The sequence below is a fragment of the Cyprinus carpio genome, chromosome B12 (genome assembly GCF_018340385.1).
Source record: "Cyprinus carpio isolate SPL01 chromosome B12, ASM1834038v1, whole genome shotgun sequence".
NCBI lineage: Eukaryota > Metazoa > Chordata > Actinopteri > Cypriniformes > Cyprinidae > Cyprinus > Cyprinus carpio.
The window spans coordinates 7,301,272-7,553,530 of record NC_056608.1 but is presented as its reverse complement, the minus strand read 5'-3'; the positions used below and the strand labels follow the sequence as shown (position 1 = coordinate 7,553,530).

At 36.4% G+C, this 252,259-nt stretch overlaps 15 protein-coding genes, 1 long non-coding RNA gene and 8 other non-coding genes across 31 annotated transcripts in view; 9 read left to right on the top strand and 15 right to left on the bottom strand.

Moving 5' to 3' along the window:
• Window positions 1–1,343: 1,343 nt before the first annotated feature.
• LOC109100043 lies at window positions 1,344–4,799 on the bottom strand. Its single transcript, XM_019113537.2, has 5 exons — window positions 4,703–4,799; window positions 4,204–4,361; window positions 3,330–3,440; window positions 2,955–3,101; window positions 1,344–2,517 (listed from the first exon to the last, which is right to left on the bottom strand). Exons 1-5 carry the CDS (start codon window positions 4,782–4,784, stop codon window positions 2,275–2,277), a joined length of 741 nt encoding a protein of 246 aa, XP_018969082.1. The 5' UTR covers window positions 4,785–4,799; the 3' UTR covers window positions 1,344–2,274.
• Window positions 4,800–11,859: 7,060 nt separating this feature from the next.
• LOC109100318 (leucine-rich repeat-containing protein 3B-like) lies at window positions 11,860–22,341 on the bottom strand. Its single transcript, XM_042735152.1, has 2 exons — window positions 22,185–22,341; window positions 11,860–14,824 (listed from the first exon to the last, which is right to left on the bottom strand). The coding sequence occupies exon 2, from the start codon at window positions 14,726–14,728 to the stop codon at window positions 13,928–13,930; it is 801 nt and encodes a 266-aa protein (XP_042591086.1). The 5' UTR covers window positions 14,729–14,824; window positions 22,185–22,341; the 3' UTR covers window positions 11,860–13,927.
• Window positions 22,342–30,885: 8,544 nt separating this feature from the next.
• On the bottom strand, window positions 30,886–30,967 carry trnal-uag. Its single transcript has one exon. It is a non-coding gene; the product is annotated as a tRNA-Leu (tRNA).
• Window positions 30,968–31,130: 163 nt separating this feature from the next.
• Window positions 31,131–31,212, bottom strand: trnal-aag. The gene has a single exon. It is a non-coding gene; the product is annotated as a tRNA-Leu (tRNA).
• A 1,116-nt stretch (window positions 31,213–32,328) lies between these two features.
• trnal-aag lies at window positions 32,329–32,410 on the bottom strand. The gene has a single exon. It is a non-coding gene; the product is annotated as a tRNA-Leu (tRNA).
• Window positions 32,411–32,810: 400 nt separating this feature from the next.
• trnal-uag lies at window positions 32,811–32,892 on the bottom strand. Its single transcript has one exon. It is a non-coding gene; the product is annotated as a tRNA-Leu (tRNA).
• Window positions 32,893–33,050: 158 nt separating this feature from the next.
• Window positions 33,051–33,132, bottom strand: trnal-aag. Its single transcript has one exon. It is a non-coding gene; the product is annotated as a tRNA-Leu (tRNA).
• Window positions 33,133–34,259: 1,127 nt separating this feature from the next.
• On the bottom strand, window positions 34,260–34,341 carry trnal-uag. Its single transcript has one exon. It is a non-coding gene; the product is annotated as a tRNA-Leu (tRNA).
• Window positions 34,342–34,736: 395 nt separating this feature from the next.
• Window positions 34,737–34,818, bottom strand: trnal-uag. Its single transcript has one exon. It is a non-coding gene; the product is annotated as a tRNA-Leu (tRNA).
• A 157-nt stretch (window positions 34,819–34,975) lies between these two features.
• Window positions 34,976–35,058, bottom strand: trnal-aag. The gene has a single exon. It is a non-coding gene; the product is annotated as a tRNA-Leu (tRNA).
• An 11,257-nt stretch (window positions 35,059–46,315) lies between these two features.
• LOC109058321 (histone-lysine N-methyltransferase PRDM9-like) lies at window positions 46,316–51,842 on the top strand. Its single transcript, XM_019075531.2, has 6 exons — window positions 46,316–46,612; window positions 47,059–47,175; window positions 47,302–47,573; window positions 47,672–47,739; window positions 47,820–48,010; window positions 49,173–51,842. Exons 1-6 carry the CDS (start codon window positions 46,597–46,599, stop codon window positions 51,068–51,070), a joined length of 2,562 nt encoding a protein of 853 aa, XP_018931076.1. The 5' UTR covers window positions 46,316–46,596; the 3' UTR covers window positions 51,071–51,842.
• A 1,629-nt stretch (window positions 51,843–53,471) lies between these two features.
• Window positions 53,472–81,182, bottom strand: LOC109058323 (neurabin-2-like). Its single transcript, XM_042735151.1, has 10 exons — window positions 79,416–81,182; window positions 66,113–66,245; window positions 63,370–63,490; window positions 63,172–63,276; window positions 61,331–61,466; window positions 60,106–60,252; window positions 58,570–58,623; window positions 56,036–56,265; window positions 55,236–55,332; window positions 53,472–55,121 (listed from the first exon to the last, which is right to left on the bottom strand). The coding sequence occupies exons 1-10, from the start codon at window positions 80,799–80,801 to the stop codon at window positions 55,068–55,070; spliced, it is 2,463 nt and encodes an 820-aa protein (XP_042591085.1). The 5' UTR covers window positions 80,802–81,182; the 3' UTR covers window positions 53,472–55,067.
• A 2,230-nt stretch (window positions 81,183–83,412) lies between these two features.
• LOC109099891 (HEAT repeat-containing protein 1) lies at window positions 83,413–109,264 on the top strand. Its single transcript, XM_042735150.1, has 45 exons — window positions 83,413–83,514; window positions 84,076–84,217; window positions 85,351–85,567; window positions 85,724–85,865; window positions 85,971–86,072; window positions 86,173–86,319; window positions 86,947–87,158; window positions 87,289–87,419; window positions 88,797–88,896; window positions 89,007–89,111; window positions 89,199–89,316; window positions 89,633–89,740; window positions 89,865–89,960; window positions 90,070–90,152; window positions 91,825–92,036; window positions 92,645–92,766; window positions 93,036–93,230; window positions 93,530–93,698; window positions 94,328–94,476; window positions 94,774–94,966; window positions 95,198–95,370; window positions 95,503–95,658; window positions 96,058–96,300; window positions 96,539–96,670; window positions 96,787–96,890; window positions 96,973–97,119; window positions 97,228–97,346; window positions 97,607–97,728; window positions 97,806–97,934; window positions 99,345–99,575; window positions 99,682–99,811; window positions 100,614–100,783; window positions 100,883–100,935; window positions 101,025–101,148; window positions 101,403–101,543; window positions 101,677–101,978; window positions 102,418–102,568; window positions 102,680–102,838; window positions 102,985–103,119; window positions 103,205–103,309; window positions 104,666–104,834; window positions 105,047–105,246; window positions 107,114–107,272; window positions 108,516–108,624; window positions 108,797–109,264. Exons 2-45 carry the CDS (start codon window positions 84,076–84,078, stop codon window positions 108,883–108,885), a joined length of 6,495 nt encoding a protein of 2,164 aa, XP_042591084.1. The 5' UTR covers window positions 83,413–83,514; the 3' UTR covers window positions 108,886–109,264.
• Window positions 109,265–114,990: 5,726 nt separating this feature from the next.
• On the top strand, window positions 114,991–122,083 carry LOC122139173 (arginase-1-like). Its single transcript, XM_042735149.1, has 8 exons — window positions 114,991–115,264; window positions 115,412–115,484; window positions 118,663–118,837; window positions 118,915–119,074; window positions 120,337–120,431; window positions 120,523–120,627; window positions 120,717–120,853; window positions 121,649–122,083. The coding sequence occupies exons 1-8, from the start codon at window positions 115,151–115,153 to the stop codon at window positions 121,810–121,812; spliced, it is 1,023 nt and encodes a 340-aa protein (XP_042591083.1). The 5' UTR covers window positions 114,991–115,150; the 3' UTR covers window positions 121,813–122,083.
• Window positions 122,084–123,379: 1,296 nt separating this feature from the next.
• Window positions 123,380–140,503, bottom strand: LOC109102095 (prolyl 4-hydroxylase subunit alpha-1-like). 4 transcript variants are annotated; one of them, XM_042735146.1, is made up of 17 exons: window positions 140,430–140,503; window positions 139,050–139,164; window positions 134,566–134,673; window positions 134,253–134,349; window positions 132,372–132,523; window positions 131,042–131,179; window positions 130,703–130,954; window positions 130,122–130,315; window positions 129,420–129,596; window positions 128,600–128,670; window positions 127,770–127,835; window positions 125,780–125,879; window positions 125,642–125,695; window positions 125,473–125,538; window positions 125,316–125,384; window positions 124,973–125,069; window positions 123,380–123,887 (listed from the first exon to the last, which is right to left on the bottom strand). In XM_042735146.1, the coding sequence occupies exons 3-17, from the start codon at window positions 134,648–134,650 to the stop codon at window positions 123,817–123,819; spliced, it is 1,689 nt and encodes a 562-aa protein (XP_042591080.1). In that variant the 5' UTR covers window positions 134,651–134,673; window positions 139,050–139,164; window positions 140,430–140,503; the 3' UTR covers window positions 123,380–123,816. The 4 variants fall into 4 exon arrangements, with proteins under 4 accessions (XP_042591080.1, XP_042591079.1, XP_042591078.1 ...); XM_042735145.1 differs by lacking the exon at window positions 127,770–127,835 and adding an exon at window positions 137,004–137,040 and having other exon boundaries at window positions 140,430–140,501; XM_042735144.1 differs by lacking the exon at window positions 128,600–128,670 and having other exon boundaries at window positions 127,770–127,840; window positions 140,430–140,501.
• Window positions 140,504–140,568: 65 nt separating this feature from the next.
• On the top strand, window positions 140,569–145,862 carry LOC109102097 (nudix (nucleoside diphosphate linked moiety X)-type motif 13). Of its 2 annotated transcripts, XM_042735147.1 has the most exons (9): window positions 140,569–140,719; window positions 140,851–140,932; window positions 141,418–141,557; window positions 141,648–141,755; window positions 142,150–142,256; window positions 142,706–142,831; window positions 144,386–144,497; window positions 144,587–144,741; window positions 145,282–145,862. In XM_042735147.1, exons 2-9 carry the CDS (start codon window positions 140,853–140,855, stop codon window positions 145,483–145,485), a joined length of 1,032 nt encoding a protein of 343 aa, XP_042591081.1. In that variant the 5' UTR covers window positions 140,569–140,719; window positions 140,851–140,852; the 3' UTR covers window positions 145,486–145,862. The 2 variants fall into 2 exon arrangements, with proteins under 2 accessions (XP_042591081.1, XP_042591082.1); XM_042735148.1 differs by lacking the exons at window positions 141,418–141,557; window positions 141,648–141,755 and having other exon boundaries at window positions 140,616–140,932.
• A 227-nt stretch (window positions 145,863–146,089) lies between these two features.
• Window positions 146,090–151,876, top strand: LOC109102093. The gene is made up of 3 exons (XM_042735142.1): window positions 146,090–146,290; window positions 146,375–146,537; window positions 151,423–151,876. The coding sequence occupies exons 1-3, from the start codon at window positions 146,146–146,148 to the stop codon at window positions 151,835–151,837; spliced, it is 723 nt and encodes a 240-aa protein (XP_042591076.1). The 5' UTR covers window positions 146,090–146,145; the 3' UTR covers window positions 151,838–151,876.
• An 87-nt stretch (window positions 151,877–151,963) lies between these two features.
• On the bottom strand, window positions 151,964–159,597 carry LOC109102092 (DnaJ (Hsp40) homolog, subfamily C, member 9). 3 transcript variants are annotated; one of them, XM_042735140.1, is made up of 6 exons: window positions 159,466–159,597; window positions 154,990–155,181; window positions 153,465–153,605; window positions 153,140–153,394; window positions 152,963–153,046; window positions 151,964–152,410 (listed from the first exon to the last, which is right to left on the bottom strand). In XM_042735140.1, exons 2-6 carry the CDS (start codon window positions 155,161–155,163, stop codon window positions 152,306–152,308), a joined length of 759 nt encoding a protein of 252 aa, XP_042591074.1. In that variant the 5' UTR covers window positions 155,164–155,181; window positions 159,466–159,597; the 3' UTR covers window positions 151,964–152,305. The 3 variants fall into 3 exon arrangements, with proteins under 3 accessions (XP_042591074.1, XP_042591075.1, XP_042591073.1); XM_042735141.1 differs by lacking the exon at window positions 159,466–159,597 and adding an exon at window positions 155,903–155,920 and having other exon boundaries at window positions 154,990–155,165; XM_042735139.1 differs by lacking the exon at window positions 159,466–159,597 and adding an exon at window positions 155,307–155,465 and having other exon boundaries at window positions 154,990–155,165.
• Window positions 155,625–160,645, top strand: LOC109102090 (zinc finger protein OZF-like). 2 transcript variants are annotated; one of them, XM_019115406.2, is made up of 5 exons: window positions 155,625–155,987; window positions 156,598–156,766; window positions 156,861–156,919; window positions 158,347–158,443; window positions 158,613–160,645. In XM_019115406.2, exons 1-5 carry the CDS (start codon window positions 155,796–155,798, stop codon window positions 159,629–159,631), a joined length of 1,536 nt encoding a protein of 511 aa, XP_018970951.1. In that variant the 5' UTR covers window positions 155,625–155,795; the 3' UTR covers window positions 159,632–160,645. The 2 variants fall into 2 exon arrangements, with proteins under 2 accessions (XP_018970951.1, XP_042591071.1); XM_042735137.1 differs by lacking the exon at window positions 155,625–155,987 and adding an exon at window positions 156,062–156,492.
• Window positions 160,646–161,329: 684 nt separating this feature from the next.
• Window positions 161,330–169,990, top strand: LOC109102091 (post-GPI attachment to proteins factor 3-like). The gene is made up of 8 exons (XM_042735138.1): window positions 161,330–162,164; window positions 163,312–163,409; window positions 163,525–163,677; window positions 165,384–165,446; window positions 165,584–165,645; window positions 165,743–165,879; window positions 166,652–166,856; window positions 168,644–169,990. Exons 1-8 carry the CDS (start codon window positions 161,984–161,986, stop codon window positions 168,705–168,707), a joined length of 963 nt encoding a protein of 320 aa, XP_042591072.1. The 5' UTR covers window positions 161,330–161,983; the 3' UTR covers window positions 168,708–169,990.
• A 7,753-nt stretch (window positions 169,991–177,743) lies between these two features.
• Window positions 177,744–215,891, top strand: LOC109102100 (receptor tyrosine-protein kinase erbB-2-like). The gene is made up of 27 exons (XM_042735136.1): window positions 177,744–178,031; window positions 188,743–188,894; window positions 189,311–189,500; window positions 191,284–191,412; window positions 191,504–191,575; window positions 192,009–192,124; window positions 192,209–192,350; window positions 192,459–192,587; window positions 192,793–192,919; window positions 193,638–193,711; window positions 193,882–193,972; window positions 194,511–194,713; window positions 195,989–196,121; window positions 197,843–197,933; window positions 198,962–199,116; window positions 199,224–199,268; window positions 199,756–199,894; window positions 200,702–200,824; window positions 207,138–207,236; window positions 207,406–207,591; window positions 207,924–208,079; window positions 208,193–208,268; window positions 208,361–208,507; window positions 208,856–208,953; window positions 209,888–210,076; window positions 211,195–211,552; window positions 215,450–215,891. The coding sequence occupies exons 1-27, from the start codon at window positions 177,953–177,955 to the stop codon at window positions 215,776–215,778; spliced, it is 3,828 nt and encodes a 1,275-aa protein (XP_042591070.1). The 5' UTR covers window positions 177,744–177,952; the 3' UTR covers window positions 215,779–215,891.
• A 5,468-nt stretch (window positions 215,892–221,359) lies between these two features.
• On the bottom strand, window positions 221,360–234,996 carry LOC109102669 (potassium voltage-gated channel subfamily H member 6-like; the record flags this gene model as incomplete). Its single annotated transcript, XM_042734716.1, has 10 exons — window positions 221,360–221,796; window positions 222,674–222,881; window positions 223,299–223,470; window positions 225,726–226,004; window positions 226,305–226,401; window positions 227,196–227,389; window positions 227,508–227,760; window positions 227,872–228,071; window positions 230,199–230,595; window positions 234,520–234,996. Coding segments are annotated over 10 exons (2,547 nt in total), but the record flags the coding sequence as incomplete, so codon positions are not given.
• Window positions 234,997–240,058: 5,062 nt separating this feature from the next.
• LOC109102101 (translational activator of cytochrome c oxidase 1-like) lies at window positions 240,059–246,786 on the bottom strand. The gene is made up of 6 exons (XM_042735134.1): window positions 246,568–246,786; window positions 246,253–246,488; window positions 245,978–246,084; window positions 243,211–243,341; window positions 242,957–243,119; window positions 240,059–240,469 (listed from the first exon to the last, which is right to left on the bottom strand). Exons 2-6 carry the CDS (start codon window positions 246,473–246,475, stop codon window positions 240,260–240,262), a joined length of 834 nt encoding a protein of 277 aa, XP_042591068.1. The 5' UTR covers window positions 246,476–246,488; window positions 246,568–246,786; the 3' UTR covers window positions 240,059–240,259.
• Window positions 246,787–250,444: 3,658 nt separating this feature from the next.
• The window catches only part of LOC122139170, an 8,021-nt gene continuing 6,206 nt past the window's right edge, over window positions 250,445–252,259 (top strand). Inside the window, exons 1-2 of the long non-coding RNA XR_006156040.1 lie at window positions 250,445–250,771; window positions 250,932–251,173. This is a non-coding gene — a long non-coding RNA (uncharacterized LOC122139170). The remainder of the gene's footprint in view (window positions 250,772–250,931; window positions 251,174–252,259) is intronic.

Sequence of the window (252,259 nt, the reverse complement as noted above, 5' to 3'; positions counted from 1 at the left end):
ACAGTGTCTGTCAGAGGGTATCCTATTTTTTCTCTTTCTGAGAATTGTAAAGTGCATTGTCATTCTATTAATTGGACAGAATTCTACAAAGTAAACTTGTTTTTGGGAGTGGCGGGATGCATTAGCTGGGGAGTTTCTATACTAATTATTTGATGCTTTCCAGATATATTATTATTATTATTTATTACAATGACAAAATGCAATGCCAGTTATTTCATTCATGTTGTCTTTATAACAGGGATGTAAAATATTTGATAACTGTTTGTATTGTTTTGAGGATTTGTAGTTTACTCAAGTATAATTTAAACTGATTGCTTGTCCTTTTATTTGATTACATTTCTGAAGAAAAACACATTTTTACACCTTAAAATTTTATTTCAACTTAAAAAGTACTTGTTACATTTATGAATTCTATTTTCTTCCATAATACGCAAATTAAATATGGTAAGCAGAAGCTCAAACATTGTTCAAAGTTGTGTTTTTTTCTCTTTAACTAAACCTTTGTATGTCAGTCTGATAATATTTTATGCAATTTATTTTTATGCATTTTCACTTTGTGCAATTCAGTATTATATATGTGACCCTGGATTTGTAGATTTGTTGCATGTGTTTGTGGATTGATGTGTTCATGTCTGGAAAATTTGATAATTTTATGTAGCCTATGTACTGTTCAGACTTTTGTATAATCCATTCTAGAGTAAAGTAAATCCAAGTGAAATCCCTGAAAATTGTCAAAATTATTAGACCACAAACGTGCTTTCTGTAAAAGTTAATAAATATATATATATATATATATATATATATATATATATATATATATATATATATATATATATATATATATATATATATACTATTTTAGTAGTCACTGAAAAAAGTCATTATTATTATTATTATTATTAACCAAAACTAAAACAATATTTTTTACCACAATTAACACTATTGTTCACTTTTTTAACAGACTGTGTTGTTTAGTATTATAAAAAATAAAATCAATGTTGAAGGGGAATTTAATCTTTTTTAGTAAAGATTATGAGGGTTCTGTTTCAGTTAATTATGATCATCTGTTTTAGATCTCCTGTGTTTTCTTGTTGGATTTATTATTAAAAACTGTGCAATGGAATTCTACTGTGTTGTGTGCTTGATAAGCAGCAACATGTAGCAAATTGAATCTGGACCGAAAAATAATGCATACCCAACATGTCGCAAGGTGCGCATTATTTTTCTATAGTTTATTGGGCCTTTGTCTGTTTCCTAATTAATTGTCAACTGGCTAAAGATGACACAATTAAATCTCATATACAGAAAGCAATACAGAGAGAAAATATGAGCAACAATAGATATTTAACACACATCAGAAATGTTTATTTGGATCAAACATAAGGCACATCTTCAAATATTCCAAAAATATCATAACAAATAATGGCAAAAATAAATACATGTATTTTTAGTTACATTAATAAATAAATAAATAATACTGATTCATACGTAAACTCATCTGAAATCTCACTTACTTTTTATGGGTATGATATCACATTACATATCTCATAATATCACATGAAATGACTAATAAAAACAGTGTGTAGTTCTCACAGAGATCAGGAGATCAATCCAATGACCATGTTCTCATTTGGCAAGTTATGAGACATGGTCATGCATTCAGATTGTATGACACAGTAAAGTATTTCACAGTGAATTAAGTAACACATTACTTTATGAGACTGTAAAGAATGCAATCATTTAGGGGAGTTCCTAAATGGCTTAAATAATAAATAAAATGCCAAGTGAAATATAAAATAAATAACCTAATTAATAAATAAATAAAAATACAAAATCTGAAGAAAAAATACAAAGAAACAAATACCATTGCCTCCATGTCCTGACTGATGGTGCAACAAGATTCCAGCAACAAATAATTTGACTGTGTACACATATCAGCTGTTAATTAGTTTTTTACTTGTCACTGTATCTGTTTTTGTGTAAAGCCCAAAGTTTACTTTGATTTTGACATGTATGCTAGGGTACAATGCTGTTTAATCTATGCATGCTCTATAGAGTACAACAGCCAGGTTTATTTTTTTTTTCCATTGGGAAGTCAAATTTTCCTAGCATCTGTGGAAGAATAGCACAGACACTAGACAAAGATGGAACTTTCAGTTTTGCTTGTCAACCTGCATGTGTTTCAGTAAATTTTGCAGGCTTTAAGTATATTTTGAAAGGCAATGCGTTTGTGTCAAAACTCAGGTATACTTTGGGCTTTACGCTCTAGGCTGCTCATAGACCTGCTTTATTTACGCAGAGCTGCACAGTGTTAGGGTTCTCTGCCAAGCTGGAGGTCATACTGTGAATACTGCGGAGGATGTCACAGCTGAAGTCCTGAAGCTGTTGCAGGGTGAGGTGGGCTGCCACCTGGGTCAGGTATTCATTTGTCAGATGCTTGGCCAGATCATGCTCAGGGGTCTGCGACTGCTCATCTGATGCCTGCTTTGATGGGTCAAATCCTGCCTGGTTCTGCAACTGTGAAAATATATGAATACATAAATACATGAATGGAATATTCAAACATGCAAAAAAACAAAAAAACAATAGAGTTCAGTCAAAAAAAGTTATACCTTCCCAACTCACTCTTATCGTAACACTTTTATAGGGTCTTTTTTTCTATCACAGTGACATTAAGGTTTACATTTTTGCCATCTTGTATGAATTATTACAACTTCTCATGAGATAAGGTTGACCTTCTCTATTTATATTACTATGGTTTAAACACGTTACTTGACTGCTATCCAAAGACAGGCACTGTAATATGATGCCAGACATAATTTAAAAATAGCAGTACATGAAAGTGAGTTTCTAAATCAAGGCATGACTAAACAGGCTAACATTCATGAAATTCAGGAATTGATACTACAAAACGGTCCCCAAAAAAAGAACAGTCACCAAGTCAAATACCATACCTCTTCAATTAGGAGCAGAAGTTCATGTATTTCAGCTTGAAGGTCTTTTACTTGGTCTGTCTGAGCCAGTGTGGTTGCATTGCTGATCTCTTTCAAGAGATTGAGATGCAGTTGTAGTCCCTTCGTTATGTTTGCAAGGCAGGTTTCCTGTGACAGTAACAGAGAGATCTCACAGTTTATTTGCTGAACTTAAAAATAGAACAAAGTATTTTTGTCTTTTAATTCCCCAAGTAATAATTCTTCTCCAATACTAGATTTTTGCATTAATCTTAGCCAAGTATGATAAAATAAAAGTAACAGTCATGCTTGACTAACCAAAGGCCAGTCCAAAATAAAAATAAAAATAAAAATAAATAAAACCTGAATAAAGCTTACCATGCTGAAGTTATTGGAAATGAGCTGAAGAACTGGGGCAGAGGGTATATACATGTCTTTCTTCAAGAACTCCAACTCCAGCCTAGCCTTGCTGTCGCCCAAAGTCAGACTCTAAAAAAAAAAAGCATTTGACTTGTTTAAACATGACAGCGACATGTTTCTTGTTCTTGTGTCAGTGCATACTCCTCATATACATGCCAGAGTAAAGTAAATTTGCATTTAGTGGCCCCCAAAAGTATTTGACATGTCAGTTGTGAAACAATGTACAGTTTATTTGAGTTAACCAATGGTTGCTCTGCTAGGACACCTGTATGAACTTGTATCAAAACTTCATATATTCAATGAAATAACTTCACACAAGTTCAAAATCATTTCAAAGTGAAGCTATTCTGAAAAAAAAAGGTTTTAGAATCATTTGTTTGGTGAGATACCACTTAATTTGATCATTTGTATCTAATGCAATAACATTCCCAAGTGTGACTAGAGTGTCCAAACAACATGTAAATGTATATATAGCGAGATCTATGAATGTGTAGTTAAAGAAAATTTTGTATTAAAATTTGCAGTTAAGTTCATTGATCCAGGGTGAAATGGTGATACATTCAAAGATCAACTCAACATCTCTTCAGTTGACAGCCCAGATCTTTGGCCTCTTGACTATCATAACCGCAAGCCAATGCACATATGTAAAAATACATGTATAAAAAAGATTAAACTGCAAGCATTTAACCAAATATTGAAGATAAGAGAGACCAAATGTACAATTTTAAGAATCAATCACTGAAAACCCCATACTGATTGACTGCTCTTCTGAATACAGGGGACAGTACGTCCCTAAGTATCTGTGGTGCTTACAGTCCTGAAATATGCTTACCTTGCTCTTTATCCAGGCTGCATGAGTTGTAGGAATGTCTTGTAGAATTTTGTTGATTAAACTGTGGGCCTGTTCAATAGTATCCTTGTTCATAATGTCCAGTTTGTCAGAGATTGGGGCAGATGCCACAATTCCCACAAGTGTGACTAACAGAGCCGCTGGAAGAGAGAGAGTAAGAGACAGAAGCGATCAGTATTGTGTAACACTATGACGCAGATCTCACACACATGGCTTAAGCACTCACATGCTTTAGCCATAGCTGGACAACCTGATTTCACATACATGCACCTGATTTCAGTTTGTGCTGTAAAAGTTACCAAAGCTTCTTCATACTTTTTTTTTTTTTTAAATAACCTTGAATACATGAATCATGTAAACCTAAACTATCTAAGTTAAAAATGGTGTAAATAGTAAAGCATAATTGAAAGTATTTTTGAAAAAAGCATAATAAACAAAATTCTCCAGAATCATACGATTAAAGACTAGAAATAAAACTTACCCTGGAAGTTCATTATAGCAACAGCGATCAAAAAGAAAATGCGCAAAGTCACCAGATTGCAGCAGTAACAAAGTCCCATCATGTTCACGATTTATATATCCTGCAGGGGAAATTCCTCTTTCTGACGTCATCTTGAGTAGATATTGAGATCTTGAGATATTGAGTAATTTAATGAAAGTTATTTTACAACATATTTTGTAGCTAAATGCTGATGAATTTAAGATATTATTTTTATTTTAGTAGACAATTCTAAATGTCATTAACTAAATCAATGCAAAATGTTTTGTTAAAGTCTCATAACAAGTGTTTAAATACTGTCAATTAATACTACAGAAATACTAACAATTCTAACAACAAATAACAAATTCAATATATAAAATTACAATTATATACATATACACACACACACACACACACACACACACACACACACACACACATACACACCTAAAAGGTCAAATTTTTCTAAAATTCACTCAATAATGAATAGACACAAAAACCAATGTCACACATCACTACTTTTCTGAGACACAATTCAATCAGTTAACCACAAAAATGACTACATCTCACAAATGTTGATATTCAGATGAAATTACACAATTATGAAGAGAGTAGCTCATAGCACACTATAAAAGATTTTTTAAATATTATAATATCATAAAAAATATATAATATTATATTATATTATTCTATTCTATTCTATTATGTTGTTATGTTATGTTATGTTATGTTATGTTATGTTATGTTATATGTTATAAAGAATTATATTATTATGATAATACCTTCTTTAACTTTAATACAGCATGGGCATATTCATATAACCTCATATTCAAAATTTTTGTCACCAAAAAAGCATATTGATGTCAGTATTGTTCTCTTTCATTCCTTTGTGTTTCACAGTAGTGTGTATTTTTTGGGACCACTACATTTCTAGCTTTCACTCCCAAGCAGAAACTAAACTATAAATAGAAACAATGATGAGACAGATACACTTAAATATATCTGTATTGCTTTGTGGTCTATATAAGTAAGTGATAAATTAATGCTCCCCGAAATTCCATGTTGCACTAACCTCTACCTCTGGTGCCAACAGAAGTTATGTAATAAGAGCTTGACGTAAAGTGGGTTTTTCACCAAAGATCTGATAACTGTGAGTGAATTGCTCTGTATGAGTAATTATTTCCTAGAGCGCAATGGATCATAATATTTAAGTGAAAATTCCATTACAATTATTAATTTAAATAACAATCTTCAGCCAAGACTCAGAAAGTTTACTTGGAGATTGTTGCTGAACAAATGTTGTTAATAAATTTTAATTTTACTGTAAGATGGACAGATGGACAGACATATGAATAGATAGATAGATAGATAGATAGATAGATAGATAGATAGATAGATAGATAGATAGATAGATAGATAGATAGAGATCTGATTAGTTGAGTCAAAAAAACACTCATTTTTTCCTACTCTGTCATCATCACACCAAAACCATTAGTAGAAACATGTGGTGTTGCGTATTGTTGTGTAAGGCTTTCCTTCAAAGGAAGGGGTAGAGACAGTGTCAAACAGATGAGGGGAAAGGGGAAGAAGTGTTTCTATGGAAACAAGCAGTATCAATTGAAAGACATAACCAAATAAAAGTGACCTCACCATCACATCATGTACATGCACAGTGTGAATCTCTGATTTCACCAAAAAAAGATTAATATTTTTCATTGTGAGAGTGGGAGAGAAACAGAAACAGACAGAGAAAGGGGAAGAATGGTGTTGCTAAATTCAGTGTGTTCCCACAAAACCCTCCATTATCATGAGCTCACTCATTCCTCTAGACAGATGGAACATATACTCATTCTTAATTGAAAGCGCTGCTAAAATTGCACATCATGATGGCACTGCAGACAGAAAATGAATCGTAGATCTTTTCAGATTTTTTTTAACAGTTGTTTTTAATTTGATTTATAACAAATTCAAGAATAATCTTGGCATATGTAGATCTTTCAAAGGACGACTGTTCAAAGAGGGAAAATTTAGAAGTGAATAAATCTAAATAGGATGTAGGCCTAATCATGGCATCACTGATGGGTCCCTTCCGTTCCATGAGCTTAAAGCATTTGACCATTCACCTCTATGACAACACTCCTAATGCTTTAATTTTTCAGTTGCAAACAGCAGCAATATGTCATTGTTAATAATATGTCAATTAATTAAGCAGTTTAAAATTTTATATGTTTTAAGAAAAAGAAAGTAGGAGCTGGCAAAGAAAAATGATAAAGCTTTTAATCTGTACATACTTAAAATTCATAACCAACCTTTCATTCTCTAAGGGTTTATTGTTTGATCAAAACTTGTCTGACGAAGATGCGTCCTTAGCATGAATAAAGGACCCCAGGAGTTCTTTGAAGTTTTTAATTGCCTGAGTCAAGCTGTGTGGATTTTTTTATGCAGTTATGGAACAGAGATCTGTCCCAATAATGAGACACCTGAGCTTGTTTTGTGGGGTCTGTGGCTCTGCTTGGCTTTGATTATGGTCAACACTCCTAAAGAATAAGCAACTGAAATTAAGTGAAGAACAACAAGAACTACACAAAATAATAAAGTGCCAAATTAATAAAATGACATAGATTTGGTGAAAATATAAAAGCAGAACTTATTAGCTTGCTAAAAATAAATATTTAATCTGTTTACAAAAAAAAACAAAAAACAAAAACAAAAAAACACTTGGAAAACACATTGAAAGAATATGAATGGGGTAAAACAATGTTAAATGTAAACAAATTACATTGTAATCAACTGCCATTAGGAAGTCTAGGCACTCTAAAGGGTAGCTCTCTTCAGGTATAAAACCCCTTGGTCAGTGTCCTGAACCCACAATATAAGCTCTTATCCATCATGTTCCTTTTCTTAATCACACAAGAATATAGAACCCATTGTTCAGCAGACATGTTTGGAAATGTGTGCTTCCACAATATTCAATACCACAACTAGGTAAGAGGGAATATTATTTAATAAGTGTTTTACCACCATTTGCCTTTAATGCAGGTTACAACCTTCTTAGGATAGATTTATATGACTTTTGAATAGTGTCCAGTGGAATGTTGTCTGTCAGAATATCTGGCATTTGAGACTTGTAATCACAGCTTGTTCATGGATTTTGATTTTGTCAAGTTCTCTATGGCCAGTTTTTGTTGTTTGGACACAGTCCTTAAAACATCAAAAACTGTGACATTACGGTTACAGCTGCTGACAAGTCTAACAAGTCACCCATTTCACCCACAGTTTATAATAAAAACTGCTGAAAACTTGCACTACACTGAAATAAAATCTAGAGAATATGCACAAAGTTTCTTTGTTTGTTCCTTTCTTTTTTAGTTCACTGTAGCCTACACAAATTATATTAACCTCTATAATAATGGGTGTTTACATTAACATTTAGTACTAACCTGTAGAGGGCAATGTTGTTTATAGAATCAGAGACAGAAGGAAGCAAAACAGATTGAGAAAGTGAGAGAGATATGAAAATAATATGAAGCAACCTAAAGTATCATGTAAATGTCATATATATGAAGGATATTAAGAATGGTTATATCATCTGATGATATGCATGATACAGCCACTGTATCATGCACCATGAAGCACAAGCAGAACAATTTCGATCATACATAAGATGTATTTACAATTTATTTACAGTGACATTTGTTCTGCATTAGTTTTTAATCCAGAGTCATTATTAGGCAGAAGTGCACACACACACACACACACACACACACACACACACACACACACACACACACTGCCTCCACACAAGTGCAAGGTGAGCTAGTCTGAAATGTAAATTAACCTGAGGCAACAGGTGTGTGTTTGGTAGAGGACTGTAACATTACCTGTTAAACCAACCCCCTCTACACACACACACACACATACACGCACACACACAAAATCTCACCTGCTGGACCTCTTAATTTACTCTTCTAATGAAATGTCAGGGACAAATGTTTCTTGGCTACAACTACATACTATACAATGTCTATGATAGCTTGTGTATAAATATATTACTGTTGTGTTTGCACATTCTGTCCATTTTTGTCGCATCATGTATTAGTGAAAGTGAGATGTGAGCAAGGGAAAGTCTTACCCTCTATATTTTAGTAGTACTGATACTTTATGATGGCTTCAGGAGGAGAATATTTCTCCCAAAAATGAATATTCTGCCTTCATTTGCTCATTATTAATTCAGACTTTTTTTTCTGTATGGCTTTTTTTGTTGTTGTTGTTAGGAGGACAATTTATGTATTAGGATGTATTTATGAATGTCTTTTCCAGACAATGGGGCCATTGAGCTTGGGGGAAAAAAGTCACCATAGTTATAATAATTTATGTAGCAAAGTCTTCTGAAACCACACAACAGCTTTGCACCGCAGCATTTTAATCTCATTCAGTTGCACGTACTCAAACTTGCTGCCTCAAGGCATGTGCCAGATTTGACCTCACTGACACTTTTTACACAGTTTTAACATAAACTAATAAGTGTAATATGATGCATATTTGTCAGAAATACATGAAACAGGTAACAAACGGGTAAGATTTCTGCACTCAATAAAATTATGTCATACTTTATTATTAACTGTTTGCATGTATTTGATTTTATTTAAATAATCACAAATTTGAAAACAACACCAATATTTACCATTTTAAAAAAATTCACTAATAATAACAAAATATAAAATAAATGATTAAAGGAGACTAGATATTTGCCAAAAAAAACTACAAAATCATTACAACATCAAACTCTTCACCAATATATTCACAATTTATCAAATAAAATCAAAAGCATGTTAAAAAAAATTAAAAAAAATTAATGAAATTGATAGCAAATTTGTTAGTGGTTTATGGGATGGGGAAAAAAAGGTAAATTGGAACCACTGCAAATTGTGAAAAAAAAATTAAAAAAAATTAAGCATGTGTGATGAAGCAGAACAAAACAAAACAAAAGACACAGTAAACATCTTGTCCTGAAAAGACATTAAATGCATTCTTCTGTTTTATGAATAATACATAATTTACTGCATTGGTTAAATCTGTATGTTTGTTTTAATAATTATTACAATCTAGCTTTTTTAAATACAATTCTCTGTTTGTCAGAATTTAAGAACGCTATAGATTTCATTTTCATTCCATTTTCATGTTTTAGAGTTTAATCCTTATTTAGTGCTTATAAAAGTGCTAAAGCTATAATTTTTCAATATAAAAACAAATAAAAATGTAATTGAAAATGAAGAATAATATAAAAATAAAAACTAATTAAAAAATGTCAATACTGCAGTAACATTCTCTAGTTGCAAGAAGCAGTTCATGTTGACCTTAAGATCCCCTCCTATTATCTTCTATGTTGAACCAATATCTAACTGCTCTAATTGAGACAGAAATGCTTAGGACTTTCATTATTCTACCAGTATATAATACTGGTGGGACTCACATTATTTCAGGCTCTGTAACTAGACTAGGCCATGTTTTTGTTCTCCCGTGTTCGACTTTTTAGTCCCCATAGGAATACCCTTTCAGAACATCCTTAGCTGATGGGAAGATTCCTCAAGGTTCTCTGGGCAACACTCCAGGTCAGGGAAATCTGCCTCACAGTAACCCAGTAAGGAAAAACACTTCAAGAAGGAGGGCCGTCACCTTTGAGGCATCTTGATTGATTGGCATGTCAGAATATTTCATGCATTATAAATGGCATTGATTACACATTTAGAATGGTGTTTGGGGAGTATTTCCAGGGGTTATTTCAAAAGTAAATCAAAGTTCTTCTGACAGGACCTGCAATCTCAAGCAGATGCCAAGTGTATCATACCCAATTCATACCCAATAGCAGTCAAGGGGTTCACAAGTTCTGAAGAGGAGCTGTAATCAGATTTCTACACATATATTAAAAGCATCTCTCAAATGCAGATTCACTTTAAAGGGTCATGCATCGGTGGGGCATAGCATGCTTTGATCATCCTCCAAGATTGCTTGTTTTTGTTTTTATGTATTTTATATTTCCATGTACATTATCAACTGGAAGATTATTTATATATTTGGCAGACGTTTCTATCCAAAGCAACTCACACTGCCATCAAAGTATAACAGTTTATATATATTCCCTGGGAATTTAAGCTATAACCTTATTGTTAATGATATGCCCTATCATAACAACATCCTCCGACTAAAACTCAGCTCAGCGTCACATTCAGAAACACATTCACTCACATACATAAAGGCCTGCAATAATTATAATATATATGCAACATTTGATTTTAATGTGTTAGTAAGTGTTGGAATTAACATTAACTAAGATTAATAAATGCTTAATAACATGTATTTTTCATTGTTAGTTCATGTTAAATAGTTAACTAATGTTAGGATGTTCAAAAATGGAACTCATTGTGTTTTTGGAATATTCCAGGTTCAGTAAAGGCACTAATAGCACCATGTTGATAGATAAAAAAGTTTAACTCATTTTCAATCAATCAATCAATCAATAAACAAAAAAACAAAAATAAAATAACTTCACATTTACCTCAGAAAAGATCCCATGCCACCCTTATAATGCATGAGAATGGGATTAATTTTCTAATCGTAAATGTAAAGCTTAAAGTTTCATAAATCACTTACATTAATTCTGTTAAAAATGGCATTGTTTTAGCAGTAAATTTTAATTTAAATATAAAATATTACTATAAAAGTTTGTGTTACTACTATTGAAGCAGTGAGTATTTTAACATAGTGTTTTAGCTTGTGCTGGACTTTAAACTTGTTCCTTGAAAATGTGCTAAATGCTTGTTATATTGCAAATATATTGCAATATTAAAAATGTTAGTTATGGTGCAGTATAGACATTCTGAGATATCCATCATAAATAATAGGTTGTTAGGTATATTTTAGTGGGTCATTTTGTACCAAGGTGACTTTCGCAGCTAATTGCACAGATACAGGCCATTATGTTTGTGTGTGAACACATGTTCGTGAAGATGGCCAGGGGTATTTTGACACCTAAAAAACAACTCAACAAACCAAACAACTATTATTAAAAAAAAAAAACAAAGAATATAAAAAATCTATATATATTTGTAAAAATGTTAAATAATATATGAGAGGTATGAACAAATTGTCATTTTCTAATTTATTGTGATTGTTGTTATTTAATTAATTTATTTATTTGGTAAACCAGGCAATGAACAGGCTAAAGTGCACAATCCATATGTAAAGCAAAAAACAAGTGAGTATTACAGATGAAAATAAGGTTTACCTATAAGTTTACTTTTCATTTTCGGCATGACATTTATATAATTCTTGAATAATGTTATAGCATCAGTGGGTTGAATACAGCCTGTGATCACAGAGACCTAAATAAACAATGCCATGTTGGCACACTAACGCAGATAACACTTTCAAACAAACCACATAATGCATAAATTTTCTGTTGCTAACACTGAAACAGAAGATCAAACATATGCATGATCAGTAAATAATTTCACTAACATTTTACAATAAGGTTGTACACATTAAGGTTAGCTTACACATAAGTTGAAAGCATGAAAAAAGCACTGAGCAAAACAGTGGTTTTAGAGCATTTTAATTTCCACAAAGACTAATAGATTTTAACTGTACATGTTTTACTTTTTAAATTAAACGTAACATTATATATTTATAAATTAACACTAGCATAAAACTAAATAAATGCTATAAAAAAAAAAGATTGTTCATGCTATATAATGCATTAAATAATGTTAATGCTTAGAACCTTATTGTAAAGTGTTTACTTTCTTTCCTTCTTAATATAAAAACTTTACAACCACTTCTGGACTAAAGTTATTACCTAGTGAGCTGCCTTGTTATCTACTGTCTACATAGCTAGATGCAAGCAAAATTATGCCTGCCTATCATTTGGAACAGCTTTCCTGTCAGTAGCGCCTCTGATATGTTAAAATGTCTTGCTAGGCAGCTCATTAGGTTTTGGAACAGAGTGCACTTTTTTAATGAACTCCATGACATCCTTCACTGCCTTCAGTAAAAAAATTACAAAATGCTATTTTCTTAATTTACAGATTTGACTTGTAAAGCTTTGTAGATATTAAATCACACAAGGCAGAACATTCAGGTGGATTTAAATTTAAGATTTATCTTGGCAGACATTCTGAATTATCCCTGCTGGCACTCAACATAAGAAACTGAACAATCACACAGTATTGGATATGACATACAGAGGATCCACTCTAACAGCGCAAACACACTTTGTGGTGGTCAACATCATCTCATTATCTTTAAACATAAAAATTTTGAAACATTTTAATTCATTTTTTTAAAGTGTCTCATGGGTTTCCCTAGAAACGACAACAGTGATTTATCTTACAGTGACTGATGACAAAAATAACAAGCTAACCTGTTTATTTCTTTTAAGTCACAGCATCAGTAACACTGCAGGATTCATGAAGAAAATAATTAACCGTTTTCTGTGCTCCCCTAAAAATCTAACCACTGAGTATCAAAGCAAACTACAGTGCTTTTTACTTTTGCACAGTTTGTATATGTTTACTGAGGCACCTGAAAAAACAGTGATGCATGCAAGAATGTGTTGCTCTGTAAAATTTTGATGTTGCCTGCAGGGACAACAACAGTACTTTTTGTAAATACCCAGTAGGATGAGTGATTTACGCTCCATGTGTTTCCTTTTAAATGGGGATCTGCCTGAAAATGAACCACTGGAAAAAAAAAAAAAAAAAACAGACAACGCCTCCTTTAAAAGCATGCAGAGCAGACAAACCTCTTAGTCAAGATGAGCCTCAAGCTCTGCCATTTCTGAATCAATTATTCATCTGAATTGGATTAGATGGTCCCTGTGATTTCCTTCCTTCTGTCTCCAGTCATCTCTGTCCATGCGTGTGTTTGTGGATGGTTTTAGCATGTTATGTTTCACATTTCCCTGTTGTGAACATTGCAATCCACTGACCACAAAGCATCCTACTTAAAAAGTTCTTTCTTGTTCTTTGGGAGGGTACTGATCAATCCTGAGTGGTACCTTGAAGTGAGTGGTCTGTGATTCAAGGGATACAAAGCCATTATTCTTTGTTTTTCAACAGGTTTAATCAATTTTGTACTTTAGAGACAGGTAGCCCATTGTCCAGTGTGCCATTGCCTTTTGGCAGCCTGAGAAGCTTCCTCCATATGTCATGAGCACATGGCCTGGCACTATACCACAGTGCTGATGGTGGAAGACTCCTCAGACTTGCCCTGCCTGCTGGGCAGAGACTTGAGATACTCCAGGTGGCGCCTGGCATCTTCCTGATTGTGTCTCACATAGTAGACCAGGTAGGAGATGACCATGGTGAACCACCCAAACATGGTCACCAACATGGCCACGTCCGTGGTCTTTTTGAGCACCACACACAGGTCCAGGTCTTTGGCCAGCAGGAAAGGCACGCCTTGGGCTCCAGAGTCTGAGGGTTCAGATGTCTGACAGATAATGCCAGTCAAAGACACAGGCTCTAAGTCTAGGCGTGGAAAGGCTGTCTGCAGCCTGCAGTCACAGTGCCAGGGGTTTCCAGTGAGGTTGGATTTTGCTCTAACACCTTCAAAGGCATCTGGGTCCAGTGTCGTGAGCTGGTTGGATGAGAGATCCAGAAATTGTAGAGAGACTGCCAAGCCTCTAAAGGCTCCAGGTTCAAGCAAAGCTAGTTCGTTATGGGAAAGATCCAGTTCAGCTAGCAGTGGAAGATCATGAAAGGCATCGGCAGGGATGCTGGTCAGGAGGTTGTAGTCCAGGTAGAGGCGTCGTGTATCATTGGGAATGTCCTGAGGGATCTCAGTAAGATGCAGGTTGCTGCAGCGCATAGTCTTACCACCAAATGAGCCCTCGCTGTCTGAACAGTAGCAACGTTTGGAGCAGGAAGTCGCAGCATGGTGGAAACACAGTGTCATCAGTACTAAGCTGTGTAACAGCAACCACATGACCACAGAGTGCCGAAGCAGCCAACCTGAGGGTAGCAGCATTGTGGGACAGCGGGCATAATCCCTTTAGAGTACAACCTGTGCTGAGAGCATCCAGGGAGTTGTACTCAACATCAAAATGCCCAACAGCTTGCAAGCCTAGAAGATTGAAGAATACAACCAGTTAATGGAAAATATATATTTCTTTAATGTTTCAGATTTCAGAATAGGTAAAGATCATAATGTGTTTCTTTTGAATGCTGCTGTGCTGCCTGTGTGTGATAATTTTGAAGTATGAGAATTAAGAATGAGAGCTAAAGAGCCCCTATTATGCTATTTTAAAGGCTCCTAATTATGTTTTAGAGGTCTCCTACAATAGGTTTATATGCATCTAAGGTCAAAAAAACACTTTCATTTATATATATATATATATATATATATATATATATATATATATATATATAATTATTATTATTATTATTATATATTATTATAGAAATCATATAAAACAATTTGTTTGTATCTTCAGTCACTCTAAACCCCACCTGTCTGCTAGCCTACACTGCTCTGATTGGTCAGATGACACAGTCTGTTGTAATTGATTTTAAACTTACAGCGTGTTTCGGAAACAAAATGCCCATTACAATTATCTGAATGTCAGCTCTGGAGGATTCATTCCTCTGTAATTCCTCTACATCAGCATTACCAAGTGTACGTATGTCCATGAACAAACTGAAGTGCTTATTTCTATGACAATCTGCATTAATTGACACAATTTTAGGTAATAGTACGAACCATGCTCTTCTGTGTAAGCTGTGCGCCACAAGGATATTTTTATTATATATTTATATTTTAATTTAAAAGAAAACAGCGCATCTTTGTGGCGCGGGAGACACAGAAGAGTGTAAGCTGCCTGAGTTCAGCTCATATTCTCCAAAATAGTGTTACGGTGATGTGGAGAGACACAGAGGAGACAAATTGTTGAATAAAGTCATTATTTTTGTTTTATTATCATACAAAAAGTATTCTCGTCCCTTCATAACATTAAGGTTGAACCATTGATGGCAGATGGACTATTCCGAAGGAGCTTTTCATACTTTTCTGGACCATGACAGTGTATTTTACTTAGCAGTCTATGGGACAGTCACAAGCCTCCCAGTTTTCATCCAAAATATCTTAAATTGTGTTCCGAAGACGAACAAAACTTTTACAGGTTTTGAACAACATGGGGGTAAGTGATTCATGACAAAATACTTTCACATTCAAAAACAAAAAAGAATATCCATTCACATTGATAACATATGAGTGGCACTTCCTCTAAAGTGGTGTTTGTTTGAAATATCTGCTATGATGGCCTAATTCACAACTCTGTCACAGGTATTAATGAAATCCAGGACTGACAAAAAATGACTTGTGAATAAGATGTTTCTTCACGATTTTTTTTTAAATAGGCAGAATGTACTGCTGAACTTCCCTATGCTCACATAAAACATAAGAAGTGACCTTTAAATACCTCTTATGAACTGTTGTCTTACATAAGAACTATGTTATTTATTATATTCAGATTACCTAGACAGAGAGGCCCAGGTAAAGAATGCAATTCCGTCCCTTCCCTCCTTCCAAGACAACTTACAAGTTATAAGATTCTAATGTACAAGACACAGTGCATTTTGTCACAAAAGCACTGAACTATGAGACTGGACTGCCATGGTTCTCCTAGGGGTCACTGGAGAAATATTCATGAAATTTCTTATTAACGGAACTGTTTCCTATGTTGTTGTGATTTGAGCTGAACAGAAACAGCGTATCAGAGTGACACAGCTGAGATATTCTCCAAAATGGCACCAGGGTGATGCGGAAGAGAAAAATTGTTGAATAAAGTCTTTTTTTTTCTTTTTTTTTTGCACACAAAAAGTATTCTCGTAGCTTCGTATAATTGCGGATGAACCACTGATGTCACATGGATTCATTCACAGATCTCCTTGCTACGTTTCTGGACTTGGGAACATTTCAGTTGCGTTGCTGTCTTTGCAGGGTCAGACAGCTCCAGATTCCATTGAAAAAAATCGTAATATGCCTCCATCCCTTCAATCACTCAAATTCTATCAAAAACCCCACCCTCCAAAGACATATCAGCAAACCCAAATGTGCTAGGTGACAGCTGGAAAGACGTGTAGCATTTGGACCAATCAGACACACAACTATTTGTTATATTTAACAAATAATATCTAACGCCCCTTCATCTTACCAAAGGGTCTATGGACCCTTCCCCTGAAATGCAACTAACATCTCAAAAAAGGCAGAACAGGCCTCTGGTTCCATAGCAACCAAAGGCAAACTATCTGATAACACTAGTTTTATGGCTCAACGGAATGGAGGCAAAGCAACTCTTAACTCAAGTCTCTCTAAAACAGACACATAATGCCCATAAAAAAGGGACTCTTCTCTAATAAGTTCATAAGAAAACTTCTCTTTGAATGAACACACATATCCTTCAGGTCACTGTGTATATTATTGCTTTTCTTGTATATTGTCTGTTGAATTTGACTTTTATGCATGCTTATGATAGAAACACTCGTTCATATAATCTTACATATGTGTAATCTTACCACGTTTAGTATCTGTTAATTTGTCTTCTGATGATCTAAACAAGAGTGTATATTATATGTTGATACCTATGCAACATATTAGTGTTCTAAGAATCTTTACTAGTGTGTATATCAACTTCTGATCCAGTTACATGTGCAAGTTGCCATGCTTCCAAAAAAAGGGTCGTAAAACTCCCCAGTATTTCCAACCTCCCGCTTGAGGTTTCTGCCTTTCTTATTGGACAAGCCCATTCTGAGAGGCGTGAATAGTCTCAGACTTTAAAAAGGCTCACACACAGTTCTGTCCAGTTCTTATACTTCTGCTAAGTCTTCTGTGGAGAGCCTGAGCTGGTGCAGGCATGCCCTGGTGGGCCCCAACACATAGCTCAGGCAGTCTGTGGGTCGGTTAGAATCTGAGAAGTGAGGATGTGAGCTAGAATGCTATTAAGAACACCCTAAGCATGTGCCAGGCCTTCAGCCTTGACTTTACATTCACCAAAGATCCTCTGACTCAAAATGGTTTTGTCTCATCACCTAACTTCAGCCAACCTACTGGAGCCCCAAAGTGCATAAGGACTCTCTTTCAAACAGGCGAGACGTGCAAGTATCAAACTTAGTCTTATTAATTGATACATTAAGTATCATTTACACCCTTTACAAAGGTGTGTTTGAACTAAGAAACTGGTGTTTTCATGTTTTTGTTCATGTTTTTATTCCTCTTCTCTTTACTGCTTAAGCTTTAACCCTTCTTCCTGTGCCGACTGTGTGCGTGTGTGTGTGTGTGTGTGTGTGTGTGCGTGTGTGTGTGCGTGTGTGTGTGTGTGTGTGTGTGTGTGTGTGTGTTAGACTAGTTTAAGTGTTTATGTAGTTAATGAAGTCTTACTTTTATCACACTTCAGTTTGTTCATTATTTGCACATAACTGGTGTCCCTAATCATGCAGATTTTAGCTACATGCTCTGAGTAGTATTGTACAGTAAGAAAGTTGTTTTCCTTAAACAGGAAAGTAACATTCTTAGAATCAACAGACAGCTGACACTGAGATGTCAAGTAAATACTTTCAGCGGATCTTCTAAATATTTATAATTAATTATAACTAGTTATGATTAATTATTCATATTCCCCATTTGAGCTGATTTGCTACAGATGCTTAAAAAATGGCATATTCTTTTGGGACAGATTCATTGTTTTTTCTTTGTTTGTTTGTTTGTTTGTTTCAGATTGACATTTGCACATATCAGACTTGCAAAGTGCAACATATGCTCTTTTATTCTGGTGTTTGATAAACTGTCCAAATAAATCTTCATTTGAATGCTTATATTTAACTTAATTAGCCTTACCACAAACAATTGTCATTCTAAATATTGCAGATGGAAAAGACAGCAGCCCAAATGATGTACAGTACAAGAGAGGGCAGGTAAGGAACACTGCCTGCTATTCGATCTGTGGTTGCCATTTTGGATATTTAATCCCACCAATGTTGTGGTCAGTAATCCATAATAATAGTTTCACTTAAGACACAGCTCATTCTGTCTGAAGAACAAGTATGAACTACAACTTGTTTTGTAATTTACCATTTTTGATTTATTTGGTCCAACCTTCTAAAAATAGCTTCCCACCTTGGCTCATTAATATATCAGCAGCATATAAGAAGTGGCTATCCTCTTACAAATCTTCAGGGTAACATGCTCTAGAAGGCCTCTGCCTTGGTTGGTTCCAATAATTTCCAGCCTTAACCATTGTAAGAAAAACTACAAAACTTATTTCAACTCTGCACAAGCCTGCCGTTTCAACCAGTATAAAAATCACTTGTTCTCTATTTATGTATTGCATCACCTCTTATTACCTATAATTTAGAATTTTCCAATAGCAAAAGTCACTGGGTTTGTAGTTGACAAATGGCAGCGGACCCGCCACTGTCCACTTACGCAGATTAAAAATGAAATCGATCTCTAAGTACCTCTTAGTATCACATAACGAGTGGGAGTCTCCTAAAGGAGGGACTGTTTGTTGAAGGGAGGGGGGAATAAGATGTTCTAGACTACAAAAAGAGCTGAAATGCCAGGCAAATAGATCCCTAACTGAAGGCTGAAGAAGGGAGAGAAAAAGAGAGAGAGGGAGAAAGGAAGACATTAGCTCAGCTTTCATGCTTCAGTGACCAAAGTCTTTTCCTGCCAAAAAACCAAACCAAGACAGTTATTTACCCGGGTTTAAAAGAAAAGTGATTTTAGCCTTGCTGTACCATAAGGTATTCTCTATTAAAGTGTGTAAGGGTGAACTAAGGATGAGCAAAGTCATGGAATATAGGTTAGATAAGAGTCACAGCCCCCCTGGAAAATCTGTACCGCTCATGAATACACAACAGGGTTCTGTCATGACATTTTCGCAAATGATAGTGTGGGCTGGACACATAAGGAGAGACCGACAGACAGTGAAAGATGAGGACAACAAAAACATAAAACACAGATCTGAAGAGAAATACAGCTGAGAGGGAAAGGAAAAATCAATGATAGCTCAATAACAGCTCAATGGACAGAGATGGACAAAATAAAGGTTGAAACAAGACATGAGAGGGAAGCATGTAGGGGGTGAGGAGAAACCACACAGGATGTTTACATGATTCAACAGAGAGAACAAGAGAGGAAACAAGAGAATCTGAGGAGCAAGTCTTACATTACAGAAGAGAAGAAAGAAGAGAAGGATGAAAAATGGGGTTAAAAGTTTCAGGACAGAACATTTTGGGGGAGAAAACCAATGTGACCCTGCCCCTGCAATGAAAGGCCAATGAACCTAATTAGACTGGAAAAGGAAAATAAAATGAGTTAGTGATGTAAATGCTGTTATTATTAACATAATGGATGAAAGTCACAAATTACAGACACATACATGATATGATTTATGACAATTTATACTTCAGCTTGATTGAAGAGTCATCAAGACTTGTGTTGTGGATTCTTGCTGGCAGCATGGGATGCTTGTGTCCTAGATTACCCACCACACTTCTTAATTAGTTAATGTACCACTATTCCTGTTGACCATCAAACCATTAAACCAGCACTAATCACCACAAATCAAAACTCAATTCAGAAAGGCCTGTGATTTGTAAACAGCCACTGACACATACATATTTTTGTCTTCAGCAACTCCTGACTTTTACTGCTATGACTTTTCAGTGAACTGCCATAAGTTTGTGTTGAGACTCTCAAACAAGAATACAAATTATGGTGAAGAGAATGAAAAATACATTAGAGTGGGAATGGGAAAGGAGGAAAGAAGCTTTGTCGGAGCTGAACTGGACTGTATTGAATAACATGTCATTTGATAGAACTTGACTGAGATGATAATTGGCCTGATATTGCCACTTTGTTATTTTATAAAACTGTTATTGCTCATGCTGAATGTAAGCATTATAGGCCGAGAAAGCCTGGTAGATGACTGACTCTGGAAAGCTCTAACATTAAGAGCTACAGTTAGATGAAAGTTAACGGATATGATTTATTGACATCTTTGGCTATACTGGCCTAAAGGGTTGTTCAAAAGAACCATGTTTCACTATTTAAATCCTGTTGACTCTCCGAGTAGCCTACTTTAAATTCACTCTTTAGTAGGAAACTGTAAAACCTTTTTATTTTTTAAATTGTAATATTTCACAAAAGTGGTAATATTGAAATGTCTAACTTTATTAAACAAAACTGAATAATATGTATTACGTTAAAATGTAAAGGAATTTCCAGGGTCACATCTAGTTGAAATAGCTGTTTAGGGTAACTGCACATTTTCAGTTTTACAGTGTTCAGTACACAGTAGTGTAAATGTAAAATATTTGTGGGTGTTGAGAGAACAGAGAATGGTGGTTAAAAAAACATCTAGGTGATAATAGCTGTTTGATGTATACAAAATATGTTTGAGGCAGCTTATCATTTGGTTTAGTCTGTGTCTTTTGAAACCATAAAACATGCTTTAATCTTGAGAAACATTTCTTAGTCTACAAACTGTTGTGCTTCCTCGTCTCTAGTCTTGTTTAATAATTCATTTCAAACAATGTCTGAGTGCTCCTGACTGCTGGCAGTGTGTGATAGTTTACACGGAGACCCCGCTGTCAACCTGTACTGTTCAATTATCTGAGTTTTCTTTTTTTTTTAAATCAATAATCTACATAAACCTATCAATGACCAGTAATCATAAATCACACATCACGCACATACTCTTTCATATTACCTTAAAGGTTTAAACGTGAACAGACAAATAAAGTGTATAAATAACCTTGGTGTCTCCACATATATCACTGAACTGTTTGACACATAGATATGTATAACTAAATACAGTAGTTATTGTCCACACTTATGAACAACTCCGCTGTAAGAAATTTTTGTTTGTTTTGTTTTTTGCTATATGTTGCAACATCTAAATTACCCCATAATACATTTTATTCATTCAAAAAGTTAAATTCATATAAACCAACCTGAACACATTAATTCATTTTTAAACATTGGTACAAATGACTCCTTGAGGTACATTTTCAAACTGAACATTTCCATATTTTGTAGTGTATTAGGCTAAATGATGAGAAAAAAAAACATATTAAATTCAACCTATGTATATAACATTTTATTATGTAAACAAATATTTAACATATTTGTATAGTGATAATATTTCATATTTACTGAGAAGTAAAACAGATTGTGTTTTGCAAGTTTTACAAGTCACAAGTGACAAGTGTTTAATCAGTTATGCATAGTTTTTCTATAGTTTTTCTAAATAAAAGCAAGAGTTTACACTGTAATTACAAACCTTCGTCAAACACCTATAGACATAAAAATCTTACTCTAAAAGCTTACTGTAGAGCTGTTAAGTGTGTATTTCCTTATTTAAACGCGTTGGATTGTACCGTGCGTTCAGTGCACTTCTCATTCAAATACAAGACTGACTCACATTTCTCCTCTCTTTTCTTCTGAGATCTCCTCTGCTCTTCTCGGCATTCGCATTCGCGGGTTTGCTGTAGAGAAGGAAGTTCAGAGACATTTGCACAAATATTCCTTCTGGTTTAGTGCTGGAGATCCGCACGCAGCGCGAGCCGTGGATGCGTTTGGACGCGGACAGAAAACGAGAGAGAGAGAGAGAGAGAGAGAGAGAGAGAGAGAGAGAGAGAGAGAGAGAGAGCGCACTGATCAGTTTCCACGCAACCAGCAGCACACAGCAGCATCAGAGGCTACAAATTTAGTCTGGTGATTCTAAATGACTTGGTATGCTAACTTCCATGAACTACAGATCATTCGTTCAGTGTTCATGACACTTGATTCAGATATTATCCATATGTGTTCATATTTTAATCTATAAATTAACTACTAAACGAAACTGCTAATGTAATTATGTCATAATTTGGACAAATCCTGAAAGGACTAAGATTATAAAATTAGAATCCATGAATCAAAATAAGATCCTGGATGCACTGAAACTCACGATAACAGAGCAGAATAAATTGTTGAAAAATAACAGAATAAATAGTTTCAAATGATAACAAACCATTAGCTTATAATTAATATAAAAAGTGAATAAGTTAATTGAATAATTAATATAATAATTAAAAATACAATATTCATGACAGTTAGCAAGTGTATTATAAAATCCTTTTTTATCTTATAAAATAACACGTTGCAGATTTTGAAGTGTAAGTAGCTAGAATAAAGATTAATAGAGTGCAAATGCATGTACTATTTATAACAGCTTGAGTTGATTTTTCTCATTGATATAATGTTAAGCCTGTGGTGTCTGTCCAGTCACATTTAAAGGTTAATCTGTGAAAAGATCACTGATGCCTCCCCCATGCTGAAACATGACTTGTTTCATATTATTTACTTCTGCAAATGTAGCTTGCACACACTGGCTCGACAGGCGTATTGCAGTATTGTTTAATATTAACAAATTAATTGAGCATTGCCTTTAAACCCAAAGGCTATTTTCTTCTAATGCAGTTTCTGTAATTTTGTTTAGACAACAGAAAAAAATACAGCCTTTGGACTGATGAAAGTAATCTTTCATTTATTTCACCCGTCTGTGTTATTTCTCTTTCTCTGTCTCACACACTCAAACTAAATCAGACAGCTACTTAAAATGATGACCTGCGTGTGGGTGGGCTGCTGTTAATTCGGATTGATCTGTGGCCTGCTGGAGCACTTATGGACTTAATGTAACAAGATGTTTGTTTGTGTGTGTGTGTGTGTGTGTGTGTGTGTGTGTGTGTGTGTGTGTGTGTGTGTGTGTGTGTGTGTGTGTGGCACTCTAAATGATTGTCTAAAATTATTGTCTGTTATACTTTCATATTATCCTGTGATATTGTAACAAAGAGGAACAAGATGTATGTTGAAGCTTCACCGTATTATATTAAAAATAAAAATAAGGGTGTTTTATTACAGAATTCATCTTCAGTGTTCTCAGCCACACAAGTATTTCACCCTTGAAATGTGAGTTTATCATATTGGAGCTGCTTGATTTATAGATGATTGTGTTGTGCTCACTGCATGACATTGCATGGTCTGTGTTAAGCCCAAAACTTCAGGACAGAATTTACACACCTGAAAACATATTCTGTGCCCAAAATATGACAGGTTTTCGATATACATTAGCATACTTTTCAAAAGAGTACTTTTTACATAAACAATATACTTTAAAAGAGTATACTTAAGTGAAACTTACTGTAATACTTTCAGACATACAGTATAACTGCATGTTAATTAAATGAAAATGTATTGTAGTTTAAATCATTTAAATGTAAAAATTATAAGTAGTTACTCAGTGCATATTTACATGTATTTACTATTATTGTCTTTAAAATGTGCACTGCAGAATGTACTGGTTTATGGTATGTAATTGTGCATTTGTAATGAAACTGCAATACATTTCAAATATACAGCTATAAAATTAATACAGAATAAACAGTACAGTTTAAACTGTAATCAAGTACTTTGTATGCATATTACCTGCAAGTACAGATGTTTAAAAGTAAACTACAAGTGCATATTAAATACATTTAAGCACACAATTTTTTTCACAAGGCTCAACCTCAGATAGTGTAACAAAATCATGTTGAACTCAGTATTAGGCAGACGATATTCCATTGCTATTGATAAGAAGAGAAGAATGCCATTATGCAAATGACTACGGGTAGACAAACCAACAGACAAACAGTTTTCTTCATTAGTGGTACAAGCATTACTGTTAGTCTACTATTAAACAACAACAACAACAACAAAACTCTAGCCCTCAGCTTTAAATTTGGCCATGTAACTTGTTTGTGCTATGAGAGTGAATAATGCGGCTTGTTGAGAAGAGGTGTGCTGTTATATGTTATATTTTAAAATACTTTGGTTATTACTAATAGGTAATTAAGGACTAATGACATACAATAATTTATATAAATATAATGTTATTGGACCTAAAATTCTTGCCTAGGAGAAAGTCAGTGGAAAAAATGAGCAAAAAAATACCCATAAATGTACAGTAATTGAAGGAGGGACCTCAGCCCGATCTTTTCATCCAACAAACCACATTTAGACTAAGCTGAAAGTAGATCAAAGCACTTCAGAATGATCTGGAAGTGGATTAAAGTAGAGCCTCTTTCTCATCATTCAAATTCAATCATCTCACAAAAAAAGGAAACACAATCTAGCCCTTGCCTCAGTCTGATTCAGTGATAGCAGTCTTGACATGGTGACCCAACTTCATTGTTCTGTGAGTGGAGACTGTGATGTTCAAGAAGTGTTTTCTATTCAATTGAAATGTTCCAGGTTCATTTATGCTGTCAGTTACCACAGATAATCATTTAAATCTTTCGTTCTTTCTTTCTTTTGTAAAAACAAACAAAAATTCTATTTACATTGTCAAAAAAAAATCCACAAATTTATTTTTACCTTTAGGGTTACAACAGCTTGTCACACTCTTATATATTTCTTTCTTACACTTACGATGAAAGTCTACTTGTCAAGATACTGCAGCAGTATAAATGTTAAAATATACACAATATCTTTCAATATGAGAATAAGTGTTAACATTAAAGGGGTCATCGGATGCCCATTTTACACAAGTTGATATGATTCTTTAGGGTCTTAATGAAAAGTCTGTAACATAGTTTGGTTAAAATTCCTCAATGGTATGGTGTAAAAAACACCTTTTTACCCTGTTAAAAACAGCTCTTTTCAGAGCAAGCAGTCTCGTAGCATTTTCCTTTAAATGTTAATGAGCTCTGCTAACCCCGCCCCTCTCTTCCGAGCTGCTCTCAGAGGCACTGTTTACTTTAGCCACATTCATTGTGAAACTTGCTAATTATCACGTTATTAGTAAAAAAAAAGCCTTATACTCACTTTTTCTGTTGGTGAAGCTGGACAACGAATGATTCCAAAGATAGACGCATTTAGGTAGATCGGGGGTACATTCCCTTCAGAAACAAATGTAATTCACTGCGTCTTCCGTGGCTCAGATGTCAGGAGTAAATGATGATTGCTATGTTAATTATTACATCCAACAACAAAACACCTCAATCGCTTATAGGAGACATTCTTGTCTACACCTGCTCCAGCGTCGAAATGGATGAAACAGACGAAATGGCGGACTGATAACAGTTCACTTAGGATGGGTCTAAGGTAAGACGCCAGTCCAGTCTGTGCTGAAACGCCACTGTCAATAAAACTATTGTGGAAGGGGCCTATCTGTGTGACCTCACAAAGGCAGGCATCTGAGATCAGATCGATCTGAGAAAGGGGTAAAGATTTTAGTAGATTAAAAAAAAATCTGTACACACACTGCCAAAACACATTTCAGCTCAAACAACTTGTAAAAGTGCATGTAGCATCTGATGACCCCTTTAAATCTTTGTATTTATTTATTTTTTTATTTTTCATATGGTGATCAGCTCATAAATCAAGAACAATTCAAAAGACTTTTAAAAGTTTTTTTTTTTTTTTTTTTCAAATAAACTGTTACAATTGCCCCTAAAATCATAGGTATGATAAAATTTGGTAGCTGCCAGCTAATGTTAGCATCTGTTAATTTTTAAACAAACATAAAGAATTCACAGGACAAAAACTGATTTTAATATAAAAAGAAACATCCTCTCACTTTTAGCAGTTTTAATTTGTAATGTGTAAATACTTGTTTTAACCTAATTTGAAACTTCCACATCATTGCATTCTGTTTTTATTCACAATTTGTACAGTGTCCCAACATTTTTGGAATCGGGTTTGTATATATATATATATATATATATATATATATACACACTCACGTAATATATATATATATATATATATATATAAACACTCACGTAAAGGATTATTAGGAACACCATTCTAATACTGTGTTTGACCCCCTTTCACCTTCAGAACTGCCTTAATTCTATGTGGCATTGATTCAACAAGGTGCTAAAAGCATTCTTTAGAAATGTTGGCCCATATTGATAGGATAGCATCTTGCAGTTGATGGAGATTTGTGGGATGCACATCCAGGGCACAAAGCTCCCGTTCCACCACATCCCAAAGATGCTCTATTGGGTTGGGATCTGGTGACTGTGGGGGCCATTTTTGTACAGTGAACTCATTGTCATGTTCAAGAAACCAATTTGAAATGATTCAAGCTTTGTGACATGGTGCATTATCCTGCTGGAAGTAGCCATCACAGGATGGGTACATGGTGGTCATAAAGGGATGGAGATGGTCAGAAACAATGCTCAGGTAGGCCGTGTCATTTAAACGATGCCCAATTGGCACTAAGGGGCCTGAAGTGTGCCAAGAAAACATCCCCCACACCATTACACCACCACCACCAGCCTGCACAATGGTAACAAGGCATGATGGATCCATGTTCTCATTCTGTTTACGCGCAAATTCTGACTCTACCATCTGAATGTCTCAACAGAAATCGAGACTCATCAGACCAGGCAACATTTTTCCAGTCTTCAACTGTCCAATTTTGGTGAGCTCGTGCAAACTGTAGCCTCTTTTTCCTAGTTGTAGTGGAGATGAGTGGTACCCGGTGCGGTCTTCTCCTGTTGTAGCCCATCTGCCTCAAGGTTGTGCGTGTTGTGGCTTCACAAATGCTTTGCTGCATACCTCGGTTGTAACGAGTGGTTATTTCAGTCACTCTTCTATCAGCTTGAATCAGTCGGCCCATTCTCCTCTGACCCCTAGCAGCAACAAGGCATTTTCGCCCACAGGACTGCCGCATACTGGATGTTTTTGCCTTTTCACACCATTCTTTGTAAACCCTAGAAATGGTTGTGCATGAAAATCCCAGTAACTGAGCAGATTGTGAAATACTTAGACCGGCCCGTCTGGCACCAACAACCATGCCACGCTCAAAATTGCTTAAATCACTTTTCTTTCCCATTCTGACATTCAGTTTGGAGTTCAGGAGATTGTCTTGACCAGGACCACACCCCTAAATGCATTGAAGCAACTGCCATGTGATTGGTTGATTAGATAATTGCATTAATGAGAAATTGAACAGGTGTTCCTAATAATCCTTTAGGTGAGTGTGTGTATATATATAACCGATTCCAAAAAAGTTGGAACACTGTACAAATTGCGAAAAAAAACAGAATGCAATGATGTGAAAGTTTAAAATTTCAATATTTTATTCAGAATACAACATAGGGAAAAATAAGTTGATTTTAAATTTAATGGATCAACACATCTTGTTGGGACAAGGCCATGTTTACCACTGTGTGGCATCCCCTCTTCTTTTTATAACAGTCTGCAAACATGTGGGGACTGAGGACACAAGTTGCTCAAGTTTAGGAATAGGAATGTTGTCCCATTCTTGTCTAATACAGGCTTTAGTTGCTCAACTGTCTTAGGTCTTCTTTGTCGCATCTTCCTCTTTATGATGTAGCCAAATGTTTTCTATGGGTGAAAGATCTGGACTGCAGTCCTGCCATTTCAGTACCCGGATCCTTCTTCTACACAGCCATGATGTTGTAATTGATGCAGTATGTGGTCTGGCATTGTCATGTTGGAAAATGCAAGGTCTTCCCTGAAAGAGACAACGTCTGGATGGGAGCATATGTTGTTCTAGAACTTGGATATACCTTTCAGCATTGATGGTGCCTTTCCAGATGTGCAAGATGCCCATGCCACACGCACACATGCAACCCCATACCATCAGAGATGCAGGCTTCTGAACTGAGCGCTGATAACAACTTGGGTTGTCCTTGTCCTCTTTAGTCCGGATGACATGGCGTCCCAGTTTTCCAAAAAGAACTTCAAATCTTGATTCGTCTGACCACAGAACAGTTTTCCACTTTGCCACAGTCCATTTTAAATGAGCCTTGGCCCAGAGAAAATGCCTGTGCTTCTGGACCATGTTTAGATATGGCTTCTTTTTTGACCTATAGAGTTTTAGCCGGCAACGGTGAATGGCACGGTAGATTGTGTTCACCAACAATGTTTTCTGGAAGTATTCCTGAGCTCATGTTGTGATTTCCATTACAATAGCATTCCTGTATGTGATGCAGTGCCGTCTAAGGGCCCAAAGATCATGGGCATCCAGTATGGTTTTCCAGCCTTGACCCTTACGCACAGAGATTGTTCCAGATTCTCTGAATCTTTGGATGATATTATGCACTGTAGATGATAACTTCAAACTCTTTGCAATTTTTCTCTGAGAAACTCCTTTCTGATATTGCTCCACTATTTTTCACCGCAGCATTGGGGGAATTGGTGATCCTCTGCACATCTTGACTTCTGAGAGACACTGCCAGTCTGACAGGCTCTTTTTATACCCAATCATGTTGCCAATTGACCTAATAAGTTGCAAATTGGTCCTCCAGCTGTTCCTTATATGTACATTTAACTTTTCCAGCCTCTTATTGCTACCTGTCCCAACTTTTGGAATGTGTAGCTTTCATGAAATCCAAAATGAGCCAATATTTGGCATGACATTTCAAAATGTCTCACTTTCAACATTTGATATGTTATCTATATTATATTGTGAATAAAATATAAGTTTATGAGATTTGTAAATTATTCCATTACTTTTTTTACTCACAATTTGTATAGCGTCCCAACTTTTTTGGAATCGGGTTTGTATGTGTGTATGTGTATGTATCAGGTCAATAATGTCAGACTGGAAGAAATCAGTTTTTGCTTTGCTGAATGATGGATCTGTTAAATTAAAGATTGACAATCAGATAATCACTTGTTCACAGTGATTCTTAAACCAATGTGTCATCTGTTTTCTTCACCCTGCTTTATTTCCAAAATATCATGTCATTTTGTATATGATAATAAGAAATAAAGCATGCACATTGCTGGTAGACAGAACATATTATAATGCATAGATAGTATTGCTTACATTTTTTAAAACAGTATATGATCCCACTTAAATGTTGTTCCTGGTTTTCAAAAAGACAATAAATCATTTTAAAATGCAGTAGTAATTTGTTCTGCCTTTTAAAAATTATTATTACCCAAAAGGGCTCTCTCTTAATATTTAGTTTATCACTGGAAATGATACACTTAAATTCAAGAATGTAAGGTCTTCATATGAAGTGTTCCACATACAATGAGTCATGATGGAAATGTTTGGGTGGAAAATTTATGTGTCACTTCTACAACCATACTTCCACTGTACAAACAGTACAGTGCTGTAATGTAGAAAGGAAGTAAATGCTATTTTGTCCTGTTGCCCTTTCAGCATAATGGTAAAACTTTCCCATGATGGTTTCAGAAAGGCAAACAAAGAAATTGGCAGGGTGGGGCAAAGGTTCCTAAAGGTTACTTAGATGCCCCATGCATGTTTTTAAAATACTTTGGTGATTACTAATAGGTGATTAAGGACTAATGACATACAACAATTTATATAAATATATTAACAAATATGTATTAAGGGGCAATACTGTAATGGAAATGAGATACATTTTCTCTCCACTCGTCATAGCATCACTGACATTCAGCCTTAAAATGCTGATCAAGCACCCACTTCAAGTGGGCATTTAAAAAAAAAAAGTTAGAATTTGAAGTCCATATTTTTTCAACATCCACACAAACATGAAACCACATATATAACAACAAGCTTGGGGCTCCCTCTCTTGGTCATACACAATACTAACAGTAACACACAGTGTTAAAAACTGTTTGTCGAGTGCAGCCAAGGAAAGCTTTTTGCTCGGCCATCGAGGTCCCAACAGTTTTCAAAAAGGCTGTCCTGGCAGCGGTAATATGTAATATAATGTAATGTAATATTTCTACTAGAGCCTCTTGTATACAACAAATATACCCCACCATAGAGTGGCATTGGCTGTTTCCATAGTTTTGGCTACTTACTGTCTAAACCTGTTTGCGTAAAACAAACCTGATCCCTAGCAGGTTAGGGCTTGTCACTTGTCACAACAAGTCTGAGATGAGTTTGGAAGAACAGATCAACACAGGATTGACTCAAACCATCAGCAAAGAAACCTAAAGTAGTCAGTAAACCACAGAGGAAGGACAGTCACCCGCCTTAGCAAAGAGGTGATCAGCTGTGGGAGAGGACTTGTATGACTCGCATGTCTCTAGAGGGCCTGGCCGCTGCCAGGGAAAGCGTGCTCTCACAATATTTTCAGACCTTTATCTAGTACACGCAGGGCCTTGTTTAAAATCACAGTTGGCAGCGGTGGGATTCGAACCCACGCCCCCGGAGAGACTGGAGCCTAAATCCAGCGCCTTAGACCACTCGGCCACGCTACCCCGGTAGGTGTCTCTCCCTTCCATCCCTTTTTGGCCCTTCCACCATCCAGAACTCAAGGCAATGGCAGCCGCGGAGCTTCTTCACTAAACCCGTCGAATGCGGCCAAGGAAAGCTCTATACTCTCGGCCATCGCAGCCACAAGAGTCTTCCAAAAGGAGCCCCTGGCAGCGGTGGGATTCGAACCCACGCCCCCGAAGAGACTGGAGCCTTAATCCAGCGCCTTAGACCGCTCGGCCACGCTACCCCATGAAGTGGCTTTCCCGGGTTACTTTCCACCAACTTTTTCCTTGTCGAGCGTCGCCACCAGCTAATGCCTTGAAATTCTCCACGGTAGAGGACTCTTTCTTGCAGGCGTACGCAGTCCTACTCCTGGAGGCCCCCTTCCTGCGGAGTGCAGGTCCTTCTCTGATCAAACACACCTGAATGCGCTAATCAAGGCCTTTATGGCTGTCCTGAAAACGGCAGATAGCTGTGTTTTAGCCGTTATACTCAAAATTATTTTTTCCTAATTTTTTTCACCCAAAACTTTTAATGAGTGACATTGGCTGTTTCCATGGTTTTGGCCAATTACTGCTTTTCGCTATTATTTTATTCAAGATCTTTTTCCTGTTTTGAAGTAACTTGATTGTGATTGAAAATTATTGGTGTCCCTGCTTCAACAGTGTGCCTCTGTTGGATAGCAGGTTAGGGCTTGCGGCTGCGTTGCTGTCATAACAAGTCTGAGATGAGTGTGGAAGAACAGATCAACAAAGGATTGGCCCAAATCTTCAGCAACGAAACCTAAAGTAGTCAGGAAATGACGCGACTTTCCGAGGTTACTTTCCACCAGCTTTTTCATTGTCGAGTGTCGCCACAAGCTAATGCCTCGAAATTCTCCACGGTAGAGGCCTCTGTCTTGCAGGCGTACGCAGTCCTACTCCTGGAGGCCCCCTTCCTGCGGAGTGCAGGTCCTTCTCTGATCAAACACACCTGAATGCGCTTATCAAGGCCTTTAGGGCTGTCCTGAAAATGGCAGATAGCTGTGTTTTAGCCGTTATACTCAAAAATATTTTTTCCAATTTTTTTTCACCCAAAACTTTCAATGAGTGGCATTGGCTGTTTTCATAGTTTTGGCTACTTACTGCTTTTCACTATTAAATCAATCAATACCTTTTTCAAGTAACTAAACAACTACACTAAAATATAAACATCCATGCTTCAACTAAAAAACCGTGTGCCTCTGTTAGAAAGGAGCAGAGGCTGGGACAGGCTTCCAGCACTGACTTGGCCTGAAAGCAAGGAAAGCAAAAGCGGATGAGTTTGGATGTTCACGCAGCGTCAATTTGCACAGCAGCTACAAGAGCCCTCGAAAAGGCTGCCCTGGCAGCGGTGGGATTCGAACCCACGCCCCCGAAGACACTGGAGCCTTAATCCAGCGCCTTAGACCGCTCGGCCACGCTACCCTGTGGGCCTGTTTTTTTATGGGTCGATTTGACCAGTGGAACGGCCGCCCCGATGCTGACTTTGCTGAAAAGCTGCAGTCTAAACCTGTTTGCGTAAAACAAACCTGATCCCTAGCAGGTTAGGGCTTGTCACTTGTAACAACAAGTCTGAGATGAGTTTGGAAGAACAGATCAGCACAGGATTGACTCAAACCATCAGCAAAAAGAAACCTAAAGTAGTCAGTAAACCACAGAGGAAGGACAGTCACCCGCCTTAGCAAAGAGGCGATCAGCTGTGGGAGAGGACTTGTATGACTCGCATGTCTCTAGAGGGCCTGGCCGCTGCCAGGGAAAGCGCGTGCTCTCACAATATTTTCAGACCTTTATCCAGTACACGCAGGGCCTTGTTTAAAATCACAGTTGGCAGCGGTGGGATTCGAACCCACGCCCCCGGAGAGACTGGAGCCTAAATCCAGCGCCTTAGACCACTCGGCCACGCTACCCCGGTAGGTGTCTCTTTCCATCCCTTTTTGGCCCTTCCACCATCCAGAACTCAAGGCAATGGCAGCCGCGGAGCTTCTTCACTAAACCCGTCGAATGCGGCCAAGGAAAGCTCTATACTCGGCCATCGCAGCCACAAGAGTCTTCCAAAAGGAGCCCCTGGCAGCGGTGGGATTCGAACCCACGCCCCCGAAGAGACTGGAGCCTTAATCCAGCGCCTTAGACCGCTCGGCCACGCTACCCCATGAAGTGGCTTTCCCGGGTTACTTTCCACCAACGTTTTCCTTGTCGAGCGTCGCCACCAGCTAATGCCTTGAAATTCTCCACGGTAGAGGACTCTTTCTTGCTGGGGTACGCAGTCCTACTCCTCCTGGAGGCCCCCTTCCTGCGGAGTGCAGGTCCTTCTCTGATCAAACACAGCTGAATGCGCTAATCAAGGCCTTTATGGCTGTCCTGAAAACGGCAGATAGCTGTGTTTTAGCCGTTATACTCAAAATTATTTTTTCCTAATTTTTTTTTCACCCAAAACTTTCAATGAGTGACGCTGGCTGTTTCCATGGTTTTGGCTACTTACTGCTTTTCGCTCTTATTTTATTCAAGATCTTTTTCCTCTTTTGAAGTAACTTGATTATGATTGAAAATTATTGGTGCCCCTGCTTCAACAGTGTGCCTCTGTTGGATAGCAGGTTAGGGCTTGCGGCTGCGTTGCTGTCATAACAAGTCTGAGATGAGTGTGGAAGAACAGATCAACAAAGGATTGGCCCAAATCTTCAGCAACGAAACCTAAAGTAGTCAGGAAATGACGCGACTTTCCGAGGTTACTTTCCACCAGCTTTTTCATTGTCGAGTGTCGCCACAAGCTAATGCCTCGAAATTCTCCACGGTAGAGGCCTCTGTCTTGCAGGCGTACGCAGTCCTACTCCTGGAGGCCCCCTTCCTGCGGAGTGCAGGTCCTTCTCTGATCAAACACACCTGAATGCGCTTATCAAGGCCTTTAGGGCTGTCCTGAAAATGGCAGATAGCTGTGTTTTTTAGCCGTTATACTCAAAAATATTTTTTCCAACTTTTTTTTCACCCAAAACTTTCAATGAGTGGCATTGGCTGTTTTCATAGTTTTGGCTACTTACTGCCTTTTCACTATTATTTTATTCAAGATCTTTTCCTGTTTTTTTGAAGTAACTTCACTATGATTGAAGATGATTGATGTCCCTGCTTCAACCGTGTGCCTCTGTTAGAAAGGAGCAGAGGCTGGGACAGGCTTCCAGCACTGACTTGGCCTGAAAGCAAGGAAAGCAAAAGCGGATGAGTTTGGATGTTCACGCAGCGTCAATTTGCACAGCAGCTACAAGAGCCCTCGAAAAGGCTGCCCTGGCAGCGGTGGGATTCGAACCCACGCCCCCGGAGAGACTGGAGCCTAAATCCAGCGCCTTAGACCGCTCGGCCACGCTACCCTGTGGGCCTGTTTTTTATGGGTCGATTTGACCAGTGGAACGGCCGCCCCGATGCTGACTTTGCTGAAAAGCTGCAGTCTAAACCTGTTTGCGTAAAACAAACCTGATCCCTAGCAGGTTAGGGCTTGTCACTTGTCACAACAAGTCTGAGATGAGTTTGGAAGAACAGATCAACACAGGATTGACTCAAACCATCAGCAAAGAAACCTAAAGTAGTCAGTAAACCACAGAGGAAGGACAGTCACCCGCCTTAGCAAAGAGGTGATCAGCTGTGGGAGAGGACTTGTATGACTCGCATGTCTCTAGAGGGCCTGGCCGCTGCCAGGGAAAGCGTGCTCTCACAATATTTTCAGACCTTTATCTAGTACACGCAGGGCCTTGTTTAAAATCACAGTTGGCAGCGGTGGGATTCGAACCCACGCCCCCGGAGAGACTGGAGCCTAAATCCAGCGCCTTAGACCACTCGGCCACACTACCCCGGTAAGCGTCTCTTTCCATCCCTTTTTGGACCTTCCACCATCCAGAACCCAAGGCAATGGCAGCCGCGGAGCTTCTTCACTAAACCCGTCGAATGCAGCCAAGGAAAGCTCTATACTCGGCCATCGCAGCCACAAGAGTCTTCCAAAGGAGCCCCTGGCAGCGGTGGGATTCGAACCCACACCCCCCAAAGAGACTGGAGCCTTAATCCAGCGCCTTAGACCGCTCGGCCACGCTACCCCATGAAGTGGCTTTCCCGGGTTACTTTCCACCAACTTTTTCCTTGTCGAGCGTCGCCACCAGCTAATGCCTTGAAATTCTCCACGGTAGAGGACTCTTTCTTGCTGGGGTACGCAGTCCTACTCCTGGAGGCCCCCTTCCTGCGGAGTGCAGGTCCTTCTCTGATCAAACACAGCTGAATGCGCTAATCAAGGCCTTTATGGCTGTCCTGAAAACGGCAAACAAAATATTTTTAGACATTAAAAGATTGAAAATTATTGGTGTCCCTGCTTCAACAAGGTGTCTTGTTTGACTCGCATGTACCTGGAGGGTCTGGCTGTTGCCAGGGAAAGCATGCTCTCACAATATTTTTAGACCTTTATCAAGTACACGCAGGGCCTCCCGAACTTGGTTAAAACCACTTTTGGCAGCGGTGGGATTGGAACCCACGCCCCCATAGAGACTGGAGCTTAAATCCAGCACCTTAGACCACTAAGCCACACTAACCCAGTGAGCCTTCCTTTCAATCCACTGCCTAGCATCCATCTGGCGAATCTCCGCTCTCTACCCAACAAAATGGACAAACTTCTTCTGCTCTACCGGACAAATAAGGATTTTTCAAACCCAGCAGCTCTGTATTTTATCTATTCCGGACAGCGCGTCAAATCTGTCGGGCTTTCAGTTGTTTAAAGCAGATTGCGACACAGAATCAACCGGGAAATTGTGCGGTGGCGGGACATGCTTTTAAATCATTGAGAGGTGGTGTACAGATGTAACGTTGTAAAAAAGATGTGCTGTTTAGATCTTGAAGTGCTCTTCATTAACTGCAAGCCTTTCTACTCGCCGTGGGAGTTTTACTAGTTCATTCTCGTGAGTGTTTTTATGAGCACATGAGCTCAGCTTTACAGAAACTCACTGATCAGATCACAGACACAGAGTAACAACACCCGGACTCTGTTTTAATCATTCTCGGGGACTTTAATAAGCCAATCTACACCAAAAAAAACCAAAATACAGACAGCACGTTACATGTCCCACCAGAGACAGTAATATATTGGATCACTGTTACACCACAATAAAGAATGCACATCACTCTGTCCCACGGGCAGCTTTAGTACTCTCAGATTACTGTTTGGTTCATCTTATACCAACCTACAAGCAGAAACTGAAATCAGCTAAACTTGTATTAAGGACTGTAAAAAGATGGACAAATGAAGCAGAGCGGGATTTACAAGCTTGTTTTGACCTGTTTTGAAGCTGCTGCCACTGATCTGGACGAGCTCACAGAGAGTGTAACATCATATATCAGTTTCTGTGAAGATATGTGCATTCCTACCAGGACTCATCTAACTTACAACAATGACAAACCGTGATTCACTGCAAAACTCAGACAGCTCCATCAGGCCAAATAAGATGCTTACAGGAAGGGGGACAATGTCTTGTATAAACAGGCCAAATACACACTAGAAAAGGAGATCAGAGTGACAAAGAGGAATTATTCTGAAAAACTAAGGACTCAGTTCACCTCCAGCGACTCAGCATCAGTGTGTAAATGACTGAAGGAGGTCAACAACTACAAGATACCATCCCCCAGCACTGTGGAGAATCATCAACTAGCAGATGATCTGAATGAGTTTTACTGCAGGTTTGAAAAAACACCACACACCCGCCCTGAACACCTCTCCACACAACCATTCACATCTCCTGCAACCCCCCTCTCCCCCACACCTGCAATTCAGATCAGCGAAGGCATTAATGGAAGTGCATTAGCATGGTTTAAATCATACTTATATGACCGCCATCAATTCGTAGCAGTAAATGAAGAGGTATCATTTCGATCACAAGTGCAGTATGGAGTATCTCAAGGCTCAGTACTAGGGCCGTTACTCTTCATGCTTTAAATGTTACCCTTGGGAGATATCATCAGGAAACATAGTGTTATTTTTCACTGTTATGCTGATGATACTCAGCTCTATATTTCTTTGCGGCCTGGCAAAACATACCAATTTGAAAAACTAGCGGAATGCATAGTTGATATAAAAAACTGGATGACGAGTAATTTCTTACAGCTAAATTCTGAAAAAACCGAGGTGTTAATTATAGGACCTAAAAACTGCATGTAATAACCTAGAACGCTGTCTAAGACTTGATGGCTGCTCTGTCAATTCTTCGTCATCAGTTAGGAACCTAGGTGTGCTATTTGATAGCAATCTTTCCTTAGAAAGCCACGTTTCTAGCATTTGTAAAACTGCATTTTTCCATCTCAAAAATATATCTAAATTATGGCCTATGCTCTCAATGTCAAATGCAGAAATGTTAATCCATGCGTTTATGACCTCAAGGTTAGATTATAGTAATGCTTTATTGGGTGGTTGTTCTGCATGCTTAATAAACAAACTCCAGCTAGTCCAAAATGCAGCAGCTAGAGTTCTTACCAGGAAGTATGACCATATTAGCCCGGTTCTGTCAACACTGCACTGGCTCCCTTTCAAACATCGTATAGATTTTAAAATCTTGCTTATTACTTATAAAGCTCTGAATGGTTTAGCACCTCAGTATTTGAATGAGCTCTTGTTACATTATAGTCATCCATGTCTGCTGCATTCTCAGAACTCTGGCAATTTGATATTACCTAGAATATTAAAATCAACTGCGGGTGGCAGATTCTTTTCCTATTTAGCGCCTAAACTCTGGAATAACCTACCTAACATTGTTCGGGAGGCAGACACACTCTTGCAGTTTAAATCTAGATTAAAGATCTCTTTAACCTGGCTCACACATAACACTCTAATACGCTTCTAATATCCAAATCCGTTAAAGGATTTTTAGGCTGCATTAATTAGGTAAACCGAACTGGGAACACTTCCCATAACACCCGATGTACTTGCTACATAGTTAGAAGAATGGCATCTACGCTAATATTAGTCTGTTTCTCTCTTATTCCGAGGTAACCGTAGCCACCAGATCCAGTCTGTACCCAGATCAGATGGTCATTGCAGTCACCCGGATCCAGTACGTATCCAGCCCAGATGGTGGATCAGAACCTAGAAAGGACCTCTACAGCCCTGAAAGACAGTGGAGACCAGGACAACTAGATAAGCCCCAGATCCCCTGTAAAGACCATGTATCAGACAACCACCGGGACAAGACTACAGGAAACAGATGTTTCTTCTGCACAATCTGAATTTGTTGCAGCCTGGCATTGAACTTCTGGTTTCATCTGCCCAGAGGAGAACTGGCCCCCTGACTGAGCATGGTTTCTCCCAAGGTTTTTTCTCCATTCTGTCACCGATGGAGTTTTGGTTCCTTGCCGCTGTCGCCTATGGCTTGCTTAGTTGGGGACACTTCATTTACAGCGATATCGTTGACTTGATTGCAAATGATAGCACATATACTATTTAAACTGAACTGAGCTGAATGATGACATCACTGAATTCAATAAAGAACTGCTTTAACTGTAATTTTGCCTTATTGACACACTGTTTTCCTAATTAATGTTGTTCAGTTTCTTTGACACAATCTGTTTTGTATAAAGCGCTATATAAATAAAGGTGACTTGACTTGACCATCATGGACAGCACTTTAACGACAGTGGAGTCATTCAGGTTCCTGGGCACCACTATCTCCCAGGATCTGAAGTGGGACATTTACATTGACTCCATTGTTAAAAAGGCCCAGCAGAGGTTGTACTTCCTTCGCCAGAGAAAGTTCAACCTGCCACAGGAGCTGCTGAAACAGTTCTACTCTGCCACCACTGAATCCGTCCTCTGCAGTTCAATAACTGTCTGGTTCAGCTCAGCTACCAAATTTGACCTCAGAAGACTACAGAGGGTAGTCTGAGCAAATCATTGGCACGACTCTCCCCACTCTCCAAGAACTGTACTCATCCAGAGTAAGCAGAAGGGCTAGTAAAATCACTCGAGACCCCTTACATCCAGCACATTTACTCTTTGAACTGTTGCCATCTGGTTGACACTACAGAGCTCTGAGCACCAGAACAGCCAGGCACAGGAACAGTTTCTTCCCTCAGGCAATCCATCTCATGAACATCTTTCCAAGATGGCGCCACCGTGTTCAGACGCCGTCCAGGTCGCTCCGCTTAGATTGTGTTTTTTTTACTTTTTTACTTACTTTTGCTTTCTCTTTTAACACACATAATGTCTGCACTGATCATTTACGACAAAGAAACAATTTTGGACATTGAACACCGCTTCACTGACCTGTTTCAGGACACATTATCCTCCAATCCATCATGGCCATCTGAGATTCTCCGGAACACCGAGATGAACAATGGCCACTTGAATAACCCACAGTGGCGACGGATCAAGAAACACCACGGGAAACGCGCTGGGATTCGCAACAGACTGAGGAAAAGAGCTTACAGTCCTCCTCTACCAAGCATTCTGCTCGCCAATGTCCAGTCTCTGGAGAAAAACATGGCTCACGACCTCGGTCCCGACACTGCTGTAACGCCATCTGATAACTTCTCTGTTTTACGGATGGACAGAACAGCCGATGCCGGTAAATCCAAAGGTGGAGGAGTGTGTTTCATGATTAACAAGAAATGGTGTGATCCCAAGAATATCTCCACTCTGTCGCACTCCTGCTCACCTCATCTGGAACATTTATCCATTATTTGCCGCCCATTCTATCTACCCTGGGAGTTTTCATCGATCATCGTTACTGCTGTTTACATCCCAACACAAGTAGACACCAGCTTGGCTTTGTCTAAGATTCACCATGTGCTCAGCAGCAACATCAACAACCATCCTGACGCTGCTCTTATCATCACTGGGGACTTTAACAAAGCCAACCTCAGGCAAGTTATGCCGAACTTTTATCAACATGTATCCTGTCCAACCAGAGGACTGAATACACTGAATCTTTGCTACTCTCAGTTTAAGAATGCCTACTACCGGCTTTTGGCAAATCGGACCATGCCACCATTTTCCTCACACCGGAATATAATCAAAGGCTTGTTCAAGAACCCCCAGTGCAGAGGGTAGTGAGACGCTGGTCCGCCCAATCTGAAACCAAGCTACAGGCGGCTCTTGATGACGTAGACAGGGACATGTTTCGGGCAAGTTCATCTGAAGTCAGCGTATATAGTCAGCGTTCACATATATAGCATTAAGTTTTGTAAACACACTAGCCGAGCAAGCAACTGAAACAAAAACTATAAGGTCCTTCTCTAATCAGAAACCGTGGGTGGACAGAGCAATCCGTGCAGCAGTAAACAAATGCACTGCTGCATACAATGCTGGTCTTTTGTCGGGGAACATGAACAAGTACAAAGCATCGTGCTATTCTCTTTGACATGCAGTAAGAGCCTCCAAATTCCGATACAGGGAATGAATGGAGTCACATTTCCGGCTAAATGACTCCCGACGCATGTGGCAGGGACTAAGGACCATCTGTGCCTTTGGAAATAAATCCTCTGCAGAGGTGAGAGCAGATCCGTTGCTGGCCAACGAGCTAAACTCTTACTACGGCTGCTCTAAGCAACAATCTAAACAATCTGTCGGTCTGCGTGTCAGGATGCAGCAGTCAGAGCAGCGATAATCATGTAATCACTGTGTCGGAGGACGAGGTTTGGAGGGCTCTAAAGCGAGTGAACGTCAGGAAAGCAGCAGGTCCTGATGGGATTTCTGGCTGTGTTCTGAGGTCCTGCGCTGATCAACTCGCTGGTTTGTTTACATCCATCTTTAATGAGTCTCTTGCTACCTCATGGGTTCCCACCTCCTTTAAAAATCTGTCATCATCCCTGTGCCTAAGAACAATAAACCCTCTTGTCTGAATGACTATTGTCCAGTTGCCCTCACATCAATAGTCATGAAGGGCTTTGAGGGACTGGTTAAAAACTACATTTGCTCCTCCATCCTGGATACTTAAGACCCTTTTCAGTTTCGCCCCAATAGATCCACTGAAGATGCCACCTCTCACATCCTGCACTCTTCTCTCATGCACATTGACAGCAATAACGGGAACTATGTAAGGTTGCTATTTATTGACTATAGCTCAGTTTTCAGTACTATAGTCCCCATCAAACTTGCTTCCAAACTCATAGACCTCGGTCTAAACTCTTCACTCTGCGACTGGATTCAAGACTTCCTCACCGGCAGACCTCAAGTGGTGAAAGTAGGCCAGTTCACCTCCAGCTCCATCACCCTGAACTCACCCGCCCCACAGGGCTGTGTCCTGAGTCCCCTGCTCTACTCTCTCTATACACATGACTGCGTGTCTTCCCACAGCTCCACATCTTTAATCAAATTTGCTGACGATACTGTGGTTCCTCATTTCCAAAAATAATGAGACCGCATACCTGGACGAGGTAGAGAAACTTACATCATGGTGCCAGGACAATTGTCTCTCTCTGAATGAGAGCAAAACTAAAGAGCTGATTGTTGACTTCAGGAAGAGACAGCAGCAGCCCTATACTCCTCTTATGATCAGCGGGACCCCTGTGAAGAGGGTGAGCAGCTTCAAGTACCTTGGTGTAAACCAGTCAAAGACTGTACCATCTGCGACAGCTGAGAAAATTCAGGGTCTCACCAGCAATCCTGAAAACTTTCTATTCAGGGGCCATAGAAAGTGTATTGACTGTGTGCAGTGGTGTATATCAGTGTGGTATGGGAACAGCTCCAGTCAAGACTGCAAAGCCCTGCAGACAGTTGTGCGCTTAACTGAGCACATCTCAGGGTCTGCTCTCCCCTCTCTGCAGGACATCTACCTCAAATGCTGCAAAAGCAGAGCTGTTAAAATCATCAAGGACTTCATCCACCCCAGTAACCATCCTTTCACTTTGCTGCCATCTGGTAAGCACTTCCGTAGCCTGATGGCAAAAACTGAGATACTTAGGAGGAGTTTCTTCCCCCAGGCCATCAGGCTCCTAAACTCAAAACCAGCCTCTTAACATCCACTTGTCTCCACTTAATATTCACTTAATCAGTAATATATTCATCATTCTCTACCTCACATTGACATACTCACAGTGTCACAACCTGTTTGATCAATCACCTCTTGCACATTCCTGTGTATCTTAATGTTTAAGACTACAGTATAATGCACATATGCACATTTGCCTCTTGTACAATCCTGTTTATCTTAATATTTAAGACTACAATACACTTTCATGCACATTATGTTCTATTCTATATTTAATTATACAGTATACATCTTTTTTATATTTTATTCTTATATTTTTATTGTTTACTTTTATTTTTCTTCATACCTATATTTATGTATATTTTCATCTGTGTTGTGTTCTTTAATAATTGCACTGTCCATGGTGCGGACCTGACTCACATTTCACTGCTGGTTATATATGCTCTATATAATCATGTGTGACGAATAAAATCTTGAATCTCTTGAATCTTGAATAATTGTGGAACACACACTATTTATACACTTATTTATCTAACACACATACTTAGTCTTCATTTCAATTTGCACATAATATACCTGTACATACAACTGTCTATTGTTATATATCTGTACAATTGTTAATTTGTATATTTTTTTATTCCTTATTTACTTGTTCCATTTTTTTTATCTGTGTTTTTTGTTTTGTCACTGTCATTCTGTTACACTGTGGAAGCCTCAGTCACAAAAACAAAGTCCTCGTATGTGTAAACATGCCTGGCAATAAAAGCTCATTCTGATTCTGTTACCGACTAATATACTGAAACCTTCTTTCTTTATTATTATATTTTTTATTTGTTGAAAATTTTGTGCTGCTTAAAGTAAAAGTGTTTTTAGGATTCTTTGATAAATAGAAAGTTCAAAAGAGCAGCATTTTTTTTAAAATACAAATCTTTTTATAATGTTATAAATAGCTTCACTGTTATTTCTGTTCAATTTAATTTATCCTTTCTGGATAAAAGTAGTAATTTGTTGACACCAAACATTTGAACAGTATTTTATCAAGCAACCTTGTTTTGCAACTTTTAAATACTAACTGTTGTGTTACAATATAGTGTAAGGGAAACAGGTCAATTTAGCTCAAAGGGAATCATTTAAGATTTTAAAGGGAATTTGAACAGAATCACTGTTTCACGGCTGATCACTGAAACGGCCAGCGATTCACTGAACGAGCCGTATAACATCAAATCTGCGCCGGATATTAATATCCAAAGTATAGTGAAAACACTATTAATTAGCACAGTAACAAGATCGGCAGTTTAAGACATTAACTTGTGAGCACAAAACACAAGATACTTCTCTTTTCAATATAAATAAGGCTTTATTAGATAAATCTAAGACATATATAAACTAATCTAACACATAAGCACACACACTCACACATACGCACAAGTTGCAGGAGGATAGAATGTTAGGAAAGAATGAGTTTAAGAGAATGAAAATGTGAAATCCCAAGTTTACAGCAATATGTGAAATTGCATAGACATGAACAAACATCAATCACTCAATGAACCCTTGCATTGAGTTCATCAATTAGGTTAAAATTATATTAGATAACACCAGTACAGATCAGAGTCTGGAGGTACGTTACTTGTGATGCCTTTGTAACGGGGTTCCCTTTGTTGTCGCTGAAAAGGGGGTTTCCCGAGGTTGCTGATTGGCTGGAAGTTCAGTAGTCGTTGAAGTGACGTCTTGGGAAGCCCGTGGTTGGGTGTTGGCTGACGATGCGGAGTTGTGGGCTGTTTGAAGTTGAACGGGCACTCGAGGTCAGACTCAGAGACACGGCGTTACAAAACTCAACTCAGAACACGAAACTCTCAAACGGAAAAGAAAAGAAACTAAAGTAAAAGAACAGAAGTAAAGTTTGACGAGACTAGGTGGTGTTTCTTCTCATCGTGGCTAAGTAGCAGCAGGCGTGCAGGCCGAAGCACGCTGGAACGGCACTCGAAGAACGCTAAAAGTGATGACAAAGCATGACTAAAAGCAAAAGCTAAAAGCCGGCATGACTGATAGCAAAAGCTAAACGAAAGCTAAAAGCTAAAAGCATGACTAAAAGCTTAAACTACAAGCAAAGCTAAAAGCAGAAATTTGATGGTGTCCTGAGTATTTAAACTGGCCTTTTGGCCACACCTCAAATGTTGTCTTGACCAATTAGATATTGTCTTTTCTCGTGGTGTTGCGATGTTTGTCCCACCCATTCATAAATCATATGTTATCTTATCAAGCTCGTGGTCCGAATTTTCCCGCTCTTGCAGGGTATAATTTGGACATGATTCCTATAACAAGAATATGATACATTTTACAAATAACTGATGGTCAGAAACGTTTCAAGCAAGAATATTCGAACACACACATACTAAACATGAATATGATCCCTTAAGCTATTCAAGAGTTATTTAAAAAGACATACACAATAAGTGATTAGAAACATTATAATCAAATGTGGGGGTTACATGTATGATATGGAGTTAAGCAATGGACTGATATCCATTTAGAAGTCTTTTTTTGGAGTTCATTTGGTGCATATATGCATTGGAAGGCATTCTCTGTGCCATTCTGGGGAGTAAGGATATGTCCTGTGGAGACCAGAGGGGTTAACAGGTCTCCTTAGGAATTTCAGTCTGGTTTTGCTAGGTGGGGGGAAGTCAATCCAACGATCTTGTTTAATCTCATGGCTTTACATGTGAGGGTCAGACTGTCCATCTCTTCGATTACTTGCCCCAAATTAGACAATCTCTTCTTCGAATTGAAATTGTCAATAATTGTTCTAATGGTGTTAATGTTGAAAGCTGTTCTGTGAAAGAGTTGGTTACCAGACTGTGGTGCTGGGAGTTGATTTACAACATCCTGCCTTTCTGTGGAATTCGGCTCATGTTTCAACCAGGCTCCCGATCGAATCTTTAATTTGTCTGGTTCACGCTACAATAGTCAGTAACTGACAGTAAACTGGAATTTATGCTCTGTTGCTTGTTGGAATACATTTCTGAGAGAAGGTCAGCAATTGGCAGGTAAAGAACGAGCAGATCATCAGCTTCAGTGTGGCTACGTCTACATGACACAAAACATGATTGCCCCCTCGTCATACCAAGTGATCCTGCTCCTGATTTCTGGTTTCAAAATCTGCCAGTTATTCTAGAGGTTCCTGTATTTAGTAGGAGTGCACAGGCCACAAACTAACGCTGCGTTAGTTGTAACACACATGGTTTAAATATTTCCACACATGCTAGCATAAAAAAATTGTGGTATTTACTAAGTTGCCATATTAACAACATACAGACAAATGAAATGACCAAAATTAAAAATTCTTTTGAAGATATCACTGAACATTTATTTTACCATAGAAAAAGTTAGTATCTAGGTGAAGTTAATTTTCCACCTCAGTTTTTAGTATTAATTTAAAATTAGACAAATCGGCTATTATTTGAATCTCCAATCTGTTATCAATTTAGATTTTAGATGCTTCGCTAAGTAGCAGAAGACACTAACCAGTTTTAAATTCCAGTTACGCAGATGGGGAACATTGTAACACTGCATTACAAAGTGTCCTGCTATTACTAAACTAAACTTTTCTATAACATTGGTAATGTAATTTACACTATTTTCATGAATTTTAATGAGAAACCAAGAAACAGGTGAATAATAAGATTCAATGAAACATTCAGAAATTATTTCAAGAAATGTAAAGCATTTTGGCTCATCTATTTGCCTTTTGTTCTGAAAGAGCTGTGTGGAGGTCTCTTGTGTTTTTCTGAATGTCTGAATGTGTTTCTTCATCTATATGCCCACATTGCTTTAAACTATGCCCAAGCATGCAAGGTGTTCATTGTCAAATTTCAAAATTATATAATCTTTTAATTATTAAAAAACATAATTTTATTTGAAAAAGTTAATTTTTTGGCAACATATTTTAGTTTGTCTTGTATATATATATATATATATATATTTATATATATAGTCATATCTATATATATATATATATATATATATTTGTTCAGATAACATTTTAAACTGTCATATCATGTTACAATATCCCCCACATATTACAAAATACACACACCCCCACCAATGTGGATTTACACAAACTGAGGAAGTAAAAAAGTATTAGGTTGTGCTCCGCTCTACCTATATAAATCATATTTTTACAAAATAACTTTATTTCATTCAGATTTATTCTATTTGGACACCTTCACTACACTGGGTGGATTAAAATTGCAGTAAACTGACGTTATATTTTTCCTTCACGCATCGAGCTTGCATCACTCCAATTGTTATCGTGTGTATATTTGGATTATATTAGCCGTTCGAATATCCATGAAGTAGGCGGATCAGCTATAGCGGTTTGAACTGCACTGAGACAGACAAAAAAAAGTTATCTACTTTCAGTGCACACGCGCCGTCGCAGAAGAAAAACCAGAGCCGTTTTCTTTACGGCTCTGACAAAAACAAGGTTAATGATGGCGTCACAGACAGACGCCGACGTATTACAACTTCCTGTTTCGGGAAGCGCTGAGTTAGGCTCTTGTTTGCTACCCAGCTAGTAAGCTTGAAGGTCCAACAGGATTGTGTATAACCTAAGCGTACGAATGTTTGTACAGTGCTAACAAGCAAAAAGTGCGATTTACTGCAATTGGTGAAATAATGTCGGACAGTCCGGGTAGGTATTGTTGTACACTAAAGCGAAGTAATTAGCCAACTATTTACAGACCTAACGTTACCATGCTAGCTTCAGAGTGCTCAAATCGACATATACACTTAAAATGCATGTCTCTTGTTGGTTTGTCTGAACGGTTTTATATGTCTGTTTCGAATTACGTGTATTTTTGCCATTTTTTTTATATTTTTGCCATTATTAAACTGCTCTTTTGATATTTAAAACACAGTTACCAGAATGTGTCACGACAGCAAATTTACATTTAATTCTTCATGATGTACGTTAATTTTTTATTTATTTATTTGCATTGTGTTATATTGCTTTTGTTTTCTGAGGCTTGACATCTTAATTTAGTTATTTTATTTTTCCTAAGTGATGTGTAGGTCGAACAAAATACAGAAAACCATAACTTTGATGACATTTTTGCTGTTTTCAACTGCTTGTGACAGATTTGCCACCAAGTGATGAGCAGAATTTAGAGCTACAAGGCTCTGTTACCAATTGTTCTTCTGTTGTTGTGATGATGGAGGAGCAGGAGAATAGTATGTTTAATGACCAACATTTCTGTAAGTATAAACTTAAATATGCAATTTTAATTTAAATATCTTTCCTTTCTCTATTTCATGTGTACCTTATACACTTTCTGTGTCTGTAATGCCCTTTCCTTGTCTTACTCTTTGCTTTTTTGGCAGATTGTGAGATGTGTCACCAGCACTTCATTGACCAGTGTGAGGTTCATGGTCCACCATTATTCACATGTGACTCGCCGACAGCTATGGGCATTCCTCAGAGAGCTCTGCTGACGCTGCCGCAAGGCTTGGTTATAGGTCGATCAAGCATCTCTAATGCAGGGCTTGGGGTTTTCAACCAAGGTCAGACTGTGCCATTGGGGATGCATTTTGGACCTTTTGATGGAGAGTTGACATCCGAGGAAAAGGCATTGGATAGTGCCTTCTCTTGGGTAGTGAGTGTCAATCTTACAGTTTTATTATTTGTTAAAGTTATAATTGTAATTTAAATAAGCATTTGGCTAGACAAATATTAATGGCATTTTCTCTCTAGATTTACAGAGGCAATAATCAGTATAGTTACATAGATGCAGAGAGAGACACTCACTCTAACTGGTTGAAGTAAGCACTTCTATTTGCTTTTGTTATGCTTTGTAATTTAGCCATTTATTTGATAGTTTTCTCAATGTGTCTTGCTTTAGGTTTGTGGTGTGCTCAAGGAGTGAGACGGAGCAGAATCTTGTTGCATTCCAGCAAAATGGACGCATTCTGTTCCGTTGTTGTCGCCCTATTAGCCCAGGACAGGAATTTAGAGTTTGGTATGCTGAAGAATATGCTCAAGGGCTTGGCATCATCTGGGATAAGATCTGGGATAAGAAAAGCATTTCTCTAGGTAACTACATCTTAGATTTTTTACCTGCTCTGTGGCATCTTTGTTCCATAGAAGTTTTTTGTTAAACATCACGCTGCATGTTCTGAGTGAATGTTTCTTTAATGTCACATATTGTAGTTAATTCAGATGGTATTTAATAATTCCTCATGTAATCCAATTGCTTCACCAATTGCATTTATTTCACCATACACCAACATTCTTCAAAATGTCATATTTTGTTTCACAAGAAGAAGGAAATGCATACAGGTTTGGAATGACATAAGGGTGACTACCATTACTTACCGCAATTACTCTTGCACTGCTGTTTAGCAGCAGTTTTGAATCTTTCATGGCATATCCATCATTAACTTGCTGAATTATTTACAGTGGTTGCGTAATATAATTATAAAAAAAATAAAAAGTCTCTATAGCCCCTTTCACGCTGCGATTCCGGAAAATACACGGGTAATGTGTCCTGGCATTTGTACCCGGGTCGCTAGATTTTGCCCCTTTCACACTGCCAGTGATTACCCTGGAATATGTGTGTGGGTTCACACACAACCCGTAAAGGTCCCGTGAAGACACGTGATATCAGGGTGTGACATGTAATGTGCGAGTCGAAAACACTAGGCACGTTAACGTTCACTTAAGCTGGCGAACGATCTCAGCTTCAGCGCGGAAATTGAGGAACTAACTGATCTGTGCTTCGTTACAGTTTGCACATATTTTTTTTGTCGCGAATGTTGATCTGCCTTCAAAACACACTAAAAGAGTCACGCGATAACATGTGTCATCACTACGATACGGCATTAGTTCTGGCTTTTGTTCACACAGAACTCTTTCCGGAACTGAACCTGGCAATGTTACTAGGTTCCCAACCCGGGATCAATCCCGGGACATGTTTGCATTCACACAGAAGGCGACCCGGCAATGTTCCGGCAATTTTCCGGGTCCAACGTGCAATGTGAAAGGGGCTTATGACCTGCTCAATCATTGCCTGGATGTGCAAACATGTTATTGAAGACATACAAACTGTTGTTGTTTTATTAAACCATTAAAAAAAACTTAAGTATTACTTTGTAGGGATAGCTAAATACAGAGAATGCTATGCATTTTCTGTTGATACCTGTCATGACCTAGTGGCTTTCCAGTAATTTGATTTTTTTATTTTTATTTTTTTCAGGTCCAACTGAAGAACCGGCAACTCAGGACTGTCTATGTCCTTATTGCCATTACTCCTTCCCAACAATTGTTTATCTGCGTCTTCATGTGAAGCGCTCACACCCCGATGAGTATGCACACTTTATGCAGACACAGCCGCTAGACTCTGTAGACATAGACCAGGGACTTCTGACCTCTGATGCAGCTCCTCCAACCCATATGCAGCCAATAATAGAAAGCTGTCAGGGTCAAATTTCAACCCCAAATGGACAACCCATCCATCAATCAGAAAAGTCAGACTGCACTGATTTGTCTGATACATGCAGTAATGGTTTAAGTGACCAGGTAAACTGTGTTGCTGAGGTCTCGGGTGAGATGAATAAATGTGGTCAGTGTGGCCGTAACTTTTTGAGATCTTGTCATCTGAAGAGACATCAGCGCACTATTCACTCAAAAGAGAAGCCTTATTGCTGCAGCCATTGTAGGAAGTGCTTTAGTCAAGCAACAGGGCTGAAAAGACACCAACAAACCCACCAGGGGGAGGAAAAGAGAGAGAAAGTTGCTGACAGATCTTCTGATGTATACCCTTGCACAAAGTGCTCCTTTTCTTTTGTGGCCAAATCCAATTTACATCAACATCTGAAACGCCATCACCATGGAGAGTACCTCAGGTTAGTTGAGAGTGGCTCCCTCAAAGCAGGGACTGAGGGTGAAACAGAGTCAAATTCTGACAAGCATGACCCAACCTATGAACCGCGTACTCGAGCGAAGAGGCCCATGAAGAACACTTTGAGAGGCAGGAGTTACCCTAAAAAAGTGTCTGTTGGCCGACCAAGGGGACGACCACCTAAAAACAAGCATGCAGCTCAGGATGAAGTGTTTATCTGCACAGAGTGTGAACAAAGGTTCTCTGATTTAGAGACACTAAAAACTCACCAATGTGCGGGACAGGATAATAATAAGATAGACGAACCACAGGAAGCAGCAGATTCTCAGCATGTCTGCGGTGAATGCCTGAGAGGTTTCAGTAATTTTGATCTTCTCAAAGCCCATGAGTGCATTCAGCTGGGAGATGGATCTTATTGTTGCTCTCACTGCAACCTTTACTTCAACCGTTTGTGTAACCTTCGTCGCCATGAGCGCACCATCCACTCCAAGGAAAAGCCCTACTGCTGCACCCTTTGCCTCAAGTCCTTCACCCAGTCTTCTGGCTTGAAGCGCCACCAGCAGAGCCACTCACGCCGCAAAGGCCACCGCCAAAGCTCAGCCCTTGTTGATGCCAGTATCTTTCCCTGCACATACTGCCCCTTTTCCTTCACCGATGAGCATTATCTTTACAAACACATCCGCCGTCACCATCCAGAAATGAGCGTTAAATATCTGAGTTTCCAAGAAGGGGGAGTTTTGTCTGTTGAAAAGCCTCACAGCTGCAGCCAGTGCTGCAAGAGCTTTAGCACAATCAAGGGTTTCAAGAACCACAGCTGCTTCAAGCAGGGGGAGAAGGTATATCTGTGCCCAGATTGCGGAAAGGCATTCAGTTGGTTTAATAGCCTCAAGCAACACCAGCGCATCCACACGGGAGAAAAGCCTTACACATGTCAGCAGTGCGGAAAGAGTTTTGTCCACTCTGGACAACTGAATGTACACCTCCGCACACACACAGGTGAAAAACCTTTCCTGTGTTCACAGTGTGGCGAAAGCTTCAGGCAGTCGGGAGATTTGAGGAGGCATGAGCAGAAGCATTCAGGCGTGCGCCCATGCCAGTGCCCTGATTGTGGAAAAAGCTTTAGTCGGCCACAAAGTCTCAAAGCTCACCAACAGCTTCATAATGGCACCAAACTTTTCCCCTGCACTCAGTGTGGAAAAAGCTTTACTCGTAGATATCATCTCACCCGGCATCACCAAAAAATGCACTCCTGACTAAAGAAGTAAAGACCCTGATAAATTTATTGATGCCATTATGAAAAGCTTGTTGTTCCTGTTTTAAGATAATCTTCAGTTCATCTTTAAGTTCCTTTGAGGCAGATTATCTAGCCATTGAAAAGATCCTGTTCTTGCTGAGACTGGTAGACGGGTCTGAACTAGGCATTTTTGAGTATAACATAATGGGGCACAAAATTGCTGGGTGTAGTTGGTCCCCAAAGACACAGAGTCATTAGGCTGGTTGTAAAAAAAATTGTTAAAAACAGTTTGCAAAAGTCAAAACTATATTTTATTAACAACAGTTTGTTCATATGATCATCGTAAAATAAATTTGTAAATGTATGTGTTGCAAGATGTTTTCTTTTAGTCAAGAAATTCAAAGATGGGAAAATGAGGGTTTTGAGAATGAGAACTTTAGGTTTTGCATAGATGCATAAATGTTCAGGTATTTTTCAAAGACATAATGTCCCTTCTTGCAACAGAAAATGCTTACGATCATCTATTGATGTGCTTCTGTTAATCATTTTTAGTTGGTATAAAACTGATCTTAGTTGCATTTAGTATAGTTTATCGCCCTTTAAATAGTGGGACATTGCACAGATAACTCCTTTTAATCATGATTTACTGTGATTGTGATGTTGCAAAACTTGCAAACTGAAACCTTTTTCATCAGCCTGGTTTGCCACTAATACTCTTTTCATTTTGCTTTTGTTACAAATGGGCCTCCTGAAAGAAAAATATTTGGTTATACTTTTTCTTTCGATAGTCCAATAAACACAAACTAATAAACAAAATAAACCTTATAAATACGCAAATACATGTCTTCAACTAGTTCTCATTAATTTGCAACTGCATGTCTACTAACTCTCAGAGTAGACTGTTAGGGTAGGTTTAGGGTTAGTATAAGTTAACAATGAAAGTGTTAGAAGATATTAAGCAGACAGTCTGCTAATACTCTACTAACTGCTAGTTGACATGTAGTTGCAGAGTTACTTTCTGTTAGTAGAATGTCTAAAGTGGACTATCGAAATAAAGTGTTACCAAATATTTTGATGCTCATTTGTTCGCTGTGACCGTGGTTGCTGTCATGTGTCTTTGCCATACTTTTATACTGTATAAATTGCTACATGTATTGTCTATTTTAAATTCATCTTTGTCACAATGTGCACAAACCAGGTAGAAAAAACCCTCTGCACCACTGACCTTGATCACACTAAAGAGCTGGTTTATTATAATGATACATGTGATGTTTACAAGTTGAGATCCCTCTATAGATATTTCTGTTATAAGTAATATAATTTACATTATACCAATGTGACATATAGATATTTTAATTATGATCATATAGTATTGCAAGGGCAACACACGGTACATTTGGTAATTCTACCATTCTACCATGGCTGGCTGTGCTTTTTAACAATTTACTGTTCATTTAACATTCCAAAATGTTGGTCTGCTGACTTACTTTTAAAGATACCATTGAGGATTTTACTAACTCTGAAGGCCTCGCTGAAGTGTGCTATGTACTGAATTGTAAGCGTTAAGATTTATATATAATACCATCTGTGTCATTACTACAAAGTTTCTGCAACAAAACCTTGGATGTTAAGATATTAGTGACCATTTCAGAGAGCTAGAAGATACTCATGCTTTGTTGACATGCACATTGGTCCTATGCAAATTTCATCTTCTCCTCAAGTCTTATCTGAAACTATTTAACCTTCAAATACATTTATAAAATAAAATAACTGAAAGGTTTTTTTTTCTTTTGCCCATTGGTATAATGTTTGACTAACAAAGAGTTCTCTGATGCAGAGTATGTATTAAAAATATGAATTTAATCTGCATTTTTTTCTCAATTTGTACCACAGAGGCAGTCATATTAAACGCTGTGTTGAATGGTTTGGTTTTTGTTCCGTTTAATACTTTCAAGATTTTACTGTAAAACTGAGCAAAGAACACTTTATAAGATGCTTAGGTTGGTATCAGATATTCGAGGGCTAAGTTTTTTTTAGATATTTCATTTACATTATTTGAGATAAATGAATTATATTCTTGCTAACTTTAGAAAGATCAGATTTTTGTCAGCAGAAAGAATCATTTAAGTTTGTCACTTCAGCGTTTAAAGCTGTGCCATACTTCTTGTAAGCTACGTATGTATCAGTTCACTCCCTCTAGTGTTAGGTAATGTGAATGTCCCCAGTTTTGATCATCGAACTGCAAAGCAGTCTCAGATACATTGAGTTTATATGGTTATTGTAGTTGCTGTCTTGACAGGTTAAGTTTGAACAAATAAAACGTTTAGGACTACCATTATATGTCCATATAAGTTATTTTGAGCATATCAAAAAGCATGTTGTGCCACTTGAAGAAAACAAAACAACCTTGGTTACAAATACACAGTTGACTGTTTATTTCATAAAAGCACATTAATAAACCACATGAGCGTGTTTTTCATACAAGCTTTGCACTGAAAAAAAAAAACTTGTTTACATGCCTCATCAATTTAATTTAGTCCTGTGTAAAGACTATTGATGACATACTAAATACTACAATCACAGTCATTTATATTTCTTTGTTCCTTCATACATTTCACATGAATATGTTAACAAATAATCTTCCTATGAGATGTGGAAGTCACCATTGTATCTAGGACATATTCCTCCAACAGCTAGTCTAATAAAAGTGTGCTGTATTAGGTTTAATCATATTGAACAATTCATGAGACATATTCATTGCAGACAGTAGAATCATGATTTTGTCCTCTTTTCTTAAATCCATCCAGATTTCATTAAACTATTGTGGCCCATACAGGTCAATCTCTTAACTGCATTTAAATGTAAACCACACTCATTTAAAAACAAAAATAAAAAAAGAAACTATACACATGTGGAGGCCAGTCCCATAATCATACATTATTAATTATTACCAGTGTCTGGTATAGCTGAACAAAAGAACAGTTCTACTGAAAAAATAAAATAAGTAGCAAACACATTTTTTTGCCTCTGTAAAGAAGGTTTAAGGGAAGGTCTAAATGAACACTTGAGAGTGACTATGAACAGGAGTAATACTGAGAAAAAGGCAGCAGTTGGTTTTTAAGGTTTAAGTCACCAAAAACTTGCACAAGAGGTAAAGTGTGGACTGCTATAGGTAGAAGTGAGGCAAAAATCTGGCTATATAGTAAGGCTAAGCTAAGTATGTGTTGTTTTTAATGTCCACAAAATTTGAGCTGAAATACTTAATCCTTAACTGGTTCTTTAAAATACCATTTTAATTATTTTTTGAGTCTTTCCCATTTTCCCCAGGTTCCCTCCATTCTGCCATGAATGATGTGCTTCCCATTTTAAATTAATATATACTTTTAAAGAATCTAGATGAATCATACTTACTGTTTTATAACATTTACAACAGGTCTTCCTAAGGAACATCCCAGGAAAGACATCAGGATAAAAATGAAATAAAACAGTAAGTAACAAGAATTGTAAAATACAATTCAAGTGGAAGATAATTACTGGAGTTTCAAATACAAGATGTTGTTTTTACCAACATCTGGTAGAATCAAGTGTCCCTGTTTCATTAGTTTCAGGACTGAAGCCCGGAAATAATTTTGTTAACGAAAGATCAGTCTTCTGTTCTGCCAAATGTATGTTGTTAAAGTAACTTAGAAAAGATTTAGTTGTTTACATTAGAATATTACAGAAACAACTTTGGCAAAACTATCAGTGACAGCCGAATCATTATCTAGAGTTAAATATAAGGAAAATACAAAGGATTTTAAAGAGCAAACACTGCAGGTTAAAACAATTATTCACAATACTAAGAATGAATATAAGAAAAATCTCTAAAAGCATAAAAAGCCTGAAATCAAGGTATGGATGAATGAAACTCTTGGGCTTACTGACAATAACAAAATGGACAAAAGTACAGATTCTCTGTTTCCCCAGTTCCAATACATTTACACTGAAGTGGGTATAATTTTAACAATTGTTTACTTTTACGATGTATCCAGCGACTTCAGCTCCTCGACCTGTGACTCAAGATCTATTACCTGTAAAAAGAGATATTTTATATGACTGCTTAAATTTTATGGTCTAATTGACATATTTATAAACTGTGCAAAAGGACTGATCATTACTTAATATTACAGGAATCGCCACTTTACCTTGTCTTGGAGTTGTTCTGTTTCCTCCTTATGTGAAGCTTCGGTCTCCTCTTGAGTTTTCTGCTGAGCTGTTTTCTTCTTCAGTAACTCAATCTCCCTGTATGAAAAACAGAAGGCAAAGACACTAATAGATTTCTGAAATTATATTGAATACTTCATAAAATATGAATTAATCACTTGGCTGTATATAATCATTTTGGCCCAAATGAATAAAAGAAAAAGATCTTTGAAAAAAATCTAGTTTAAATATAGGTGCCTATAGTCCTTAGAAAATGTGATAATTTTGACTTGATGAATTTGTGAAGTGGTGTTAAAAGTAACAATCTCCTTGCATTTAAGATACACGAGTATACATATTTTAATCATAATTGTAAACATTTTTTGTTATATTTTTTTTCTTCCTCACATTAACTGTCATCATAAAAGAATTGTATCTAACTTAGCATTTGCATAAATTGCTTTTTTCATTTTATTTTGAATAAATTAATTGAGCCAAATAAAATGTGTCAAATCATGCTGTTTATATAAATTTGAAATATATTTGTGTGTGTGTGTGTGTGTGTGTGTGTGTGTGGTATTAGTATGTTTGTCTTTCAGAATGTTGTTATGTAATTCTTGTTTTAATTGTCATTTTAAGTTTATTTATTAGCTTTGGACATTCAATTAACACAAAATTACAATGTTCAAATAACAAAGGTGAATTTATGGACATATATTCATCTTTAAAGTCAAGGTTCAAGCTAAACAGGACCTTCAGTAAGAATGTGGATGTGAATCAGTATCTGTGTGTTTTCTCTCACTTTTGCTGATACTCTTTTATAAGGCGTTTGGCCTTGCTGTATTTTCGTTCTAGAGCCTGGTACTGAGCCTGAGTTTCTTTCAGGTGCTCATCCACAGCCTGGCAAAGACTCTGCGCTTCCATCCAATATCCCTCCAGCTTCTCCATGCGCTCCCGGTTCTCCTGCATGTTATGCTCCATCTGGGCCTTTTCAGCACGCCAGCGTTGCTTCTCCTGCTCTGCATGATTTAGCCACACATGAATGCAAACAGGTGATTACTTTTTTGGACTTGTTTTTGCAAATAGCAACATAGATCAAAACTTTGGAAACTGTAGTAACCCAGAACTCTTTGTCAGAGGAAAAACTTCCATATGTGTTCTTTTGAAAAAATTAAAGGCCTATAAATGGAAAGTCTGCCTTCATTTCCTCACGCTAATGGCATTGTAACTCTTTATGACTTTTACGAAAATTAAGAATGTAAGCTGTATTACAATGACAATCTTCCCTTCCAACAAGCTATAAAATATCATTAAAACATTACCAACTTGGTGCTTCAAGATTTGATGTCAGAATATGCCACAAATTATCGGTTTGTATATGCAGTCAAACCTGGTGCCTATGAATGTGTAAAAACATTAATCAGATTTGAGAGCTATGGCATGGAGAAGATTTTAACTCTTTCCCCACCAGCATTTTTTTAAAAAGTTGCCAGCCACCATCAGTGAGTTTGATTATTTTCACTAAAATTTGATGGCCTCCAGTATATTTTGCTGAATTAATATATGAATATGCAATATAAAAATAAAGATCAGAGCCTCTACTTTTAAACAAAAAAAATCAGTTTTATTCTAGCTTAAAGCATTCTTTTTTATCTATACTTGAATATAGGAAGGTTTCATAAGAAATGCATAATTTTGAGCAAAAAGGTGAGAAAATCACATTATTCAGTATGATTATCAAAGCATAAATCCAGTAAATCACTTTCATCAACACCTCCAAAGCTTGAAAGACATATACCACTTTTCTCTGTAACATTATGCAGTTTTCATTTATATGCTGTCTATTGCTGATGATTGCATTATTTCTCTTATGCATATGTGTATATAAGAGATTGCTTGTTTCTCCATCCTGTTCACGTGTGTTTTTGTCCGGGAGGTTTTGCACTCATTCAGAAGATGTGTAATAGCGCCCCCGAGTGTATAACAGTGAAAACATGAAAAGCCGTGAAAACTTGTCAATGGCAGGGAAGCATTTTCTTTTAAAAGACGAGATAACTCGTCAACCAGTCTCCTCCTGGCTTATATCAAAATCCTCCAACATACTTCTTTACAAATCCTCATTTTGTACTTTTAATTAGTGACCGTTGTTTTGTTTTGATCTCTCCCCTGCGCTTCCGCTTTCGTCACTTCTGAGCGGCGCACGCGCAAAGCCGACCCTTATACATCATCCGCCCGGAGCTGCTTCCATTTACAACAGTGAGCGCAAGTTCATTAAAGTTCATTAAGTTTTGAATATGGAGATTTTTCTTACAAAAACGCATCGATTCGCTATAGGAGGACTTTGTTCACCCCCCGGAGCTGTGTGAGATACTTTTTTATTAAAGATGGGCGCTTTTTATTTAACTTCTTTTTGACTGAAGCGCTGCAACACCTGCTGAGTGCCATTAAACAAATTGAAAGATCTAAGACAACTTTTAATATAAGTCTGACTGGATTCGTGTGAAAGAAGAAAGTCATATACACCTAGGATGACTTGAGGGTGAGTAATTTATGGACAAATTTTCATTTTTGGGTGAACTAACCCTTTAAGGCATTTATCTTTAAACCATTGCTTCTGGTCAAAATAGTCTATAATCCATAATAATGCTTCCACCAGTATAAATTGCATCTCCTGTTGTCTTCTGACACCAAAATCCACCAGCATATTTGTTCAGAGCTGCTTTTTCACTGGAGAAAGTAATAGTATGGATAGAGGACTCTTAGCTCTTATTTTAGCCTTAAGCAACAGTTAAAATCTTAATGCTGGATTTGTTCATTAAAAACATGCAGCATTTCATTCACAAGACATTAATAGATGGACTAGAGTCATGTGGATTATTATGATGTTTTTATCAGCTGTTTGGACTCTCATTCTGACAGGACCTATAGAGAATCCATTGGTGAGCAAGTGATGTAATGCACATTTGTCTAAATCGGCTCTGATGAAGAAACAAACTCATCTAAATCTTGAATGGCCTGAAGCTGAGAAAAATCAGAATATAATTTTTGGTTGAACTATTTTTTTAATCAAATAAACTTCAATTTTAAGTAATCTGGACTATTATTATGGTGTTTTTGGTCTTTTGTGGAACTTGACAGTTTGAATCACTGTTCTGCTTTTGTTGTATGTAAATGAGTAGCATAAAGAATGTCAAAACATCTCATTTTGTGTTCTAAATAAAGTCATGCAGGTTTGGAAAGACAAGTAAATGATGGCAATTTTCATTTTTATTCTAAGAAATCCTTTTTTTTAGAGAGAGATCTGATGACCAGTTAGCATGAAAAGTGTTATCATACCTTCCTCTTGAGCTGTTGGATCTCAGCCTGAGTCACAGCATGTTTGATCTGCAACTGTGCCAAAGTAGTACATGGGTTAAAGAATGTAACTAAAGTCTTTTGACATGATGAAACTTGCATTTTAATGGAAAAAAAACAAACAAACAAACAAACACAATGATTAGTTTGAATGCATTTTTCAAAGATGATCTAAAGTGACAGTTTGAAAAGACATTTTTAAGACTTTCAGTGGGTGGCTTATTATAAAATGTAACAAAAAAACCTACTGCAGCTATAGGTGTCTTTCTTGTCTTCTACAAGAAAGAGACCAATATTAACATGTATCAAGGGTGTAAAGTATATTTATTAATATTTTAGTTGTTATTTTAGTAAACTGGCTTTTTGAAACTACCACGTTTTAGGTGAAGGTATTCTAGTTACATAATTTATGTGGTGGAGTTTGTTCCATGTAAACAGTGCTTAATGAATAGTTACACCCCATGCTGATCTGTCACTTTCTTGCATCTTTGCTAAGAGACAAAGCAAAAGTAACTGGGTTTGTTTTTGCATATTTAAAGGGGTCACATGATGCGATTTCAAGTTTTCCTTTCTCTTTGGAGTGTTACAAGCTGCTCATGAATAGATAAGATCCCTGAAGTTGCAAAGACTAAAGTCTCAAACACAAAGAGATATTCTTTACAAAAGTTAAGACTCATCCACTCCCTCCTAAAACGCCTCGTTTAAACACGCCCCCACATGTCTACGTCACTGTGTGGGAATATTTGCATAACACCGCCCAAATGTTCATGCAAAGAAAGAAGGTGTAACTTTGATTCTCGCTGTAGTATTGTTGTTGCTGCCATGTTGTGGAGACGCTGTGTGTTTCATTGTGAAAGCAAAAATACTTTGTTTGGCCTTCTAAAAGAGGACGCAACTAGAAATCAGTGGTTAAGATGTATTTACAACACTGTTCCAGAACATTTACATATGTAAAGGATTTGCCACTGATGATTCAAACGCGAGTTTTGAGCAGTGTAGAGTAGCGCTTGTCGGTGTTCTGACCAGGACACGGCATGACAGTATGGTAAGGGGTGTAACATTTCCGTCACACGCTTGAGGCATTTGGCCAATCGCATTGGATACCTGGCCAATCAGAGCACACCTTGCTTTTCAGACCGATTGTCTTTGTAAAAAAAAAATGCCGCGTTTCAGAAAGGCGGGGCATAGAGGAGACACAATAATGTACAGTATGCGGAAAATAATGTGTTTTTTTAACCTTAAGCTGCATAAACACATTTAATTGAACCAAATACACAATATAATGTTCTTTTTAGCAACATCATATGACCCCTTTAAAAGACTGGATGCTCCCTAATTTGTATTCTATTAAGGGTCTTTGATATAAACAGAGACCTCCACAGTTTGTTGGAGTCTGTGGAGTTTGTCCGTTCAAATCGTTTATCAGCATACTGTATATAAATGTATGCACTTTTCCACCAAACATATTAGTATAGTATTTTAACCAATTTTTTTTTTTTTTTTACATTTTTGTCTTACTTCTTTATATTTGTGGGCAAGCTTCTCAGGGTCCACTTCTGCTGGTGACAGCATATCCTCATTCTCGGCCAAGTCAAACACCTCTATGGCACTAGGGTATGTAGGGCTCATCTCGTCTTCATCTTCGTCAGTGCCGTAATCACCCGACTAGAAGGGAAGGATAAAGCAACTGCCTTTTGTCACATGTTTTAAACATATTTTTTAAAAATGTCATAATAAACTAACTAAATATGATGTAACATTTTTCCATTCAAAAATCAGGGTACAGATATGGCGTTATGGCAAGGGTTATGCTGAAGTTTTATACTTAATTTTGGTGGTCATTTACACATAATATGTGTTTCACAATGCATTTTAGTTTATATCCAAACTTTAAATGTAAGACAAAGTCTAGTGTCACTCAAAGACATTCAATGTTGTGATATTGCATTAATTTGTCAATACCAAGTGTAGCTCACTTGACTTTTTTTTATCATATTGACCTCTAGGAAGAACAACTGCAGAGTATGCAAGAAGTATGAGGAAACGTTTTACAAACTGTAATATAATTTTGAAATTACAAATGTAATTTTTAATTGCAAAATGCAGATGCACTTTGCAATCTTTTATGTTGGATAATAACCCATTATATATGCTTCAATGCCATTTAGTGCACACATAATTTCACACCCATGAACACCAAGTCTAACCCCCTTAGCCCCCTTAGGTTGTTGTCATGATACCCTATCATTAAGCCAATGATGATAAGATAATGTGACATATAATGTTTAAAACTGTGATTAACATAGTCAAACATATCACACAAAACCTAAAAAGTGTTTAAATAAGCAACCTGAACAAACTGTCTGTAAATGAGTGACAATGTCCAATGACAGCGATTCAGCAGGTGATCTTCTTTTACTGTCTGATTTACTTTTAATATACTACTTTTTATTTACCATCTAAATGGGGACATTGCATAGACTTCTATTGTATTTATACACAGCTGCTTATAAATACTGTAACCTAACTATAGCCACAAAATCTTTTTCAATTTGTAAAAAACTTTCTTTAATTTTATACCAGGTTATATATATATATAGGCCTATCAGGTTTAGCTCACTTCTGAGTGCAAATTTGTCCCCAAAATATGGTTTAAGTAGGTAAACACATAAAAGTACAAAATTACAGACTGTTAACTAAATAAAAAATAAAAATACACCTATTCTAGGAAAGTACTACAGACCTCTTCCTCATCCCCCATGTAGTTGCCATATCGTTGTTCCATCATCTCCTGTTGCCAGCGCTCCTGTTCAAGGGTCTGCTGGATGAGCTGGGCCACTTCACTTTGCTCTCCTGGCTTCTCTCGGCCAATAATAAACCTGGAAACAGATCAGTTTTTCACATACCACATACCTTTATCACATAGTCTTTTACGTTAGACTAGAGGAAACAGTTCTCTATTTTTTTTTTTTTTTTGTACTTTAAATTCATCTTTTAATGGGGTCATAGTACATTTTCATACATTTCTCCTGAGGTCCACTTATAAAGACCAATATATTTAGAACTAAAAAAAATAATTTTGAGTTCTTCAGAATCAGTAATGGTCTATAATTCAACAGTGATTGCATTACAATAAGACAATCTGCACTGAAATTTGTCTCTCAGGTGGTTAACATCAGACCAAAATGATCAGGGATATTTTTTTTAAATAAACTGCATCTGCTCATTTCTAACGTGGGGTTTCCTTCAAAAAAGCATATGCAGAGTAGCAGGTCATAATACAGCCAGAAAACTACTAAGATTTGACTTTATAAATAATTATATATAAATGCTCTTTTTGTGCCTTTTGAAAGAGATCTCACAAACATCTTCTTGTAAGGTCAGTCAAAAAAATATGAGAAAAAAATATTTATAATGATGAACAATGGCAACAAGATTTATACTGTTGTTTAAGCTTACAGATCTATCTTGGCTAGTCTGTCTCCCCTGCTTTATATTTATCCATCCTCAATTTTCTCACTATTCTTTGCTATGTTGTGCATGTGTCCTCCACCCAGTGTCTGGTCTCATATAACCCTCTCTTTGTTCTAGCCTTGTTAACACTGATCTATCATAATGAAATATTCTTCTCTTCTAAATACAGTCTTTGTAACACATCATAATTGCAACTGTCACAATGACCCCCATTGGCTGAATGCTGAATGAACTGTGAAAATGAGTAGGGAAAGACAGTGACAAAGATAGTTAATGAACTCAAATCATTCTTTAAACACTTAAAGACCATATATTTGAGTACATTTTAAATGAAGGAAAATATTGTATCATATATATAGTAGGATATATAATATATATCATATATAAAGAAGCTTAATGTTGTAAAAATCAAGCAGATGTCATGGAGCCAAAAGTACAGTCTCTAATTACTTTGTATTTATTGCTGCTTTCAGTTCCTTCTGGGAAGTTGTTACGTATGATTTCGGAAGATGTAATTAAGATGTAATATGTCCAAGTAATTTTGGTTGAAGAACAAAGTATAAATGGGACAAAATCATGAAAATGAAGCTGCTTTAGAGCTAATATGACAAAAGCAAAGGATACAAATTAGGTAAGTAAGAGATGCTCTGTCTATGTACTTAATAATTCTTGAACTGCTATGTTAATCAAGACAAATGCAGTTTTGTCACACAAATCTGCTGTCTGATGAACAAATTCTACTGCTATTCTCAATACATACTATTTATAGAGTAAACATTTACAATTAAAACTTAATTGTGAGAAATACCCAAATAGTTTCTGGCATAATTTTTAATTTACACCCTCAGTTTCTAGCTGTTCCATACTGACATTTATTAAAACATTGTGGTGGTGCTCATGTGTGCTTCACTCATAAATGCGATAATTTCTGACATGAATTGCAGGCAGCATTAATTCACCATTACTTATGCCTAGAGCAAAAAGAGGACTTCACTTTTACTTATCTGTAGATAAATATAAATGAAACTGCAAAATGGGACTTCAATGAAATAAGATATCAGCAAGGAGATGACTTTTGTACCACACTGGTCTAAATCCACATGGTCTTACCGAACAGTGCCAGATGTGTTTCTCAGGACAGAGGCAGCAAAACTTTGAGTTACACCAACCAGGCTTGTTCCATCCACCTCCACTATCAAATCATTCACCTGGATCCTGAAAGAGAAAAAAGTGACCAGTGTGACCAGTGTGAAATGAGTTTCAGTAATTAAGTTAAAAAATAACTATGATGCTGTGGAATATGCATACCTGCCATCCCGATTGGCCGCCCCTCCCTCTGTGACGGTCTTGACAAAAATGCCAAGCTTCTCCAGGCCCATATCAGCTCCAGCACCCATCCCAATAATACTGATACCCAAACCCTCATTGTCTGTTGATGGACAACAAAAAGTGAAGAACTCAGTCCAGATAATTTAGTGTACAAGTTCTGTTGATCACAGTATGAACATACTCCACTCACCTTTTAGAATTACAAAAGGGCCATCATCTTATGAAAAGACAGGATTAATTGTAAACCATTACAGTTAAACTATCAGCAGTGTGAAACAAGATAACCCAGGATTCCTTTCACCTGGGGTTTAGAAAGACCCAGAGTTAACTCCGGCTGCATCCAAAAACTCAAAAATGCTGCCTTCGGAGGATGCATTCCAAGGTAGGAAGGCATCAAGGCACGTCCGAATTCAATGTTAGTTTCAGTTCATGTCTACTGAGATGCCTTCATTTGGCCGATTTTTGAAGGCAGCATAGATGTTTCCTTCACTGCCTTTGATATCCCACAATCCTATGCGCTCCATTCTGTGACCGTTAAGCCAAAGATTAAAGATGGCATCTGAAAGTTGCGGTCGGTGGTCAGTTTGTTTGTAAATGTATGTTTTTGATCAACGTTTCCACTTTTTATGTCATTTCTAGCAAGAAATTAATATTGCAGTAATGAAATATCCACTTAGTTATCACCAAAGCTCTCTATATTTTGCTGTAGATCATTAAACCGTTACACTGCCTCAGAAGCCTGTCCAAAATCAGTTTCATGATGTGCCTTCGTGCAAAAACGCTGCCTGCAAAGTCATTGCCTGATACGGCAGCGAAGCAGCAAGTCACCTGCCTAAGTTTTCAGATGTAGCCTATAAGTGTGAAAAGCCCTAAAGTGTCACAACACTTTTTCTGTCTTTAGAACTACATATTGTTTTATCATTTCAATTTTCAATAATCAAAGTTGTTTTTGTAAAAGAGTTTTGCTTGAAAAGTGTGCCATCTACTTTATATACTATTCACTGTCATTTACTATTGTCCTCTTTTTAGAACTGCATTACAGCAGAATTCAATTTTTTTTAATTTTGTTTGTATTAAAGGGATAGTTCACCCAAAAATGAAAATTTGATGTTTATCTGCTTAACCCCAATGCATTCAAGATGAAGGTGACTTTGTTTCTTCAGTAGAACACAAACAAAGATTTTTAACTCAAACCGTTGCAGTCTGTCAGTCATATAGTGTAAGTGAATAGGAATCACGGCTTTGTTCACGTCTTCTTCTTCAGCCAGCACGTGACGCGTCTTCTTCTTCTTGCTTGCTTTATGGCAGATTGCAGACTTATAAGTGCATTACCGCCACCTATCTCTCAAATGGACCATTGACACTCTATCTACAATCTCAAATAGGAGTGTCAATGGTCCATTTAAGAGATAGGTGGCGGTAATGCACTTATAAGTTTGTGATCTGCTGTAAATCAAGAAGAAGAAGATGCGTCATGCACTGGCTGAAGGAGAAGACGCAAATGCGCTCAGGACAGTTCCGACGTTGCTGTGAATTAGAGGTTAAAAAAAACGATATAAATACTGTTCAGTTTCTTGCACAGACCGATCGTTTCGTGTCTTAATTTGGTTTTGTTTGTGTATTTTTTTTGACTCTCAAAGCCGTGATTCCCATTCACTTCCATTATATGACTGCAACATTTTGAGTTAAAAATCTTCGTTTGTGTTCTACTGAAGAAACAAAGTCAACTGCCTTTAACTGAAAAATTAGTGTTTACTATTGTCATTTTGCATTATTGACATACTATTTTCCTAATTAATGTTGTTCAGTTGCTTTGACACAATCTGTATTGATTAAAGCGCTATATAAATAAAGGCGACTTGACCCTTTAATTTTAATTTTTAGGTGACCTATCCCTTTAACTAATGAAAAACTATTTTTCTGTTTAACACTGCAAAACTGCTTTGGCACAATCCCCAAAGTATAAACAACTTTCTAAATAAAATTTACATAAAAAAAGTCAAAAAAATTAAAATTTTTCCAAGAGTATTTTGCCTCAAATGTCAAAATAAAACATTCCTTACTGGGTAACAATTACACTACATTGTTTTATTTTTTGCACAGAATAAAAAGTACAGAAGTACTGTGAAAGATCTTCATTTCCTCTTTGACATTCTTCCTGTTGAGAGTTACTCTTTAAATACCCCTTTTTCACTCTCCTACTTCTTCCTTCATTTACTTTCTAACACACTTTTATTTGCTATATTGTGAATATAGTTACAGCTAAAGGGTGTTGTTAATCACAAAATGCAGTGTAGTATATTCACGATACAGTAACGCTTTAAGTGTCTTACTATTTTTATAAAACTTTTTTATTACTACAACACTACATAAAATATTGCGATTACATTTTCATTGAAGCACATTTATTGAGACACTGTCTATACCATGTAAACTAAGGTTAAAACGGGTATTACTGTATTAAAACACCCTACACAAATCTGTACACTACTACTTTTTTATCTTTTATTGTTACATACGCTTTAAATTAATCAACTAACATCATGTGTTTATTAAAACATGCTGAATTGCTAGTTGGAGGTTGGCTGTTCTTTCAACCATTTATCCATCCATCCATCCATACTGTCAAACTCTAATCTTTTCATCCATCATCCATCAATACACCCTGCCATTTATTGACTCTTCAGAGCATCAATCATTTCAACCCCCTCTCTGCAAATACCTTTCTCCAGTTCAACAGGGAACAGGTCCAGCCTTTCCACACGTTTCTCCAGCTCATATTCAGCAGAGGCAGCCATGGGGTCCACATCATCATTCCTCCTGTCATAGTCTTCATTAGAATAGGTTGTGAACACCTGGAAATTTGATCATAACCACATCTTTGCTTCAGAAAGTTTTTCAATCATATAATAAATTTAAAAAAAATCATTCCCTTTTCAGAACATGTAAATACTCCACTGCTTATTGATTCACTTCAATCTTTTGTATAATAGATTCAATAAAATATATTATACATGTAAATACTCCACTGCTTATTGATTCACTTCAATCTTTTGTATAATAGATTCAATAAAATATATTATAAAACAGCCAGATAGACTTTCCAGATTCAGCTCTCAGCAAGTATCTGACTGTGATTCAGAATCAGACCTTGAACCAAACCCAGAATAAGGATTGCACTGCTTGTGATTATACACAGATTGTTCTGAATAATATTAAGAAATAAATATCAAAAATATTAACCAGTTCACCACCTTCATTTAATGACATTGACTGAAGCTGCTCTAATTTTCTAAATTTTCTGAATAAGAGTTAACATTTACTCTCCATCAGTTCTCACAAAGATTTGGTCTGATAATTTTTCTATGATTTCCCATGTTTTCATGACTGGGTCCCCCAACAAAACCTCTGTATACTCCCCTCAATGATTTCTTCTTTTTTTATTTTTTATTGTCTGATCACTTGGCACACGTATACTCAATAAGCTGCAGAATTTGAGATATCAATCATTTCTGTACCACAAATGGTATATGCAGACGATTACACAAGTTACACAATTTAATCCTTATTGATATGGGTTTCAAATCAAGGAAGCTTTCTCTGGGCTAATTATTATTATGTTTGTGGCACAAGTCTATATGACATTGCTGAGGCAACAACTGGCACCTTTTTAGCCATTACTATTAATACAACCATGTTATTCTTTGTTTCATAGCAACGTTATACTTTCCTATAAAGCTCCAAATTTTATTATCTGATAGTTCTTCCAGAACATTGACTGGATTCAAATAATTGTCTCTTGCTATTTACTGACATTTTAAGTGTTGCATGCTGTTTGATTGTAAACTTAACTTTATCTACAGACTGATGCACTGACTATGCTATTGAAGTGGCTCTCTATTGAAAGCAAAGCTGTGTGGGCAGAGCAGGTGTGCCCACTTCACAGCAGCTCTTGAGGCTTTACTGCTAGTTTTATATAATCTTTTTAATGTGGGTGCAGGAACCAACTTAACCTGGCCTGAACACACATGAATGCTTTAAATTTATACTGTTACTTTGAAATGCTTTAGGCGACCATGCTTTGATACACAGCATGTACATCTCCATTTTACTTTTGTATTGCAGCGTTCTTGGGTTTCTTCTTTTGGCCAAACATTGCAGTTGTTCTCCAAAGAGAAGGTAACACCAGAATGTATTGTAAGAAGCTTAGTCTAAAAGATGGCAAACAAACCCAAATAAACTGTTTAGACATTATAAATATACTTTTAATTAATTAAAATAAATATTTGTGTGTGCTATGTATTTTTATGAAAAGAATTTCCTGTTTGGTTGACGTCACCAAGCCCTGTTTTTTTTAGCCACCTATCATATAGAGACTATTTTTAAGAATCCAATGGATAAAATCAAGTCCTGCCCTACTTTTTTCCCTTGAATATCCTGTTTCACTCAGAAATAAGTCACATTGCAGAAGTAAAATGTACTGTGAATGCCTTTTCCTGTTATGTAATGAAATAAAAATAACACCAGACCATCTTTATTCCCAATGCCAGACAACCACCAGCATGCTAAATCCTCATCCCTCAATTCCACCCACTCATGTCCTGCCACAAGCATCCCACTGTTAAAAGCACATTCCACATTAAACATAACCCCTGAGAGAAAAATTGTGCTTTACTCCCATCTGTGCTTTAAGTCCACCTGCACCTATTCCCCAATAGCAAAATGAAGCATCCAATACACCAGCTGAGACCAGCTACCATGGGCACATGATTCAGTGATTTTTGGTGGTGCCCGGTGGACACAAACATCGGATTAAGAAGGGGGAGGATAGAATGAGAGAGAGGAAGAGAGAGACAGACAGTAGTGCTCCAGTTGTGTGAGAGTGCCAGAGGTCACATCTCTTAACAGATGGTGAGGAATACCCCTCCTCCGCTCAAACTCTGCTCACTCGCCCTGGCTCTGCTGCCCTACTAAAAGTATGAATGACAATAAATGTTCAGTAAATTTCATTAATAGTCTATAGGAATTGCGGTTTTCTTGCTCAAGAGTTGGAAGAATCTCATGAAATCTGTCAACATGTCTAAGCCTATTTTAAGACTATTAAGTTAATTTTCTTTAAATTACTGTAAAGTCAAAGTTTAAATCTTATTACGGTTTAATATAGAAAATTTTCTTCCTAGAGTTTTGGGGGGGATAGTGCTTATGACAATAATAATGCAAAAAAAAAAAATGTCTGCTGATGCAACACGAAACACTTGTAACGATGAACAAAATAAAATATGAGAAGTTCTAACAGGAAAACCCATATAAGGAATACTGTTAATGGGCTGTCGGAAAAGAATAAATCCAAATAACATGGTTGAAAAGTTGTTGGCCACAACCACTGACATTTTCTGCACTGCTTGAGGTCGGGAAAAAGAGAGAGTTGCAGTAAGATTGGTTCTGTTCCAGGTGACAGGAATAGATTTGTGAACACCAGAAGGCACTCCATGTTTCTGCATACATAAGGCAGAGGTTTTCCTGTGTTTTCCCCCCATTCTCTTCAAACACACGTTACTATATTTCCTATTCTTCTAGCTACTAGTAAATAAGCATAAAATATTAAATGAATGGTGCTGACAATATTATAAAATATTATAAAATGTTATGTATTTATGAAATAAAATACAATAAAATATAATTTAGTTGCACCGTACTTCTCACTGGGTCATGCTAGTTTTGAAGTTTGCAAAAGTAAACTGATTTGGTCTATGCAGTGGATCATATCCACTTCTATTTATATAAGTGCACACACTTTAACAATGAGACATCAGTTGAATCATTGCCCTGGCTGACAATATGTAAAGAAATGCAATTTTAATAAAACATTTAAAAACTCTTTGTTCAGTAAAGTAAGCAAAATTGTGAAATACTGGCAAAGGAACAGAGTACACTGCAAAATACATTGTATGGACCTCAGCACCTTCATTGACCCCTAAACCAGTAACACTTAACACCATCATGGTAACACACTATACTGAAGTAATGCAATAAATATTAATTTAACAACATTTGATGTTAACATACAACCCTAATAAAAATAATTGAAAAGAAAAAAACTAAGAAGAAACATAGTTATTTCAAAGAAACAACATAAAATTTGAAATGTTAACACAGGGAATGTCAATTCATGGTTTTTCACTGTAAATTTTACATTCTATTTCACTTCCAAAAACTGTATTTTATTGTAAAATTGCATGAAATATCCATTGCAGTTTATCACCGTATATAGTGGGGGCATTTATGTTAACCATTTAACAGGTTTTGCTGTATCCTTTTCACAGTTTTTTACCGTTAAAATCACAACCGTTTTTACAGTGAAGGTCTTGTAATTGTGTTTGATTACCAGGGAATGCATAAACAACTGAAAACAAAGTGGACAAAATGTGATAATGTGAAAAAATTGATAAATGTGTCTTCCAAATGCATAAATGTATATAAATCAAAGGGGCCACCATACTGCACCAAAGTATTTCACAATTTATGGCTACACCATGGATATGATCTAAAATAGCAGTAATATAGCTCATACAAACAAAGCTTTCCCAGAACAATTATGCAAAATACATGCCAGGCAGGCAAAAGATAACATATAGGCAGTCATTCCTGAACATCATCTATATCCTGCTGTTCTGAGGCTTTGTTCAAAAATGTAGCATATGGTGAGATACTGAGAAAGCAAGCTGGATTTTATCCTAATGATGTGCTGGGACTGACTAAAGAATGAGGGATGGATGAATGAGCCACTACTGCTGTTCAAATACGATTGCACTTCCTATAAATATACACCTCTCTGTTCTAATTATATATAGGAGTAAAATCATACTACAAAAATGCACTAATAAGCAGCCTTTTTTCTTAAGATAGCATATCTTATATAGGTTTCGAGATGCACAAGGCTGGAATGTGAAGCAGGCCAAAGCCACCTTGATGTGAGTACAGTCAAACTTCCTGTATTGACCCTCAGGCGCAGAGGTGTGAGAAACGGCTCTCTGTCTCACTCACAGACAGTTCTGGGTTGTCTGCATGATCCTGATATATCTGTCAGCTGTCTACAGAAATGCCTCAAAATATCAGACCAAATTCATTGCTGCACATTTATTCCTCTCCTAAACAACCCACTAAAATATACCCAAGCCAGATGCACTTCCACTTCTTTCTGGTGTTAAACAAAACAAGATTTTAAATAAAGTACTATTTTCCATGCATAAAAGCTAATAATATACCAAACACACACATTAAATAGATCATTAGAGTACAACAACTGTCTTGTCTTCCACAGTCTTGATTCTAAAATGGTTTTAAAAACACATTTTTAAGCAATATAGAATTTTTTCATGAAATATGACCCAGATATTTATTTGTAAGTTTCACTCACCAACATACAGCTAATAAAAATGTTGAATAGCTACACTCCAAAAAAAAAGTCTGTAAAAACAATGCCCAATGTACTGTGTTAACATGAAAAGATTTTTTGAATTACACATTGAATTGTATTTCAGGGTTAAAGGAAATATTCTTAACAGATAATGGCATTTTGTCATGGCAGGATATTACCAGTAGAGATATATAACTTTACTAATCATTTCACAAACTTTAACAGCCTCTCTCTCCAGATATATATTAATTTACTGATACTCACATTTATAGTTCAAATGATTCTGGATCACATGGTGACGTGTAAAATATAGAAATATTTTTTTCACCCTTTTATGGAAAAAACAAACTGACTGTGTAGATAGAGAATGAAACAGAGAGAGACTCAATGATAAATGTTGTAAGTTTGAGCATTTGGTGTGCACAACGCCTTGCAGGGGAGGACTGACAGTGACAATACTGCTATTTATAAGCACTGCCAAGCCAGAGAAAGAAAGAGAGACAGGGAAATGAGTAAAAAAGAGAAAGAGAGGAGAAAAAATAGGATTAAAATGGGAATGAGTGACTTGGAAGTTAAAAAATTAAAGGAAGATAAAAATCAAAAAGAATACTAGATGAACTTAAATGAATATGTTCATCTTAAATGAATAGACTATGGGTTGAAGAAGGACACAGAGAGGAGAAGAAGTGAGCAACTAAAAGAGGGGCAGAGAGAGAGGGAGGGAAGAAAATGAGAACAAAGCGGTTAGTGTGAGATCTGCCTCTTAGGTCAGCCTCAACTCTCCAGCCTACAGAGAGAGAGAGAGAGAGAGAGAGAGAGAGAGAGAGAGAGAGAGAGAGAGAGAGAGAGAGAGAGAGAGAGAGAGAGAGAGAGAGAGAGAGAGAGAGAGAGAGAGAGAGAGAGAGAGAGAGAGAGAGAGAGAGAGAGAGAGAGAGAGAGAGAGAGAGAGAGAGAGAGAGAGAGAGAGAGAGAGAGAGAGAGAGAGAGAGAGAGAGAGAGAGAGAGAGAGAGAGAGAGAGAGAGAGAGAGAGGGGAGTTTAATAAAGACCCAACACCCTAGCCAGCACAACAGGCCTTGTGTTTGACGGAGAGCTATGAAATTCATTTAGGGAGAAAACTTTGTCCCAAATTCTGTCTGCAAATAAGAAAGGGGGTGAAAAAGGACAGAAGGAGAGAGAAAGAGACAGAGAGAGTGACACGGCCACTTACTGACCAACACAAAGGCTGCCACAGCTTGGCAGCGACTGAATGCTGTCTCCTCGGCCTGCAGCCTCTATATGATCTCACACACCAGTGAAAAACACTGTATGAAGTCTCCAGATTGAGAATGAATGGTTAAAAACATTTTTTACTTAATTTAAAGGTTGCACAGAAATGCTGATGCAAAGTAATTGCTCAATCAACCTTTTTGACCATAGACAGTGGACATGTTTGCAAAACCTATAGCAATATTATTTTTCTCCATTGCAGATGTGGGTTGCATTAAACAGCCTGGTTGCATTAATAGATATATTATTTTTAGTCGTGGGCCGTTATCGGCGTTGTATGTGCTGCGTTAACGTGAGACTCTTATCGGGCGATAAAAAAAATATCGCCGTTAATCTATTCTCAAAATTGGGTTGGGAACTGGGTCTATACTACGCAAGCTAAGATGACTTTCACCGTGATAGTTCAGCGCGGATGTATACCTAGACGAATTGCACTGTAGGGGGCGAGAACGAGTCTTCGAACCTGTGTGTATGCCTACTGTGAAATTACCAAGCTTCCCAAAAAAGCCTCAAAAGACTCACGCCTGTTTCACACATACTCCATCTGCAGTGCGTATGCAGTCCGTGTGCGTTACGTATGTGGTGCAGAAGCAGCACGGACTCATTGTGCTTCACACAAGACGCGTTTGCAGTCCGCTACTGATCCGCGGCTGTTTAGTCCACAAACACAACATTTGTTCATCATTCTATATTTCAAACCATGTAAGAAAAAAAAATGTGACTCTTATCACAGAACAGTAACAGTCTTACATAATCATAGACATTAGTTTAAACTTAATAAATATAAACAACATATTATTCATGCATTTGACTTCTAGGTTTGCTCAAGCTGCTCAAGCAAGCGGCAAAACATTTAAACACAACAATTAGCCTACTTTTCTTGTTGGGATATCGCAAATATTTAAAATTAAAGCACCACTGACAGAAACAGTCGACTCTCGTGCCTATTGCATTTAAATCTTTATTACAAGCAATCGCACGGTTCTTAATGAACTTTGTTTTTCTGCTTCCATAAAAGTGCATGTTGCCTCGTTTATCTAAAGGTGCTCTTTTTCTTGTTTTAAACTTAGCCAAAAACCCATGTGTTGCGTGTATAACACAGAAGCCTTTAATTAGTATTAATTAATTGTGAAATTACTGCATTTCCGTGTCAATCCATGTTAATTTTTACCGCGAACAATGCGCTGTCATTTTTATTCAGCGCATGCAGCACAGCAAAAATAGACTCGGTACGTAAACGTACAGACGCACCGCTCCTGGAACGCACTGATGGACCACAACCGCGTGAACCCTGGGATCCGTTAACATGGGTGCGTAAAAAAAAATAAATAAATAAATGCAACGCATACGCACTTCATAAACAGAATAAGTGAAACAGTAAAAATGTTACTTTCAAACTGTTCAACTCTGATTGTTCCACACCTAAAAGTTATACCACAAACAAAAATACCACACCTTAAAGGGATAGTTCACCCAAAAATCAAAATTATGTCATTAATGACTCACCCTCATGTTGTTCCAAACCCGTGAGACCTCCGTTCATCTTCGGAACACAGTATAAGATATTTTAGATTTAGTCCGAGAGCTTTCTGTCCCCTCCATTGAGAATGTATGTACGGTATACTGTCCACGTCCAGAAAGGTAATAAAAAACATCTTCAAAGTAGTCCATGTGACATCAGAGGGTCCGTTAGAATTTTTTGAAGCATCGAAAATACATTTTGGTCTAAAAATATCAAAAACTACGACTTTATTCAGCATTGACTTCTCTCCCGGGTCTGTTATGAACGCGCCGTTCACAGCACATCCGGTTCGCGAACGAATCACTCGATGTAACCGGATCTTCTTGAACCAGTTCACCAAACCGAACTGAATCGTTTGAAACGGTTCGCGTCAACAATAAGCATTAATCCACAAATGACTTAAGCTGTTAACTTTTTTAACATGGCTGACACTCCCTCTGAGTTCAAATAAACCAATATCCCGGAGTAATTCATTTACTCAAACAGTACACTCACTGAACCGAGCCAGATAACGAACGAAACATTGACTCGTTCTCGAGTCAAGAACCGTTTCTGTCGGACGCGTGCGATTCGAGAACCGAGGAGCTGATGATACTGCGCATGCGTGATTCAGACTGGCACACAGCGCGTCTGAACTGAACTGGTTCTTTTGGTGATTGATTCTGAACTGATTCTGTGCTAATGTTATGAGCGCGGGTAAACCGAAGGCTTGAATCAAGGGCAATCATCGCCAATGAAGTCATTACGTCGAGTGCAAAATAACTGGTGAACCGTTTTCGGCAACCGGTTTATTGAATCAAACTGTCCGAAAGAACCGGTTCGCGGAGAAGAACAGAACTTCCCATCACTACCGGTGATCCGAAAACTGATGCAACCGGTTCTTGACTCGAGAACGAGTCAATGTTTCGTTCGTTATCTGGCTCGGTTCAGTCAGTGTACTGTTTGAGTAAATGAATTACTCCGGGATATTGGTTTATTTGAACTCAGAGGGAGTGTCAGCCATGTTAAAAAAGTTAACAGCTTAAGTCATTTGTGGATTAATGCTTATTGTTGACGCGAACCGTTTCAAACGATTCAGTTCGATTTGGTGAACTGGTTCAAGAAGATCCGGTTACATCAAGTGATTCGTTCGCGAACCGGATGTGCTGTGAACGGCGCGCTCATAACAGACCCGGGAGAGAAGTCAATGCTGAATAAAGTCGTAGTTTTTGATATTTCTGGACCAAAATGTATTTTCGATGCTTCAAAAAATTCTAACGGACCCTCTGATGTCACATGGACTACTTTGAAGATGTTTTTTATTACCTTTCTGGACGTGGACAGTATACCGTACATACATTCTCAATGGAGGGACAGAAAGCTCTCGGACTAAATCTAAAATATCTTATACTGTGTTCCGAAGATGAACGGAGGTCTCACGGGTTTGGAACGACATGAGGGTGAGTCATTAATGACATAATTTTGATTTTTGGGTGAACTATCCCTTTAAGGCAAAGCATCCCTTAGCTAATGCGGAAGATGGCCAAGCAATGTAGCGCAGGGGAAGAGTCGTCGTCAAACTACTATGTTTGAGTGCAGCACAGCTCTATCAGTACGAACAAGTACATCTTATTGAACATAATTTGAATGCCTTCGGCAGAATTCAAATGAGCCATTTTAATCTAGATTAATCTAGATAAATTCCAAGATTACAGTAATATTAACCCAGATCAAAAAAAAAAATCATTTTATGAAATTTAAAATTTTATACATTGTCTTTACATTGCAAGTGCTCTACCAGGTGAGCTACAGAGCTGTGACATGATATACAGCCAAGTATGGTGACCCATGCTCAGAATGAATGCTCTGCATTTAACCCATCCAAAGTGCACACACACAGCAGTGAACACACACCAGGAGCAGTGGGCAGCCATTTATGCTGCGGCACCCGGGGAGCAGTTGCTCAGGGGCACCTCAGTCGAGGTATTGCCGGCCCGAGACTCGAACCCACAACCTTAGGGTTAGGAGTCAACTCTCTAACCATTAGGCCACGACTTCCCCCAAGTTTAGCAAGATTACTACTTCACAAACGCCATACATATGTATGCAAATGTATTCCTGCAAGTCATACAAATGTATTTCTTTACAAATCACTACTATGGTAAAAGTGTTTCAAGGTCATAACATAATATTGTGCAAGGAACACAGTGTTAATTGATAATCTTCCCCTGTAATTATAATTTGTGTAAAAAGGAACAAAAGTTGTTGGTGTTTATTTCAGTCTTATTTCCAATAAGATTGGGATGAAATGTTTACATTATTACATTTTCGGGGAAAAATAACAGCCACAATGCTAGTGTTTTTTGTATATTTGCCATTATATGCTAAGATGTTCTGTTTTTAGTTTTTGTCTGTGCCAGGGCTGTCCAGTCCTGTTCCTAGAAGGCCACTTTCCTGGTCCAGTTTTGTCTATGATGTTTGCTAGGTTGTTTTTTTCCCATGGAAAGTGGAATGTGAACATTATGCTAAATGTCTCCTTTTGTGTTTTTCGTAAGAAAGAAAGCCATACATGTTTAGATGACAGTAGTAAAAAAAATTCAGTAAAATCTGACTCAAACAGCTCATGGTCGTTTTATTGTGATTTCCATCTCTACAACATGACTACAGACCTTGGAGTTGCATTCTTTCATTCTCTTGAACAATCATTAACAGACTGCAGGATCATTGTGAGTTTGGTTCTCACAAACAGCATCAGCCCTGACTATTTCAAAAGAGCTTCTGTTTTTCTGTGGGTTTCTCTTATCTATCAGTGATACTGACATTGCCACAATAAGTCTAACCCTTACTTCCATCTATTCATAGGTCAGCTAGTTTTACTCATCACTCACACGAGGGCTTTCGTCATGTTTTCGCATTGACTGCATCTAAAAAACTCACACCTTCTGGAACTGGGCAGCTCATAATTACATTTTTATGTATAGTTGTATGTATGTATAGTTAATACATTTATATTTATATGTCATTAAAGAAGATTTCTGAATGCTCAGTTTTCTAATAATGATTTGTAAGTGGGTATTTCATTTGCATGAGTTTTCAAAAATGCAGGTTTACATTTATGCTAAAACCTTTTTGGAATTTTAACCCCTGTTTTAGCTAAATGTTTGCTTGAAATGGACATTAATACTGTATAATACCATATGTGACCCTGGACAACAAAACCAGTCTTAAGTGTCAATTTTTCTAAATTATGATGTATACATCATCTGAAAGCTGAAGAAATAAGCTTTCCATTGATGTATGGTTTATTAGGTAATATTTGGCTGAGATACAACTATTTGAAAATCTTGAATCTGAGAGTGCAAAAAAAAAAAAAAACTTTAAAGGTGCTGTATGTAAGATTTTGACTCTACTATAGCATAAAAATACCATAATATGTTTGCAGATATTTAAGAAACATGCTAAGTTAACATACTTGTTTATCTGAAAAACAATGCTACAGTCTTTTATTCTCCTTTGAAAATGTGCGTTCCGGGCCAGAATATCTGTGTTTGTTTTGGTTTGTGAAACCCACCCACTGCCAGTTTACCCAACTGTATTTCGGCACCCCAGGTTGCCTGTTGGCAGAAAACACAGCGCATTTCATTTCATTCATCGTCAAGTGCGCTCTTTTTTTGTCAACAATCTGGCAACCTACGTGTGCGTCAAGTCTGAGGAGGAGGGGCCGAGTGAAAAAACACTCTCCAATATTTTGAATTTGGTTTGTGAAACCCGCCCACTGCCAGTTTACCCAATTGTATTTCGGCACCCCGGGTTGCCAGTTTGCAGAAAACACAGCGCATTTCATTTCATTAAAAACCAACTCCAATATTTATGTCATCAATCTGGCAACCTACGTGAGCGTCAAGTCTGAGGAGGAGGGGCCGGGTGAAAAAACCCTCTCCAATATTTTGAATTTGGACTGCAATACCTAGTTCAACCACTCAGTGTCAATCCTACATACAGCACCTTTAAAGTTGTCCAAATGAAGTCCTTAGCAATGCATATTACTAATCAAAAATTAAATTTTGATATATTTATGGTAGGAAATATACAAAATATCTTCATGGAACATGATCTTTACTTAATATTCTAATGATTTTTTGCATTAAAGGAAAAATCGATCATTTTGACCCATACAGTGTTTTTTTGGCTATTGCTACAAACATAGCTACCTGTGCAACTTAAGACTGGTTTTGTGGTCCAGGGTCACATATGTGAACAGAGTAATATATGTAAATCTTTAAACTAATCCTTGTGAAGTACTGTTTTCTAATAATGTCAAATGAAAAGTTTTACTTCAAATTACTTTTGGAATCATTGTTAATATAAGTTAAGTTATATATTGCTACTTGCTATGGCTTTATATGTATTTATAGTTTAGGGGGAGGGACATTCTCATTCTAGAGACAATTTTATTTGACATAGTGTCCTGAAAATATCTGTTGTTAAATGTTAGATTGGTTTCATGTTTACACAGCTCTACAGAGCAGAACTAGCTACATCCTGATCACAAGCAGGCCAGCTTAGTTTATCAGACACATTGTCTGAGGTATGTTTGTTACCTCAGCCATTGATGTCAGGTCAGCATTTGTCCTGGATAAATGTCACACCTAATCAAAGAGAGGAAGCGCTTGGGAGAGAATAGATGCCAAGACAAACCTAGTGACAGTCTGGATTATGTTATATTCTATTCAGCTCATTCAGTCTGTGCCAGTCTGCAGCCTCTAAAAGCGTACCAACAGTTACAGTGACTGAGGCTTCTACAGAAACTGATAAATAAAAGACTGAATAATATTATAATGTATGAAGTTCATTCATTCACTCATCCCAACACATATGCCAGTCCCTAGGCAACCATATTAAATGAACCAGACCCCTATCATTCATTTTAAAACAAAAGCCAAACATACAAGACATAAAAAACCAAGTTCATCTAAATACAGAGCAATCAAAGGCATTATAAAGGATCCTTTTAATGTGAATAAATATGTGAATCTCCTACCTAAAAAATGGTCAGTGTCCTAATTTCTTGTTAAATATTCCTAATGTCTAATTAATATATCAAATATGCACACACTGAAAATCAAACCCTCCATCATAACTCTCAAATCTCATGAATAATAAGATTTTCTGGTTATAAGACTTGTGAGATCCAGTGGTGTCTGGTGTCAATGATGCAAATTACACTTTAAAGCTACAGCAGAAGATTTTCAGTAAATCATTTCAATTTTCCTCATATATGGACTGCCTTTATGAAACTGTTATTTATCATTATAGTATTTATTTGTCCTTTTTGGAGCTTAATAAAGCATAAATCAGTGGTCCTCAACATTTTTTACTCTAAGGGCCCACGTTGTCCAACAAAACATTTTGGCCTCATATTTAGGCAATTTAGATATTTATGCTGTAATTATGACAAGTGGAAGTATTGATATATGAATGATTCAGGCATTTCACAAGCTATCTATAAACAATATTACAACAGTAATTAAGGGATAAGAAACATTATTTCAGTTTACAGCTTGACTTTGTGTTTTAAAAGCATTTTAATCTTGACTACGGTTAAATTATTTTATCTATAAATAACTATTTATTAATTTAAATACTTTTAAGTTATCCTGAGGCCCCCATTTGCAGAGGCCCATTGATTGAGAACCACTGCCCTAGTTAGAAAAGGCAGGTGAAATGTTCTGCAAAATATCTTATTTTGCATTCAGAGGAAGAAAGAAGAACATACAGGTTTGGTATGATGACAGAATTTTAATTTGTGGTGAAATATTCCTTTGAGGTATAAACTCACCTTAATGGGTGCAGTGCTGAATTTAATTTTCCTGCTCGGGGGCGGATCCTCCTCCGTCGGTAATCCAACAATCTCAGAGCAGCTGGACTCTGGCTCATATACATCATCTTCATCCTCCTCATCCTCAAGCTGGCTACCACCAGAGTCTTCTCCTACTGCACTGTAGGCACTGATATCCACCAAATCAGCCTTAGAGTAATTCTCCTTCAGAGTACCATCATCATCCTCCCTCTTACTGACCCCCACTGATGGACGAGCATGTCCATCCTCGCCCTTCCTTCCAGTGCCAGTGATGCCAGACTCCATAGTGTCTCTCTCAAGGGCCTCTCCGTTGGAAGCAAGTCCCCCATTTTCTAAATTACGTACATCAGCAGAAATAAGAGTACCTTTTGCCTCTGTGGCACTGGCCTGTCCGGACTTACACTTATCTAGAGTCTTAGATTCATTGGCACTAGATTCAACCGTCTCCCCTGTCTTTTTCTCTTCCAAGGACTCTGTTGTGATGCCGTCTTGAAGCTCAGAGGCTCCATTAAGGCTGCTACACCTCGCGTCTTGTTCCTCCTGGTGCTGATTTACTCCATCTTCCTTGTTTGCCCCTGAAGGAAGAGCGCGTACCCGTTTGGTGATGATTTTTGAGTTGAGCGCACCGACGCGGCCGGTGACCCCGCGCAGAGGCAGCGGGGGCGTGTTGGATAGCCGGTGCAGGTTGTTTCGCAGCTCGGCGGCCCGCTCGAAAACGGCGCTGAGCTGGCTGACGGTGGGCGACACGGCCTCGCCGGTCCCACCGATCGCGTCCAAGCTATCCAACGACTCCGTGCTGCCGTTAAAACGCGCGACCACATCCAAACGCGACGCATCCTGAAAGCCCGCGGCGCGTTCTTTCTTCAATAATACGCGATTAGAAGCCGCCTGCCTCTCCTGCTGCTGTTGCTGCTCAAAGATCTTCCTTGTCTCCTGTAGCTTCGAGTATCTGGGCGACGCGTCCGTTTTGCTATCGAAGCGGTTGACGCGCTCGGAGACGCTAGATCCCAGTTTGAGCAGAGCGCTGTGATCCACGTTCTCGTTCAGGCTACCAGCCCGCGGGAGCGTGAGACGCACCGCTTTGCTGTCACCGTTTGCCTTTTGCGCGTCTTCAGCCTCGGTGGGTGAGGATGCGCCCATCTGCATGAACATGTTCTTGATGCGGTGCACGTTCGAGCCGTATGTGCGACCGCGGCTGGTGGGCTTAGGCTTGCCATCCTGAGCGTCGCCGTTATTTAAGACATCGTTCGCCGGCTTCAGCGCCTGAATCCCCGCCGCCTCGTACGCGTTGCGGTGAGGAGAGGGGCTTCGGAGCGCGGTGGTGCTCGCTGGCTTGGAGGAGGATGAGGAATCGGTCTTCATCATGGTCTGTTAGGCTTCTCCGAGGCGACGCGATAACAGCATCTCTGAGCCCGTGGCCCAGACGTTTCTGTCAGGACAAAACTGTCGCTGATGAACAATAATGTGCCCTGGAATATGACGAAGAGAACAGTGAATTAATGCCCATGAATGCGTGTAGAGTATCCGTCAGCGGCATGGCACAAGCAACGCACCATCTTCCCGTCTGTGAAAAAAAACGCTGATTAATGTGTAAATCACACATGCATTGATGAACGACTAAACGAGAAACTAGAACAGCGATGAGCCCTGGATTTTCACGACAGATTGTGCGTTTATAATCCGGATCGTTTTGATCTCTTGATTTAGTCAGCTGCAGCTTTCTGCCTTTCCCACTGATGCTGCAGCGGCGCAGAAGAGATACAGGGTCATAGAGCGCGTCTCATTTCTCACCTTCTCAGAACATTGATTTTTATGGGGTCCCACATTTTAGTCTTCATACCAGGGCTCCATAACAAACATACCACTGAAACCCAGCTATAAATTAGGTTTTTACTTTTTAATTTTAATATTAGCGTTAATATTAGTTAATATTATAATATTATATTTTAATATTAACATTATAATATTATATTTATATTTTTTAAATATTATTTTATTTTATATTAAAATGATCAGTCCTGGCTTCTGATTGGTTAAAACAGCTTTCCATCTATGGATGTGGCCTATATTTGCTATGATTTGAAACACCTGTTCAACAAATCACTGCACAGCACCCATATCTGATCTCATTGATCTTATTTTTTTTAATAATTTTTTTCCATCAACAACTATGTGAATAAAATAAATACAAACAAATAAGAAAATAATAAAATACAACAGCAAAATATAGGCCTATTATATCATATTATATTATATTATATTATATTATATTATATTATATTATATTATATTATCACACAGAGGATGGATTTGCAAATTCTGGCTGTTATTTTTTTAATTGTTGGTCTTTGTATATGCAGATGGAGACAGCAGATGACAGATGGATTTTGGCCATACATTATATCTCACAGTTTTTGAGCATATCAGGCAATAAACCAGCATAGCATGTATAATTTATATTGTGAATATTTTTTAATCACTTGAGTACTATACTACAGTTCCAAGTTGCTACTACAGTGGAATATATATATATATATATATATATATATATATATATATATATATATATAAAACCCTTGTGTGGTTTTCATATTTTTGTTACTCAGCCAGTGTTCGTGGGTCTGCTGGACCCACTGCAGTTTTTGGTTTTTAATTCAACACAATCAAAAATGATATGTTAAAATACTCCACAGTTGTTTGTTTCATCCCAGTTACAAGCAATATAAACAAATATTGCCCTTTACCTTTGTAAGATCACATTTATGAATAAAAGTGCTATAACCTTATGCAGGAATAGCAGGGGTAGAAACAGAAAACTTGCACTTACACTCACACTCTTACAGACTCTCTCACAAACACACGAACATAAATACACATACACATACTAATAGCAGGCCCAGGCAATCGGAGGACAGAGTGAAGTTACACAGGACCTAAAATTTCCACTCTTTTATTAGCCCTGGGTCAGGTGGACCCGAAACATCCTGCATGTAATATAAATTTGTAAATGTACAGTGAGTGGTCATTGAAAATTTGTTCTGATATATGTTCTTCACAGAAAATGAGCCAAGGCCAATGAGTTTGAAAAAAATAATTAATAGTATAATTTTTCTTTTGATAAAAAGTGAAAACGGGTCCCACAGACATGAACACCATACAAGAGATATATATGGATTTCGAAATCGGATAACCAAAATGAAGTACTTGATTAAATACTATATTAAATTACATTTTAAAATACTCGTAATCAGACTACAATGACTTTTTTTTATTGATTACATCATTAAATATTATTCACACAATACCAGTAAATTATAATTAATTGATTCTCTCTAATTCATATTTTTCATCTTTTAAATGTTACTTTTTCAAAGTAGTTTACCTCTTATATAAACTCAGAAAGTCCAGTTTTGGGGTCATTCACACAGAGATCAGTCATTAGTCCGGTGACTACACAGCGTTTGACCACTGGATTTACAAAAATAATTTTTAGGTTTAAGAATGTTTTAACATTGCATGAACTATTTGAAAGATCACTCAGTAGGTTATTTAACCATGTATTTCTGTGTCTTTGTGTCTTTCAAACATTAAAATGCATAAAATCACTTTTGTGTGTGTGTGTGTAGTGTATGGATTCCTGAACTTTTTTTGGTCATCTGAACCTCTTTCACCTAATATCTTATGTACCCCTGAGATTTTAAAATAAAATCTTTGATAATTAATATTGTTATTTTAAAGATGACAAGTGAAACTGTGCGTCAATTATCTTGGGCAGGAAGTTGACTGTCACAATTCCAAAATAATAGAAAAATAAAGATAGGCCTAACATTTGACAATTTTTAAAAACTTTCTTATATAAAGCTATTAAGATAGTACAACTATTTGTGTTAAATATGAACGACAATTTAGTACAAAGTTATTATTATAGCTTGTGGTTTGCTTGCATGACAGCTCATCCGATGCACTAGGTGGCAGTATAACATCAATTGGTTTATCTGTTATCGAAAGCAGAACAGAGAGGAAAAGTGCACTAGCAGACTCACACACGTGGAAACTGGTGTGATAACATCAATTAAAGGTATGGCAATATATGTATTATTTTAAACGCATAGGCGAAATTAAACGTTTAATGCTTTATGCGAAAAACTTTTGTCGGTGGTGCAGAATGTGTTTTCGGCAACCCAAAAGAGTTCCGATAACACAGCTTATTTGAACTATATGCTTAATTTTAATCATATAAGGCAGTATAAATATTGTAGTATCAGCATAATGTGGTCCACCACGTATGCGGACTTTATGTAACGTTATTTCACGTCTGTCAAGTCGCGTTTCTCCCAAAAGAAGTCAAAATAAACATTTTCAGACTGGTTGTTACTCATTATTGTATTAGTAATGAAAGAATCTAATGAGAATCACATTGACATTGATAAATGTTACTAAAAAAAACTTAAAGTAGTGACATTTTTGAAAAGGGTAAATATGTTTGATTCTCATGAAAATAATTCACAATGAAAAAATCCTTCATGGATCTTTCAACTACGTTTCTTAATGTGAAATGTCATTTATTTTGTGGTAAAATCTGCACAATAGTTACTTGTGTATGCAAACAGAAATTCTTATATTATTATATTGTCTTTAGATGACATCATTAGCACATCAGTTGAAGCGGCTGGCTCTGCCGCAGAATGACTCTAATCTGCTCAGCCGGAGAGTGGTGGCCTCTGTGCTCTTTGACCCTAAAGATGCTGCCAGCATGGACCGCAGCACCTTCTATGCACTGGGTAAGTCACATGTCTTCTACAGCTTTTCCTTCTTTTTTCTCCGAGACACTGGTCTGTTGAACTTCAACAGGAGATTGTTCCATTGAAAATAACAAAGTCGTCATGCACAGTCCTTCAATGACTTTTGATTTTGTGCAGTTATGTTTGCGTTCTAATAGTCAAAAATGTTACCATTGAAGTGGGTGTACTATAATAAATAGGTTTTTTATAAAGGAACAGTCTGTGTGCATACTATCATTTCTGCAGTGTTTTATTTGGTGTATGCTCATATGTGTGCATGGATTACTTGCTACAAATATGTAAATATTTTTATGTTCTAGGCACAATGGCTCATATACGTTATTCACAGTACTTTATGGAAATGGTCTGTTGCTGCTGAGCACTTTGTCACAGTTTTTATTCCCATGTTAACAGAGACATTTCTAATATAGTGACAACAGTTGGGAAGTAAATAAATATGATTTTAACAATAACACATATACCTTTGAAGACAGACCTACCATAAGTTCAGAGTTTAATCAATCGTATATGCTTTTGATGAAGCCATCTATTTGCATTATTTCAACTTATCTTTTAGATATTCACGCCAAAAGAGCTTGCAGGGACCACACACTCCCATGAAGCACTGCAAATTACATAATCGACTCAGTCTTGCTATGCTTTTAAAAAAAATACTTAAATATTTGTGAATGTATGTGTATTTTGAATGTGTATAAACTAAAAATATAGCTTATTGTTTTTGTAGACATAATCAACAACTTTAAATGAAGTTATGCAATGTCGTTTGCATTGCTTCATGGGATTGTAGTTTTTTTTTTCTTTCACTAAAGCTGTTAAGTACACAGTCTTGTATTTTTTTTGCCTTTTTTGATTTTCAAAAACATTTTTGCATTGAATGAAAGTTTGTAATTTTGTCATTCACCTTGTTACTGGTTGGTTTGTTTTATTGCTTAAAAATAGATAATGTTGAGCTGTTCATAGTTTAGGGTCATCTTGCAGTCATTGTTTCACATTGAAAATTTTAATTACCAGAAGTTTTACTTTAATCATTCACTCGTATATAATCATTCATTGCAACGAGTAGTAATAGTCATCTCGTTTAAATGTCTGCTGTTATTGATCATTCTGAACAGGCTGCACGGGACTTGAGGAGCTGATGGGTATTGATCCAGCGTTCAGTGAGTTTCAGGAGACTCTGTTTAGTCAAGCCTCTTTGAATTTAGAGCGCAGTGTTCAGACCAAAGAGGTCAACAAGAAACTGGACAAGAGCATCTCACTCTTTCTCACTCGACTGTCACCTTACTTTCTGCTCAAGCCTGCTCTGAAATGCATAGAATGGCTAATACACAGGTAATCTTAAGTAGATTTGCTGTTGTCTCAGATTGTCTGTGTGTCAAATAATTCACTATATCAGTTTTCAGACTATCGTTTTAGATTGTGATAAATGCATACACCTTATATATTGTAGCGTGGAACCAGTCTTCACTGATACAAATTGGATTTCAGATTCCACATTCATCTGTACAACCAAGACAGCCTGATTGCTTGTGTTCTACCATATCATGAGACTAAAGTGTTTGTACGAGTGATCCAGCTTTTAATGATTGAAGATCCAACCCACAAATGGCACTGGTTGCATGGACTTCAGGTAAGCCATAATGTTTCTCATTTTGTCATATTTGCAGTTGGTGTAAAAAGAGCTATATTTAGCATAACTTGGGACTCTTCTAATTGCACTGTGCTTTATCTATAGAAACCTGGTGTTCCCCTGGCCCGAGGAACTCTGCTCACACACTGCTATAAAGATTTAGGCTTCATGGATTTCATTTGTTCTTTGGTCACAGATTCAGTAAAGGTAAGACACTCTGGCTGGCTCTTTGTGCAGGTTAAAGTCTGCCAATTCAGTAATTCTACTAATACTTTATTGTATAATACTTTATATAATCATGTTGTAGGCATACTCTGGGTTTGTCCGGGATGGGCACTGTCCGCAGCTGCGTGTCATTTTCTCTTTCTATGCATCCACCATTGTTTCTGCGCTCGATGCAGTGGAGAAGATAACTAACTCTATTATTGCCAAACTGCTTCCTTTTGTACAACTGGTAAGACAATAATTCAGTGACATAATCCAGATGTGGTTTAGTTTATAAATATATGTATACAGGTGTTGTTATGTATAGCTTATTATTCTTGATTGTGCATCGATGTAACTTAGATCCTGAGAACATCAAATTCCAATTAAGTTTTATATTCAGTTTGCAGCCATATTCTGAATATGATGTTTATGCATACAGAATATTGATGTATACATTGTTTTGGAGGCATGCCTATCTATAAATGCGTGTTTCCTTTCCCGCTGTTGTTTCTCAGCAGATTGAAGATGTTGCCATACTATTACTACTTTGCACATCTTAAATTGAATTATCCTTCTCAAATTCAAAAATCCTTGACAACACTTCCACAAAATGGCAAGGTTCAGACACTCTGTTCTGAATGAGGTGTTTAAATGCAACCGATTAAAACAGGCTTATTCCAGAGGTCAAAACAGAATGTGGCAATCAAATATGGTGTTTACTTGACTGAAAAAATGTTGCAAAGATTAAATAAAATATTTCCAAAATCAATTTAATATAAGACTATTGCTCTTCATGTAAACATAGTCAATGACTGTTCCCAGTATATTTATCAGTAAACTTAAATAATTTCTGCTTTTTTTCTTCCCATAACAGGGCCTGAAATCTAACCTTTTAGACTATGCGGCTGCCACTTATATGATCGTGTGTCAGATGGCAGTGAAGGTTGTAATGGAGGATCATCTGGTGGACTCTCTGACCGTACAGTTGTGCAAGTGTCTACGCCGAAGACCTCAGCTGTCCCGAGAGGGTTTGAGCTGCATTATCATTCTCTTGCAGAATCAGAAAGAAGGTGTTGTTGGTCCAAAGTAAGTTTTAGTGATTTTACTTGAATTAGTAGTTGTATAAGGTGTGTTCCCCAACGTCTTGTTCAGTATGTTTTCTCTCACATTTTTCTGCATCTAAAATGCTTTATTGTCTTGTGCCTTTTCCCATTAGGGCATTTGGGTACCTGTGCGCTATCCCCACTCTGGTGTCCACTCTCCAGAGTATAGCAACAGTCCATGACATCAGTCCCCTTCTGCGTTATCTGCTGCCTCATCTTATACATTCTGTGATGGCCCAGGATGGTTAGTGTATATCTGTGAAAATCTCAATTCTGTTTATTATAAATTATTTATCTGTCTTCATTGTTTTTGAAAAAATAATATGTGGCCTTGTTATGTTTAATCACTACAATCCAATCAATTACAAATGGACAAAATCAGGTCCTGCGCTACATTTCTTCTCGTTTGAGAATCCGGTTTAATAGTGAAGAAAAGACCATTGTAATTTCCTTTTAATCTACTACTTATTTAAACTTGCCATTGTGTATGTAAATATTTGTGGATCATTTGCATGGAGTAAACTTTGGATAAAGGCATTTACAGATTGGATAAATGTAAATCACACCAAAGTGCTACAAGTAATGATCTGTGTAAAATCATACTAGTAGTAGAGTATTGGCAAAAAGTCTTTTCTCATCTCTCATGAAATGCTGCATTCATTTTTTTTTTGTCATGTGTACCGTAATAATGAGATTGCAGCTTGGAGCTGTTTCCAAGCAAAGTTCATAATGGTCAAATAAATCCATGTGTGAATACATCATCACGACATTAATTAACCAGTCTACCAAAAATTATTTCTTAAGGCTGGAATACACTAAATCTACAATGGTAGACATCATACAAGTGCCTTCTTTGTAATGGTTAAAGGGATAATTCACACAAAAATTAGAATTCTGTTATTAATTACACACCCTCACATCGTTCCAAACCCAAGAACTTCGTTCATCTTCAGAACACAAATAAAGATATTTTTTTGATGAATTCCGAGAGCTTTCTGACCCTCCAGTAGACAGCAAGTATACTACTATGATCAAGGTCCAGAAACATAGCAAGGACATTGTTAAAATAATCCATGTTACATCAGTGGTTGTCAACTGTAATTTTACGAAGCTACGAGAATGATTTTTGTGCGCAAAAAAAAACAAAAATAATGACTTTATTCAACAATTCTTTTCTTTGCGCACAAAGTATTCTTGTAGCTTCGTAAAATTACAGTTGAAGAACTTTACTAGCTTAACGCAGTACATGTAGCAAGGTTTTTATCAAATTATATAATAAATAAAAAGAAAAAAAGAATAGAGCAAGCTAGTGTTAGAGGCCTTTTTTTGCTTTTGTTTGTATAATAAATAAAAAGAAAAGAGTACAAAAAGATTAGAAAAGGTAGTGTTAGGTTTTTTTTTTTTTCAAAAAATGGCCAAAAGTCATGTACTGTATTCCAGCTTTTAATTTAAATGTCACTTCTCTAAACATGGAGAGTAGTAGTAATCAACACAAATTTCTAATCTGAGTCTTATGAAACTCTGTAATACTGGAATCATTCATGCCTAATAACACAGTGGTAATCATAGTAAAACTGCTGTTATCACATGGTTAATTGCTTTATTTATTGTGTCCCTGTAGATGAGCAGCAGAATGAAAGTTTGTCAGACAGTGCTGGACTTTTACAATCCGTGTTTCAGGACCTTCAACTCTCCAGCAACCTGGAGAACACTGCAGCCAAGTAAGTGTGTGTTATATGAGTGAATCTCTCTTTATCCTGGACATTATGTATGTATGATGATCTGATGATGGGTTAGAGTTTGAATCTTCTAAAATTATTCTTTTGAGCAGGCTGCTTCTTGAGGAGTATGTTTCCTGCAGCAGTGAGCTTCCCTCAGATAGGATTTCAGCTCTTAATCAGAAAATTCAATCTACTGTACGCCAGTTTGAATCCAGGTAGGTTCTCTTATGCACTTTAGTGCTATAGTATAGCTCTTAAAATGTTTTGTTTCTGTTTTTTATCTTTGTGTTTTTTACTCATAGGTATCCATGTGCACTGGATGTGGCATTGGAAAATCATGTCAAAAATGTGTCGTCTGACCATGAAAAAAGCGTGCTACATCAGTTCATCTCTCTAACTATGAGCTGTGGAAAATATCAAGTAGGTCTATTAGGTCTTTTATTGCTTTAAGCAGCTACTCTTTGTTTTAAAGGTAACAAATAATCTACAATATTGTACTGTCAGCTGACCTTTATCACAAAATAAATTCTGACAGGATAATCAGAACTTGATGTAAAACTGGAATGAGTGAACATATGAAACTGGCACCGATGTGTAGTACAAAAATCATTTTGACAGCCCTTGTGCTAATGTAATTGAAGTATTTATTTTAGTTGGGTTTTTGCAGTTGTACTAATTACCATTCACATCTTTCAACCCCCAAAACAAGACTTTAAAATATTGTTCTTATATGCAGATCCTGCCAGATTCAGACACCTCTCTGATGCTCAGCCTGAATCATCCACTACCTTCTGTGAGAAATATGGCTGTAGACTACCTAAAAGAGATCCTCACCTCAGAACATGTGTGTATCTTTTATATGCTCCTTTAATGTTAGCTTATTATTTTCCCCTTTTATCCATGAGACCCACATTAATGAAGTAATGAGATGCTGGTTGTCCATCTGACTGTATATTTTTATGGAGCAGAATGGCTTTGATGAGGCATTTCTGAAAGATGCATTGCTGGAGAGAATAAAGGATGATGTGCCAGAGATCGTTCTGTCTGCCCTTAAAGCTTTGCAGGTAAAACGAAAACGTCATGAATGTAATCCGTTTTGGTGATGTAAACTTCAAACTTCTCCTATTTTTGGTACAATCTAAATGTTAAACCTATGTTATGGTTTCCTGACAGCTTCACATGGACCTTATGGATGCGGAGGAGACTGTTTCCTGTTTGATTTCACTTCTTCATCGCATCAAACCATCAGCAGACTGGTTAGTTAACTGATGTTATACCTTCTGTACCTCCAGAACGATACAAATGTATTGCTTCTTAATGAATCAGTTGACAGGAAGTTTTAATGTAATGGAAAATAAATACTCTTAAAGTATTTGTTCAAAAACCTAGTGAGCTGTCAGCTGCCTCCTAACTGATTTGGAACAGTTTACATAACACCATGTCTACACCGGATGTGAGTGGCGTGACTATAGATCTCATTATAATCAGTGATGCTGTCTACACTGGATGCGACATGTCACGACACGACAATGACCTATTGACACAAATTTCAAATGATTTTCAACAGTCACTTTGTCGCGTCCAGTGTAAACAATTGTTGTGGTGCGGTGCGGCACAGCGTGACACGACAACTGTTGCGTCTGGTGTAGACACGCTGTAAGCAGCAATTTTGTGCATCATTTAAATAGCATTCATTACCTGAAGTGCATGGGAGGAAATTAAGAACCGTGTTTCCCCTAGGTTTACAGCTTTGGTGGGGGGGAAACCATGGGCATCGGAACCATTGTATCTGGGTGGGACATTACCCACCCACCCACTTTTTAGAGACCATATAAATGAAACTCCTTTCCATGTTTTCACTACATGCTGCACTATTTTGACAGGTTGCCATGAATACCTTTACATTTCTGTGTGATATGAGGCTAGTTTTACTCAAATGAAACAGTAAAATGCTCATCAAGTGACTTAGAGCAGTTTTGGAGATGTTGTTCATGTATTTAGACCCTGAAATCACCGCAAACGTCATGTGCTTCAGTATGTGTGTAGTAAACAAAACCGCCCATCTCCATTCATTAACACAGACATGCAGAACATGCATGATTATATTTAAATAGTCTTTTTGTGGATTAATATTTACAGATACTAGTCCATATTTAAGTGTAATCACCTACGTTTGATTAATTCATTTGAAGTTTGACAAATTCCGTGACATTCCGCGACATTATACAGTAAATTCTGTTTTTATGACTGGATTCCGTGATTTTTTCTGCGTTTTCTTTATTGCGAAAATCATAGGGCCCTACCTCTGTGTGTGTGAGTGCGCGCTCGTGTCTGTGCGTGGGTGTGGGTGTGTGCGCGTGCACGATACAGAGAGCAGAGGAGAATTGTAAGTGCGTGACCATTTAGAGACAGAAACGACATGCTGTCGTGTAAAAGATACATTTAGTAATAAAAAAGGAAACATACTAATTTAGTGTTTTTAATAAAACAAGGTATAGACCTGTTCTATAGGAAAGGTAACATTAAATGACTTCTGTTGTGATCCGGCGCTATATAGAAAATAAAATTAACTTGACCTTAAAAGGGGGACCTTGGTAGGCAGCGTAATAAGTTTTGTAATGTATTGTTAAGCTATGCTGCTCTTTTCATCCATGATAATGAAAAATTTTAATTAGGGGTGTAAATCGTGCCCTGCAGTCAATATTAAGTTATGTGCTTGTTTTACACATTATTAACTCACAAATGCAGCCACAATATAACATTAACATTTAATTGAAGTCTTTAAAATTGCAAATCATGTGTCCCAATTGGGACATCCACAACAACAGCAACAAAGTGTTTGCTTTTTAAATAATGTAGGAATATACAGAATGAATTTTACACACTAAGAAGAAGGAAGCTTAGCTTTATCTGGTTTGTTTTCCACAGGTGTCCAGTGCTAAAAGAGGCTGTGCAAGTTCTCGATGACCCGCGTATTACTGAGGGCAACCCAGATCTTAAAGCACAGATTAGTTGGGAGCTTCTGCCCTTCCTGGTGTTGACCAATGCTACACCCGAGTGTGTGGAGCTGCAAATGGCATCTTGTGTTGCTGATTCCACTTTGCTGTCCCAGAATCCCCTTACTCATGGTTGGGCCAAAGGTAAACACTGCTGCTGTTTTACATTGAAATCTGTTTTACAGTAGAATTTTTTTTTTTTTTTAAATAATGCCTAATGTATCATATTGGATATGCAGATTTCTAAGGCCTCTAAATTATCAACATAATCAAAACTTTGCTAAAAAAAAAAAAAAAAAACTGTTGTACACAATTCTGCATGCCTTCTGTTGTTTGATTGTAGTTTATATTTTTCATTTACCTAGTAAAAGACCTTTTAGTCCACCTCAGGTCATGGTACACGTGTCTGTTTTAAAATAAAAGTACTCATTAGAATTTAATTTATTTTAAATTGATAGTAATATTTCGAGATTAACACTTTTTGGACTGAAGCAACTTAGGTTTGCTTAATTGTCAATTAGCAATTTCCTGCTTATTTCTGAGTAAAAAAAAAAAAAAAAAGTTCTGCGGGAATTGATTTTATCAATTGGTATTTTTGATTGGATAATTAGGCTTTGATATTACTGATTAATATTATTTTCGCCGCCCATATTGGCTTGAAATAGTCAGAGAAAGAGAACATTATCTGATGATAATTTAATTAAATCAGTACTGATAGATTCCCTGTTGTCTTGATTCTTCTTTATTTATAGTGCTGAAGGATGTTCTGGTCAAAACCTCTCAATCAGATGTGCTCGGTGTGGTCAACCAAATGCTCACAACAACACTAATCAAAAACTTGGCCAACATGGATCATGTAACCAAACGCAGCACTGTAAGTGTCAAACTTCCTGTCCAAGCAAAGGATGGTTCACCTAAAAATGAAATTCTCTCAATTACTCACCCTCACATCATTCTAACCTTGTATGCATTTGGTTCATTGAATGTTTAATTTGTCCATACAATGAACAGTTTAATGGTTTCCAATGTTGCATTCTTAAAAACACCTTCCACACAAATGTGTGTTTGAACCAACTTATTAATACAAACCAACATTGTCTTTGCTAAGATCAAACTGTGTTGTCACATGTGTCAATCTTGCAGCTGCAGAATGTGTGTGATATCCTGAGCCGTCAGGGCAGTAGTGTGCGGGAGAGAGCAGCATTTGTGGTGTTCAGTAATGCATTGCTACAGAGTCTGCAGTCCATGACCGAGAGTCAACACCTCCACACAGCACAGAGTGTCTACAAACTACTGGAACCTTTACTGCTACAGGTCTACACAATCCAACCTGAACAGGTCAGAGCACAAATGCAGAAACTGCTGCTACTGCTTTTTTTTTTATTTCTGTTGTTTAGAAAAAGACTGTATCGTCTGAATACAGTTTTTATCACTACAATGTACTTCCAGCACTGACTGATGCTGATAATTATAGGTTACTAATTTTATAGTGATAGTTACTTGTATATTGTGCATTATTTTTTCATTTTGTGAATTGTAAATTTGACATCTACACTATTATTTGGTTAAAATAACACAAAATTGTATTTACGTATGTCTAATGTTCATTTTTTACTTCTTTCTTTATTGAATGTTAGACTTCTAGTAAGGAGGTAAATGAGTGTCTGCCAGTCTGTGTGATATTGGGTGAGTTTCTGCAGAAAATGAGCTCTGGCCTCAATGCAGAGAGAGAACAAGGCCTCATTCTGCTGTCACTTCTGCGGCTTTTCATCACGGCGCTCAAATGTCCAGATTCTGCATTTAAAGGTACAGGACTGCTAATTTAGGAGTGAACTGTGATGTTATTTAAACAAAAATAACACAAATTAAAGTCATTATTTATAAAAAAATACAACTTAACTTATTTTGAAAGAAGTCTCTTATCCTCACTAAGACTGCAAAAATACAGTAAATACAGATTGGATGGATTGATTTATAGATTGATTGATTTGAAAATATAATTCATTCCTTTGATGGTAAAGCTGCATTTTCAGCAGCCATTTGCTGCTCAAGAAGATTTTTTTGCTTGCTTTGTTTATTAATAGAAAGTTCAACATAATGGCATTTGAAATATAATTTATATAAATTTGAAGTGTAATTTTGTTTTGTAACAGTTTAAAAGTCATTCCTGTCAATTTATTTTCTGAAAAACATGTATTGACCTCAAACTATTGAGTAGTAGTATTCATCTGCATAAATCTCATGTTTAGAGAGCAGGGCATTTCTGTGAATAAAGGCATTTACTTAATTAACTACAAATATTTAATGTTCTTAAAATGGCCAAATGTGGCCCAGTTAATTCGCCTGAATAGTTCATTATCTAAAATAGATTTATGTTGCTAAAAATTGCATTGCTATGTAATGTTATTTTTAGTTAACAAGATTGTGTTTTTCAGATGAGCCGTGGTGGAACCCAGAGAAGATGGACGCCAATACCTGCTGTTACCTGCATCTCATGTTCTGTCTATTTGACGTTGTGATATCAGGGGCCAGTCAAGGGCCCTTGGCTCCATGCTTCAAGAGCCTAATGCAGCCTCTGTTACAGGTACTGTATTCTCTTCACAGATACTGTCTAACACTGCGTTATACCTAACACCTCTAGGTGGAATATTATGCTGTTGATTTTGAATTTTACTGATGTAGCTGAGGCACATTAGTAGTTTGTATAAATATGCAGTTCTTGAGCATGTTTTTCACTCTTGCCATACTATAATTATGCCAGATACTGCCATTGTGACAGTCAGGAAATTTAGATTAATTTTTAACATTACTAATTCTTTTTAGTAAAATCAGTGGCATTGGATAGATGGCTAATTTCTCTGTGATGGTTTATATTTTGCAGGTTCACCTGAATGAGCCAATAACCCTGTTTAAGTTCCTCTCTCTTTTATGGGGCTACAACAGTAATTTGGGTGATCAGTTGGATTGTCGAGTTAGTGCCATACTGCAAACCCAGGCTCTTTATGTGGGAAAGGCTTTGCTTTGCAGTCAGCCAGTAAAAACCCTCAACCTGCTGGCATCAGGTTCCTCACCAGGTATGTCAGTATGGTCTCTCTCACATCTGGTTTTATGTTGGCTCAATTTGATAACCAAATTATAATAGGCCGCCAAATAAAAATAATAATAGTTATAATTTAATACATTAATACGAGAATGAGCCTAATATCGTCTTGACTATTGACAAAGAGATCTGCTATCGTCGATAAATGATACTATCGTATATCGGCACAACCCTAATGTGCAACCCACTGGTCTTGTTTTTGCAGTGGTGCCGTCCTTGCTGGTGTGTCTGTGTTCAGGCATCTGTGAAGTTCGGAGAGCTGCCATTGCTGTGCTCCACTCTCTCTCAGGGGTTGTTTCATCACCTTATTATCCACTAGTGGAGAACCTCCTCAAATCATCAGAGGAGATCATCGCTGACCCTTCATACCTCAGCCAGGTCAGTCAAAGCACAATACAGCATCATAGCTTTGGTAAACAGGATTTTCCATTTTGTGTTGAGTAAGTTCTAGAAGTGTTGGATGCCTAAATCAAAACTGTTTAAGAAATAACACTTCTGATGTTACTGTAGGCACTGTCCAAGATATATGAGGAGGGACTGTTATTGAAAGATAAAAAGAAAAAGCTGGCATCAATTGAGCAGCTCCTTCAGTGTGTGCAGTTACCTTGCTGCCCTGCCTATACCTGCAAAACACTGCTGCGAGCACTTCAGGACGTACATGGAGAGGTACTGTCACCAAACTGATCATTTTAGTTTGCATCTCCTCAAGTAGTGTCTTTAGTTGTTTTGTGTATTATAGAAGTGGTTTGTGCAGTCCATGTGATCAGGTGTTTCATGGTCATGACAATAGTTCTCAACAGGTGGGAAAATCTATCTTTGCTCTGCAAAGGTGACACACAAGCTGTACAGTATCTGAAGTTCCATTTACATGTATTGACAAAAACTGTTTAATGCTGCTCTGAGGTGGCATGAATGCATTTACACTGCAATTACAATTGCATGTTATTAGATTTAGGTTCGCCTAAATATTTTTTCAGAGTCACACATAGTAATTATCAGTTTCTTTTATTTAAGTGTTTGACGCTAGTTTGTCATGCTTTTCTAATGATAATGCCCTTTGTCCAGCCCATTTTGGCTGTTCTTCTGCCTGCTGTGGAGCGACTTCTTGAGCAGTGTGCTCCAGACTCGTGCACCTTCCTGCCAGATGAGGCCCACCTCCTGCAGCTCCTGCTTAGCAAGTTCAGTGAGGCATCTGCACCTTTACTGGTCAAAGACCCCCGATGCCTAGAGGTCTTCATTAGGGCATTGGGCACCTCAGCAAAGCCATACCCTACTATGCCTAGTTTCCAGATTATTGCCCTGGAGCAGGTTGGTGGACATTTACAAAAAGCTTTATATTATTAAGAAGCAATTAACTGTGTAACAGTGTGTAGGACATAGCAAAGCAACTTTAATAGTGATGCAGGCTGTTCAACAAAAAAAAACTGAATATCTTCTTGTCATTTGTCTTAGAATTGTCACTATGAATTAAAATAAAAACAACCGTTGCACCATATGCTCTGTGACGAAAGATGTTTTGTTATAATTTGATTGCATGTTTCCTCAGATCACCAAGCCATTCTTCACTGCTCTTGGAGATGAAAAGATTCAACAGAAAATTCTTTCTGTTTTATTTGACTTGCTGGTGGGGAACAAAAACCCTGCATGTGCCCAAACTGTAAACGGTGTATTTAGAGCGGTATGAAAAATATTTCTTTTCATATCCATTTTAAACAAAATGATTTAGAAGGGATGTTTTGTGCTTATTTTGCTTATAAATCAATAACCCATGTTTGGCTGTGCCCCTTTTTCTAGATTGCTGTGGATGCAGAGCTAGTGGCTAATGAGCTGATGCCTGTAGATAAACAAAAAGTTACTGCTACAGTTCAACAAACACGCAGGAGTAAAATGCAAACAAGGTGAGTTGCTGTCCTTAATTAATCAACTCCAAATTCCAGTTCTGGAAGATTTGAAGATTTAAATTACAAGCTTTATTCTCAGAAAAACACAAGAATCATCCGGGGTAGTTCCAGAGGAGAATGTTGTCTCTTGGCCAAGAGTTACCCTTATTTTAGAGCTGCTGCAACACAAGAAAAAGCTAAGGAGAGCCCAGTGTCTTGTGCCCGCTCTGTTTAATCTGCTCTCCAGGTATGTTAAGCTTGCATCTACCGCTATGTTTTTACATTCAACATTACACAGAAATATGTCACATAAATGTATAATGGATTGTGATGCTGTTTCATTTGTGTACCATAGATGTCAGGAGCCTGCCTCAGCTGAACAGGAAAATCTTGAGTACACAAAACAACTCATTCTTAGCTGCCTGCTCAATGTCTGTCAGAAACTGTCTCCTGATGGAGGGCCTATCAGTCAAGGTACCAGAAATCTATCATGAAATGCCTAAAAAAAATGAGAAAGGTTATGATCAGGGTCAAATGATTTCATTACTTTGTTTAGCCCTATGCAGATGGTAATAATTTACATGAGGGTGTTAGATAATTTTGCAGACCTTGAGAAATAATTAGCATCCAGGTTTATTTGTCATTTTGCAGTAGATATAAACACAAGCTTTCTCTTGAGTTTCTTTGAATCAGGAAAGATTGTTAGGAAATATTTCATTTGTGTGTGTGTATAGACGTGCTGGAGGAGGATAAATTTAACGTGGAGCTGGTCGTACAGTGTGTCAGGTTATCAGACATGCCCCAAACTCACCATCATGCTCTCCTTCTGCTTGGTGCTTTGGCGGGTATCTTTCCTGTAAGTACAATCGTGAAACGCTCACTCACACACATACTTTCAAACACAGCGGTAAATGTCTTTCTCTCTGATTTTAGGAGAAGGTTCTTCACAACATCATGCCCATTTTTACATTCATGGGCTCCAACATCATGCGACTGGATGACACTTACAGCTTCCAGGTCATCAATAAGACGGTTCAGGCAGTCATTCCTGCTCTTATAAAGGTATGTTTAAAAATATGTTTGTTGTATGTACTGTTAAATATATTTAAAGCATTTGAATGTCTGCTTTTCATAAGAGCTTCAAAGATAAAAAAAAAACAAAAACTAAAATCTATAGTATTAAATGTTTGTAGGGGTGTGCAATAATTATGGCAATATCTTAATAGCTGTTTAATGATGTATGAGCTGACTTTCAGTTAGGGCTGGGTGATATATCGCATGCGATTGTCACGCGCATTTAGTCAGTAAAGCCGGTTCTCTGATTACCACTAAATCGCCATCACCTGCTTTCAAATGGACCGCATTTAATAGACAGAGCCGTAGATCACTGACAAGCTACGCAATATCGCGTTCATTATCGCCTTCGATAATGAACGCGATATTGCATAGCTTGTCAGTGAACTACGGCTCTGTCTATTAAATGCTGCTCCATTTGAAAGCAGATGATGGCGATTTAGCGCTAATCAGGGAACTGGCTTTACTGACGAAATGCGCGTGACAATCTCATGCAATATATCACCCAGCCCTACTTTCAGTATGTCACTCTCTTTATGAAAACAAACAAAAATACTTGATTCTAGATATGGTGGTTAAAAAAATGACCCTGTATGATTTGTTTTTGCATTTCTAACAATATAGTTGATGTCATATGAGCCGTTTTCTTGAATATCAGCACTAATATGATATTGGTTTTATGCAGCAGTTAAATAAAGTTAATATTCTGAGGTAGAATTTAGGCACAATATTGTCAACATTGCTCTTTATAGTACAATTATAATAATGAAAATAGTCCCAAAAAAAAAAAACCCTAGCAGAAACGTTGGACATTTTCAAGAAACATACAGCAGAGATTTTTAAATGAATCAGGTGAGTCAGTAATTCAATGACTCAATTAAGCAACACACAGCGGTGACTTGCTGCCATGTACTGGTATTTATAATTTACCATTTAAAGTATTATGTCTAATTATCATTATTGACAAAATCCACATAATATTAGGATTTATTATTTTTTTTGTCAATATCAAACATCAAAAATGATTTATACTACAGACATGATTGACACTTTGTATAGAGATTGTAAGGAGATGTCAGCAATAGGAATTCTTTGGATTATTTGTCCTGGTGGATGATCCAAGCTGTATCTAGAGACCAGAATATCATAACATTAAGCAGTGCCTTGGCAACCACCTAGAATACGCAAAAATTTGCATAGAAACACAACAAAGCTGCTTAAAACACCTTGGTAACTACATGGCAACGCCCTTGCAACCAGACACAATCTATCATAGTAGTTGGGAGTTTTACACAGTTTTATACTCATAATTTCTTCACAAAATGTGAAAGGTTTATTTTTCTGCTATTTAAAATGTAACTGTTACAACATTATATTTCAATTCTTGTTTCTCCACAGGCCCATGAGGGTGGAAGTGCTCAGTCTGAGGGGCATATGGAGACTGTGGTGTCACATATCGTGCATGTGTTTGTTGATGCCCTGCCTCATGTGCCTGAGCACAGACGCTTACCTATTCTCAGCCAGCTGATGAACACACTGGGGCCGTCTCGCTTCCTCTGGGTCCTGATGCTGCTCCTGTTCAAACAGCATGCCACACAAACATCTGTCAGTGCAACTGGGCCTGAAAAAGTAAAGAAAGTTTCATGCATGTTTTTCAAATTTCTAACTGTGTTGATATTTTAGTTTAAGATTTTATGATACACTGAAACCCCCAGTTGTGTTGTTTGTTGTGTAGGAGGCTGTTGTAGAAAGAGATCAGGAATTCTGGATTTCGGTGTGCTGTGAGTTTGAGGTAAAGGAGCAGCTGAGCTCCATGATCAGAATCTTGCAGTATCTCATGACTCTACCACAGGACAAAGAAGAAGGTAAGAACTGGCTACTTCAGTGAAATGCCTCTGATTTTTTTTTTTCTTATGTTGACAATATTGTTTTCTTGATTTTAAGTGATCTTCATTTTAAAAGAACAATATTGATTCTTAATTTTTTTTTTTTTGACATGAAACAAAGTCTCAGCTTTGAAATGCTCTTCATCATGAAATTCGAACAATAAATGGTAATAATAATAAATGTTGCTGCTCTTAAATGTGGCGTGAGAGATGGCTGTATCTGCCTCAGTTTAAGCAGCAGCACAGAGCACACACAAAAAGATTGACTTACTACTAGTTATAGCATGAAATAAACATGAATTATCATCAATAGATGTGTTGAAAGAACCCCTATAGCTTATTGAAATGTATCATGTCCTATGTAAACTCTCAATTAGTCCATCAACTGTGGGAAGACATCAATAAAACAGCAAACATTGTCACTTAAGATAACATTTACCTCAAGAAACCCATTCAGTGTCCATAACTCAATTTAGTCAACTAGAAAAAAAAATCATAGAGGATTTTGCTAAATATGCACTATATTACATATTTTCACTTAACCTGTTAGTGATGTTAAATGCATGTTTAAAAATGCATTTGTAAAAAAGCCTTTTAATATTAAGACGGTAATATGTGCAGTTTGTTTTATGCACAACGTTTGTATACAAAACTGCCTAATGTGCAATTATGAGCAATGTTTGTATACAACACTGTTTATATTTAAGTGTGGACTTCTCAAATTGAATCTAGAAATTAAAGGACAGGGAAAAAACCTATGTTTGATATTTTCTCTGGGCAGCTCCGGAGAAAAAGAGGACCCGTGGAAGAAGTGCGGTGAAGAAGGAAGAAACCGTCTCTGATGTGATCTTCAGCGTAGAGGCTCATAGTGGCAAGGACCTCCGTCATTTTAAATTCCTCTCCGTCTCTTTAATGGCTCAGCTTCTGGGCTCTGACAGATTTGTTGGGAAGGTAGGTTTAGCGTAGGAAGCATTCAGTTTAATGTTGATATTATAATGCCCCTAGGATTCCTCAGTAGACACCCTAAATGTGTAATTGTTTGACTGACAGGTGGCTGATTGTGAGGACCTAACAGAAAGTACCTTACAGGCTCTTCAGCAGAAGTGAGTTGCAGCTTGACTACAGTACTTGGATTAATGGTGATTGGTTGTAGTGACATTGGCAGGGTGTAATGTTTGTGTTTACTTGTTAGTCTACTGGAGGAGGTTCTGCGCTACATCCATGCAGTAGCTCGATGTGTAGAGGACAATGCAGACAAACCCACAGCTAAGTTCTGGAGAGCTCTGCTCAGCAAGTCCTATGATATCCTGGACAAGGTAGGAAGCACTGGATTGATAAAATATTATTAAGCATGTTTACAAGCACACCATTATGCTAATAGCTACCGAAAATTAGTTTATTGAAATAACTAACTTTACCTGTTTACATAAAAATCAATAACCTGGCAAAGCAAGACTTTCTTGGGTCAAGAAAGAGTTCATAGTGCACAGAATATGCACAGTTATTCTTTTTTTTTTGTGTACACTTTAATCCATGCATGCACATGCATAAAACATGATCTGACTTTTAGGTTAATGCCCTGCTGCCCATGGATTCCTTCATAATGGTAATGAGAGGCCTGATGGGTAATCAGTTGGCATCAGTAAGAAGGAAGGCCATGGAGTTACTCAATAACAAATTACAGCAGCGAACGCAGTGGATGGAAGAGCAGGTAAGAAATAATGACCAGTTTTTAGCATTTGTAGACTATTTAGAAAATGACTTAAAAACAATGACTGCATATTCTACAATAATAAATGTTTAAATATTAGCTGATCACTTTATTTCCTCTATTTCTCTGACAGATTACTGTGCTTCTGGAGCTCATTGGCGTCCTCCTAAAAATCGTGGGTCGGAGTCACGGAAAGGTCACGGCACAGGAAGAAGAAGAGCTGGCTATTAATCGACAGACGGCCCTTTACAGCCTTAAGCTTCTCTGCCGAAATTTTGGCTCAGCCCATCAGGAGGCATTTGTACCAGTGCTGAAAAAAGCAGTGGAGCTTGTTGCTAATAAAGAAGAGGAGAAGAACGTCATGGGAAGTGCTCTGCTGTGTGTAGCTGAAGTGGCCAGCACACTGAAGGCCCTCGCAATACCACAGTTACACAGGTACTGTTAAGCCCAAAGCAAGGGTTTTGGATTTTACACGTATGCTAGTGTATAGTGCAGCCCAGCACAGATGAGCACTTTTGTGAGGGGTTATGAGATGAATAGGCCTACATCTTTAGTTTAAAGAGTTTACAAAGATATTTTAATTGCTTATAACTTCTGGAGAGAAATGATGCAGACAGGACATAGATTTACCTTTCCTGTGTGTTTTTGTCACCTGTGTTTGTGCATGCTATCAAATAGAATATGCTTTCAAAGTCAAAACTGAAGTATATTTTTTAATGTTCGTATCTGAATTTTACATGAGTACGAAGTATAAAGCTGACAAGCAGTGTAAATCACCAGGGGTGGCGATCTAGAAGTGGTTCTAATTTTGGAATGATCTTCTTTGGAAGTGAATGATCTTCATTACTTGTATATTAATGTGTTCTGTCTTCAGCCTGATGCCTGCAGTGCTTGACACTCTAAAGGAGAGGAAGGACCTGCTCAACAATGAAATCTACCTGCTGAGCGCTGTCACAGCTCTACAGCGCGTATCAGAGACGCTACCACACTTTATCAGCCCCTACCTGGAGGACACCATCTCACAGGTCAGTATCAGTAGCAAGTTGTTACTTTACGTTAAACCTTAGAGCAGCATATTATTCAGATGCATTTTATCTACAAGGTTACAATTGTCATTTGAATCTTCCCATTCTTAGATCGCCCGCCTAACTCTGCTAGCCAAACGACTGACATCTTGCCCTCAGCTGTCTGTGCGTCTCTCCTCACTCAGCACCACTCTTGCCACAAAGGTGCCTCCAAGGGTCCTCATTCCCACCATTACTAAATGCTATTGCACCATGGTGGATGCTCAGCAGGTAGGATTTTGTTCATCACAGAAATACCAAAGAGTTTGAATGGACACATGATCTTTGAGAAGTCTTTTAGAAGTGTCAATTAATGGACACTTCCTTCAGTTTATTGCTTATTCATCTGATACCCATATTTTCTGTACCTGTTGCAGAACCGTCTTGGTCCTCTGATGATCATCCTGAAGGAACATATAACTCACATGGTTAAGGACCAACTCAACAACCACCAATCAGAGCTCACTTCCTTCTTCCTGTCTGCTCTTGATTTCCGTGCCCTGCATTGCCAGGTGGTACTACATACCCCTGTTTCAATTTATTTTTTCAATAAGTGCACTTATTGATGATTATAAATATAACTTTATTGTTTAATAGGGGGATCTGCAGAAGACTGGTGAGATCGAGGGCTATGTGATTGACTGTCTTCTAGTGATGGTTATGAAACTTTCAGAAGTCACCTTCAGACCTCTCTTCTTCAAAGTAAGCTTCTATTGTTTAGTGAGAAAAAAGACTTCCTCTAATAAAATGATTCTCAAAGTGGTACGCAGAGGAATCACTGAATTAAATGTTAAAACACTTAAAAAGTTTGCAAGGTGGCTAAATGATGTCTTTGTTAATGATTTTGATCAAGTACTGTGCATTTAAATACAGTACCGTTTTTATTTTTACTCTTTAAGTACAGTACATTTTTTTTTATTTAACTTTTAGGTACAGTATATTTTAATTTAATCATTTAAGTTTTTTATTCACCTGTATATAAGCACAGTGTTTAAAGTGGCTGACAATAATAAATATTCTTATCAGGAATAAAACTACCTCGTTTTTGAACTGTGCATAGCTGTAGCTGAATAATTAGGCCTACTACTATGCTACTGTATTTTACTGTTGGTCATTATGGTGGTACTTGGAGTGCCAAATATTTTCTGAGGTGGTCCTTTTTGTAAAAAGTTTGAGAACCACTGCTCTAATAAGACTGTATCTTGTTTTTAGTTGCATAAATAATGATAGTGATGGGCTCTTTGGAACCACTGCTCCATAAGTCTCTAAGGATTTTACATGATCTTAGATCAGTTTTAAAATGAAGACATGTTAATGCCACATTTTTATATTAAAAAAGGAATTAAGCAGTTAACTGATGCTTGTTAGCCTGATTAGTTACATGTTCTATAAAACACGAAGCAAGCCCAACAAATGATTACAACAACATGTTATACAGACACTGAATGTTTAATGGTGTTTGGTGATTTCTAGATCTGCATATCTAGAAAACATTTTGTGAAGTTTTGAAAGCTAAATTTGTCCCATTACTAAATATCGTCATATTGTACACACAAAATTGTAAAAAAAAAAAAAAAAAAACCTTGGAATTCACTAATCAAACTTTCGAGTCTGAGCATAAAAATTCTGTTTATTTTATTACAAAATTCAAATAATATATGTTGTCTTAAATGTGACATGAACCGTTATCTTTACAGAGGAGCATTTTGCTAAATGTATGCACTATATTACAGATTGATAATATTTTTATTTGTTAGTGATTCTCATTTTAACCTAAATATTAATGTAACAACTGACAGGGTTCCCTGTATAGTTTACAGTATTATTTGCAAGACTGTACCTATATAGAACCTTGAATTGAATTGAATCAAGAGCTTCTGAACTGAAGTTGAATTGAAATTGAAATAATTTCTGCGGTTTTGTGGGCATGGTGATAGCTAATAAACTGGTCGATTAATCAGTTTAAAAAATTCTTTGTTGCCAAATGCTCAATATGTACTTGACTTGAACAAAATGCATACTGATTGAGTCTTTTTTTTATTTTTCACACTTTTGCAGTTGTTTGACTGGTCAAAGATGGATGGTGCTTCTAAAAACCGCCTGTTGACGTTCTACAGACTGGCAGACAGTATTGCCAACAAACTCAAAGGACTGTTTGTGTTGTTTGCTGGGCAGCTGGTCAAACCCATCTCTGAATTGCTGCGTCAGCTCAACATTTCTCACACAGGTAGTCTGCACATATCAATATGTTTGTATGAAGTTCAGAATACACCTGCGATGCCTCGCTGTTAAACTGTGCCAACATTAACATGACCAGCTCATGCTAAGAAATGTGGAAAACGATTTGTGTTTTAGAGATAAAACACTAGAATATTCCAGTAATTTTTGTTTGGGTTTTTTTGACTGATGTAATTTAACTTCTACCCATTCTGCTCATAGAAAAACCCTTCTTCGATTCAGATGAGGAGGAGGAGGACGAGGATTCAGACGATGATGATGATGATAAAGACAATGTGACAAAGAGCAGCCTGCTGCTGCAGCATGTGTTGGACTGCCTCCATAAAATCTTCCTCTATGATACTCAGCGCTTCCTCAGTAAGGAGAGGGCTGATGCGCTCCTAGGCCCCCTGGTTGATCAGGTCAGAAATACACAAATAACAACAACCTAAACCCAACCCACACTAATCCTATTCATTAAAATAAATAAACAAAATAATCAAAATATAATCTAAAATCTGAGGACATATTTTTTCGTTCAGATTGGGGACTTAAAGTAAAAAACATCTAGATGGTGCCGCTTTCCTGAGATCATTAAACATTAAAAAAAAATCTTAAAAAGGTGTTTTTTTTTACTAAAGAAGTAATATAGTAGTTTTCCTTGGCAGTAACAAAATAGAGGTCAGGGCGGTGTGACCAAGTGTTTCTCAACCCTGTTCCTGGAGGCACACCAAGAGTACACATATTGGATGTCTCCCTAATCAAACGCACCCAATTTATCTTATTAGTAGATATGCCAAAACTTGAAATAGGTCAGGGAGACAACCAAAATGCCTACTGTAGGTGTGCTTCAAGGACCAGAGTTGGTAAACACTGGTGTAACCAACATGCAGGAACAAGTCTATGAACTTATCTATATGTGCAATTTAAAACACAGTATTGCATTAAACAATCAGTTGTCAAAACTGCCATTAAAACCAGAAATAAACTTTAAAACACTACAGTCACTGTAATAATTAAATATAAACTTATTCTTACTAAAGCCACTAGTTCACCCAAAAAGGAAAATTAGCCTGCGTTTTACACACCCTCGAGTCATCCTAGGTGTATATGACTTTCTTCTTTCAGACAAATCCAGTCGGAGTTAGATTACAAATTGTCCTGGCTATTCCAAGTGTAATCATTGCAGTGGGTGTTTCTGTTGAACAGCCCAAAACACGTCAAATAAAGTGCGTGCATCCATAATAAAACCTGCCTCACACGGCTCTGTGGCATGAATAAAGTTCTCCTGTAGCGAATCCATGCGTTATTGTAATAAAAATATCCATATTTCAAAAGTAATAAACACTTTTCTCTCACTTCTGCTGACTGTTGTACGCGGTAGGCATTCTGGCGGATGACGTAGGACGCATGCGTCGTGCAGGGCCCTCTGAGACATGCTAGTCACACAAGTTTGTTTACAGGGGCAATGGAAGCAAAGTTTCCTTACTTTAGCAAAGGAAAACCAGTCTCCTGTTGGCTTATATAAAAATCCTTGACATTTTTCTTTACAAATCCTTGGTTTGTACTTCTAATTCATGACCAGCATTTTTTGTTCTATTCTCTCTCTGATTTCGTCACTAATTATGCAACGCCAACATCCTATGTCATCCGCCGGAACGTCTTCTGCGTACCACAGTTAGATAAAATGAGAGAAAAGTGTTTATGACATTTAAAATATGGATATTTTTCTTACAAAAATGCAAGGATTCGCTACAGGAGGCCTTTATTCATGCCCGGAGCTGTGTGAGGCAGGTTTTATTATGGATGCGCGCACTTTACTTGACGTGTTTTGGAACGTTAAAAAGAAACACCCACCCACTGCAATGATAACGCTTGGAATAGCCAAGACAATTTTTAATATAACTCCAATTGGATTCGTCTGAAAGCCATATACACCTAGGAGGACTCAAGGGTGAGTAAAACGTAGGCTAATTTTCATTTTTGGGTGAACTAACCCTTTAAGTTATTCAGTCAAGAACAGTGAGTCTTTTTCTGTCTTTTGTTGTTTGATTAACATTGATGACACAGACAACGGCACAATGTCAAATGGAATAACCCCCAGAAAAGCTGACATTTTCATATTTCAAATAAATGTTTGGAAACTTAGATTTTATTAAATTTTACATGTTTACACCATTTGACTATTTTTTTATTGTTGTTAGATCAAAACTGTGTATTATATAAATTATAAAAAAAGTTTTGCTTGTCATTGTGGCATCTAATAATTTTTTTTTAATGTGTGTAAAGTTGGAGAACATGCTAGGAGGAGACGAGATCTACAAGACTCACATTACCAAGCATTTGGTGCCCTGTATTGCCCAGTTTGCCGTTGCTATGGGAGATGACTCACAGTGGAAAGTTCTCAATTATCAGATTCTTCTCAAGACACGACACAGTTCACCCAAGGTATGCAAATGTTAAATTCAAGCTATAAACATACAGAGATAGACTATGCATAAGTGATGTATGTAGTACAATTTTAAAGGGCCCAAAATTCAGTGGTGATAAATCTGTATATATATTTTTATTTTTGAATAGGAACAATGCTTACAAAATTGCAATTAGTCAAGAAGTTTTAAAAGTTATGTATTAAAAGCTGAATAAATTTGGAAGAATTTATGGGTAACAAACTACAGATGAAATCCTGAGAAGGAACCTTGCTGATAAATCATTTATGATGTTTAATTTAGAGGGTTAATCTGTGTGTGTGAAATTTGAGTATGTATACAGAGTAGCCGCATATCCACACTGAATTCAAAAGTGACAAATATGGGATAGATTGCTTGTGTTATTCCTCATTTGTGAGTCAATTTAGATAAAGAATCTGCTAAATTAATAAATGTAAACCAGTCTGCAAAGAGAGCAGTGCTCATTTATAAACACTAATTGAAGAGTTACAGTTTGATTTGAATTAGAAATTTAATTTGTCCATCTGTGTGGATAATTTGATTAATTCTTAATCTAAATGTTTTGTATTTTGTAACTGTATATCTAACCATATCGTGCATGAATTGTCAAGGTGAATGAACCTTGTTGCGCCATCTTGAGGCTGTGGGTGAAATACCCTTGGTATCTTATCCAGGATCTAAAAATGAACACTGGGCAAGTTCCAAATAAGAATAAAAATTGGTGTTGCAGAGTATATGAAACTGTGATACTCGCCAGCCAGGCAAACACTGGCCACATGTTTTGGAGTGAAAGGTGACATTGTGTTTATTTATATGCAATCATGATCCATTTTTTTTCCAGTACCAACCCTCTTCACACATTTGTAAAGAGGATGGTTCTTAAATCAATAAAGCAGCAGATTTGAGCTTTTACACCAATCTAAAAGCTCTAGTTTAACATTTAAATGCAAAGAAATAAAGACAGGCATAAATATTAGTAGGCTATTGTAATTTTAATGTTTTTCTGTAAAATACAATTATTATTATGTAGTGATATTAAAATTGAAAAAAACATGTCTTTCTTTGATTGTGTGAATATCCTGCATTATGAATGCAAAGATTGTGGGAATGATTAAAATTAGTGCCTCAAATCAAAATTTTGTTTTTGTTTTTTTTCTAATATGTGGATTTATTTCTCTTTGCGTAAATGTATTTTAAATACAGAAGTGAAAATAAATGACAATGTTTGCGTTTTTGTTCAGGTGCGTTTCTCTGCACTTGTCATGCTGCTGGAGTTGGCAAGCAAGCTGAGGGAGAACTACATGGTTCTTCTGCCAGAGACTATCCCATTTCTGGCTGAGCTTATGGAGGGTAAGAACATTGTCAACATTTAATCAAATGGGAACACATAATTTAAAGTACTAGTGTTGTCTTTGTTGCTTTGTTTGTCTTTGAGACTTTAAGAACACTTAGATCTGTTCCTTTAACAATCAAAATATTCTAGAATTCAGAATTTAATTATTCATTTCTCCTTATTTCACAGATGAATGTGAGGAAGTGGAGCAGCAGGTGCAGAAGGTCATTCATGAAATGGAGACTATCCTTGGTGAACCACTGCAAAGCTACTTTTAATGATTTCACACCATCACAGACACTTCTCACACACTTTAATTGTGCATTCGTTATTCTTGAACAATATTTGGTGATGAACTGCTCTGCTGGAACATGTGTCTGCCCACCAGTTCTACCTGCACACCATATCACTGACTAACAGCTCAACCTGTCCTACCTTTGTGTCCATGTTTATGTAAATTTAAAAAGTCACAAATTTTGCAAGCCAAAAATCACTGAATGCCACATGCTTTACAGTAGGGTTATATAAAACCCACACACAAGATGTTTAAATGTGTATATTGTTTTTAAAAAGTAATGGTTTTATATTGAATTTTCTAATGCATAATTATGTACTTCTCTGGAATCTGAATATCATAAAACGGAAGAGTCTGGAAAATGTGCATTTGTGTTTGGTAGGAATCTGGGTATACAACACATACTCTCTATATCAGATGCAGAAATATTAATTTATGCATTCATGGCCTCAAGGCTAGATTATTGTTATACTCTACTGGGTGGTTGCCCTGCATGCTTAATAAACAAACTCCAGTTAGTGCAAAATGCAGCAGCTAGAGTTCTCACTAGAAATTATGACCATATTAGCCCAGTTCTGTTAACACATTTTTGGCTCCCTATTGAGCATTGCATTTTAAAATTCTGCTAATTACTAACAAAGATTTAAATGGTTTAGCTCCTCAGTAGGCTACTTGAGCAAGCTGTTATCGCATTGTAGTCCTTCACATACATTGCCGTCTCAAAATTCGGGCCAGTTGATAAAACCTACAAAATCAAAATCGACTGTAAGTGGTAGATCTTTTTCCTGTTGAGCACCCAAATCCAGTCTGTATCCAGAGGGCTGTTTCATAAAAGACACTATGAAAAGCAGGGATTAAAGTCAGAAACTTGACTTGAAATAACCTAACAAATCAAGCGGTTTCATAAATGACAATTTAAGGCTGCGTTTACACTTGACATTAACATGCGATCACCGTGATCTGATCAAGAAGATCGGATCATCAGTCAATCAGAAAATGGGGCATTTACACTTCAACTGACTTTTCTATCTGGATAACTGATCGAATCTGACATTCCCGTGCAATATTTAAATAAGTCTCCAGAGAATGGCCTGGTGCAAAGTCAACCTGAAGTGGTGGGTTTTCTTTTGAAAAGCTGTTTCAGTAGCGGGACATTTTACAAATCAAAGATACAGATGCATCTCAATAAATTAGAATGTGGAAAAGTTGAAACTTGTGTATTAAATCAATGCACACAGACTGAAGTAGTTTAAGTCTTTGGTTCTTTTAATTGTGACGATTTTGGCTCACATTTAACAAAAACCCACCAATTCAACAATCTCAACAAATTAGAATACTTCGTAAGACCAATAAAATTAAATAAAAAACATTTTTAGTGAATTGTTGGCCTTCTGGAAAGTATGTTCATTTACTGTACATGTATTGTTGGCCTTCAGCTCATCTGCATTTTTTGGTCTCTTGTTTCTCATTTTCCTCTTGACAATACCCCATAGATTCTCTCTGGGGTTCAGGTCTGGTGAGTTTGCTGGCCAGTCAACCACACCAACACCATGGTCATTTAAACAACTTTACTTTTGTACTTTTGGCAGTGTGGGCAGGTACCAAATCCTGCTGGAAAATGAAATCAGCATCTTCAAAAAGCTGGTCAGCAAAAGGAAGCATGAAGTGCTCCAAAATTTCTTGGTAAACGGGTGCAGTGACTCAAAAAACACAATGGACCAACACCAGCAGATGACATTGCACCCCAAATCATCACAGACTGTGGAAACTTAACACTGGACTTCAAGCAACTTGGTCTATGAGCTTCTCAACCCTTCCTCCAGACTCTAGGACCTTGGTTTCCAAATGAAATACAAAACTTGCTCTCATCTGAAAAGAGGACTTTGGACCACTGGGCAACAGTCCAGTTCTTCTTCTCATTAGCCCAGGTAAGACGCCTCGGACGTGGCTTAACAAGAGGAATACGACAACTGTAGCCAAATTCCTTGACACGTCTGTGTGTGGTGGCTCTTGATGCCTTGACCCCAGCCTCAGTCCATTCCTTGTGAAGTTCACTCAAATTCTTGAATCGATTTTGCTTGACAATTCTCATAAAGCTGCGGTTCTCTCGGTTGGTGGTGCATCTTTTTCTTCCACACTTTTTCCTTCCACTCAACTTTCTGTTAACATGATTGGATACAGCACTCTGTGAACAGCCAGCTTCTTTGGCAATGAATGTTTTTGGCTTACCCTCCTTGTGAAGGGTGTCAATGATTGTCTTCTGGACAACTGTCAGATCAGCAGTCTTCCCCATGATTGTGTAGCCTAGTGAACCAAACTGAGAGACCATTTTGAAGGCTCAGGAAACCTAAGCAGGTGTTTTGAGTTGATTAGCTGATTGGCATGTCACCATATTCTAATTTGTTGAGAGTGAATTGGTGGGTTTTTGTTAAATGTGAGCCAAAATCATCACAATTAAAAGAACCAAAGACTTCCACAATTTTAGTTGAATTACTTAAACTTTTCGACTACCGTTTACCTCTGGACCCGGGGGCTGTTTCATAAAACAAGTTTACCAAATAAGCCAGGCTTATTCCAGTTAGTCTGACTTATTTTCACTTGATTTGGTTTCATAAAGCAAAATTACCATAGCTCAAGCTCAATCACTCTGGCAATTTATGCTGGGAGACTAACCTGGTCCGGACCTCAGGAGCAGGATAACTGTCAGGATTAATATTACAGCGCTGACTCGCTTGCACACAATTATTTGACGTTATCAGTCCAAAAATAAAAGTATTCAAAAAATGCAACGTAAATAAATAAAAATATAGGCTACAACCGACTGTATTTACTGATATTTGATATTTGAAACCATTTTAACATGCTGCTACTTGCGCATTCAGTTGATCAGTCAGGCAGTTTCTAGCCATGCAGCCTTTCTTTCTGGTTTTATGACAGCTGTACTTAATGGTTATTAGCAAAGTCCATTCAAAACTTTAGGAGTGATATGTATTGGGTATTCTATAGTCTTTGTTATTAGTAGAACATTAAAACATTACAATATAAAATTTCTCTTTAAAGCATCGAAAAGACAAAATTAAAAGTTAAAATCACTCAATTAAAAATGAAAATAAATAATATAAAAAAGACTATATTTTATATGATGAGGAATACACATTACATTTGAGCTTGTAAATAGGGCTGTAGGCTATTAACTAGCTTACACTTGATTTACAGTTACTACTATCATAAAAATGCACATGTAGAATTACAGTTCTACACGTGTCACATTTAATGTACAACAACAAATATTTTAGCAGAATGCATATTTTATTCAGAATTATTGCGCTATTATTGAGTTCCATCAGTTTAGCGCGCATGCGCGCAGCAGCGCGCGTTCTCTCACGTAAGCCTCTCCTGACAACAAAATTGATATATCTGCATGACTTTCTAACATTTACAGATGAACTATATACCTGTGACGTGTCAGTTATGCAGTGAGGAAAACACGATGTCTCAGATGCATTAGTACGGCATAAATATTCTGTTTGACATGGTGGATCGATTTGATCCACGATCGACAATAAGGGCTGCTTAAGAATAAATGTGCACATCAAATTATAGATCGAATTAGTAAGATTGCGTGGACTTAAATTGTCGTTTATGAAACTACTTTAGTCCCGATTGATTTGTTAGGTTATTTCAAGTCAGGTTTTGGCCTTTAAGCGTCTTTTATGAAACAGCCCCGCTGATCGGATAACATTAAGAACCGAAGTGCGTTTACACAAAACTACTAAATAAGAGTGTCCACAAAATCCTCTTACACAACTAATCCCATATGTGTTTATAAAAGCAGCCTAAATTCACGCAATCTCACTAATTCAATCCAGGTTCAATAAAGTCAGGATAATTTGATGTGCACGCTTATTCTTAAACAGCCCTTAATGTCGATCATGGATCAAATCGATCCACCATGGCAAACAGCGAATATTTGTGCTGTTTAATGCATTTGAGACATTATGTTTTCCTCTGTGCATAACTGACACGTCACAGGTAAATTTTTCATCTGTAAATGTTAGAAAGTCATGCAAATATATCCATTTTGCAGTCAGGATAATGAGCTGCTGGGCGCATGCGCGCTACACAGACTGAGCGTATTAGAATAATAGCGCAATAATTCTGAATAAAATATGCATTCTGCTAAAATATTTATTGTTTGACATTAAATGTAACGCATGTAGAATTTTAATCCTACATATGTCATTTTTTTCCATCATAGCAGTAACTGTAAATCAAATGTAAGCTGCTAATACAGCCCTACTATCTTAAATGAGTTCATGTGTGTTCCTCTTGTCTGTTAAAATGTAGTCTGATTTCTATTATTTACTTTAATTTTTAATTCAGTGGTTTTAACTTTTAATCTAGTGTTTTAAATGCTTTAATGCTTTAAAGAGAAATTTTAGAAGGTACTGTTTTAATGTTCTAATAACCATAAGTCATAAAATCCGAGAGAAAGGCTGCATAGATAAAAACTGCTGATCAACTGAATGGGCAAGTTGCAACTGTTAAAATGTTTTCATCTTTATTAAAAAAAAAAAAAAAATAAGGCACAATACAGTTGGTTGTAGCCTATTATTTATCTATTTTATTATTTATACATAGTTGCATTTCCTGTATACTTTTGTTTTTGGACTAATAATAAAGTCAACTAATTGTAGCCTATGTGAGAGAGTCAGTGGTATTATCAATGTGTTCCTATTGGTCAGTGTTAGAGGAGCTCAGCTTAGCCTGACAGCCTGCTCCGGACCAGGTTTGTCTCCCAGCATAAGCTGCCAGAATGACTGAGCTTGAGCTATGGTAATTTTGCTTTATGAAACCAAATCAAGTGAAAATAAGTCAGACTAACTGAAATAAGCCTGGCCTATTTGGTAAACTTGTTTTGAAACCGCCCCCAGATCAGATGGTGGACCTGCACCTATTGATTACCACAACAGCCCTGAATTTCAGTGCAGACCATGACAACAAGACAATCCCTAGAGACAGATCCCCTGTAAAGACCTCATTGACACGACAACCATCAGCACAGATCCTGAATGTTCTTAATGATACCAATCCACGAGCTTGGAATTAAACCAAACCATGTTGACTTGTTTGACCAGAGGAGAACTGGCCCACTGATTTAACCTGGTTTCCCTCCATTTCTGTCCTTGTCACGGTCACCTCTGACTTGATTAGTTGGGCACATTTCCTTTTTCAGCAATTTTATTAAATTGACTGTACTGACACTATAGGATGAGAACTGAAATGATGACATTACAAGTCTGCTTTACAGCTGAATTGATCTCATTTTATAACTGATGATCTTACACAGTTTTTGAACAGAACTGAATCAACTATGAAAAGTTGCTCTCTGTTTGCATCATTGAATTGATTTTTCCTTCTTATCCTTGTAAAGCTGATTTGAAATGATGTGTATTGTTAAAGTGCCATATAAATAAATGTGACTTGACCACATGCAATGAGGTCATTATACAGTGTATCAAAAGTGTGATTGTACAACTAAGTATTGAGTAAAGAGTAATGAACAAACTTATTAATTGCTAAAATGTAACAAAAAAATGTGTTTATATACTTAGTTACAGTTAACTAAAACCATAAAATGCATTTTGTCACTTTTAAATAAAATAAACCTTAACTGAAATAATATATAAAAACCTTAAACTTATTTTAATTTCACCTCGTTGCCAAGACATTTTTCATTTTCGTTTTTTTACAGGATGTACTAAAACAACATAAAAATAAACTAAACAAAAATCTAATTAAACACAGTCAAAACAGACATCAGAATAGCCTAACTAAATATAAATAAATGTTACTAAAACTAAAATAAAAACAGAAAATATATGAAATTCAAAAATAATTTATATCTAAATATAAATATTAAAGAATAAGAAAATTGCGATATTAAATGTCATATTAGCCTATATAATATAAATATGTATAATTTCTTGATCCTTACTAGAAGTTTATATTTTCATATATGCGCTTTTCATGTTTATGAACCATTTCGTATGCAAATTAGGCGATGGCGTCAAATAAAATCTGTTCCCCATTTACTTTTCTTGAACAAAACAGAAAAGAAAACCCAGGTTAAGACAGAGCGCGCGAGCAGCCCAGTGCCTGTCACCGGAACGGATGCGTGGCGTCACACGTCCTGTAATCTGCTTTGATTTTAGAGCCGCTTACTCCAGACTGCTGCTGGATAAATAATGACAGTGATGAGGAGCTTCAGCGGATTACGAGCCGCTTTTCACATATTCACAAGAGACCTCCATCATCATCACTGCGTGGGAATAATAGGTGCACCTTTTTCTAAAGGACAGGTGAGATATAAACCCCCTAAGAAACGTCCTTTTCTCATTTGAAATAATGATATACAGTTATCTAAAAAAGATTTTGTTTGCATATAAATCCATGCGTGGTGCAGTATGGTAGTGGTCCAGTGCTCATGTTATTGACTGTTACTGCAGCAGAGAGATGGTGTGCAGAGAGGACCAGACCTCATTCGAGCTGCTGGATTGGTGCAGAAACTTAAAGGGCAAGGTACCACTACTACACCTGATATTCACACTGCTTTTATCAGTGTTTGAGTACAGTATAATGCTTCTTTATATTTTTGGTTACACTTTATTTTAAGGTGTCTGGGTCATCTTGTCATTTTCAGTGGCGAGTTTAAAATATTCTAGAAGTGCTCCCAGAGTGAGTTTTTTTTTTAAAGACCATTATTTATTTCTCCTTACTGTTTCCATGGCAATAACGCGATAATTTTTATTTCGTTTTTCCTTTTTTATTTAAAATATTCACAAACTTGCATACCATTTCATGAACAATCTGATATCCCGATTCACAAATATGTGTAAATGAGTGTGTTTTGTCTTTTAAAAACCTTTCTAAATTATCTTGATCGTGAAATGTAACGTAAGATGGTCGCAGCGATGTTTGTTCCCGCCGCAGTTCAGAGAGTCCAGCACGTGAATTTATCAATTTCTCCCAAAATACAAGTAATAAGTGGCCGGTGAACTGGGAGAAGAATAGAGTGAACTTTATAGTTACTTACACTATGTGTATCTAGGGCTGGGCGATATATCTAACGATATGATCATGCGCATCTAGTCAGTAAATCTGGTTCCTTGATTACCGCTAAATCGCCATCACCTGCTTTCAAATGGAGCGGCATTTTATAGACAGAGCCGTAGTTCACTGACAAGGTACGCAATATCGCGTTGATTATCAAAGGCGATTCATCTGGGATAACGAACGCGATATTGCGTAGCTTGTCAATGATCTACGGCTCTGTCTATTAAATGCCACTCCATTTAAGAGCAGGTGATGGCGATTTAGCGCTAATCACGGAACCAGACATACAGAACATAATCTAATCAACAAATCGTTAAATAAAACTCCCATCCCCATGTGTATCTGATATGAATAAAACACATTGGCAAATTAAATTTGAATGGATTGTTATTGTTGCTTCCATAGACATGTGTGTATTTTACAAACTCTAAATGTATTGTTTTACTAGTACTTATGTGTATTTAAATGTCTGAAACCTAAAATATGCATTATGTGGTTAAAAACACTGCATAGTTAGCAGTGCACATCTCTTTCTGGCTCAGTGCCAGTTAAAGCAGCAGTTTGAATTTGGCAGTTCTGTGACGTCACCAAACGTTCTAAATCCCATATGTGGGTCCCTACCGCTCAAAGGGTTAATTACAGAATAAAATATTCATTAATAACATGTACTTAGGCTACTGTAGAGTTAGGGTTATAATTAAGATCTGGTTTAGGGTTGCATATAATTATGCATAATTTCTTGCTGTTACTGTAGTAAGTAGCCTATGTGTAACAAGGACATTGTAAAATAAAGTGTTACCTAATTTATTTATAAAAAATAAAAAAAAGACAACATGGGATGTTTGCATTTAAAAAAGTTGAAATGTGATTAAATGCAGTTAAAATTGATGAAAATGTTAAATTGTGACTATCATGTAAACATATAGACTGTACTGTCTATGAATTCATTTAAACTTTAACCTAAATGTTGACTTAAGAATGGTAATGTGTTATTTGTCAACCAGCCATTATACAATACCTCCAACTGCTATGTTTATTTTAAGGTCAGGCGACGCGCAATCATTACTTATCATTGCCATTTTCGTAAAAAGCTTTAAATGTTTCAGAGTCTATATTTGATCTGTCTGTCTGTCTGTCTGTCTGTTGTTTCACAAATGTTTTATAGGGTAACTTTAAACAAACAGCTAGAGGGACTGATGCCATGCAAGGACCAGTGCTGCCATGTGTGCTTTTTATTTATTTTCCTAAGATGTGATCTCATAGGAGCAGTAACACTGACATTGCACTACTCCCCTTTCTGTATGTATTGCAATATTTTGGATTGGGTTCTGTTACTGAATAAGAGTCAAGCGTGTATTTGCACATTTGAACTCAAACAAACCCAGTAATGTTTCAAAACGTGAGCTGATAGTAGAAGAGAGAACTCTACAGGTCTAAAAAGTTAAATCGGTGACAGACTATCTAAAATGAGTGATTTATTTAAATATTAATTCCGAGATTTTTACATATTTGAAGGACACTTTCAGCAGCATTCATTTAATAATTCAAAAACACAAAACTTAAAAATCCAAAGTTAATTCTCAATCCCCTAACCTACCAGTTACAACTTTAAAATAAAAAAAAAAAAATAAAAATAAATATAATCCCTCTTTTTTTAATAAGATATGCAAACTCTCAACCTCATGCTACACTTCAGTTCAGAAGAAATTAATGAAATGAATAATAATAATAATAACCTAACTCTAATTCTACCGTCTGTGTTATTGCAATATGATATTTCTTTTTCTTTATATTTTTGGTGTAATAATGCTTAGGGAATATTGTATGTACACACAACACACAATCATGCCAGTGAAGTATTATATTAAAAAGGGAATGGAAAAATAAATGGTGACTTAAACCTGACACTCTGTGCACATTTTTTCAGGATTCTTTGATGAAAAGAAAGATCCAAAGATCATTATTTATCTGAAATAAAAAGCTTTTGTAATATTATTATACACGATACCATTCAAAAGCCATTATTTCAGATAAATGCTGTTCTTTTGAACTTTCTATACATTAAAGAAACCTGAAAAAAATCTACTCGGTTGTTTTTAACATAATAATAATAATAATAATAATACATTTTTATTTTTTGAGCAGCTTATCAGAATATTAGAATGATTTCTGAAGGATCATGTGACTGGAGTAATGATGCCAACAATCAGCTTTGAAATCACAGGAATATTCAAGTATATTCAAATAGAAAGCAGTTATTTTAAATAGTAAAAATATTTTACAATATTACTGCTTTTTACAGGCTTGGTGAGCAGAAGATAATTCTTTAAAAAAGCATAAAAAATTTTACTGTTCAAAAACTTTTGACTGGTAGTGATAGATAGACAGACAGATAGATAGATAGATAGATAGATAGACAGATAGACAGATAGATAGATAGATAGATAGATAGACAGATAGATAGATAGATAGATAGATAGATAGATAGATAGATAGATAGATATTCTGAATGCAACTTCATTCCCCATTCACTTTAATTGTATGGAAAAGAACGTCCAGTACACTTTTCCTTTTGTGTGTTAAAGCTACAAAATTACATCCGTTACGTGTAAATGATGACAGAAAGCCCTCTGTCCCTCTCCAGGTTGTGTAGTGAAGGATTATGGGAATCTGACTTTTGAGGACATTCCCAATGATGAGCCAATTGGCAGACTGAAGACTCCGAGAGCAGTCGGCCGTGCCAATGAGCTGCTGGCAGGAGCTGTGCAGAAGATCAAGAGCGATGGCAACACTTGTGTGATGCTGGGAGGAGATCACAGGTCATTGTGTGCTTCCAGTTCTGTTCAGTTTAATGATTGAACCTATTCTCAGCAATATGTTTGCTGTTTTTTTACAGCTTGGCGATTGGTTCCATCTCTGGTCATGCCGCCTCAAGACATGAGCTGAGTGTTTTATGGGTGGATGCACACGCAGACATCAACACACCTTTAACCACACCAACGGGAAACATTCACGGCCAACCGCTGTCGTACCTCATCCATGAACTGCACTCAAAGGTGAATGATGGTCTTTAATCATTTCAGCACCTTTGTTAAAGTTTGTGTAATATGTTACGCAGTCATTACGTTACTGTCAGTCCCATCACAAAAAACTCCTAAAGAGATGTTCGACTTTAACTTCCTGACCATGGCTGACATGCACATGTCAGTATCTGTACCTTTAGCTCACTCATAACTAATAAACATTAACAGCTGACTTAGTGAAAAGTTCATAGAAAATTTGATAAAACTCTCAGAAAAACATGTTCATGTCCTTTTTAAGAAAACCATTAGGGTTATTTTGCTATGTGACATTATTGTTATGCACAAATTACACACACACACACACACACACACAAAAAAACATTTCTCCTGAAATTCCCATTAAAATAATGTGACATTACCAGTAACTGCAGTAATTCATGATTCTCATTATTATTTTTATTCTAATATATATATAAAGTGGTTTCATAAACGACAATTTAATTTCACACAATCTCACAAATTCGATCCAGGTTCAGTGAGTCAGGATAATTTGATGTGCACGCTTATTCTTCAGCAGCCCTTAACGTCAATCATGGATCAAATCGATCCACCATGGCAAACAGCGAATATTTGTGCTGTTTAATGCATTTGAGAAATTGTGTTTTCTTCAGTGCATAACTGACACGTCACAGGTATATTTCTGTAAATCTGAAAATGTCAGGAGTGGGCGAGGCTTAATTCCTGGAGGATAAAGGAATTGATAACATTGAATGGCCCCCACACTCACCTGAGCTAAATCCAATAGAGTACCTCTGGGGCATTATGTTACGGTCCATCTGACTCACGTCTGTCCAGGAGCTCAGTGATGCCCATGGCACGTGGGGGCCATACAAACTACTGAGTACCGTTATGAGTTGCTGCAATGAAATTTCAGTTAAACGAACTAGCCTGCTGCATCATTTTTTCACTTTGATTTTCTGGGTGTCTTTGAATTCAGCACTCTGTAGGTTGATCATTTTCATTTCCATCAAACGATGTGACATCCTTTCATTCCTAACACATTAACCAGTCCATATCAGTATAGATATCCAGCATGATATTTTCCCCCATTGAGATCTGATGTGTTTTCAAAGTGTTCCTTTAATTTTTTTTGAGCAGTGTATTTTACCCCTGTTTGAGATTTCTGTGAAATACTACTATTAATAGGGTCCACTCCTTTAGCTTTATTTGAGATGCCATTTTATGTTTTGAAACATATTAATTAATATGTAATAACTAATTCTAATCTTTCTTAGATTCCCATAATTCCAAATTTCTCATGGTTAAAGCCTTGTGTAGCAGCTAAGGACATTGTCTACATTGGACTCAGAGATGTGGACCCAGAAGAACAGTAAGTCTGTAGATTCTACAAAATAATTCATGCATCATATCACCATTTCATGATACGTTATTAAGTCCAAATCATACTTACATCATCACAGTTATATCCTGAAGCACCTTGGAATCAAAACGTTCTCCATGACAGAGGTCGATCGGCTTGGAATAGCAAGAGTAATGGAGCAGACGTGTGATCACATGTTTTCAAAGTACGTGTGTGACTTATTTTGTATTTTTCATAACCTAATCTTAATAAGAGTAAATATGTATTGAAGCATTGCTACTCTTTCTGGATCAGGGTGAAAAAACCCATCCACCTCAGTTTTGACATTGATGCACTGGACCCATCGGTCTCACCTGCAACAGGCACACCTGTAGCGGGAGGACTGACCTACAGAGAGGGCATTTACATCACTGAAAACATCTGTCAGACAGGTAAGAATGTGAGGATGTGTCGATTTCTAAATGGTAAGAGATTTCTAAAACGTCCAGGCAAACAAACTGGTAGCTATTTGGCCTTTCTGAAATTATTAAAGGGGTCAGCAGATGCTACATGCACTTTTACAAGTTGTTTGAACTTAAATGTGTTGGCAGTGTGTGTACACAACCACCCTATAATGATAAAAATCCATCCAGTGTTTCTTTTTAATCTTGTTAAATCATTTCCCCTTTCTCAAATCGAGCTGATCTCAGATGCCTGTGTGATGTCACACAGACAGGCCCCTCCCAAGATAGTTTGATTGACAGTGGCATTTCAGCACTGAAAAGAGCTTCTTTTTTTTTACAGGGTAAAAAAGTGTTGTTTAACACTACCGTTGAGAAATTTTAACCAAACTATGTTCCAGACTTTTCATTAAGACCCTAAAGAATCATATCAACTTGTGGAAAGTAACCAAAAATCCAATCACACTTGTCTGACGAACAAATGATTTAGCTCCCCCTTGTGTCAGTTTCAAAACAACAACCTAGTTAATGAATAAACATATAACACTTTGTTTAAATATTTTTAATAGAAAATATCAAGTAAAATAAAAGTTGAACCAATTTTTTTGTGCATATCAGTAAAGTGAATTATAGTAAATTTACATTATGCACTCTAGATCAGCTATTAAAAAGACATTTACATTTCTTTGCTTGGCTATCGCTAAATGAGCAAATTTCATAATCATGATCCTTCTTGGAATTTGTTTGGCATGTTGATATGAATGTATGTTTTTGATTTGCCTCCAGGTCTTCTCTCTGCTGTAGACATGGTGGAAGTGAACCCAAAGCAGGGTAAAACAGAGGATGAAATTAAATCAACAGTAAACGCTGCTGTGGATCTGTTGCTGGGCTGCTTCGGACGGGTCCGCGAGGGGTCTCATGAGCCCGATTACCAAATTCCAAATCCATAAATCACAGGCTTTATTTTTGTTATTTTGTTTTCTTTTTTTGTTATATTTACTTACTGGCATCATTATTTAGGCCATTGTGTAATTTTATTTGAATTTAAAATGGTAATTTTTTCATTTATTTTATTCCTTTATATAAGTGAATTCCAAAGATATATGCAAATTATACCACAGTATATAAGCTGTACATAAAGCATCATTTTAACTAAAAAGTCATTGTTGCCAGGTTAACAATGTTTAATGCAAGAAATAAAATAATCATTTTATTGAAAAATATTTTGCTAGTTATGTGTGAATTTATAAGAAACTCATCATACAAAACTAGATAATAGATAAGTATATATCATTACAGATCATTATGGATGCATAGCCAAAACTAGCACAGACCATCTTCTGGTCTATTTACTTAATGTCATCATTTATCATTTTATGTTATTTTCCTGCATAAAAATGAATTCCAAAGATATATGAAAGCTGTACATAAAGAGGCAACATCATAACAATAATAATAATAAAAAAAACGTTGTAGGTTACCAAAAAAGAGCTAAAATAAAGTAAAAAAGTAACAATCTAAATGTTTTTCACTAAATTATTATAATATTTAATAACTTTTCTAGAAAAATATTTTTTCCAGCTTTTTTTTAATATATACTTTTCTATTATATTAAAAATTGTGTCTCTGACACTCTCTGAGTCACTCGTCACCTGCTCAGCTGTCAATCAACCACTGCACTAAAACAAAGGTTTGATATTTTCTTGGTTATGTATGGCTTATGTACAAGCACTTCCCAAAAAAAAGTGGATAAGCCCCATCATATGTGCATAACCAAGACTAGGACAGAACATCTTAGGTTGGTCTGATATCAACATGTACTAACACAGTTCAGTTAATGTAGGAACTTGACTAGCTATGAGCAGTGTTGGGAAGTGTAATAGGTTACAGATTACAATATACCATATTTAAAACGTAACAAGTAGTGTAACTATTTCATCTGCTTTATTAATGTAACTGATAACATTTGATTACTTTTCTAACTTTCTAACAAATGTTTTCATCTGTTAATCATTTTGAAACTTGAAGCAGGCAGCGCTAACCTTAGTACTCAACACTTATTACTGTCAGACTTTCAAAATACATCATTTGAAATTAAGATTCTAATCATTTAATTGTAAACCACAGCCATCACAAAATCAGACTTTAGCACAGCTTTTTACTTTAAGGTCATTCTGCGGTAAATACAGATTCAAAATCATAAACCGTTTAATAGTAACGTTTTTGAAATCAAATCTTTGCATAGCTTTGACAGGAAACACTAGCATCTAACAACTGCCTTTGAAAAAAAACAAAAAAACAATGAATCTTATAAAATAAAGCATATACATAAACCGAAAACCACTAAATCCAGAAGAACCGTGGTTACTTCTCCAAAATGCTTCAAGAAACCCACCTACCTGCAAAACTACCTGAAAAACTCTGTGCAAGTGCACCTGGTGAAAATACTAATGTTCTAATAATGTTGACTAAAAAAGTTATATAATAAAGAAGAAGGGCAATAGTGAAGCAAAAAGATTCATTTTGGAAAAAACCTTTTTATTAGACTGTCCCCTATCATTCTGTGAACATTGCAAACAAGCATTTTATGTTCTTTCTCGTGTTTGTCACTTTGGTCTGGCTGTCAGTCAGAGTAAGTGTTGAAGATATGCTGATATGATGCCACTATACAGCTCAGTGGTTAAAGGCCTGTTTGTAAAGGAGTGTTGTCAGGAATAGCTCCATCCTTCGAAGCCCTGGTGTGCAATGACAAAAGGCACTAACGGAGGTAATGTAACTGTAGGCTGGCTCAAACACACATAAACACACACACATACTCTTCAGTTAAAAATAAATGTGACAGATCACATGTTGGCTGCTGTGGACACAGTGGACATGAACAGCAGGGAGGGTGCCGTTCATGTTTTCAGAGTCCAGGGGGAGGAGTGCATGAGGAAGACGGTGGAGGTGTTTGATCAATCTGCCTCTTTCAGGCCGCATGGTCTCCTGAATTCCTGACCTCTCTCGTGGATCCATTTATTTGACACTAACGGACAGAAAGAGAGAATGCAAAATACATCAGACAGATTGTTTTTTAAAATTTCTCTGAGAAATCCATTTTGCAATCTCAAGCTAAATGACCTGCGAGGCAGCCTTCAGAAAACCAACAGGGTTGAAAGTTCATAAAGTTTAGGAAGGTTTAGAAGTTATAGAATTGATAGTTTAAACAGACATAACTAACTATTACCTTATTAATGAATAAAATCAAAAAATTTGATTTAATACTTTTTTTTAACAAGGGACAGTTGTGGTAGTAACAGGAATGACACAACATGACTTCAAGACGTTATGCTTATTTGCTAATACAGCAGGAAATACTCAAGAAGAAAGTAAAATGGCTGACAGTTTATTTTGACATTAATAACTATTTGATTAAGTGAATGAATTATTAGAAAAAAAGAAATGCAATGATGGTAACAGTTCATGATTTAAGACTGTGACAAACTAAACATAATAGATAAGATAAAGTCATTAAAAATGAGAAGGATGAAGAAGTTAGGGCTGTGCGATTTGGGGAAAATATCTAATTGCGATTTTATCTAATTTGTTGAGATAGTGAATTGGGGGTTTTTGTTAAATGTGAGCCAAAATCATCACAATTAAAAGAACCAAAGACTTAAACTACTTCAATCTGTGTGCATTGAATTTATTTAATATACGAGTTTCAAAATTTGAGTTGAATTACTGAAATAAATGAAATTTTCCACAACATTCTAATTTATTGAGACGCACCTTTATATCTAACATAACATATTAAGATAAAGGGAAGACTTAATATAATTAATTTCCATGAAAGCATGATGATGTCATAATTTTTTTTAAATTATTATTTATGGAATAATATGTTATTTTAAAAAGGTATATTTATAATTGTAATGGGGTAATGGGGAGAATGCCTATTATAATAATAATTAGTAAAAACTACTGTCAGTTAATTGTTGTTAATATCAGTATATACAAATTAGGAGGAACACATACAAAGCCATTTTTATATAGAAATACATAATAAGTTTGATACTTTCAGAGTGTAAAGAAAATCTCCTGACAGTACACTGTGTCTGAGACACTCACCCCACTTGTTACCCAGCAGTACTGGACAAGCTGCGTGTCTCGTGCTGTAATCTCCCTCTCCACTAGGAAACAGATTATACCAGAATACGGCTGTACCCTGAACACAGACACAAACACAAAAAGTGCCAATTATTAATAGAAAAGACAGCCATGTCATTCAATTCACACTTAAGAATGAATATTCTTAAGTAGTCATTTGAAAAGTATGCTAAGGTATACTTTATGACAAATTTCTAGCAAAAAAGATCTATATTGTGATATATATGGTTCTGTAAAAAAAAAAAAAAGACTAACAGAATGAGGTACCATTTTTATAAAACCCTCAAACATAAACAAACAGCACCTTCATTGGCTTTACTGCAGCTCCAACTTCTGTAAAGACTGTGGCGCCCCCTGCAGCTACATCACTCATCTGCAATAAAGCCCATGTTTTACAGGGAATGAAGTGAAGATGAGAGCAGAAGAACCAATCCTGGCAGGACAGATCAGATCCTACTCACATAGAAGAGCCAGGTTGCTATTCGATTTCCTGTGCCCAGCTCTTTAAAGGCATCTGGTTCATCTTTCTGGTGGAAAAATGTTAAAAAGACATGTTATGAATAAACTGCATGTATGAAAACCCTGCATTCTCGATGTAACAGGCTAACAATTAAAGAACTTTGTATTTACCCGTCCAAAGTCAAAGTGGGGCTCATATTGTCCACCAACACCATAATTTGCCACCTAAGAGAGAAAGAATGTATAAATTCAAAAAAGCTGAACCTAACTATTCTCAGTCTTATGCATTAAATGCCTCATGAACCTTACCTGTAGCTCTTCTGCTGTTTTGACATCGAGGCCTGTGATGTCTTCTATGCGCTGGTTTATGCGATCCACAACGGGATGCTCATAGGCCGCCAACCATGCACTGAGAGAAGAGACAACAACAACATATGAATTTCATATTCCTACTGAGAACTATTTGAATCTGTATAACATTTTATAATGTTTCAAAACAAAACAAATCCAGCTGCAGAATTAGAGTTCAGCTATAAAGTAAAGCGATGTTTAGTATGTGATTGAACTTTTAGTATTGTTAGTATGCAACATTCAGGTAATAGATTTAGATAGACTGTGCCCATGCAGAACTTATCACCGCCGCCAAGCATGTCAAAATTGCCCATCCTTTGAATTATGTTAATTAGATACTGTATACTTGTGAATCAGTCTGTGAGTTACTGACAGAAATAAGTCAGTGTTTAGTTGGTTTTGAACAGGCACGTTTGTGATGAGATGGCCAAGGTTACAGAAATGCTATAAATTATTTACAAAGGCAGCATGACTTTAAATAGTAAAACTGAATTTTCTATCATGAGGCACCCATGCAGTCCATTGTATCATTTCAGAGGTTTTGCATGTATCGCGAGTTTTCTCAAAATTTGCAACAGCGTGTGAAAGCATCCTCATTTTAATATGAGCTCCTCACATTAATAAATGCAACTGAGGTGTTTGTTTTGTTTTTTGATTATTATAATGTCAAACATAGGCAAATTTATGAGTAATTTTTTAAGGACAGAATATCATGATTTTGTGCAAAAACTTTACAAAAATTGTATTAAATAATTTAAGGTTTAAAAATAACATTAAAATAATACAGACATAAAATATTTTTTTAATACTAGTAAAAATGTATATATATATATATATATATATTAGTATATATATATATATATATATATATATATATATATATATATATATTAAGTGCTGTCAATCGATTAGAAAAATTAATAAATCACTTTCAGAAATTAATCACGATTAATCCCACCTAACATTAAAGTTATTAAATACTTTTATATTGCAACAATTTCACATTCAATCTTCAAATTAATGAAGAAACAACATGAAGAAAATATATTTTAAATATTTGTTCAATATTTTTTTTATGACTGAAGGTATCACAATATTACTTACATCTCTAGGAAAAAATGTTTTTCCTAATATTTAACCATTGACTATAGCAATCCAACACTACAGTATAACTTCTAATTTAAGTGAACTTAAATAAACTTCACATAAAGCCATTATTTACCTGTGCCCTTCAGCAAGTAGGGAATATACAGAATAAAATCATCAAACACTAAATACTTAATTAAATATAGATGAATCCTTAAAGCAAAAAAAGTTATTGATTTCCTCTTTTTTCTTTTGTTCTTTGATTAACAGAGATCACAGCAGCTGGTTAAGTTATTTGACTGCTATTACTTTAAGAGCTGCCGCTGTGAAAGTAACACGGATCTGACACATATACTCGTAGTTTCATTCACGCTGTTATATGAAATGATACAGGCTACAGTGCACGCTACCAGCACAGTATAACGGCTGATAGGATGGGAAAATCCATTTTTCTGACATAAGGCCTGACCAGATCTCATTTGACTGCAGTTCACTGTTGTTCTACTGAAGCTCTCTCGTCACCTGTACTGTTTCCGTGTTCGTTTGACACTGAGGTGAAGTTGGAGTGCTCTTCCAAAAACTCACCCACTTAATCTTATCTTAAATCTATCTATCTATATGTGGGTGTGTGTGTGTGGGTGTTTATGTAAAGACATGTCCTGACCCCTAAGAAAATTAAACTCTTTCAGTAACTGATTTACTTACTCTTATGTTTTTCCACACCTGTGTGCATTTTTTGTCTAAAGAACACCAAAATGACATTTGAATATCTGTCTAAAAGACTGAGGCCAACAAAGAGAATTCTGGGTAAAGAGGGGGAGCAGGCAGATTTGACCTCTGCCCTTCATCTTTGACTCCTTACCTCTTGGAGACTCTGTATTGGGCGGTGGTGAGTTTGCCAGTTTGAGGGTCATGCACGGTGGCACGCCTGAGCTATAGAGCCAGCACAGAGAAAAAGAGAGGAGATAGAAAGAGTGAGGTGAAAGGTGCTGTCACTATATTCTTTTGTGATACTGAACTACACCAACTGCGGACTTGGACTGCATGGGTAGTTTACATGTAACACTGTGGATAGCTTCTGCCTGGGTTGAACTGCCACTGCTACCAAGTTTATGTACCTGTTGTGTGCAAAGAAACATTGGAAAAGCAACATCCCAAGAACAGCAAAACAAATAGGGATATCTATTTATTATGCGTATGGGCTGGTGGCTGGTAAGTACTGTGCAATAACAGTAGAATTATGTCAATTATGTCAAAGTATATACTAAAAATATAAAATGTCTTATTATTATCAATGTTTACAAACAGATTTTGCTGCTTAATATTTTTGTGGAAAGCAAATCAGCATATTAGAATGACTTCTAAAAGATCATGTGACACTGCAGACTGTAATGGCTGCTGAAAATTCAGAGGAATACATCTTAAAATATATTAAAATAGAAAACAGTTCTTTTAATTTGTAATATTATTTTACAGTATTACTGTTTTACTGTATTTGTAATCAAATACATGGAGGTAAGCATAAGCGACATCTTTCAAAGCATAAGATTATTCCAAACTTTTGACTTTGGACCACCCACCCATACTATGCATGTGACATAAATCCCATTTGTCTGAGCTGTAGTTGCTTTTCCAGCATGCAGCGGGGGGAACTGGTGGGTTGGCTTTGCTACAGGCCAACAGAAGCCTTACCTTTTACTGATGCGATACTGGGCGGTCTCTAGAACACCAGTAATGGGGTTGGAGATGGTGGCTCTGCGCAGCTGTTGAGCCAACCGGCCAAGAGTACACGAGTTACACAACAGCTGTAGTCTCAGTGACCGACTACAGACCAACACACTCTTTCTGTTTGTCATGATATCTAATTAACTTGAACACCAGCATTCTAACTCTACATGAGCCTTTGATTACACTCTGGACTAATAACTTTAAACAGCCTCTGAATGATGAGAGGTCAGAGGTTGTGATACTCTGAGAAGTGTTCTCATAATAGAAAAACTCCAAATTCAGCTTATTTTAACACAAAATTATCCTTATTGATAAACTAATAACAAAGAACTAAAAATGTCGGAACTGGTAAGTTTACATTAGTGTAACTAACAGTTCAAATGAATTTCAAGGTGCAGTGAATAATAAACTATTGTTTACACCTCACAGTTGTCACTACTGACATGGATACACAGGTTTTTACTTACCAGTGTCATTTTTTGTCAATGTTACTGAATGTGTCTGATAACAGGGAGGTCTTCATCTCATGGGTGGACATCATTTTAAACATATTTGTCAGATTTTAAGAGATGGAAAAGTACTTGCGCACCTTCAAATCATTTTAGGGATGCATGTTTTTGTAATGGACATAAAAAAATTAAAAGTCCATTTGAGCTTTCTCTTCATCATATTTGATGTGCTCTATGTATGTGCCTTGATCAGTGTTTACATATAAATAAAACTGTTTATTAAAAAAAGTGATCATGTCTCTTTAGAAGACTACTTCTACAAAAGTTGAACTCACCCTTGGTTTGGCCAACTCCTTGACCTTCTCCATTTCTTTTTCTGTTATAATATCATGGTAACGGATGATACGTGGACGATCCCATTCATCCTCTTGTTTCACCGGGCCGATTATGTAAAAAGGATGCCTGTTACTGTTGTAGTAACGGCAGAGCAAACGTCTCTGTCTGCGAGGACTCTGTAAGATTGAGAATATATTTACATATTAGATAATTAATTCATATCTTGGGCATGACAAATAAATAAATAAAATGGTTGGTATTTCATGCTCTTTCACAGCATTACAAGTTGAATTCAATATGATGAACCAGGTCGGCACTGTCATGAAAAAACTTCATCTTACTAAAGCATTTGAGTTTTTTTATGACTTATTTTTGCAGTATGCATTGAGTTTTGGTCATGGACAAAAATAGAGCTTTGTGTTATGGCTGTATTACCACCTTGGGTATGCATAAATAATTCAAAGTCCTCTCTTTAATAATTAATTACCTCATATACATAAACCACTACTTTATAAATAAGTCAAGTAACATCAATGCAAAATAAAAAAAACAGCTGAAATGGCTGAATTAGGTGGCTGAGGAGCTAGAGCTGTACTGCTATATTAAAAATGAATCAGCTAATGCATAAGCATTTTGTGCTTAATGTGACATTCTAGTGAATATTTATGTTAATGCAGCCATTAAAGTATTTTATTAGTCACCATTCTGACTCCTTGTCCTCTACATAGCTGCTCATATTTCCTCTTTTCAGGGAGATATTCCCCTTTCCCAACCGTCTTTTCTTGTTCTGTCTTGCTCTCTTCCTTGACACTCTGCTCTTTCTCAGCCTTCTTCTGTTTGGCTAGCTGGTAGTCAAAATACTTTAGGTTCCCAAGTGCTCGCTGGTGCTCGGGATCTGTACAGGAGAGATAAATGTGTTAAACATTTTGTAATAGTTTGGACAACTGTTGAATGTCTCAAATATCTCTAATAGTCAACATTTAAGCAACAGCCAAGGAACAGTCAGTTTCACAGGCATGATATTCTGGTCTCCTTTTTTAAATAGCATGTGCAAACTGTGTTTAAATTAGGGCTGCATGACACTGGGAAAAAACGACTGATTACATTAATTAATTTTTCTGTCAAATATATTGCAATATGAAAAATGCACCAAATTATTTGAACAGATATATTTAGAAAAGCATATATTATATTATATAAATCACAGCCTGCATGATTTGACAATCACACTAAGCCATATTGTGACAGAATTTTTATTGAGTATTGTAGATTGTAGACTAACCCACACTCAGCAGTCTCTTGGTGTGGTCCAGAGCTATTTCCAGCTCCCCCTGCTGGTAGACTGAGTAGCTGAGGTAGTCCAGCACTGTCACAATTTCTACACTGGATTCTTCTCCTTCATCCAGTTGCTTGAGTGCCTGGGACATCCATAATTCTGTATGGTAGTAGTCTGCATCAGAGTAGGCGGTTTTTCCCAGCTCAAAACAATCCTCTACCGTCATGGTGCTTTTAAACGGCAAGCCTGTAGTAACACCTAGAAGAAAACATGCAATGAGATGTCATACAAATGTAAAAAAGGTATATCTGAAGTATGTTTGAGAAGAGGAGAGCTCATACTCACCAGGCAGGTCTCCAGAAGAGATGGTCTGTGTGTCCAGTTGATAGGTGTCCTGCAGTCGGAGGAGAGCTTTGGCTGCACCGGTCTGGTCTTCATCATTAGGGAAATACTGACGTTGAATAGTCAGGTTTGAGATAAAACCTAGAAGAAAATATCTTTATCTTTTAATAAGAAAAAAATTATTATAATAAGAACATCTTGACTTACAGTGTACAATCACTAGGACACATTTCTCAATACATAGGTCACTTTTTTAAAACTCAAACAACTTTAGGCTTGGCGCAACAAAATATTTTGCATCCAGAATGCACTAAAACTACCATACATGTTTCAAATCAACTCATTCTTTCATAAAACTAGTAAAAGTTTTTACCTCACAAACACACTTTGTTGATATATATTATACAATGTTTTTTTCTTCTTCACAAAACAAGAACGACAGCTATCTGCAGTATATGTTACATGGTCTATGTATACATTACAGAATAAAATAATGTTCCAGCTTTTGTATTGATGGTTATGAAAGACCAACATCTGTGTAGGTGTTCGTCTACATCTAATCATTTTCACAGTACTTATTTTTAGATTTGGAATATCTTTAATGTGGTATTATGGAAGAAATGTAGAAAATGTTGTGTTATGCTTTAAGTTTTAAACTTAAGTTTTTAGAAAAAGTGACATAAGTGCTGAGAAATGGGTCCTAGTCATTATAAAAACTGTGATAGTTCACCCAAATATATATATATATATTTATGTATTAAATTAAATTAAATTAAATTTATGCATTTAGCAGACGCTTTTATCCAAAGCGACTTACAGTGCATTCAGGCTATCAATTTTTACCTATATATATAAATTGTCACCATTTAATAACTACCAAGCAATGACTAAATAGTAGTTTGACGAGAAAAAAACTTGATGTTGGCTTAAACAAAATAGTTTAAAAGCTGTAAAAAACACAAATCAGGCCATATTAAACCACTTCAGACCACATTAAACCTCAGTAGTAAAGAAACCACATCAACTACTTCAGACTCTATTATAAGAACCCCTGCCACACCACTCCACCCAGAAAATTAGAAATCAGAAAACCTCATTAGACGTCTTAAGAAGAGTATTTTATTTATTGTAAAGAACATTGCAAGGCATTGCTTGAATGTTTTTAACATGTTGCTTAGTGTTGTTAGCATTTTCTATTATTTTCAGTATTTCTGAGAATAGTTTATAGTCACCTTATATTGGTATTTTAAAGTAAATATTTCATAATAAGTGTATCAGTTGTAAATGCTGAATAAACAGATGTTAATATGGGTTGAATTACAGTGAAACTAACCGTCAGACATGTCTTTGAGCACGAGGTCCTCCACTTCACCCCACTCCGTGTTTAGTCTCTTCATGAGTTTAAACGCATTGACAGGGTGACCCAAAAACCCCTCTGGGTCCTGTGTGGCTGTCGCTGTTAAAGCATCCAGCTTCTCAGCCCACCTGATAACACACAGTGTCAGAATGGCATTTCAATCACATCAATAACATACACATTAAAAAAAAAAAAACAAAAAGTACCACCATGACAAATATAACAAAAACAAAAAAAAAAAATTAAAAAAAAAAAAAAAAAAACAAAATAAAACATAAAATAAAATGTCATCAATTTAGTTTATCACTGGCTTGTGTAATGAGATAAAACAATTTGTCTTGTGTATGTTGCTGTGTTTAGTCAGTGTTCACAAATGTATCAATTATATGAACTTTTTATATCATTTATCATATGCTTAATTTCATGATAAGTATGCGATTAATCTCGATTAATCACACAAAAAGGTTACGCCATCTGCATACAGCTCAGTATTGTCAAAATGGTGCTACGCTGATTTGGAGAGACACAGAGGAAAGGAATTGTTGAATAAAGTCGTTATTTTTGTTTTCTTTGTGTTCAAAAATTATTCTTGTTGCTTAATAACATTACGGTTGAATCACTGATGGCAGATGGACTATTCTGATGATGCTTTTCTCTCTTTTATGGACCTTGACAGTGTTATTTATTTGGCAGTCTATGGGACAGTCACAAGCCTCCCGGTTTTCATCCAAAATATCTTAAATTGTGTTCCGATGATGAACAAAGCTTTTACGGGTTTGGAACGACATGGGGGAAAGTGATTAATGACAAAATTTTCATTTTGGGATGGAGTAACCCTTTAAGGGTTTTGAATTAATCGCATGCATTAACGCGTTAACGTTGACAGCCCTACATTTAACCAAAACTAATTAAATCTCACGTTTAGCCACTATAGAGACATCAGAGCCAAATGCAAATTCCAGAAGATTTTGCCGAGGTGAGGCGCTCTCGGCGGGTTTATGAGTGCTAAATGGCCAATGAGATCGTAACGTTGAAGCAAATTTTCAAATAGATATTTACTTATCTTTATTAACAAACTTCAAACAAGAACACCAAACAATAAAAAACTCTAAAAAAAAAACTCCTAAAAACAAATACAGTAACACAAAGCGGTTATACAGCGGTGAAAGTTCTGTTGGACTCTAAATCACACTCTTATCAGCCAAACAAATTTGAGGATCAGAAAGAACTGTTGTATAAATATATATGTGACCCTGGACCACAAAACCAGTCTTAAGTGTCAATTTTTTGAAATTGAGATTTATACGTCATCTGAAAACTGAATAAATAAGCTTTCCATTGATGCATGGTTTATTAGGATCGGACAATATTTGCCTATGATACAACTACTTGGAAATCTGGAATCAGAGGGTGTAAAAAAATCTAAATACTGAGAAAATCGCCTTTGAATTGTCCAAATAAATTAATAACAATGCATATTACTAATCAAAAATTAAGTTTTGATATGTTAACGGTAGGAAATTTACAAAATAGCTACATGGAACATGATCTTTACTTAATATCTTAATGATTTTTGGCATAAAAGAAAAATCTATAATTCTGACCCATACAATGTTTTTTTTGGCTATTGCTACAAATATACCCCATCGACTTAAGACTGGTTTTGTGCTCCAGGGTCACATATAAGATGTTTATTTTGATTTGTTTGATTTTTTTATATTTATTCTGTTTTTTTTTTCACATTCAGAAATCAATCCTTGCCAATTCAAACAGGGATGAGTTATAGCTATTGTTACAGATACCTGTTATACGTGTTATATGCCTAATGTTGATACTGTATCAACAGATATTACTCACTGTTTCACTTGCTCCAGTTTGCTCTCCTCTGCTTTGATGTAATCTTTCAATGACGTCACCAGGTCTTTTTCTGTGTACAGCAAATCTGTCATGTGACCTGCCAGGATGGAACACAGATTCAAATGAGCATCAGCGATTAGTGAATGACCGGACTAGTTCTCCACAACACCTGTCAGCTGAATCTTCTAAAGTTCTGTTAATGTATAATCAGTGGCAAACATTCATGAACATGGGTTTGGAGGCTTATGTTACCTGTTAGAACCTGCAGGAACATTTCAAACATAAATTATAAAAAGGTGAAAAGGTTGCATACCAATGGATGTGAAGAAGTCATTGTGAGCAGAGGAAGACTTTAGCAGAGAAATGAGTAGAATACAGCACACACTCCTAACTCCCATCTTCACCCTTTTTGACAAACAACCTGAAAGAGAAAAACTTTGATTTAGATTATAAAATTATACATAGATCTTTGCAATACGTTGCACTGTTGCAGGGTTATAAATAAAACTAAAACTACTAAATACACTTTGTTCATTTGTTCATTAAAAATGTTGCCTTTGCAACTAACTGGAATAATTTTAAATTAAATCACTAAAATTACTAATTAGAAATAAATAAAAACTGAATTTTTTAAATAGTTTTTAATAGTTTATTTAAAAAGATGGAAAAATTCTGTTTGTACAGGTGGATCAGCATGTGTGCAGCATCATCGTTCTAGGCTTTTTATTATGCTGTCTCTCCATTAAGTACACTGTGTTTGCTGTTGTATTGGTTGGTTTGTTTGCTCTGTTTAGTAAGTGTATAATTTAAAAGAATGCTTCTAACAAAATATAATAATGCATTGATAAAAATAAAAAATTATTATTGGGTGTGTCAGTAACATATAACCAGAAGAAGTTAGTTCACCTAGAGTAGATAAACTCTAGTCAAATAGCAAATTCCCATGGAAAAAGTCTTGGATATGGAAGTGGTTAATAGTTTATGCAAAACATGGGCACATTTGCATCTGAATGAAGAAACAAAATTAGTGGTCGACCGATATATCGCCAAGGCCGATATTTGGCATTTTTCAAATATCGGCATCAGCCGATAAGTTTTTCTGCTTTGCCGATGTGTTCGATGCTTTATTTAACCTTGTATAAATATAACAAAATATAACTTTTTTTTGATGGCACACCAGACATTTATTTTGACGGCGCTGCCGCCTGAGCACACAGTGCTAACACTCTACCTCTTGTTTACTGTCATTGTTAACAGTTCTGTCTAATACGGATAGAAGTTTGTCTAATGATCCGATAGAACGGTTAAACAAAATAATTAATGTATACAGAAAGTATTATAACAATTGCTTTTATATTATTAGTAATAGTAAGGCAAACATTATAATACTTTCTCGTTTGCCGTCAGCATTCAGCAAATACGCATTGTATAATTTGAACGAATCTTTGAATGACTAATGAACATTTAATTTCACAAACCTTGCAAACTTAGTCGAAACCAGCTGTAAGACAAACACACACACACACACACACCATACCAGAAACAGTGTAAATCAGAAAGTGATAAAGAAAGTCTATCGAGTTCAACAAATAATTTTCTCAAAAAAGGAAGTTTATGACCCATGTGTAAGTTCACCCAAAAATGAAAGTTTATGTCATTTCAAATGTACTGTATTTCTTTCCTCTGCAGAAATAACAGTTTATGAAGAAAGTTGGGAACCAAATAGCTCTGACTTCCATTGTCAGGCGTGACGAGTTGTTCTGAGCCAGACAGATTGTCCACTCAAACCCCACTGGCACTGTGAAACGAGAAGAGGCTGCCAGCTCACTGCCATCAGCTTGACTGCATTCAGTTACCCTGTAGCTTCAATTTATAAATAGATCAGAACAACTGAGCAGATTGCACAAACTTCTTCCTTCCCTAATTTTTATTTTATTTATTTATTTGGCATTCTATCCATCCTAAATAGTACAGTATGCAAGCTAAGAATCACAGGGCTTTGAAAAGGGTATGCCAAATTAAAATAATTCTATAAATTAATGTTAATATAGCAAGGATGCATTAAATTGATCACAATTATAAAGAAAATAATAATAATAATAATAATGTGATAATATCTTACATTATTATTGTTTTACTATACTTTTTGATAGAACAAATGCAGCCCTTGTCAGCATAAGAGACCTCTTGAACTTTTGAACAAAGTTTTAAGTTTAACTCAGCTAAGTTAACATTGCTCATATAACAGTTTCATTTTATCTCGCTAATTTAACATGACCTCTATTCACTTTTATTTATAAGTGGCTTCAAGCACAATAGAAACTGCAGCAGTGTATTTAGAACAATTCATTGTGTTTTAGTAGGTTACTCGTACAATGGGTGTCTGGTTAGGTTGAGAGTCACTGATTTTACCTGTTCAAAACAACCCAAAAGAGAAACTAGAAACTAACAGGTTTATGTGTTAGATTGTGAGACTATAAGGATATGGGCTTCTTTTAATTTTCCAAACCAAAGTTATTGACTGATACGAGGCAAAACAGCTGTTCCTCAATCATTAAAATGCATATCTGGAAAAACTGTGTTCTGGCCGTCGCTTGACCTAAGCTTCACTTCAGCTTTCTGGAGTTAGAAAAACTCAAAACAGGTTACAAATGCATTTCCCAGCCGTTTCCAAAAACTCAACCATTTGTTAGGAGCAAAAACAGCTGCTAAAACAAGCACTACAGGAATGTGCACATACACAAATATCACCTGAAAACAGTAGCAAACAAACCGCTTTAGAGTCCTCCTGTGAAAACAAGTGCCTGTTAAAAAACTTATGCTTCCTAACTCAAAAAGACAAGAATGTGATCAGAACATGTGACTTGACTAAACCTTTGAGGAACTAGTGTTAACTTGCAGAAAAGGCTTGCCTAAAATCCTGCAGTGAATACACTAAAAAAGCAATAGCCTGGGGTGAATGTTACTGGATGTGGTCACTATAACAGAAAAGGACTACACCCCTTGTAGTAAGGCCAATTCTAGCAAGGATTCAGTAAAACGTAAGTAAAACCAAAAGTAAGTTCACTAAAACCATAATTAATTACAATAAATGTATAATATATATAGAAAATGTAATAAAAGTTGTAATAACATATATGAAGTATTTAACTCATTTTCATGATATCGATGCTATTGTTGAAGTAAGTTAGTGGTATTTTGATGGAAAATGGTTACCATGGTAAAATTGTGAACTCTAGTGAAAAATAAATATACTAAAATACCCTGCAATTTTTTAGCATACTATACTGAAACAATTGGAACAACTAACTTAGTATTTAATGCACTTTAATTGTGCAGAAGTATTGCTTAAGTTCAACTAAAGATATTCTAAAGTATATTTGATTGTGCTAAAGTGGAACTGCTGCATATACTTTATCTTGCTTTAAAAAAAAAAAAAAAAAAAACTATATTATTCAAGGATCATGCAATCCTCATCAACAGTGATATTAAAACACATTTTAGGCTTAATATTAAGAAATGTGCATTGTGCACAAGTGATACTCCAAATAAAGTTTAATTACAATTTGTATATCAGTAAGTCTCGAGTGATATTTCCGTAAATATGTGAATCGATTTAAACTATGCTTAGTATGAAATAAATGTATTTTAAATATATTACTCTTTTAGGGAATATACTGCTTGCTTTACATTTGGAATATCATATTGGATTTGATAACTGTGCACTGTGACTTGTAACTGTGAAAAAACCACACTAAAATCAAAAACACTCCACAAAATAAAAAAAAATAAATTATCAGTCAGAAAAATCACAAATAATTCATTTCATATGACTGGACATGCAAATTAACAACTTGACTTTTAGGGCCTTATTTTAAAGGTCAGTCAGACAGAAATACAGTATCCATAACACTAATAAAAAGTACAGTAGTATTAATATATGTACCATGTTTTGTTTTGGTCAGTTTTTTTTTAATGTGCTATGGTCATGCAATGGTACATCAAGTAAGTGTACTTGTGGAAACAGAATAATCTGCTCTGATGTTAACCCAAGTGACAAAAATCTTAACATAATTATAACAGGTGATAAAAACTGTCACTATTACAATGATTTACAGTTAGAGAGATTTGTAAACGGAGGAGGATTGAGTGCCACGTCCCTTCCCCTCCCCCAGTACATCACCCAAACACTGTTACTGTACTATACTAACTTCTGACTTCATTGTTAAAGTAAACGTGTTTTCTGTATCTTTTTTGAATATCTTTAGCCTGTTCATATTTTCAGAACAGATACAAAGAGAAAAAAAAATCTGATTTTCTTAAAATCAGTTCTTTTCAAATGAAACCGAACATCATTTGGCACAATGATTTAATAAACAAGTAAACTTGACTTTATTAACACCATATTACATATTATAAATATCAGTTTATATGTTATACTCCCGTAACAAACAACTATTCGAAAATAATCCGGAATCTAATGTAAAGTAAGGTTATGTACAGATTTCATGATCGCAGTGTTTTTTGTTTATTTAGAAAGCGAGCTGGTTTTAACAACTGATAAATTATACGCCCCAAAATCCACGAGAAAACAAAATAATTATAAGAAAATGAGCTAAGAACCCGGCATTTTTTACAAGGAAAGCGAGCAATGGTAACGTTAGCACACGGAACGGGAAAACTATGGAAATATGCGGAGAAATTTCTAGAGTGTCTCGAGTCCGTGTCTGTGATAGTGAGAAGTGTGCGAACAACTCTAGATATATTTACTGAAGCGTAATAAACAGGTCAACTTACTGTTCCTCCCTGGAATGCGTCGATATTGCAAAATCGGGAAATGTTATTTGGTTAGCTCCTCTCTCTTCCTCAGCGGCTCGTTTGTAACAGAGCTGTGGAGATCAGCGCTGCTGAACTGTGGATAGAGCGTCAGAGCACAAATGATTGAGCTGCAGCGCCATCTACTGCTCATCAAGACAAACTGCACTACAGTGTCCCAACACACTCCTGAAATACGCGTTTGAAATGTTGTGTGTGCTGTAGGCTTTTATTACTTCTACCATTGATACAAATGGTCTCTCAGGTCTATTTAGGAATAATGATCTAGGTAAACTCAACCCTGTTTAATTCGTGATATGGCTTATATCGCATATCTTACAGAACTTGGTAGACAAGTTTTGACAAACTTTTGACAAAATTCTTTATTGTGGTGAAAATGATGGTCCAACTGAGGTACAGTCGCAATTTTTGAAAATAAATAAATAAATAAATAAATAAATCATATTATCAGTATCATCATTTTCACACAATGAGTAGGTCCATTGAAATTATCTGCTTGTTTTTTTATTTGAGATCATAATGGGATAATTCATATTTACATAATGGGGTTTCACATTTCAACACTATCTGTGACAACACACACATGCATAAGTCATTAAAGTCATTAAAAATCTTATAGATTGGTATTGTATGTGGTACAGTGATGATAACTATCATGCTATAATACGTTGATAAACTTGTGCTATTGAGTTGAATAATTGTTGATATTATATACAGTACTTGGTGGGCTATTTTCACATTTCAAGGTGCTTCAGTGAATACCTATTAAATGCCCAAAAAGTATATTACGTATATCAAATCTGTATCCCTTGTGAAAAATTGTACACTTTAGCATATTTTTTAAAAAGAGTATTTAGTAAGGAAATAATATATGCTACTATAAGTATATACGAACTAAATGTTTTCACAGGCTTAATTGCAATTGCATTAATTTTTTTAAATAAAATTAACACTTGATAAAAGTGCATACAATTTTAAAATAATATCAAACAACAGCTAAAATTATGCTTTTGTACGTAAGTAAGCACATCAAAATAAGTGTACATCTTTCAAGCAAGACAAAAGATTATGACTTAAATAAAACTTTTGATTTAAGATGATTTAAAATACACTTTTTAAAAAGTGTTCTTAAGTGTGTTTTCATAATCATGAAAGTGTGCTTGCTGTAGCCTACACTCACGTGCCCTTTTATTGATATTACGTTATCTGCAGGCAGCCTACATTTGTTTTAAATTTGCCTATAAAATGATGTAAATGCTACAAGTACACAAATACAATTAAGCACATTTCTTTCAAAAGGAATATCCAAACGCATATCCAAAAAGCAAGTGCTTCTAGTACCTTTTGTTAGTGTAATGATGTAACGTACAGAAATGCAAATATTTTTCCACATCGCCGCTGGCAGGAACTACAGCCGCTCTTGATGACGTAGTGACGTCGTGCGTGTTACGCGCAGGCGTCCTTTGCAGGAGTATACAAACATATTTATTTATGACAGTATATTACTTAGGGTGCTATATGTTATGTAAACTGAAGGCTTGCTGGAGTGGAGATCGACAAAGTTTTATGAAACGAAACTGAAACTATCAACTATGAAACTGAATTATTTTGTGGTTTAGTATCCTACGACGGTGTGTTCTGTTACAAACATAGGCTATAGGCCTATGTGTTTTTGTCTCATTCGTCTGACAGTTCCTTTCCACGAACATAAAGAAACTGTTATTTACTGAAAGAAGATTCTGCACTGCCGGTTTACTTTCAGATATGCTGCAGTCATTCAAGTATTTATTCAGCTGTAACCTGGTGCTGTCACGCTCCCTCTCTGGATATGTTTCTCGAATGAGGTCTGTCTTCTTCAAAATACATTCATTTATTATAAGAAATAGGATACCACTGGAGTAGGCTGGAAATATCATTTACTGAAGCACTGTAAATCTCCTGAAACCTCTCGTGATCATGTCCAGGTCATATTAAAACGGAAAAAAAAGACACTAGAAAATATATTTTATAACTAACACAAGTTTGCAATGTGATATCTGTATAAAAACGGTCAATTATGTTGATTTTTAGTTAAAAAAAAACACATGCAAAGAGTCCTAAACAGGCTTTGTTTTCTTTATCTTTTTATGTGTTGATTTTTAAGGTGAATGACCTAATTAACAAAAATCCATGAAACAGTGATTGGTGTGTTATTATACTGTTTTAAAATTAGTTGTTATTATTAAGTATTATCTGTAGTACTTCCCAGCATCAGTTTTGTACAATTCAAGTATTTTATTTTATTGTATTTTTACTTTTTAATATAAAAAAATATAATATTCCTGTTTAGGTACCTCATGAGATTAAAGGAGGACGATGAAGCATGTCGAGAAGCACTGAAGTCTGGGAAGGTTCTACTGTATCATAAGCTTTCTCCTCTACTGCGAAAGACTAGCAGTGGCTACAAATTGGCTTCTCTAAAAACCTCAGGTTTCAATACAAACCCATTTAAATTCTTCCATTTCATAAATAAGAGGATTTTACATATACATTTTTATAATTGTATACCCATTTCTCTAGATTTGGAACAAATATTGGAAAAGGTTGGAAAGGACAAACACATTGTTAATGAATCTTTTCTTCTTGGATGCACTGATAAGGATGAACCACAGTTCTCACTGGACGTAGGTCAGTTAATATATCCATTACTATACAGTACTATGAAGAAAATATAGTTTTACAACTGGAAAATGCATCAATATGAATCAATCATTCATACATCTGGCAAACGCTTTTATCCAAAGCGACTTACGTTGCATTCGTTGACGCAATTGTTCATTGTTTTGGTGTTGCTAGCTCTGTGCTCTACTGTTTGAGCTACAGGAACGTTATAGGAATGGGAAATGTTAGTGGTGTTTGATTGTTCCTGGATTTCCCATGACATTTGAAGTTCTTATTAATTTCCAGGCCTGGAAAACAATGTTAATATTTCCAGGTGACCATGGGAACCCTGTATACCGTACTGGAAACTATATTACTTTATGCATATATGTCAGCTCATGGAGATCTCTTCTCACTGTAGGTGATTTAGACCGCAGTGCATTGGAGCAGGAGTGTAGAGGTATGTTTGTGGACCTCAGGAAAGCTTTCTTCATGATACCTGGACCAGAGTCTCCTCTTGCAGCCAAAGTATGTACTTCAGGTTACGAAATGATTAGTCAAGCTAGTGCATTGTGATCGCTTTGAATGTTTTTTTTTTTTTTTGCCCAGTTATAATTGATTACGGAAAACATGCTGTAAGTAAACAGGTTGCATGTTCATAACATTTAATGAAAGTGATTGATTTTCTATATGCATATTAATGATTAACTGGACCTTCTGGTGAAATGAGCGACTTCTTCAGTCATTTGCTAAAATCCCACCACTTTCTTACAACTGGCTGCAAGCTTGCATTCAGATCTGCCTTCATCCAATCAACAGCTGATGCAAAGAACCAAGTCCCTGCCTTTTTTATTTTTTCAGTAATTCTTTCACTTGGATATATGACATAATATGGAATACATAATCTGTTGCTGCTACGTAGACCATCTCTAAGAAGTTATTAGTATAAAAACTGTTTAATTTGGTGTTTGTTTTAGGGACAAGCTCTCCTTCGATGGCACCAGACCAATTGCTTTTGCAGTGCCACTGGGCAGCCTACCGTCAGGAACCAATCAGGAAGTTTCAGAGTTTGTCACAGCAGTGGCATCACCTACTACCCCAAAGTAAGCAGGTTGTTTTCACCATGTCAGACACATGCATGGCATTTGACAGAAAGCATTGTCCGATTTTTTTAAAATACTGTAATTTCTTTAATAATTGTTTCACTAGTGGCGATTTGAATAATATTAATGTGCTGTTCTACTCTGAAAAATGTATTAAATAATGGTATATTACCAGGGGTGCACATAGGTTTTTCAGCCTGGTTCTCATAAGAGCACCTGGAGATTTGGTTTGGTCCTCACACTGCACATAGTGTGACCCATTAAATATAACTATATAAAAAAAGAATAATAGTGATGATAATATTATTGCACTTTATTTTTTTATATATATATAAAATAATAAAGTGTAAAAAGGGAGTGTTAAATAAAAATACAATTATTTTATAGTAAACTTAAAAATAAAATGGTCATTTTTTTTATTTTCAAATATGAATTTTCATCATTTCAAATTTAAATTCAGCAAGCTTTTATTTTGGCTGGGTGCCAGGAAGTCAGTGAATGAAATGTCACAGTTTTGCATTGTGCTTTGAAAATGGCAGCAGATAGCCTAGATTTATGCTTTCAGTTTGAATATAAACTTTATACAGTATGGTGATTGTGCATTCACAGCTGTCAAGCATATTGGTATGCAAATAAGTGGTCTGAACTTATTTACACAGCACATTTTTTATTTTGGTCGTGCATGCGCACCTGCGGACCACTTATGTGCACCCCTGTATATCACCATTTTCTAAATAGCTATTTATACATTTAGGCTATATCAGTATCAGCAAACAGTACATTTTAGATAAAAAAGTTAATTAGTACAAACTTTATGTTGAGAAAGCTTAGCCATAAAGTTTGAAATGGTTTGAAAAGCTGGAAGTTTGAAGGTTTTAAGCCTGGAGTAGTTTTAAATGTAATGCAGTTTTAAAAGCTCTTAAGTTTGAAGCATTTTGAAGCTTAAAGTAGATTAAAAACTTAACATCTCGAAAATTTTAAGGCATTGCAGCCTTTCAGACAGATAGATAAATTGTTGTGTGGTTACTAGGGCATTCTGGGTGGTTGTTTGCGTGTTGTTAGCAGTTGATAAGAGTGTTTTTCAGGAGTTGTGAGAGTTTTGCTATGCTAGTCATATGCTGGTTGCTAGGCTTAGTTAAAAGTTTACATACACCTTGCAGAATCTGCAGAATGTTAATTATTTTACCAAAATAAGAGGGATCATACAAAATGTTATGTTTTTATTTAGTACTGACCTGAATAAGATATTTCACATTAAAGACGTTTACATATAGTCCACAAGAGAAAATAATAGTTGAATTTATAAAAAGGATCCCATTCAAAATTTTACATACACTTGATTGAATTAATTAACATTTTGCAGATTCTGCACATTTTTGACCTTAACTTAAGATCCAGATCCATTCAGGTATGGAATGCCCACTTACAACCCAATTCATTCCTGATGAATCCATTTTCTCGTTGAATATCCTGTTTTGGAGTACAGTGAATTGTGAACTTAAATTATGGTACACAATGAAAACATTAGCATGAGCTGTTTCTCCTTGACTTGAAATGGCACCTGTTGTGATCGTGCTGGTGTCTGATGGGAGCAGATGTCTGCTGGCGCGCCAGGCCATGTTTCCTCCAGGCATGTACAGCGCGCTCTCTGGCTTCTGTGACATGGGTGAGTCACACTTTATTACAAGCTGCTGTGCACACCATATCACTCCGTGGAGTTACCTAACCATTATGCTCTATCAAAACATTTTGCAGGAGAGTCAGTGGAGGAGGCCCTGCACAGAGAGGTGGCAGAAGAGGTAGGTCTGGAGGTGGAGAACCTTCAGTACTCTGGATCACAGCACTGGCCATTCCCACAAAGCTCCTTTATGTTAGCCTGCCACGCAACTGTAAACCCAGACAAGACACAGGTGAGACTTGGATGATCCCTTAAACTTCTTATTATAATAAGACACTACAGATTAAAGCAGATTTCCAGGTGATTTTTCATTCTAAAATCAAAAGAAAAAATGGTGACTTTTATTTTAGTAAAAGAAAATAAATGCTATTTTAGCATGTGTATAATTTCTGGCACATTTCATCAGTTCATATAGTGTATTATTTATATGATGTATGAATAAATCATTGTGTTACATTTTTATTGCCTTATAATTTATTAATGTATGATAAAAGTAGTGTATTTTTACCCTGTGGGAATTGTATTTTTTTTTACTGGAAGAAAAGAAAGTTTAGTTTAGTTTAAGTTCTAGTTTAAGTCTTTGCTTTTACATTCAGTTTTTTTCTAATACTTTTTAATGAATTTGATCAAATGTATATACAGTATTTCTCTGTCATTTACAGAATGTGTATGAGAATTGGTTCGGTTATTAAAATGTGAAATTAACTATTTTGAAACCCTGGAAAATTTTCAGGAATATAAAAATATACTAACTTTACCTGTTCATGGGCAGGTGAATATTGACAAGGCAGAACTTGAAGATGCACGCTGGTTCACTTATGAAGAAATAACAGAAGCACTACAGAATCTGCCACGTGACCCCAGAAGAGAGCCGCCTGTGTTCTGGGTCCCACCTTCTTACGCCATAGCCAATCAGCTCCTTCAGGAATGGGCCAATCATCAGCAGCTATCAAGAAAATTACATGGACTCAAATAATCATGCATCTGTATGCAATGCGTTACCACTAATATAGGAACTTAAAGATCAAATAGACACGAAACCTGAACAATTTCCTGTGATAACCAGAATACACATAAAGTGGACTACTTTTAAAGGGATCTTCAATAATATTCAAAGCAGCACTTTTTTATTATACTTAGAGTATGCTTGGACTGGAAAAATTTGTATTAATTATAAATAAGTGTTGTTGGATTGCATCAAGGAGTATTTGAACGTACTGCTCTACCTCAAATAGTAATAATCAATCAGTACACTATTGCATTTGTTGAAGAAAACGTTTTAATAAACACGTTTTTAAAATATTTTTTATCATTTTGAATCATCTTACAATAAAAACAATACCAAGAAACAGCTATTTGACTTTTGTGTTGTTTTGTAAGGATGTACTGTTTCTTTTTTTTTTTTACTTAGTTTTATATTTAATAAAATGTACATTGTCATTTATATTTACATTCATAATACTTTGTGTAAGATGAATATATATATATGTATTTGTTTTTGGTTAGTTGACTGAGGAAAAACTCACCGACCAATCAGATTCAGGCCTTCCTTGCCGTAGCCAATCCCGCCTCTCCTCTACACTTGGTGGCGCCGAAGCACTAAATCCCGCACCAACGTTAGTTCGTTAGAAGAAGAATGGTAGTCAAGATGGACGCGGAGGTGTTGTTATTTTTGGTTTCTGAGAACAAGGAGTTATTTGATAAAAACCACAGCGAGTACAAAAACACGAAGCGGAAAGAAGTTCTCTGGCAAGGAATAGCAGACAAAATGGGAGTCGATGGTGAGTTTTATTGGTGTCGCTTGTTGTGTAGCGTTACTGTAAGCGCGCCTCTCCACCATCATCAACGTTTGTGTGTTTGTGTAGTGGAAGAGGTGAAAGCTAAATGGAAAAATCTAAGAGACACATACACCAGGAAAAAGCGACTGGAGCAGGACGGGAATCGGAGTGGAAGGGCAGCTAAAAAAAAGAAGCAATGGAAATATATGCGAGTGATGGACTTTCTCGATCCTCCCGCAGAACACAGAAGGTATTCGAGTGTTTAATTCAAGCCTGTCTATATGCACAAAACGCTGTACTATTATAGCAGTGTCTGCAAGACTTAAGAGTTTGAGGATTAAAAAAAAAAACTTCCCATTTTGATTTCACTGAATGTTTGCCGTTCAAATTCAACTGACAGCGGTGACGTCATCGCAACATTGTGCAGGGCTGCCAACTTTTCAATTCAACTTGGAGTGAGAATCACTTTGTATCTTGCCGACTGGACACTTCTACTGTCATGTGACCATATATTTTGGAACCACCCTTTATTTCTGCCAGTCTGTGAAAAGAAGAAACACAGGGGAGGAGTGGAAGACACCCATTTACTTTAAAAACTGTTTTTTTATTTTAGCATAACAGATATAATGGCTGTTACATCAAAGTAAAGTTATCCAGGTCTAAGAAATATTTATGATGCATATAGGTGATTTAACAACATATAATAGCTAAAAATTAGCCTGAATTGGTAAACAAGCTAGTGTTTTTCACTGTGGGGCAAAGTGGAGCAAATGCTGTTGGGTAAATTGAGCCAGCATTTTAAAGGGTTAGTTCAGCCAAAAATGAAAATGATGTCATTAATGACTCACCCTCATGTCGTTCCAAACCCGTAAGACCTCCGTTCATCTTCGGAACACAGTTTAAGATATTTTAGATTTAGTCCGAGAGCTTTCTGTCCCTCCATTGAAAATGTATGTATGGTATACTGTCCACCTCCAGAAAGGTAATAAAAACATCTTCAAAGTAGTCCATGTGACATCAGAGGGTCCGTTAGAATTTATTGAAGCATTGAAAATACCTTTTGCTCCAAAAATAACAAAAATTATGACTTTATTAAGCATTGTCTTCTCTTCCGGGTTGTTGTGAGCGCGTTCACAACACTGCAGTGACACTGCTGACGTGTTTTCTTTGTTATTGGGCGCACCAGAGAACACGTCAGCAGCGTCGTACATCAACAGTCACAGCAGTCGCGTTCACAACAGACCTGGAAGAGAATATATACAGTATACCGTACATACATTTTCAATGGAGGGACTGAAAGCTCTCGGACTAAATCTAAAATATCTTAAACTGTGTTCCGAAGATGAAAGGAGGTCTTACGGGTTTGGAACGACATGAGGGTGAGTCATTAATGACATCATTTTCATTTTTGGCTGAACTAACCCTTTAACTTGAAGTAGTTAAACCTCTGAAGTATAAACTAGTATTTTAATTTGATATTACACAACTGATTTAGTTTATCATATATTTAAATATTATTTGTCATTTATTTAATAGAGACAGTGTACAAGTACACCAAATTCAGATTTTTTATTTTATTTTACTTAAACTCTGTTTAGTCTTTTTTTGGGAAGATTACAACTTTGGTGTTCAACATATTGTTTTAAAATGCAAACAACTAAAGACTGAATTTAAGCTTAATTTATGTTGTTTAAGTTAGTTTTAAGAAACAAAATATGAAAAGGAAATTTAATTATTAAATTAGTTTTTAAAAGAGGTAAATTATCTTAAAATTTCACATGGGTTTGAATTAGATTCAGTGAGATGGTCAGTTTACACGCAGACTTGGGTCAATTACCCCCACCCTGGTGCAAATTGAGCCACAGAAACACTTTTTTTTTTTTTTTTATAAGAAGCCATATTTTTAGAACCCTTTGTCATAGATACATTGTGACAATTTAAAATGATAAGAAACATCCTGAAATTACTTCAGATACTTTCCTTGTACTTCTGCATCATTTCCCCTTATCTTGAGGACCACAAAAGTAAAAAAGTTTTTATATAAAATTATGGAAAACTGTGGCAGTGCTGCAAAACTATTTTCTCACTACAAGAGAAAAACTTTTCTCACTACAAGAATAGCAATGTACAAAGAATTACAATTTAGTCATTACTTTTATAAATAATTGCAATTATTTAGCCTGTTATATTTCAAATACTTTTCTTTTAATCTGTTAGTCTGCATAGCTTGAACATCTATTTGGGAAATTATATTTTTCGAAAATGAATCCCGCATTTATAAGGCATTTAGGCTGTCACTCCGGAAACTTTGCTGCTTGTACAGGGTATAATGCCGTTAGCAGCATGAAAAACAAAACTTTTATTCAAATTCTGAATGGATTAGAATGTCCGCAAATAGCCATTCCTTTAAAATCACTGAAAAGGTGTCTCTTACTTCAGTTCTTCGCGATCTCAGAAAGTTCCTTTTAATGAATCTCTCATATACACACACAGAGATAATATTCAAAAGCGCGCGAAAAAAAAACCACAGTTTATAAGAGATTAAAAAATGCAATGGCCAATCACAGGTGTTCAAGAAATCAACAGATACGACTGTGATTGGCTGCATTGCTCAGAGGTACGAAAATGTGTTGTAAAGAATTTTGATGCTTTCCAGAGCGCAAACACTAATGCACCCAGGAGCCTTTTCCAAATTTGTTTTGCCAATATCCTATTATTATAGTTTTAACTGAGGGTGCTTTTGATTGCGTGAGAAAATGTATGTGTGGCGTGAGAAAAGTGTCAGTTGCGTGAGTCTCACCCTGAATGAGTGAGAGTTGGCAGCCCTGATTTTGTGATAATGTTCCTTAAAATTATTTTTTCTTCTTTCAGTTGTATATCAAATTATGTCTTTCACTACCTTTTGAGATATTTCTATAAGTTGTGTTCGAAATAGCATATTACTGTACTACTAAACTTTTTATGAAATTTCTCAATGCAGTGCACACTTAAATCCGGTGGACTCAAGCTCCTATTTTTAGTGTGATATCTTTTACTTGTTTATTATTTGATTGGGCGGCAAGTTTTCAGACATTTTTGTGTAAAATTGGATTCAATGTTAATAAATAAATTACATTTTTATTTGGGAGAACACAACCGCTGCAGGGAGAATTAAACACAATATAGCATACTAATATTTAAAATACTTAGCATTGTATAATGCATGCTTCCACATTCCTTTTTTAAAGTAATAATACTCTTACTGCAAAGTATGCTAGTATTCCTCTCTGAACAGAAATGTCTCATTACTTAAGAGTAATAAAAGCATGAATTCCATGTTTTTATAGTGTGCCCTGTTAGATATTTTAAAAGGAGTAGTTTTCCCAAAAATGAAAAGCTCAGGCCGTGCAAGATGTAGATGAGTTGGTTCTTCATTGAAACAGATTTAGACAAATTTAGCATTACATCAATTGCTTATCAAGGGATCCTCTGTAGTGAATGAGTGCTGTCAAATTGAGAGTCCAAACAGCTGATAAAAACATCAGAGTAATCCACAAATAATCGGCGTGACTCCAGTCAATCACTTAAAGCCCTGTGAAGTATAAATCTGTGTATTTGTAGTAAACCATTAAAGGGATAGTTCACCCAAAATGAAAATTCTGTCATTAATTACTCACCCTCATGTCGTTCCAAACCTGTAAGACCTTCGTTCATCTTCAGAACACAAATTACAATTTTTTTGATGCATTCCAAGAGCTCTCTGACCCTCCCATAGACAGCAAGGATCCTTACACGATCAAGGTCCAGAAACATTAAAATACTCCATGTGACATCAGTGGTTTAACCGTAATTTTACGAAGCTATGAGAATACTTTTTGTGCACAAAGAAAACAAAAATAATTTGTTTATTTGACAATTTGTCTCCTCGTCGTCATGCAGATATGTTGTTTTCATTCAGATCAAAGCGTAAACAACATAGACAACATCCGTTGTTTACATTCAGTGGGTACTCTCCAAAATGGCACCAGGGTGACGCAGCGAAAGATGAATTGTTGAGTGGTTATTTTTGTTTTCTTTGTGCACACAAAGTATTCTCGTAGCTTCCTAAAATTACTGTTGAACCACTGATGTCACATGGATTATTTTACAGATGTCCTTGCTACGTTTCTGGACCTTGATCGTGTAAGGATCCGTGCTGTCTATGGGAGGGTCAGAAAGCTCTTGGAATGCATCAAAAAAATCGTAATTTGTGGGTGAGTAATTTGAGGGTGAGTAATTAATGACAGAATTTTCATTTTTGGATGAACTGTCCCTTTAAGGCATTTTAATATTTAAACTCACTTCTGTTCAAAATATCAATTACACTTCATCCAGTGAAAAAGTCCATTCCCTGTTGTCTTCTCACTTCAGAATCCACTGGCATGTTTGTTAGAACTGTTCTGGACTGTTTTCACATGTAAACCATGCTTGATCTGTGATTTCTCTCCTGATTCAGACAAGGTGACTGAGACAAGAAAGCAATGTTTTGGATAGAGGACTCATTTTAGCAGGAAGCACTGGTTTCAAGTTAAAAACAATGGATTTCTTTTACAAACACGCAGCTTTTTGCTTCACAAGTCATTGATTGATGGACTGGAGTCGTGTGGATTATTGTGATGTTTTTATCAGCTGTTTGGACTCTCATTCTGACGGCACCCATTCACTGCAGGTGATCCATTGGTGAGCAAGTGATGCAATGCTAAATTTTTCCAAATCTGTTCTGATGAAGAAAACTTATCTACATCTTGTATGGCCTGAGAGTGAGTACATTTCCAACAGATATTCATTTGTGTAGAACAACTTCTAAAATTAAAAACAAAGTGTTTACATACAGATTTTCATCTAATAAGCATGAGTTTAATCACACACACAAACCAGTTCCTTTACACCTGCTGCCATGTGCACATTTTTGTGGTATACCAGTAAATATGAAAAAATGGTCTGATTAATCTTCTATTAAAATAATCAGGTAACATCATTTAGTCTTTTTGTAGCATAGTGGGAAACTATCATTACATTTTATATACATTTTAGCAATAGGTTGGATTATTTATCTGTGCTGTAATGAAGCATATAGAAGCTACTGGCTATTCACAATGGTTTTTATTGGTGTACAGTGTTATAATGGAGAGTGTTCCTGGCAAAATTGAGGATGATGAGCCAGATGAAGACAGCGGGGCCGAACCAGCCAGCACCAGTATGGGAACATCCATGACAAGTCCAGGAGCGATCCGGTCTGACATTGTAAAGAGAAGGCGATCAGAGACACTAGAGCTGTTGGAGAGGTATCTAGCATCTAAAGATGCAAGAGACAGAGAGAAAGACGAACAGCAAGATGAAGTTGATTTATTTCTTCGGAGCTTAGCACCTGCATTAAGACGCTTACCTGCTTCAAAGCAGTCCTTGGTGAAGCTTCAGATCCAAAAAATACTTCATGACGCTGAGTTCGGACAGCCCAGCTTTCCTCAGATATCGTCAGTGTCACCAAGTAATCAGTTGTTACTACAGTGTAGTGTTGTAAAACCCAGTTGAAATGCTTTTTTATTGAAAATAAATGTGACTTTAAAAGAAGTGACTTTGTGCTAGTTGTATTATATTTTCAATGTTGAGTGTTCTATTCTTTATGACCAAAAATATGTATAAACCACAACTTGCATATTGACTGAAACCAGTTTATTATATTCAGAAGAACAATACATGAAACACTAAGGAAACAGGAAAACATATATATACAAAAATTTTTTAAAGTAACACTTAAAATCTTCTATTTGCATTTGACCCACAAGCTGGTCTGAACAAGAGCACATGAAGCAGATTCACACTAATCCACTGTAATAAATGCACAAGAGAATGTGTGTCACCTGTTATTAATCATGCGTCCTTAAACAGGTGTTTTATGCCTAAGAAAGGGTCAGTATCCATTATAAAGCATTCTTTTGATTACTATTCACAAGATGAATTCTATAACATTTGGCAGGAATAGCCCAATCTGGAGAATCTCTACTTTTTCTTGCCCTTCTTTCCTGCGGCTGGTTTCTTGCAATATTTCGCCTCCAGATCCGAGATAAGGGAGTTGAATCCATTTTCTTTGGACTTTTGTCTTTGCTAAATATCAACCATGAGGCATAAAAAGAAAAGTAATGCTTTTTTTTTAGAGGTTGTGACTTGAATGCATCTGATAAAAGCAGAAATAATCATTTTCCTCATTTGAATGAGATGAGTCTGGCTCACTTATCTATATATAATGACTCTATTATAGATCAGTGGTCTGGCCCCTTTTATTTAAGAAAATATTTTTAGTTATTAAAACACATGATTTGCCTTTTTAGTATGCAACTTATTGTTATATACTGATTTCTAATAACTAGAGGTTAATGTAGGTCACCTGTCATTTCATGTACTGTGACTCGGTAATTCAGAAAACTAATCCCATCCAAACTTTAGTCTGTACACATTTAGAAGGGACTACTTTTCAAGGTCTGATTTTAATACTTCTATTAGTTACTAAAGTTACTAAATATTTCTATTTCAAATAAATGCCTGGAGTAATGGCTGCTGAAAATGTAGCTTTGCCATCACAGAGATAAATTACATTTGAATATATTTTCAAATGCGACAGATTAATACATGCTCTGTTATATCTTAATGGTTTTTTACCTGTATCATAGCTACCAGGCTGTCCTCACTGTTCAAGCCCATCTCCTTCTGCATTTCCTCTGCTTCCTTACGCTCTTTTTCCGCCTAGAAAATCAGGGCAATTCATCAGAAAGGCTTGAACCCTTTTTTAAAATGTATTATATCGATATAGCAAAACTGTGGAAAATGAATCGGCACCTTTCTTTTGCGGTTGTTCTTCTTCTTGGCACTCTCATGAGTGAAGGCTTTGTAGGCCGGGACCTCTTCAGCATCAATGGCTTTCTGAAGTATGTCTTTGACACGTGGCTCATCTTCATAAGTACAGCACAGCGCAGACTCCATGATCAGATCCATGTCACCTTCATGTTGCAGGTACAGTCTCTTCAAGTCTTCTACCTCTTCATCAGAGCCTTTATACTGCTTCTCAAAGTCCAAGATGTCTTGCAATGTGATCTAAAGCAGAGACGTTGTTAATTTTAGCAACTACCTTTGGAAAAAACAACATATTAAAAAAAAAAAAGACCTTGGGAAACAATCTTCTCCAGTGCTCTTCCCAGTTGCGGTCTTGATCAAGGGCGTCTGACTCTTCGTCCACTATTCCCTGTTCATCATAGACTGCCCTTTGGTCCTTGTCAGCCAACACTGCATAAACCTTTCCCAGCACCTGTGGACATATTGAAAGTTTTAAGTTTAAGACTGTATTTGTGTATTCGATTTTTTAACTTAATGATCAAATCATTTTAAATTTAACCCTCTGGTAATCCTAGGTCACTTCTGGCTGTGTGAACAAAAAATGGATATGATTCAAAAAAATGAATTTTTACTCCCTGTGGTCAAACATGACTGCTATTGGAAATGAATGGGAAAAATAAAAACACATATCTCCTCTAACTGTTACGCCATCAAATTATGAATGTATTTTTTTCGTGCCACCAGATGGCTCTAATTTGCAATGAGAGAAAAAAATCAAAAATGTTTCAATTTAACCTTAAAAACTGATAATTAAAAAATGTATTACATGGAAATAAATATTTATGCAATACTTGTTTACTATGTAGTTGCATAAAATCCCCTCAAACAATAAAATTTTCTTATAAAATATTATTGAGCTAAAATATAGTACAATATTTCTCAATAGCAACCTGTGTTTGTGTTGCTTCAAGAGAGCAACCATACGTTTTATTTTTTTTTTTTATTTGTGATAATTGAATTAAAATAATTTAAACCACTTAATCTAATGACTTACTAGTTATTTTTATTAAATTACTAATTATCTTACATGACTCGTTCTGCTTTTTGTTTAATCTTAGTATTAGTAAAGAGAGAAGTTCATCCGAGTAAGAGTTAAGAGAATTTATCCATTTCAACATTTTTCATTTTACAGGACAATGTGGTGAAACAATAATTTTCCACTGCTATTGGTTTGGTACAGTAACATTTGCTGGGTTTGTACTGATCAGATGAAGTCCAGTCTGGACAAACATACGCAGTTCAGATTAATCAATAAACCCTGCAGTTATTATAATCATTGCTCTGTCTTCTGCTGTCAGTTTTCCTTTATCAACCTCTCAGGCTGATAAAAGGTACAGTTTTGGGTACTAGACAAAATACTGTTTCTGTTTGAATCTGGGTCTCAGTCAAGACTTGCTGTTCACTGCAGTAGTGAACATTTGAAGTGGATCAAAACCTTTCATCAAAGTTGTCCTAAAACCAAAATGCATTCTTGTCTTAGGACAACTTTGATGAACTTTTGATCCACTTCAAATGTTGACTACTGTAGCTTTGGATACCAGACAAAATGGGATCTGGTAAAGAGACTGGTTCCAATATTCCTGGTCTGCAGATCCAACCAGACACTTTTTACTGCTTAGTACAAATGTAACCCATAAGTTATATGTACTAGGGAGGTTAACACTGATTTTGTGGATCACAATTAAAGGGCTTCCTATGACTTTAACTTGAACCTTTCACCATTAGACAACACCAGACCACTCAAGAAGGTTCTGAAAGATGCAGTGTTAGTGTTGCATTAGAAATACAGTGGTCACCTGGAACTTGGTGGTGGCTAACTCATCACCAGGAGCTCTATCTGGATGAACCTGCAGAGAGACTTTATAATATCCGCGTCTGATCTCGGAGTCAGATGCTGCTTTACAAACACCCAGAACTTCATACAGGTTAGAGGTCTTGAAGAGCTCCTCACACTGCTCCAGTAAACCCATGACTGCGCGAGGGGGGAGAGGAAACAACAAATCATCGATTATGAATTAAAACAAAATCATGCATAATATTTTAAACAATGTTCGTCCATTTTAAACAAGGTTAGCTCATTAACAATTTCATTAAGGTTTTTTAACGATCTTACCCAAAAGATACAATTAACGATGACAAATGACAGTGACCAGAAATTATTCAAATAAGCTTAGACAGAAAATAACAACCAAACGCTTTCAGCACGCAACAGCACAGGCTTCCTTTAACAGGTCGCGCCAAAAATTTGGCGCTTTGTGTAAACGTCACAAAACGTCACGACATAGTACAGATGTTAGTGAAATGTAATATTTATAAATATACATTTTTTTAACAAAAAGTCATTTTTTTCTGTTGTTCTCGACGTAATTTGAATTTACATTTAGATTGTAATTATAAAACACATTGTACAAAAATAGACAACAATGCACTTTTATTATGCATTCTAGGACCCGGATTGTAATTGTCGCACGCTGTTTTACTCCCGTTTATTACACCACCCACTGTTTCCTAAAGTATGTTTACCGCCGTGTGCTCACTTTAATGAGCTCTCAATGGAGAGTTTAGTTTTAATTAAACACAGGACAACAGCGTTGTTGACGGAATGTCTCGCTGCGTTGCGTTACAGACGCATCTATCGTCTGTGGTGGAGGCGTTTGTTCACGCCGCGATCGCTGAAATGGGCAAACTTATGAAAGAAGAGACGCTTTCGTTTCTGAGGAGCGATATTGCTAGAAATCACTGTGAAAACGACGAGGTCGAGTCAAGAATGAAGATGGAAAGGGAGGAGAAAATGGTGGGATTATGAGATGAGGTTGTTTAGAGATCTGCTTGTAACGTTAAAACATGCGACGCGTTCACAGCGCTATAAACGCGAGTGTACATGTAGTATAAAGATCAGTGCGCATGTGTCAACGCACGCTGCCAACATAAGTTCTTCCACAGTGACCGAATCAATCATTTCTTTTTGAACCTTTCCTTATACACACAGGCATTGTCATGTTAGAAAAGAAAAGGGAAAGGGTCCTTTCCAAACGGTTGCTATAAAATTAGAAGCACACAATTCCCTAAATTAGTCAAACCTGTTCATAAGAAGGGGGAGTCCCAATACTTTTGGCAATGTAGTTTATCAAATATAATATGTGCTTGGCTGATACTGAGTTTTTCTAAAGCCAACAGAGATAATTAAATTTAATAATAGCAAATAAGAATAATGTTGGGATTAAATGTATACATGTTTTCCACAACATTTACTTGATATCCATTGACAAAGCTGTGAAAGATTTTTAAACTAATCAAAGGTGAAATGAACTTGCCAATAATCTTGAAATTACCACACAGTGCCTAATTGATCAGCTGCTATATGGGTCCATAACAAGCCATTTTGTGATTATTTATTGTTTCAGAAGCAGTTCGCATCCATCATGGAGGTACTGGGCAACGAGGCTCTTGGGAAAATAATCAAACTTGTCGATGACACCAAATGTCTGTTGGATCTGGAGTGCAAAACATTTTCAGGCAAGAGTGCAAAGCGGCCCGGCAGCATCTTGAATATTCGGTCTGTTGGAGAGCTTGGTAAAAGTCACTTTCTGTGGTTTTACTCGTACAGTATTTAACGTTTAATACAATGTTGTTGTGTTTTCAAATGAATGTCATTTGTACATTTTAGAAGAGGAACATTCTTATGATGGAAGTGTGAGAAGCCTGGAAACAAGAACAAGAAATGAGGTAAATCAAGGCTAATAATATATAGTGAAATGTTATTTATTCCTTTGATACAAAGCTGAATTTTCAGCAGACAGCTATTACTAAGTCTTCAGTGTCATGTGATCCTTCAGAAATCATTCTAGTATGCTTCTTTGATGCTTAAAAATGATTTCTTATTACTATCAAAGTTAAAAACAGTTTTTGCTGGTTACAAAGTTTTGTGGAAACTGTGATACACTGCCATTTAAAAGTTTGAGCTTAGTTAAAAAAAGAAAGGAAAGAAAAAATGAATGTGTTTATTCAGCAAAGACATATTCATTTAATCAAAAGTGACAGTAACGATGTCAGAAATGTTACAAAAGATTTATATTTCAAATAAATACTGTTCTTTTGAACTTTCTATTCATCAAAGAATGTATCAAGAAGAAGAAATGAGGTAAAGTGTGCAGAATGTACATATATGCCATTTAACTTTATTAAAAAGAGGTCCAAATGTAAAAATAAGGTTAAGCGAGAAAGTGGACTATGATGTGTGTATTTGTGTTTATTGCTAAGATTTTTATTAACCGTACAAAACATTTTCATTTAGCAGGAAATTCAACAAAAAATCATTTATTTATACCATGGCATTACAGATGATTTTCAGCCTTTTGATCTACCGCAGTTCAATAAATTTTAAATACTTTTGCACTATTTTAATTAATTGAAAAATTATATACAATTATTTTATTTACATTTTATACAGAAAATAGTTCATAATTTAGATATGAATCATAATTAGTAACATGAAATACACTGAAAATGCTAAATATTAAAAAAAAAATATTGAAATGAAATATAGTATATTCATTTCACAAAAATAGATTTAGTACACAATTATGGACTCTGGTCTGTTTTGGCCAGCGAACAACACAAGTGTGACTCCCAAATAAACAATATCAGAGAGTTAAGAAAAAAAAAGAAATCAACACTTTTAATTAGCAAGGACACATTAAATTGATCAAAAGTGTCAGTAAAGACATTTACAACGTTGCAGAAGATCTCTATTCCACATAAATTCTGTTCTTTTGAACTCTCTATTCATACACACCTGTATATTTTCTATGTATCACTGTTTCCACAGAAATATTAAGCAGCAAAACAGTTTGCAACATTGAAAATATTAAGAACTATTATTAGTATTTGAGCACCAAATCAGAATAGCACCATAGGAATACTCCTGAAAATTCATCTTTGACATCACAACAATAAAATTTTATAATATATTAAAATAGTAAATATTTTTTACAGAAATATTTTGGCCTTGGTCAGCATAAGAGAATTTCTTAATGATAAAAACATGGTTAAAGTCCACACTTTTGACCAGTAGAGCAAGTCTATGAAAAAATAAAGTCACTAAATTGCTTGACAATTTTATGATTAATTACGTAATTAATTTATGCTCGCAGTCTGATGAGGTGTCAGACTGTGCAGAATCCCCACTGGTGCTGGCTGTGTCGATCAGAGATGAACTTGGAAATGTGAGCTTGAATTCCATCACTGCTGGTTCGTGAAAGTTATGTTAAATTATAAATAAATGACTTTAATGAATCGATCCAAAAGACAAGTTGCCAGTGTACAGAATTGCATGCTGAATCCATCAGAACTTCTGGCAAAGTCCCAAAAGAATTTTTCTGTAATAAACAGACAGTTATTTTAATTGCTCTCCTGTCAGGTCACTTGAACGCATCTTTAGAAGACAGAGAAGCATCTGTTTTGCCAGATGACAGCAGCGAAGATCCTCAAGAATCGGTTACACTCTGTAGAAAGAGATTCTTTATTTGTTCAGAGTGCGGCAAGAGTTTCTCTTCTCAGAGCAACCTCAAATCACATCAGCGTATTCACACTGGAGAAAAGCCCTTCGGCTGTGTTCTTTGCGGCAAGGCTTTCGCCCGCAAACAAAGTTTGTCTGACCACCAAGTAGTCCACTCAGGAGAAAAGCCATTTGTTTGTAAAGTCTGCAGCAAGTGCTTGGGGAAAGCCGCACACCTCAAAACCCACGAAATAATCCACACTGGCGAAAAGCCGTTCGGCTGCAGCGTTTGTTGGAAAAGATTCAACATTGCTCAAAATCTTGCCAGGCACCAGCTCACGCACACAGGCGAAAGGGAGTTTCGATGTTCAATCTGCCAGAAAAGTTTCACATGGGCCATGACGCTAAAGACGTATCAACTTATCCACACCGGTCAGAAACCGTACTCTTGCGTGTCTTGCGGGAAGATGTTTCGGCACGCCGTCAATCTTAAAAACCACGAGGGCATCCACACCGACCAGCGGCCATTTAGTTGTAACCTGTGTGGCAAGACCTTCCGGCAGGCTGTGAATCTGAAAATCCACAAGCGGATCCACACGGGTGAAAAACCTTTCACCTGCAAGGAGTGTGGGAAGAGCTTTAGTCAGCAGAGTAGCCTCATTTCACACGGCCGCACTCACTCTGGAGAAAAACCCTTCGGCTGCAATTACTGCGATAAGTGGTTTAACAATACGAACAGTCTAAAGCTGCACCAGAGGGTCCATACTGGTGAGAGGCCGTACAATTGTGAGGATTGTGGCAAGTGCTTCAGTCAAGGTAGTCACCTGCGTACACACAAACGCCACGTTCATGGAGGAGGGAAGCAGTACATCTGCGATAAATGCGGAAAGAGATCCACAGATCCTTGGAATCTTAAAGTCCACAAATGCTATTATGCATAAACATGGTGTTATTCACATTCGTCACTATATGCCCGGGACACACCAAGCCAAGACTCGTCGGCGCGAGTGAGAGCTCTGACTGGATGTTCAGTTCAGTTTATCAAACGAGTCAGTGCAGAGAATTAAAGCATAAGTGATGAAAACAAGCATGTGAATGAAGGCGGTATACAGACAGAAGGCTGTTTAAATGTTACGTGATCTTTCCCAATCATTCTAATACGCGAATGTTTTCATAACAACGTCGCCGCTAGTTCTTTGAAGTCGGCTTGGTGTGTCCCGGCCTATAGAGATACTTTGAGCCCATTTTTTCTGTGATAGATAAATTATTGGAGAATATTATCTGAATATGAATGCAATAATGTTGGGGACATCAGGACATCTAAGATGTAGATGTTTTTTTTCTTCATCAGAACAGATGAAGAGAAATGACAAAACACACTCATGAATCCTCTGCAGTGAATGGGTGCCGTCAGAATCACAACAACCCACAAGTAATCCACACAAATCTAGTCCATCAATTAACAGTTTGTGAAGTAACAAGCTCATCTACATGACTTAGGGTGAGTACATTTATTTTTGAAAATTTACGGGTAATGGCGATTTCAAGTGGTCCCAAATGATGAATCTCAACTGCTGTGATAGTGATCTTTTTCTTCACAAAATATCATAGATTACATATCATTTTAGGATTGTTTAGTAAAAGTTATTAGTAAACAGTGATGGTGATTTATTTTGAATGATGACGTTATGTTTTGCACCTTTCTTTATTATTAGTGTGGATTCTACTAGGAAGAGATCATTGTACGACTTTAAATATGTTTAATATAACACAAGATAGTTATAAGAAAACAAAATTGCCAGAGAGAGTTGGTTTGATATTTAAAATATTGATTGGCATTGATATGCTCATATATTTTATTATTGCCCTGGTTTCTGTCAAAACATTTCTATTTGATTCATGAAAATGTTGCCAAATACAGGTTTCAATAAAGCATTGTTCTTGTTGTGTGAGAATATTCATCTGCTTTTAATTATAAATTATAATGCATTGTTAATGAAGACTACAAAAACAGGATATGTTTGAAGTGCATTGCCACACTATTTCTGTGCAGAAATATAATATTTGTTTATTTTAAGGTTGTTCAACATGAGGTGTTCTTTCCATGATCCTTTCCTGGGAAAATAAGTTTTCAAAGATTGCAACGCATATGCTAAGAAAGAACATTGTTCTGTTATGAAGAAACAATACTGCTATCATCCATCAGTTTTTCCATTACATTTTTCTTCAACTTTAAGGAAAATCTATATTTTTTTATCTGTGCATTTCTTTTATTTCTCAGCATTTTAAACACCTTGTTGCCTTAAATTTATTTTAAATGCACCTGCAGTGTGACAAATGTCTGTTTAAAATGCAATTGTTGTGTGTAGTCTCAGTTCATTTGAGATTATAAAGTGCAACCAACCAGCAGTAGTGGTTAATTACTGTAATTTAATTACTGTTCCCTTGAAAAAGTAAACTAAGGGATTTCTCTTATTTATTCTGTAATTTAATTACAGTTACTTGTGATGAACATGAAAATGTAACATCTAATGTTAAAATTTATGTTTTTATGTATGTAACCTTCTCCCTTTAAATACTTTGGCCAGTTCAAGAATAATTTATGCAATTTTATATTATTGATTTGAAAGAATTAAAAGAGCAGTTTCATGTCTATCCTTGTTTGGTTGATATGGGATTTAGAAAGTAATCGAGTAATTCAATACTTTGAGAAAGTAATTAGTTCAGTAATCTAATTACACTGTTGAAGATGTAATAAGCTGCACTGTAACTTACCCAGCACTACTAAACAGTAGGTAGCTGAAGACCATCCTACTAATTTTAATGTAAAAAGTATTTTTTTCAGCAGAGGTAAACAATATATAATATACTCGATACTATATATTCGATACATAAACAGTCATGTTTTGCATTTATAAAAAAGAAGAAAAAAAGATAGTACCTTTTAAAATAACGTAATAATTAGCAATTGGCTTATTCATTCATTGATTTGTCAGATAATTGTGTGTGTTTGTGTGGAGAGAGAAAGAGAGATACAAGCGCATGCGCGCTACATACATTTACACTTCCGGGTTTTTTGAAATGTAACATTTCGCTTGTGATGTATCGATGAAACTTGTTGCCCGGGCAGAGAATAAAAAGGTGCTTGGCTGTAATTAAAGCGACACATTGTTTAAAGGCAAAAGAAACAGCGGCGGTGAATACTGTCATGCTCTGCGAATTAGACTCTCACTAGACTCGCTCTGATGGACTGATGTTGCACTGGTGTGCCTTATGACCGGACGAACAGCAGCATGACGCGCCTGATGTTTCTAGCAGCCGCGGCGTTTCTCCTGTCCGCTCCTGCGAGCGCCTCTCAGGGGGACAAAGAGCCCGTCTATCGCGACTGCGTCAAACAATGCGTCCGGACCAACTGCACGGGGGCCCGACTGCGCGGATTCCAGTCCTCTCAGCCTCCATACATGGCACTCACCGGTACTGTACTAACCTATTTCTGTTAGTAACACTACTAACTTAGTAGAGTATTATGCAAACTGATTTTATTTCATAGCTGGCAATAGAGAATATGTCAAAATATTATTATAAATTAAATTATTAGAAGAACTAAATTATTTAATGACTATTTTTGATGTGCATAGGCTAGTAATAAGTATTTATACAAATTATGACAAAAATTGCACAGACCTGCACACAAACAATGCACTGACACTTTTATTATTATTTTTTTCGCAAAATAATGTCATATATCAATTGCCATATTAACAGTATTGTTTCTTTAAGTTCTTATTCCATCAATTTTATCATTATCATGGTATTGCAATTACTTTTTTTGACATACTATAGTAATTCATTCCATGATTTAGTTAGAAGCAGGCTGGAGTGCCATGCAAGTACCATGTTATATGAATACAGCAATCGCTTGATATGTCATGCTATATACCATTTTATTACATCACTGTGCCATGGTACCATAACACTACTTTTCTTTTTTTTTTCAATAAATTAAATGATTAAATTACAGTATCTGACTTGGCTTGTCTGGTTGGTTTTAGAGGGGTTTTGGTCACTTATCAGATTTGGAGACCAGCTGGCCAACCCGCTAAACCAGCTGGACTCCAGAGACGGGTTAAACTAGCTAGGACCAGCCAACCACCATAGGTTGTTTTCATGTTTCATTGAAACACAATGCCACATATGGAAGGATGAAATAATGAATATTCTGGCTTTAATATCAATTAAGCGAAATTGACAGCATTTGTGACAAAATGTTGATTACCACAAAAAAATGAATTTTGACTCATCCTTTGTGTTCGAACAGAGGTAAAATGAGGCAGTTTCATTGGGGATTCTCTAAAAGCAACTTTAAAAGGTGCATCCTGGCTTTTTACACCGTATCGAAAGATGCTGGACTCTTGTTGGCAGCTTTTCCTTCACTATCCTTTCTTACAAAGAAATAATTAAATTGGTAAAGAAATTCATATGTAGGCACAACATATATTTAAGCATAAATTCTTCTAATTCTGTGTGAGATTTGGTTAGTATTGTAGGTAGATTTACTTTATCAATGTCAATTAATTTTGTAGTTTTTGCAATCGATCGTTTGAGGTCTGTGATCTTTCAGGCTGGACGTGTCGTGATGACTGCAGGTATCAGTGCATGTGGACCACCGTGGGTCTGTACCAGGCAGAGGGCTACAGCGTTCCACAGTTTCACGGGAAGGTTAGTGTCAAACAATGGATAAAAAAAGAGACATATTTTAATGGTCATCCCTATGGAAATATATGTATTTTCAACCCTGATTCTACATCTTTTTGCTATTTTTGACTTTGCGTAGTGGCCATTTGCTCGTTTCCTGTGTTTTGAGGAGCCTGCGTCCGCGCTGGCGTCTCTGCTCAATGGTCTGGCATGTCTGCTGATGCTGCTGAGATACCGTAGCGCCGTCCCTCGACAGAGCCCCATGTACCAAACCATCACCGCCTTCTCACTGGTGAGACAGTGTCTGTCTGCTGTAGTACTGACAACCATTCTTATTCATAACTAGAGTTCTTTTTTTTTTTTTTTTAAATGGTTTGCTTGCAGAGTTGTAGCATATAGCAGAAGTGGCCTCATGAAAGAACATTAACTGGCTGTATTAAATGTAGTCTGATGTTTGCTAAATGTCTGATGCATATGGGACACAAAAGTGGAAACACTTCAGGAGTGTTGAAGTCGCCATCGGATTGGTTGAATTCTACAGGATTTCTGGGAGACGTGCGTGTCGCGTTCTTTAACATTCTGTCTGGAAACAAAGATGCCGTGACGCCGAACCCCCTCACGAAAGAAGAAAGCTGTAGTGTTTACAACTGTGACGACAAGCGCTGTTCAGGATCAACTAAACAACTGACGCTGAGCGAAATTAACTGTGATTGGTTGTTTGACATGTCAGTCAATGGGCCTTAGCCAATGAAAGCTGCCATTAATTCCAGACCTTCAGCCGTCAGTCTGAAGGTCTGGCTACGCGAGACTATATTAAATGTAACAAGCAGAAGAGCTCAATTAAGATCGTTAAACTCATGAGTGCTTTTTGCAGTGCAGAGGGAGCAAGTGTGCATGGGATTGATTAAGAGAAAAGCTCTGACTAGGGAACTGCCTAAAAGTTCATAGAGGCTTATTACCAATGCAAGATAGTATAAATCATGTTTTAGTATGATTAATCGTGCAGCCCTAATATATATATATATATATATATATAAAATGTGTCTTGCTATTGCAATGTTCACACTGATTGCACACAGAAGCGAACATACAGCAGCACAAACAGGGTAATCACATTTGTTCTTCTGTGCTGGATCAGTTAATAGGTCAAAATGACTTAAAAACCAGCCTCTTATCAACGTCAGTAGCCTCGTGGGCAGTGCTTTGACATGTAGCGCCGTTGTCCTTCGGGCGTCCCTTGTTTGAGTCCCGGCTCATGGACCTTTCCCACTCAGTTGTGGCTCAGAGAGTTGGACTTGTAACCCAAAGGTCGTGGGTTCGAGTCTCAGGTCGGACATCCAGTGCTCTCTCCACCCTCAATACCACGACTGAGTTGAGACCCTTGAGCAAGGCACCGAACCCCCATCTGCTCCCTGGGCACCACAGCATTGGCTGCCCACGACTAAGGGTGTGTGTTCACTACTGTGTGTGTGTGCACTTGGATGGGTTAAATGCGGAGCACAAATTCAGAATATGGGTCACCATATTGGCCACACGTCACTTCACTTTCATACTCTTTGGAACATTCTGAAACCATGCTGGATCACATGATCATCAGTTTTATTCATAGCATCTCCAATGCTGTTCAAATTAAATAAAAAATTCTCAAAATAAAAAATAAGAAAACCACCAGCAAGCCATATCACCCTACAGCCCAAAACTGGTCGCCCACTGAAACTAAGCAGGGTTGAGCCTGGTCAGTAACTGGATGGGAGACCTCCTGGGAAAACGAGGTTGCTGTTGGAAGAGGTGCTAGTGAGGTCTGCAGGGGGTGCTCATCCTGTGGTCTGTGTGGCTCCTAGCTCCGTTGCAGATCCAGGTGGATGATGCACACTGGTGGTGGATTAGGAGATCCCCCTTCCCATTGTAAAATGCTTTGAGTGCTTAGAAAAGCACTATATAAATGTCATTTCATTGTAAATGTAGTTTGTGCTCAACCGCATTTGCATCTCTCTGCAGGTTTCCCTGAATGCATGGTTCTGGTCTACAGTGTTTCACACGAGAGACACCTATCTAACAGAGGTAACCTTTCAAAAGATGATTCAGAGACAAATTCAAAACATTTTCTTATGTATCTCTTGCATTAAGAGGAACGATTGTCATGGCAAAAAAAAAGACATCAAAATTGTTGCTAGAGACTTTCTAATTTTGTTTTATAGAAGATGGACTACTTCTGTGCATCAGCTGTCATTCTTTACTCTATCTACTTGTGCTGTGTCAGGTATGTGAACAGGAAGTCCTCATAAATTGACCATATATAGTGCTTGTTAAACTTTTTGTTTATGGTGATGATTTGGGGATTAATATTTGTGTTTCAGGACGTTGGGCTTGCGTAGGCCTGCAATTTCTAGTATGGTGGGAGTTCTGCTCATTCTGGCCTTCACGTCCCATGTGTCTTATCTGACCTTTGTCAGTTTTGACTATGGGTACAACATGGCTGCTAATGCCACCATAGGTAAGTGTTGTGAATACAGCAGTCTGTTTACGTACAGTGCCTATGATAAGCTGATAATGTGTTAGTTCATGTCAAAATGCCCTAAATATTTTCAAAGTAATAAAAAAAAAACCCAACAACAGGTTTTTATTTTTATTACTTTGAAAAGGCTATGAATGGATTGTATTTACTTAATATATTTTAATACTTGTATTTATCTTAATCAATGTTTCTGGGTTTCTTATTGTGTAAATGATTCATCAGCATACATTATTCCTAATAAAAACGGGATTGGTATTTCACAGTCTGCTGCAAAATATTGAGGTCTGACTCTGGAGTCGAATATCCGATTTCGCTCCAGTCAAATCATCATGAATAAAATCAAGTCATGACCTATAGTTTTAATATCCAGTTTCATTCAGAAAAATATCACGTTACTGGACTAACATGAGTTTTTAATGCTTTTTCATAATGACTAGTTAAAGCTTGATCAATTTATTGATTACTGTAGATCTTTGCATGTGAACGCTTGCATCAGTTGTTCTGTCAACTTTGTAATATTTCTGACAATATTAGTCATTTAAAAAAAAATTATATTATTATTTGTATTCTAATTAATTCGTTTGCAAAGCTGAATTTTCGTCAATTAAATCAGTGCAAAATCATCTTCACACTATATAACACTTAAACTAAAGATTTAAAATCAAAACAAATACAATAATAAGCCGGTACGTTAGGTATTATTTTCTCATCCGTCTGTTGTTCCCTCTGGTCTTGGTCTTCTCTGTTACAGGCATGATAAACCTGTTGTGGTGGTTGTGCTGGTGTTGGCTGAACCGCAGGATTTTACCGTACTGGTGGAAGTGTGTGATGGTGGTGCTCTTACTGCATGGCCTTGCCCTGCTGGAGCTGCTGGATTTCCCTCCTCTCTTCTGGGTCCTAGATGCTCATGCCGTCTGGCACCTCAGCACCGTGCCCGTCCACTTCCTCTTTTACAGGTACACATGCACTATGTATTTCTATATCTTGTATCTGCTGCATGTAAATTGCACATATTAATGCTGATATTTACACATTTCTCAGTACTTCTCAGTACTTGCGATCCGTTTTCAAAACTCTTCACACAACTTTCAGCTTGGCACAGCAGGAAATTTCACATCCAAACTGAATTAAAACTACCAAAACACTTTTGTTTCAAATCAATTCATTCTTCCATAACACATAGCAAGGATTGTTACCAAACAAACTCACTTTGTCGCTCATAAAACATTGACTAACAGGTAACATTATACAGTGTTTTCTTTTGAAAAATTCCTTTATAAAACAAGAATGACAGCTCTTTAGAATTCAGTTTGTTACATGGTCCGTGTTTACATTGCAGTACAAAACTATGCTAAAGTTGTCTCCTTTTGCATAGATGGTAACAAAATTTAAAAAACTAATAATTTTGATATAAATTTTTTTTAGATTTGAAATATATTTCATTACTGTAAAAATGTAAATTCATGCTATATGTAACATATATATACACACATACTGTGGCCATGAATTAATATTACTTTCCCTCTTTTATTTAATCGTGGCTACGATATAGTAATTAGTTCCCCAAACGAGGGAAAGAATTAATACAATGTTGCCACGATTTCAATAAAATGAGCGATCAAATTAGAATAATTTAGGTACTTGTGGGAACGAGTTCTTAAAGGGTTACTCCACCCCAAAATTTAAATTTTGTCATTAATCACTTACCCCCATGTCGTTCCAAACCCATAAAAGCTTAGTTCGTCTTCGTAACACAATTTAAGATATTTTGGATGCAAACCAGGAGGCTTGTGACTGTCCCATTGACTGCCAAGTAACTTACACTGTCAAGGTCCAGAAAAGTATGAAAGACATCATCGGAATAGTCCATCTGCCATCAGTGGTTCAATCTTAATTTTATGAAGCGACGAGAATACTTTTTGAACAAAAATAACGACTTTATTCAACAATTCGTCTCCTCTGTGTCTCTCCGCATAACCGTAGCGCCATTGTGGAGAACATCCGCTGTACGCAAACTGCGTATGCTATTCTGTGTCAGCCGCAATACAAGGATATGTTTTCTACGTGTATTTATGCTTTAATTTGAACTAAAACAGTGCATCCGTGCAGCGCGGCTGACACAGTACGCTGCCTGCTTTCAGCAGATATTCTCCAAAATGGTGCTACGATGATTAAAGTCATCATTTTTGTTTTCTTCGCATATAAAAAGTATTCTCATTGCTTCATAAAACCACTGATGACAGATGGAGTGTTCTGACGATGTCTTTCATACTTTTATGGACCTTGACACTGTTATTTGCTTGGAAGTCAATGGGACAGTCACAAGCCTCCCAGTTTTCATCCAAAATATCTTAAAATTGTGTTCTGAAGATGTAAAGAAGCTTTTAAGGGTTTGGAACGACATGGGGGTAGGTGATTAATGACAATTTTTTCATTTTGGGGTGGAGAATCCTTTTAATTCGTGGCCACAGTATTTAATTTTTACTCTGCGTGTCGTGTGTGGTTCCATAGAAATGGGTTCTGGTGCTTGTATTAAAAACTATGATTGTAAAATACAATAAACTGGTGTTGGATTTAATTTGAAACCGTTTTTATTAAGAAATTGCTGCTAAATTTCATAAATGATAACATAAACAGCATATAACCTTTGAAATAAACAAGACATTTTTATGTAGAAATGTTCTTGTAGAACATATAAAATTATTTTTTACAGTGTATGTTTTTTCTTGCTTTTTTCTTGTAGTTTTCTCATAGATGACAGCCTTCACCTCCTCAACACAGAGAAGCCTGGAGTGAAACTGGACTAGGAGGAAACAGTCTCAGAACCCCAACCCCTCCTCTGATATCCTTCTCATCAGGGCAAGTGCGAGCCGGACTGAGCCAAGCCTCAACCGCAGTGGCTTCCGGCACATGTCCCGGGGCTGAAGTTCTGAATTTCATTGTTTTCCTTTGTTTTTACTGTTTCTTTTTACCATAACTTTTTTATTTTTGCATTGTACAGAAAGGATTGTTGTTTGGGCTGGTTTTAAAGATGTGCCACTGTACTGTAGTTGAAACCTGATAGATGTTTGCATTCACTTGAGCTTTGCCTTTCAATTAAGAAGTAAATCAGCCTTTATCATCACAGCACTCTTTTAAAAAGGTGCACTGAATAATAACCATCTTTGCAGATGAATATCTTCACATAAGTTGTTCATATCTCCCACTCATATCCGTCTACATTTGTGGTGCTTGATTTAGTGGCCCTGAATTGAATATATCTCCGAGATAAAAGTAGATTGAGCTTAAGTTTTAAACATCCATTCACTATAAGCGTGCTGAACTTCAGGAGGGGTTATGAGTGAGCAGTGTGCTCTGTTTTTGAGACATGTGGCTGTTACCTCACCAGGGTGCAACACCAGTGGCTACCAGCAGAAGGTAGTGCTGATTAGCTTCCATATTGCAGGAAGTCACTTTTCGTTCACTGTTCTGTGAATTCCCAGCATAGACTTGTGATGGATTGGATGTTTTGTTGTTGTAGCAGTGCATATATCAAGTTACCCATTTTTCCATAGTCATCACTCAGTTTAATCACTGTAGATAAAAAAGAAATAGTCCACACACAAATGAAAATTAGTGCTGAAAATTAACATAAGGAAAAGTTTAGTAGAAAGTTCATATAATAAAAATAAAAGGTCACCATTGATCGACAAGCTTTAAAAATGGCAAAAAGCACCATGGCCTCTATCGGCCCATTCACACCAAAAACGATAACTATGAAGTTTGAAAACATTCTAATTCTGTTAGAATAAGAACGTTTACATCGTTATAACAGTGATGACACAGGAATGATATCATTGGAATCACTTTCAGAACAATTTTTTCTAGCTCATGAATGATAAAAACATTGACAGCCAATCAAAATCCATCTTGCTTTTAAGAGCCCAAGCATTTTAAGAGCCCCGGTGATGAAACTCAAGTTTTTAATGTTGTTTACATGTCTATCAGGTGTTTTAATATGCCAAACTATGTGCAAACTCAAAAGTCAACACCACTGCAGATCAGTTTCTCCTTAAAACTGCGGTGTACCAAAGACTCAAAAATGCAACAAAAAACAAACAAACAAATCCATCCATCATGCAGGGTCTTTCTATATAAATAACAAACATATCTTTTACTACCTAAGGATGTAGATTTTAGAAGTTAGCTGTCTAAGACGGTGAACAGGAGCGCGGTTTGTGTAATGTTATTAACTGTTTGATAATGTAGTCAGATCAAAGGCAAATGATATATACGGTTACATGTCTGATGTTGTAGAGCGTGATACATAAAATGCATTACCATTCTGATACATCGACTTATATACGACCCTGCATAATTCAGTTTTTTCAGTTTTTGGTTCAAACATATATGGCTAAATTAATCCAATATAGCTACTTGCCATTGTGTTGCATTTACTACTTCAGTTAACCGAGTAAAACTGGAATAGGTAGTCCAAACTCATGTGATTGAGTGGAGGTGGGGTCTAATTTGCATATTCTTGGATCCGCATATATTAAATGAGGTTAGGGTAGAGTTATATTCAAGCCATTTTAATGGATAAAGAGAAATTATTTTATGTTATTATTATAGTTATGTTTCTTGGTGTGAACGGGCCTTTTTTTTAAGTCTCTGGGGCAGGTTTACTAACAGCTTGCGCCAGCGCAAACCATCTTTTGGCATTAAAATAGTACTGTCAGGATTTACTAAAGATGACAGTGACAAATTAGCACTGAAAAGGCATGGACACAGTTATTTTTGCGCCTCACCTTATTGAATATGCATTTGGAGGAGTTTCCCTTTCAGATGCAAAATTTATGGGAGGAGAATATTCAAATGAATCACGCAACATGATTTACAAACGTTTATGCTCGTCAAATTACTGGTATTTGTACCATTATTTAACGCTCCAAAAAAGCATGCCTTAAATTATTTTGTGCTTAAAAAGGGCTGCAATTGTTGTTGCTAGGAGGATTTCTTCCACACATTAATTTATTTGGAATGCCAGAAGAAAACATTATCCGAACATATAGTTTGCCAAGCCATGTTATTTTTAATTTGCCTCAGGAAATAAAAGATGACTTGGAACCCTCAACTAGGAGTCACGCAACACCAGGTCTATCGAAACTTGTAACCCTTCATTGTTTGGCTTCCGGTTCTTTTCAACGTACTGTGGCTTTATTTCTTTATTCATTATTTGTGACTACGCTAATTTGCGCTGCGCTTGGTATTTTGCGTTGGTCGATATTTAAATTAGCTGTTGTGTCTGTGTTCTTTAATTTGCACATTGTTAGTAAATCACCCGCAGAAATTTCTACGCCCATCTGCGCTGTTTTGAAATTGCGCTCTCTCGCTAATTTGCCCTGTTTAGTAAAACCAAAAATGAAAACGTTATTTATCAATAATATTTTACTCAATCTCTGTCTCATGACATGGATATTATGATGATAAATGGTGCTTTGTTGACATTTTGTAGGTTGATAACTGTTACTTTTGGTCACTCTGTGCTTCCATTTCATAGAAAAATACAGCATGAACATTCTGCTAAACATCTCCTTTAGCATTCCATGAAGGAAAATCATGAGTAATGACAGATTTGTTTGATATTGGATCAACTATTATTTTAATCATGCTAGGGGGAATGTCTAGTATCAGCACCACAGAGCTACTCGTTGCCTGAATATAAAATACTGACTTGATCCTTATGACATAAAGAGTTAAAGAGTGGCATGATATGTGATAAAGAAATTAATTTTCCTTTTGACTGAGATTTTATATAGCATGGTTTTTCTCTCTGTTGCTGCTTTATCTTTGGTTTTAATTTCCTTACACTTTTTGTTTATGAGATCACTTTGTGCTTTATTTTGATTTCATTTTCGTTTGATTTTTATTTCACCAAGAATGCCTTTGCAGTGAAAATATTACATAGAATTGGGTTTCCACAGAAGGTAATGGAAAACGGATAAAAAAGGATTTGTGTGTGTGTGTGTGTGTGTGTGTGTGTGTGTGTGTTTAGTTGCTGTGCAATTTGAGCTTGTAGTGCATCACATTTACACACATTTATTACTATAGCAACCTGATGGCTACCACAGCTTATATCCTTACCAATGTTATTAAGCTCCTTCTCTTCAGAACGCTTGTCACACTATGCCTTACATTTTTAATCTTTTTATTGTTCATACAAGGCAGTGCTTCTCCATGTGTGAGTATCCACAAATCTCTCACCATCCACAAACTCTTATTCACTCGTGCCAGACTATTTCTTGTATCATTTTAAAGCTAATCCACACTTTTACAGATTCTGGATTTATTGTGACTTGAGCCAAAACCATATTTGATTGCCTGATATGTCTTTGTTCCATATCATCACTTGTGCACTTTATGTGTGTGTGTGTGTGTGTGTGTGTCAGAACAAGAGTGCAAGCATGATCAGGCTGGAGGGTAAATATAGCCATTTAGAAAGGCTAAAAGTGGTATAGAGGGGGAGGGGACAACAAGGGTATCCAGAACAGTGATGGCGTGGTCCGCTTATCAGACTCAACAATTCACTGCATCTGTCTATTGAGAGTCTTAATGAGCAGAAACTCAATGCTACAGTATTTCTATAACTATGAGGGAGTTTAACCACTAACTACAACTTTTTAAGCTTGTTTATTTAAAATTGCGATCAAACGGAAGAAGTGACAGATCTTTTCTATAATGTGGTGTACATCTAAGTTTAGTGGATTATTGAAAAACAAAAAAATATAGAGTGTGACTTGGTTCTGTTTATTGGTTGTTGATTGGAATTTGAGATGTGGGTATTGCATTCAACAGTGGAGGCAGATAAATATGAGCTTGGGGTTGGAGATGTCCTGTGTATGTCACCAGAGAGAAGTCTGTCATTTTCATCAAAAGGTCAATTTGATTCTAAACTTAAATGTATGCATGGATTAATATTCATAACACAATCTATAACATGCATTTGGAAAATAGATGGGATGACTTTACACATTATGCTGACTTTAAAGGAAACGTATATACAGCTCTATAACCAGCATCTGTGGCAAGATGTCCATTACCACAGAAAATGCAACAAGTTTCCAAGAGAAATTTTGACATGTAGTATGGTTTGTAAAAACTAAAACATGATGGAAATGCTGATGAAAAATCCCCATGAAGTAGTTGGATTTTTACAATTGACATCTATGGGGCCACATCATCCCCAATGCATTTTTAAAATATCTAACACTTGACACAAATTTTGTGTTTGTTTATACAAATTGAGGAAGGAGATAAAATATATTTTTTTGCTTTGGTGATTGACAGATGCTTCTGGAATATTCCTTTAATTAGGATGACTAAGTTAATACAATATAACTTTTTCTTTGATACAACTGTACAAACTTATATATAATGCTTTTCACCTTCCCTCTATGAAAAAACATTTTTCATATTTTGTTCTTTATGTTTTTAAAGCAGAATGCATCAAAGCATCAAATTAAAACTGTAAAATAACCTGCATGCTGAATGTAAACTTGACCTTTTGTTCATGTTTATGAAACTAAAAGAAAGGGAATGAGATTTACTGTATGCCTGGACTGGTAAATGGTTGTTTTCTGAAGAGCATTTCTTTATTTCTTTTTTGACACTGTTGTCTGTATGTAATGTAACATAAGGCCAAACACCAGAGGTGGCTTCTGGGTATTCTAATTGTTAATGTCCCGCAGGATTTCCAAATTCTCCCTCTTTTTCAGTGGCCAGTTTGACTGTGGCCATCCACAGGCTTAACAAAGACTTGCCCTGTATATCTCTCTTACCTACAATGTCTCTTCTCACTCTATCTGTCCCTTTCTCTTGCTCTCTTTCTATTTCTTTGTCTTAGTATTGTATTGCACCTTTCTCCACCAATTGTACATAGGTCCAAATGTGTATAAAGAAACCTCAAAGAAATGAATAAACTGTTGTCTATTAACTCTTTTCCTGGTAAGCCTATGTGTTTATTTCAGTAACACTGTGAGAGGCTGTGCTGCATCATAGAAACAAAATAATGATACAGCCAATTTATGAAATGGTTAACTCATAATAAAAATGTTAAGGACATGTTTTCAGTTTACTAAGCAAATTCATATAGAACCTGACAGGTAAACTAAGGTTAATTGTGGGTCTTATAGACACTACTGAAGAGGTATTTCATGTTGGTAACCAAAGAGTTGCTGGTAGCCATTGACTTCCATAGCTATAGAAAACAAATACTTTGGAGGTCAATGGCTGCCAGAAACTCTTTGGTTGCCAATATTTTATAAGATATATTCTCTTTTGTAATAAGAAGAAGAAAGAAACAACATGAGTGTGAAATAGTGACAATTTCATTTTTGTGTGAACTATCTCCTTACTATTGTTGTCACGCTAGAAAAGGAATTGGATTCCATTATAATATGGTATTCCATGCAGTGTGCTCTGCTGTATGCTGCAAATTTTGTCAAGTTAGCAAGCCATCCAGCACAGTTACATACTATATAGTGCAAAAATAGTATGGTATATGCCATTCTGAACCTAAAGGCCTACTAAAAGAGAATTATAAAAGTGTTTTTCTCATAATCTAGAAATAACTTTGGTATAAATAAAGCCCCATTGAGTACATGAAATATAAAATAGAGGAAGGTTTACTTACTTGAGGGGTCATGCAGGTGACAAAATGCTGGATAGTTCTGAATGAAAGAGGTTTATTCTTCCTCCTCCTCTTTCTGCCAGTGCCTGCATCTCAGACTCTGAGCCTGGGGTACAAACACGCTCACTATCAATGTTAGAAAAAAAGAAACTTTTGGCAATGCATTCCATTCTCTATTGACTTTTGAGAAAAACAGCCACTACAAGTAGAAATTTGCAGAGTTAACAAAAAACTCCCCAAATAGCAATTTGTGAAAAAAAAATAATTACAATTAAAATTCAATTAAATAAATAATTTACATCATTATAGTTCACCCAAAAATTTAATCTTGTTGATTTACTCACCTTCAGGCCATCCAAGATGTAGCTGAGTTTGTTTCTTCAATGGAAAAGATATGGAGAAATTTAGCATTATATCACTTGCTCACCAATGGATCATCTGTAGTGAATAGGTGCTGTCAGAATGAGAATTCAAACAGCTGATAAAAGTTGGCACCAGTAGCCTTGTGGTTAGCATGCTGGCATACAGTGCATCTGTGCTCACGGCTACCCGAGTTTGATTTCCATCTTGAGGGCCTTTGCCAGTCCCTCTCCCCTCTCTTCACCTGATTCTTTCCTGTCTGCTCTCTAATGTTATATAACAAGAAAAGGCCCAAAAATGTAACTTTAAAGAAAGAGCTGAAACATCACAAAGTGGACTAGAGTCATGGATTATTGTGAAATGAAAATCTGCATGTTTGTAATAAACTAATTCATAATTAAGATTTTTTTACTTCAAACTGTTGCTTTTATTGTGTGAGTTATTGTGATGATTTATCGGCTGTTTGGACTCTCATTCTGATGACATCCATTCACTGCAGAGGATTCATTGGTGAGCAACTGCTGTAATGCGTTTCTCCAAATCTGTTAAAATGAAGAAACATACTCATCTACATCTTGCATGGCCTGAGGATTAATTTTCGTTCATTAATTTTCAGCAAATTTTCATTTTTGGGTGAACTATTGCTTTAAACAGTTGAGACTAATATTGATTATTTCTAAAGTTTTTTTTTTTTTAATTATTATGTATTTTTTTTAAGCAGCTATTCCAGTAGCAACTAACTATTTTAACTGCACTGGAAACTGTTGTCCTTATTCGCTAAATACATCATAAATCAGCGATTTAAAGGTTAAATGTTCCCATTCCAGATTTTCTAGTAACTATTTTTAGATACTCATACTCATTCTTTAGGCCTACGATAATTACTAAGGGGCCGTTTACACGACAACGTTTTCAGCCAAAAATGGGAAACTTTTTATGCATTTTGCCTGTTCGTTTACACAACAACATCGTTTTGGGAACTGAAAACGCATATTTTTGAAAACGGGTTTCAAAGTGCAAGTATTTGAAAATGCCACCATTATCATTTCTGTGTAAACACCCAAAACAGGAATCTTTGAAAACGGTGACATCATGCGCATGCGTAGTACGTTTTAGGTAGGTACATGCACAGTACGATTCGATTTTAAAGGCAAGTGTGAACAAACATACACAACAATGGCGTACCAGTACATGGTACTGTTGTAGCTGCTCAAGAGTTTGCTAACGCTTCTTCAGCAAAGTGTGGATTTACTTCACCAATATTACAACCAACAGCAGAGACGAATCATATACAACATATAATCACACACTGCTCTCACCCATACTTACACACATACTAAACACACAAATATGAAAACACGTGTTACACAAATACAACATAAGCATGCAAATATGAAAGCATGTGTTACACACACACACACTTAAGCACACAGTTGGATACAAACAGTACACACACAGGAGCAGGCACATCATAGATGAAATCGTGGCATTTTTTACACTACACTGTATTTCTGCTTAAGTGATTCAATTCTTTGTTTTAGTCCTTTTAGTGGGAAGTTGTGGCCTAATGGTTAGAGAGTCGGACTCCCAATCGAAGAGTTGTGAGTTCGAGTCTCGGGCCGGCAGGAATTGTGGGTGGGGGGAGTGCATGTACAGTTCTCTCTCCACCTTCAATACCATGACTTAGGTTGCCCTTGAGCAAGGCATCGAACCCCCAACTGCTCCCGGGCGCCGCAGCATAAAATGGCTGCCCACTGCTCCGGGTGTGTGTTCACAGTGTGTGTGTGTGTGTTCACTGCTCTGTGTGTGTGCACTTCGGATGGGTTAAATGCAGAGCACGAATTCTGAGTATGGGTCACCATACTTGGCTGAATGTCACTTCACTTCTTTTGGAGTGCTTTAATAATTCTTTAAATTTATGCTTCTGTTGAAGAATTTTAATTCAATAAGCGTTAAGTGGTTTTGAGTTCACAGGCAATAGCACAATCCACTAGTATGTATATTTTTAGGAAGTTATTCTTTTAAATTCTGAAGTTTTTCTATTACAAATGATTATTTGTACACTTCCTGCTGTAGGAAATAGTATTTTGTAAGCACATACTAGATAAAAATGTCTGTCCCACTTTACCAGACGCAGTGTCCCAATTTACCTAAAAAGGCCCAAAGGAGAAAAAAAAAGGGTGCTTAACATTTTTGAATCTCTGTATGTTTAAAGAATAAAAAATAAATAGTGGGAGATACAAGAGAATTTGAAGAATTTGTTTAAAGCATAAATTTGGTAGAATAGATTTATTTGTATTTAATACAATTTTGCTGACTTCACCCTATCTGAATATTCATTTAAACAATTAAAATGTTTTCCTTCTATACTTCTACTTCTCTGGATAGTGCATTATTTAATTTTCTGTTTTTCTCATATTAGTATTGTAGTCCATTCCTACTGTGTTATTCCTGTATGTTTGCACTATGTCCGTACTTTCTTTTGCACTGGAAGCTCCTGTCCTCGAGTCAAATTCCTTGTGTGTGGAGTGGAAGCATACTTAGCAAAATCTCTTTCTGGCTCTGATTCAGTGAAGAGTATCTTTTTTTTTTCCTGGGCACTAACGCTGGAAATGTTCTGCTTTTTTGGTTATCAAGACTTTGAATGTAAATAGGAGAAATATTAACTGAAGTCAAAAAACAGGACAACTAGCGTTCGCCTTGCCCTTGTTAAACTGCTCCCGACTCCATAATTGGACTTTATGAATGTTGCAGTAGACGCTGTACTGCTGGAGTCAATCTGTACTGCCACTCCTCCGCGGGAGCGCGCGTATTATGGCACACACGCACACACACACACGCTCGCACACTGACTGGAGAGTCAGGCGGACTCGCTCCTGCCAGGAAGTTGTTGGTATTCGGGAAATAACAAAGAGACGAAAACAGGTATATTAAACGCATCGAAACTACACGAGGGGGATCTGTGTAACTTATACGAGATCCGGGTATGCGCTTGAGCACCATTAACTAATGGAGGACTAATCGATGGAGGCGGACAGAAGTTTTGGGCTCGTCTGGGTCCTGCTGCTGCTGTTGGGTATTACAGCCGCTACAGGGAGAGAAGGTAGGTCATCTCCACATATTCCCACATGATCCCCAAACTCTCGTATGGTATTACATACTACGTTAATGTGAAGTGACGGAGCAGATAGAGAGTTTAACACCAACAACAGCAGCTGAACACATTCTTGTGGGGAAACTGTGCTACTCAAGCGTTTGACACCCCATATTCTCGGCTAAAGTCGCGACGCGACCGGCGCGCGGGGCCCACTGCATTTTTACGCGACTGTTCGAGCATTTGTTTGTGCCGCTTTTAATGCAGACGAAATGTGAAACATAAGATTTCGTAAAAAGTTGTTTTAATATAGTAAAGAGCGTTACCATTTAAGCCTGTATTCGTGTACCTAATTTGGACTAATATATACAGTGGATAAATTCAGAAAATCCCGTCGGTGTGTTTTTTTTCCCTCACACTGTTGGTGCATTATTCGTAGGTGAAGTAACGTTATGTCACATAAACTTGATTTGCAACTTCTGCATGACAATAGCGCTGAAACCTGACGGCCCAGAGTTCAGGAGTTTAATGGGCACAGCTCCTGATATCTTAGTTTCAACCCAATACATAAAAAGAGACAGAACTTTTAAATTTAATATTAATGATGACACCAAAATGTGATTCAAAATGTACTACACCACAACTGTAATAATATGCAATCATACAATAACATTTAACTGGGTCATGATCACAGAACAACAACAACAACAACATGATAATGACTATGATGCACATGTTATTATTTTAAAAATATTTCATAATACAATAGCATGAATTGGGTCATGAATGCAGGACGACAACAACAACAACAACATAATGATGGTGATGATGATGATGATGATATTATTAATAATATAAAGCAGTTTCAGATATGTACTGAGAAATAACCATTCACATGAGATTTTAAGTGAAAGAATTACATGATGCTACCAGCTCAAAAACAGTATACATAAAACATATTATTATTTTAGTACCATATCCAAAATGCCATAGTACCATAGTAATAATATTGTGTTATTATTATATAACATTTGATATATTTGCCTAATATATGGCAGACACATCAGTATGTAAAACAGTGGACTCCGCAATCTCACAGATTTATGAAATTGTGTACAAAATTGAATTGCTGTTACATTCCAGGTTAAGTTTTGTAGTTTTTATTCCTTGCAAAACACAAAAATGTCACTATGTCATACAATAATTTGTTTTTGTTCAGATTTACACATTGCATTTCTTTTCACTCTTCTGTGTGTACAGTACATGCACTTATTTGGAGGAAGAATTCATGTTCTTAGAAAATCAAACACTTCTTCCTGCTCGCCGAATGAAGTTATTCCAAAGGTCGTTTGTCTTAAAGTTCTGTGTAACTGTCAGCTTCAGATTACACACGTAGCAAAACCAATGTGTTTGTGTGTGAGTGTTTCATGTTTTCATGTTGCGTAAATATTTTCCACAAACTGTCTGTTGTCTTAAGCATTCTTGATGCTCTCAGATTGTCAACAGCCTGGAGAAGCATTCAGTCTTGTTGACAAGCTGAATCCTTAAACAAAGGCATTGAGACATTTGCATGGGACATTGTTGGCATGGGACGTCTATAATGTGACTGCATCTCCCATTCTCAAAACTAATCAAGATCAGTCCCTGCCAGTTTTGCTATCTGATTCTGCATATGCACACGTACATGTTGTGTGTCCCAGTAGTAAACTAACAGTCATTTCATTGCTGTGCTTGGTGGGCTTGTCTTTGTTATCAGTGTGCAAAGCTGTCTTAGATATGCTTTACATGTTTCATTGTTGAGTGTTTCGGAGCTGTTAATGGTGGCTTTTAGCAATGCTGTTAGCTGAAAGTGTCACCACGAGTTTGCTGTTCCTCAATCTCACATGCAGTATGGACATTTAGTATCAGAGTAGAGGCCTATTCACACCAAAGATAACAACTATAGCTAAAAAGTTTTAATAATCGTTCTAAGTCTTTGAGAATAGAGACGTCCACACCACAATTGTAATGATAACAATAGCATTCTTGGTGTGAACAGGCTTTGACAGTCAGATTTGTAACTCATCAGAACTAGGTCGAGATTTTCTTGCCTATGTTTTGATGAAACACCAGTTTGGGATGTTTCTGTTAACTTTTGTTATAGGTTGCAATAAATTTAAGACTGTTGGCTTATTTTTTAAGATGATGATGAGAGTGGAAAAGAGGATAGACCAGTGGTTCTTAACCAAGGGGGCCTTTAGATGACTTGAAATGATTTAAAATAAGACAAATTAAGAATTACGATAAGATTAAACAACAATACTGTAAATCAATAGATTTCTTATTTTAATTTACTGTTATTTTAAAAATACTATTATAAACTATATATAACACAGAATAGTATACGCACAATATCGGATTTGGATCGGCCTCGTCAGAAAATGCCAGTATCGGAGCCGATACTGATCCTGAGTATCGGATCGATGCATCCCTACTTACAATAGTGTGCCTTGGAGTCAGAAAGGATGAGAATCAGTGGTATAGCTAGCATGGTTTACTGACTTGACAAAGATGGAACATTTTTGTATGTTATTGATATTCTTCAGTAGTTTGTTCTGTGATATTATGCTTTCATAAATTTATAGAAGTGTTTTCATGCAAATATTTTTGTCTTAGGTTTTATGTTGCTCCCACTTTAAGTCATGATGTTAACAGTTGTACAGTAACATTTTTGAGATGCATATTAATTAGGTTAATTCATCCTAAAATTATTTATTCTGAACTAGTGCAGTCAAAATTAGTGCATTAACGCATCTTTCCAGCTTAATAGCATTTTCAAAGAAATGCTTCTTTCTCTTTGTTGAGAAAAAATTGTATTTATTTAGATGTAGAATGTCTTTACAACCACATAAAATGGAAGACTTTTCAGACATGCACTCCGACTTCGCCAAGCATTGGAAAAGGTACAGGTGATAAGGGAGCTTCAGTAGAATAGAATTGTGGTCAGATGAGATGTTGTCAGGCTAAATGTCAGTAAATATGAATTTTCCTGTCTTGTCTGCCAATATACTGTGCTCGTAGTGCGTGCTCTGCAATTGCACGTAAAAATGTGGCGGCACACGCTGTATACCATTTCATATTAATGCAAAACAGAAATTATGAGCATGAAATGTCATAGTTTTGTCATCAGTTAAGTCATGAAGTTATCACAAAGGTGATTAAAGCCTTAAAACTGTGCATGTATGTAAATATTTGTTATAAATGAGTCAGATTTAAGAACATTTCTCTGAAATGAAGTGGTTTTCCAAACTATCCAGGAGCACCCCAGCACTGTCTCCCTCATCTAACATACCTGATTCAACACGTCAGCTCATTAGTAAAGACTTTAATACCTGAAGTGGGTCAAAAAAGGTAAAGAGTTGTAAGAAAATATGATGCATGTCATGTTCGGCAGCGGCAGCTCTTAAAGTAATAGCAGCAAAAAAAAAACTAATAACCCAGCTGCTGCAATGTCTGTTAATCAAAGAACAAAATAAAAAAGAGGAAATCAATAACTTTTTAAAATGTTGGGTGGGATTAATCGCGATTAATTACAGAAAAATGTGCGAGGGATTAATCGCGATTAATTACAGAAAAATGTGCGATTAATTATTATTATTTTTTAATTGATTGACAGCACTACTCTGAACCCAGTTGACTTTTTGTCTTCCGTGGAACAGAAAAGAAGATGATTAGCAGAATGTTCATGCTGCTCTTTACAATACAATGAAAGTGAAAGGTAAATACAGGCTAGTAAGCTACAAAAATGCAGAAAATTAGTGTGACGTGTAATTACAGGATTACTTTATTTGTCCTTAAGGAATTTTGTCTTTGACATAAGGGCTGCTGTATACAAGAATACATAAAATTATAATACAATAACACACACACACACACACACACAAAACCAAACAAACACACAAGTGCCTTTAATATCTTCACTTTGCCTTCATTTCACCCCCACCTTAATGTTATTCAGATGGATGTTATTAAGTTATTTAGATTTATAATGGTATTTAGATGGAACCCTACAGCGTTTACTTGAGGGAAGCAGTTCGTATTCTGAGTACAAGATATGAGAGGGATCTTTTTTAACCTCCAAAGTATAACTAGAAATGTCCATATCCATATCCGTAAGTCCTAAGATGGCAGTTCCATCAGAAAACTTAACAATAAAAGTACTGGGATAACTACTTGTACAATCATTTGTATATAATGCAGTCAAAATGGGAGAACTCACACATCCTTGTGGAACACCTGTGTTCACAACTTTAGACTCAGATAATGCCTGATTCACTCTGATCTGCTGGGTCCTAGTGATACCACTTAATGATGTATGGATTCACAGACATCTGTCTAAGTTTTCTGAGAAGGATGTGTGGCTGCAGAGTGTTAAAGGCAGAGCTGAAGTCCACAAACAGCAGTCTAGCACAGGCCTTGGGGTTTTCAAGATGTTGCTAAATAAAGTGTGTTATTGTTAATAAAGCATTGTCCATTCCCCGATTGTCTTTGTAGGCAAACTGATACGGATCTAGCTGTCCCTTTATGTTTGACTTCAACTTCCCCACCATTAGCTTTTCCAGACATTTCATTATAGTAGTTCAGGGCTACTGGTCTATAATCATTATTTTCCAGAGGAGCAGATTTTTTTTTGAAGTGGAGTATTATTGCCTTTTTTCCAGAGAGATGCAACTGTATATGAATCAACAGACCTTTGATAGACGGACCCAGGCAGATGTGAGTTGCTCTGCGCATGTCTTCAAAAAGAAAGCTGAGACCCCATCAGGGGCAGCTGCCTTATTAATGTTTACTCTTTTAAAAAGTCTTGTGACTTCCCTGGGACTAATCCTTGGAACACAACCATCAGTTGTTATGGTGTTAATGACACCGTCCCGTTAGAGAAGTCATGTGACTCAAACCTACTATAGAAATAATTCAAATCATTTGCCATAATATTATCATCTGTTGTGTGCAATGTTTTTCAGGAGGGAATCATTAGTAATAGATTTCATGGTAGCCACAGTTTCTTTGTGTTATTTAAAATGCAAAATGCAACAAACAAAGACATATAGCCATAGTGTCGATGCTTTTAAGGAGACACCACCAGTAAATATATATGTATTACACATCTGATAGGTTATTACATGTATACTATCCCCCAGATTTGATTTTCCTTTTTCCTCCAAAGTAAATATAAAATCATTATTCAACATCTAAACATCTAAATTATCTAAGTTTTTTTTTTTTTCAAATACATTTGAATTGTGGATGTTACCTATAAATACAGATCAAATACAAAAGTACAAAAGCTCCATTAGACTATAATTGTCCACTATCACAGTAAATGTTTGATGTTTACATTCATAGATCACTATGTTCTCTACACCCATAAATATAAATATTGAATGTTACAACATTTTTATACTTTAAAGAGCTTGAACATTAAAGCGGCAGATGGCATAACTGCTTAGAATAAACAGAATGTTATTATCCGTTGATGTAGACACTTGCATAGTTATTGTTATAGTTATGGTGTGAACACTGGAGGAGCCTTTTCATAGTTCCTAGAACTATTGGCGGAAGTTCCCGCTTTTTGGTGTGTTTAGCTCCTACTTCAGAGTAGGGTCTAAAACAGTTCTATGGGAAGTACCAGTGATGTATGCTGATTGGCCAAACACATATAAAACACATTTTTAAAAAGCCATGTAAATCTATTTACTCCATGAGCAAGGAAAACAGCAATGGCATTTACCTGTTGTCCACAGTGTTGTGTTCTTTTCTCAGCCTCCATGAGAACACGTATCAGATTTTCACGCTCTTTTAATCACATAAATTGTGTGTTTACATTCCATCTCTGTTATCCCGAAACCCACGACACATAGATTTTTGATGTATTTACATTCACAGCTTCATGTGACTATAGTCTCTGTAGAAGCTCTAATCCCATAACTAGATAAATATTGAAACTTACAAAAAAACCCTTTACCAAAAGGGTTTTACTGTGCAAACTGAATATCAAAACCCTATAAACAAAAATCTAGATAATCAAGTCAAACTCATTAATGCACTTTCGACTATGGTGCAAGCAATAAACAATGGTGTAACTGTGGCTGTCGTTGTGTTTGGTTACCTGCAGGAAGGTTTCTATATGTTAAGTAAGTGCAAGGTCATTCTCCCGTCAGGAATGCTTGCATGCATTAGTCCAGCATATGCATGCGTGCATCTCATCAGTATTTAGGTATGCATGTAGCAGTGTGTCAGAACAGACTAACACACGCTTCACAAACACAGAGACACAAGGTCTGGTCCAAATCCTGTTCTTCCTGTCGGTTGAGTTAATCTTGTTTGTTGTGTGACTATGTGCAAGAGAGCAAGAATAGAATTTGCACTGATATGTTTTGTAAAAAGCTGAGAATGAAGATGAAGTATTTTCTATGCACTATATTTGTGACTAACACTATTTTGTTTATGCCCTTGATTCAGAAATTGAATTCAAAATCATTATGTGCACTTTAGTTGAGTGTTCTTGTCATTGCTGTGTTTGTTTTATTGATTTTAATGTACTGGCTAGTCCATTGAGCAGCATTTAAGGTCGGTGACCGAAGGACACAAGCAAAGTTATACCACCCCTTAGAGACCCTGTTCCTGTGGCCACTGATAAAGGATCATAAGGCACGTGTTTGGGACAAGCTTTGGTGTTTCTCTTATTATAGCCGAGGTCAGGAGCTGGTAGACAGCACTTGATCTTTGGTCGCCGTAAACGTTCAGCTTGTACTCTGTTGTTTGTATTGTTGTCTGTGAGATCAGTCTCCGTGGCAGCAGCGGTTAACAGAAGTTGGCAGCTGAAAACCTATTGAAGTGCATGCTAGTGAAGTACACACTCCACTTCCTGTCTGGCTGCACACCAAGAGTAGGTGTGGTGAATTTTCTCACTGCACAGGTAAAGAGCACTGATTTATATTCAATCTGTCTCTCCTGTGCTGTGCCTTGTGACACAACAAGTTTCCAATGACACAAGGAATGTGTCTACACTGGTGTGTAGGCGATGGTCTCTTATTTTACTACTGCATACATAGGACACTATAAAATCCGTTTAACTTTAAAAAAAAATTTTTTCCCAGTTTGCCTTTTTTTTTTCTCTACAACATGAAATATTAGTACTGTAATTTTACAGTTGTACTAAAACAAGGTTATTATTATTACTTTTTTTGTTTGTAATCATCAAAAGCATGTCTAATTAACTGAAATAATAAAACTTATAAAATTTTACAACAGTTTATTAAAAATTTAACAAAAATAACATTTAGGGCCCTAGGAAATCTGTTTAATTTTACCCAAATTCCATGTTTTCCATTACATTTTTTTCTGGATTTTTTGTCTGATATTTTATAGGAGAACCTTTAATTAACTAGACTTCGGATTTACGCCACATCATGTGTGTCATTGTTGATATGAGTCATACTGAAAGTTCAGTGTAGATCTGTATATGTGTGTATACGTGCCGTCTTCAAATTTCCTTTAACAGACAGGTTTTTTGTTTAAAGATACACCTAATCAGCAGTCTAAAACCTTTCTGTTAACACAAAGGACAATTGACAGGGACAGGCTTTCAATCACGTCTCATTTTGTTAATTGTTTCTGTATTTTGTAGGTTAGTTTTATAACCATGTTGCAGGACAGTTAATTGTATATATTTGTAAACAATTACTATATTGATTTCCTATATTCTTAAAGCATCAAAGAAATTATGTGTGGGTACACTTGAATCAGTTGGATTATTTTATCTAGGGCTGCACGATTAATCAGAATAAAACTGAAAGCATAATATCAAGTGGAATTATCACATTTCAAAGGCTGGGTTAATGTGTGCATTGTCAGTAAATCACCAAAATAACAGCACAATGTTTTTACCTTTGAAAATGATTTCAATAAATCAATAAAATAACCATATCAGCCAGTTAAATGGCCTGGGTAATATATTGATTTAAACAACTGCATAAAAATATCAAGCAAAATCAGAGGTACTCAGACCGAGTGTGTGTATGTGTGTAAACCTGTTGGTTTGGATGTCATTGGCTATACTTTGAGGTGTAAAACAACTGCATTTCAGCCAGTCTGAATCAGGTGTGAGTAGGAGTTAAAAAAAAAACGATTATGAAGAAACAGAAGTACAGTGAGACAGAAAAACAAAGAGAACGAGAAAGGGCCCACAGAGACATGGACTAATAGACTTGTTTTCTATTCAAGACCTCCAGCCGCCCCTCACACACTCATACACACAGATGTGGAATAGTTAGGATTATGAAAGAGGACCAACGGAACTTGGAAAGGAAATGTGAACTGGAGAAAACAATGACTTATTATTCAGTCTCCACCAGCATGCATACATATGTCACTTCTGTTAGTGCACAAAAACAGCTCTTTCAATAATGCTTCAGCACGTTAAAGCAATAGCTTATTTAAAAATATATATATTTTCATCAACGCAGCTCTGACATTTAAACAGAAACATTTCAAATCTGTGTAATAATGTGTGCAGGTTTATAAATGATGTACAGTATAACCTGGAATTCACTGACTTTAAATGTTATCAAAAACCCAACAAATGAAGAATTCAGATTAAGTGCTGTCTGAAACTTTGTTCTAAAATGAGCATTTTTATCAGGCTCCTATATTTATGTTCAGTTATTTCACTTTAATTGCATAGAAAATGACCCATATTTTGCCATTAGAGTACAAATACTGACCCTAAACATAGAAAATTTCAGATGGCACTTAGAGGCTTTTGCATATGAACTCTTCAAACAGACCAATTAATCTACAGAGAGAATTTTTTAATTTTCATGCGATCCTGAAGACCTTAATTAGTTGCTTCAGGTGTGTTTGATTAGGGTTGGAGCTAAACTTTGCAGGACAGTCGATTGCCATTAACAGGGTTGGACACCCCTGTGCTAGAGGGTTACTGTGTATGTGTCCACGGGGCACTGTTTTCCTGATGCCACCGGGGTGGCGTTTGCGCTGACAGCTCGGGCCCACCATCGCTGCTTGCAGCTATATTTAATTTTTGGTTTACAGTCCAGTACAGGAAGATGTTACCCTGCAGTTTACTACAGGCACTACACTGAGTTTGATTTCCTTTCTTTTATTTTATAGAACAGATTAGATTTACTAAAGGATTGAGTCAGCGCAAACCGTCTTTTGGCGTTTAAATAGTACTGTCAGGATTTACCAAAGACACACAGTGGGAAATTAGCACTGAAAAGGCATGGACAGTTATTTTTGCGCCTGACCTTATTGAATATGCATGTATAGGAGTTTCCCCTTTAGACGCAAAATTTATGGAAGGAGAGTATTAAAATGAATCACGCAACACGGTTTACTATAATAATTTGCGCTGCTCTTGGTGGATTGCGCTGGTCATTATGGAAATGAGAGGTTGTGTCTGTGTTCTTTAATATGCGCATTGTCAGTAAATCACCTGCAGAATTTTCCCCTCCCATCGGTGCTTTTATGGAATTGCACTCTAACGCTATTTTGCCCTGTTTAGTAAATCTGGCCCAAGAAGTTCTTTTGTGTGGAGGATAGTTTAGATAAGTGATATTAGAATAAAACTGCATGAAGATGATTTCACAAAGTTTATGTTGAAGCATAGATGACACAGACATAATCTGTAACTGTATAATTCCACAGAAAAGCCATGTAGAGTTCCATAGCAATCATACAACTATTATTTACAAGGCTTACACATGGTTATGCTATAAAAAACGTATAAATATCATGGAATTTTAAAATTGTTACATGGAAAGGTAATGTAATATCCATTTCTATGGTGAATATGAAGTTTTGAGCTTATATTTGATTGTTTAGAAACAGTTCTTTGTAAGTGCATTCCTTATTCTGTTTTTATCTTTTTAAATTCAATAATTGCAAGTGCAATATCATGGAAATTAAGTGATTAATAGTTTTTTGCAAATTCATTTGCAGGATCAAATTAATTTGTACAAATGAATCTCTTCACACAGGGTTGAGTTTAATATTGCAGCTTCTTGCTTACTTTATGTAAATACAAATTGTTTCCATACAAATCACATTGTACAAATTCATATGAAATAGTAGTAATGTTTTCTTGTAAGATCAGGTTGGTTGGTTCATTTGTCTATAATGCGTTCAGTTTCCAATAAGAGCCATGGTACATTCTTACATAATTTAACCAAAAATATCAATGTTAAAAATGTTCAAGGACATGTTATTTGTCAAATACGTATGAGAAGTTTTTATAAATTAATGGGTTATTTCAAAAAGCAGTTTGAAAGTAGATTTTACGTTGACCAGGTGCATATTTTAAAGGCACACTATTTTCCAGTAATCGGTTATTAAAAGATTTGTTTTGCATGGAGCAAGTTGCCTCATGAGGGCCAATTTGGGAAATAGGGCTGCAACTAACAGTTATTTTGATTTTTAACTAATATAATGTTTATTAATCAAATATTTATATGTTCAAATCGGTAACTGGAAACATTTGTGTAATGTTGCTTCTGCACTGCTAGATGTCAACATGTCTAAGATGCCTTCCATATAGGTCAGTGTGACAATAACAAAAATTCATGAGTGCACCTTTAATAGGTCTTATCTGGGAAAGAAAAAGAATTCATAGAATTTTATACAGCTATGCTTATGTGTGCATCTTTGTTTTATTTTTCAGTATGTCTCGGGACCGATATGAAGTTGGCTTTACCCTCCAGTCTTGAGAATCATTATGAAATGCTCAGGCTGCTGTACACGGGCTGCCAGGTGGTTCATGGTAACCTGGAGATCACACACCTGCAGGGAAATCCAGATCTCTCCTTCCTTCAGGTATGGGTCTGTTGTATGCTCAATTTTCATATCATCCTATCGTCATCCTGTGAGATCGCGATACATGATTTGATCGTGCTAATTTATTTAATTATTTATTTACTTAGTTTCATTGCCGGAAAGTGAACCAACTCCAGTATAAGGCTAAAAGCAGCCTATGACTCAATTTGTATTTAAAGGGTTAGTTCACCCAAAAATAGGGATGTGACGAGATCCCGCGAGAACGTGACGATATCCCTACAACTTTATTTCTGTGTTACAGACATCTTAACATAGGCCTACTACTTCAAATAAAACTTAAAAAACTGTTCAGAATAATAGAATTGCTATTTATTTAAGATACTCGCTTACAATGAGTCTCAATGTCAATCAGATCTGAAAATGAAAATATGTGCTTGTGTTTTGTTTGTCTGTAGGGGATTGTGGAGGTTCAGGGGTATGTGCTGATAGCTCACGTCTCAGTGCGTTCGGTTCCTCTGGACAATCTGCGGATAATTCGAGGCAGTCAGCTTTATAACTCCAGCTACGCTCTCGCTGTACATAACAACATCCACCACAGTCAGACAGAACTCGGCCTGAGAGAACTACACCTTAAGAGTCTTACAGGTAAGGAGTGTGGGTCAAATTTATATTTATTTAAATTTTTAGGCCTATACATGTTTTTGATTTAAGAGTGAAAGGGTTTTACTTACTACTCTAATTTCCTCAGTCACTTGAGATTAAATGGATGGTGACCGGTCTAATTAGGGGATGCCACAGATAGGTTTATATTCTCTCTGTAAATAAATACAATTTTATAAGTCATGAAAATTTCAGTTGTGAATATACATTTTTATGCTCAGCTCTAAAAATGTGCTCTTTGTGAGTGCTTGTGTATTGAGTAAATCCAGCTCAAATGATAACATCAGACTGTCTGTTGAGAGTAATTGCTAGTGTGATTCACTGGGTGACAAATATTACTAGGTAGTAACTATTTCCTACTGAACACAAAGTGGTCTTTCTCCAGGGTCTTTCTCCAGTCATTTAAAATTCAGATATGGGAAAATTAGGGGATTTTAAAATTGTGATTTCTAGGCCTAGATGGTCATATTAATTCATATTAACGCCTGTTTCACACATACTCCGTCTGCAGTGCGTATGCAGTCCGTGTGCGTTACAATTGCGTTGCAGAAGCAGCACGGACTCATTGTGCTTCACACAAGACGCGTTTGCAGTCCACTACTGATCTGCGGCTGTTTACCACAAACACAACATTTACCCATTATTTTAATTTTAAATCCAAATGTAGTTAGCCTATACTGAAAGTGCTTTTTCAGCATTGTGATCCTCTTTTATGACAGTACAGTTTCACAATCTTTCACAGACATGTTCACGTTTAAACTCAGTTTATATAAACAGCGTATTAAATGCATTTGGCTTCTAGATTTGTATATTAAGCATGTGGAAACACATTTGAACACAGCATATAGCTTTCTTGTGTTAGGTTATCACAAATATTTTAAATTAAAACTTACCACTCACACACGTTTAAATCTTTATTGCAAACAGTCCCGCGCGTCTTAAAGAACTTTGTTTTTCTACCTCCAAAAGACACAAGTGCATATGTTGACTTGTTTATCTAAAAGTGCACTTTTCTTTGTTTTAAACCTAGCCAAAAAGCCTGTGAAACACAGTAGACTTTAATTATATCTATTTATTGTGAAATTACTACATTTCCGTGTCAATCCAAGTTCATTTTTACCGTGAACAAAGCGATGTCACTTTAATTCAGTGCATGCAGCACAGCAAAAATAGACTCGGTGAATAAACGATCGCTGCACTGCTGAAGACGCGCCCCACCTGGAACACACTGACAGACCGCAACCACATGCGGTGTGAAAGCTGTAATCCGTTAACATGGGTGCATAAAAAAAAACGCAACGCACACGCACTGCAGACAGAGTATGTGTGAAACAGGCGTAAGAACTTATAGAAAGTCATGACATTTCTATAGAAAATTCTCAATTTTTCTGTAAGATCTTGTGAGCAAAATGGTCCATTGTCTATTGTTAATGGTGTAGTGAGGCATGAAGAACTGCTCACAAAATGGTAACTTTTATCAAGCAGTTTTATTTTGGTCAAAACAGTGAATTTGCATGACAAAGTTGACCCTAATTTGAAATGTACGATGGGAATTGTTCCTCCTCACTCAAAACTTCCTATTGCAGATCTTCCAATTGAAATGACTGGATTTAAAATGTGAAATTTTGCAAAACGAATATAAATGTGAACGCACTTTTATGCTCAGTTCAAAAATATTTCAAAATTAAAACTGCTCTTTGTGTGTGCAGTTGCTGTAAAGTCAAGGAAGTTGAACCCTGTGAGTAAAATGATTGCTTATGTTTCACAGAAATCCTGCTTGGCGGGGTTTATATTTGGGAAAATCCTCTACTGTGCTTTCCTCAGAAAATTAACTGGGAAGACACTGTAACTAAAATTGAAAACAAACTACTGCACCTGCAAGACATCCCAAAGAACTGTGAGTTAACTTCTAGAGAACTATACCATCATACATCAGACTGTTTACTGCGTCACTGTTATCTCTCAATAATACTTATATCTTTTTTCAGGTCCTCGTTGTTCTTCAGCTTGTCCTTCAGGCGGTGGATGCTGGGGAGAAACAAATCAGGACTGCCAAATATGTGAGTGTCACTGGCATATTGGCCTGTTTTTTGGGTTTGATAACAAAAAATGTGCTTAGAATTGATTCAGTTCAAGTCAATCTTAAATTCCAGTTCATCTCATATTATATTTAATAAATTAACTTTCATGTCCCAGAATTACATAATCATATATTTTGTCAATATTATAAGTATTTTTTTAATTAGTTGATGAGCATTTTTGGTGCTTCATGGCAAAATTAATATCTGTTTTGACTACTGTGTTTATTTTTTCTGACACTATTAAATCTAGTTTAGATGAGAGAAAATTTCTGATCAGTTCAATGGCACATCTCCTATCAGGGATTAAATAGAGACAATTTGAGCAAATTAATTATGTAATTGTTTGTGGTTTGTCGTGAAACGTAATTAAATTCCTCTTTAGGGACAATTACGTTTACCTCTTTTTCTACAGTGACCTTTGTGCTTTGCTCATCTGGCTGTTTGCGCTGTAAGGGTCCGAAACCCAACGATTGCTGTCATGTGGAGTGTGCTGCTGGGTGCACGGGGCCAAAAGACACCGACTGTCTGGTAAAAAGATCATAATTATTGCATTATATCATTCACATGTAACTGAAATGAAATAATATATGTTTTGCCCCACTGCATCTTTAGGCCTGTCGTCACTTCAATGACAGTGGGACATGTAAAGACAACTGTCCCCCACCCAGCATCTACGACCCCAACACATTTCAGTCCAAACCCAACAAGGACAAAAAGTTCAACTTTGGAGCTACATGTGTTAAACAGTGTCCCCGTATGTCAAACTTTTCATTTACTAACAAAATATCATGCTGTTTGTCCACAACTTGATTTTTCTTTCTCTGTGTGTGTATGATATATGTTGTATTTACTACATCTTTAGATAACTATTTGGCAATGGAAGTGGCATGTACAATGGTCTGTCCCAAAGCGAACAAGGAAGTCATTACTGTTAAGCCAGATGGTAATGAAACACAGAAATGTGAAAAATGTGAAGGAGAGTGTCCAAAAGGTTTGTATGTATAAGTGTGCATATGCTTCTACATGATGCTAATGGTTCAAGCTGCAATTTAAAATGTCATTGAGTTCCAAAATGTTTGAAAAAGCATTTCATAACAGTTGTTGTGTATATATATCTTTGCATATACTATATATGTTAGCATCAATTCTCCTATTCTTATCTTATAATATTAATTTACATATGTGGTGTCTGTTAGTGTGCTATGGACTAGGAATGGGAAGCCTTCAAGGGGTGTCAGTGGTGGATGCCACTAACATTGGCACATTCGTCGGCTGTAAGAAAATCTACGGCAGTTTGGCTTTTCTTTCAGACTCCTTTAAAGTGTAAGCAAGGATAGTTGTTCACCTAAAAATTCCAATACTGGTTCTCATGTTGCTTCTGTGGAACACAAAAGGAACACATTCACATAATACATGACCTATATTCATATGATAGATTTGTGTTAGAAACAGACTGAAATTGCAGAGTTTTCCCCTCTGCTTTAGCTCTCAAACTGTCAATCGCTTTCATTCGATAAGGAAATATGCATAAACTTCGCTGGAAGCATTTACAGAATAAATTGCAAAAAACTCACATGTCCTTGTCTTGAGATCATGTGATTGAGTAACTGGCCTAACCAGCAGATCAATCCCATTGCACACCATCTATTGTTGTCATCCTGAAAAGCCTGAGCCAAAGTGATCAAAATGATATAATTATGTCCCAGAACTGTCTCTCATGATTGTGTCACAAAATCAAACATAACCCAACAAAATCAATAAAACCTAATAGAATTTATTATAATATATAATCTTATTACTCATGATTTGTGCCAGATTCCCAGGAAGTGAAGATTTTATATTTGCAAATGTTTGCTGTAATTTATATAAATATATATATTTTTTTACCTTTTGTGTTTCACAGTTTGCAGTGACATGGGAGTGAATAACTAGCTGACTTTAAATAATTCTTTCTAATCTAAATATTTCTATCCATGACTGTTGTATTGTTACACCTATTGTTACACTTATTGTCTTAAAATCTCTTGTGTTGTTAATACAGAAATGCAGCTACCAATTCATCTGGACTGCAGTTGAGTGACCTAGAAAAGTTAAAGACAATAGAAGAAATCACAGGTGAAGATCACAGTTCATATGGACTCATATCATAAAGATTATAAAGGAAATACAAGTCTATACCGTAGATCCAATATCCGAACTAAAATCTACATAACAACACTGTTAGTTGTACCAGTCAATCATTAAATGAAATTTGCATTTGCAATAACTTTATATTTGTATTTCAGGATATCTGTACATAGATGCATGGCCAGATTATTTGCTTGATCTGAATGTTTTTGAGAACTTGAAGGTGATCAGAGGAAGAATGCTTTACAAGTAAGTATATGTTTGTGTGTTTTTGGTTCTTACTTGAAATGTATCTCTTCTTTTGCTTTTTGTTCCTTATTTCCTGTTTCCTAATTCTGTCTTTAAACACATGTGATTTGCTAGACTATTTTCCCACTTTTCTTGTTTGTCTAATGTCTAGTTAGACTTATCAAAGCTGCAGTTTCCTGTTAGTTGTAAAAGTTAATGATTATCCTGTACACCTGCTGCACGTTTTATCAGTTTCTTTCCTTTCATTTCTTCAAGTCAATTCTAACCACACAGACTGAGAAAAGAATGTACTTAGTTAAATTCATAAGAGTGTAGGTTATTTTTCACACTTTAGAACTCAAAATAAAGATTGACACACACAAATGGGGCTGTGATAGATCAGTAGCTTTACCAACTGAAACCCACCAAGAACAATTCCGCATTATAGCAAGGACCTTTGCACCAGCAAACTAGTCAGTTTTTTTGCTTAAATGTATAAATCTAGTAATCTACTTGGTGATCTAGTTTATGTATTGCATTCATCTTTATCTCTCTGCAGGGGTGTTTTCTCTTTGGGAGTTCAGTCTTTGCAGATCGAGTCTCTCGGGTTGCGTTCCTTGCGCAGTGTCAGTGGAGGCATAGTACTGATTCATAATAACTCCAGACTCTGCTACACCTCCTCTCTGCCCTGGAACGCACTGCTCCACCCCACACAGGGACCCAACCTCATCAGCAACAACAACCAAGACCAGCAAACATGTGGTTAGAGCCCATTCTTATGTTTGTCTGACTGGAGCAATGCATGCTGTACAATGCAGTCATTTTAAAAACAGTCATGAATACTGTGCATCTTTAAGCATGACACATAGTAGAGTAACTATATGCACATCATAGCGTTGAGGACCTTGTTGTTTTTTCAAAACAGTTACAACATAATTAAAATATTATGTACGCAAATTTCCATTAAATATCAGCATTGTAACCCTACAATTCCTACTGTATCATATTTTATATGCACTTTTCTAACTAAGGCTTCTGAATTAACTATTATCATGGAAAAACATGTTGAATACAGTCTTCTACATGCCCTCTACCACCTTTTGGTACAACTGTGAAAACGCCACCTTCAGGTTGTGTTTTTTTCCCCATTATTTTATTTCTCTGAAATTTTATTTCATATATATATATATATTTATTTTATTTTATTATATATATATATATATATATATATATATATATATATATATATATATATATATATATATATATAATTTTTTTTTTTTTTTAAGAAGGAAACGTAAGAATAGCTTTTATATTGTTATAAATATTTTAAAATGAACACTTACTGGGCTGAAGCAGCTTAGGTTTACTTGATATCCATATATAATTTTTAGATACAAATGTGATAATCAGATATGATACATCAGGCTTTTGAGGAATGTTTATATGCCCATCTCACAAATACCTACAAATATATTATTGTGAGATACAGATTTCTAAAGATTATAAAGATATAAAAAGTTTTAAAGATCTAATTGGTTTACATTACAAGCTATTGATTTAATATTATTTTGGCCATATAAATATTAGCAGCTTAACCAGATGGTTAGTTTGGGCCTCTGAATAAATTGGAATAGTTTTTTCCTCATCAAGTATGAGCTCCTTATTCTCCTGTATCATACTATATAAGGCATCAGATCCTGATATATCAAATAAGGTGATAAAAAAAAAAAAAAAATTCCTAACTTGATTGCCTGATACTTGATTTCAAACATTATTTAGTTTACAACATCAAAACTGTCTGTGTTTTTGAATTACACTAAAATGTAATATACTAACATACTAAATACTTAGTATGAAATAAATGTATTTTAAATATTTTATTTTTTTACTAGGGTATGCATTGTCTGAATTTATTTTTCAACTTATGTTAAAAAATGTGTTTGTTCCTACTTTTTAATTTCCCATAATGAGTAATATTCCATTACATGCTTCACTACTGAATCAAACACAGGACATTCTTCTCTCTGTGTGTAGTTTCAGAGGGGAGAGTATGTGACCCCCTGTGTGCAGATGCAGTTTGCTGGGGGCCGGGACCCAGTCAGTGTGTGTCATGTGTGAATTACAAACGTGGGACGGAGTGTGTGCCGCAGTGTAATGTCCTACAGGGGTGAGTACTGTATGAATAAGCAGATTTGTTCATTTGCTTGTTTTTTTTTGTGCTTTGTTATTTTTACTTACTAATGTAAATATAGGAATTATATAGATTATTAGAATCAGGGCTTGAAAATGAAAAAAAAAATTAAATCGGTTCACTCTGCGTTCCTCTGATATTATTATGGTTCTGAAACCGTTTCGGGTGGAAGAAATACCGGTTAATAATGTTATTTTTTAAAAACAATTTTCTTTGCCTAATAATAATAATAAAGTACAGCGTTTTCTTTACTCAAAAAGAAAAGGAAAAAATAGAGATCTGGTAACGTTAGCCAATAAACTAACAGCATCAACTTTTCTAGATTTTGGCCAAATGTAGGCTACTAAACAAACAAAAAAAATCTATCAACACTTTAAAGACATAAAAGTATTTTTAAGATATTTAAAAATGTTTGCTGCATTGTTAAAAAAAAAAACCCTTGTATAAGATTGCGTTATGAGAGTGAAAAAAAAAACATAATTCGCGGCTCACATCGCATTTTATTAGCCCTATTACTTTCCGAAATAATGAAGGCTAAAATGCCTGTAGGCTAAAGAAAAATACAAACAAAAACAATAAAAACATTCACTACAAAATCACAAAAACAAATCTTCTAAAGTTTAGGCTATAAAAACGTCAATCCAAAAACAAATTAATTTAAGGTGAAGCTGATGCCTACCTCTCTCATTCGTCACAAATCCAAATGTTTCAATATTCCCGACGTATCTGGATGCTAAAATATTATTTATTATATAGTGTTTGTACTTTCATCAACATAAAACATCATCCTTCACATCGGCTTTATCAGCACAGTGAGGCGTGGTCACGCTGAACGCAACAAATTTTGTACAACGGAGCAGTGTAACTTTTTATTTCTTTCTTTAACTATATTTTATTTTGATAATGAACAGGCTTCAATATAGCAAAAAGATTTTGTGTGTGCGCGTAAGGCATCGGCGTGATGGTCATACCAATGCTGGTTGGTTATACAGAAGCAAGACATTATTCAAAGCTGTAAAGCTTTTGCAAAATAAAGAAAACTACTCTCTGCTGTTTCGTTTTCCTTTCCGAAAACTTTGGGACGTGTCACAATGAACCGTAATTTAGCACATTTTTTCTTTCATTTCATTATGTAAGCCTAGTTTTTCTGCTTTCTCCAATCACAGAAGCATTGCAGGTGCGTGTGATCTGTTGAATTCATCTTACACTATCCTCAAGTAAACTCTAAGGGCGGTGCATTCCCATTGCGACTTACCTATGATGAGTTCACAGCTGAGCGGACATTCACTTGTTGGCTTCAGCGTCACATTTGCATAGGCCGTACTACTGGAATTCATGATTGGTTGACAGCAAATTTCAAATATTAAATGGAACGATAAAATAACATTATTAACAGGTTAATGGCCATTTCAAATTTTCAATTCTGTTCGGAACTATAAAATTTGATTTCGTTTCTGTTTCTGGTTCTGTTCCTGTAAAAATTTTGTCCGTTTTCCAGTTTTCGTTTTCGTTCCTTGAACCAGTTCAGAGCCCTGATTAGAATGTTAAATATTATGAACAGGGCTTTTCCATTATTTCAGTTTCCGACTTTGTATATATCAATAACTGCTAATGTCATACAATAGGATGTAGAGTCATATGCTGTTGTGGTTTTTAAACTCTTACTGTTTTCTGTACTTCAAATGCATTTCCCACAGGTTAGTGCGGGAGTTTGAGCATGGATTAAACTGTGTCCCTTGCCATCCAGAGTGTAAACCAGTCAACGACTCTGCCTCCTGTACAGGACCAGTAAGATGTTAATGCAGAAATAAATATATTACCCTAACCCTACCTCTAAACCTACCCCTCACACAAAACTTTGCATTTTTAGGTGTTCAGAAAACATTTTGTATGATTTATAAGCTTGTTTCCTCATGGAGACCCAAAAAATTTCCCCACAAGATCAAACATTTCTGGTATTACTGTCATTGTGGGGACATTTGGTCCCCATAATGTAGGTAATGCTAGATAGACAAACACACACACACACACACACACACACACACACACACACACACATATATTTTAAATAATATATAATATGTCACCAAAAATACAAATTTATTCAAATACAATTATATTCATTAATTACTTAACTTACTGTTGTAAAAATAACAAAAATGTACCATCAATTAAACATAAATCAAATGTATTGTGATTTGTTGTACATTGCATGGTATATGCAGTCAAACCAAAAATTATTCAGACACCAGATATAATTTGGGTATTTTTTTATTAGTGGGTGCAGGACACTATAGTTCTTTTATGTAACTGAGGAAAATAAAGTAAACCGTGACATATTATACCCCAATATTCTTTATACAGTGGACTACCAGTAAAATTGATAAAAATTTTGGACCAAAAATTATTCAGACACTTTGACCTGACCACGTTTTTTCTTTAATTGCTAATGCGACCTTTTTACACCACAGACTGATTTTGTATAATTTTGCCAGAAAAAGTTTTTGAATTTTTATCATGTGTTAATGTAAAAAAGCTTGTGTAATGTTACTTGTGTTTGTTTGTTTGCTGGTTTTTATTGTATTTGTTATACTTGAAATGCTGAAAGTGTCAAATACATTTTGGTTTGACTGTATATATATTCTTTGGTGTTGCATTGGGAAATAGTCATACAGGTAGAACAACATGAAGTTGAGTAAATGATGAATTCGAATTTTCATTTTTCATTAGCATGTGTTATTTTGACATTAAGATTTTTTATATCTTATTTTAACAACTTATATTAATTAAGGTTTAAATTGTGTTTTTTTGTGCAGGGTCCAGAACACTGTAAGGAGTGTTTGCACTTTCAAGATGGAGACGTGTGTGTCGAGCGCTGTCCCAGTGGAGTGAAAGAGGACCAGCACATTGTGTGGAAGTACTTCAATGCTACGGGACACTGTCTGCCCTGTGAGACCAACTGCACCATCTCGTGAGTCCCTCGCTGAGCCCATGGACCGAGATTCAAACTTTTAATATCAGCTCATGTGCATCAGTTTCAGATTTGATATATATTTTCTGTTTTGTGTTTACCGTCAGGTGTCCACTGGATGATAGAGGGTGCCCCATCCAAAAGAAAACTGGGTAAGACTTTATCAAATGTGTGTATTTATAATAATTATATGCATTGGTATTGTCTACATCACTTTTAATTCTGCTCAGTTTGAACAAACCTATAATCTCAAGTATTAATATGCGTAACTCTTAAAAGAGTTAACTGAGTACCTCTTTTCTTCTGGTGAACAATAAAACAAGGTAGAAAAAAAAGTATTTACTTCGAAGGAGGGACCTGAGAAATATTTAGAGACCTGAATATCATAGGTTGTGTTTACCCTTAATTTTAGACTTTCATGACATTTGGGGTGTAGCAACAATATAGAAATCCAACCCCCTAAAACATTTTAGACTTGTTGTGATGTGTTTTGCACAGGCAAACACCATTCAAATTGAGAAAATGTAAAAGTCTAGTTAGTAATCTACTGTACTAGTACTGTAGTAAAGTACAGTAAAGCTTTAGCTATAGACTGTACAGTTCTGCTTAAATCTAATTGTTTGTTGCAAAACCCTGCAGGGCTGGGACAACAGTCGCAATTACAGTTGGTGGAGTGTTTCTTTTTCTCATTTTGCTGGCGCTTCTGGTGTTTTACCTGCGACGACAGAAAAACCACAAAAGGAAAGAAACCATGAGGAGAATTCTACAGGAGCATGAGGTCAGAACTCTGCAGTGTGTTTCATTTGCATGTAGATTGCTTTTCAATCCAATCAATTTTAAAACTAAGAAAACATACTGTGACTTTGTGTAAGCATTTATTGAAACTAAGCAGCAAAAATCACTCATTGTGAACTTATCCAACTTTCTTTTGTCAGCTAGATCATTGCATTAGGATTTGTCTGCCACCATTTACACAGCAAAGTGCCTATTCTATGTATAGAAACAGCTGATTTTGAGTTTGAAGTCAGCATGTTGCAAGCTATCAACTCAATCCCCTAATAAGCATAAATGTAGCACATTCAAATATTGCGTAAAATAGTGCATTTTAATAAGAATTTAGAGATTTTTTTATTGTGAAATGATATGTCATTTACACTGTACAAAATATTTACTTGAAGTCCCCCTGATATTTTAAGTTAGTAATAAATCATTTCCATTTTTTCTGTTTTCATTATATTTGGTGGCTATTTTCACAGTGCATTATGGGATTTCCTTTTCAGCAAAAGGATGGAAATGGCCAAATAAGGCATCTTCGAAGGCAGCAGAATTATGCTGCTTACCTTTTTTCCTTTTGCAAAATGCCTATGATTCGATAAAAGCCTATAGGCAGCTGACTAGGTTGTGGAGTCTAAGAACTAACAGTACGAGTAAAATGTGGAACGGTCTGTCAAATTTGCAGTTTTCCTGGCCCTATTAAATGTAGTGAATTTTGGTTGGTTATTTCTTCTGTTTATGCAGTCTTTTTGATTTGACTGCTTCACATGTTGAGTACCATAGTCTTTAGGCATCTTATTTTTTTTCCTGACTGGTGGAGCCCCTGACCCCGAGTGGAGCGATACCAAACCAGGCTCAGATGCGTATTCTCAAGGAGACCGAGCTGAAGAAACTCAGAGTGCTGGGTTCTGGAGCCTTCGGCACAGTCTATAAGGTCAGTTAGCTGTTACCATTCCTCAACATCTCAATATTAGTTGTTCAGCTGGCACTCATAGCCCTGGAAATATGTGACCAGCCTCCTGCTATCTTAGCTCATAAACACATTTTTTATCCAGTCACCTGAGCAAAGAATGCAATTTGACTAATGCCTCTGGAGCTGCAGGAAAATGACTTCATGATGGCACTAATAGTCTGATAGTCTCAACGCTAGTGCATATTTAAAGTCAGCAGATGGGGAAAATATTCCAAGTTTTTCTGTCTAAAAACTGGCAAAGTAGAATGTTTTTTTTTACCTCTATTAACTGTACACAGAGGAAATTAAACATTCGCCCTCAAATTGTATTTCTTTACATCAGTTGTTCCCAAATGTTTTTGTTAGCTGAACCCCTTAGATTCTCTCTAAGCCTCTTTGTCGCCATTTCTGTTTGAAACCTGCAATTGCAGTTATTTGCGGAATTGTTTTCTTTACATGGGTTGTGCACCGGCACGGCTCCAGCATGGGTGAATCTAATGCAGGGATCGGCAACCTACGGCACGCGTGCCAACAGTGGCACGCAGAGGGATAAGCGCTGGCACGCGAGCAATAGGGAAAACTACACACTGACGTACATTTTGAGGTAATAATTTATCATAGTCACACAGCCTGTTAGGAGCTATAAATACTATTAAAGTGTGAGAATTAACTTGCGCTAGTCTACGGATGCACGTGTGACCGCTGCACATACTACGCGCCTCAGAGCAAAGCCTCAGCGTCAGCGGTCTAACAGCGCTCGTCAGTGTCAAAATGACTGTGATGGCCAATCAAATCAAAGTAGGCCGGGTTTATTGTTGACAGAAGCAGAGTGCGAAGCGTCAGTTTAACGTTAAAGAGAACGAGGTAAGATGAAGGTGCAAATAATTTAATATTAGTCAACTTTTAACGATACGTTTTATGATAGAAATGTTAAATGACTGACAGCTATATCCAGTGATGCAAAATTTTCTGAAATATGGCCATTTTGAGAGAGAGAGAGAGAGAGATGTATAAATTGTCTGCGTCTGTCTCTCTCTACAAACAATACAGCTGAGTTTAGTTACTTAAAACAACAATTTTACCCCCCTTGTTGCTGAGAAATATAATGTAGCGATTCAGTATTGATTAATAAAAGTCGCGTGGCAGCGCTGACAACAAGTTTCTGAGCTTTTGAATGTTACTTTTTGCACATCGATCTCAGATCTCTGTGTGTGCGTGGTGTGTGTGTGTGCGTGCGCGCATCAATTAATACAGTGCATTAATAGAACAGTGATTAAACTGAACGGTTTTAATGCATTAGCCTTGTCTCACATAAACACATACAGTGGTGTTCAGTATGGTCTTATTGCGGGGTGGGGGGGGGCAATGTTGGCACAGTGGTTAACCATAAAAATTAAAAATATAATCATATAATAAAAATATAATAAATTTAATCTAATTTCAGTCACATGTGTTTTATAAACACATAATCCTTTCCTTTCTGGATTACAATCCGCCATCAAAATTATTACATTTACATTTACATTTAGTGATTTTGCCGACGCTTTTATCCAAAGCGACTTACAATTGGAGGATACATAAAGCGATTCTTCTTAAAGAGAAAAATATATTTTTTTTTTATGATGATGATGAAATCAAGTAGCTTCGGAAGAGATGAGTTTTCAGCTGTCGTTTGAAAATTGTCAGGGTTTCCGCATTCCGGAGAGGGTTGGGAAGATCATTTCACCAGCCAGGAATGGTGAACGAGAATGTTCTGGAAAGTGATTTTGAGCCTCTCTGTGATGGTACCACAAGGCGTCGCTCACTAGTGGATCTCAGACTTCAGGAGGGGATGTAGATTCGTAATAGTGAGTGGAAGTAGGCGGGTGCTGAGCCTGTGGCTGTTCTATATGCAAGCATCAATGTCGTGAACTTGATGCAAGCTGCAGTCGGTAGCCAGTGCAAGGAGATAAAGAGAGGTGTAACACGGGCTCTTTTGGGCTCGTTGAAGACCAGTCGTGCCGCTGCATTCTGAATCATTTGTAGAGGTTTGATTGTGCTTGATGGAAGTCCATCCAGAAGAGCATTGCCATAGTCTAGCCTAGAAATAACAAGGGCCTGGACAAGAAGTTGTGCCGAATGCTCCGTAAGAAATTCTGATGTTGTGCAATGCAAACCTGCAAGATCAAGCAGTCTTTGCAATGTGGTCTTTGAAGGTCAGCTGGTCATCAAAGGTTACAACAAGATTTCTGACTGAAGTTGATGGGGTAATTGTAGAAGAACCTAGCTGAATGGAGAAATCATGCTATAGAGTTGGAGTGGCAGGGAAGACAGGAAGCTCAGTCTTTGCCAGGTTGAGCTGTAGGTGATATTCTTTCATCCATGCCGAGATGTCCCCCAGGCAGCCTGAGATCAATTTAAATTTAATTATTCCAGCTGCTGTGAGAAAAGTCTATAAACGATCCGCCACCTGCAGCATCCTCATGTGTGATATAGCCTATACTAGCTGGGAAAACTTCTTTATGTTTACAGGCGTGACGTAATGATGTGGCGGCATGCTCAAATTTTCCAGTGAAAACCTATCAATACCACTCAAATTAGAAAACATTATTATAAGCTTACCATTGTGAATCAGGCTTAGGTAAGGAGATAGTTCTGAATACTGGCTGGTTATGTACTTGCTCCAAAATTGATTCTGAAAATTTTAACAAATTTTTAATTCTTTTATTTTTTTAATAAGGGTTTTAATTTGACTTTAATTTGACTCAAACATCTTTTAGTTGTGATAATGTCGCAGTCCAAATGACTTTCGCACTGGTGTTTTAGGAACATAATAAAATTATATTATTAATATTACATTTGATTGGATAATATGATATTATTTTTATATAATACATAATATTTTAAAATATTATATATTATATAATAAAATAATATTTTATAACCCCCCAAAGGCAGCAAAGGGGGCGATGCCATGCTGCGCTGCTTTAGAGAAGAGGAAGAGAAAACTAGAGGTGCACGTAAAAATCTATTCATAATCGCGATTCTGTCTTCTAACGATTCTAATGGACAAGTTCCATAATCAATGTTCTAAAGCAGCATTTCTTAATACTGTTCCTTGCATCCCCCTTCTCTGCACACGCTCTGCATCTCTCTCTCTCTCTCTCTCTCTCTCTCATTCAGCTCAGCATCGTCAATGAACTGTTCCAATTATACACTTATTTTCACATAGCTATGAGAAGATTTAAACATGGACGTGTGTGGAGTTGTGGTACTGTTTTAAAGCTTTTATCAGAATTAAACCGTATATTAAAAGCTAACATAAGCAGTAGCATTTACAAATAACAGCGTATCTAAAAGTATGTCGGTCCTGTAGCTAATTTTACATAATGATTACAACATTTATCAAATTTTTTAAAAGGTTTTTATTTAATTAAAAATTAACCTTATTAAATAAACTATTATTTAGAAGCTTTTTTCTTTCTTTGGCCTGAAATGGGGGAATTTTGGTGAATATTGATAATTAAACAATATTTAGCTAAATGTGGTTTTGTGCTGAAACCTAAATAATGATGACAATAAAACCACCAGTAGGTGGCAGCAAGCCCTTGTTTTGATAAATGATTTATTGAATCGTTCAAATCAAACGATTCGTTCAAAACGGCTGATTCAATTAGATATGTAACAAACCTGCGTCCAAATGTGCATACTATCCATCCTAAATTTTATGTGATATTAGTAATTTTCAATACTATTTAGGGCAGACTGGCTGGATAGTATGCACACTGGGACGCAGGGAAAGTGTCCATCTGAATGGGCCGTTGAATCACTGGCTCACTTGATTCGTTCAAAAACTGATTCAAGGAACGAAACACCGTGTAACTATGCACTTATATAAAATTAATAGCACATTTGTGCTCGCGCATGTAGGCCTACTGATATGCAGAAAAGTGCATTGCTTGTGCAATGAATATAAAAACATAAAAACACATACATGGGTATTTTTTCATTAATTGCTTGAGTTATAAGGTTATTTTACCTGTATTCTAATAGGCTTCATCGCACAGTGAATGCTTTTGGACTCTCAATACATGTTTTTTTGTCTGGTTCAGGGGAATGTTTTTAAATTCTAATGAAGGAAAAATCATACCTTTTCTGTTGTCTACTTTTTAAAGAAATTCAATAGTTGCGCTTGAACCATTTTGCGTGGAAAATGATGAAAACTTGCTTCCGCTTGTGCGCAGCTTGTTACAGAACCGAGTTGTGATTGGCCAATCACTGTTATTCGTGAATTATCTTAAGCGGATAATTTTAACATTTCATTTGCATGATAAGTTTTACATAATACACATTCTTAATCCAAAGGGGATGGTAAGGGGGGCCATCCCCCCCGCATCCCCCCTCAATTCGAGCCCTGCATGCCGCTGAGGAGAGGGGCGGGACGTTTAGACATGCACTAGAGGCAGTTTAGCCAATCACAATATACTGGGCTAGCTGACCAATCAGAGTCAGGTCGCCTATTTCTGAGGGAGGGACTTCATAAAAGAAGGAAATGATCAGCGTGTTTCTCAGAGAAGGGAGAGAGCAGTGTAGAATAAAGGTAAATTATGTGAAACATAGTACATGTTAGACTGCACCTCATAAACACAATCAAGCCTAGAAAAAAAAGGGAAACACCCCTTTATGAAATTGTTGCCTTTGATTTGATAATAATCACACTAAGCTATATCGAAGTTTACTTGAAATTCTTGAAAGTTTGTGAATCTGAAAAAAAAAAACATTGAAAAAAATGAAAGTCCTTGAATTTATTTTGTGCAAGAAGTTTTCTGATGTGTTATTTCATCAACACTTCTTTGCCTATGCATAAGAGCTTACTTGATTTACTTTAGTTACGCGCATTTACGCATTACATTGTGTTTGTGTTACATGAACCTAAGCTCTTTTCCATAAAATCCATGCAAAATAGGGTTGCCAACTGTTCCATATAATACGGAATTGTCCCGTATTTAAGGCATCAGAGAAGCGTTCCGTATGAAAGCTATACGAAACGCAGTTTTTCCCGTATTCACGGGCATAAGCCATATGACAGTCTACCATACAAATAACAAATTAATGATTCATTTAGCACAAATCATTGTTTGAATTGCGAACGTAGCCACTCAGTGAAACCAACAACAACCCCCATAATCATCCGCTTCCTGATCTCTCCAAATCAACAGCGAGCAGGGCTCGCGCTAATGCTTTTAAAATTGTAACGTCTAGCATATTCCTAAATCTGGACCTCGTTAATATTGAAGAACAAATTCAAGTACCAAAAGCAGCCTACACACTCTAAATTCTCTTTAATTGAAAAATATTCATTTTCATGAATTGGCTACATGGTTGCAAAAACATTTTAGTTCAAAAATTTAAATGTCATTGTTTAAAAAAATGCTTTATTGATTGAAATTTTATAGACATTTAGTTATACTTTCAAATTGTATGTCATATATTGTATGTAATTTCACAGTATATTCACCTCCTAAATTACTAAACTTGTGCAGTCACAATTCTATAGTGGTAAAATTTACTCAGGCTGATGCTTTGTGTATAACATTTTTTGTATGACAAAAAACTTTATTTTTAGAATAATTGTACATAAGTTAAGCAAAACAAATGTGATTATTTCTGAGAACCTTTTATACACCTTTTATACACACTTAACTGTAGGCATGGAAATGACATACTCTATGTGGTATAGAACAAATATTTTGAGCGTCCCTTATTCTGTCCCTTATTTTCCTATAAAGAATCACAGTTCTTATTTTCATTTTCTGAAGTTTGCAACCCTAATGCAAAACTTAATATCAGATCACTTTAGAATACAGTATAGGATGTACTGAATATTCTTCAGTTTTATGCAAAACAGAAATACAACAAAAAGAATAAGACCAAAAGACCAAAAAACAAAAAAACAACAAAAAAAGCTTTATTGCATAGTTGTGTTTGACACATGAAAACTGTAACAATGTATCTTACAAGGTAACATGATGTAACCTTGCTCTCAGTTGAAATGTGTCACATTAAGTCCTTGAATTTGAGGGTATTGGACCTGGAAAGTCCTTGAAAGGTCCTTGAATTTGAAGTTAACCAAGGTGTGGGAACCCTGTTATTTGTTTTCATTTTACATTTGTTATAATTCATTATTAGCTTCTCAGCAACTTAACAAACGCCCTGCAGCTCCCTTTGTGCACCCCTGTCAGGGAAACCTTGCTCTACATTATCATTCTTAATGTAGTTTAACCGCATTCATGCAGAGTTTCTGTCATTTCACCAGGGCATCTGGGCTCCTGATGGAGAGAATGTCAAGATCCCAGTGGCCATCAAAGTTTTGCGTGAGAACACCTCGCCCAAAGCCAACAAAGAAATCTTGGATGTAAGTGTTCCTTACGTTCCCATATTTTACTGTAATATTAATTTCCTTTTAACATTTTTTTTCATCTGTGTTACAAAGATTCAGAGGACTCTTCTTCCTAATGATAATAAGTGTTTATTGCATATGAGGATATGTGTGACTTTTTCTATATATATGCATCTCTCCACAGGAGGCATATGTGATGGCGGGTGTAATGAGCCCATATGTTTGCCGTTTGCTGGGTATCTGTCTGACATCAACAGTTCAGCTGGTTACTCAGCTCATGCCATACGGTTGCTTATTGGAGTATGTCAAAGAGAACAAGGACCGCATCGGCTCTCAGTACCTTCTCAACTGGTGTGTACAGATTGCTAAGGTAAGAATGTCACCTGTGCTGTCGGTGGCAGACTATACTTATTTAATTTGCAGACTTTTGCAGCTTAATACACAAACTAAGCCACATCACGATTTCAGTTTTAGATGGATTGACAGATGCTTTGCCAAAGAAATGACACAAAATACAACATTACACATACAGATCTTTTTTTATTTTGTTTTGAGAAGTGTATTTTAGGATTCAATATTAAAGACTTTGATGCCATAATCTAGGTAATTCTGGAAACACTGCAGTTACTCACATTCATTTGCCGACTCTTCTCATGTCCATTTTGTGCTCGTGTTCTCAATTCTGTTTCTTTGTGTACCCAGGGAATGAGTTACCTTGAAGATGTCAGGCTGGTTCACAGAGACCTCGCAGCTAGGAACGTTCTGGTCAAAAACCCGAACCATGTGAAGATCACAGACTTTGGGCTTGCTAGATTGCTGGATATAGATGAGACGGAGTACCACGCTGATGGGGGAAAGGTGTGACTTTATGTTGCTTTGGTTGAACTGCTGAAAGTGAATTTGGAAACAGTGTCTGGAAATCCACTACCCTGTGTTTATTGAGAATGTGATTATGTGTATGTGTTGAATAGGTGCCAATCAAATGGATGGCGCTTGAGTCCATATTACACCGGAGGTTTACACACCAAAGTGATGTATGGAGCTACGGTCTGTATCCGCATGGGTTTACAGTTTCTCTGCTGTAATTGATAACCCTCTGGTTTAAAATAACCTTTGAGGCTTGGCTCTTTCCATCTCAGGGGTGACTGTGTGGGAGTTGATGACCTCTGGCATGAAGCCATATGACCTCATACCAGCGCGGGAAATTCCAGACCTACTGGAGAGGGGAGAAAGACTCCCCCAGCCGCTCATCTGTACTGAGGATGTGTACATGATCATGGTCAAATGTTAGTGTTCATTTCTAATGATAATAAGGATTAGAATAGGCATTTGTGTGTATATTTGATCCAAAGTTGTGATTCAGAGTTTTCCTTTTACATCTCTATGTCAAATTGTCGATTACCACAAAAAATCTTGACACGTTTCAGTTTACACTTTCCCCAAAAAGTGTAAATACTTGTGGCACTTTTAGTCTCTCAACATCATAACTTCTGCATAGTGACTTTTTTTTTTTTTTTTACACAAGTCAAAATAATTTTCTGGGTTAATTGACAAGATGTCACAGAATCTTTTCTTAGGATATAATATATATTGAATATGTAGGGAACTTTTTTGACCGTATGACTCTGTGCCAGGTTGGATGATTGATCCTGACAGTCGACCACGATTTAAGGAGCTGGTGGAGGAGTTCAGCATCATGGCACGTGATCCCCCACGTTATGTAGTCATTGTGGTGCGTGCATTTTTAATATTTTGCCTTTATGAACAATCAGAATAATGTAGGGCTGCAACTAACAACTACATTCAAAAGCAAATATATATATAATTTGTATATAATTAAAAATATTCTATTGATTATATTTTAGAAAAATGTTATATTCCACATCTTGCCTAATGATCTCCTTTAAAAAAATGTATAAATAAGGAAAAAATTGTATATATAAAGTATGCTGTACAAAAATGGTTTAAAAAAAAGGATTTTCTCATGCATATCCTAGTAAAAATAACCTATGCCGTAATTTATTTAAAATAGATTTCTTTCATACTAAGCATACTTCAAATCCACTAACATATTTACTGACATATCACTTAAGACTTAATGATATAAAATTATAATGAAACATTATTTGGATTATTTCTTTATTGCACAATGCACATTTCTTAAAAGTATGTCTAAAATGCGCTTTAATATCACTATTAATAAGGACTGTATGTTCTCTGATTGTATGATAATATCAGTCTTTAAATGCAAGATATTCAAAGTGTACCTGAGGTATAATTGCAATAGTTCCTCTTTAGCACAATCAAATGTACTTCAGATTATCTTTAGTTGGACCTCAGCACTACTTCCATGCAACTAACAGTGTATTAAGCACAAAATTAGTAGTTTCAATTTAGTAGACTTTAAGTATACCAAAAGTACAATTGTAGGGTATTTTTTATTAAGCACATAGATATGTAAATGTATTTATTTTTAGTAAACTTATTTTAAAAAAAAAGTATTTCAAATACATTTTAGTATATTTTTTCCACTAGGGTATTGCAAACTGAGTAATAATGAGGTTTGTTGTTGATTATTTGTATTTAATAATCCTGTCCTCTTGCAGTGATGTTTTGACATAGACATAGATTGTGGTGGTTTTCAGTTTTTTCTCTGCTTTTTTCAGAATGATGATCAAATGAGTTTGTCGAGTCCTGTTGATAGTGAGTTCTTCCGCACACTGCTGGCAGAAGAAGGGGGGAATGTGAAAGAGTTACTGGATGCAGAAGAATACCTGGTGCCTCAGCCCGGTGGCATGTTCAACACACAAGGAGAAATGAGAGCCAACGGACCCAGCAGACACCACTCTCATCGGGTCAGAGATGATTAATAATATATAATAATAGATCATAATTATGTATGCCCTCTTATTGTTGCAAACTAATTTTTCTTCTGTGGAACACAAAATGAGAAGGTTTAAAGAAAGTCCATGCTGCTCTCTGTAGTGACCAGGGGCTGGGAATGGGGAATCAGTAGTTGAAACTGTTTCGGAAAACTATTAAAATAGAACTAAATGTCTATATTAACATATGTATACTACATAACAGCTATGATTTAAACAACTTGTACATCTTGACAATTATCCAATGTGTTATAAAAATGATTAATCACACATTTTAGCCTTATAAATGATTATGTATGTTAAATATGTTAAAGAAGACAGGCTGAATGTCTGAACGAAAATGTAAATTCACTCTCTAACAGTAGGTGGCGCTTATGGAAAAGCAAAAATACAGTGTTAACATGTCATTACTCCTGTACACAAAGCAGTGCTGCACTTATAAACACTACACAATCAGTCAAACAGAAATAAAAACAAAATAAAACTAACCATAACTAATCTGAAGACAGTTACCTGCAGATATACATACATATAACCCCCAAAAATGGTGAATGTAAAAGTTGCCAAAGCTTATGCTGTTCTCAGGTGTGTGTAGCACCTGCAACTCTACATATATTTCCCAGAGATCTTAACATTAGTAAATAGTGGTTAAAGTCGATTCAGTTGTACATTTAAGATGATTTTTTGTATTTCTGCGGTGTAATATTTCCTTTAAATGTGTGAGCCCTTAAATAAGAAATGTTATTCATGTAAATAGAAATAGAAACTAAGTAAAACTAACCATAACTAACTAATTTAATCATTAAGATTTTCATGACAGCAGTTGACCTGAGAAAGAAACTGACAGTCGAAGAGTTTCTATAATTGTCTTTTATAGTGTCCTTTGCGCCAGCGCTGAATATATTCAGCAGTATATATTTTGTGTTTGAATTGTGATAGATTTCTGAATGCAATGGGCTTGTGTAGCTAGAAGCATTGGCATTTGTGTATTTCTGTAGAGTATGCTTCAGGTCAAGCACTCCCTCAAATGCTAGTGTAATGCTTGTCCTACTTTAACAATCATTTAACTATTTTTTGTTTTTCTTCTCCAGAGTACAGATCAAGGCTTAGAAGAAGATGGTATGCCAAGTGGGAGGGAATTGTACTCTTCCGTCAGCACGCTGGGGCAAAGTCAGTACTCAACTCTTCCTGTGAGGGCAACAGCCAATGGCATGTGGCCTGGTACACAATACCCATCTCTGGTACGGAGCATATCCCATCATTCAGCTGGAGGCCAATCAGACTCAGTGTTTGTGGACGGTTATGTGGAGGACAATGGCCCTCCATTCAGTCCTTGTCGCTATTCTAAAGACCCCACCATTCCCAATGGCATCGATGGAGAGCTGGAGACTGATGGTCCTATCAGTTTCCTGTCGCACACACTGCCACGTGGAGCACACACACAACCTGGTGAGTGAAATATATCATTTGCAGTAAAGGCAACTCATTTTACTTCCATAATGACATATTTCTGATTATTTCTGATTTTATCATTCACATGAAAGAGTAATTTCAAGAGAAATCAAATTTTGATTAAATAGGCTATTATAATGACATATATATATATATATATATATATATATATATATATATATATATATATATATATATATATATATATACAGGTTGTTTTTGCATATTAAAATTCAAGAAAATTAATCTCAGTGGCCAATAACCAATAAATGGCAAAATGTAAAAATTCTATACAATTATATGTATTTTTATTAATAATAAATTCATAATAAAATAATATTACAATTATTTATTATTAATAATATGTTATACTTAAGATAATACTATTATATTAGGTTATATTATATTGTCTACAGTGTTGGGGAGTAACTAGTTGCATGTAACGGAATTATGTAATTTAATTACATAATGTAACTAATGTTACAGTTACTGAGAAAATGTGTAATTAAATCAGTTACTTATGAAAATGTTAACAATTATAAAGGGGGTTACATCTGAATAATTTCAAACACACACACTGTCACGGGTAGGTGATGCAGATGGAACGATCACGATGGAGATGACAGAAAAGTGCTTTAATTAAGTAAATCCATATACAAACAGTACAAACACGAGAACCAACTTAACATAGACGAAAGGCTAATGGAGAACTGGGGGTTTAAGTAGAGGAGCAAACTAAGGAGATGACAAGTAAATTAATCATACACAGGTAAACAGAATGGTAATCAGGAAATTAAGGAGAAGTAGGTCACAGGAGAACAGGTCACACAATGATAACTAAACATAACCCTGACACACACACATACAGATTTAATTGATTTCTTTCCCAAATTGCATTAACTTCTTTTACACATACTTATTCAATAACCTTTTTATTTCCTGTTTGGGTTTATGTATATTCTTTATTTTTTTAAGATTGTTTTTTTTCCAAAGCATTTTTAGATGCCAGTAGCTATGTTTCCATCTGCCTAATTTTATTCACATTTTGGGATTTCGCATAAAAAAAAACTGGATGGAAACGCCAAGGTGCATATAAATTCTAAAAATGTGCATAAAAACGTAAACTAAGTAGGATAAATTTCTTATCCGGTAAGAAAACATGTTCATAATCTACAATGGAAACACTTTTACTGAATAAATTCCTTAATGTGCATCAAAAAAGACATTGACTTTGTGATGGGACAGCATAAAACTGGACCAACTGAAATGCTAGTTTTGTCATTCTTATATGCTTGAGCAAAGTCACGTCAAAGTGCTTTGTTATAATTAACTCCAAGAACTGTGTTCCCAAACAGCAGACTCTGAAAATAAGATAACATGACCGCTTTCCGTCTGCATGCTCTGAAGCTTGTAATTTATTGTATACACAAATGATTATATACAGTGCCTTCTCTTACTGCAGCAAATTTAGTTTTTCTTTGTGATAATTAGCGCAAGTTTATCAGGAAGTGATGATTTTGTTCTCTTCAGCTCCCTGGATGGAAATGGTGCTTTATTCGCAAATGTTTTATGCAATATTCCAATTTTGCACATATGTTTTCTTCATAACTTTGGACGATCTCAAAATAAAAAGAGGTGCTAAAGTCTGATTTTGTGCTTTAAAATTAAGTTATTATAATCTTAATTCAAGCGATAAAGGATTTTGAAAGTCTGACAGTAATTAGTGTTGAGTACTACTGTAAAGGCCTGTTCACACCGGGACGAATTTCGCGATATATATTCGCCGACGTTTAACGCCTCGTGACTAAACAAAGGGCCCCAATGTGAGTGTGCACACCGACGCGAAAAACGCCACGCGTAAAAGCGTCATTTTTTAAAAAACGCCTCGGGTTCGTTTTTTTGGTTTGACGCACCGCGTCAAAAACTATACGACCAATGAGAATGGCGCTTTTGCACACGTGTCTGGAGCTTCTGAAGTTACAGTAAAACACAACTTGGGGGCGCTCAAACACAAAACTGTCTTGCTGAGCACACATACGTAACGGCGAAGAAGATATACGCCAAGTAGCGTCTACACTGCCGGGAAGAAATAAGACGAAGAAGATGCAAGGCAAGATGAATGTAGAGTTGCTGGTCTCGTTGGTTTTGGAACACAAAGAACTATATGACAAACGCGACAGCGATTACAAAAATCTTGATAAAAGAGAACTAGTATTTCTAGTATTTCTGTTTTACATTAAGCGCCATCTAATGTCAGGGAATGAATTTGCATGTTCACTCAGCTCATCGTCAGCGAAAATCGCTTGGGTGTGAACACAAAAAACGCGTTGAAAAACTCCTTCAAACAAAACCACCCAATATTAGTACCATCATCTAATCCCCTCAAAGTTAACCCTGCCTGGGTTAAATGTTTCAAAATCAGTTGAAAACCAGGGTTCCCACGGGTCCTTGAAATCCTTGAAAGTGTGTGAATCTGAAAAAAAAAAAAAAAAATTCAAGCCCCTGGAAAGTTTTTGAAAATAAACCTACATAGATATAGGTCTTTGAAAGTCCTTGAATTTATTTTGTGCAAGAAGTTTTCTGGTAAAAATTCCATATTACTCCCTCCGGTCCGCTAAAGGCTTTGTGGCCTTTGTATACTAGCTTGCTTGATTTACGTTAGTTATGCACATTTACGCGTTACATTAAGTGTTTCCCGCATGATGTACTTTGCTATGGAGTTCACGCTCGCACGAAAATACGATGGTACCTCAACGTTTCACAGACACACCGTGAAATTAATGTTGAATTGCTTTGCTTGTAAGGATGTTAACCCATGAGGCAAGAAAATCTTAAAAGCATATTCATATATCTTAAAACTTCTGGTTACATGAGCCTAAGCTCTATTCAATAAAATCCATGCAAAATAGGGTTGCTATTTATTTTCAAGAAGGGCTGATCTAGACCATACAAATAACACATTAATCATTCTTTTTGCACAAATCATTGTTTGAAATTACTACACTTGTGCAGTCACAATTCTATAGTGGTAAAATTTACTCAGGCCGATGCTTTGTGTATGCTTTTTTGTATGACATTAAACTTTATTTTTAGAATAATTGTACATAGGTTTAGCAAAACAAATGTGATTATTTCTGAGAACCTTTTATACACCTGTTAAACACATGCTTAACTGTAGACACGGAAATGACACACTATGTGCAGAACAAATATTTTGAGCGTCCCTTATTCTGTCCCTTATTTTCCTATAAAGAATCACAGTTGTCCCTTACTGAAGTTGGCAACCCTAATGCAAAAGTTAATATCAGATCATTTTACAATACAGTATAGGATGCACCAAATATTCTTCAGTTTTATGCAAAACAGAAATACGACAAATAGAATATATGATCTCTGTCATATGGCCTAAAATAAATGCCAAGAAAAAAAAAAGCTTTTTTTCATAGTTGTGTTTGACACATGAAACCTGTAACAATGTATCTTACAAGGTAACACAATGTAACCTTGCTCTCACTTGAAATGTGTCACATTAAGTCCTTGAATTTGAGGGTATTGGACCTGGAAAGTCCTGGAAAGGTCCTTGAATTTGAAGTTAAGCAAGGTGTGGCAACCCTGGAAAACATTCATTAGAAATTTTGAAAAGTAATCAAAAAGTAATCAGTTACAATACTTTAATAAAGTAATTGGAATAGTTACACAATAGTTACTTTTTCAAAGTAACCTTCCCAACAATGATTGTCTAAATTGAAATAATACACTAAATGTCTATTATCGGCCCTTCATGGATAAGCTACCAATATATTGTGCATTTCAACAATTTTAAAAAGCTGCCATTTCACACTTTTAACACAATGATTTCAATGCAGTGTCTTTAAATATTCTCTTTGATTGCAGAGTATGTGAACCAGGACGTCCCATATGAGCGTCCCAGCACCCTTCCACGCAAAGTGAGCGAGAGAAGATTCATTAACGGTCTTTATACAGGGAACAGTGTGGAGAACCCAGAGTACCTGGTGCCAATGCGCAACATCTCCCCCATTTCACCCGCCTTCGACAACCCCTACTATCATGATATCACAGCTAAAGCTCAGGCAGTGGCCAGAGCGTCCATAAATGGAGGTACGACTCACAGGCAGCCCAATGGCTACATGACCCCCACAGCAGAAAACCCAGAGTACCTGGGCTTAGCAGAGACATGGAGCGGTCAGACAGAGTATACTTGAGAGGAAGCATTCGGTACAGTTTGAGTGCAAGCGTGAGCGGTGAGGTCGTGTGTGTGAGCGAGCGAGCGAGTGAGTAAAAGACGTATTTTGTGAAGGAAATGGTTTCTCGTGGCTTTCTAACTAAATCATTATAACTATGTAGCATTCTGTACTGGAGTGAGGATGGATGCATTTCCAGTCTGCGCCAAAAAGTCAGCCATCTGACAAAAACATGGTACTTTTTTTTTTTAAGACTGCTTGAATGGTGTTAACACTGGATGATGTACACTACACTAAAGACTTTATTGGGATTTTTGCTTTTGGTCATTTCGTAAAAACTACCTTTTCTGGAGATTCAATTCAATTCCAAGCCAGGACCATACACACTGCTTTCCAAAGCACTGCATGAGAGCCGGACGGGAGCTGGACACAATCAAAGCCGCTCTGTTCTGTGTGTAAAGGCCCTGGGTGAGCAGCTACATTGCCAGTGAATGAAAGACTGACATTATTGCCATACGAAATGGGCGTTGTGTTCAGCGATGCAACTGGCTCTGAAGATTCATCAACATTTCTTTTCTGTGACATATCCAGGTTTTCTCATTTGTTTGGGTATTTTTGAAATTCCTTGTGTTTGAGCATTGACTATCTTCATTATGGGCTGGGTAACAGTTGTACAGATGTATGTAGAGCAGCAGGTGTCCAGGTCAAATTGCACCCTGATTTTAAATATTGTGCATAAAGAAAATTCTAATGCATATGTTAAGAAGTTTGCTTAAGATTCTTTTTTATTAGAATTAATTGCATTTCCTCCCCAGAATCTCATTAGTGTACAGTTGTTCAAAAGTTTGGATTAATACTTTTATTCAGCAAGGTTGCATTTTATTAATTTATACTATAAAAATAACTGTAAAGACTATATAGTCTGTTTTAAATAAATGCTGCTCTTTTGAACTTTCTATTCATCAAATAATTGTGAAAACATTCCGCAAAAACATCAACAAAAAAAAACAACAAAGAAAAATATAAAAAATAAAAAAAAAAAATAATAAAAAAATGTTTCTTGAGCAGCATATAAGAATGATTTCTGAAGGATCATGTGACACTGAAGACTGGAGAAATGGCTGCTGAAAATGTAACATTGCCATCACAGGAATAAATTACATTTTAAAAATTAGTGCTGTCAAACGATTAATCCTGATTAATCGCATACAAAATAAAAGTTTTGTTTGCATAATATATGTGTGTATGTTCTGTGTATATTTATCATACATATATAAGTACACACACACAGTATACATTTTGAAAATATATCCATGTCTATATTTATATTCATATAATTTATATTATAAATAAATATATTTAATATAATCATAATTTTTTTTCTGAAATATATCAATGCATGTGTGTTTATTTATATATACATAAATATATACAGCACACATACATATATAATATGTAAACAACAACTTTTATTTTGGATGCGATTAATCGTTTGACAGCACTAATTGAAACAGAACACAGTTCTTTTAAATTGTAATGATATTTCACAATATTACAGTTTTACTGTATTTTGATCAAATAAGCCTAATTAAATCTTGATTATTCCAAACTTTTGAATATATATATATATATATATATATATATACAGTATAATTTTCATCATGCGTGAATGGAGGAGCTCTTAATTAAAATAAATGTCATGATGCAAAACGTCTTACTGGTACTGGTAGAATTAAATTTCTTTTGGTTTGTTTTGGTCCTTTTGATTTTGGGTTGAAATATGACCTGGTTATATCTTGAGGTAAATATGATTATCTCCCTGTATGTTTTTTGTATTATGATGTTATCTAATGGAATTTCTTCTTTGCAATGATGAATACATTGTGGTATTACTATTAACTGATGTGAAGGGGCCCTTGCTATCAGTACGACTGGTTTATTTGTAATAAGATGTTGAAATCAAAGTTTAACTCCAGATGTGATCATTTGAAGTTCATAATGTCTATTGTGATTATTTAATAAGAACTTCTTTTAGGCACGACACATCCTACTCATTTAAATTTGCCTCACATGTACGCAGAAAGACGGCTAACACTAAACACTTGTGTTGTGTGGAGTAAATACTTCATGTTTAAGAATGTGGTCTGATTTCCATATATTAGCAGCGGTGGCCTCCGGCTGGACGAACACCCCTTCAATGCCTCCATTGTTCCAAATGACAACGTGTGCCTTTTGTTAACTACCCGACTCCAGCGTCCAGTTAATATGTCACTTCTTTGAGGAAAGACGTGAATGTTTTGTCCTTGCCATGTCAATACCAATTCTTTGGTGCCATTTCATACATTATGCAGTTATTTTCACTAAACCACATCTTAAATTCCAGGCTCTCGCAGTTGATTGCTGATTTTCCTGAAGATTAAATGAGAAACTTGGCTTTGGGAGTATGTGAAGCAGTAGTCACAGATGATGAACTGGGAGTGAATGGAGGCGCTGGAGTGAGAGAGTGATATTATGTGTGCTAATGGCACTCCAGTGTGTTCCACATCAGCTCAAACAATGACGTGATTGTTTTTCACAGTAAGGGGTGGGGAATTTCTTCCTCGTCTCTGCTTAGCCAACACAGTCTACATAGTTTTTTTGGTCTAGGCTATTGGTTCAGTTTGAAAAATTTGTAGAAATAGATACAAAATCATATAGTAGCATTCTGTTTGAACTTTCTGAGCATTGGGGAGCTTTTACTAGTTTTCCAACCAACTTGTTTTAGCAATTGCGTTTGATGCCACTACTGATGCAGAAATAACAAACCTCCCCTTTAACAGTCTTTCAATTACCTTCTTTTGCTTTGTGATGCTATGCTGGCATGTTTATTCTGCCCAAGAGCAATACGAAGATTTTCCATATTTTGTTTTTAGATGTAAAACTCTCGTTTACAGCAAGTCTCAACGTTTGACAATGAAATTAAGCATTAACAGTAGCTTCTGAGTTTTAGTTCCAGCTCTTTTTGTAATGTCATATATCAGCATTGATGCCAGCCAAAATTATTTCAGGATCAAAAGTCTATGCAAGCACATCGAAGGAACTTTAAAATATGTTATTGCTATAATTTTAACAAAATATACACACTTTGAATGTTTAATTTTGAATGTTGTACTTTTTATATGCATACAGTAATTGTCCAAATCTCAGCTTGTGGTTGAATGGTAGACTCGAGTTTGATGTAAAATTGCTATTTTTCTTGTGAGCCAACATGTTTTATTGTAAATATACTGTATACAATAATTGACTCGATGCACTGTGATCTGTACACTACTTTAGAGTTTGCAAAAATCTTTTGAGAGAGATTTTAAACAATGCTTCTGGGAAACCAGACTTGTGCCAAGTGGCTTATTAGTGGTTTCTATATTACTGGTAAGGAGGTACATATTGATGAACAATCTCATCTGCTCTTTATGTTATTCTATAAAAAGTCTTTTGTGAGATAATAAAATTAAATAATTATAATTAAAAGACAAACTTCAATCCATGCGATTTCATCTGTAGCACCAACTCTTCTGCTTCATAGAGTTTTGACATTTGGCTTTGGAATATTAAATAACATGACTGGATGCTGTAGGAAGTTCATGAATCAACGTCAGTATAACCCGTTCATAAGCTATATTCATTCTTCTGTTAGTGTTATATATGCTTAGTAAGCATAAGCTTATGTTTTCAGAAGATATTGTTCATAAGTTGCCAGTTCTACATATATATTATTTTGTTAAAATTGATCTTAATTTTTTTTAATTCAACTTTTGATATACAGATAAATATACAGAAGAATATGCAGATGCTGTATCAAAACTAAAAAAAAGTCCAAAAATAGCATTTATTGATCTGACTTATCTCGATCTGAAATCTGTGACCTGTGATGAATACATGAACACATGGCCATCTAGCCATATAATGAGGAAGTGGAGACCAAGAAGATAATGTTCAGTTGTATATCATCAGCAAACAGCGCCACACAGAGGTAAGTGTTCAGCAGACACTTTACTAAAATATTCCTGTAAAAATGTTTTTAGTATAAAAATGTAAAGCTTAAAAATAGTTTTGCAGATAAATGTAGATTTAAATTTTGCATAGGAATTTATTTCCTTTTACTGAACACTGCTCAAGTTACTGCCAGTGAAATAATCAGAATACGTCAATTTAATTTTTATTAGTGAGATCAGGTCAAGGTGCAACTATCCAAAACAACCTAGAAACCATATAACAGCACCTTAGAAACCATCTACAAAATACTAGCAACCGCTTAGTAATCACCCAGAACACCCTGGCAAACACCCAGAACATCAAAGCAACTACTAAATACAGTCTGCCAACTGCCAAACAACCATCCAGAGCACCCTAGCAACCAACCAGAATACCAGAGCAACACCCTAGGAACCACCCAAAACACCTTAACACCTCAGCATCCACACAGAACACCCTAACATCTTAGCAACCACACAGAACACCCATGTAACAATGTTATGTAACAATGCATAGCAAAACCTTAGTGGTCTGCATAACAATAACTTAGCAACCACCCAGAACACCTTATAATGTAGCAATGCATAGCAACACCCTAGCAACCACACAGAACACCCCAACAACAGAACACCTGCATAACAATAACCTAGAAACCATTCAGAACACCCTATCATGCGGCAATGCATAGCAACACTTTAGCAACCACCCAGAACACCCTAACAAGTAGCAACCACCCCAAACACCCAAGCAACAGCATAACAACACCCTAGCAACCACCCAGAACATCCCAACATGTAGCAACTGCATCACAATACCTAAGCAACCACCCGAAACACTCTAACAGGTAGCAACTGCATAACAACCACCCCAAACACCCAAGCAACAGCACAGAAACACTCTAGCCACCACCCAGAACACCCTAACATGTAGTAACTGCATAGCAACACCGTAGCAACTACCCAGATTAACTAAATCTATTTGAAATTTGAAACATTCAAACCTTTTCAGAAAAGATTGTATACAAACTTTTTTAATCAGATTTAAAAAAATATAATTATCTGATAAACCAATAAATCTGGTGGATCTTTAAAGAACAGCACCCAAATCAGTCTTATTTCTCTTTTAATTTGAAGCATTTTCAGTAATGTAAAGAAACATTTAATTTGAAAATACTTAAATATCTAAACTTCTATTCTTAATGCATATTTTTATTCCTGCGAATGATTCTCTTTGGAATATTTTAAAACACTTTCTGTAAAGACACAAGTCCTGACTACAAAAAAGGGATTGAACATTGTTTTAATTACAGTAAATGCATAGAATACTCCAGACATAACGAGGCATTTCTTTGGTTAGGTTTACTGTATCATTTCAAAACATTGTCAGCTACTGTACTGTGACTGTTTCCTGAGTCTTACTGCATGTAGAACATGTCATTGATGGACACTGACATTCATCTTGAGGTTTGAGATGCTTATGTTGTGGCTTTTGTAGGATTTTGTCCTGTAGTGTTTGCATTTAAATGTTTGTTATCTAAAATTAAAACATGAAAAACTTTTTTCATTCATCAATTAATTATTTAATAGTTGTATTAAGGCTGTCCTAACTGATGGGCAGCAACACATGGTTAACCAAGATGGTCGATTTGCATGGTCTTCTTAACATCCACAACACAATAAAGCTGGATTTATTGTGACTGTGTCTTGATGTGTTCTCATTGTTCTGTTACGATAAGCCAATTGATGGTGTGTTGTGATTTTAGCTGACCGGTAAGGCAGGGTCAGACATGTGTTTGGGAATTTCTTCCAGGCGTGATGAAGTGTCCAGGTTGCCAGGCAATGAGGGAAAGTGGAGGGATGAACAGAGGCATGGTGCATCTATCAAAATGGGCTGAAGGGCTGGGGCTGAAACAGCATTCGTTTCCAGTTTATCAGGTACACAATCGTCTGATGCAGCTCCCATGTGAACACCACTGGACAGAGAACCCTGGGAATTTGAATTGAATATGGAATCTGGCTGGGCTGAACTCTGGAAACAGAGGGTTAAAGATAGTTAAGTTGTATTACAGTATAACCAGTAACACTTTTGATTGTCATCAGTTTAGTGAATACAGCTCAAGCTAAAGGTTAGGATTTAGTATCAGGATGGTTTTGTAATGACAAATTCAAAGTTCTGTTAGTAATCAAACCTTGTTAAAAAGAAGTACACTTGAGCATACTTTTAAAAGTATGTAATAATATAATTAAAAAATATATACACTGTTGGTGCTGATAGCTGACATACATCACCCAAGCACTAATCCCGACCCAACTACCAATCCCTATCCCACCACCCTCCCTCACCCAACACATATATATATCAAATACAAAAAAACAAAATACGGTGCATTACTGTCCAACACTTTAATGTTTTATGTATTGAAACCTGTGTCATACTTAAAAATATTTGTAATTACACATTTGTAATAAAGTTGCAATTAACTACATATTCACTTTACAGTATATATAATATCAAATAAACACACTACAGTGAAATTTTAAATACTTTGTGCTTTAGTATGTTAGTGCTACACAACACATCAAAAATAAGTGTACTTTAAAGCATGACAAAATATTAAAATAATAATTAAAAATGTACATTAACATAAACCTTTAATTTGTAATAATTACAATGAATTAAATTGTAATAATTTGGCATTATTATAAAGTACAGTATTTAAAAGTGTACGTGAGTTAAGAAACGGTCAGACAACCCATAAAAAAAACGCAGTAAAAAATCTACAAATGCAGTATTTAAAAAAATTAAATTAAGATATGAAGTACACTACAAAAGCACATTCAGTATAATTAAACACAGGTCTTGTTGTGTGGCATTGAAAACCACTTTTACTGGACAGCATTTTTACCTGAATAGTGGTATTTCTACTGTCCAGCTGAATGTTTGGGATCGGGTATATGCTGTGAAGTACTGGGGTGCTGCTTCCGTACAGTATAGCAGAGTCAGGAGTGTGGTTCTCAGGTAATACAGTGCTATATGCTGGGGGCACTGGAGCAATCTGTCGCTGGAGAAGCTGAAGGATCACATTGATGTCTGCTGTCATTCTGGTCTCCAGTCTGGGAGAAACAACAGAACACTGCAGCATTTAAGTAGCTATTTGCTAGACACCTTCATCCATTCAAATATCATCAAGTGACAGCCCCTGGTCACTGTACGTGTCAACAGGGAAGTCGTGGCCTAATGGTTAGAGAGTTTGACTCCTAACCCTAAGGTTGTGGGTTTGAGTCTCGGGCTGGCAATACCAGAACTGAGGTGCCCTTGAGCAAGACACCGAACCCCCAACTGCTCCCCGGGCGCTGCAGCATAAATGGCTGCCCACTGCTCCGGGTGTGTGTTCACGGTGTGTGTGTGTGTTCACTGCTGTGTGTGTGCACTTAGGATGGGTTAAATGCAGAGCACGAATTCTGAGTATGGGTCACCTAACTTGGCTGTATGTCACGTCTCTTATTTAGTTAAGTGTTTGCACCACCTACCTATTAAGTTGGCTCTGCAGGAGCTCCAGTCTGGACTCAAGTTCACTGGGTTGATGCTCAAAGAGCGGTGGTGGGAATGAGGTCCGGACAGATAGGGGGCGCTGAGTCTGTTCAGCGAAATGAGCTGCCTGGTGGTCAGGCCAGTAATGGTACAATCCAGATGGAGGAGGAGCTTGTGTTAAAAGGAGATATTAAATAATAACAATCCAACAACTCAAGAAATGCATTTGGATTTACAGTATGCCATTTAAACTTCATGTTTTTGAGATTTTAAAGACGCACTTTTTCAACTGTCAAAATGTTATTACTAAACAGTAGTTGCAATGAGCCAGTTCTCCATTCCAGTGCTGCAGTGATGTATTTTTCAGGCCAACCTGGAAATTTGCATCACCTTGGTTCCCTCAACAAAAGTGTATTAGGATTTTCTCACTGGCTTTTGAATTATTGTAGAAACTGAGCTCTGTGACCAACAAGAGTTTAGGATTCTTTTGTTCACCATGAATGTCAAATTTTATGAATTTTGAGGCCTAAATGCAATCGTCAGAGGTAAAAAGCCAAAATAAAGGGTGTAAATGAACTACATGGTCACATGACATCAACGTCATCACGATTAAGCTTCCAAATACTCTTTCAGATGTTATAAAAAAATAAAATAAAATAAAAATTCCATAAAAGCAAAAAATTAAATTAACAAGGGGGCATTACAGATATATTTTACGTTGTAGAGCTTGTGTTAACAAAGAACCTTTGAGTTCAGGACGACAGAACTGGAGGAACTAAATACTAACTTATTTCTGCGTTTTGGCCTAGAGCAATATGTATCCTTGCTGCAAACCATGGTTTGGCTTCAGCTGCATTGGGGAAGTCGTGGCCTAATGGTTAGAGAGTCGGACTCCCAATCAAAGGGTTGTGAGTTCGAGTCTCGGGCCGGGAGGAATTGTGGGTGGGGGGAGTGCATGTACAGTTCTCTCTCCACCTTCAATACCATGACTTAGGTGCCCTTGAGCAAAGCATCGAACCCCCAATTGCTCCCCGGGCGCCGCAGCATAAAAATGGCTGCCCACTGCTCCGGGTGTGTGTTCACAGTGTGTTCACTGCTCTGTGTGTGTGCACTTCGGATGGGTTAAATGCAGAGCACGAATTCTGAGTATGGGTCACCATACTTGGCTGAATGTCACTTTCACTCACTTCACTCACTCACTCATTCATGCCTGTAGACAGCTATGAGGTCATCAGTAAATTTTTCATGTTCAAAAATAAAATTTGTTCTCTAAATGACTAATCTGCTGTTTAAAGCTCCTCATATGAGTGTATGCATATATAATTAGGTTTAGACAGTTTGAAAGAAATGTTTAGCGCGAGACGCTGGCAGAGTGAACAAGGCATGAGAGAATTGTTGAGTGAGGGCACGAGAGCACCGTGTTGCCAGATCCAGTTATTATAAGTATCTTTGGTCTTTTCTACTTTAGTAAGCTAACAGAGCGGCAAGTTGCAGTTAAGGGTTAGTTATATCTTTATATTATTTTATTTACAAAAGATTTGAACTCATTTCGGTTTATTGGTTATTTACTTTAATTTTTTTAATTTATTTTCTTACCAATATCTGGCAACACTGCGATGATCGCCAGAAACTAACAGTAATCAAAAGAGCCCACAAACATGTTATTGACAGGATATCACATTGTGTAAGGCAAATGCAAACAAATATATATATATATATATATATTGATATTATCTGTCAGAAACTTTATCTATCAAAACAATAGCGTATGACACAAGTGCAGAGATCTGAAGAACAAGTAGTTACAGAATGAAAAAAACTGCAAACAGCAATGAAGAAGTCTATGCTATTTAATTGAGTATTGTAGTTACATTTTCACAAAATCATGCTAACAATATTCATAAGAGCACTAGACAAAGTTATCATCTGGCAATGGTTATTAATGAAAACTACAACAGTAATATTATTAGTAACAGCATAATATAGTTGTATTACTGTAATAGGGCTATGTATTGATGAATGAAACTACTGATAAAATTATACACCCCTAATGGTGCAATATGATATTATTTAACAATGCTCATTCCTCCAAAACAGAAAACATCTTTCACAAACATCTACATGTCTGTCACTTTTAAAGTGTTAGTGTATATAATGAGTTGTATGTGGGGTTATTATATTATAATTCTTAACCCCACCCCAGACCTCACTAATTTTCAAATGCTGGCTATGGCCATGGCTGCATTCACACCAATTATCAGTATAAATGTCCAAGACCAGAGCAAAATGCAAAAATAAATAAATTAATTAATTAATAAATTAATAAAATTATTATTATTTTTTTAACTACACAGTGCACCTTTAAATATCTCTTAAAGCTTTTGAGCACCTTAATGCTAATATTTAAATAAATACTGTATACCCACCCAAATGCCCCACAGGCATGCCAGGCTCTCTGCTGACCCCAGAAGCACCTCGCGGTGGTATTAGTCTCACAACAGCAGAGGGGTAGTCCAGATGATCTGCGTCCGAGGTGTACTGCTCACCATGGCTGATGGGAGACTTGCTGAGGTTTTCACTGGACTGCAGTGTAGAGCTTTCACAGCTCCACAGCTCCTCCCAGTGCATGTGAGAGGTTGGAGAATGATGGTGACCCAGGGCCAAACACATCCGAGATGGGTATGAGTCATTCTGGTCCATTCCATCTTGAATAGCAAGACGTGCAAGAAGTGCAATTTTTAAGTAAAAAGTTATGTGCTCTCATGATCTATTTCCTGAATTCATCCTTTTTCAACTACATTGACTGCTTTAGCTTTAACATGATCTTTAACATGTTCTCTGCAAATTCATTCACTGTCCTGTAGTCAAGCATCTCGCTCAAAAGCAAAGCTAGATTCGAACTACGGCAAACTGCGAATTAAATTACGCTGAAATATGTCACGTTTCAGTTTTTTGCTATAGACAGTTAACGTCCTTTCACCTTAAAAAATGAGTGTTCTACTCACCTGGCTTGTTGCGTCTGTCTAGTGAGTTTTGGTGGTGTCGTATGCCATTCATATGGTATCCACAGTCCAAATTTTCACTGGTCATCATCTGTTCAGCCTGATTACATATCAGTTAAAACAATGATTACTGTAAAAACATCAACAACTTAATAACAAAATAAGACAACATTTATTATGACTAGAATACAATACTCTATACATAAGATACAAAACAAACATTACATTATTTCATCGGGGATTTAACCAAAAATACATCATCTATGCAGGACTCTATGGTTTGGATTCTAGAATCAGATTTTAGATTTTTGTAATGCTGCATCCACACCATTATATGTCAGTATAAGTCCAAGACAAGAGCACCATCTAAACAACAAACTACATAGTGCACCTTTAGATAACTCTAAAAGCTTTTGAGCATTCCTTTATGCTAATATTATCATAAATACTGTATAAGCACCCGAGTGATCTGAGATTATCACTTTAATGCTCTTCATCTAAATGTATTCTCTTTATTTTTATTAAAACCAACCTATGAGATCGACACGGAATAATTCACATGATATGTGAATATGATGCTATAAATTACCTTTAAAACAAACCTTACAACAGAAATGTCAAAAACAAAAAGTGGATCCCATTGCAAGAAACAAAAATAATCCACGTCCAGGCAATCAGAAGTATTTTAAGTAATTACTACAGAAGTATTGGGCTGTCAAATGTTAGATTTGTCAGTGTTTACAATATTGCACCTCTGAACATATTTAGCATTAATTAATTCAAATTAATAATTAATAAGCCAATTCCTTGATACATAAAGTACTATTTTATCTCAGTATTTAAGAATTAATGAGGGATATGTATAAATGTGTGTGGCGTGTGAGGTTTACACACGTCTTGTAGGTTAAAGGTGATTTCTAGGTTCCTCCAAAAGCTCTCGCCAAATGCAGGGTACATGTCCAGCACCTCTAGAAGGTCATCTCTTTGGATACAGTGAAGGTCACAGTAGGTGAGTGCAGTAACATCAGCGTTACTGTGACCAGGATCTGTATACAGATTTAAAGGCTCGCCAAAGACATCATTCTTCCCTGTATGTGAAACAGGAAGTCGTTTTTATTAGGCTTTAAAAAAGACAATCAATCTAAAAAAAAAGAACTCAAACAGTCAGTGGATCAGTGGTTTGCTGAGGTTTAATTTTAATCTCACCCAAGATGGCCAACACAATGTTATGTTGCGACACTTGAATGGAACCACGGGAGATGAAGTGGAGGGCTTTGATCACGTCGCCGTGGTGATAGAGGGTGTCTCCAGGTGGCGAATGGGTGGTTTTGAAGCGCATGGCGAGAGCTCTCAGACACGCTTTACTCACCCCTCGGAACACCTTACAGTTCTGCAGCAGACTACGATTCAGATGCAAGCAAATATCAGCTTGCAAACACTCAGGAAAACCTTTCAAGACCTATAATTAGAAAAAAAGAGGCACGATTGGGTTTCTGTTATACAGATTAATCTATAATATAGGCAGGAATGATATTTGAGTTACTCATTTTGGCTCAGGTATGTGACCTACTGCATTCATATCAATGCCATTGGTGTAGGACCAGGCATGCTGAAAATATTCCTCCAGTCTCTGCCTCAGTTCTCCAGGTATCTGATGGAAGCGGATAAACTCTTTAACCCGCAGCATCTGGGTGTGATAGCGCGTTGTTCCCGAATAAAGCCTCTGAATTATTGCAGAGACATTCCCGAATATGCTGGCATACATGAGAGCTAAGACAAAGTCAATAGAAAATATTTTGTCAACAGCATAATTTTTTGACATGGAGGTAAGAGGAGGATTATTATAATTAATGAAAACTTTTTAGGTTTAAATGTTACTAGCCAGAATGATTAGTGGGAATGTTCAGGACAGTGGCACAGAAATGAGACATTTCAGCCTTAAACTAAGAAAACGTCTCGGTTACGCATGTAACCCTCGTTCCCTGAAGAAGCGAATGGAGACATTACATCGACAGACGATAGGGGTCTCATTTGGGAGCCCCAATCACCTCTAAGCATTAGAAGAAAAGGCCAATGAGAATTGGGGAGTTGAATTTGCATGCCAAACCACTTCCCTGTACATACAGATATAAGATGGTGGCGGACAGCCACTCATTCAGATTTGTGCTGAGGAGCCGAGACACATCCCGGTATTCAGTGCAGTTCGAAGTTGTGGCATAAAGGACGTAACATCTCCATTCCCTCCTTCAGAGAAAAAGGGTTACATACGTAACTGAGACTTTCGTCGACTGACGTTAGGGGTCCCTATGGAAAATGCTTCAACCTGAACTGTGTTACTTAATTTGAGGATGCAAATGCTGACAGGCAAGCATATCAGAACAAATGTATCTCAAATCTCAACCTTCCCAACACACCCTGTAAGCCAAATAAGTGGGCCCTCCAGGGGTGCCAGAGTTTTCATCTGCAACTGTTGGGGTGGGGGGGTTGGAGGGGAGCACAATGACAAAAAGTAAGGTAATGTGAAAAACTTGAAGGAATCAAGGGGAACATGGTAGAATCCAACCATGGCAGAATCTGAGACATCAATGCCAGGTCCAGAGAGAAGACAACTCTTTACCGGAGGCAGTAACAGACTTCTCCGCCAAGTCTGCAACTGTGGGGCAAGGGAGGACCCAGAGTCCACCGGCGAGGAAAATCTGGGAAAAGCACACGTATCCTAACTAGGAATAGTGCCACAAGCTAAACACTGAGCCCGCCTCCCGCAAATTACCTGATATTACCCAACACACAGGAGGACACAGGCTCAACCAGAAGATTATAGAATCTTGCGAGGGCAGCTCTTTTAGGCTCACCACCTGATCTTGAAAGGGCGTGGTGGGAACCTTGGGCACATAACTAGGCCGGGGTCTCAAGGTAACATGAGAATCAGCTGGACCAAACTCAAGTCACAATTCGTTAACAGAATGCCTGCAGAATGCCTGGCTCAAAGGTGGAGAGTTCACCTCCAGCCCGATGCTCCAGACCGACCAAAGGAGCAAGGCCGTCAACTCAGCCTCTGACTGAGCAGCTGTTGTAGTGGCAGGCTGCTCAGCAGAATTTTCGGCTTCCAAAGACGATAGCCCCTCCTCTGATGCAGGGATAGACATCTTATCCTTTTCCGGAGCCCCGAAAGAGACACTGGGTCAGCCGTGGGATGAACGGCGCCATCTTCCAGGAGCTCAACAGGGCTACACTGAGAGGGGCCGGACTTCCGTGGGGGTTGGCCCAACAGAGCATTCCTGTCCATGATCCTCAGGTCACACTTGTCCCTAACCAATGCAGCCGCAGAGTCTTATGACCCGACAAACTGGGCTGGGTAGAGCCTGAGGGAAGCCACAATATGAATGAGAGGCGCGACCTTAGCGTAGCCATGGACATGTACTCACAATGTGGGCACGAGCCATCCACAAACACACGGTCGGAAAGACACTCAACAATCGTGCGTGCTGTAGAAAATTGTTCTTTTAGTCGGTATGCCCAGGGGAATACCACAGCACTTACCTGTGGTCTAACAGGGCGATCTCTCTGCTGAAATGCATGGGGGGAAGGTAGAACTCGACCAGAGTAACACCTGCAGCTTCAACAAATTTCTTTTTTTCTTCTTCTTGAGAGAAGCAACGCTCACAAAGCGATCGGCTCTGAAGCAAAAATCTGAATGAGTGGATGCACGTCGCCATCTTATATACCTGTATGTATGGGGGAGTGGCTTGGCATGCAAATTCCACTCACCAATTCTCATTGGCCTTTTCCTCTAAAGCTCAGAAGTGATTGGGACTTCAGAGTGAGACCCCTAACATCAGTCGATGTAACGTCGAACGTGACTGACTGAAAGGGAACAAGCTTTATGCAGTGACTTACAGCCAATAAGCATGACACAGATTGAGAAAATCTTCTCTGAGTTGGTGTTTGGAGAGATGTTCCCAAAGCCCACGCTGGTCAGACTACTAAAGGTGAAATAGAGTGCAGTGACGTATTTATCCTGAACGGAGGGTCCCGAGCTGGCATCACTGTCGTTGTAATGCTTCCCCAGTTGGTCAGCCAGGTTATCCAGCCAGCCTGTCTTCATGTAAGGCCTCTCCATATGACCAATGGCATACCAGATACATGCCAACCAATGAGCAATCAACACGAAGGTGCACATGAGCAAGAAGAGGACTGCAGCTCCATACTCCGAGTATCGATCTAATTTTCTGGCTACCCGGACCAAGCGCAGCAGACGAGCTGTCTTCAGCAGGCCAATGAGAGTGGCTGTCGTCTGTAGATTGGATGTTGGGAGGACAAAGAAAGAATAGTATCAGATAAGTTTCAGTCTGATATGGTCAATTTTTAAATGAATATTAAACACTGTATTAGACAAATAATGTCTTAATAAATTGCATTAAGTAAAATTCAGACATTTGAATACATGCAGATTAAAACTGGGCGATAATATAGCTTACATTTTGCAACAAAACAAGCAATTGAGATATGCTATATAGTACTGTATATACTGTATATATTGCCATGAGTATACTGTATGCGGATAAAGTTGAATATATTTATATATGATGATACAAATAATGAGCTCAGATGCAAAAGGCTCTAAGTGCTGTTTGCAATTTTCTTCTAAAATTATCATTTTTCTGAGGCTCCTATGTTTATGTTCAGTTATTTCACTTTAATGACAATGAAAAGAACCTATGTATTGCCATTAGCGTGAAATTACTGAACGTACTGTACACACAGGAGTCTGATAAAACTGCTAATTTTAGAAGAAAATTTAAAACGGCACTTACAGGCTTTTGCATCTGAACTCTTCAAATACAAAAAGTCGTCATTTTAATTTGTCCTTGAAGAGCTCACTTCTTGAAAGCCTGATGATGCCATTATGATGTGGAAGCTTCTTTTCATCATGGAATAAAAAAGGGGGTAATTGCAGCATCTCTTACAATTCTGACTTTCTCACAATTAACACTTTATTCTTGAAATTCTGATGATATAAATTCGCAATTCTGAGAAAAAGTATAAACGAGATATAAACTTGCAATTGCAAGAAAAAAAAAGTCAGAATTGTGAGATAAAAAGATGCAATTAGCTTTTCTATTTTGTATTCCAGGGCGGACACAAAAAAACTGAATTATAAGATGTAAACAGAATTCTGACAAAAAAGTCAGAATTCCAAGATATAAACTCAAAATTGCGAGATGCCATTCTGGAGGCCACAGAGGTGCCTTCGTAGCCTTGTCCTGGTTCCCTGGCTCTGCCACTATGGCAACGGATCTCTGCCCCCCAAAAAAATATTCTTTGGGAAAATTAGGTCCTTTAATGCCCGGAGGGATTCTAGAGGGCGCTCTGGAGGAGCAGACTTTGGGGGGTGCTCTGGAGGAGCGGGCGCTGGAGGGCGCTCTAAAGGAGCGGGGCTGGCTAGCACAGGGGGCTCAGGAGACGAAGGAGGGCTGGACGGGACCAGCGGAGACGAAGGAGTACTAGACGGGACCAGCGGAGGTGAAGGAGATGAAGGAGTGTTTTCTGGAGTGGACTCTGGAGGGAGTGCTGGTGCCTCTTTTTCTGGGCTGAGGGTTGGAATGGATCTTGGACTGGCTCGGGAAAGCAGGGGTGGAACGGAGGGACCAGGCTCATTGGAGCGGTATGTGGAGGGTGCTGGTTTATGGTGAGCTGGAGTGCCAACATGTCTCTGGATAGGGAATGAATGGTTATTTACTTCAAAGAAATCAGAGCAACTTAAAAATTAATAAAGTCTGCTACGGGTCTATAACAATCGTCTGGAGACAAGAATCTAATAAATTATCATCATCCAGTCCATCTGGAAGCACGCATTAGGCATATGATCACTCCAGCTCACCAGATGAAAGACACTTAGGAACTCCTCCACATATCGCTCCAAAGGCCTTCCATCCTGCTGGATGTTTAGTAAAAAATCCTCAGCCCAGTCCATCTTCTTGTTGAGGTCCTGGATTCTGTCACAGTATGTGGTTGTAGAAATCGCACAACAAAGGTGCAAGCATTTATGGTCTTTAATTCCAACTTCAACATCAAAAAAAAGTAGAGCTAAATAGCATCAACACGTGTACCATTAAATGTACATCAATCCATGACGAAGAACAGACAGAAACTAAAGGGTTATAGAGACAGGGATACAAAGGAGCATACGAGATGATTAATCAACACAGGTAAACAGAATGAACTAATCAGGGGAACTAAGGGAAAATCTAAACCAGAACAGGACATAAAACTTAACAATATCAAAGTATGTGCATGACAAAAATGCATGATGTTTTATTAAAGGAATTTTAATATACTGTATAAATTAAAAATGTATTTGTGGCAAATATTAAGTAATATAAGAATATTGACATTTAGAATCCATGTATGTAGACTAGCCTGAAATATGCTACCACTTTTAATGCTCCGATGCAAAGTAAACCGTCATTTCTTTAAGGGAATATAACACATGATTTATATCATATAAATAATGCTGGACACCTGTTAAATGTTTCAAATCTAAAATATGGTGTAATACTTAGCTTAGCATAAATATAAGCACAGGGTCATAGACTTGACATTTATCCTGCTTGAATTAGTTCTAAATGAGAAATGTACATTACTTCATAAGTACTAAATTTGCATCGGTGAATATGAAATATTTTATCTAGGCCTACAATTAGGGTGGCCATATGCACCGTTCATATGGGACACGTCCTGGGCAGGATTTTAATATTGCCTAAAACATCCAAAGCAGTTTGACCAATAATATGCAGGTATTGGACATAATCGACCAATCGGGGGGCTGTGTGAGAGAAGGTGAGATCTACAGGAAACGATCAAAGCGATGCAAATATGCACATGTATTTGTTCATTCATTTGACTTGAAGCGTCACTGCGCACCGATCAAAAAAAGACACCAAAGTATGTGCGAGAGCAATTCGAAAGCATAAGGAGCCGTCTGCTCTGCTCTCTATAGAATGTCACACAACAGTCGACCTGGAGTACATTTCCCAAAAGCAACTATGTAGCAAGTTCTGTCATTACCAATAGAGTTCAACTGACTTAACGACCATAGCTAGCTAACGATGCTTTTGGGAAACGCACCCCTGGACAGTGCAAACAGCCAAAACCTGGATATTTTAGGCAATATTAAAATCATTATGTGTCCCGTATGAACGGCGCATATGGCCACCCAACCTACAATGTTTTTCTTTAATTTTCCGCTGACTGCAGCTGTCAAATTTATCATCGGCGAGGCAAAGCTGATGGCTATTTGTGAAAATGCACTTTGAAGCGTTCGCTTGCGGACTCAGCGGTCAAAAGCTGCAAATGCATTTTGCAGACGTGGCGGCACCCACGGCGGTAAAAAGCACATTCTGGTTGGCCACCTACTTTAAATAAATTCTGAGCTGTAAGAAAAAAAGTCAATTTTAAGATAAAAATCACAATTACTAAACTGATCACATAAAATGTAAAATTGCATTATCTTTTTAATTTTAAAACCTTTTATCATGAACATATGTCCATATTATGATGTCATTTTCTTTTTAAATTATTATTATTGCAATAGTTCCTTAGTTTAAAAGGAGTAACAACATAACCATAATTTATATTGCATATTTAGTTGCATTATGTCAATTAAAATATATAGAGAGAATATACACAGAGATAAAATTAAGACAAATAATAGCTATTATTTCTATATATTTCACCAAAATGTGCTAAAATTGCAAATGACATTCTGGGAAATGTCTGTATCAAGAATAATAATAATTAAATGTTGGTATCATCTATTTAATGTTAAAGTTATATTTTACACAAATGTAGATGAGGCACAAAAATGGCACTTGCTTTTAAAATGATATTTATATAAAAGTACCAGTTTTCTAGATGAATACTACAAAATGCTTAAAAAGATCAACCGAACACATCCCTGGACAGCCTTATGGGTATCACAAATGGAACAAACATTTAATAAAAGTTCATTTTAACTGTATAAATAATTTTTTTGTGCTAATATTTTTATAGAACATTATTAAAGACCATTCTATTAATGTTACTGGAATAATGTCGTAACTTTGAGAGAATCTCAACAAAACATTCAGTATATTCCCTGTTAGCAGGGATTACTGGGTTTTTAGGTCTAAATATTACTAGCCACGTAGTCTAAAGAAGGGTCTGTAGTTCATTATACCTCATCTGATCCAGACCTGAAGATGAGCAGATCAAATGGAATTGCGGCCACCATGTCGATGAGAAACCAGCCTTTGATATAATGGATGGCGATGAGTTTGGGATGGGTCACCACCTCATCGTTATGATTCACGTATGTTGTCCTGAAGGTAATAACAATGTCTATGATGAACAGAACGTCCACTATCATGTCTACTACATTTAAAGGGTTACAAGTGTAACCACAGATGTGTCTCTTCTCCTGCTCCAGCTCATTGAGGAGGAAAGCAGCAGAGTACGGCGTGAAGACTGCTGTGTAGAGCACTAGCAGAAGAATGATCCAGTCCCACATGGCTTTGAAAGGACTGTAGTGTAGCATGATCCACTTGTGAATGTCTGGAGCCTGGAGCTTGTACTCGGGCAAAACATCGGCACCTAGAGACAGGACCTCGACATGGAAAGAGATGATTAGCAAGATTTTATACCAATTGGAGATAAGTCAGGTGCTTTTGCTCTAATCTAAACAAGAACGAATCAGGTGGAATTTCATGGAGTTCCAAAGAACATATTAGGTACCCAGACAGCAAGCAGTTTCGGCCCAGATCCGGCCCACGTGAAATCCATGCGGGCCAGATGTGGGCCGGATCTGGGCTGAAACTGCTTGCTGTCTGGGATATAGCCACACAAAGAAAAAAAAAATTTTTTTAGTTTTTAGGTTGGAAAAAGCAACTTTATCCTTATCTAACTCTTTCTGTTTAAAATTATATCCAAAATTTTGTCGCCAAACAATGCACAGTAAAGGTGCGTCACATTTAATGCAGTTCTGCAACATTTAGGGGTGAATTCCATTCATTTCAGTAGGAATCCGTGCATTTAGGAGTTTCCAAGGACAAAAAAAAAGTTCCCCATGCAGATTTCACTTAAGTTAGTCATGCATAATTGCCGCTCTGACAGACAGAAAACTGCTTGGTTTGAAAGTTGCTATTGTGTGAGCAGTGCTTCATAAATCACTACACTATTGACAATATAAAATGAACTGCTTTCTAACCATGAAGTTTCACAAATGTGACCACACCTTAAAGGAACACTCCCCTTTTTTTTTAAAATAGGCTAATTTTCAAACTACCCTAGAGTTAAACAGTTCAGTTTAACCATTTTAAATAAATTCATCCAATCTCCGGGTCTGGCGGTAACACTTTTAACATAGCTTAGCATAGATCATTGAATCTGATTAGACCGTTAGCATCTCGCTCAAAAATGACCAAAGAGTTTCTGTATTCTTCCTATTTAAAACTTGACTCTTCTGTAGTTACATCGTGTACTAAGACCTACGAATAATGAAACGTTTTTCTAGGCAGATAAGGTTAGGTACTATACTCTCATTCTGGTGTAATAATCAAGGAACTTTGCTGCTGTACCATGGGTGCAGCAGGCGCCTCAAAATAGGCTTATTGGAAGTTACCTAGCTGGGACTATTTTCAGGCACTGCGTAATATCATTGCGCCTGCTGCACCCATGGTACGGCAGCAAAATTCCTTGATTATTACATCAGAATGAGAGTATACTGTAGTTTCTAGCCATATCGGCATAGAAAATCGCAACTTTTCATTTTCCATCGGTCTTAGTACACGATGTCACTAAAGAAAGGGTCAAGTTTTAAATAGGAAAAATCTAGAAACACTTTGGTCATTTTTGAGAGAGATGCTGACAGTCTAATCAGATTCAATGATCTACGCTAAGCTAAAAGTGCTACCGCCAGACCTGGAGATCGGCTGAATGGATTTGAAAACGGTAAAACTCAACTGTTTAACTCTAGGGGAGTTGGAAAATGAGCCTCTTTTCCAAATAAGTGCAGTGTTTCTTTAACACTTTTGAAACCTAATGCTTAAAGTTACACCATGTAACTTTTACTGTAAAACAATTAATGACAGAGAGCAAAAATCTTCTCAACCAAGTCTTCAACCAAATACACTTTGATAAACCTATAATAATGGTTTATATTTTAGAGAGGTCTGGACAGATTTTGCAGGAAATTGCATACATACATGCAGAGGAGTATGTGTCACATAGTGTAGCTTTAAAATGATAAAAAAAAAAAAGATTTGTAAACAGTTTTACAGCTCAAATAATACAGTTTTAACAGAAGAAATGCTTTTATAAAATTCAAAACTTCACACTTCTGCTTTTCAATCCTTAAAGTTGGCATGAAACAAAGGTCGTAGAGGTTATTGTCCAACCCTTGCACTGGTGGATTAAACTCAACTGACATGGAATAAAATTCCACAAATTAATATTAACTTCATGTGATGTTTTCAATTTTTCAAGAACAGAAGGCAGACTTACTACAATCTATGCATGTGCAGTGACTTTATATTACTTTCAGATGAAGCTCCGCCAAGCTTTGACAACAGCCTAACCTCAAAAAGGGGTGAAATTGTCAACTGAACACTTGGGAATGTGACCTGTTTATGTTGTTTTTGAAAAATAAGCAATGATTAGTAAAAATCAAAAAAACATTTGGTATACATAAACACAAACCACAGTTTTAGATAATGTGATCTTGGAACGATTTTATGAGACATGCTTGAAATCTCTGACTTTTGTCCTTAGGCTTTGGTATCTTGGCAATCTAAGCACATTTTGATGAATTATTACAACCTTCTGAAAACTTATACACATGTGATTACAGGGGTCTTATTCTTAGGAAAAACATCTGAGAAGCAGGAGACCTGTTTGCTTTCCTTTTAATCTCATTACTGTCTAAGAGAGACAATTAAGATATTGAAGAGATATCTTAGTGATTTGTATTTCCTATAGATATGAAATGACCTGTAGACACATAAATAATTTTCCTCATTCATATGAAGATCCAGACTGCTCCTCTTTACCAAAGAAAATCTGCACTGCTTTGTAACCCAAGTAGTTGCTGTTTGTCCAGTATAGTGTTATTTAACAGCACCTTCTCATGAAATAATATCAGAACAATAACATCATCCACTCATGAAAGCAAATCCTTTAATGCAAATTCCTGGTTTCCAAAACATGAAGTAGCTTCCAACATCCTACCAGAAAAATTCACAAAATCACAGACAAAATTAAGAAAAGCAAAAAAAAACCAATATCAAATGAACCGTCAACAGTTTCTGTGGTTTGTAACTCCAGGCAAAAATAAGTTGTTTTGTAAATATCCTGTCCTGATGTGATTAAAATTCCTTGCGTAGTCTTGTTCTGATGCAGATCTTTGCCAAAAATTAAAGTCTGTCGCTTTTATTCACCACTTTTTATGTCCACTTATAGCAGATTTTCTATTTGTGGTCATCATATCAATGCTCTGCAGATTTTTTACAATACATTTTCAAAACATACCTAAAATCCACTGTAAATCCTTTAAAGAAACATTGTCTTGATGTATGGAAGCTTCTCTTACGTCACTGTTGGGGTCTCCATCCTTGCTTTTGTTCTACATCTGACCTTAACTGAGAGACACTGCACAATACAGTATAAACTCTCTCTTACCATGCAAGTGCTGCATTCTGTCCATTCTCGCTGAGTTACCGCTGAGTTATGTTACTGGCCCGGCTTTATATGGTGCATAATCCAAATGCCCTTCCTGTACAAAAACATTGAAATGTCTGATAGGGTCATCCTCTAATGACTCGACCCAGAACATTGACAAACAAAGTCTCACGTGGACAAAATCCTGTCAGTGTGAACCAGACAGCTGCCACAGTGGAGGAAACTCTTAAACAAATCAATTACATCACAATCAAACGTGTTCATGAAGGCACAGTTATTTCTTATTGGCGTTTTCAGACTGTTGAATCAACAGAGTGCTTTTGCCCTCAGGACTAACCTCTTACCAGAAAAGATTGAATATGTCAATGGGAAAATTGTCAGAGGAGGATCAATGTTCACACCACATAAAGACTGAACTCGAGGCATGAATACATAGAATTATGATTAATTATCCATAGGTCAATGATTAATGACAGGAAGTGGGCTTGATCTATGAAACAGGCTTTTATGAGAACTGACTGACCTAAAGCCATGACATTGGCTATCAATTATAACCAAATTCATAATTAATTATAAAAACAAGTACTACTAAATAAACAGCCAAAACCAATAACTACTTATGAAAAAAAAACATCACAAACAAACACTTTTACTTATAAAATCTGATAACTAAATAGATGGAATAATTTAAGTTGTGTTTAAATCCTGCTGGGAAATTCGTATTTTTTAGTTGGGAAATCGATGTCAGGTGCATTAAATTCACTTTGATCAGAGGCAAGATGGTGATGTACTTTTTTTTCCATAAAAAAATATTGAGCAATAAAAAAAAAAAAAAAAAAAAAAAACTAATAATAATATCAATAATATTAATTTCCATAACATTTTGGGAAAGGGACCAATTCTCTCTCTATTAACTAGTTGCTTATTACTTACTTATTAGCATGCCTATTATTAACATATTGGCTGTTTATTATTACTTATAAAGCACATATTCTGCATGACCATATTCTACATCCCTAATACCTAAACTTTACTACCTTACTATTAATAAGCAGCAAATTAGGAGTTTATTGAGGCAAAAGTCGTAATTAATGGTTTGTTAATAGCAAGAATTGGACCTTTAAAACATTTGTGACCATAATTTAATTTAACATATCTCAATGACATGCTCCTGTCTCTGGACTTAAAGAAAGTTCTGAGGTTCCCACTTGTAATTACAACATTGTGCTGTTCATGTGCATTAAATTTGTAAATACGATCTTTACAACACAACTTGAACACAGTATTAGCATTGGTGAGTTCTTTTAAAACACAGCTGGTATGTCATTTATTTATTTTTTTAGAGAAGGAGCATTATTTGACCTGATTTGAATTTCTTCTTACCTTTAACCTTTACTATCTAAATTACTTGAATTATTTAAAATAATATGAACAACTAGAACAATTATGTCTGACTAATAATGAAACTAACATCAAATAAAAAAGTTGCTGAAAAAAAGATATAACTGTAAGCGTTCTGCTAGAATTAATTTGAAATAATTGCCTGGTGACAATGTTAGGTATTTAGTTAATTTTGAAAACATTATTCAGAGGGTTTTTTTCTTCCCTACGTTTAATAGTTTTTATGTAAAGCTCATCAAAAAAAGAATTTATATTAATTAAACATTCTAGAAATGACATATTCCTACATTGTCTGCTGAGGTAAATTCATAACTAGAAAGGCCAATAATATTACGAAATAGTTCAAATGTTTAAAAAAAAGTAATTCAACCTGGGGACATTTTGCCCCCACACTTATCTTGGGCAGGTTTTTTTTTTTTTCTTTTTTAACTTGCGGTGTCACTTTTGCTCTGAGCTACAATGAATACCTCACCCTGACTCTCACTGTTCAATAAACATTTGCATTGAGCAGCTAAGTTTTTTCAGGATGTGGGAAAAAGTCCTTGCAAGTTGCTGTTCTATCTCTTTTTATCCAGATCTGCATAAAAAAAGGTGTTTATAATTCCAACATTCAGTGCATAATGCTAATCAAAGTGATACACATCTATGACTAACATCTTCTTTATTGCCACAATGAAGATATATCATTATTTATTTATTTACCATCACACAAAAAATCCAAGTGAAGTCCAGTAAATTTTGGCCAAGCAGGTCCATTTCTTCCAGTTGCTCTTAAGGCATGCGGATCATTAATTAGTCCATCTATCTGTGTGTTCTTCCATTTGTCAGTTGACTTATTGTGAACTCTAGGTCTGTGTATGGATGTTATCCCATACCCGGACCACATCAGGACAGTCACTGAGAGCCTCCAGCAGTGAGGACGCGGTGTCTAGCTGAGCCTGAGTCAGAAGAGACGGGGTGTGAGAAACAAACTCCAGACCGGATGAAAGTGTGTGTACCCCCAGACTTTCTAGACCGCTCCGCACAGACTTCATGGACGCAATGTCACAGATAAACTGAAAGGGAAAGAAGGGTAAACAAATGAGAGAATTTAAAAAAACTAAATACACAAACAAATACAACAAACAAAATAAAACACAAAACAAACAAATAACTACTAATAAAAAAAACAAATAATTAAAAATAATTATAATTCATTGGAAAACGTGTCTCATTCAGATTTCCTTAATGTATGCTGTAAACATGTTGTAGAAAGGACTTTTATCTGGTAGACGTCTATTTGACGTCTGCATTTACATCTGCAAAACATATTTTTAGAGTTTTTGCTCATCTGCAATATTTCTAGAGGATGTTTAGAAAATGTCTTTAAGATGTTTATGATTTAGAAAGTATGTTAAACTGACATCTTAAAGACGTATATCAAATGTTTGTACACAGCAGATGCTTTCCAGATGAAGCGATCTTTAACAGACATCTTGCAGACGTGCATGTGCTATCTAACTAGCACATTCTTTTTTTTTTTTCGTTTGCAATCCGAGATGTGAGCAATGCAACCCAGGTCTCCTTCTATTCTTTTTTTTTTTTTTTCTGTCTGGCACATTACATAATTTATAACCTAAAGATCGGCCTAAAGATCTCTTGCTGCTACCGGACCAATATAATAACATTAAAACTGATAATGCAACCCACCTTCCCTTCTTTACTGTTAAGCCTACCTATTTGCCACCTTACCTTAAATACGCTCATTCACTATTCCCTACATTAGTTCACTACTTCAGTCCACTTTAAGGAGTGAATGAAAACGAGTGAGTGAATTTGGACACTGAGTGGACTGGAAGGACTGCCGCTTTTGCATAGTTTGTGCTGTTTAATAATCATTTGAAACTGGCAGGTCCGGTAGGAAGATCTATCTTGAACTCTGTCATGGAAATGATGTATAAACCCTAGTTAAACAATTTAATAATCAATTTGATCCACACTTCTGCGAGCTCCGCAGCAGATTTCTACCTGACAGTCAAGCGGCATTACGTCACAAAAGTGCGGACTCAGAGGAAGACCGCGAGGGTTTAGGGTGCCATTTGGGACAGGGCCAGACTCGGGAATTCATTGGGCACGTGACTCTAACAGTGCATTATGGGTATTTTCTAGCCGTTGAGTGCATAGATATGTATACATCTATGGTTGAGTGTACATCAGTTGTACATTTGTTTTTGCAGTGCATTGTGGGACTGAATGAGTGCACTCGATAATGTCCACTATGGTTTCGGACACCACTAAAAATGGCTGTCCCTGCATATAATGCGATATTTAAGGGTATTGGGGGCAATTTCAGACACAACTACTGTTTACACTCCAAGTGATGCATGTGAGCAAACACAGGTGCACTTTTTGACTTCAAAATATGGCCCTGCCATTTTTTTTGTACACTAGAGGGGGCACACACTGTACTTTTTTTGCCTGTGAGAAACACATGCTCAATTGAATGTTATTTAAGAGTGTGATATAATTAAATTAACGGTATATTTCAGTTTTTTGATCATGTACCCCTCTGTAAAATGGATAGTTCTGGTCCTTGATTCTGATTTGAGCCGCAGGTGAAGCTGTTGTAATGCTGACTTCAAGTCCTCCAATGAAGCTCTCAATTACTACTTGAAAATTCGTACATAATAACAAACAAGTTGTAATTACGAACTTGGGTGCGTTCAAGTCAGTTTAGTCGGCACAAGATTGCGGTGTACCTTTTAATAAATTACAAGAAAATACAACAGGGTTTTAACTCTGCTTATAGAAAATGAAGAGCAAAGAATTTGCATCAGGTGTGTTTTGGGTTTTTAATTTTTAAAAATAATTTACGAAGCCACTTTAATCTGTATCGCATTAAAACTTATTCATTGTTATATTGCAATCCTGTCCCTCAATTTCAACTAAAAAATTACCATCAACAACAGACGTTGCATCCATATATAAGGTTATTTTGACATTCATAATCGGAGTCTGATAGCCCCTCACCCTTTGTTATGTAATTAAAGCTGCAACAGTTGAGTGCATGAAGTGTCCAACATTCCACACTTCATTTTTCGGTTATTTAAGTGCATCATCCGGGGGTTTTAGGCACTCCACTTCACGTCGTGCCTAATAACACACCTTAGCTGTTATAAATTCACTGTAAACCACGGGTTCTTGGGGCTTATTGCTTTATTGATGGCTGTTAATTATATATACAGTAATGAACTTGTTTACGTATTATTTATCCTTTATTTTACCAGGAATTACTTCAGATATAGATCTCTTCTACCAGGGAGTCCTCACCAAAATTATGTATTTCATTAAACCATGTATTCTACATTTCAGGGAATAAATATGCATAAATATATGTCACAAAACTCCAAAATATGAAATTCCTCTGTGTGAATTAATTAATTTGTGCAAAATCCTCTTCAATTTAAGTTACATGCTTTCAGAGCATATTTGCCAAGTCAATTCAAATTCATACTCTTATATTTTGAGTTCTGCATGATCCCACTAAGAGAGAGTGCTCAGACCTGTAGTATGGGTCGCTCCTCCTCATCCTCTATCTCAAGCACATCTTCAGCTCCTGCCTCAATGGCCAGATCTAGAGCTCTCTCAGAGGAGACCCCATCTCTGGAAGCTGCCACAACACCTTTCCTGTTAAAGTTCCTGCGTGCTCCTTCACACAGCGCCCCACTGTGGACAAACAGAGAATAGTGGTACACTGAGTTGTGCCTAAATACTATTACTACATCTTGATTTTAATCCAGTACATATCAGTACTAACCCATGTTTCATCAAGACACGTTTGATTTCTTGATGGGACCGTGTGTTGTTGTCAGTCAAAACCTCTATGAGCAGCGTGCACCCGCCCGGTCCCGTGGCCTCATAAACATACTGTACTCCTGGCTTTGACTTCTATTATACATAAAAAAGAGTGTTATTATTAATAATAATATCTCATCAATACAGAATTAACAGAATAGAGGAGGATTTTCCAAGATTTTTTTCAGTGATGGTTTAGAGTGTCTACACCTGTTAAGCTGCAAAAATGACATGAAAATATTTAAGGAATAAACAAAAGTCATATGACTTCAAATGATATGAGTGTGTATGTGTTGAAAAGACTATGTCAGTCATAATTCACTGATCTCCTTCCCCTCCACTGAGATACAATGTGTATGGACTGCATTTACTATATTTTATAGAGTCTTTGTGTCATTTATGGAGCTGACAGACATGATGAACACTGCAAACTATTGTCGTCTAAAAAAAAAAACAAAAAACAACGTATGCAGGTGAGTGAATAATGACAGTTTTCAGTGTCACATAATCCCTCAGAAATCATTTATTACCAACATGCTTATTTATTATCAAAGTCAGTTATGCTGTTTAATATTTTTGTAAGATGTTTTTTTTTTCAGAATTCTTTAATGAAAAAAAAAAATTGTTAAAAAGAACAGCATTAATTCAAAATGCAATTTTTTTTCTAACAATATAAGTCTTTACTATCACTTATATTACATATCCTTGCTAAATAAAAGTATTAATTTCTTTAAAAAAAGAAATAAAAAATAATTACTGACCGCAAACTTTTGAAAGGTAGTGCATATTTTTACAAAGAATTTCTATTTTAATAGAAATAAATACTGTTCTTTTTTTACTTCAAAGAATCCTGAAAAACACTATCACAAAATCCCAAAAAATTAAGCAACAGCCGTTTTCAACGTTGATAATAAATTTGCATATTAGAATGATTTTAAAATGATCATGTGACAATGAAGACTGGAATAATGGCTGCTGAAAATTCAGCTTTGCATCACAGAAATAAATAACATTTTAAAGTATATTAAAATAGAAAATCCTTATTTTAAATTGTAACAATATTTCACATTACTGTTTTTTTTCTGTATTTTTGTGATCAAATAAATGCAGCCTTGATGTGTTTTTTTATAATTAAAAGATCAAAAAAAAAACAAAATAACTATAACAAACTTTTGAAAGGCAGTGTGTCCAGTGCCTTTTGAAAGTTCTTTCCCCTTTATTTTTTTTTTTATATTGATATGTTCCTGCCTTATGTTAAAGTACTTTAAAATACTTTCCCCCCAACAATCTAAACTCCATATACCATAATTACAATGGGAAAATATGATTTGTGACAACTGCAAATTTCTTAAAAAGAAAAACTAGAAAAAAAGTACATTGCATAAGTATTTATACCCTTAACTCTGTACTTCATTGAAGCACCTTTACAGCCTCAAGACTTGTTGGGTATGATGCGACGAGATTTCCATATCTGCGATTGGCAATTATCTGACATTCTTCTCCTCACCTCGTCAGCTCTGTCATGTAAGAAGAGGGCTGACAGATATTTTCAGCTTTCTCCAAAAATGTTTGATTGGGTTCAAGCCCAGGCTATCAAGGACATTCACAGAGTTGTCTATAAGCCACTCTTGCATTGTCCATTGTCCTAATCTGAGGTTCTGAATGCTCTGGACTAGGTTTTCATTAAGACTATCTCTGTATATGTACTGCTGCGTTGAGCTTTCCTTCTTCTCTGAAGAGTCCCTTCTGTAAGTTTCTCCCATCTCCATATATGATCATGGAGCTCAACTGAAGTGAACAACATCCTCTTTCACACCCCTAAAACCCAAAAACACCCTCCACATATATCTCACATTTTCCACAGAATCCAACCCCAAGGAAGCATTCTGGTTGTTCCAAACGTCTTTCATTAAGGATAATGGTGGCTACATGCTTCTGTGAATCTTCAATGCAGCAGATTTATTTATTTTTTTTTTTTCTGAACTTTTTCCCAGATCTGTCTTGTCACAATCCTGTCTCTGAGCTCTACAAGCTGTTCTTTTGATCTCCCCTAAATACTAATGACTAATAGTAATAGTAATACTTAAAATACTAACTTAGGAACATGTTAAAATTATTCAGGGAAATAAGATTTTTTTTTTTATCAAGGAGATAAAATGTTGTGTTGAAAAACTGAGTAGGCCTAAAACCTCCTGATATAAAATAAAACTAAATAAAATTTTCTGGTGCAAGCAAGGAATTTAAAGAGTAAATTCTTGACAATTAAAAGTGTTACAAAGCCCACTGAAACATTCTCAGACATAATGCTGACAACAGAATGGAACCTCTTGAAAACATTTACAAAGTACAAGAAATATTATGTTTGTTGAATTTAATCAAGGGTGCACTCATTTCTGCAACCCTTCATTTGAACAAAATTGGCTAATTTACTTCTTTTAGAAATATTATTGACATATCTTCTATATCTTTATTAAACATGTTTATTATATTTCAATCCGCTCTCACGGATGGAGTGTGAAATCAGTGAAGATTGGCCACCAGCAGGCCGTTCATTTACAAGCGTAAAACCTCCAACACTATATTGGCCAGAGCATCCATTTCAAATTCCAAAAAAATTACATGTGTGTGTAGAAATTTAAGCATGTAGAGTAAGTCCATTGTTAATTGTGTAAAAATGACAGTTTCATTAGCAATAGATGGGCTATTTAGGGCTTTAAACTCTGTCTTACGGCTCCTTTTATAGCTCCTTCTACTGTGGCTTTGGGTAGATTCTTGTTCCGACACTGCTCTAGAAGTTGTGCCAAAGCAACATTAAATTCTGGATTGGGTCCTCCCTCTGAAACATAAGCACAAGGTCACAGGGTATCAGATGTTTAATATGGTAAACACTTTGTTCTTTTTCGTGGTACATGGTTCATGGTATTATTTTTACCATGGTACATATTTGATGGTTAGTGCCAGATTGGATCATCTCAATTCTTTCAGTCAAATTTTATGCATTCACCTCTTACTGCAATCCTGATCATCATGGTGTACTTGACAATCATGCGGGCTCGAGCAGCATCTTTGGGGATTTTAATGTCCTTTACTTTGGACCATTTGTTGTGTCCTGCCCACAGCGCAGCGCTGGAGTGCAGTGCTCTGCATGAATGGAGGGCTGGACTCTGAACCACTGCAGACACCCTCACTGTCAGTCTCAAAGCCCTCAGAATCATGTCTCCTAACATTGTGCTTCCCTTACTAAACAGATGCGTAGCTATGTGAGTTACCAAAGCAAATGACTTCGGTCAAATTTTAAAATGTCATGTCTTTGACTTACAAGTCTTAAGTTTCTAACATGCACGTTTTAATCGGATTGTTTCAAGAACGGTTTAACGACCATGATTCAATGTATCCCGTGATTTTTACTTGCGAAAATGAACAACAACAAAAAAGTCCATTTATACCACAGTTCTTCTGTAATCCAGAGCTAATTTATCACGCACGAGCCCAAGTGGCAGCAACACTATAAGCGTCACTACCGCTGAACAAACTAATGCCAAAATAAAAGTCCTTAGGCGCGATGGTTCTGAGGTTTTAAATGTATTTTGAATTATTTTATCTCTGTTCAGTAATATATTTCAGTCTTTTGTATTTTCTACAACATGTTGAAAATGTATAATATAATATATTATATAATCAAAAACAGCATGAATATGATAATAATAATAATTTTTGAATGTTCAGTTTCTTGTGAAATATATGAAAATAATAACGTTAAAAGAAAAATGGTATATTGTTATATATATATATATATATATATATATATTATATATATATATATATATATATATATATATATATATAAATATATATCTGTATATATATATATATATATATATATATATATATATATATATATTATATATATATATATATATATATATATATATATAATATATATGGCTCGCATTGAGGGAGGATGCGGGGGATCGCATCCTCCGGTTGAAAACAAAATTGTGCTGTGGTGTAACTGTGAGGGATTGGGAGATGATAGGAGAGCTGAAATATCTAGTCATCAACCTTGCGAAAACCAAACAAAAACACGTTTTGAGAGTCCAAAAGCGTTCACTACGAGATGAATCCTATTAGAATACAGGTAAAGTAACCTTATAATTCAAGCACAAATGTGCTATTAATTTTATGTAACAGTGCATAGTAACGCGGTGTTTCTTTCCTTGAATGAATAAATATTTGAACGAATCAAGTGAGCCAGTGATTCAACGTCCCATTCAGATGGACACTTTCCCTGTGTCCCAGTGTGCATACTATCCTACGGAGCCCCGCACATGACATGCAGGAAAAAATAGTAGGCTAAATTGTGCTCACGATTTACTAATTTGTTCCCTCTATGTACTAAAACGTGCACATGATTACTATTTCGTTCACTCGATTTATAAATCGTGCGCACGATTTAGCAAATCGAGGGAACGCAATAGTAAATCGAGGGAACGCAATAGTAATCGTGTGCACGTTTTAGTATATTGAGGGAACGAATTAGTAAATCGTGCGCACAATTTATTTATGTTTTCTTGCATGTCATGTGCGGGGCTCCGTACTATCCAGCCAGTCTCCCCTAAATAGTATTGAAAATTACTAATATCACATAAAATTTAGGATGGATAGTATGCACATTTGTACGCAGGCTTGTTTCGTTTCTAATTGAATCAGCCGTTTTGAATAAATCGTTTGATTCGAACAATTCAATAAATCATTTATCAAAACAGGGGCTTGCTGCCACCTACTGGTGGTTTTATTGTCATCATTATTTATCCATGACAGGCCTAAACCAGCCAAGGTTTCAGCACAAAAGCATATTTAGCAAAATATTGTTTAGTTATCAATATTGACCAAAATTCCTTCATTTCAGGCCCAAGAAGGGGAATTTATTTTATAAATAATAGTTAATTTAAAATAGCTATTAATTAATTAATTAATTTAAAAATTATGCGCAGTATATTGTGTTCCAGGGTTATAGTTAACAGATAAAAGAAAAATAGAAAATTCAAAAACTAATTCAAATATTATTATATATATTTTATATTCAGACCCCCTTACATTTTTCACTCTTTGTTATACTGCAATAATAATAAATAGCGAAGAGCTATTAGTTTTGGGTGGGTCATTAATGAGTTGGTAGAAGATATGCAAGTAAATGGGTATAGTGTGATCCCAGTGGTAACATTAGGAGTGAGTCCGATCTTGATATTACCACAACCAGAGATAGATCTGTTCTTGCTGGAACAAAGAAAAGAGAAAGGTCAGGAAATATCAGAAGCAGAATTCACAAAAGATTATATAAGGAGTAAATATGATCAGTATGTACAGGTGTATACAGATGCGTCTAAAGACCTGCAAAGTGGCCAAGTGGGGGTTGCATATGTCATCCCAGAAATGGAAGCGGAAAGGTGTGAAAGAATAACTAATCATGTGTCAGTGTTTACAGGAGAATTAACAGCAATCATGATACTATAGCAATAAATAAAGTAAGTGAACTGGGAATAAATAAATCCCTAATATGTTCTGATTCAAGTTCTGAGCTGATATGTCTGAAGGCGCAAAAGTCAGAAATGAGACAAGATCTGGTATTAGAAATCCTACAGATTTTATTAATGATGCAAGAGACAAATAAGAGGGTTCAGTTTTTGTGTGTTCCAGCACACACTGGAGTGTTAGGGAATGAAGAAGCTGACAAATTAGCAAAGAAAGCCATGGCAAAAGAAAATATAGATATGGACAGTAAGCATAGTAAAGAAGTAATCAAATCAATTATTAAAAGGGAGATAAATAAAAAATGGCAAAATTATTGCGACAATGAAAGTAAAGGGAGACTCCTTCATTCAATTCAACCGCTGGTAGGAAGGGGAAGGAGTTCAAGTGTGAAAAGGAAAGAGGATTGTATTACATCAAGATTGAGATTAGGGCATACAGGTCTCAACTCAACAATGCATTTAATAGGAAAACATCCTAATGGTATGCATCACAAAAATGGCTGTCCAAAGGGTCTGAATACTTAGGACCATGTGATATTTCAGTTTTTCTTTTTTAATAAATCTGCAAAAATGTGAACAATTCTGTGTTTTTCTGTCAATATGGGGTGCTGTGTGTACATTAATGAGGGAAAAGAATTTAACTTAAATGATTTTAGCAAATGGCTGCAATATAACAAAGAGTGAAAATTTAAGGGGGTCCTGAATACTTTCCATACCCACTATATATATATATATATATATATATATATATATATATATATATATATATATATATATATATATATTATATATATATATATACACAATTTTTTATGTCTTTTAAAAGAGTTTCTTATGCTCATCAAGACTGCATTTATTTGATCAAAAATACAGAAAAAAAAAAATTATATTGTGAAATATTATTACGATGTAAAATAATGTTTTTTTCTATTTTAATATACATTGAAATCTAATTTATTCCTGTGATGCACAGATGAATTTTCAGCGTCATGAAAATTAAAAAGAAGAGCATTTATTTAAAATAAAAATCTTTTCTAACAATATACACTACTGTTCAAAAGTTTGGGGTCAGTTAATTTTTACTCTTTTTTTTTTTTTTTTTTGAGAGAAATTAAAACTTTTATTCAGCAAGGATGTGTTAAAGTGATAGCAAAGATTTATATTGTTAGAAAAGATTTATATTTTGAATAAATCCTGTTTTTTAAAACGTTTTATTCATCAAAGAATTCAGAAAAAAGTATCATAGTTTCCAAAAAAATATTAAGCAGCACAATTGTTGCCAACATTGATAATTCTAATAATAAATCAGCATATTAGAATGATTTTATAAGAATCATGTGAGACTTCAGACTGGAGCAATGGCTGATGGAAATTCAGCATTGTATCACAGAAATAAATTATATTTTAAAGTATATTAAAATAGAAACCATTGTTTTATATTGTAATAACATTTTGCAAGATTACTGTTTTTTTCTGTATTTTTCATCAAATAAATGCAGCCTTGATGAGCATAAGAGACTTCTTTAAAGAAACATTACAAGTCTTACTGATCTTAAACTTTTGAACGGTAGTGTATATATCTGGTTTCATGTGTCAAACAGTTTTTCCTGCTTATTACACTGCAGCATATACCAAATACATACATAGATGTTCATGCAATCGAACTGATGTTTATGATGTGTGTGCATGTAGCCTTAGAAAAATAGCAGCTCTGGAAAGGAGTAGAGTCAGGGCTTTGTCTCATGACAATGAAGGGGTTAACATGTTTCATGCCCATCCCACATAAACATTGGTGGAGCCCAACAGCCAAGGGCCAATGATGACCACCACGCTATTAACCTCACTGAACACTCTCACACACAGGAGATCATGTCTCTACAATGACAGATGAGTCTCTCCTTAACAGGTCTCCAAACGGATCAACAAGTTTCATCTTCAATCAAGGATAAGAGACCAAGATTCTGACAAATGGAAGAATATTGTCTGTGACGGGTAAAGAATATTAAATTGTCATCTTTTTTTTACTTTAAACATTTTACAAAGAAGTGGATTTTACTCTTCTGAAATATGTCTATATATTCAAATGTAAGTGTATAGAGGTAGTCCATAAATTAACCTCAGCTAAAACAAACTATCGATCACACTGCAACAGATGAATAGCTGGTGGAAGCAACGACATCTGAATAACAACAGCTTTAACACAACACAGCAGTAATGGCTCCAAACATCACTTCTCTGCACCTCAATTAGACCACCATGTGCTGAAGAGAAACAGGAGCTCTCTGGTGAGCTGAAATTCTGGAAAAGGTCAAAGGTCTTGGGTTAAGCATGGTGTCAGTGGAGGTCTCCGTGGCTTTTGTGTTGTGCTGTGTGCTGATGAAAGCCAGAGCTCTGGTGAGTATTTGACTACTGGCATGTGCTTACTTCCCAGCGTTAACATTAATACATCTACTGTGGGGCCAGTTTGTACACATTTGTCTAGACTTAACCTTGTGAAAAAGAGTGTGCTTAACTGTGTTGAATGTGCATGTGAAGTGTACTTCAGATCTGAAATGTGTGTGTGTGTGTATAATATATTACTTTATATATATTACTACAGTCAGATAATATATGACTTAAACAAAAAGGCCACTTAAATGTACTTAAAGAGATTACACTTACATACACTTTTAAAAAGAGCATTTCGTAATGTCAAATATTTACAAAAGCTTTATTTTAAAGAACATTTTAAATCATTATGTTTTATCATCTTTTGTCCTGCTTTAAAGAATCACACTTTTTGATGTGCTGAGTTAATATATTTTAATTGTACAAAATTGCAACTTCATCATTAAAAATGTGGAAGTGTCAATAAAAATGACATTAAAAAATATTTAGGTATTATCTAATATCTAATATCCATATCTATTTTTATTCTGCCTACTTTTCTTTTTATTTATTTAAAAAAAATTGCCCTCTAACACTAGCGTTCTCTATTCTTTTTCTATTCTATTTACTTGTTTTCTTTTTATTTATTTTAAAAAATTACCCTCTAACACTAGCGTTCTCTATTTTTTTTTCTATTCTATTTGCTTGTTTTCTTTTTACTCATTACAGAAAAAATTGACCCTCCAAAACTTGAATTCTTTATTCTTTTTTTCTATTTTATCTACTTGTTTCTTTTTATATAAGGAAATAAACTTGCTACTGTACGCATACTGCATTAGACTAACCTGGACTTGTCAAGGCACTTACATAATATTGCTCTTTTGTTGATTTGATTGTTTCTATTGTCCTCATTTCTAAGTTGATTTGGATAAAAGCATCAAAATTACTAAACGTAAAAGTATATTTGATTCCGAAATTATAAAACTGTATTTAAGGCTATAGTGGGTAAAACACTGACATTTTGCTCTTATATTCTTATAAAGTATATAATCTTTGTAGTAATTACTCTCTATAAATCTATGCAGAAGTCTACTTCTTTTTAATAAGGGCTGT

Bases quoted from the DNA above. Each gene is read 5' to 3' on its own strand.
- LOC109058321 (XM_019075531.2), top strand. The intron at 47,176-47,301 runs GTAAGTATAAAC...CTTTTTTGGCAG, and splicing joins GTTTAATGACCAACATTTCT to ATTGTGAGATGTGTCACCAG. The intron at 48,011-49,172 runs GTAACTACATCT...TATTTTTTTCAG, and splicing joins TAAGAAAAGCATTTCTCTAG to GTCCAACTGAAGAACCGGCA.
- LOC109102093 (XM_042735142.1), top strand. From the start codon at position 146,146: ATGGTAGTCAAGATGGACGCGGAGGTGTTGTTATTTTTGGTTTCTGAG. The intron at 146,291-146,374 runs GTGAGTTTTATT...GTGTTTGTGTAG, and splicing joins AGACAAAATGGGAGTCGATG to TGGAAGAGGTGAAAGCTAAA. The intron at 146,538-151,422 runs GTATTCGAGTGT...ATTGGTGTACAG, and splicing joins CCTCCCGCAGAACACAGAAG to TGTTATAATGGAGAGTGTTC.
- LOC109100043 (XM_019113537.2), bottom strand. From the start codon at position 4,784: ATGATGGGACTTTGTTACTGCTGCAATCTGGTGACTTTGCGCATTTTC. The intron at 3,441-4,203 runs GTAAGCATATTT...TTTTTTTTTTAG, and splicing joins CAGCCTGGATAAAGAGCAAG to AGTCTGACTTTGGGCGACAG. The intron at 3,102-3,329 runs GTAAGCTTTATT...TTACTGTCACAG, and splicing joins TTTCCAATAACTTCAGCATG to GAAACCTGCCTTGCAAACAT.
- LOC109102101 (XM_042735134.1), bottom strand. From the start codon at position 246,475: ATGTTAGGAGACATGATTCTGAGGGCTTTGAGACTGACAGTGAGGGTG. The intron at 243,120-243,210 runs GTTAGTACTGAT...GTTTGTCCACAG, and splicing joins CGTGTCTTGATGAAACATGG to TGGGGCGCTGTGTGAAGGAG. The intron at 240,470-242,956 runs GTCTGAGCACTC...TTTCCCTTTCAG, and splicing joins AGGAGCGACCCATACTACAG to TTTATCTGTGACATTGCGTC.
- LOC109102100 (XM_042735136.1), top strand. From the start codon at position 177,953: ATGGAGGCGGACAGAAGTTTTGGGCTCGTCTGGGTCCTGCTGCTGCTG. The intron at 178,032-188,742 runs GTAGGTCATCTC...TTTATTTTTCAG, and splicing joins AGCCGCTACAGGGAGAGAAG to TATGTCTCGGGACCGATATG. The intron at 197,934-198,961 runs GTAAGATGTTAA...TTTTTTGTGCAG, and splicing joins CTGCCTCCTGTACAGGACCA to GGTCCAGAACACTGTAAGGA.
- LOC109102097 (XM_042735147.1), top strand. From the start codon at position 140,853: ATGCTGCAGTCATTCAAGTATTTATTCAGCTGTAACCTGGTGCTGTCA. The intron at 141,756-142,149 runs GTCAGTTAATAT...TTCTCACTGTAG, and splicing joins ACAGTTCTCACTGGACGTAG to GTGATTTAGACCGCAGTGCA. The intron at 142,257-142,705 runs GTATGTACTTCA...TGTTTGTTTTAG, and splicing joins AGTCTCCTCTTGCAGCCAAA to GGACAAGCTCTCCTTCGATG.
- LOC109102095 (XM_042735146.1), bottom strand. From the start codon at position 134,650: ATGGGAGTTAGGAGTGTGTGCTGTATTCTACTCATTTCTCTGCTAAAG. The intron at 125,880-127,769 runs GTAAGGAGTCAA...CTCTTCTCTCAG, and splicing joins CAATACAGAGTCTCCAAGAG to TGCATGGTTGGCGGCCTATG. The intron at 123,888-124,972 runs GTGAGTGTCTCA...TCTGTCCGTTAG, and splicing joins ACTGCTGGGTAACAAGTGGG to TGTCAAATAAATGGATCCAC.
- LOC109100318 (XM_042735152.1), bottom strand. From the start codon at position 14,728: ATGCTGCTACCCTCAGGTTGGCTGCTTCGGCACTCTGTGGTCATGTGG.
- LOC109099891 (XM_042735150.1), top strand. From the start codon at position 84,076: ATGACATCATTAGCACATCAGTTGAAGCGGCTGGCTCTGCCGCAGAAT. The intron at 97,120-97,227 runs GTATGTTAAGCT...TGTGTACCATAG, and splicing joins CTGTTTAATCTGCTCTCCAG to ATGTCAGGAGCCTGCCTCAG. The intron at 100,936-101,024 runs GTGAGTTGCAGC...TTTACTTGTTAG, and splicing joins TTACAGGCTCTTCAGCAGAA to TCTACTGGAGGAGGTTCTGC.
- LOC109102092 (XM_042735140.1), bottom strand. From the start codon at position 155,163: ATGGGTTTACTGGAGCAGTGTGAGGAGCTCTTCAAGACCTCTAACCTG. The intron at 153,606-154,989 runs GTGACCACTGTA...ATATGTCCACAG, and splicing joins TAGCCACCACCAAGTTCCAG to GTGCTGGGAAAGGTTTATGC. The intron at 153,047-153,139 runs GTGCCGATTCAT...CTGATTTTCTAG, and splicing joins AGAACAACCGCAAAAGAAAG to GCGGAAAAAGAGCGTAAGGA.
- LOC122139173 (XM_042735149.1), top strand. From the start codon at position 115,151: ATGACAGTGATGAGGAGCTTCAGCGGATTACGAGCCGCTTTTCACATA. The intron at 119,075-120,336 runs GTGAATGATGGT...AATCTTTCTTAG, and splicing joins TCCATGAACTGCACTCAAAG to ATTCCCATAATTCCAAATTT. The intron at 120,628-120,716 runs GTACGTGTGTGA...TTTCTGGATCAG, and splicing joins TGTGATCACATGTTTTCAAA to GGTGAAAAAACCCATCCACC.
- LOC109058323 (XM_042735151.1), bottom strand. From the start codon at position 80,801: ATGATGAAGACCGATTCCTCATCCTCCTCCAAGCCAGCGAGCACCACC. The intron at 63,277-63,369 runs GTATGCATATTC...TTTCTCTTTCAG, and splicing joins GCGGCCAATCGGGATGGCAG to GATCCAGGTGAATGATTTGA. The intron at 56,266-58,569 runs GTATGATAACAC...ATTCATGTGTGG, and splicing joins TCCAACAGCTCAAGAGGAAG to CTAAATCATGCAGAGCAGGA.
- LOC109102091 (XM_042735138.1), top strand. From the start codon at position 161,984: ATGACGCGCCTGATGTTTCTAGCAGCCGCGGCGTTTCTCCTGTCCGCT. The intron at 163,678-165,383 runs GTGAGACAGTGT...ATCTCTCTGCAG, and splicing joins CCATCACCGCCTTCTCACTG to GTTTCCCTGAATGCATGGTT. The intron at 166,857-168,643 runs GTACACATGCAC...TTTTTCTTGTAG, and splicing joins GTCCACTTCCTCTTTTACAG to TTTTCTCATAGATGACAGCC.
- LOC109102090 (XM_019115406.2), top strand. From the start codon at position 155,796: ATGTCTCGCTGCGTTGCGTTACAGACGCATCTATCGTCTGTGGTGGAG. The intron at 155,988-156,597 runs GTGGGATTATGA...TTATTGTTTCAG, and splicing joins TGGAAAGGGAGGAGAAAATG to AAGCAGTTCGCATCCATCAT. The intron at 156,767-156,860 runs GTAAAAGTCACT...TGTACATTTTAG, and splicing joins TCGGTCTGTTGGAGAGCTTG to AAGAGGAACATTCTTATGAT.